A 216,604-nucleotide genomic window follows, 5' to 3' on the forward strand; every position below is an offset into this window, starting at 1 on the left:
CAAGCTCTCGGGATCCGGAGAAGCAGAAAGAAACACCAGCAGAAGTTCCTGACATCTGCACCAACTGCCTTGAATAATTTTGCATTTGAGATGCTCCCGTAGGAGAAGACCATGTCATGAGGGAAGCATTGCCACCTTTATCCTGTGTGGGAAGCATAAAAATGTGTTTCTGGGACGATCAAAGCTGGGGGGAGGGAGGGGATCGTGTTCTCACTGCTTCTGTGCTTTGCTCGAATTAAACTCAGAAAAAAAAATTATTAATAACTTACCCGATCTTGCTTCCTATTTCATTGTATGGGCGGCATATCTCTGAAAGGATCGTAGAGTTCTCAAACGTATTTGTTTTCAATTATATGAAGAGGTATTTCATGATGCGCATTTTTATGCAACCAGTTATTAAAAAAAAAGCTCCAAATTAAGTTGCATTGATCAGCTGCCTCCCAAAAGACGGCTGCTGCCGTGACCGATCGCTCCCGGACCTGACTGCAATGCCTGCACTTAATTATTCTGCCCCGGCAAATCCATTAACATGCTAATTCCTATGAATTCTGAAAGTTTATTTATATTCGAAAGTTTATTTCTGGGAACAGCTTTCCCAGCAGAAGTTAAACAGCGAATGCCAGCGGCCAGCAAGGAACAGGATTTTAAGGCATTCGTTGAAATAAACGTGCTCCTGCCGCTTCTTCCCACCCATTCGTAAATAATCTGGTCATTTTACACTCGTGTCAGCTAATACTTCATGCCACATGTGCATGAACTACGAAAACGAAGCTGGCTCTAAAGTGGAGTTTTTTGTTTGATTCATTTTGTTTGCTTTTGGTTTGCCTTTGGGTTTGGGGCTTTTTTTTTTGGCGGGGGAGCGGTTTGTGGTTTTGGTTTTGTCTTTAATTTAAGCAAAGTTTTGCTTAAATGAAAGGCAGGTACCTGTAATACTTACGCTAACATTTTAGACCAAACACAAACGATACAACAATGCTGGTTAGGGTATTTCCATCTCTTCGAGAGATTAAATTAGGTTTAAATTGCCCAGGTCTCTTTTGCAGCGCCCCGCGGGACGAGGCACCGCCGGAGCGCGGCTGCGGCCCCGCCGGGCTGGCCGGGGCGGGGGGACCGGCCCTGCGGGTGCGGGCAGGGGCGAGGGCGGGAGAGGCCGCGTTAGCAGCGCTGCTGGGAGCTCTGCCCCTTCATTCATCTCCGAGGAAGGGCCAGGTGTTGTGGCGAAGTAACTGATAGCTCACTGGCATTTCTTAAGATATCTGGAACAAAGATATCTGAAATAAGGTATTTAATAATAATAATAATAATAATAAAAAAAAAATATATCTGAAACAAGGTGTTAAAAAGCTGTAGGTGGAAAGGAAACAAAGGAGGGTGCGGGCAGATCCGGCAAGGCAAACGGCAAAGGCGTTTTCGCCGGGCACGGGAAGGTCCTGCTGCCTCCGCTGCCGGTCCCGGAGCGGAGGAGCCCCGGCGGCCGGGGCGGCGGGAGGTCCCGGGGAGGGGGACAAATTGCTTGACCCGCTTGCTTCAGGCGGCTTTGGGCGGCCGTTCCCTGAGGACCCGGGCTGCGCCCAGGCGGCAAGAGCAGGCGAGGGGCGCGGCGGGGGAGGGACAGCAGCACCTGCCGGTCCTTGCCCAGCGATGGGGCCGCCCAGACCGGCTCTGCTCCCTCCTTCCCTCCCGCCCGCGGCCACCCTCGCCCGCCCCAGTGCTCATGCGCCCCGGGAGAGGTTTAAAGCGGGCGCGGCAGCTGCCGCTGAGTGTCTGGCTCCGCGGAGGTGCTGGAGCAGCGCGGAGGCGACGGCAGCCCGCGGTGGGGCGGCCCGGCGGGCGCGCTGCCTTGAGCTGAGCTGTGCTGTGCTGCTCTCTCGTCTCCTCGCCTCTGCTTTCGGCTCCGCGGGGTGCGGGCGCCCCCCGCTGCCATGTGGCTATCCCCCTTTCTCCTCGGTGGGTACCGCGGGGAGCGGCCGGGGGCCGGCGGGGCGGGGGCGGAGCAGCGCCCCGACCGCTCCCTGTCTGTTCGCAGGCGCCTTCCTGCTCTGCAGCCCCGTGCGCGGGAGCGACGGCTCGGGTGAGTTGACCGCCCCCCCTCCCTCCATCTCCCCGCGGGGTGTTTCCCCCTCGGACCGTCTCTACGGGTCCCTCCCCGCCGGGAGGTAACGGCGCCCGGGGGCGCCTGGCCGCGGGTGCCGGCTCGGCGCGCACGACTGTGGCCGCCTCTCGCCGGGGTGCGCTGGGTTTCCCGAGCGGGCGCCCGCCGGAGCCCCGCGGGCCTCGTGCTCTGCCGTGGACGGGCCGCCCGCGCGGAGCGGTCCTTGCTGCGGGGCCGCTGCCCCGGGGAGGGCTGCGCGGGGCCGGGCTCGCTGCGCTGCCCCGGCGCCGGCCGGTCCCCGTTGTGCCAGGCGCCTCCGGAGATGGCCCCGGGGGGAGGCTGCAGAGGGGCGCGGAGGATGTCTGGGAACGCTTCCAAACGGGGGTGAAACTCCCTCCTGGTGCAGGTTGAGGAAGAGCAGTGGTGGCAAGTGTCCCCATCAAGGGGAGTGCTGACAGCAGGAGTGAGTTGGGGGTGTGTTTGTGTGTGTTATAAAGGCACTTGTGCAGTGCTTGGCGATTTGAGGATCTACGATGTATTTCTGACTGTGGAATCAATTAAAAACTTTTTAAACCTGCCCTGCCATTATTTTGACCTGGAAAGCAAAAGAACGTACTTAACAAGCCTAGCAGGGCCGGGGCTGCCTGTTGCTCTGTGCCCGGTTGGACTTCATCCCTGCTGCTGGAGAGCGGGTTCTCCTGGAGCCAGAGTCAATCCAGGGGAACCGGGAACCATAGGAAGCAGTTAAAGAAAGAATTTGCCAGAAGGACGCAAATGGTTTGTCTGCCCCTTCCAGTGGAGCCCTTCACCAAGGGAGGGCAGAAGGGTGCCCTCCAGAAGGATGCGCTTCTAGACACAGGCCTGGGCTGCAGAAGGTGAGTGGCCTCAAGCTTTTCTGAATGGTTCTTCAGGATTTCACAGTCATTAGAAAGCAGGGTTTGCTGCTCATTTTATGTTCCGTCAAACAGTTGGAAAATTCTTTTATGCTAAACTGATAATGGCTATATGTCACACAAGTGCTATGGCTAAAAAAAGGGAAAAAATGCACAGCAACAGAAAATCTACAACCCCAATTCCTTTCCTTTTTGTTTTACAGGTGCATTACAGATGAAGTGCTGACAGCCTGTCATGAAACAAGTGAAAAGTTTTCTGTAATGCTTCTTCCCAAGGTTGGAGAAGAAGCCTCTATAATCTGGAACCAACTAAAATAACATTAAGGGAATATTGGCAAGATGGAATATTGGTACCAGGATGTGTTTGTAATATAAAATGTGAACTGTTACTGTAAGATGCTGTCTCTTACCATTATTCTGAACCTAAACTCATCAGCATTTGGCTATTGAACTAGAAGCTTGCAGGAACTTTTATAAAAGTGTGCTTAAATTCTGTTGTTCAAAGTAATGAAAGAACATTAATTTCCTCAAAAATCTACTGTATTTAGGCTCAAAACTACTCGCAGAGGTCTTAAAGGATCTTATACCTCTTGTTGTACTCCCCCTGAAATACACACAAATACTGCCGAGTTCAACTGCTCTGGGTACCCTACATGAGTCTGTATGGGTGGGTGAACATTGGCATGTGATGGCAAGCAACCTCAAGTTGATCAGAAAAGGGCAAGTCTCAGATTGAAATTATTTATATAGCCCTGACTAGATTTTTTTAAATTCCCTTGCCCTTGTTGTCCAGATCAGGGTATGTACATAAGATTAGAGGAATTAGTATGCAATCTGTGAACATGTTTTCCAAAACATAAACACATATATTTCTACTAGTATGTCTTTTTTTGTAGTATGGGTAAGGTTTGTGTGAGTATTCCTTGTATAAGATATGAAAAAGCAGGCTTGTTTGAATCCTCAAGGTAAAAAAGGACTTCAGATCTTCCTAAATACAATACTATACTAAATAATATAAAGAATAAGAAGTATAATAGGGATGTACTTCCCTATGTTATGACTGATAAAGCTATCTTACTCTTAGGAATCCCTGATCTTTTTTGTAATAATGTACATAAGGGTGTTTTTTTTTCCTTTACATAAACAAACTGCTTTCCCAAAGCAATGCATGGAAGCTTCAAGATTAGAAAAGCTTGGATTTTGGCTATGGATTTTATTTTTCTAGAGTCTTTTAAATTAGTGACTCCTGTCAAAAATTAAGTGAGAACTTTTGTAGGTGAGCATAACAAACAGCTATTCAGGGCAAATCAGAGCGCGTTGGATGTGGCACCAAAAAGACGGAAAATGATTGAAAGCATGGTTATTGGTTGGATGTTTTAAGAAAGAAGTAAGCCTTTGCGTGCTGCTTTTTTTTTTTTTTTTGTCAACAATGATGGAAGACATTCACCCCATACCTTTTAAATAGAGCTTAAATCAGGAAGAAATATAGTTTCTTTTCTTTGTTCTTCATTTTGATGGTGTACCCTGATGTAGTGTCTTGCTGTGAGGCTTAAAGAGTGTGTGTGTCTTGACAGAGTGGGATGGTGGTCATTTTATTACAGTTCTGAAGACCTAATTTTATATTACATAATGTAGGTCTCTAGTCTTCATCAGAGTCCAGAATGGGTAGGAGTCTAGGACTGAGTCATTTCCTGTAAATTACAGACTTATCTTTCCCTCTTTCAAAAATACGTGGATTTAGAGTATTGGATCACGTAAGTATCTGGAGAAATGCATCAACTGCTACTGCTCTTGCACTCTTAAATTACAGTGATTAAAACATATGGGTTTTATCTCAATTACTTTGTATTTCTCTCTCTCTCTCTCTCTCTTTGGTGGTTACTGCTGTAATGAAGTATCTTGGATATACTAACAAAAACAACCACCTTCTTCAATTTTAATAGTAATATCACATATGAAATTTGGGAGAATGATTAGTACGTAAGCTGGCAAAGAACTATTCTATATTATGTAGTATTCATACCTGTTTAATACATTTTCCTGTTCGCAATGGACTACTTGTAGTTTTATGGGTTCGGTAGCTGATGATACATGAACTAACAGGGAAGAACAAAACCCACTGCAGAGCTGATATTGTAAGTCTTCATTTTGGTACCCAGTACTTCTCATTTTGATACTGCACCTAACATTCCTAATGTTAGTCTCAGTTACAGAATTATAGCTTATAGAAAACTGTATCTACCTACATAGAAAACCAAAATGAAATTGTTGCTTTTTAATTAACAGCATCATGTATTTCAAAGTGTGTGGTGTTACCTCTGTGCTGATCCAGCTGAGGTATGAACTGCTAGAGCCCTTAGCTGCAGTATGTCAGCTCTTCAGTTCACACAGCAGCAACTTGCTCCCTTCCCTTGGAAGCCCCCCTCTCATGGTAGGGGTATGGTAGACAAGAATCATGACAGTATTTAGACTGCCAGTATGTAAAAATCCCATGGCTGGGCTACAATGGATTTCTATGTTTTCATAGCCAGGGAAAAACCAGCAAGATTTTTTTTTCCTCATCTTCTGTGCTATGTAAAATGTTAATCTGACATATGACTGTAATTCGTAAGTACCTGGTAGTGAGGAAAATACAGATCTCTAAGTGATAAAGTGTTTGTTAGCTAGACATGTCTAATTACTGTCTTTGAATTCCTTGGCTAGCTGTGCATAGTTAAGTACAGTACACTAGAAATGACAGATATTAAAACTTCCTGTGGCATCTTGCACTTATAGAGGCTGGAAGAATCTTGCAGGGTACATGACACAAGCAGTACTGTGTGAGCAGAGATTACCAGTGATGCTCATGGCAGTGATTCCTCCAAGGACATCCAGCCTTCCAGATGTTGTTTGATTCTGATGGTCTCACTAGTTGTCATTTGGTGGATATTACTTGATTAGCACCCAGTAATTGGCTAACACAGTTGTAGAACTTTCATGAAAGGATCAGGGGACTCAAACAGCAAAGCAAAGTGACTTCTTTTAGCATAACACCAATAATTTAGCACTTATAACAATGAAAATGCGGAGCTTCTAGGTATAAGCATGGTGATTCTGCTTGGTTTTTCAGACTTTGTTTTTAAGGCAAATGTATAAGACTAAACATGGAGAGGATGTGAGTAGGTAAGACTGTAAGTCCTAAAAGAAACTTCTTTAATTCTTAAGATACTTGAGAAGCGGATTAAATCACTTTACAGTATCTTACTGGGTAAACAGCTTTTATTATCTTGAGAAGGGAAAAAAGAAGTGTTTGCTGCTTTCTTTTTTCTTACTTTGTGCTATATAAACATATTTAGCATATTTAAGTCACATCTTTGTGCTGACAAATAGCGGCAAAGATTTTTCAGGATGATGTGATTAGTTTAACATAATCTCAGTTTAGCATTAATGAGGATTACATATACTTAAACCTACATGCATAGTCTATGAATGTAGGTGTTGAATTTGTGCAGCCAGAATGAACAAACACACTTCCCTGTGCACCTCTGGCTGTAACTGTTCTGCTTTTCGGCTCTGAAGTCAGTGGGATTAGCAGGAGGTGTGATCTTTTCCATCTGCTGATGAGGAACAGTGTATGCTCCAAATACTTCCAAATAACAGCGGCTTACATTAGGGTCAGTAAACACCTTAGGGTAAGAGAGAACAGGGGGCAGGTGAAAGACAGGTCACTGGTCCCTTAAACATACTCTCCTTGGGATATAATGCTGTGGTGTATGTGCCGATACATTGGCCAGCCTCTGTCAGCTCTCATCTTAATATTCTGACAGTAATACTCTAAGTGCATATAGAAAAGGTTCTTGCACCTTCTGGTGCTCAGCAAGGGCAAGATGTGCTCTTAGGAAGTTCAGAGAAATATCCAGTCATGGATTGAACTTATATGTTGAATTGATATTGGTCTAAGGCAAAGCCCTAATTTGTTGTGCTATCAGACCAGCTGAATGTGCAGTCCTGTGTAGTAGAAGGATGGTATTAAGTATCCAATATAATGACCTCTAAGTTTTCAAAAGAAAAAGCATCAATTTTCCAAGCAAAATTGTATGCTAGTGTAAATCTGTATATGCATACCTACACTGCAAGCACAGTGAAAGCTTAATGATGATAATTTGAGGAGCAACTTTTAAGAAAAAAAAAAAAAGGCAGCAGAGTTCTATGTGGAAAGTGCATGTGCCTCAGCTGAATAATAACTTCTGTCTCACTGGGTGAGTGGCAGTCCTTTGCACAGTGATAATGGTGTAAACTTCATTGCAATGAATTGATATGAATGTTCTAGATGTTACTATATTACTGGAGCAAGGAGATGGGTACTCCTTTTTTTTTTTTTTTTTTTTTTTTTTCCCCTCCTCACTGACCTCAGTAGGATTTATTGCAGAGGCTAAGGGAAATGCTGCTGTCAACCTGCTTCATGAATGCAACTAGAGAGAAGGTTCAGAGTTTCCCAAGTGGTTCATAGATGTCCCATGGCTGGGGATTGCTGTGGGAACATCAGAGTCGTTTAATTTCTTGCTTGGAGAGTGCTGCCTGCTCATGTGTTCCACCAGCCCTCAAAGGTCTTCCCCTTGCCTTTCTGTCTCTGCAATAAACTTACAGATGGGAATTGCTTTTTCCCCCCTGTCGTATTCCTTGGATATTATTTTAATATCCTATTATTTTAATATCCTTAAAATGTATTTTAAGGTTTAGTGGAGTTTGCTTGTAAATCTTTTTTTTACTCTTTTCACCTTTTTCTGCCATTCCTTTCCCATAAATAATTTAAAAGTGTGTTCTTCCTTGTCGTAACTGTACATTTGTAAGCTCCAAAGATGTCTTTACAGACATGCTGGAGCATAAGGTGAGACACTGTACCTAATTTCAAATTCAAACTTTGCTTTAAACTTGGAAACTGTAGAGAGATGGAAAAAAAAAAAAAAATCAAAAAAACCCCACAACAACCACATAAGATTTTCAGGTCACAGGTTCTTCTTTTTTTTTTTTTTTTTTTCTTTAGCTTCCACTGCTGTCACATGCTTTACAAGAGGACTCGACCTTAAAAAGGAGACAGAAGATGTCCTTTGCCCAGCAAACTGTCCTCTATGGCAATTTTATGTCTTTGGGGATGGAGTTTATGCCTCTCTTTCCAGTGTCTGTGGAGCTGCCATACACAGGTAAGTCAGATGATTGCTAATCAATGTGTCAAGCAAGTTTATGTAGTCTTGCCACACTTAAATTTTAACCTTTTGATGCCATCATAATAAAGATCTTTCTGGACTTTGGGAGACATATTAACTCAATAGGAGTGTCATTAGGAGAAGAGAGAACAAGGAAGAAAAGAATGGCTGAGTGGTTTGCAAGTTATATCTGAGTTGTGATTAAGTGTTCCTGAAAACTGCTTTATTACATTTCTCTGAAATGGCACAGCAGCAGACGGACTTTCACTGTTAAGATTACTTATGTGTCACTGGTAGACATGGAAAGTTACAGTATAAATAGTAACTGGAGAATAAAAGCAGATTCATTTTCTGACTTTCCTTTACATGGCATTTTTTCTGAAACTGTTGAAAACATTTTAAGCTCCTATGCAAACAGACCTACCTGTGATTTGGCTGAATGTGGTCCATAGACTATTATTTTTAATCAGTGTTATGTTTTTTTTTGTTACAGCATTTGTCTTCTGACAGTTGCTTGCTGGGTGTTAGTCTACTTAATGATCTCTTAATTAGACCAGTATCTAGCTGAATTCACTCCTGTATCAAACTGAAAACTAAAGACTAAGAAAGATATCCAGATAACCCATGTTAAATAGATGTCATTAGAAAAGCAATAGTAATTCCACAGGGAAAGGAAAACAGGCTGGCAGAAACCTTGTTAAGGTTATCTGATTTCTTTTTTTTTTTTTTTTTGAGGAGGGACAAAGATTGAGTTACTTATTTGCAAGGTACATTCTCTCTTGCATCAATTTTTAATAAGGAAATGTTGGACAAAACCAGCTGGAGGCAGGGAGATATCTATTTCAGATGCTTGTGGAAGCCAGACTGATTCCTGACTGTCAGTCTACAGCAAGTTTCAGACTTTTATTTTAATACTTCGAGAAAGCTTTTGGTTATTAAAGGAGGATTTTTAGCTTCATCTATTAACTGGCTGTATAACACGATACTTGTTCACTTAGACCTTTTCACAATATGCTTCCTACCACAAAATAGATTTGAAACTTTGTAAGGTGTTATCGCTCTTAAGATAGGACTGACATTTCAGCAACAGAAATTTGGATTAGACATGAAGAAAAGTCTAACAACAAGGACAGAGACTAGATAGCCTGGGATATTATAGGAACTGCAGTAGACAGTGCAGTTTCCATCTGTCTAGAATAACTAGATGGCTTCAAGACAGGATCAATTGTAGTTAAAGTACAGACTAGATCATCTTGCCCAAATTTTTCCTATTTAATTTCTGAGAACTATAATTGAATATTACAAATATAATTGAAATTAGGACTCCATCATGCACATACTAAATTATGTGGGTTTCAAGAGGTACTCTTGACACAAATCATTATATTGAGGTATCATACTATATTACAGAGATCTTTTTATGTCCTGTTCCTATGAATGAGATTTCATTAGCATTTGTGGATTACAACATAAGTTATTCAGAATCCCTTCAAGCATCACTGAACTTAAAACTAGTTTTATTTAGCTTCTAGGTACATTCATGTTAACATACACGTAAACTACAGTTAAAACAAACAAAAAAATCACACTATCTCATTATATTTGTATGTTCCAGATAAGACTACTGCTGCCATTGTAGAAAGGCTGAAACTGTTTCACTGAAGCTTTTAAGAACAAAGTGTTTAAAAGAAATGGAGGAATAGTTTCAATCTTTTCTTATTCCCCAGCAACAGAAAGAGACTCTCTCAGAATATATTGATGCGATGCTGAACTCTGCTATCAGAGTATTTTTTATTTTCAAAAAACCCTAAAATTTTACAGAGAAATAAATGACTAGAAGATAAAGGAGGGAAATAAATTTTTCTTAAGATAAACATTATAAATCCTATAACTTGTAACAAGACTTCCAAAATTAGGGATAATATTTAAACTCCAAAGTAAACTAAATCTAACTATTTTTAAAAATTGGATTTAAGGAGGGGTTTTGAGTAGAAATTTTGTCTGGAATTTCTCAAATGCCATGAAGGAAGCTAAGACCTAAGGTACAATAGGGGCAGCTAGAAAAAACTTGTGAGGTATTGTGGGGGTCTCTGTGTATTTGTTTTTAAAGCTTAAGAGTTAGTTTCAAATATAATTATATGTCTCCTTGTGTGTTTTATTGCTAGAACAGGCTTCCTTTCAATCCTTCTGTGAAAAGAATGAATGCATGCCTCCATTCAGTGTGCTTTAAGTGTCTTCATGAGTGTTTTAAAAAAAAAAAAAGTTAAATTTCAGTTCTTCACTTTTCCTAGTTTGAGTATATACAAAAAGTTTGTGAAATACTTTCTGGATAAAATGTCTTCCTTTAACTTTTTTAAAGAAAATAGGAAAACAGATTTCTTTCTGTTGTCTTCTTTCTAAGATAATGTTTGTATTTAGTGATGTAGGTATTTATTTTTAACATTCCGTTTCTTTACGGGTTGCCAAAGGTGTCTTTACTTGAAGAGAAAAAAAGCTTTTGCTATCATGATCTTTTTCTAAAGGCACTTAAGAATTGAGGTTTTTTTGAAATGCCACAAAAGTTCCTAACCAGTTAAACTAGCCAGTGATCTTAAACCTCCCATGCCAGTGGAGACTGTTTGATGGCCAGAGAAGTCCCACCAAGAAAGCTGGCAGGGCTAGGTTTCCTGCGCCAGCTGCAGGAAAGCAGCAAGCCCCATACAGCTGGGCTGCAAGATCTGTTTTACTGCAGAATTGTACCTCAGCGGAATCTCTTATTAATTTAAATAATTAGGAGTTAGTAAAAGTGGAATACTGAAATACTGGAAATACTGAAAATGCTGAAAAGTGGAATACGGAAATACTAGAATGTTGAAAATGCTGAAAAATGTTCACATGATATAAACTTTTTAATATAATTTTTAGATCAGCACCAGAAAGATCAACAAATTTATAAATAAGAAGGAGGTACAAGAAAAGGAAGAAGCAGATTTCTTTTCAAGATTTGCATAGTCTTCCCCTTAGATCATAAAGCACAGGCATTTTATACACCACTTAGGTCTTCACCAAAGTCTGTACCTTCTAAGTGATGTGTAGTATTGTTCTCCAGCCCAGAAGCATAAGAGCATGGAAAAATATGGATTTTTTCCATAGTCAGTGTCAACCCAAATTATACCTCTTGTGAAATGTGCACCCCTGTTTGTAAAACCTGGATCTAACAATCTGTTTCCAGAGACATTGCAAGAACAGAGTGCTCTAGTAGCAATGAAGGGAATGAAATATACCCACCATTCTAAACTGTCTCTTCCATTAAAGATGTACATCAACAATGTTCAAGTCTTCTGAATATGATAAAGTGTAGTACAGAGTTTCAAAAAAGCAGACTATGGGTTAAAAATCTTCTGTTTCAGAGAACTGCTGGTTTTTCTTTGGAGACTACCTTGAAGTTGGGGGCTGGTAGTCCTGCCAGCCTTTCATACTCAGAACAGAATTTGTTACATGAGAATGTTTCATTGGTTTTGCTGCAACTATTAGCAGCCATAAATACTGGTCCTGGTAAAAAAGGATTGCTGGATGGAGGAGAGGCAATGATAGTTATTTAGTTCTCAGCTAATTTCTGTGCAGGCTACAAAATCCAACAATAACATACAAAAAAACCTTGCTCCTTCTCGCTCTGTGTTGCAATGGCTAAGCTCCATGCTGGTGTCAAAGTAATGCCAGGAACATGTTGCTAATAGCTAATCACCATAATTTGCTGTTATTGTGATGTAACTAGATACCTGCTTGGAGAATTAAATATCTTCAAAATAACTGAAACCAACCACATCTACTTTACAACTAGGTATGCCCTACGTTACATTGCATGGTGGGTGCAACATAGGTCTATACCTTAAGCACTGTCGAGTACCAGGCCTGTGCCACTATAATGACTGTTGCTGTTGTCTTTTATATGAAGCAGAGTCAGACAACTATCCATCGTTTCAAGAAGCATCAGTCTTGGGAGTAGTGCTTATTTTTTTTTTCTTTTTAAACTGAAAATGATTTTGTGAGCATGGGTCAGTTCCCCCCTCCATGTACGCTCCAGTTTGTGTGCCAGGTCCAAACTGAGGCCTGATTCCTTAATTTTATATAAACCAAATAATGTTTATTCCTATGAGTAGTTCCATTGCTTTGAGGCAATTATTAACACAATACAATACTATATAGTGCATGTAAAGAATTTAGCAGAATTCAGCTACGAGTAATTCTGTATATTACAGATGAATAAGCTTTCTGCCTGTTTTAGTTTATTATATTTGGCTTTTTCTCTCCTTTGTCTCTCCTTATTTTATGTGTAATTACTCTCAGGAACCAGAATATTTATTTAATATTGCTCTTTTTCTGGGCAGAAGAATAAAAGATTTATTTGTCGGGGAAGCATGGAGAACCTCCTACCAGGCTGACACTATGCAGGCATGAAGAGCTGAGTTAAATCTACTACTGAGTGATTAATTGGATTAATAATCAGAAGGTCAAATGAAGGACTAGGTTCTCAGCTTGTGCAGTTCTGTTCTAGTGCCAGTTCCACTAAATGGAGACCTAGCCCAATGTGGTAGTGTTTAGATGCTAAATAGGCATGTAAATTTTTTCATAACCTTCCTAACTAGTCACAGGGTAGAACCATTTCTAATGAAACACTGGGGTCCCAGAACTCAAGCGTAGCAAAAGCATATCATGGTATTACCAAACTGGGCACAAAGTGCCCACAAACACACATGATGGCCCCTGAGCTGCCCCAGTGTTTGCTGCAAGAATATTGACACAAAGGTCGTCTGGCCAGAGTGATTTCTGAGCAGGTGTAGATCCCCTGGGAAACTTTGGTGTAGTGCCTGCTTCTGCTGCCAAGCCTTCTTTCCTGCCAAAAGCAACAGGGGTGCAGAGGAGACAGAAAGAGCACAAGCCAGGGGCCAGAGGATGCTGGCATGAAACCCTGAGCAGCTCCGTATCAGTGATTGAAGGCAGTCAGGCAGCAGTAGGAGATTGTGGTTTGGGGAAGGGGAGGATGCTCCTTGGAGTGATGGAGAATGATGCAGCTGCTCATAGTAAGGAAAGATGGGAATTCAGGTAATTCAGCTATCTTGTCTTAAGTCTCTGAGGATAACTGTTTTCATCCAAGGACCCTATAGGAATTTCCAGCTGCTATCACAGCCAGCACCCTGTTAGCAATGGGAGCAGGAACGTTCAGGTCAAAATTATGCTCTTGAGCAGCATGGCAGGTCTTCAGTTTTCTGCTCTCTCCCTTCTGCTGACAAAACAGCCTACCTATAGACATATATGATGAGCCTAATGATTAGCATAAAAACATACCATGTAAGTTTCTGAGCAAATATTTTGCTTCTGGATTGCAAGACTTAAGTCTGCTCAATGTGCACTTCATTTAACAGCCGAGGTGCTGTCTTGCTGCCCTTGGGCTTGGGACCTTCCCTTGGCCTACAACATTTAGTCTATATTCAAGTCTATTTCTCTTCACCCTTTAACGTTATTTTACAACAAGGGGAAAAATGATCTTTGTCTGTTTCACTGACAATGTTTTGTTACCTTTAGACAATTTTATCTAGCTGATCCTTACCTTACACTGAGAACTAAGCCCATTTAAGGAAATCATCTTGGCTTCATCTCCTAACATTTTTAAAGAAGTCAGTAGCTTATAAGCATGCCACAAAAGGTGCTTTCTCTATTGGCCAAATCTGTCACAACTATTACAAATTCTAAGAAACAATGGAAAAATTACCCAGAGGAAAAATGTTTTTCAAAAAGGTGAAAATCTTGTGTTTCTTTTAACAGGAGACGGTATTTCAGCTTTCTACTGCTGTATCTAAGGTTACTGACATCTATAAGGGTCATCTCCTATGGCTGGAAGAGTCTCTTTGTGGTCTAAGCATCGGTTTTGATGTGCAGGCTCCTTGAAAAATTCTAATTCCTTCAAAATTCAGCAAAGGCAAGCCAGTCCTGTATCTCTTTCTCTGAGAGCACAGATAAACAGTTCTTGCACTTTACTTTGAGGAGGAGCATGAGGCTCTAAAAAGCTTCAATCCCATCTGCTCATTTGCCTCAATTCAGATTTTTAAGTATGTTTTGGGTGAAATTCCTACATTTCATAAGACCTTCCCATATCTTCTGCTGCCCTTCGCCAGTATACTTTCTCCCATGAGCTATTGTGCAGTGAGGTACTGGATTGCTTCCTCATGTATCTGCTTTTCTGTTTAATTTGTGTGCATTTTTGAGTGAAAAATGCCATTTAGGTACAAATTATGATTTGTTATTAACAGTGAAGCTAGGGAAGAGAATGGACTGATAGCTTTTATATAAAGCTGCTGCCAAGCAGCCCTGGCAGTAGCATGAAACATAATGAGTAAGGAAGTGAAAGCAGTTCCTGGAAAATCTGCAGAGTTCTAGTTTAATCAAAACAGCCGTGGCATGAAAGTCAATCACACGGGAGCAAAGAACAGTGGTGAAAATCAAAGCAGACTGTAATGACATAAATCATTCTGAGGAAATGCACAGGCACTTCTTCACTGTTTAAATATCACTGCAGATCTACACAAGATGAAGCTCACTTTAAAAGTCAATCGTAAATGACTGCAGAAAGGAATTTGCCAATCATCTCTTTCAGAATACAAAGGCAGACTGACAATGTGGTTTATTCCACTTCAGCATATATGAGCATGCACTCTGAGTAAACTTGCTGGAAGAAACATCCCAAGTAAAACCGAAGAGATTGTAAGAGGTGGCTTAAAGAGTTGTACAGAACAAAAGGGCAAGAAAAGAGGAATAACTTTCATAAAGCTATGCTTCATGTTACATTCACATCTAATATCAGCCCCCCACTTGCATTAAAAAGACCAGAGTTGTCATGTGGAAATAGGGTCTCTTCAGAAGGCAGTCGAGCTTTATGACTTGTGATGAAATACAGCATCACATGTTTTCAATGAATAGATAAGGAGCAAATAAATCTACTCTGGTTTCAGTGGAAAGCTTCCAAATTCAGTGGAGACTATCTAGATTTTATTTTCCCCCAGAACGATTACATGACAATCAAAATGAAAAGACCAATAGACAAAATGGAACAATACAGACAAAACTGGTCACAGTGTGACTAAAATAAGCTGAAATCATTGCTTCCAGGCGTAGTTCTTAGGCTGAGCTTTCAGTGTAGATGTGTTTCTGAGTTTAATTCAGCCAGTGCTCAAAGTTGCAAGTCCACAACAAAGGAAGGGGGAAGAGATACTAAGCTCTTCTTGGGAGCTAACTTGGGCATAGATCAGGTTTGCTGATGCAAGCCCAAAGTAGCTTCACTAAAATTGCAAGTATAAACTTAAACTAGAAATTGTTCCAATTAAACACATACATTCTAGTTCTGACACATATTTCCTTATCCATTAAGACTGAGACCCTACTGAAGGCTTGAATGCCAAAGAGAACCAGGTACTAAAGAAGAAAATTATGTTGTAACTAGACTGAAATATTCTAAATACATTAATGTATTATTTTTCCTAAAGGTAATTTGCCTTACTGAATTTTCCTGTCATTTAAAAATAACCAGTTAGAGGCTCTGGTCTAATTTTTCTTTCACTTTTTTAAAGAACTTTAAGTGCTGTTTGTATTTGCCAACTTTATAATCTGATTTTAAACTCATTCGGGGTAACTTTACTAAAGCTCCTCTGTATATATAATGTATACAGTATTCCTAGGCAAGAAAATATCTGTGTATTTTGATACTATCATAATCTTCTAAGATACAAGAATTAAATATATATAACCACAGTTCAATTTAGAAATGCAAATCACGTCCATGAATGAGGAATGTATTTTAACAGCAGTCCACAAGGACATTTATATGGAAGCTGCCTTTGCCACAGATACGCAGAGCTTGTATTACCAGAAATATGTGCAAGGTTTTCTAAACTCTGGTCTTGATTATTCTACTTTTGCAATGTTTTAAATCAGATTAGGCCAGGACCTCTTTCCAAGCAGGAAGCCAAACAGATAAGAAAAATAAACACAAAGGCACAACATTGCTGTGTCTAAATAGCCTTGAAATGGCTGTTTGTCTCCCACAGTACTGTACCTGCCCAAGTACTACAAAGTATCAAGATTTTACTGCCTCTTAGAGAAGCTCAGCATTGAATTTTGGCCTCTAAAAATAATAACTGTTCTTTCAGTAGCACATAAAAAGAGATCTGAACAGTTCTGACACCTATTATTGTCACTTGAGGTATCCAAATGCAAACAACCACAACAGCCTCTCTGCCTGCAAAACCAGTGAAGTTCTCTGTGGGCTGCCTTTAACCCTGAAGTTTCCTAAATGCATAAACCTGTTGTCCTGCTGGGTGTTCACACAATCCTCAGTCCATGAGCATCAGCAAGATTTTCAAATTAGCTATTCCTTCGCCTCAGATGGCAGGCCAGATCTAGCAGGCAATCTCAAAACCTGTTTGTTGAATCATGAAATGAGACTCAACAAGGGTAAAACCACAGTGGCCTTCTCTAAGAACTAGACTATGACCTCTAAAAACTTGTCTAGGGTCTGGGTGTTTTAGGTTCAACTCTCTTAGTTTTGGAAAACTTCTTCCATGGATTTTGCTACAAGTTTTCTTGTCACTTCTGCATTTCTGAACTGACCGTTCTAGTAAGGCATTAAGGAGTATCGTAGTCTTATAATACTGAATATTACTTTATAAGATATTTTAATCAGTAAGCTTCTTGGTATTTGTTCTGAATTTGTTTTTTTTTTAATTAATCCATTATAACTGCATAGTAAGGATGCATTGCAGTATGCTTAAACTAATGGCGATAGCTATGACTTGTCAACTATTACCTGAGTATTCCAAACTCTGAAGCTGCAATTTGGTATGTTACTCTCCATCTCTGTCAGTGAAAATGACACAGTTGAATTGCGTCTACTGTTGATATACTATTTCCAAGTCTAGACTGAGAGCAATCCAGAATCTTACACAGATTGAGTTAGTAACTTGCATTTAGTTATTTCCTTCATTTCAGATTTCACATTTAACGTTTACTACAGGTGAATAAGAACAATAAGATGCTTTAGCCTCTGCTCTTATAATTATCAGTAATATCTGATGGCTGCTATCAATAATGCCTACCATTTCTGACTTAACTCTGTAGTTTCATAACAAGATATCCTACATACCCATTACTACCATAAGCAGCAATTTTTCTTTCCATTTTTCTTAGCATTGGTCATTTTGCAGCGAAGCATACCAAGTTTTGTTTCAGTCACAAATATACATGAGGCATAATGAGTTCAAATATGTTTCGCTGGAGCTCTTTCCTTTAGGTATTGGTATGTCCTTGAAACATCACGCTTCAGCGTCAGTCTGAACAGTGCCAGAAATTTAGAATTTCCTGACCTTTTTTTTCTAAGTCTGTGTGGTGCTCTGCAGAATAGTTTCTTTTAAAAGTCTTTTCAGCAATTTATAGCTTGTTTTAGCCTGAACACAACTGCGTGATATATGGCATCTTCTTCAGGAGGCTAGTATCCAATGTACTAATAATGGTATAATTGTATTGCATTTTCTTGCGATTAAAATGTCTGATTTATAACAACCCTTTTTGTATCTCAGGGGGGTGATCACCAATGCAGGAGGAGCTGTAAGGGTACAGACTCTCCCAGGACAGGAAAACTACCCTGCTGTAAAAGCCAATGGGATCCAGTCTCAGGTGCTCACTAGATGGGCTTCGTCTTTCTCAGTGACTCGTAGGTGGATCACACTTATATTTTGCAAACTGTATTTGAAATATTAACAGAACTCTAGGAAAGTTCATCAGTGCTCTTTTATGCATTAAAAAATGTGATTGCTATCCTAAGTGTAGTAACAAGAGTTTTCACTTCTAACTCATTATTTTGTCTTCATTTTTCCACAATTCCCTTAAAATACTATTCTAGCTAGTCTGTAGCAGAAGCTGATACGAAAAAAGTGGGTCACAGTTATTTAGAATACAAAGACATGATAGCAAGCAGTCGACAGTGCAGTTCCACGACAGTTTAAGCTGATCTTAGTCGGTGCTTTGATCCTGCTGTTGCAGTCCTGTCCACCTACTGCTTCCAGCCATATAGTTTTATCCCTTCTCTCCCCCTGCCTGCCTTCATGCAGGCAGTAGCACTTGTCAGGCCCTTCAAAGAGCTTGTGCAGCATTCCCTACAAAGAGAACGCTGACCCTCCATAAGTAGGAATAATGTCAACTTGGGTGTGATGTGGTCATTAAGCTACAGTGTGACGTAGTGTTTTTTTCAGAAGTTTTTGTCCATATAGTTGAGATACTGTGCCTGATTGCAAACCAGTTATCATGCCCTGACACTTGGGTGAGGTTAAACTACCCTCATAAAAATGTATAAAGAAGCCTACTGGTTATATATGTTGTGGGGTTTCAAAAATATTAAAGTGTATGTATTTTCCAGTATATACTTTCAAAGTCTGGGAAACAGGTCTCTCTAATGCATTCTTATTGTTTACATAGCTAAAATTCAGCCTACTATCTCTAAGGTACTAGTAATCCTTGTGTAGTGTCCATTGCAAATTAATAGCTAAGAACTTGGAATTACAGGTGCTTTTGTTGAGGGTGTGAGTGAAATCCACTTCTCCAGATCAAGTCCTGAATTTATCTGCTAGAAATAATGGCTACTACAGTTCAAAACCTCTCAATTACAGAATCACAGAATGTTAGGGATTGGAAGGGACCTCGAAAGATCATCTAGTCCAATCCCCCTGCCGGAGCAGGATTACCTAGACCATATCACACAGGAACGCGTCCAGGCGGGTTTTGAATGTCTCCAGAGAAGGAGACTCCACAACCTCTCTGGGCAGCCTGTTCCAGTGTTCAGTTACCCTCACCGTAAAGAAGTTTTTCCTCATATTTATGTGGAACCTCCTGTGTTCCAGCTTGCACCCATTGCCCCTTGTCCTGTCAAGGGATGTCACTGAGAAGAGCCTGGCTCCATCCTCATGACACTTGCCCTTTACATATTTATAAACATTAATGAGGTCACCCCTCAGTCTCCTCTTCTCTAAGCTAAAGAGACCCAGCTCCCTCAGCCTCTCCTCATAAGGGAGATGTTCCACTCCCTTAATCATCTTCGTGGCTCTGCGCTAGACTCTCTCTAGCAGTTCCCTGTCCTTCTTGAACTGAGGGGCCCAGAACTGGACACAATACTCCAGATGCGGCCTCACCAGGGCAGAGTAGAGGGGGAGGAGAACCTCTCTCGACCTGCTAACCACACCCCCTTCTAATACACCCCAGGATGCCATTGGCCTTCTTGGCCACAAGGGCACACTGCTGGCTCATGGTCATCCTGCTGTCCACTAGGACCCCCAGGTCCCTTTCCCCTACGCTGCTCTCCAACAGGTCTGTCCCCAACTTGTACTGGTACATGGGGTTGTTCTTGCCCAGATGCAGGACTCTACACTTGCCCTTGTTATATTTCATTAAATTTCTCCCCGCCCAACTCTCCAGCCTGTCCAGGTCTCTCTGAATGGCTGCGCAGCCTTCCGTTGTGTCAGCCACTCCTCCCAGTTTTGTGTCATCAGCGAACTTGCTGACAGTGCACTCTATTACTCATCAGCTGCTATTGTTTCAAATGCAGAATCTCAAAGGAGAAGTTCATTACCTGTAAAACAAGAAGTGCAATACTGGATTACGCTAAAGGTCTGTCTAGGCCTGTGTCCTATTCCCAGAGTAGCTAATCGCAGATGATGAAGAAAGGTTATTGGAAATATAGTATTCTTCAAGCACTTGTAATTTCATCTAAATACACTAAAATACAGTAAATTTATTCTTCCAATATTTTAACAGGTACCAGGAACGCAGTGCTTGAAGCAGTTGGACAATCAGTATCAACAGCACGTCCTTCTACAGGTAGGAGATCTCTGCCATGAGGAAAGCCTCCTGTGATAAGATGTGCTGCAGTGCGTGAATCCCTGGTTAAAATGCTATGTGTCATAGGATTCGTTTATTTTTAAAGAAGAAAACATATACAATGTTTGTTTTTGCAGTGTATCTTCCATCAGCAAAAGGATGAATCATTTGTAATTGGGCAAATTGATTCTGATTTCAGTAGTGTTTGTGTAAATTAAAAAGAAGAAACAAACTTGAATGAATTTGGAAAAGTAGTACAGATAACATAAAGGAGGGAAAGGGCTCATGAGCTTTTGAGATATTAATTCCTATTAAGTGACAGAGAAGACAGAGGTAATGTATTCCTTCTTACAGAACTAATCAGCTGAGTGGTGTGAAGACTTATGTAGCAGAAATTTAGATGTTAGGGGAATTTCTCCACAGAAAATGCTGCCAGTAAAAAGCTAGATCAGTTTTTATGAAAGTTAGTGGTATGTAAATGCTGGACTTTGCTTTTTTTTGTGAATAGACCATTTGCTTTACAGTTTAATTCATGGTTTGCTTCCAAAACATTAAAACTGTGCATGGTACAGCAGATTGCTGAGAAGTGGTAACACTTGGGATGGTGAGCTACAGCAATCCACCCAGCTTTCTACATTTCAGTAATCAGCTAGGCAGATGTAGAAGGAAGGTTAAACTCTTTCATTTGAAGAAGAATATTCTCTAAGGAGCAAAGCAGTAGTAGTGCAAGTTTAATAATTAAACCGTTCGACAGTTCTTACTGCAGATAGTAATTCTTGGAGCCTGAGCTTTTTCTGGTTCAGTTCTGGCCATTCATCTTGTTGTTCTTAAATGATCCATGCTGTTTCTTTCACTGAAGGTAAAAGACCTAAGAAGCCACTTGATAAAAAGGCTGGAAACAAAGGTAGGAATGCACAGATTTAACTTTTGCAAAACAAAATTCTAATGTTTACTTGGTGTTAAGTAAGTCTAATTATTTTGGATGTTCTCAGACTGTAAAGCTGATATTGCATTTCTCATTGATGGAAGTTACAACATCGGCCAACGTAGATTTAATTTGCAGAAAAACTTTGTTGGAAAAGTAGCTGTGATGTTGGGAATTGGAACAGAAGGGCCTCATGTTGGAGTTGTACAAGCCAGGTAAGAACAGATCTATAGAAAATATAACTGAGTGATTAATAAGAGAAATCAATTAACATATCACTCCCTATTTTGCAGAACAGTATTCACTCAATAATGGCAAATGAATAGCAAGAGGAAAGCAAACTCTTTCCAGCTGTAGTACTGTTTGCTCTGTGCTACATGGAGATGTCCATGTGAGAAGAAGTGAAAAATCTGATCATCTTCTGCCCCTGTGATACTTGATATTTGGATAGAGAGAGCAGCTGGACTTCCCGCAGCCCATCTGCTGCTGACAGTTTTGTAGCTTATCTTAGTAAAACAGCAGAAAGGACTCGGCAAAGGAGAGATGACTTTTGTAAAAAATTGTAGAGAGAGAATTGTCACAAATGGCTGTGTACACGTACAAAACAACTGCTTTTTTTCAACCTATAGGTTACTACAGCTAATATTTTCAAATTGTAAGTGGTCACTTTTTTATTTTAAGTCTGTTCATACTACTATGTATGTTTGCAGACTGCAAAACACTCTGAAAGGCACTGCAACATCCAACACATTGGTAGAAGGTTTTTTGGAGCCATAGCTCAGTTTGCTAGCGCTCAGCAGTAGCAGTTTTCCAAGGCTTAACCAATTTGGTTATTGCTTCTGGAATAAAGGAAGCACAAAGAAGCCTTTAACTTTTATTCCAAGAAGATGAAACATCTGTTAGATTAACACAGGGTTTCTCTATCACACCTTCCATCACTAAAGTCTGTTCCTCTCCTCTGCCTTTAGACAACTGCAGAGTAGATGTCTGCATCTGATTTAACGATCTAGGCTTGCTTTATAGTCACTAGACCACATTTACAGCACAAACCATCTGAAGCGCTTTGGATGCCTCTTTTAGGATGTGATGAATTCCATCCTGAAAAATCCAGTTTCTGTCCACCTTAGACATCAAAACCTAGGGGAAATGAACCCCAGTCTTGCTGTCCTGGGTTTAAATACTATAAGGTGAGGAACAATTTGTGGAGTAACTGAGTAATCAGTTTAGCACCTTGAACATTCAACTCCTCTTCATTAGAAACTAATCTTACAAGCAATAATCTTTATATCTCAAAATGTACCATTTTAACAGTTATTCTGCCATGAGATTCAGCATGGCAGACCAACTCTGCTTGGCACAGGGGTTCATTCTAGTGGTTTTGATGCAGGATCAGGCCGTTTATTCATAGCAGCAGCTCTTTGACCTGCAGATGTTTATCTTTCTACCCTTTGCGTGGCAAAAATAGCTTAATTTCTTTTTGTTTCCTACTGTAAATCAAAAGTGAAATCTGGAAACATAGCGTAGCTAAAATCTTTAATTTCTTAAATGGAATCAGTAGCTAATGTACCTTAAAACTTCTCAAATTAAATAACTCAAACTGCATTCCTCAGGAATTTTTTATAAAGAAGGTATTTCTCATACAAATAGTAGAAAAGCTGCCAATTTACAATTACACAAATACATTTAGTTTAACATATTCAGGTTTTTTTTCTGTATATATTTTCAACCTAATGTTTTCAGCTGCTTGATAAGCCTAAGAATCAGCCTGTTCTTAATTTACCCACCCAGGTAAATAATTCTTCTTGTTAAGGATTGTGAGAATTATTAAGCAAGGAGCATACTTCTATTTTAGTAATTAAAAATATAGAAAAAAGTGTCTATGACCAAGAACAAAATTATTCAAATTGTGTTTTAGCTTGCTAATGCCATAGCAGTATGAAAAGTGAACTACATACTTTATTAGTCTGTTTTATTTTTCCACAGTGAACATCCAAAAATTGAATTCTATCTGAAAAACTTCACTGCTGCAAAAGAAGTTTTGTTTGCAATAAAGGAATTAGGGTTCAGAGGAGGCAATTCTAATACAGGTGAGCTCATACTTACATTCAAATAGAAATTACTTCTTTGTATATTTTTATATATATGTGTGTGTGTGTGTGTGCATCTACTGAAGTTCTTATAATTCAGTTAGGTAAGAAAGTGTTTTAAATGCCATGCTCATTTTAGTCAGGTTCAACATTTTTCCACTAGAACATTGCCACATCTTACATTTCATTTCCAGAAGTTAGAGTTGCTTATTACACATTTAATTAGAGTAGAAGTGCAAGTATAACTTCCTGTGTTTAAACAGTAATCGACTTTTCACTAGTAACGGAGTGATATTTTGAGACAAATTCATATCTAAAAGGCTTAGTGTTTCTTTCTTGTTGAGGGGCTAATTAAAGAGTTAAACTAAACTCAGAATAAGTAGTAAGTGGTTGTGAAGAGATATTTGCCAAATGAGGAAACCAAGCATTCCAAAGATGTTGCATTTCACAAGCTAAATTTAGGTAGCTCCTCAACTTTCTTCCTTCCAATCCGTTTGGCAGGCACTGATACATCTACTTCCTAGTACAAAACTAGACCTGTGGGTGAAAAAATGTCAGTGATTTCTTCCTCAGCTTTATCTGTGGATGTTTTTTGGTGGGGTGGTTTGGTTTTGTTTTTTGGAGGTGGGGGGTTTTTTTGTCTTTTAACTTATAGGTTGCTCAGTCTTCATTATTATCAAATTTCCTGGGACACTATTTTGCTTTTACAGTGGGTGAGACCTGTAATCACAACAGAAATCCAGCACAATTTCATACAGGGAACTGGTACCAAAATATAATCACATTCGTTCTTCGTATTCTTTTTCTGTTCGAAACTAGGGAAAGCTTTGAAGCACACAGCTCAAAAGTTCTTCTCTTTGGAAAATGGAGCGCGCAAAGGAATTCCCAAGATCATTGTAGTGTTCCTAGATGGCTGGCCCTCAGATGATATAGAAGAAGCTGGCATAGTGGCCAGAGAATTTGGAGTCAACGTATTCATTGTATCTGTAGCGAAACCCACAACAGAGGAGCTGGGAATGGTACAAGACATTGGTTTTGTTGACAAAGTAAGAGAGAAGAATATCATTATACGTTTTTCAGTCATGAGTATGATTCTAGAGAATTTATTTCATGCTAAAATCCCAATGAACTAATTCTTAATATTTTTTTTAATCTCTCTCTCTCCAAAAAGCCAATGAAATTATCCCTGCTAATAAGCAATTTAAAAGAATCACAGTAGGAAACCTAAAGCAGCACTTTTTTTTTTCCTGCTAAAGGGGCTATGCAAAGGGTACCAAAGTGCTATCACTGTCCCCCCAGTCCAGAGGCTTGGCCAAGCTCTAGGCTCCTGGACTTTGTAATTACATGAAGATTCTCAGAGTAGGAGAATCCCCTGTCCTAAATATGGTTAAATGGGTCATAGGCAATGAAACGCAGCTATGATATCTCCTATCCTGAAATGGCAGACAGGGAGGCATATCCTTCAGTACCTGCTCTATGGATGGTTATTTACTTACTTTCATTACAAATGGGACAGAAAAGATTGAAAAAAACACATCCTAACAAGTTCACATGCAAGCCATTCATCTTGGATGAAAAGATTTGGTTCTTGCTCTCTATGAATTAGAGTAGGAATTCAAACACAGGTCACCTACTTTTTGGATATTCAGGAGCATGACTTAGTTTACTTTGACAATTTATAATTACATAATTATAATTTTCCATTGTTACAGTTCCTATGAATAAAGTTAAATTATTTGGAATTTCCAGAGGTCGAAGGGCAAAACTGACTTCTTATTGGATAAAATAAGCTATATTATAGCTTTCACCAACTTCAACTGCAGATGTTTGTCCTCCATTTCTTTAAAAACAAACAAGCAAAAACCCACTCCAAACTCCCACCATCAGGCTGCATTTCTAACCTGCCTTTGAAACAAAATCACATAGGTGTCTGATTATTATCCATACAGCCACGGTGTCAGTATTCACCCGTTGACTTTTTGTTTTCAAACAGGCTGTCTGTCGAAACAACGGCTTCTTCTCTTACCAAATGCCCACCTGGTTTGGTACTACCAAATATGTGAAACCTCTTGTCCAAAAATTGTGTTCACATGAGCAGATGTTGTGTAGCAAGACATGCTACAACTCCGTCAACATTGGTTTCTTGATAGATGGTTCCAGCAGCATCGGAGACAGCAACTTCCGCCTTGTGCTCGAATTTATCAGCAACGTTGCAAAGGCTTTTGAGATCTCTGACATTGGTTCCAAGATTGCAGTTGTGCAGTTCACATATGACCAGCGTACTGAGTTCAGCTTCACAGACTACACCACAAAAGAAAAGGTCCTCTCAGCCATCCGGAACATTCGCTACATGAGCGGTGGCACTGCTACTGGTGATGCCATTTCTTTCACAACCAGAAATGTGTTTGGGCCAGTGAAAGATGGACCTAACAAAAATTTCCTCGTTGTTTTGACTGATGGTCAGTCTTACGATGATGTTAGAGGACCTGCTGCTGCTTCACAAAAAGCAGGTAAATGATGTATCTTTAAAGGTAATGGAAGTTAATTCATCCTGTTTGTGCTGTATTATAAATGTCAAGATTTTAAACAAAGTTTGCAAATACAGCCCCAGTGAGTGAATCAAGTACCCATACCTGTCTTAAATTCAAGAAAATGTGAGCTCTTAGGAACTGTTTTCCATTAGGATGAAAAATCAGCACTGTGGAGCCAGGTATAAGTGGATTCACTCATGGCAGCTTAGTTAAAAATGTACCCCTAGTCTTATTTTCCTGAATAGGAGAGAAATTAGTTGATTAAAAATAAAGAGCCATGTGGTGAAGCTCCAACCAATGATGCCATCCAATATGGCATTACCCCTGCACTGCATCATCATCTAGAATGGAAACAAGCTATTTTAGCCAAAAAGGTCACTGGGCTGCTGATGCTTGAAAGCACTAAGCATACACAAAAGATCCAAATTTATTTTCAAAATAATTTTACACAATGTTAGTTGTGTTTCAGGACTGACATCTTTGCTACATTCATGTCTGTCGCTATAAAAAGCACTAAGACACTAGCTCTTAAGATATCCCATGTTTCCTTCAGGATTCTTACAGAGACAAATCTAATTCTTGATGTTTAGTGGCAAAATCCATTCATCTTCGACAGATTGCAGGTATTGAAACATGCTTCTCTGATCCAGATTAAATCATGGATGTAGGAATGGCTGTTTTTCTTGTATCTGTAGGCAAAATGGTCTTAACTATTTTTTTTTTTCTTACTGTGCTATTACATTGTAGGAATAACAGTCTTCTCTGTCGGTGTTGCCTGGGCACCTCTGGATGATCTGAAAGACATGGCTTCTGAACCAAGAGAATCTCATACTTTCTTCACTAGGGAGTTCACGGGATTGGAGCAGATGGTTCCTGATGTTATTAGAGGCATCTGTAAAGATTTTTTGGACTCTAAACAATAAAGCAAAAATCTGCTGTTGGATATTACTACTTCAAAACTAAAAATCATGAAACTGAAATGGTCCCTCTAAAGTACAGGTGTTTTATTCTTCTATATACTATCATAATGCAAGGGAAGAAAAATGGCTACTTTTTGTTTCTGTAGTCAGTCAAGGATTCTTGTGAGCTTGTTAGAAGTTGTACTTAATACTGGAATGCAGAATTTGGCCAACAGCTATTCTTTTCAATACGTACATAGTATCCCCAAGTTTAAAGCTATGCGTATCGTGCACTTAAGGCTATCAGATATCAGCAAAGGAAACAACACAGCTCTGACATTTTTGCTGTCACTTGCTAGTTGTCTTCTTACAGGTTAAAAATAATACAATTTTAAACACGTGGTACTATCTTCTATAAGCCTTCTGTAGCTTAACAATTCTGTATCTTTTCAAGGAGTTAGTGTTAAGTACTTCCAGTGCTTCAGTTGCGCAACATCCATTATTGCCAGGCAGTTTAAGAAAAGGTATGATGGATTGTGGCTAAACAGTATTTTTACTAATTGAGGTTTTGCTATCCTATTATGCTGCCATCGGGCTGGCAAAGTTTACATCAAAAGACATTTCACTTCTACCCACAGACTTCTGTGCATCTGTGTTGTTTCGTTCTTTTGGCACAGATTTTGAAAGGTATTTAAGGCACAGTAGTTCTTTTTGAGGATCTGTATCCTAATATATTAGCTGATACTACTGCTTCCTACAGCAATGAAGTCAACAGTGATATTCCTAATATATCTGATAACCGTTTTTTTTCCAGTCTACTGCCTTGTACTGTCTTGATTTTACAAAGTTGTTATTATTGGCTAGACAGAGACAGGAGTCTTGGGCAAAGAGATTAAATTAGACCACACACTGGGAACGGAAAGCATTCAAATTCAAATCTAAAGGTATCTCAGACCTTGAAACCTAACTAACTGATTTATATCAGGTTACATGGTTAGAAAAGAAGAAAATAGGCAGACACAAGTGGGATTCAGTAGCTCACAGAATAACAACTTTCTAATGCTAGTAAAAACATCTTTAAAGATGTGTGAGGTTCTCTGAAGATGAAAGAATAGTTTTATTGAAAAGAGGCTTTAATTGGATTACATATCTAGTAATGTGTTCATATTTTTATACCTACATGTGTGTGGTTAAAATGATGCAATATTTCACTGAGTTATTGCAGATTCCTGGAGTATTCTTTAGAAAATAAAGGTTTTTGCAAGTAAAATATATAGTAGAAAACAAACCAGCACTTTGCTGTATCAATCTAGGGTTTCCCTTTTTTTCATCCCTCCCCCAGTATTGATTGTAAAATTCATAGTAGTTGTGGGTGGCACAGAAGGGATTGTATTCATCAGGCTTTTGTTGTGCATTTTTTAATAACTTATGACTGGATATATAATACACTAAACATGAATGGCAAAGATGCCTTGTATTTTTCTATTAATTGTTATCCTTAATTTTGTTATGTGTTTAGAGAGAAGAGTATTCAGCTATTGCTGTATAAATTCATATGCAATATCAACTTTGTGCAAAAGTTTAATTCATTTAGTTTATAAACTTTTTATAGAAATATATAGTTCAAGAAAAGTGAGACTGCTGCTGTTTTAATATCCTCTCATATAAAAGTCCTTTAATGATGAACCTCATGTAGTATAGCTTGAGTAAGTTGCATGTGATGCTTCCTAATTGTCTGCATTGTCTGAAATCCCAGTTTGCAAAAGAAAAAATCCTAAATCATCCTCAAATAGCAAGGACACTATTTATACAAATATTTTAATTTGAATGAGTCAATATCAAAGTTTTAGTCATTGTTCACACTAGGTATGATGCTAGTGGAATCTTCTGAACATAAATCACACACCAGCTAGTAGAAACACATTTACCCTCCCACTTTGTTTTTACTATTACAAAGAAGGAGGCAGCTTTACTCTTGCCATTCATTCATCAAGGAAAAAGCAGCTCTGGACCTCTGGGACACTGAAACCTGCAGAGCTACATGTCCAAGTATTTCCATTTCACAGGAGTGGTGATGACACATTACTTGCAGCCTTCATACAGCCTGATTACACTGAGGTAGGAAGTGGTGGGTACAGGAAATACTTTTTTAAATATACAAAGTTTATGTGGAAGCAAGCATTTGTGAGCACGGTTTTGAACTGGAAAAAAAGGTGGTGGGATATGGATAAAAGGATTGAGACCTGGTGAGATACTGAGCCAGGGTGGAAAGGATGTGGACTGTGCTGTAAGTAGAAGGTAAGTTTGGAGGAAGAACAGCATGACAGAGGGTAGCAGATATGATTTAAATTTCTGGTTTTGGTAAGAAGGTAAATAAAGCCACAGTATGAGGGTTCAGCTTTTATGCTGCTGGATCAAGCAGTACAAAGAATGCAAATAGCTGCAGCTACCATCTCTTGCGCAAACTCCATTTGGGAACACTGCTGCAGGTATTAGGACTATCAATCAAGAATATGGCCTGCAGGGGATCAGTTCTGTTCTCTAGTGAGACTGATGAAAACCTATATGATGAAAACGATGTCGGGGGGCTGGATTAGATGGTCTTTAAAAGGTCCCCTCCAACCCAAACCGTTCTGTGATTATGTGCTGTACTCACAAGGCGCAGGGGGCCTCAGATTTGCGACCCCACTGCTGATGACATACCATTGCACATAAAGAAATTAACATTCCTTCACTCAGAAAAGAGTAGAAGATTCTAAGCTTAGCAGTTTAGGTACTTACTGCAGCTCCCAGAGCTGTTTCTGAATTTTACATTAAATAGTAGTTAACACAGTCCAAAACTCATCCTTCCCAGTGGAGCGACCAGAGCAATCTAAATTTACAAAATTCTATTAATTTGCTGTCCTGAAGAAATTGAAACTACTTTTTGTACCATGATAACTTCTAGTAAGGGCTGCAGCCTACAGCCATGCATTGGATAGGACACACGCCTGAGCTCTGGAATAGTTTACTGCCAGAAGACCAAGGAAGACACCGAATCTGTCTGTTACATTTCCTGGGTGAATTCTTTACTCACAAGATATTTTATAGCTGAAAGAAGTGCACAACTTCCTCTTACATTGGCAGTATGCCCTTCTCAGTCCTTGAAGGAAACCTTACAAACGTTTATCTCCAGGATGAGATTCCAAGTCAGGGATTACACACACACAGAGCATGGAAATTTGTTTAACATGTCATTTGCTGCATGCTACTTCAGCAGGGAGGTATAAAGATCATGTCTGTACAAAGCAGCTCTCTGCTGAACTTGCAGGTCATTCACTTGGAATTTTTATCCCAAGGTGCTGGCATGGCCCAAGGCTCTGCAGAGGATGCCTCCATACCCAGGCCAGGCAGGGTCTCTGATGCCAGTTCCAAGGGACCTCAAATTTTACACCTCACAAAACTCTTAGGCATTTGGATCCACTCTGACCATGAATCACCTTGTATATACATCTTTTGATAGTGTGACACTTTCTAGATGTACACTTGCCTGACAAATGCAGTATATAGGAAAAGCAGGTACATAGTCCAGGACTGAAGGTCAGTAAACTGCAGAGAAGTCTTCATACTGCCAGACCTGCAAGCTGGTAGCAAAAATCTTTTATATTACATCCTCAAGCAGAGTGCAAGAAGAACAGGTCTCAGAAGTCAACCTTCATCACTGTGAAACTATTAATATTGAACCAGCAAGGAACAAGAAATATCCAAAAGTAAGACCATCCTAATATTCTTAAGAGAAAATAAACACTTTAAAACTATTTACTCTGCCTTTCAAAATCAATGCCAATGAAGAGCTATGCAGTAACCAGCCAAAAAACATCTGCATCAAAAGCCAATGACTGTACTTCTCTACAACTTACAAAGTAATTTTGAGGTGGGAAGAGACGAGGAAGAACGGGAGGGGTTTGGCACATATAAAGTAGAATAGTTTCATCAGAACAGTTGTTCCTTCCATAAGTGTTCTTAATTACTTCATATTAGTGCTGTCACAGAGCTCTTCTCTTGTACCAAGTATGGCACCACACCATACAAATATTGTATTTTCTTTTCCCCTGTTCCGAAGATGAAAAGCGGTAGCGACTTTTTATGCCTTGATTTTAAGTCATACTTCTAATGGGGCAACTCTCAATATCACTATCAAGCTCCACCAAAGTCACTGCTTTTAAATGCAGAGATTCTAGTTTTCTCAGCACTTTTCTTCCTTTCATTAGGCTGAAGGGGAAGTCAGCTCCAGAAAGCATCAAAGCCACAAAAATCAGAACATTTTTCTGTTGTGCCATAGAAGGCCTGAGCACATTGTCAAAGAAGATCAACTTGTATCTTTAACTAACTGCCTGAAAACTGGAGGCTTAGATCCCCAGCCTAATAAAATCAATCCAAAAAGTCTTACTGACTGGCTTTCATTTGGACCTGAGACAGTAAACATGAAGGGTTTTCTTGAGAAGCTGAAGCAGAATGTGTTTGAATAGCTTGTGATCAACTGCCATCCAGATATAGACCCCAAATATATGGAAACTTTCACTGAAGAGTTTATAATTTGAGTAACTTTCCAGTTATACATGTCTAATCAAATGGAGCACACATTTCTTTGCCCGCTTTGGCTTCAACAGGAATTTTGCCTCTGGCTTAAGCTAAAGGAAGAATAGGCCCTGAAAACTTGCAGTCTATGATAAAATCCAAGGGCTTAATCTCTGCTTTGAAGCAAACTGCCCACTTTAAATTTGATCTCATTAGGATCAAAATTTCCTTTCCTTTCAAACAATCAAGTTTGGTTAGTGAAGTATCCTTGATCATAAGCCACTTTCATTACCTGAACGGTATTTATTGTTTTATTACTCTAAAATTTATTTACATTCATCTATGTCTACATACAAATGAATACCGTGTCCTTACTATTTTTCTTTACGTCTCACCACTGAAGCAGTCTGCAAATGCTACCAGGGTCAGCTGAACTTTAGCCATCCCAGGATAATGAAGGGAAACAGCACTGCTTTGGCTAGTTTGTTTACTACAGCCAAAAGGAGCAGGTAGCATTGCTTCCTGGCTGCCGAGGAGCCTAACGTCACACTGAAGGCACTCTCCTGGAAGCCAGGTGCTGTCTGTTTGCATATACCCTCAGCTTCAGGGTATAACTGAACCTACAGCTGAACTTCATACTGGACCAGTTCCTAAGACACGGGTATGAGAATCCTGCATAGCTAGCTGTTTTTGCTAGCAAATGCTAACTAAACTTTTCCAACCTCTGCTGAGGTTAGATATGGCCTTTACTACTTAACAGCAATCAAAGTATGGTAGAATGTAAGCCAAGGGCTAAGAACTATTTTTCTGCCCTGGTGTATGTGATCAGATTACAAATACGATAAACAATTCTCTGCCAAAGAACACAAGTTAGAGACAACAAGAAGTCAAAAGATTGAGAAAAGACTGGCAAGGTTTAGGAAAATAACTTGAATTAGATGGAAAAACAAAAATTACTTACAATCTTAGCATTACTTTTAAATGTTTTGTAATTTTCAAATCAAATCAAATACACCATTAAAATCATCTTTTTAAATCAAAACCAAATTCACAGTTATGTAATTTCCGGAATTCTCTGACACTTACTCTTTGGTATTTTAACAATATACTACTTGTTCAGAAAAGGAAGATGAGGAGACAACAGCTTTCTCCTACTTAAATATTCTAAATGAGGTGAGGTACACAACTTTGTCGTGTTGAACTACTAATTCTGGTGAGGCCTAGGAGCCAGTTTAGAAACAAAACAGAACTGTCTGGCTCAGCACGCTGGTAGCAAGTACATCAAGGACTTTACTCCTCAATGGTCTGATTTGCTCAAATCTAAACAGACACTAGACTAAAACACACAAGAGAAAGTGACCATGATCAGTCGCCTCTGTAAGCCCAAATATCTGCCAAAAAAAGTTTCTGACAGAATATTATGCATACACACCATAGAAATTGTCAGGTATTAGATCACTCAGACTGGGGAAAATATTTCCAGCCTCTAAGAAATTCTTCTGTACAGCAACTGTTAGCTACACTGTCTTAACAGAAAACTACACCTATTGAGACTGGCAGAATCAGTCACCTGGGTTATCAAAGGAAAAAGAGTCGAAGTACTAATCTAGGAAGCTAAAATACAGCTCCTGTTTTGCCAACAACTAATCCTAGTAATGAAGTGGTATTGAAAAGAAAGCATTTTAAAAGATTTACTGTCATTAAAATGCAACGGTATTTCTAAGTAACACAGAAAAACTTCAGGTAAGGCAATTCAGGGGAAACCTCTGGCTATCGACCAGTCCACCAAAAGCACCAGGCACATAAAACAGAGCCATGACACGGACTTCATCATACTGCCACTGCACACAGAGCATCTGCAGCACCTCGCAAGAGCTTCCCCTTTTGAGGTCCTGCCACAGCATTCGCGGCCGCCAGCTCCTGCCTCTCCCAGAGGCCCGATACCTCTCGCTGGCTGAGCCACGGCAGCCCGCCTGTGCAAGAGGCGGCAGAAAGAGCCCCGCACCCTCCTCGGTGCCTCCCGGCCTGCTGCACACAGGGTATTTTCCCAAGGGCACTGAAGGGTTTGGTGGTTTTTTTTTTGCTCCCAGCTGTTGCTGAGATTTCAGGGAAGGAAGACATTATTTCTGCATGAAGCAGGAGCTCTTTATTCCCACTGGATTGTAAGCCTGACAAGAGCTTAGATGCAAGATGCCCCTAATCAAATACGCAGCTTTTTCCTCAGAAAAACTTTCTCTTTGAAAAGAAAAACACCCACATATTCATTAAAAACAACAACAAGAAATCCACCCATTACAAGGTATGAAAGAGCAGTTGCTCCTCAGAGAGAGGAAAGACATCTGAAAGAATAGGAAAAAAACTGCTTAAAAAAGCCAACCAGTCCAGTCACCAGAAAGTCACCAACAGCATATGACCCTGTTTGGCCAGCCCTCCTTCATGAGGGAAAAACGTGTCCCCTGGGCCAGCCACCATTCACGAGCAAAAACCTGGCAGCTCTCGGGCTCCGTCTGGGGAGTGCCCAGATCCAATCAGTCGCTCCCCCTGCCCCTGATCTGCCCTGAGCCCAGAGCAGACTCACCAGGATCACCCCAGGCTGGTGGCCAGTGGACAAAGTCACACAGCAAGTCAGGCTGCAGGTGGAGGCAAGGGAGGAATCCCAGGAAACACCTCAGGTGTATGTGACCAACAGCAGACAATGTGGGCAGCTCTCCCCCTCCACCAACACCGAAACAGCTGCAGACAGGGAGGGCAATGCCTCTCCTGCCCTGCCTACACAGAGCTTGCTGCTGGACTCCTGCAGCCTCCCCGTTCCCCATCCAGAAGCCGCCATTATCGCCTGCTCTAGGTGGTGCTGCCAGGTGAGCCCCATCAGCTCCACCCCACTCACAGCACATGGGCCACAAGCCTCCATGCACCAAGCTTATAAAGTCATCCTCTCAAGAGTTCAAATGGACATATATTTCTGTAGATCACACATGGATTCATGACCTAATGTTTATACGAGCTACTCTTTCTTCCTACAGGTTTCTCAACGCCTTTGGAGCTTTCAAGAAAAGCTGAGAGACAGAAGCAGATGGGGGAAGTTAGCAAGTCAGCTACCACTAGTGAATGCCTAAGACTGAACAGAATTAAAATCTTTATAATATTATCAAAAATGCTCAGCTGCAAAAAACTCCTCTTCAAGTTACACTGAAAACTGCTTAAATAAAATTGGTCACACAGCCAATCCTATTTATTTTTTTGTCAGAAAGGAACCTGAGCAGAGCTGCAAATCACTCTTACAGGGGTATTCTCCCTTCAGGTTAAAGGGCCTCCAATACATCCTAGTCACAGACATCCCAAAAGCAAATACTCCTTGATCACCAAGTGAAATATTTATTCTAAGGTGTCCAGTACTTTCTGAAGTAGAATGGAGCCTTTCACCTTAAGAGGTTATAAATCTCACCTCGTATCTTTTGTGACAGAAATGAACAATTCTACATGCCACATAATAATTAAGAGGCAGCCTTTAACCCACACAGCTAGTACAAGATCACTATTAAATTCCTACCTTTAGTTTCAGTTTTACATATATATATAAATTCACAGCACTGATCCTTTAGTTCAGAAAGTTTTTAATTCTGTAATAAATCCATTAGTTTGAATCAATTTAAAATGAGAGCATCAGAAGTCTCACAGCACTGTTAAGATTTACACAACTGAACACTATAGATATTCTGCATGTAACTAAGACAACTGTGTATGTTGTTTGTGTATGAAAATACTAAACAGTTGAAGTTGCTACTTGCTGTTTGTTAGAGGTCAACAGCTATCAACCATCAATAGCTTAAGGTTCCAATGGAGAACATGAAGTGGAGTCATATGCTTTTAGGAATCAGTTCTCTCTCCTCCAGCTAAGAGAGTATGCTAGACATTTAGTGTTACTCTGATGATGTTATGTTATAGCACTACATAGAATCAAAGAAAGAATTCTTCTACTGACAGATTAAATGCCCTAGCACTGCTCCTAGATGCTGTCGGTGCACTAGGATGGCTAAGGGCTGGTCAACAGCTGGTCTCCCCAGTTATTTTGCTTCAGGAAAACTAGACCAAATGACTGCTGGAACACTGGACAAGACCTTCCAGGAGGAAATACTATCAATACTAAATTCAAGATGTATGGGAATTATAGAAAATTAAAGATCTCCTAATAAGGTTCGAGATCACAAAAAAAAAAACAGGCCTCACTGAGATCTGTTCAGTTTGATGTGCATCTAAAGAAATTAAAACATAGCTACTGTTAAAGTACACATGAACAACTTTCAGTTTACTGTCTTCAGCAGAGACTTTTACAGTACTTAAGTCAGAGGCTCAGTGATTCTTGAAAACAAGAGCCTTATGACCTTGGCTACCTCACATTGCCTCCTTTTCACTACTAGGGATCTCACCAGAGTTAAATTAACTTCCTTAAACTCTGTAAATCTTCAAAACCAGAAGTATTTTGTTGCTATATATGCACTTTCAGAAAGTCTAGATGACTTCTCTTGTGCGGGGCCGTTAAGACATCCAAGTAAGAGGGAGGACCAAAAAGAAAGCATGTTTTTTCCCATTATCAAGTCAGTCAGAATTTGGGTCTATGTTAAAATCAGAAAACAAAGCAATATATTTTTATTACACTTATAATGTTTTGTAGCTTGAACTATTTATTTTTAAAAATCTATTAATATAAGCCATTTAGTTTGCACAGGACTCAAGGATGTGTATTCTCTGAGTATCAACAGAGCAAGTATTAAATATGGAACTTAAACCTTCATTCATCCTTACCTCAGATGTAGCATTTAAAAACAATTCTGGAGCCTTCCGGTTTTGTTATTTTTTTTCCTTTTAAAGAAGTTCTTAAAAAAAGAACATAAATACACATATAGATATATATACACACACACTGCAGTGAAACCAAACACAACTAAAAGGTAAAGCCAGTCATGTTTTCATACCACGTACCTTATTTGGGAGGAGAAAAAGTTACACTCATTTTCTCAGCAGGATTTCTGTAGGCCACCTTACCTGTGTGTTTAACCTCCCTGCAAAGATACCAGTTGCTCAACCGGGATGCATTTGTTTGAGACACCTTTTATGTGATATGGTAGCTAGAAGGAAGAGCAGTCAGCATTGTGTGACCAAGCAGCTTTTCACTGATTTGAGATGGGAAGTACTAGGGAAGCACATAATAATAAGAGTATGCCAGGACAGAGTGTGCTATCAGTTTTAAAATAAATCAATTAACATAGGAGAAATGGACAGCCCCTGATAATGTATCCTCAAGTTTTTTCCACTAGGAAAATCTACCAATTATCTCTTGGCAAATAAATTCTTCCTTAGAAATCCTTAGGATTTCTAAATTAGGGAAGGTTCTTGATCAGGGCTTGTCACACCCTTTTTCAGATATATTTGATATTCATGTAGACAAGATGCTGGATTACAGTCACCACTCATCTGCTAAAACAGTTCCTACAATAAAAAGCAAGATGGGGATTAAGTCTGTTAGATTAATCATACCCTAAATGCTAAATGTATTATTAAACACATTTAGGTATCTTTCCATTCAGGTTCTCAGCACAAGTCCTTTGGGTCTTACTTACAAAAGAGAAGTAAATCAGTCCTTTCATAAGTTGAGGTGTTTTTGCTAAATGAAAACATTTATTTTAATGCTATCGTTTTTTCCCCATCACCAGTACTACAGCTCTTCTGTTCTAAAAAAAAAAAAAAAAAAAAGAAGTAAAGGTTTTAGCATGTTATATCCCACAGTAAATAAACTAAGACTGTATTATAGATTATTGTCAATATTCATTAAATGAAGCCTCACTACGGCATTTGATACACTATGCATTCATGAACTATGATGATTGTTCAGATTTCAATTAAGGAAAATAAACAAGTATTTTTGGTTTTACCATTTCAATTTTAATACAATTCAAAAAAAAAAAAAGTAAATGTTATGCATGGCAATGTTTATTAAACAATCACATTTCATTTAAGCATTAAAATGCAGCAGTCTGGAAAAGCTGCCAGAAACAATGTTTGGCTTCAGAAAAGGCGATTATGAAATTACTTCCAATAAAATTCAAATACTCTCTTGTCTGTTGATTAGTTGAATGCTTTAGACTGGAAGGAACAAAAAGTGCAAATCAGCTGAACGTTACTTTCAAAAGTAAAGTCTTAGTGTCCTACAAGCAGTTACTGAAAGGCCTCACCTCAAACTTCATGATAAAGGACAAAATTCTCCAATTTCTATACAATTATAATTTACCGTAACTTTTCAAACAACATAATGTTATTACTGAAACAAAAATCATTTCAGAATATAACTGCAGTATTCTGCCTACCATGAGCACCTTTTTTTACTTTTTTTTTTTTCTTAAATCTAATTTGCTTGACATGAGATGGCATGAGATACATTCTCACTGCAAAACCGGAAACTTACATGGAACAATACAGTTACAACCACTTATAGGAACATGATCCAGCTTAAGGTAATTTATACCAAAACATACTACTTTTACATGAAAATCTAAGATTCATATTGTGATACTTTGTTTCTGCTGATACACTTTCAGGAAAGTGATTCGTCACAGAGCAGCTAAAAGTTGACCTGCAGCTTAGCCGTTTGCAAAAAGGTTGTCCTTTTGCACGTCATCTTTATGGGAGGACTTGTAAAGAAACGGACAAAGGCTAATAGGTAACATTTGACATATGGGTAAATTTTAAGCATTTAAAAATTATTTTTACATTTCTTTTTAAATTCAACACTATGATTCAGTGGCAGTTTGAAATAAAAACAGAGTATCTTTTTGGCTCCTAAATCACTTCGGAATCACTTATATCACATTATGCAGATAATGAAAAACAGTGTGATCATCATCTTATAAAGGCTCAAAGAATACACTAACAATTTTCCATTTGTTCTTGTAAAAATCTTTAAAAATACTGTGGAAACATGTTCTTATATGTGGGTACTGCTGCTTGAAACTGAACAGTTGGTTGACATCCAGACAACTATTACAATTTTCCAAAAGCAAAGCAGCTTATAAGCATAATAAACAAATGGTCATTTTGCTAAAATTTAGACCTAATTTAGTAATTTGTAGAATGACACTTTCAAACTGTGCAACACAAAATAATGTAGCCAACAGTAACATACAGGTACACCATTTAATATTTATTATATGCATTTTATATACATTATTTTTCAACAGCTGTACTTTTGCTATGTGGTACAATCTTAAAAATTTGCTGATTCATAGTTTGTAAAACAGAAACCTTACAAAACTCATCAAAACTCGCAAACTGATCAGAAAAGTTTTGTGGAAGACTAGAAAAAATACTTTATTGTATTAATCATGCATTACACAAACAAAATCTTTAGTTACACCATAAACTGAAGCACATCTGAAAAAAAAAAGCAGGGAATAACTAGTCAAAACACAGCAGATTTATGAATCTTGAATCAACTACTTTTGTACTCTATTTGAAACGCAAATAAAAATATTTTTCACTCCAAAAGTTCTGAAACAAGATTGTTTTTTGGAATCAACTCCACTCCAGGTACTTAACCAGAGGAAAAAGAAATTCTTGGTTTGCAACTTTAGAACTATTAAATGTCCCATTTTCTCATCTATTTTAGACTGTTCAAAGAGTGCCATAATAGATATACAGGGCCCTTTAACACACTACATAAAAGGATATAAAGACCAACAAAAAGTGAAATAAATAACAATAGGCCATTAGCAAGATGGGTAATCCTTGATAAATAAACTCGTAAATACAGTAAGATGTACAAAATATCACATAGTGATAGGATGCCAAGATTAATTTTTTTTTTTTTTTAAAGAGTTCATTCGGGGGTGTTAACCCCTCTGTGTTTCATCTGAACACATTTTACAGTCCTTTATTTATGAAGACAGTTATGCGATGATGATGAATTAGCATCCTTATGCAAGGACTTAGCTGAGCTGTATTAGGCAAAAGAAGGGAAGAGTGTGGTTACACGGCAGCGGGTCAGTGAGATCTCTGTGTTTTAGGGTTCTATAATGCAGAAAAACATTATCAATACAATCTTGAGCACTGTTGTGACAGGCTAAATATATAAAAAGACTTATAAAAACTAGAATTTTATCCAAACATTTTGTGCAACTAATGCTAAAATATTTTAAGTTAAATTTCCTTTTCTTTAAAGCAAAATAAAAGTTTAAAAGGGGAATCTGTGGCATTCAACTGATAAACAGAAGATTACTAAGAGATGAAAAGAAAGCTACTCTTGGAGCTCACTTCCCTCCACAAGAGCACCACATTCCTAACCCTAAGGCAGCACACAGAGTCCAAAATAAAAGTCTTTTGTAAGATCAGACCCCACATTTGCTTAAAGACACCTAAAGAATAGACATACGCTCAGTTCATATCCAGTCAAGGCTACAAATACTGGTTTTCTTCTTTTTTGTATTTCTCCCCACCCCCCCAAATACAGTAATTACAGTTAAATGAATGAGCCTGACATTGTTCAAGATGTGGTGACTTTTCACCAATTTATACCTGCCCCACATAAGAGCCTTCACCCAGGCAGATCAGATGTAGTGTCTTATTGGTAACCTTATCATTGATGGCAGTGACGCATTCCCTCTTTTTTGTCCAAACAGACCTGCTGTTACGACGCAGGTTTGTTCTGCTATGTCACACAAATACTTTGGCAAGGGCATCAGCTCCTGCACTGGCAATATATGCTTTTGACGGATGAAATGCTACATCATAAATTGATTCATCCAGCTTTTTCCTATGAGCTGTTATTTCTTGCACACATGTCTTGCTGTCCAAGTTCCATAACCTAATGGAACAATCATGGCCTGTTTGGGAAAAAAAGAAAAAAGACAAAGTTAGATTTGTCAGACACTTAAGTGCATCATAAATGCAAAATTTGTAGAGCATACAAAAGATTAAAAAAACCCCTTACTTCCAGACATTAAATAGATTCCATTAGGATCTACAGCTAGACTTGTGACAGCATCCAAGTGAGCAACCATAGAATGGATCATTTTACCTAAAAGCAAAATAAACAATGAATTTCCTCTGAAGTATTGTTTCTTTTATAAATAACATTCCCATTAAATGCAATACAGGATAACACACTTATTTAGATTCCAATAATATCTGAATGATACAATTCTATTAGAAATTTTTAAGTTTCAACTGCACACTCTTGTATAAGCATATGGGTAAATGGCACACAACTCTCAAAAAGGCATTCCCAATATAAGCACTCTTTTTATCCATCTGGCATCTTTACTGGTAGCAATGACAATGAAGATCAATCCTAAAATGACTGGGTGAGAACCTAAATTTTTAGTTTCTAATATGTCCTAATACCTGCCCCTGTTGGACAAAGTGTTGATGAAGCTTTGTAAAAAGACACTTAACTGAGTCATACCAAAGGTCCATCTAACTCTGTCATTGCTAGGACGGAGGCCATTTGGTGATAAACCAGGGAATAAAATAAAAACAAGCCAACAATAAATGATACTTGCCCAGAATACTCTCCAACTTGTAATAATTAACTGTTCAGTTATGTCACAAACCAGAAGTGTTATCTCTGCATTCAACTACTCTTAATGCATTTCTTTTCAGTGCCCTCCGTTCTCAGACTCTTAATAAATTATCTTTTACCATCTCATGATGCTTTTTGGAAGGAGTTCCAAAATGTTTAACTGCACATTATAAGAACAATCACCTCATTCTGTGTTGAACCTGTCACCTGTTGGGGGTGATCAACTGAACCTTAGTTCATGTATTGGAAAAGAGAGCAAATAAATCCCTATAGACCACGACTAACATGAAGAAGGTATATCATCTTTGCCCAGTTGAAGAACATCAGCGTATTTAGTTTTTAAGATTCTTCCTGAAGAAGCTAAAAGCGACTGAAGGTTTCTGATCATCTTTTTAATCATTCTCTGAAACACTGTAATTTAACTATACCCCTTTTGAGATAAGGGAGACTGGAGTAACACGAAGTGTGCATAAGGATACACCAAAAATGCATATAAAGGTATTAACAATGATTCTTTTTGTTGTTTATTCCTTTCCTTCCTCCTAAGCTTCATTTTGCTGTTCTGACTGCTAAGCACCCAAATGACATTTTCATCCAACCTCTTCTTGTAACTCCATGGTTTACCTTCAGTAAGAACAGTCATCCCAGTGATTATTGCGTTGTATTATAAAGTTTGTTTTTCCTTACATGCATTGTTTCACATTTATCCACATGGAATGTAATGTGCCTGCTCTTAAGTCTATTAAAATCTTCAGTTCTTCCTTGTCAGCCTTCATCTTTAATACCCTGAATTAATGAATGTCAGTAAACTGCCAACATACTGTCCCCTGTCCAGACGATTTATATTATGTTGAACTACTGCTGATCCCTCCAGGCCCTGGTAATGTTTTATTTCACAAAATGACCATTTACTTCTACCTTCTGTTTTCTGTCTTTAACCCATTTATTTGTTCACGCAAGATCTTTCTCCTTATTCTACATCTTTGTTTCTTTAAAGTAATAAATTTTAATTTCAGGACAATCATTGCAATGCATTTAATGACCACAGTTCAAACACATAAATTCATGGCAGGTGAGAAGAGGGAAAAATGTCTTAGCTTTTTGCTTTTAGAAACAAAAAAACCCAAGAACACCAACCTCCACCCCACCCAAACCAAACACACTTAAAACAGGTGCTTAAAGTCAGCTTACACTGATTTTTTTTTTTCTTCCAACTTTGGTAGTATAACATGCAGAAAGTGAGTGGTAATTTGATGAATGGGAAATATGTGTTCGTTCTTACAATTATTCCAACCTTTTTGTCATGGTAGACTGCGCAGTTTTTCCCTATACCCTTCTTTCCCAGATCCTTTTCTGTTTTATAAACTTAATCAGCAACTTAAGTATAACATAGGATTCCATTACTAAAACGACTTTAGGGTTATTTCTTGCCCTAATAGGTACTAAGCAATGTTCTTTACTACTGAGAGTTGAAAAACATAACTAATATATGCTTAGGGTTAAAATCATGGAAATGATGAAGACAGGAAAAAAAATAGCAGACATACTCTATAAATTAGCAAAGCAGTAACTTAAGAGGACCTTCTTGTCCCTCACAACTAACTCTGCCTGTTTTGAGATTTTTCTGACTGCTGAAGTCACAGTTACAATGGACATCACTATTTCATAGGAAAAGTACTGAAGAGGTTTAATCTCACAAATACCAAAAGTTCTCTTGTGTACAACTGCATCACTAGCAAATTTTCTACAAATGGATTCTCTCTATGTCTACCCAGATTTACTTTAAACATATTCATACATACAAGTTAGGTTCTCTTTATCCTTACCCGTTTTGTTGTCAAAAAATTTGATGTGTCTATCTTCGTGTGCTGTAATAGTTACAGGAAGTGTGGGATGACTTACTACCTTGTTAATATGATTATTTGATTGTACACCTGAAAATAAAATTTAAAAAAATATTCACCTGCCTTAAAGAAAGTATTAAAGTTAAAACAGGAATATTTTAGCATTACACTTTAGCTTAGTATATTAACTAATATTATATAAATAACATTTTAGGCAGAGCATCAACGAATCTCCTAAGAAATAAATATAGCTTCTTGCTTTACAGGGTGAGGCTAAGCCACATATACTCTAGCCAATATACTGTAAGGTTAAAGCTGTACAAGTGGTTTATACACATGAAAGATTCTTGAGAGAGCTAGCAACCAGCCAAGCAAGTACTGCAGGGCAGCACTAGCAAAGTAGAAACAAACTGGCATATATAACACATGTTCAGCACACACCGCTTATACTTCCACATCAAAAAATATTTAGCTTGGGGGGAAAAAAAAAAGATAGAATCCAAATAACTGAAGTCAGCCTAACCTATTAGATTCTGTTGGATATATTTATCATAGAATCATAGAATGGTTTTGGTTGGAAGGGACCTTAAAGATCATCTAGTTCCAACCCCCCTGCCTCAGGCAGGGACACCTTTCCACTAGACCAGGTTGCTCAAAGCCTCATCCAGCCTGGCCTTAAACACTGCCAGGGAGGGGGCAGCCACAACTTCTCTGGGCAACCTGTTCCAGAGTCTCGCCACCCTCACAGTCATGAATTTCTGCCTAATATCTAATCTAAATCTACGCTCTTGCAGTTTAAAACCGTTCCACCTCCTCCTATCACTACATGCCCTTGTAAAAAAAGTCCCTCTCCAGCTTTCCTGTAGGCCCCCTTCAGATACTGGAAGGCTGCTAGAAGGTCTCCCCAGAGCCTTCTCCTCTCCAGGCTGAACAGCCCCAACTCTCTCAGCCTTTCTTCATAGGAGAGGTGCTCCAGCCCTCTGATCATCTTCGTGGCCCTCCTCTGGACTCGTTCCAACAGCTCCATGTCCTTTTTATGTTGGGGGCCCCAGAGCTGGACACAGTACTCCAGGTGGGGTCTCACAAGAGTGGAGTAAAGGGGCAGTATCACCTCCCTCGACCTGCTGGCGACACTTCTTTTGATGCAGCCCAGGATACAGTTGGCCTTCTGGGCTTCAAGCGCACACTGCCGGCTCATGTTGAACTTCTCATCAACCATCACCCCCAAGTCCTTCTCCTCAGGGCTGCTCTCAATCCATTCTCCACCCAGCCTGTCTTTGTGCTTGGGATTGCCCCGACCCACATGCACAATTCCAGGCTGGGCGGAGAATGGACTGAGAGCAGCCATATCTGATTTCAACTTAAAGCAACAATTAATGGTTTAGAATCTCTTTAGAAGTTTTTAGAATACTTTCTAAAAAAAATTTCCTTATCTTGATATGCCAGTGTTTTAATGCTTATTCCCTCCATTTCTGTGCTTAATTTTTGTTGATTCCATTTAAGATCCTCTCTTCAAAGTAGGAAAGGTATTTCTGCAATTTGTGATGTTCTTTCTTACTGTCAACGCCAGTTTTTGCATAAGCTACCTATAATATAGCTTTAACACAGTTTTGTAACTTATGCTGAAGTCTTTATATAAGCTACTTAATACTGTCAGTATAATCACTAAGTAAACTGGACTATTTGGAGGGGAGAAGCAAATTCTCCCCTTGCCTTATTCTTTTAGATCTCATTTCAACGAAACAAATGACCAGAAACTGGAGGTTTTCCTTATGGAACACTTTCATAGGTTCAAGAAAAGACGGTTCCTCTATCCAGAATTTCATCAGATACATACAATTATTATCTTCATAGCACCTTATTTGTAGCAACAGAATTTCTAATATTAAAAAGTTCCACAGGAGAGAGTGTTTTATCACAGCCTGTGAAGAATTCTACACTGAACTGATCTCTGCTTAATTCACTTATTTACTTATCTTAATATCATCCATGTCAAGGCTATATAATGAAAACTGTGTTTTAATATGCCATTCAGACAACTGAATCTTGAGAAACCTTAGCTCAAAGAGAACAAAACCTGTCGCTTTCACTATCTCTAACTGCTTTCAAATCCTGCTAATCCACAATCTTTTCCAGTGTGTCTGTTCCAAGCATCTCAAAGCATCTAACCAACTTTCAAATTGCACGATACAGGAGAGGAGCAAAATTTTTCCTTTAATTCACAACATAATAAAACTTGGATTAAGGCACCTCATCCAAGATGGATATTTAATACAGAAGAGCTTTACTTACCAGATTCTATTTGTGATGAAAGCATTACCACTGACTGGGATGTTTCTAAATCATAGATGACTGTGCTGCCAGTGTAAAAAGATGCCACCATATGAGCTGGGTCACAACCTATAAAGTCAACTGATGTAGGTATTCCATGCTCTAGAAAGAGAAAAAATTGTCTTTAGAAAGAATGAAACGCTTAAAATTCTTGACAGTTTAAACATTTGGGTTTTTTATACTCATACTTTAAAGAAGAAATTTGCTCCCTTCTTTAGGATAATGCTACCACACCAGGATTACTTTATTAAAAGATCTTTTCCTTTCAGTCCTGTTACCTAGTTTTGATAAATGGAGATAATGAGCCTGGACATACCATCTGCTGCCTCATTACAGATTTTCAAAACCACTGGAGAGAAACTTACCTTTCTCTCCATTGTAAGTGCAAATACAGGGCATTTTTTCTGGTGGGTTCCATAATCTAATAGTGCCATCTGCTGAACAAGACAGTAAGTGATTCTTTACACTGCTGTAAGCAAGACCCCAGACTGCATCTGTGTGAGCAACTAATGTGCCAGCTAGAACGTTTGGCTCTGAAAAAAAAAACAAAACAAAACAACAAAAGTTCAGAAATGAAACCTTTTTAGTGAAGAAACATTAAATAAGTGTTTATTGTACCTCAATATAAATTAAATTCCACGTAAAACTGTCATATATCCCCTCAGTCCTGTCTGTTTAAACAACAGCTAGGGTATTACATAGGAGGTAATTTTGCACAACCACTGCCAGCTTTCTCAACAACAACAGAAAACCATCAAAAAGACAAACAAAAAACCCCACCAAACCAAACAAAAAAACACCCCACAAACAACAATGTCCCCTTTTCCAGAATAATACACACTTGTTAGCCCCACCTCTCTGAGGCACTTGCTGCTTCCCTCCAAATTCGCTATCTTAAAAGATGCTTGGTCACAGCCCTTCCTCTGTACAAGGTGCAAAAGCACCTAACAAAATCAGCTTTCCACTTAAAACACTGATACCTAATGCTGTTTTTACACAGCATACTCTGCTGACACAGGGCCATGTTCTAAAACTCTCAAGCACCCTAATAATTAAAACAAGATTACTTCTGTTGTGGAACAGGTAAACACATTCTTATTTTCTTCTCCCTGATATTTTACAGTTGTCTTTTATAAAGGGTTTTTAATCTATTCTCTACCAGGCTTTGAGTAGAGAATTGAAAGAAAAAGATTAATGGAGAGGAATAAAGCCAGCAAAATCACTAAAATTCAGTTTTGCAGGAAATAAAAAACAAGTTGGTATTGCAACCTAAAACCCTGCTAACAAGCTTTAGGGAGGAAAAACATCCTATTAGATCTCTCTCTTTTAAAAATAACTTTGTCACATGAATAGAGACAGTTCTGTCTGAGGCCCAGGAAAATTATACCAACAAACCTACCTGCATGAACAAATCGACCATTTTTAGTGATTAGACTACATTGAATACATTTTTAGCAGAAAGGCACAATTTGAGCTACATATTGGTTTTAAGCGACAGGGTGTAGCAGTCTTCCTAAATCAGTGCAAGATAGCACTGCTTCCCATCTCTTCCCATCTCACTGCCACAGATTATGCAGCCTGAGTGTTGTATTAGCTCACTCATTACACTGACAAAAGGGAGAGAGGAAGAAATCTTGACTCTGTCCCATCCAAACTTCAGTCAACCATGGAACTGCACCCTTAGAATTACACTAAACACAAAATGCTGATCACCATCAATGGCATGAGAGTGATATGCAGTTTTCCAAGCAGTTATCGGCTTTCTCATTTTAGAAACATTGGTTATGGGAAACTGAGATGCAAATCAGAAACATGGGACATAGAATTTGAGTACTTATCTTAGTTTTCTGAGAATTTCCTACCAGAAGAAATAAATAATCATTCAAAAATTTGGAATTTTCATTCAAAGTAGTAAGCATGCTTCTTAAAAACTAAGAGTTATGATTAATTTTTTCTTTACTGTTTAAACCTCAGAAATTGCCAGTCTTCCTGTTACAGTTCTGTACGAAGTACGACACCAAGGCAAGTGGGAATAAATAATTAATGTTAACCACACACTAGAAGTTGAAAACACACAATTTAGTTGGTAAGTGGCAGTTACATTTCACAAAAGCTCTAGAAAACAGATTAGCTTCAAGGAGAAAATTACTGTTGAAGACAAGGGTCACAAGTTGTTTATCTTTTAAAAGGTACTGACCATAGGTATCATAAGGATCCACGTTAGGGCTAGGCATGTTCCACCACTGGATGGTTGCATCAATACCACCACTGAAACACTGTTCTCCATTGGAACTAATTGCCAATGACAACACAGGTCCACTGTTGGGAGACAGAGAAAAAGAAGTTCATTGATACTGCCTACAGGATAGAAGTGAAAATTTGGCTATCTACTTTAGAAAAGAAATGGATTGGATTAAGTAGTCAAAAAAATTTCAAACTCCAAAGAAACAATTCTGTTAAAACCTTTTTTAAAGTCTCAACAAGTGATACCAACCTGTACTATAATACTCATAACAAATTAACTAAAACTGTCCAAATTCAAAGAACACCATCTTATTTCTCAGAAGCAACAGTAACTACACCTACAAACAGTGAGTTTTTACAGTGCATCTATGCCAAACTAATAGCTAGCTGTGCTGAAAGAGGTGGTTGTAGCCGCCCCCCCCTATTTTCTCTTCCTGTTTTAGGAACTAACAGTAACCTATGCCCCAGTAAACTGGTTCAGAAAAATGATCCCAAAAAGAGTACATTTTGGCCAAGGTTTGACTTTTACTGATTTAGCTTCAACCTCTTTGCTGTGATATCAGGCAAGCACAAGCTGTAGCCCAAAGGAAGCAGCAGGTCTACTCCTTTGAACACACTACTAAGTCAGGTTTAACTTTATTGTAAAACCATATCCTCAAAATTAGATGCCTGGCTCATTTGACAGGCCATGCTCAGGATATAAGGAGTTCACTGGTTGTTTAAGTGCAGACCAGCAAACTAGAATTACATCTTTGAAGATGGTGAAAAGGAAGACTGCTGGTTGAATCCACCTACTTATTTGGCAAAGTGAAAAACAAAGCTGGGCTGAATGCAAATGTTGCTCAAAGCCTGCCTGAAGGGAAAAATAGTAAAATTCCTTTGTTACCAGTCTCACTGAAGTCACAGAGTGGGGATCAGTTCTGTATCAAAACTTCCCCAAACCTTACCTTTTGGTATTCAGTAACAAAAGCCCAAATAGTAGCTCAAATTAAGACAGAGAAAGAGATCTGAAGAAGAATTCAATTGGTCAGCGACCCGCTATCACTCAAAATAACACTTCTATTTTAACATGAGGACAAATTAGTCACCCAGCCCTAGGGAATAATTTTCCACGCTTCAGTTAATAGAACATAATGTCTTATTTTTGTGTTTATCAAGTAAGTGTCTTAAGGGAAGAAGGAGGGTGACAATAGTATGTGTAGATTTCCTAATACAAACTACTGACTTTTTTTTTCTTTGTTGAGGCTAACACAGGAAGTATTATCTACTTCCACACTTATCACAGAGCTCTCGTGAAGCTTACGTGCTAATTGGGTTGGAGACTGGATCTTTAGTTATATAAGTGCACTCAAACTACTGTGACTGGTTACGGACTGCGCGTTTTTGTCTTGCCTTCTTATTAGAAGGAAGCAGAATTCAAAATTAGCAACTGAAATAAAGGCAGTAATAAACCAGTTAATGCAAGCTGAAAAATCACTAGGAGTTTTACAAGTCCCAGTTCAACTTGCAAGTTTTACTAATACTGTTTAATTCAGGTTAGCTCACTGTCACCATCTGCCACAACAAAGATCTTTCCTTGTTTCAGACTAGTTTGTGAAATCTGCTTTCCCAAGATCTTGGACTGGACCACGATCAGAAATGAGAATATTTGTTACGGTGCATAATGAACCACCATCTGCACACAAAGCAGGCAAACTTGAGATGGGAAAGGAGGAAGCCTGGGTTGACATTGCAAGAGAACTGACTGTAGCTATCAGAACTTTACTCAGGTGTCAATCAACTTTTTGATTACAACAATTATCTCACTGATTTCCAAGTTCCCCCAGCCCTGAGCGGCATAAGTATGAATTAATACCCATGCCCTATCTACTACTTTAGCCTATCCTGGCAATGAAATTTTATCTCTTATTCTTGTTCAAGCTCCTAAAAAAACCTCAGAACCCTCCTAGTCACTTGCTTGACCTTCTGATTTTTCACTCATTGAATCTGCATTCAGTGAGGTTTTTTTTTGGTCCTGATGATTCCACCAGTACTTTCAATTTCTGACCTGTATCTGAAGACTAATAAATTCTACCTTATTTATCTTCTTCACATATTATAAATAAAATCCACAATCGAAGACATGGACATCACTCAGGTGATTTCACTGTTATCTTCTACAATCTCTCCTTTCCATTGCAACTAACCACATTTGCCACTTCCTGTTCTTCTTGTTTTATCATGGATGGTGCAATTCACGACAGGGACTCAGTATTTACCTGTTTTTATAAAGTACGACAGACCTTGTCTATATGATGTAAAAATAGAATACATTTGTGGCTTTTAAACTGAAGTGTCTTATGAATCCATGAGATAACAACAATACATTTATCAAGAATTAATTATGTTAAACACTTACATGTGGGCCCTAAATGTGTAGATGGGTTCTACATCTAAAGAGGCACTCCTGAAAGAGAAAGGAAGAGTTACTACACTACATGAATTCTCTACTGAAAAACTCTGAAAACATTTAAGAGTTTAATCAATTTCAAAGGCATTTAAAACACAACTGATATTCTATAAAAACCCATATACTTGCTTTTTGGCAGGAACCGTTTTCTGCAAATTCCAAAGTTTTAGAGTATGGTCCTCAGAGGCTGTAACCAGCACAGGCTCTACAGGATGAAAAGCTAATGCCCGCACTCCATCAAAATGACTGCGTAGCGTATACTTAGGGTTCCATGTCTTTCGGAAGGCATCTTTATTAGCTGGCAGCTTAAAAGAAGAAAAGGAAAGAAGTAATTTTATCCTGGGTTTAGAAATATGTATAATACATATCTCCCCGTATTTTAGGAAAACACTGCTTTTGACTCAGCTAATACATGTTCAATCTTAAGTTTGCATTTATCTATATTGATCTGTCTATATGCATCTATAACTCTCTCTCTGGCATACAAGGTATTCTGCAATTTTTTTCTGTTATAATAATAGTTTCTTTTGTCGCAGAGCGGAATGGAGTACAATGCTGAATACACAGACAAGAAGCCTTGATTTTCAAAACCTGGTTTTAATCCTTTTGTGCAATTATACTTTAATTCTTCCCTAAAGAAAAATAAAGGTTTCATTGCTTATCATGTTCTCTGAACCCAAGGAAGAAATTACAACTGTCAAAAGCTCATTTATCACTTAAACACAATAAAAATGAGCTTCAGATCCCTAGTGAGTGATCTTCCTCAGATGAGTAACTTGGCTGTGAATGACAGGAAACATACGTAATTCTTGAATACTTCTACACATGAAGGTACGTACACAGAAATAGGTAGTCCATATTTCAATATACATTTGTCATGATTTTAAACATAACATTGCATATAAACATTTTTTAAAGTCTTTAATGAGTTTTAAATATATTCATGATACAGTAACTTAGTTACTATGTGAATCTATATAAACAAACTTTACATTTATATATTGTGAACATCCAATTCATACTCTTAAGTTATAGACTGTTAGGGCTAAAATACAAAAATTACAGCTGCTTAATATTAATTACAGGTAACTCAGAAACGTTACCAGAAAACCTCAAATTCTTCTAGTGACTGCAAGGGACTAATTTAGAGCTTTGAATACAATTTATATTATGCAGAGAGTAGACCCTTAAAAGACAACATCCCACTTGCCCTAAGCCTCCATCAGAAGGAGAAATATATGTGCAGGTACTTCTCTCTTCCTCTGAAGTAATTATAAAGGGAGTTTAGAAAATTGACTTTAGTTAGATGACCAAAATTAGCAAACTAAGAATGAATGGAAACTAATCCTATCCTCTGCCTTACACATTATCTATTCACCATGTAATTGTTAAAGCATGTTTCTCAACTATAGGCCAGAATCTCTCAGTATCCCAAGACACTTTCAGCAACACTATTAAGAGATTAAAATCTCCCATAGCTAATAAAATCTTAGTACCTTACAACTGTCACGACTGAAAATAAAAATCAGATCATAACATAACACATACTGTAATAAGTATTCTTGGACCAGATCTATATCCTGGATTGAATTACCACCACTCACTCAAAACTAAACTTGATTCTATCTAATCAAAATAAATAGAAAGGTTCAGACAATAAAATTTACTGTTCTGAGCTACAGATGTGCAGATATTTGCTTTTCCCTTATATTAAGATCAAGTTCTGGCCTAAGTGAAAACTATGCCAAATTCAGATCAAGCAACAGAAACTTGTTATACCAGACATATAACCTGGATTTTTATTTTTTTTTGAATACCATCCAACAAATACATTTCATAACAAAGCATTTTGTTTCCAATTTTCCTACTTCAGAGTATACTGAATACTGCAATATTTTTATTGAGATTTAAGTTATTTAGCACTACACTGCATATAATATACAAGCTTCATAAAAAGAATAATCTTTTGTTTCAGGGAACAGAGTGGAATTCTGGAGTTCTGCATTAAACTTGATAGACTTCAGTCCAAACTGCATATTTATTCACATCCCTGAATCTAAAGTGGATAAGAGAAGGGAAAAAAGGAGAAAAAAGAAAATGTTTTTTCTGGCAGAGTCCCTTGATATTTTTAATCCTCATATATTAATCCACCTGGCTAACTCATGTTGCCTCTTGCACTCGTGGTGATCTGGGGCTTGGAGAAATTAAAGTCAAATATTTGAAATAGCAATGGTTAATTTTAGCACGTTGTTACGTCCCACATCCCAGATTAGATTCTTTTACCCCATCCATATTTCCAATGAATCTTGACATCCTTACTGCAAGAATAAGAGAACAACTGACCCATCTTTAAAACGAGATTCTTGCAACTTCTAAGAAAAAAAGCTAACAAGTAGTATGTTTCTAAAATAATACACCTCAGAAAAACCACATTCAAGGACTTGGAAAAGGGATTTGCTGATTACAAAGGATAAGTGTGAGATACAAAATGGGCCAGAGGTATAATGGAAAAGACATAAAATATGACACTGTATATCAGTGTTCTAAAGTATGACATCTCAAAAGCCTCTCAAAACAGAAGGCATGGACACACTGCCCCATCGAGTCTTAATGTTCTACTGTAAATGCCAAAAGATAAAGAAAGTCGTGACAAGACAGACTATGGAACCATAGAGCTTCACTAGCTCCTTCTCCCTTTTTCCCTAAACTTTGGTGGACTTTACTAAACAGGACCAAGAGGGATCAGCTGAATCCTTGATCCTAGTCCCCTGTCAGCAAACAGCCAGAGTAGATGCTTAGAATAGTAGGGTCTACCAAAAACAAGAGTAGTTGTTCCCCTACCTGCAACCACCCACCAACACTTGAACAAAATCTCTGTCTAGGTCAGGAGACACAAAACACTTCACATATCCTAAAAAACTTTTACCACAAAATCTCAAACTTAGAGCAAACTAAAAACCATACAAACCATACACCACAAGAAATTGCTAAACAGACTAAAGAGGCAATCAGAATTGGAAATGCCTGGTTTATAATATTTATTCAGTCTAACCTAATAAAAATCCCTTTTTGCCTTTGTTTTGTTTATCTGTATGGGAACACAGGCAAGCAACCTATTTCTTCTGCCTTGTAAACCACCAGCAAACCAGAAAGAAACTACATCTGAACTAAACAAACAAAAACAAAAGTAAAAGTAAAAGACAAAGACACCAGGAAAGCAAGCTCTTCCTTGCCCCTGCAGTCAACAGAATCCTTACAGCATAGTAAGGAGACGTGTATTTCCCTGACTGTCTCAACCAACTACTCACCTACAGCAAACAGAGGAATTAGAAAACAATAATTAATAACTGTAGTCAGAGTCTTTTAATGTTTTTTCTTGATAATGTTGTGACTGATTGGAGATTTCCAAATTTAGATGCTCTCATAAATGAGGACTTTCCATGTCACAGACAGTCCTACAGCAGAAAACCACCACCATCCTGTGCAGCTATGAAATCCAAGAATATACAAATGGAAGCATTTGATTTGATAACAATATTACTCCCTCAGGGTAAAAACAACTACACGCACTAAGGTAAATATAAAGAACTAGATATTAAAAAAGGCATGACTTGAGATGACTGTACCGTATTACAGTATCTACCGCTTAGATGACCAGTCTTGTGGACAACTTGTGCACTAAATCATTCACACACAGAAAAAAACTTTCAGCTATAGTTGAAATTCTTAAGATTTAAAACTTAATCCCCATCCTGTCCACATATCCTCTTCCTTTTCAAAATACAACACTCATCAAGGAGTGATACATGAAAGCTAGTGGAACCCTGTTGTGGCTTTATTTATTCATGCACTATAATGGCTCACACAAGCTATTTGAAGAGCATGGACTTATTGGGAGCAAAACGTAAGAAGTGAGAATATTAAGTGTTTTTGTTTTTGTTGTTTTACTTAAACACTAACTCAGCTTAACATTATCTGCTTACCTGGAGATCTACTGGAAAAGGAGGTGGCTTCAGGAGGCCTGCATGGATGAACAAGGAGCTCCTGGATAAATTCCGGCACAAGAAGGAAGCCTACAGAGGGTGAAAGCAAGGCAGGTAGCCTGGGAGGAATACAGGGAAATTGTCTGAGCAGCCAGGTATCAGGTTAGGAAAGCTAAAGCCCTGATAGAATTAAATCTGGCCAGGCATGTCAAGGGCAACAAGAAATGCTTCTATAGGTATGTCAGTGATAAAAGAAAGACTAGGGAAAAATGTGGGCCCTCTCCAGAAGGAAATCTGAGACCTGGTTACCCGGGGTATGGAGAAGGCTGAGGTACTCAACGACTTTTTTGCCTCAGTCTTCACCGGCAAGTGCTCAAGCTGCAAGGCCCAAGTCACAGAAGGCAGAGGCAGGGACTGGAAGGATGAAGAACCGCCCACTGTAGAAGATCAGGTTCGAAGGAACCTGAAGGTGCACAAGTCCATGGGACTTGATGAGGTGCATCCACAGGTCCTGAGGGAACTGGCAGATGAAGTTGCTAAGCCGCTATCCATCATTTTTGACAAGTCGTGGCAGCCTGGTGAAGTTCCCACTGACTGGAAAATGGGAAACATAACCCCCATCTGCAATAAGGGCAAAAAGGAAGACCCGGGGAACTACAGGCCAGTCAGTCTCACCTCTGTGCCTGGCAAGATCATGGAGCAGATCCTCTTGGAAACTATACCGAGGCACATGGAAATCAAGGAGGTGATTGGTGACAGCCAACAAATTCAGTGGCCTTCTACGACAGGGTTACAGTGCTGGTGGATAGGGGAAGAGCAACTGATGTCATCTACCTGGACTTGTGCAAAGAATTTGACACTGTTCCACATGACATCCTTGTCTCTAAATTGGAGAGACATGGACTTGACGGATGGACCACTCGGTGGATAAAGAATTGGCTGGATGGTCACTCTCAAAGAATTACGGTCAACGATTAAATGTCCAAGTGGACATCAGTGACGAGTGCCATTCCTCAGGGGTCGGTATTGGGACCGGTCCTGTTTAACATCTTTGTCAGCGACATGGACAGTGGGATTGAGTGCACCCTCAGCAAGTTTGCCGATGAACACCAAGCTGTGCAGTGTGGTCAACACGCTGGAGGGAAGGGATGCCATCCAGAGGGACCTGGACAGGCTTGAGAGCTGGGCCTGTACGAACCACATGAAGTTCAACAAGGCCAAGTGTAAGGTCCTGCATGTGGGTCGGGGCAATCCCAAGCACAAAGACAGGCTGGGTGGAGAAAGGATTGAGAGCAGCCCTGAGGAGAAGAACTTGGGGGTGATGGTTGATGAGAAGCTCAACATGAGCCAGCAATGTGCACCTGCAGCCCAGAAGGCCAACCGTATCCTGGGCTGCATCAAAAGAAGTGTGGCCAGCAGATTGATGGAGGTGATTCTGCCCTTTTACTCCGCTCTTTTGAGACCCCACCTGGAGTACTGCATTCAGCTCTGGGGCCCCCAACATAAAAAGGACATGGAGCTGTTGGAACGAGTCCAGAGGAGGGCCATGAAGATGATCAGAGGGATGGAGTACCTCTCCTATGAAGAAAGGCTGAGAGAGTTGGGGCTGTTCAGCCTGGAGAGGAGAAGGCTCTGGGGAGACCTTCTAGCAGCCTTCCAGTATCTGAAGGGGGCCTACAGGAAAGCTGGAGAGGGACTTTTTACAAGGGCATGTAGTGACAGGACGAGGGGGAATGGTTTTAAACTGTAAGAGGGTAGATTTAGATTAGATATTAGGAAGAAATTCATGACTGTGAGGGTAGCAAGACATTGGAACAGGTTGCCCAGAGAAGTTGTGGCTGCCCCCTCCCTGGCAGTGTTTAAGGCCAGGCTAGATGAGGCTTTGAGCAACCTGGTCTAGTGGAAAGGTGTCCCTGCCTGAGGCAGGGGGGTTGGAACTAGATGATCTTTAAGGTCCCTTCCAACCAAAACCATTCTGTGATTCATTCTATGATTCTATGATTCAGCTATTCTCATAAGAGCATGAAATTAAGATGTCCTACAAGTACTGTATTACAGGTACTGTATTACACTGGAGATCCACTTCAGATCAGAACTTCAGAAATTACCAGCTATCAAGGAATTTTTAAACTTGAAGAAATACTGTGATGGAGAACTAATAGCATCTGAATTTCAGTCTCTTCAGATCCACAACATGACAGAGATTCCCTTCTTAAAAAAAAATATTTTAAAAATCCTTTCCATCTGTGTTGCTTGATACTTCAAGTTTATCTTTCCTGACACATGGAGAAGTCGGAAGCCACCATGCATTTTTCAGATATCCTTTAAAATCCCTAAGAGCACTGGGAAAGAAGGACTAGACAGGAAGCAAGGAAATCAAGTGACAATTATGGTCAATAACTTCTCATTCCTATTTGGTGAATGACTGAGTAAGAAAGCAAAAACTTACTTCTATCTTTTGTCTCCTGTATCAGCAAGATATTAAAGCATGAGATAGCCTCTCCCCGCACACCTCCCAGACCAAGCTGTAATTAAAGAGCCTCTAATGAAGGGTCTCTATGAGAAAATTTTGAAAATCCAACTACACTGAAGCAATAAGATCATCTTCATCTACAGGATCACTAACACCTTCAAACCTTCAACAAATTTGTGAGGTACTGCCTTCCACTGCAAATTCCTTAGTAGCTCACGCAGTATTTCCTACTTGCATATTTATCACTTCTATTCTCTGCTTTAAGTTTCCCAAGAGCAAAGGCAACTCCAAGTTCTATTCTGCATCACTCTTTGCTCAATAAAAACTGTATTGTCAGGTCTGTCACAAGTAGCACAGATTCTCCTGAAACAGTTTGATCAGTTGGTGTCAATTATATTATTCATTGTAATGCTTCCTGAGTTTGTCTTGGCTCACCTGTAAATACTGATCCTTCTTGGAGTAAGCAAAATGGCTACACACTTCATGAAGAAGCTGTACTTCACAAAAGAGAAAAATATATTTCAAAGTTGCAATGTTGCAGTCAAGCATGACATTTTCCTCAAAACCAATCTTGCTTCTGAAAGTCTCTCACAGGCCATCCTCTACAGACCAATTTTCCCTACACTACTAGAGTTCTTGAAGGAGACATCAAAAATTCCTTCTTTTACATCAAAGACACTCTTGCAGTCTCTTTAGCATAGAAAGAAGTATGGCATATATTTGCCATTATGGTATCAGAACATATTAATGATTGTATTATTTTCATCTGAGATACTTCTAGCTCAGCATCGGCCTCTGACAGTAGCTAAAAACAACCAAAAATGCCTAAGAAAAAGTACAAGAATAGCGATGCTTCTTCTCACTGTTCTTCCAGACTGGTATCATTTCAGCCCAGGAACTTCTTGTTCCTTCTAGGTATATAGTAATTCTCAATGGAGAGCTAATTGGAGAACAACAGATAATAACGATCTATAATAGAGATATAAAGTATTCTGCTAATACTAGAGTTGTACAGATACTAGAATTTATGCTATTAATTGTGATTGATAATCATTCTCATGACATTAAAAATAGCCAACCAAGAATGGAGCCATGTTAAGTAACTGTCCAGCATACAGGCTGACTTGGGATTTTGGTGGGCAGAAGAGGAAAGAAGGGTGCTTAACAAATATTTTAGAAAGAAAAAAGAATCAGAAAATTCTGTGGTTACGAAAATGTGCCATAAGAGCCAAATGTTGTCACGTTATCTTTATAAATTTAATGAAGGGCAAGTGTGACCCACCAGACCTTGATATTCCAAAGTTCTGAACTCAGGAACAGGACAGACATAGAATGCAATGCAACTGCAAAAACAATTTGTGATCTAATCTCACAACTGTAGCCGCCTCACTACTGAAAGTATACCATTTACTTTTTTTGATAAGACAGCAATAACACTTAAAATAAAATAATCAACTGACAAGTTCAGAAGCTTGATTTGAAATTCTAAACTGCTTTAAAATAAATATTTTTCCTCATGCAAGTTAGCATTAAACTAAACTTTTCTTAGTTCTTTGATGAAGATACAGGCAGGAGCATTTAGAAGTCATTCAACCACATAAATACAGCACTATATGAAACAAACCCCCAAACTAATCATCTTCATAATTCCCAGAGGAATTTACTACTAGTTAGGAGTAGTAAGGAAAATCCAATTCTGTATGGTTCAAATTTAAGCTCCCCTAAAGCATTTACAATTGAAGCTTTTGAAAAACTTTTCTTTGAAGTCCACTTATTCATAGATTTCATTGACATTTTTAAAAAAAATAGTAATAATTTTCTAAACAATTGTACACGATCCCCAAGTCTGACACATTTTACATGTGATTACACAAGAGATTTAAATATACAGAAGGCAAAAATCCTGAGAAAGATGCAAAGAGCTGAAATTGAATTCTGATATTAAGTTACCTGATTTCCCAGAAGTGTTACATCATTTGAAATGAAACAGACAACATGAAGACTAACCTTTACTGTGAACAGCACAATATATTACATATATTTAAAAAGTACTCCAAATATTTTAAAAAAGCCCTTTCATTTATTTTTATACAGTCCAGTAATAGAAGGATGGATAACTAACATTTTCATTTGTTATTCAGGAAACATATAACATAACACTCTGCAATAAAGGAGAAATGTAAGTATTAGCTCTTACTTTATTGCAGCAATTAATATTCCTACCAGTTATAAATACTAAGGGACAACTATGATTAAAAAAAGTGTGTAGTCACACACAAGTATTTTCAGACCCTGTAAAAAGCTGTAAACAATTTATTTCTTCACTTTGCAGATTCCAAGATTTTAATACAATCCCTATTAATGGTTTCCAGTACAAACACCATGCATCTAACCAGAAAAGTTATAGAAACAAAACAGAGAGGTATCTTACCAACAAAAATTAAAAAAACCCCAACCACAATCCAAAACCACAAGACACTTTAAATGCAATACAATACAATATGTAAGACTTACCTGAACACTTCCCTAACCAGCCATCAAATGTTACCAACCAATGCAAAATTCATATAACACTATTGGTAGTAGCTTAATGAATATTGTCAAAGAAACGTCAGAACACTCTGGATTATAATAAAAATACACCCTAAAAGCTTACATCTGAAATATACTCCCATATATAGTCTATGCTGTTAATACTACATAAACACAAAGGGGAGAGCAAAGAAATAAGTTGATATTAATATTTGTGTTTCATGCCATGTCTTCTCAATACTCCATATCAGTGTATAATTGCCATTTTTGTTCAAATGAATTCGTTTTCAGATGTCAATCTGTATTTTATCTCATAATGCATTCTCCCAGTGACAAAATCTGAATTAAATTATCTAAGCAGAAAACAAACAAGTCATCTCACTTGATTTTAATTACCCAAATTACTTAGCCCATTCACAAGGTGCTCCCTCCCCCTCCCACGTAATACTTTTTTGCTAAAAGTAAAACCTCTGTTCTCTGCATCTGTAATGTTCAGGGTGGGGGAGAGTGGACTCAACTATTATTGATTAAACTGTACAAAGAATTTTAAAATGAAATTGCACTTACATCATAACTATAGTCTGCATCATTTGTTACTGTCAAGTCTGCAAGGTCTCCAAGGCCCAGTACACTTAATAACACATCATCAGAACCCATAATAAATGACTTGCCTCCTCCAGGTGGAAACGTTATTGGCTCAGCTACAAAGAACAAAACAGTTTCTTTAAGTCTCAATGTAATAATTCAAACTGATGAAAAACTGCATTATTCATCACTTAGAAGCAAAGCAGAGTTTAAAACTGAACTTGTATGTACTACATACTGCCCCAACTAAAAAAAAGAGAGCATGACAACATGCACACATATGCAAACACACACACATATATTAAATACACAATTCTTACATCATGCTGTCATCTGATTTCAACTTACTTTACAGAGGTGTTCAATACCACTGACAAGTGACTTGACTGACAGTACTTTACATTGCAATATCAGATGTACATCCCAGGTCTCCAAATTCTCAGCTAAATATTTAATTCACTACACCATGCTAGCTGCCTTCTATCTATTTGCAAATAAGTCTCTGTGCTTTATACTATTCAAATATCTCTACTTGCATGTGTAAGTATTTTTCATCTCTCAGGCTAAAGGCCTCTTGAAAAACATCTCTTCTACTTTGATTTTTCAGATGATTAAAAACATGAAAACATCTGTTATTCATTAATTCCCCTCTCTTACTTTCTCAGCATGATTTTGGATTCTAATTTGAAAATACACTCAACTGATATTTATCATAGCTAGCTGTTCCTTCCCCAAATTAAAATTTAACACTCATGTTAATTATCATTTGGAATGAATACAAATTATATATAACCATTCATTCTGAATTAACATCTGAATAATAAAGTTTCAAATATTCACCCATATTCTTTACACTATTCAACAATTCTGTACATCTCCTTCTACCCGTAAATATCCATTTAGCAGTGAGGAATAGGAATAAAGGCTTAAACATCGTAACACTTTAGCATATTTTAGAAGCTGCTTTTACTTATCAGTATTCCTTTCTGTGCAAAAATTGGGACACTTAGGAAGAGTACTTAAACTTCAGCTATGTGTGAACTTTAGCTAAACATCTGCAAAATATGTTAAATCGTATTTGACATCTTTAAAAATTAAACTTGCTTGACTTTTGGATTTCACTGATTTGGAAAAGAGGGTTATGGTCTCACTTCAATGTCACTTCAATGTCACCCCTTGTTCCTAATCCTCTCAGAAAAACCTTGAAACTCAGAGAAAATAAAGTTTCAAATCTGAAAAACATCCATATCCTGGTTTTGGTCTTACAAAAATAGTTCCAAACAAGAGGACTAATAATACATTCCTTTTCTGAACATGTATCTTTATTATTCTGTATCGCCACTATCTGAATGGTTATCTATTTATGTTTCACTCCATTTGAAGAAAAGTAACTAAGACTATGTGTAAAGTTACAGATGCTTGGCATCATTGCTATTGCTATGCAAAGAGGAGCCAACCCAGCTAGATCAACAAATCACTGTTCTCAAGAATAAAACAAGTTATAATGCTCGAGAACTACTGTACTATTAAAAAATGTAACCTTATTAGCACAGGCAACACAACTGTATGTGAGCATCTAAGAATATCATCTACAAAAGAATAATGACTGCTGTTCCTACAATTGCATAGGAAGAGCAAATACTATTCTAACTATGCACAATCACCACTTTTTAAAACATTCACAATCCACACAAAGGTCTTGACTCATCAGAATACTACATTAAATTACCAGCCCAAAATAGCTTACCATGCTCTTATATGAATAAGCTTTTAATTTCTGTTAATATTTTACTAAAACCCTCAATTTGACAGTCTATTCCAAACCACCCATATTTCAGAAAAAGCCCTATTCCTAGAAGATACCTTATTATTTTCCATTTTCCAACCTATTTCCCTTATAATTGGGTTTTGGGCTTCTTTTGGAGGTGTGACGGGGTATCCAGTCATCCATGCTTATGAAATCAGAATTTCTAAGGATTGATTTCTTAGCAAAAGTGTCTGAGCTGAGTATAAAAAGTGATGCAAGCACTACTTTATATAAAGCAAGAAATAAAATAACATTACAAAGATTCTCTGGGTGAACCTAAATTGTGAAATCCTCAAATTAATAACAATTAGCCCCTCAATTACTTCAGAGATGAAGTTTTTCCCAGTTCTTTTCTGACAGAAAAAGACTGGGAGGAAAAAAAAAAGATAAAGGCTACAAAAGAAAGAGGGTTTTTTAGTTTTGTTGTTGTCATTGTTTGGTTGGGTTTGTCTTTTTTTTTTTTTCTTTTCTTTTTGCCTCCCACAGAAAGACTCCAATACTTTTATTTGAAATTTCCAAAACTGGCTCACCTCTACTGTCTTGACAAGGTCCCAGCCTCCCAAACACAAGTATCCATTTACAAGCCAAACCTCCCAAGTCATTATAGAACAGAGCTACTGATCATTGGGGAAAGGAGCCAATACGCACATTTTAAACCAGAGGATACTTTGCATCCCTGTTCTGATACTGTGACTCCTATTTGATCTTTAGGCAGGCCCAGAAGGTTTAAATAAGCCCCTCAAGTTGTCACTCTAATTCTTTGTAAAATTAATGTCATCTGCCCTTAACAGATCAACTTTCATATGCTTTATACTAAAAATGAAGCACTACCACAGAAAAACACTGCCACGTTAAGAGTCTGTATTACAAATTTATCAAGCTTTATCTGCATCAGAAGTGAATATTCATTTATTTAAACTTCAAAATTAATGCTATCCAAAATTTAGCAGCATATTTCTCAATATTAAAGTTGTCAATATGTATGTATAGTATGTTGTATAACTACATGTTGATTTATTTGCAGATTTTATTATTTTAAAATAAGACATATTGAAAGAAGTTTAAAAAACGGTTGTAAGCTGTTTTTATAAAAAAAGGCAGAAAAGTAATGCAATGAAAGATGCGTGATGTTATAGCTACTAAAAATACTCACAACTCCACATATCAAAAACAATGTATCAATAGATGTATGCAAAAGATAAAGTTAAATAAATTACTTATTGAATGCTTTTCATCTTTAAAAAAAAAATCCAAGTATTTTTCTAACACACACAGTACAATATTATCCTCATAGCACAATATATATGCTTAACTGGGTTTGCAACCAATAAATACCAAGTTAAAATGTAAGTGACAGCACAAGTTTCTTCGTAGGTGAAACTAGGTGAAAAAATGCAGTGATTAAATATTTGCTTGGCCAATCCTAACCAGCACCTTCTTACCCTCAAGTTCTTGACATTGTATGTAATTAAGTCAAAATCAAGCAGTAATATTCGTACAGACTGAAACTGCTTTAATCCCTAATCAAATATGTATGTTAATATATGCTGTTGTTGTCTACTACGAGACAGGGACATCTTAATCTTGTTTTCCAGAAAGTTAATACGTGGTACAACAAAAGTAGCAGTTAATGCCCAAGCAATTAGCTATTACTGCTATTTTTTTGTCAATCTATAGAATGACAGCCCCACAATCTACAGATGTTCTAAAACAAAAACAACCCATGAAAGTAATAATTCTCTGGATGGAGAATCATGCTGCAGTTGATTCTGTTTCTGAAAGTCATGAAATATAGTGAAATGGAAATCCCAATTTCTTATGACCAAAACTATAAAGTGTAATTACGGCATAACAATTTTGTTATCATATTTAACCAGGCACTGGAGCGAAAAAAAACAACCAAACCAAAAAACACATCTTTAGAGGTATAAAAGATATATTTCCCAGCCAATTAGAACCATAGGTTGTTTTCCTCCCTGAACTCCTGCCTCCCCTCAAGAAAAATAAGTGAGCTTAATAACACTTTTTTCTCTATACGAAAACAAAATTATCAACCACTATCTCAGAACTGTAACACTTCAGAGTTTAGCATAAACCTCAGGTACAGTCACAAGAACATTACGGCTTGGTAACATTCATCAGCATAGGCTAGTGTGTCCCAGCAAGAAAGCCTAGAGTTGTCTGCAAAAAACCCTTAGCTTTTAGAACACAACTGAATAAGTAATTGAGTAAATTCTGCATTTTATGATAATGAAGTATTTGGCCTTGTTAACAAAAGTCAGATCTAGAAAGAATTCAAAGACAACACTAAGCTTGTTCACTTTCAGCTTTGCACCATACGGTACAGACAAAAACTTAAAAAGCCACGTAGTATTCAGGATAGACTTTCTGATCAAACAGCAAAATTTACACTCTAATATTCAAGTTTAAAAGTTATGCAGAAACCACAATTAGCAGATATGATGGTAAAGATAACTCATGCTACTACTCTTAATGAATAAAGCCCAAACTACACTGATAAACTGAAAACATAGGAACACATTAAATAGCATGAAAATATAATCCCAAAGGCACAGTTTATTTGAAAATAGTGTGGACAATCTTCATTTCAAGTGTAGCACAGTGCTTGTGCTACAGGAACAAGGCAATTTAAGTCTCTATCAAATTCAAATTTAGCATCTATTTCTTCAGATTGTTTTGTCCAATATTATTTCAGATGTAAAGTTTCTGAAAGAGAAAACAGGTACATGGCCTGTCCTTAACAATGAACATCTGTGTTCCTTTGCACATGTATGGCCTAAGAAAAATAGCCTAAGACAGACCGAGGGAACCGTAACTGTAGGGTCACATGCGCTTAATACCTTAACAAGGCTAAAAAGCAACCTAAAGCATGTAAATACTAAACCTAAATACAACCTAAAGGTACGCCCACAACTTTTAGCAAGAGGAACTTCACCAGCAGGTTTTCAAATGTACTCCACAGGTAAATTTGATACTGGTTCATCTTTAAGTTGTAAATAAAAACAAAGATGAAAAGGAAGGCAGTAAAAGAGAAGGTGGGAAGACAAGCACTTTTGTAAAATAATAGTTTGGGAGAGCAACAAAAAAACCTCCCTGCAAAATTTCTATCTTTCTGCTTGCTTGGTGACAGGCATTTGTGGGGGCAGGAGTGAAGGAAGAACAGGAGAACCAACAGGTTATCAGGATCAGTAATAACACAAATTCTTTCCACTTCTGGTATAGCTGATACCATGCCATGGTGATCAGCTCTACCAGAAGCTCATCCTTTATGATGATCTTTTATGGGTCAAAGATCATCATAAAGGAGCCCAACCTGAATTCAGCTACTTGAATATGTTTTTAGTACAGGACAGAATTTACATAATGGTATTCTAATATCAAAGTTAATACAAGGAAAACTATTCCTTTAAAACAAAAAACTTAAAGCTGAATACAAGATTTTGGACTATTTAGGTAATTGTTTGCCACTAACATCCACTACCTAAGACAGTCCTCAAAGTGAAACCAATACTTTGTTAAAGAAATAAATAGTGTCTTTGCACACTTGTGAATACAGACCAAGAGTATTTTAAAAAAAAAAAAGAGAACATTAGACTTGAGGAAAAGAGACACATTAGTCTCATAACTTAAATAACAGTTTTAAATTTCACTTTAAAATGCAAACCGTCTATCAGATGTCGATACTCACCTTTTTCCCCTCAATCAGTAACACTCTATTTGTAAAACAATTTGCTAACAGGGGGGGTCTGCAAACAGATATTTATTAATGAATAGTTTCAGAACACACTGCTGTACATAAAGTTGTTTAAAAATACTTATGAAATAATGGTGAGTTACAATAAGCTACAGAAACTCAAGCCATATTCTCATAAAACCATTTGGGAAGAATTGCAAATAAAATAATAATGTGGCAATCTGCAATTGCATTAATCTTTATAGAGGGGACAGTAAGTTACAGCGTGTGCTTTCTAAAAGAAATCTCCTGAAATATAATAAGTAGCTGAATTTTTTGTACCTTCCTCTGCTCTTGCACCTTCATGATCAGTCATTCTAGAAGAGGGTGACCTAGATTGATTAATGATTCCTGAAGGGATGTGGGGTATCTCATCATCGCCCAGATCAGCTATCATGTCGTGAAGTTTTGTCCTGTTGACTCCTGTAAATTAACGTCAGCAGCAAAGATTCATTTGATTGCTACCGCTTGATTTGACTGAAGTCTAAAAATCCATTGAACTAATTAAACAAGAATAATTACTGATGGGACCTCCTTAAAATAAATACAATGCTTTGCTTTTTTCTTTGTATATTAATAAAATTGATCTTTTGGAAATCAAAAGAAGGAGTTAATATATCAAATCTGAAAACTACATGCAAACAGTTTTAATTCACTAAATCAAAGAATATCTCCTTTGTGTTTTGCAGATCTATTCCACAATTTCCTGTAGGAGAGAAAAAAAAAATCATCTTACAGCCCTACTGAGAAGTCAAGCCAAATATTAAAAGAACATTAACTATTAAACAAAATACATATGAATTAAACATTTGCTAATAACATTACACAACTTTAACTATACTAAACAATTTAACACTGAAAAACAGTGCAAATAAAAAATAAGCTTAAAAATGAGGGAAAAAGTACAGACAACTCATAATGGGGGTGCAACAAACAATTAACTTTCCCTGCTTTTGAATGGTATTTAAATTGTATAAAGTGTTTATTAAACACAAGAGCAAGAATGCTTCCACTACTGTATGAAACTGCAGATGTATTACCCATACTATACAAGCATGCCTCTAGAAACAAAGCATACTGAATTATATGCGCATTAAATTCATGATGTAGACACTAGCAAACAAGAATAGTATGTTATAATTTATTTTTAATTAATAAATTAATTCCTGCTTCCACCTTACAGCTTGTATGTCAAAAAGTCGAGCTTCAATCCTAAAGCAAAATTTCAGTGACAGAATCTCTTTAAAGAAAATGATCCACAATGATGCAAGACATAATCAGCTTTTAATCAATAAGAGAGTCCTTCCTGGAACTGCAGGCAGTCATATTGTAGAACACTTAAAATAAAAACCACCCCACCCCACCCCCAAAAACTGTGCTTTTAAACTTGCTGAAATATAAGTGTTTACTATCTTTAAAAAGGGCATGTTAGAACTTAGAATAATTTTCAAATATGTCCATTATTTAGTAAACAATTTCTTATACTCTGAGGTGACATGTACCACTTTCATGAAAAGGAAATCAAAACTAAAACAAAGCCTTCATTCTCAAAAAAGTAAAAGGTAAACATTATAATTACAGATAACTTATCAAAAGCACAACTTTCGTTTAAACAGTTAAACACTAAAACATACATAAATAACAACTGATCATTTCAATTTTTAGATCTTACTGATAAAAAATGGTTAAAATTGACGTGTTCAAAAATAAATATTCATCAACAATTGAATTCTTTGGAGATAATGGAGAATTCTCTGGAGAGAGGGATGACAATGAAAAACATTTCTGGAAGTAGAATCATAGCAAAATGATACCACGCATACCCCAAGAGGGATGCTATAAAATTATTCCTATTAATACTTGCAAAACATTTTCATTTTGCCAAATAATACAGAACACCCTATACTTTTTTGTGTTTCTGACATTTTTCTTCCTTTCTTTTACAGAACACTCAGTATTCCAATTACATCTACAAAGGCTGCTACACAGGAGTTGTTTGCAAATAAAAATGGCTTCCAAAAGCTTCCCTTATACAAGAAGGGTCGGAAGGACGATCCAGGGAACTATAGGCCTGTCAGCCTGACCTCGGTGCCAGGCAAGGTGATGGAACAGATCATCCTGAGTGCCATTACACGGCACATGCAGGACAATCGGGGCATCGGGGCCAGCCAACATGGATTCATGAAAGGCAGGTCCTGCTTGACCAACCTGGTCTCCTTCTATGACAAAGTGACCCGCTCAGTAGATGAGGGTAGGGCTGTGGATGTAGTCTATCTAGACTTCAGTAAGGCATTCGACACTGTCTCCCACAGCATCCTCCTAGACAAACTGGCTGCCTGGGGCTTGGATGGATGGACTCTTAAATAGGTTAAAAACTGGCTGGATGGCCAAGCCCAGAGAGTGGTGGTGAATGGGGCAAAGTCCAGCTGGCGGCCGGTCACTAGCAGGGTTCCCCAGGGCTCAGTTCTGGGGCCGGTGCTGTTCAATATCTTTATAGATGATCTAGACGTAGGGACTGAGTGCACCCTCAGCAAATTTGCAGATGACACCAAGTTGGGTGGCAGTGTCGATCTGCTGGAGGGTAGGAAGGCCCTACAGAGGGATCTGGACAGGTTAGATAGATGGGCCGAGACCAACGGCATGAGGTTCAACAAGAACAAGTGCCGGGTCTTACACTTCGGCCACAACAACCCCATGCAGCGCTACAGGCTGGGGGAAGAGTGGTTAGAAAGCGGCCTGGTGGAAAGAGACCTCGGGGTGCTGATCGACAGCCAGCTAAACATGAGCCAGCAGTGTGCCCAGGTGGCCAAGAAGGCCAATGGCATCCTGGCCTCTCTTAGGAATAGTGTAGCCAGCCGGTCTAGGGAAGTGATCGTCCCTCTCTACTCGGCACTGGTGAGGCCGCATCTTGAGTACTGTGTCCAGTTCTGGGCCCCGCACTTCAAGAAAGATGTTGAGGTGTTGGAGTGAGTCCAGAGGAGGGCGACCAAGCTGGTGAAGGGTCTGGAGGGTCTGACCTACGAGGAACGGCTGAGGGAGCTGGGGTTGTTTAGCCTGGAGAAGAGGAGGCTCAGAGGTGACCTTATTGCAGTCTACAACTACATGAAGGGAGGTTGCATTGAAGTGGGAGTTGGCCTCTTCTCCCGGGCAACTAGCGATAGGACAAGAGGGCACAGCCTCAAGCTTCGCCAGGGGAGGTTCAGGTTGGACATCAGGAAGAATTTCTTTACAGAAAGGGTTATTAGACATTGGAATGGGCTGCCCAGGGAGGTGGTAGAGTCACCATCTCTGGATGTGTTTAAGAAAAGACTGGACATGGCACTTAGTGCCATGGTCTAGTTGACAGGGTGGTGTAAGGGCAACGGTTGGACTCGATGATCCCTGAGGTCTCTTCCAACCTGGTTGATTCTGTGATTCTGTAACAGAACAGATTTCTTGAGTGGTTAAGTTTCATTTTACTCATGTAAAAGTGAGTCTAGAAACTTGTGATCTCAGCTAATGAAGCGAGTGTAAAATAATAAAAGTGAGGAATGCCTCTTTTGCACCAACTCTTTTTTCCTAACAGCCGCTCGACTGATAGGATTTCATATCAAAGGTACTATACTTAAATGCAGTTAGGAGGTGAGATCTCATATAAAGAAGTCATCCTTAAAGTGGCCAGGTCTCTGCCATTGGCCGTCAGCCAGCCAGCCAGCAATGGTGACCAGCTGCAGATACATTCTTGAATATATCACAGAACAATCAATAAATGACATGATAAAAGTCATGACTGGTACTCTAAACCATCTAATGTACCCTTTGCTTTCCTGAAGAAAACCCATTTGTCTTCTCCATGTCAATATGCATGAACTGTTCAACATATGGATGGAAAATGCCAAAAATGGCTTATAAACACTTATTCACATCCACACTGAAAGCATCTTTTGGAGGTGCTTTCACACCAAACATATAGGCATGAGAAGTCTGTCTCAGAGCACACTCAGAAGTAACTAGAAGTAGTCCCCCTGCTCTTCTGCCTTGAACCAGACAGTCATTTAGTATGTCACTGATTAGGGGAATGTCAGCCTTGCCTTTTAATGTTTTTCAGTATATTTAGTCACATCTTGTCCTTCAGGCGTAACATCAGAAGAGCCCTCAATCCATCATACAATACAGAGAGAAACTTTTTTCTGAAGTTTACAAAAAAAGCAGCTGCTGTTCCCAACAACTTCTCTGTATTTCATGCCGAAAAATGTCAATATTCAAGACTGTGCCACCACCACAGAAGACTCTGCAGATTTCTGCTTTCAAATAAGTGCAACTGTACATTCATATAATTGTTGAAGTATTTTCAAGGACAAGACTGTGCTGTCTCTGCATAAGCAGCTATGTTCAAGGCACAACCTAGATGACTGTCTCAGCCTTAAAAGACTAGATCAACAAAAAAAAAAAGAAATCAGTAAACATGCATTTGTTGTGAACAAAAGCAAAACACCTACAATCCCATCTCAGTGTGTCCTCCTTCAGATATCAAAAGTGAAAAAGGTAATTGAATATTCAGTGCTGAAAAGCTGCAGTCTGAGAAGCCATAAGCAGATTTCTATTAGCTCCAAGATGTAATAACCCAAGTCTGAATATAACACAGGCATCCTTCTACATCAAGAGGTGATGCTAATGAAGATGGTAAAATCCAAATCCGTTTTCATGCCTATCAACTAGTACACTATATTTCCAGAAACCAAGGCTAGCAAAGTGAATGGGACAGATATTGTTTCATAAATACAGAACAACTAGACTAAAGGAAAAGAGCACAAAAGTAAAAAACGAGAAAAGTTTCAAGGAAACTAAGGAAAATCAGCAAAAGGATCTTCATTTTGACAGTGATGTACACACACAATTTAAAATGTGAAAACTTTTTCAAATTGCTGAGAACACATTATGCTGATCTGATTGTATGAAATGTGATATGCATCACTCTCCACTATTATGCTGTGAATTTGACAGACTATATCTGAAAAAGTCATCCCCTGATTTACCTACCAAAACTTATCTTATCAAACTTGGGCAAGAAACTGGCCTTAAATTCAGCATATTAATGTAAAAGATAATCCTGGTTTTGTAGAAATCAAACCTAACTCCTTATCTATTTATCACAATGAAGTCCAGAATAGGTTGCGGTTGGTTTGTGTATTTTTTTTTTTTAATATAAGAACTCTTCAATAGACAGCTTTTGGGTTATTTCACAGCTGATATTATAAAGGCAATTAAAGAGTGGGGTGGTTTTTGGTTTGGTTTTTTTTTTTTAAAAGATCCTTTCATAAGGAAAAAAAAAAGACAGGAAAAAAGCAACCCAAAAAAAAAACCCCAAACAAAAAACCAGTATTAATTATGAAAACATATGTGCTGGCAGAAGATGACCTAAATTAAGGTGTTCCACCCAAAAGAAAACATATGAATGCAGACTATGGAAGTATCAAAATAGAATCAAGTCTACTTCTGTTCACTTATTTATCTCTACATTTGGAATGAAAGTCACCACACCTGGGCCAGGGCTATGAAGATGCTGTTACGAAGACAACAGTCTAAATGCAGATTATGGTAGTTACCCGATGCATATCCAACAACAGAACCCATTAGACATCTGCCCTATTATGTTATCCTCAAAGTACTGCAAGAGGTGATAGTCAATGCACGTCTATTTGACCTCTATGATGATATATATACTGCTCTGCAGATAAATTCTGATATTGCTTGAAATAAATTCTGATAAAAGCCTGACAATACACTGAAGCGTAAAGTAAAAGATGAATATTCAGTATGAAGTTCACAAATGATCAGACATGAGAAGCAGGAATAAAGAAGGCCTTCAACACTATTTGCAGTCTCAGAACGTTAAAAACGCTGAGACAAAAAGTCTATGAATCAAATGAAAAGAATTTAAATAAACCTATCCAACCTTACATGCATAGTTTTACTGTGTGTGGAGTTCTCATTCAACTAGCTCAGTGATTTAGAGGCCAATTTTTAATCAGAAACTACTAACATGAACATGATGCAAGTGCAGAATCCTACAAACGACCCTGTGAGATTATCTATATGAGCTCAGGGTTTCCCAAAGGAGAATTTAAACTTAAAACCCAAAACACTAAACAGTGACTTATGTGACCTCACAGCATTGTGACACATAGTTGTCTCCTGTATGTGAGCATAAGCAGGTTTCAAAATTACTTTAGATGAAGAAAATACTCCTTTAGGTTTTGATAGTGGAACACACATTGTCAAAAGACAATACACATCAAATAAAAATTGATGGCCAACATGTCATACTATTTATGGTACAAAACAATGTTATACTGTTGGCAGAAACTGCAGGGAAGGGAAGTTTTGATAATACTGTTGCAAAGTTTTAAATTTTGCAACAGGATATTTCAGATAGAATAATTACTATTTATTTTAAATGATGGACACAACCAATTTAATCGGTAATGTAGACCATTAAAATGCCAACTTTTGACAAAGTAGTTATTTTTGATGGGTGAGAATTATGCTCTTATTCTGGAGATTTTAAGATTTACAGCTGGAAAAACAAAAAGATGATAGAAATCCTTGATTGCATAGCAGCCAAGGAAGCAACAAGTGCAAGAAAGAGAAATCCTTTCCAGACAAGCCAAAATAATGCCACTAAAACCAATTTGGAGGCCTGCAGAGTTTTTCATGCAATTTATAATCCTAGAACACCACTACTTGTCCCTGTTTTACAGCTGCTTACCTTGCACAAGACAGAAAGTAGAAACTAACTGGTGTGGTTGGTGCAAAAAGATCAGAATCAAAAGTACAGTTTCAAGAACTTTCTGTATGAGATAGCCTAAAGGCACAATTTTTGAGAGAGAAATATAAAAATCCCCTAAATAATTACTTTCGTTTTTTCCCAGAATTCAAATAATTTACTGTTATTTTTCAGTCACTGTCCTTCCAAAAGTCTAAAATTTGAAGTTTAATGATAAAATTTCAAATAAAAGAAATCCACTTCAGTATTAAAAGGAAGATTCTAACCCTACAAAATACTTCATATGAATTTGGTGTCAACTGCTGATTAGTATGTTTTGTCAGGGCAATCCCAAGCACAAATACAGGCTGGACGGAGAATGGATTGAGAGCAGCCCTGAGGAGAAGGACTTGGGGGTGATGGCTGATGAGAAGTTCAACATGAGCCGGCAGTGCGTGCTTGAAGCCCATGAGGCCAACCGCATCCTGGGTTGCATCAAAAGAAGTGTGGCCAGCAGGTCAAGGGAGGTGATTCTGCCCCTTTACTCCACTCTCGTGATACCCCACCGGGAGTACTGCGTCCACCTCTGGGGCCCCCAACATAAGAAGGACATGGAGCTGTTGGAACAAGTCCAGAGGAGGGCCACGAAGATGATCAGAGGGCTGGAGCACCTCTCCTATGAAGAAAGGCTGAGAGAGTTGGGGCTGTTCAGCCTGGAGAAGAGAAGGCTCTGGGGAGACCTTCTAGCAGCCTTCCAGTATCTGAAGGGGGCCTACAGGAAAGTGGGAGAGGGGCTTTTTATGAGAACAAGTAGTGACAGGACGAGGGGGAATGGTTTTAAACTGCAAGAGGGGAGATTTAGATTAGATATTAGGAAGAAATTGTTTACTGTGAGGGTGGTGAGACACTGGAACAGGTTGCCCAGAGAAGTTGTGGCTGCCCCCTCCCTGGCAGTGTTCGAGGCCAGGTTGGATGAGGCTTTGAGCAACCTGGTCTAGAGGAAAGGTGTCCCTGCCTGTGGCAGGGGGGTTGGAACTAGATGATCTTTAAGGTCCCTTCCAACCAAAACCATTCTATGATTCTATGGTAAATGAGGATACCCATTAGCACGCAGATTACTACTGTTAGTTCCAATCAAACCAAAGACTAGGTAGGTCTCTTTACTTCATCAAAGATTTTATATTTGCATATGTGTGTGTACATGCAAGTCATGCAAAATTGCTGAAAAAACAATCATGCGCTGAATTTTAATGTTAGATGTTACAAAGTAAATTCAAATCTTAGCAATTACATAATTCCTCATGAAGTGTTATATTTTAATTAACACTTAATTTTTTTAGTACATATTCACACCATTTTTCAAATAAAGGAAAAAATATTTTTTACTAAATATCACCATAAACTGTTATAATATACTTTCAAAATAAAAACACTGCAATCAAGAGAGCTTCTCTAGAGTGACATTGATTTAATAACACTTTGTCCACTAAGAGCTTTGTATAGTTGATGACGTAAGTTACAAAGCAGTTTTACCAGGTACTTCAATACTGAAGTTTGGTTTAACTTGCATAGTTCAAATAGGTTAACTGGTCTGAAAACTCTCAAAGAGCAAAGCGGTATCAACCAAAATGTGGTAACTGCACAGAAAAGTGAAGGGCACCATAAAATAAAGATTATAACCTAAACAAAGCCACAAAAAAGTTTGTATTTACATTACAAGCATTTCTTAATTCTCATTGCCTTAGATTGCAAAAATAATTACAAGCCCATAAATAGCAATTATAGCTTGACTCAAGCTCATGTTAAAAACACAAAAAAACCCCAAAACAGTACCATAGTATTAGACTTTAAGAAGCAGATGAAGTTTAAATCTTTCAGAAAACTTCTAGGAGTAGGAATATCCTCAAAATGCAAGTTGTTCATTATTTTTACACTCACATTTCAAAGCATTTAACTCTCTTTCCCTATTTAACCTTGAATTTTATGTGTTTTCAACATTTCTCATGTAGGAAACTGCTGTCAAAGGTTTTGACATATTCTCATTCAACAGGCTGAAAGTTAAAGTTGGTTGCCCCCGTTACAGAAAACGATGCATAATGAAAAAAAAAACAAAAACAAAAAAACCCCAAATAAAAACAGAACTTGTGAGAAAAAATGTCTTCTATATAGGTAGGCAAAAAAGCGTTGCATTACAAGATTCAGAATCTGCACTTACTCTTTACCCCTTTCTTCCCCTTTCGTTCCTTCTTGTACTGTTCCTTCAGTTTACTTATTAGTCCCTGGTCTACATCCCAAACCTCAGCAGTTGGGGACAGGTCATCTTTGTCTACATGCAGCATATTATTAAAAAAAAAAAAAAAAATCAGCAATTGGCAATGCAAGCTGTTGGCGATTTACTATCATAGCTGTATAAGAGCATTAATAGAAGTTCTTAATAAATCTTTACTTTAAAGGTGCAGTCTCGGTTTTAAGTTTACAAAATACTAAGTCTCATTTCATACAGTTTTCCAAGGCACTGTATAATATCAATTACATCTTTGAAAATTGAATGTTAATTTGTTATTAAGGAGCAAACAAATTAAGCTTCATAAGTAACTGTTTATGTTAGATACTTCAAGATACACAAAAATTCCCTGGTGTTCAGAAAAAATTACTGCATCTTTAGAAAGACAGTGTTAAGAAATTATTCAGCCAGTGTTGAATAAGCAAATAAAAGTATTCATGCTATATATCTCATGAAAATGCAAGCTGAGAAAGTCAGTGCCAGTTTATTCATGAAGACCACCATGCATCCTCTCACACTCATTCTACATGCACAAGAAACTTTGGTCCTACATATAACCAGAGAAACAAGTCTATAAATACAGCTTTTTACATAAAGATGAAGTAATTCGCATAGGTGAGCAAATTGACATCACACTGCATTCCAGCAATTAAATTATAATTAGCAGAAATACAACATTCCACAGTAATTTCAGAAGACACATCTTTTTCTGTTTGACAAATATTGCAGAGTTAATTATTCTCCAAGCAAAGTCAAGTCTCCACTTTTCTAAACAGTCCATCTCAAAGATTTCTGGAAAGACAGAATTAATATAAGGATAAACTTGTTTCTAAGACAAGGTAAATGTAACATTTGCAGAAGCACTTTTGCTGGAAGACAACTAGGCAGTAACCAAACTTGGTCTGTGTGCCAATTAAGCTTATGCTCGCAAATTCTTTAGACATAAAATAATAAAACTAAGTTCCTCAGTTCCCGACTTCCAATCATACCTATAATATCAGCATTTTCATAAAACAGCGGTTTTTGAAATTATAACCATTACAGTCATAAAAGTGCACAAAAGGAGCCATACACAGAGACACAGAGACAAAGAAACATGCATTTAGGATGCAAACCAGTAGGAGTTATTCCAAGTACATGTTTCATGACAAAACATGACAACGAATCAGAAGATATCCTACGATATCAATGCATCTACCAAAAGACCATCATTCAAATAAGGATGGTCAACGACAAAGAGAAACAATCTTGATCAAAGAGGTGGAATATAGAAAGGGCAAGGGTGGCAAAGGCATGAAATGGGCAGCATAATGGCCAAGTCCCCTGAGCTGTTGACAAAGAACTGTGGAGAGGGGAACGGAACAATGACATCCTACACCAAACTACAGCTACAACTACCAAACTGCAAACACAAAGATTTCAATCTTTATGATCACAGGGCCAAAACATTGACAGAGAAGAATAGTGAACAGTCAGAAAATACAAGAGGCACTGAAAGATAAGTCAGAGGATATGCCCAACCAAAAGAGGAAGGAAATTAGGAAAAAGAACAAAAAAAACCCCTAAAGCCCAATGAAAGGAAATTCAGTTAAGAACAAATTAAAATAAAAAAAATAATATCCAAAGTACCATTAATAAAAAGGAAATAATCAGCTAGGTTGCAGCGTTGCAGAGAAGGATTCAGGAATTAAACTGAACCAGAAGCTGAACATACGTAACAGCAATGTAATGCTGTTGTAAAAAATAAGCTACAACAAAACTGCTATTCTGGTATGTTTTAAAGGTGTGGTGTATTGAACCAGGAGTAGTCCACATAATTCAGTGCTGATGATGACAAAATTGAAGTAACATGTCCAGTTTGTGTTCTACACTGGAAGTTTAAAAAGTGCCCATAGATTGCAACAAAACAGCATTTAGATATCAAGACCAAGAATTTGAAGGAACTGGGCTCATCCAGTCAACAGAAAACAGGAAAAACATAAGCCTGCAAACATAAATACTTAAAACAATGCTATCGGCTGCTGAAATGTAGGTCATAAATAGAAAACTAGATAAAACACTAAGTCTGATTAACCAGAGAGGCTGTGAAATGAATTTCAACGAAGATTTTTAGGGAAACCCAGCAGTGTTTTCCTTAGGTGTGCCTAGATATGCTTAGCTATTTCAGAACAGAGCCATCTAACTAGAAGACCTCCATAATTCCCCCCCTAGCAGTGAAATTCCTCAAATTGCCTGTAGTGTTTATAACCCCCACTAAACTGACATCAGGACAGTGCAGAGGATCTAGGATGTCCACTAGCCAATATCATTTAGTGGAGAAAGGATTTTTTAAAAATTATTTTTCTTTCATTTATTTAAAAGATGACCCAAGAGACTCTGAATTCCAGTGACACTGCCACACAGAATTCTGGGCACAGGCAGTTCTGACTCATTGTCCATCTGTAAACAGAACTTCCGTGTTTCATGGAGAGGAGAAATTCAGTGATGAACACGCAGTTAGTCATCGAAATAATAAGCAGAATAAGACGACTACATATTATCATATATTACATATTATATATTTATTCCTGCTTGCTTAAGCAAACAGAAGTTCTATATGCATCTTTTTTCTGATGATACTGTATCACCACAAGGCATTTATAAATTTTTAATCTAAAAATGTACATTAATTTTTGAATGTGCTGCATACTTTAATTCTTTATTCAACACTGTTTGAATTTGCTCATCTTTTACTATTTTGAAGAGAAGCTGTTCCTAAGCAAAACACATCACATGACAGGACACTTTAAATCACAATGTCTGAAAATAATTTAAGACTCAAAGTATAATAAATGAGGCACTTACAAAAAAGAATGTGTTCGTAAAAAGCTGTATTATAGGAAGGAAAAAAAAAACCCCAAACTTCCACACTCAGTGGCTGGTTTGCAAAAGTCTCCAATAGCAAAAAAGTAACTATGAAATTTTGTGACGAAATATTTTAGCATATCTGAAGTTAGAGTAGGTTTAGAGCCTGAACAGCAGAAGTTTGGTTTCCAGATACTAAATAAAAGCATTATAAAGAAATACACATGTAAACATTTACATTTTTTCAGAGAGCCTAAATCTTTGCAAGAGTAAGAAGTGATAGAAGGATGCCAATGACGGGAGAACTAAAACAGGAAGAAAAAAAGCTGAGAACAGAACATAGCAACTATTTACATTACGAAGATAAGAAAAATATGAGTTATAACGGAAATACTAAAGTTGATGGTTGATGGAATTGTTTAGAAAGTAATGGCAAGTATTCATTTAAATGAAGTTCCCTGCCAAAAATAAATAAATAAATGGGCACAACTGGAGCTTTCAAGTAATAACAGTTTCACAGAGTTCAAAATAATATGACAGGCTAAAATAAATTGGTTTAGGCAAAGTATTATTTTATTTTAGAAGGCATTTAAGTGGGACAATATTTGAAATGTTATTTTTGATAGGTAATACAGAAGCACTGACTTAAAATATTTCAAATTTACACACTGATCTTTAAAAAAGTGACACTTAACGCCAAGACCCGATAGATTGTATCCTTAAACATCCATTAAGGAAATAAACAGCTGTACTAAAATTGGTGGCATACTATGAAAAAAACCATTGCTACTACAGTTGAATGTCTTCTGACTCATTTAAATAGTAAGTTAGTACAAAACACACAACAAACTTCTGGATATTGTCTTCATATGGCAAAACTCAGAACACATACTTTTTAAGATGAAAGTAGGTTTATGTTTATTTCCTCCTCCCCACTTCCTTGCCTCAGACACAAGTGTTTTGGTAACAATGGACTTGCTGCAGTTAAACCAGTTGTCACAAAAAAGCGGTCACAAGCATGTACAAACTCCCAAAATGCTCTGCCTCACTTTTGCTATGGGTTCACTTAAACTGTAATAAAAGACATTCACACTGTTCTCTGAAAAGTGTGGTGGGTCAATTTGATTTTTTAAATAGATTTTTAAATTCTATTGTATTTTATTTTTAAGTTTGGGACAGCAACTGAACTACTTGAAAACAAGCCTGAAAAATTTTAACTTTCAAAGTCAGCACTGCAAATAAATCAGAATCCCCTTATTCTGGGTAACTACCTGAGAAGATGACAGAGATATTAACATGCTGGAAAGTAATCTTGGAAAGCAATGACTTGGAATTTCAACAGACGAGTTAGTTCAGTAAGTTTCAACAGTCTGCTGTGAAAAAATGGATAAATCTTTGACTGAATGAATTATAGTATCAAGCTGTCTTTCCTTCCGTATACAACAGTGTTAAGACTGATGCTAGAACCAGAACTTTCTGCATCACTATACATTTGAAAGGATGTTGCAAACTGCAAGTCAAAACCTTGGCTTCAGGGCCTATGAGACGTCTTATACAGAGAGATTTGCCTGTTTGGCTAAATAAAAAGATGACCGAGAAACTAATAAAATAACATCGCCTTCAAAGGGGAACAACACCAAGCAGCTAAAATGCTTCTAAAAATAGATAGGCATTACCAAAACTAAAGGTAACAGTTTGTCCAGCTTCATCTTCCAACTCGAAATAAGACTGAGTTTTAAAGATAAAGGTGGCTAACCCTTTGATACTAATTTCCAGGAAGGAATGCTTTCTAATGCTTGGTACCTTCAAAATCAAGACTCTATGGTTTTCCTGGAAGATGTGCCAGTATTTTGATTTCTGTAGATATTTATGTTCTCTTTGCTCATCAAGGTGTTTATCTAAGTATGACAAATTCATTGTCTCAATGACATAAAATGATCAAACAAGATGATCTAGTGGCACTTTTTGGCCTTACAATGAAAGGCTTGCAGTATGCAACCGCAAAATTGCTTGTGCCACAGTTTGGAAACAAAGATGGTCAATTTCCCATTTCAAGGAAGATGTGAATTACTTGGTTCATTTTTCTTTTTCCTACCCAAATTCTCTCCTTCTTTCAATTTCTTCTTTTGAAACATGTAGGCTCCAGGAGTTTCTGACTTGCATATTCTGTTTCACATCAAATTAGTAACCTACTTAATTTTATTATCCACTCTAAAATTAAAATTAATAAAAAGTTGGGCCAGTACAAAAGTATTTTTTTAATTCTACTAATGCAAGCCACATTAGCAATAACATCTAAAAATCTCGGCCAGAAAAACTAAATATACTAATTGCCCATTTTTACAAGTACATCTAAGAAATTCATTTAACTTGAGTACAAAAAGTTTAAAGCTCCTGATCTGAAACAAATAGGGGAAAAAAAAAAAAACCCTAGATTTGAAAGCAAATTTAATTCAGGTATAAAAACATTCAGAAGCCTAGCCTTTCTTATTCAAGAAAGAAAATATTCTCCTATTTCAGTTTTGGAATCAAAACCAAAACCTGAAACAAATGTAACTATAATTGTATTTGTAGCAACTACAACAGCATATATATATATATATGAATGTTTCAGCATCCAATACGCTAGTATCAGCATTTGACCATCACAATCACCCCACACATCCACACCATCTTAGGAGGTACTACAACTCTTATGTACTATCATGAACAAGTATTCCTTTATTTCTAAATGCTTTTGTTAGCATCTTACCCCATTCCGTTCCATCTCCTGAACTTCGAGCTTCTCCAGCTCCCTCACCATCTTCAGCTGTCACTAAAAAATCAAATTCTTTCAAAGCTTCTTCAGTATCAGGGTCATCTGTAAGGTCAGCAGCTAAACCTTCATTACCAATCTGCAATCAGATAAACATTTTTCTGCATTTGAATAATGAACAGTTTTTTTTCTACTCAAATATTTAGGCTAGAAGTGATATAGATTACTCCCACTGAGTACTTGATTGTAGGGGAAAACGTTTTTCAATGTGAAATGCAGAAAAATACACTTAGATTTAGTCAGATCTAGAGCTGCTTATTGAAAAAAAAAAGACCAGTGCAGTCTAGTGATCATTAGGAAATAAAAAGAATACTGACAATGGGTTCAGCAACAAAAACAATCCCATACGTCCCAGTCTTCGTTGTTTATTTAAAACATATCAATTAGAAAATTTTGTTGATTTTCTTGCAATATCAATAGCTCTGCAGAGAAGTTTTACAAACAAACTGTGTTTTCTACTGGTCCAGAAGCCCTTTTCCTTTTTGCTTTCCAGTTCTATTTCAGTGTTAAGCATAAGCTTGGAAAAGACTGTGTTTTTGGAAAAGTGCCTTTTTTACTAGTTCTACCACAACTTCACCTTAAATAAAAACAAACCACCTCCCTACTAAGGCATCAGTGAAAAGTTTTCTTTCATTCTGCTAGTGAAGAAAATTTCCACGTGGGGTTATGTTATGTTTCTATGACTTGCACAGTATTCTTACACTTTTGCAGAAAGAGACAATTTTTACAAAGATAACTATAAATGATCCTTCTACTTTCCATAAAAACCAAACTTTCTCAAGAGCCAAAAAATGAGTGTAATGTCTTCATATGTGCTTGGAGATTTACTTATTAGATCTTTTTATCAGACTATCTACTGCCTTAGAATAAAAAAGATTCAACCGATTGCTTGACTAATCTATTTACCAGAAGTACAAGTTAATACCAGAGGTATTGTGGAAAACCCTTCCTGACAAGTCAGGTTGGGAAATTAAGATTTGCATCAAGCCAAGCTAATGCTGCTAAGTATTTAAGAAAATTCATTGCAGCCAGAGGGGCCATCAAGCTACAGAATACTCCACTGAGCAAAAAGTAATAAAACTGTCAGTATAACATTCATAAATCAACCTCTTCACATGAAGAAACCCCAATGACAGCGAGATTCTTCTAGTACTGGAGAAAAATAACTAAAAATGAACAGGTAATATAGCTTATTCTACCTAGAAAGCTGCTCATAGAATGGAAAACTAAAGAGGAAAATAAAACAGAACAAAACTTAATTGAACCTTAAACAGAAGGTTATTGGAGACAAATCTCTGGTAGGGTCTTAAGTTATTTAGTAAAAAGCTACATAAAAGGAAGAATTAAACACGTATTTGGCATGGACTGATTTTTTTCCCATTACATAATTTAATTTCTTCTAAGGAGTTGTCCCTACCTTCTCCAAAATCCAGAAAGGATGCACATTGTATTGTGCTGAATTTGCCTCATAAAGGCAAATGAGTCGTCTCATAAAGGGACTCTAAGTATGCAGAGAAGCTGAGACGGCCAAATCAGTTATCTCTTTCAGCAATTAATTCACATTTGCAAACAGGTTGGTTGGTTGTTTTTATGTTTTCAAGGTAATTTATTAACTAAAGCACCAAATATACCAATAACACATCTGCTTACAATCCATTCAGATAACGAAGATACAACAACAAACATTTTAACACAACACATTTATAATCATCTGGAAAAAAAAAAGATTTCCCTTTTTAAAGGGTATTGCAGATCTATATTGAAAAAATTTTAAAAAGTCTTACTTTGTGTTTCTTATTTATCCGGTGCTTTTCTTTTCCTTCTGCAATATCTTCTATCATGTCACTTTCTTCTTCTTCATCACTATCATCTGCATTTTCTAAGAAGTTAAATGTTTCAAGAACATCACCAGAGTTCCTACATAAATAAAAACATTAACAGAGAATCTGTTTTACTTGCTGAAGATATTTTATAAGATTAATCAGATTAAATGCAATTGCTACCTAACGGCTTAAGAGCTTTAAAACTAGCCAAACAACAAGACATGGTTGTATGAAGAAGTTTCTACACCTGCCTAGCTCCTTATTATTAAAACACCACTCAACAGAATCTTTCCTTAAAGTAACAACTCCAAAGTGGTTATATGACATAAACTCAGCTTCAATACACTATATATTTACCTATATATAATATGTACAATAGACATATATGTATGTAATATAGATACATATGTTCTTATGTATAATCAATTTCAATTAAGTCAATAATCATTCACAGACACACTCACAGGTGTTCAGAGACTCCAGCATTGAAAGTTCAACGTGAACTGACCAGTACAAATCAATGACTAAGTAAATATACTTAAACTTCATGCATTTCTTATCTCTTCACTTACCTTTTGATTTCCTGTCCCTTTTGTTTTGATGAAGGAGATTCACCCCCATTGAGGATCTGTTCTAAGTTCTTTGTCTCTGCTGAACCATTTGGTTCTGAATTGGAGAGCCCAAGCAAAGATCTTACCCGCTGGGAGCGTACATCCAATATTGTATCTGTATAACCTACTTCCTGAAGATACCTAGACACATTAAGAGAAGAAAGGAAGGAGAAAGCATTTTTGAGGGAAAAGGAAAGAAATTAGTATTGAGTGTTAAAAATTAATGCCACTATTATATAATTTATGGAAAATAAGCTTTATCGCTACCCATCTCATATGGAAAACCTTACTCTATACTGCTTAAAGCTCAAGACTACGAAGTCCTGAAAAATGAATCACTATTTGCCCACCTCAATTACTCCGTTTCATAGAGGAAACATATATACAGCACCTCATTCTTCAGGGAAAACTTTGAATACACCAATATTCAACAATGTTACTTACTGTCTTAGTAACTGTCTGCCTTGCTTCCAGGTCAATTGGCTATTCTGAGGTACTGCAGGAACCTCTGTATCTTTGGTTTCTTCTGAAAGATACAGTGTCATAGTTAGGTTGGTTTTCTTGTTTGTTTGGTTGGGTTTTTTTGAGAGATCAACTCACTTTTTACAAGACACCAATGAAATTAAAAGTAAATCTTTAAAAAAAGCTTTAAATTAGATGCAGTCTTATGCAATGTTTTTTAATTAAAGATTTTTTTTTCTAATTCTTTGCTGAAGCATCGAGCAAATAAACAGAACTGAATCAGTTAAAAAATCCCGACCCCGTACATGCAAAAAAGGAACTAGAAAAATATTTAACTTGTACACAAAAGAAAACCTTGCCCTGGTCAGCTGAAGTGTTACTGCTAAGAAAACAGGCTATATATCTCTTTCACAAAGCAGAGGCGCTTAGAAAGCAACATGGAAAACATAGTTAAAATAAGAGAAGTAGTGACATATATCAACATTTGGAGAGAACAAACATGTCAAGTTTAACACAGATTCCATCAGTTTACTATCAACAATTAAAATCTAGACCCACTGCACTTTTACTATAGTAGAGACTATAAAACATGGTACAAACTAACAGTTTAAGGATTTTAACATCTAAGTTATATTGCTTTTGAACACATACAAAAAATCCCATCAAGCAAGAAATATGAATAATAATCTCTAGTTTCAACTGGCTATAAAAGTAGCCAAAATATGGCATTTCTACAGCAGAAAACAAACAAACAAAAGCAAGGCGGGGGGGCGGGGGGGCAGTAATCTGTAGACCACAGTTTTAAGGCACATTACACAAATACAGGCCAACAGTGTGACCTACACTTCAAGAGAAGCCACATGTAATTTTGCTTATTAAATAGTCCAATGTTACCTCTTATCTGCAATATCGTGAAGAACAAAACTGTTATGATCAACTTTATATCTACATTGCAAACTGAGATGCGCTCCAGATTACCAATAAGGATAGCCTAATTTTTCTCTTTTTTCACAGAATCACATGAATCGTAGAATGGTTTGGGTTGGAAGAGAGCTTAAAGATCATCCAGTTCCAACCCCTCTGCCATGGGCATGGACACCTTCCACTAGACCAGGCTGCTCAAAGCCACAACCTGGCCTTGAACACTGCCGGGGAGGGGGCATCCACAAATTCTCTGGGCAACCTGTTCCAGTGTCTCACCACCCTCACAGTAACAAATATTTTCCTAATATCTAATCTAATCCTTTTTCCTTGATTTAAGGTAAAAACAGCAGCTCAACAACATTTTTTCCAGGTCAAATGCAGTACATTTTTTTTCTCATTCTTTAAAGACTAGTATCCTATAAAAGCACCAAAAAACAACAGTATTTCTTATGCTTATACTGCACTTACACTTTCCTTCTGGATGGATGGCACAATGGCAACAAAATATTAAATCCTTCAAGAAGGGATATTATAAGAAATAATGTGAACCAGCAGCTAAATAAGGAATTGTGTAACTTTACTTAAAGCTTTCTTTGACATTCAGAGCTCTTTCAAAAAAGGAAAAGTCAATTAATTTTGATTTTCAGGTTAAACAATATTTACCCAATACCAAACCTTTCCCAGACATCTTGTCTATAACACACCTAAGGGGGAGTGGGGGGAAGAATGAAAGCTGCAATAAACTGAACAGAGCAAATCTAGAACAGTGTATGAACAAATTATACTAAAACAGGCTATTGTAAAAAAGCTACCTGATTCGAAAGTTGGCATTTTCAAGTCACCTTGGTTCAGTTCTGTGCCATATTTTAATTTATGGTATTTTGCCCTGAAAAAGTATGCAAATGTTTAACAAATTAGCATACAATGCTTTTATCAACTCAAAACTTCTACTATTCCCATTTAAAACAACCATACTAACACAATACAATTTTTCCAAATAAAACTGTTGTGATAATTATTGTATCATACAATTATTTCTAGTTTTTCAAGAACACAGTTTTGAGATAACCTTGTTACAATTATTCACAATTACCAAATAACTTATAGATGAGAGTTTAGTATGTTCTCCAAGAACTTAGTTTTTTTTCCATGTGGGCCAGCTCAGAGAACCTTTTAAAACCAGTACGTTCAACTATTTAGCAGATACTGTTTTTTCAGTTGTATCACTGTCATAGCTAGCCAATCACACTGCGATGAAGGAACATCATATTTGGGATTCCTGACTATTTGCCACCTTCAATTTCCACTTCAATTTCTCTCCTGCTCTGTCTTTGCTTATGATAAGAGATCTTTCCCTCTGAAGAACCATGTTAGAGTGCTAGATTCCCTCATCACATGTATTCTCTTACTGATTTTCTCTCCCTCATTGACGGAGACTTAGCTTCCAATTCCTGCTCAGTCCACCTAGGCAAAAATGCCTCAATCCTTCCCATCTTCTGGTCTCTGATCGCCTAACCTCTCCTCCATCACTTTTTTAAAAATTGGTCTTGGTGATATGCAGGTATGCTTCCATGCAGGTATGCATGACCCTTCCAAATCTTATTCTCTATCCAAGTTGCCTATCAAAATGTCTTCAGCTCCCTTTACCTCCAGGAATATCACATGAAGTACCTACATCTATAACCTGGAATTTTCTAACTTTGTCCCAGACCTTTCACAATTTGGCTCTGCAAAAATACTGAAAATCTCAGAGAAAAGAACTCTGGATATTCTGCAGTAGAGCCAAGGTATAAGATCTCTGTAAAAAAGTTAGCAGTCACATTTTAAAGAAGTCTTCATAAAATACAGCTGTCTTCATAATTCTAAATTAAAAAATTGACTAAAGTTTTAAGAATAACTGAACCATATTTAGCTCTCACCAATTTTAAAGACTACTCTCAAATATGAAACTTCTTGAGAAAAGAGACAAAATGGAACACATGCTGGACAAAACCAAGAATTTCCAACAAATCCTCTCAAATGGCTGAGCTACTGCTGCAAATTTTTCCAAATTGAAGATAAAAGTTCATCTCAAATGCTGCCTGACATATTTGATGGTATTGCAGATTTTCTTCTAAATTACAGAAGTTTCTGCTAAAATTGCCATTAGGAACATTAAGAAACTGTCAGTAGATGGCACTACTGACCCTTTATAGTAAGATAAAGTCCTGCATTTCATCGCAATTACATTGTAACTGAAAAACTGTAAGGCTCCTGAAGAATAGGTATTTCTGTGAGCTAAATCTGACTGACTGCCAATTAAATAAGATCATAATTTTTTAATCATTTAAGAATATGGTAATATTTCATCCACGCACTAGTAAGACTGTCTACCCTAGGTGCTCTCTTTAAACTGAGAGATAAAGCTTTGTTCCACATTGTAATAGGACAGTGTTCCACCAAGCTTTCCAGATAAAGTGTACATACTATGATTTATATGCCCTATAAAGGACTGTACATTTGGTGATTAAAAAAAAAAGAAATTATGAAGTTAAATAAAGCTGATGAAATGTTTTTGCTCAATTCATAAGTGAAGTCAATAAGGCACTGTAATTGAAAAGCCAATCTAAATTTGTTCAATTTAGAGCTCTGGTAAATACTATTTAGGAGTAGTTGTTCCATTTTAGAGCTACAATTTCAAAACATTAATTAAAATTCTCATTTAGTTGTTCATTAGAGAAGATGAGGTATCTCATCTAGAATTATACCAATGACTAGCCACTACAAATAAGCCAAAATATTGCTGCATGTAATGAAATCAGTTATGTATTTTACAGTAAGAAAATAATCTTATTAAATTCCAATAAACTATATATTTGCACACATATTCCTCTCTATACTGTCACACAAACAAGGGTAACTATTACATATCTTAAAAATCACTAACAAGCTACAGTGTTGTTGACAAGTCAGTGACACTACTCTTCCACACCACATAGTAACTGAATTCTACAAGAGGCATAATTTGAATCCTTTGAGTATTGACTTGCTATTATTCTAAGGCTAGGCTTCCATGACTAAAAAAGTAAGAGGAGGAGAAACGATGCCCTAAGTTGATTTAACTGCTTGTTGCTATTTAACTGTTGAATCCTACCCCTAAGTTGCAAGGATATAAGCCAGCTCCAGTCCAGACCCCATAAAGTCAAAATGTAGCCACAGTCAACATGTAGCCACAGATACCAGCAAGTCTTACTAATTTAAGCACAGCACTATGCTAATGAAGCTTGGAGTGGAGTGGCTCAGAGTACACGAGAGAAGTCTGGCTGGGTCTGCAAAGCACCATAAAGGAATATTCACTAGCTACAAACAAGGAATCCCACACATAGAACTACTTACGGTCTAATTTTATTACAAAAATTCATACAGAACTACCAAAATATTTAAGGGCATTAAAATAATAAACATTTTACTTCTCTAAAACATTATCACACCTGTAGCACACATACTTAAATACTAGAAATACCAAACTCTCAACTACTACTGCATTTTATTTAATCTTACACACTGATGCCCTGTTTCATATCCCTTTTCCAAGAAATCACATCAGTCACCATTGAATGAGTTTGCTTCTGACTCCCTATAATCTGTTATTTCACTGCATGAAACTTTTTGACAGCATCAGGGAGTCAGCAACAAGAGGAGGAGAAATGGGGTGGGGGGAATCAGGTGCAACACTGAAAGCTGCTGTCAACAATTTTCAGATCTGAAATTCTCAGAATTTATTTTGCTTTGGGGCTGGTTTCTTTTCATTAGTTGTGATTCTTCACTCAGAGGAACAATGGCAAAAAATAACGTCTAATTATGCTGAACTCTTCATTCAGTGCAACAACCAAGAAACTAACATACTATCATTCTTGAATGATTTACTGACAAGTCAGTACCTGCTTGCTTTCGTTACTCAATGCATCCCACTTTCGCAATTAGATCCCCTCAAACTATTTGGCATCTGTAGCAAAAAATAACAGAAAGCTTCCTCATTGTCTCCCACACATTCACCAATCAACCCCAGAGTTTCAGTTCCTGTTTTTTGCAATCTTCATGACAATTCTGGCTGGGGCTTAAGCAAGGATTTTCCTCTTGAAAAGTATGCAGTGTTGGCTTGTACCCCCTAGCCGCAAGAACTAAAGCAAACTCTGTATTTCTGCTGTTCTGTTTCTGTTGAATATGATTAAAAGTTTCTTGCCCATCAGATGAATTCCAGAATTTCATGGAAGTCAAACTACAAATGCACCTGCATTTCAGAGCAAAGCAGGACTGAGGTTTACCAATGCCATTCATCTTCAAATTCTGCATTCTGTTATACGATGTATTCATACTCCAGCTGTAATTAACTGCCTCTGATTTATCTCAATAAGGCGGCAATCCTCAGAGTCTTATGGTGTGCATCTGCAGAAAGTCTGCATGTGCAGCACACAGTTTATTATTGCCAAAACAACTAAAATGTTTTCCTTCAACTTCAGCAAGTTACTTATACCCAAGACACTTTGGTCTGCCAAAACAGCACATTATTCCTTTGATATGCTCAATGTTCTTTAAAGGAAGAGTACACATACCTCAACACTTTGCATACTTTTCATCTGCCTTGAATCCAGAGTGATTTGCACATTACCCGTATTGTATAACAACGTAACTTTTAGTGTTACACTGGTTGGAAGCCTCGAGTTACTTTCCATTTCGAGGACAGGACTGAATGAAGAAATAGATCCTTTCTGCCTATTACTTCACCAGAAAACACATGATGTGCTGATACGGCTTTCTGTATGAACATAATGTTGTTTTCTGAAGCTCCTTTATACTGGACACTTCACACAGAGGTATGCAGTGCAAAAACATCAGTTTTTAACATGAAAACAACCAAAGTTATTTCTGTACTAGTCACTTACTCATAGTACTAATTCATAACGTAAAATATATTTACACATACTTATTCTTGGCCAACTGACTTAAAAATGTTCAAGTGAAGCCTCACTACACCTTGCTACAAAATTTTAAGTTTACTCTGGCAGGAATGTTCCCCTCAAATCAAAATAAAATAAAGGCTACCTATTTTCTTGCCTGATCCTCAAAATGTTTACACTGTTGGATTCAGCTACTTTTTAAGAGTAAGATAAAATTAAATGCAAGAATTGAGTGAGTCCAGTACTGAAAACATAGGCATGTGACAAGATTATTTTCCTAGTGTTTTTGCAAAATTAACTACTAATTTTGGTCAAATGAAACAGCCAGGCAACAGAAGAGCATGTAGGTTTGAAGCACGTTAGCCTGCATGGACTGAATGGAAATTTAATTTTTAATTCATTAAATTAATGCTACGGAAAATGCACCTACTGAGACTAGAAATTCTAGCACCTATCATGAAAAAAAATAATTCAAAATGTAATACTAACTTTTAAAGGATTCTGTTCTGCCACAAAATAAGAATTTTTTCCTCATGCAACACAAAAATAGTTGTAGGAAATCAAGAGAACAATATTTTTCATCCTGTCAAGTTTAATACCACTGAAGAGCAGGTAAAGGTATAGTAATAAGGTATAAATGTTTTCAGAACACTTCTTCTTGCTTAGTATACCATTACTCTAACTCAGAAAAGGGAAACTGTCCAATTTGAACTTTCTGTGTTTAAGACACGAGTCCAAACAATTTGAAAATTATGCAACTATTTATTACAGCAGATACTGAAGTTTATCAAAAAACACAGCATAAAAATGACCCACCATAAAGACAGTAAAGTAACTGTAGATAAAGATAGTTTACATAACAAGATGGAACTCCTTTTAGTCAGTAAAGTATTCCACGCCAGATAAAAGCTGAACAATTTGTATACCTACCTTTCTTGTTTTAATGCATATTCTAACATTTTTATTCTTCTCACTAAATCTTTCTTCAAATTTTCTTGACCCTTTCTTTCCCCTTGTAAAAATGCTATCCGAGCCTGAAAACACAAAAAAAAAAACAAACACAAAAGACAACAGTTTTTATTCCATTCCGTTCCCAAAACAAAGCAATGAAGTCTGGTTTGGAAAGTGGGGGCAGGGGAAAGAAGAAACTCTTTTGCATTCATCACTTGAGTCAGTCATTAACAACAAAAATATTTCTGCCCAGAGACCAAGTATTATCTTCTGTTCATAAATGTTGTAGTTTTTGCCTTGAAATAGGGTAATAAAGTTAGTATAGTAACTCTAAAAGAAGGCACAAACAGCAATCACATGAAATATTTTAATATATGCACACATTTATGTCCTTCTAGCATTGTTAGCATAAATTGTTATATATTTTCTTCCAAACCCAAAGCCATATTCAAATAGGCACACAGTACACTTTTAAGCAATTTAGTTTTTAATGCCAGTATATTGAACAGATTAAGAAATGGATACATGAATTCAAATACAGAATTTACAAACCCATTATACGGGAAACAACTATTTTATGTATTCACATTTTACTTACTACTGAAGACAGATGAAGGTTTGAGTATCACAGGAGAATTGGTTTTAGTGTGTTGTTCTATATGGAGAAAAATAATGCTTTTTTTTTTTTTTTAAAAGCATCAATCACACTCCCCACCTAACTTACAAAGAAGCAATGAAGCTTCCTACTTGCCTGCCAGCCTAGCAGATGACAATAAATTCAGCAGAACATACAAGCTATCTCAACTACTGCAAAAGGTCTAGTGGAAAACTTTAAAGTAGTTGAAAAATAAAGGTAGTAAGTTTGTTGAGAAGAAAGTAGTCTCTTCACTACAACGTGAAAGGGGGCTTGTATTTTGCAAGCCAAAATCCTAGTGGAGACAAGGGAATTTGCAGACAAAATTCAAACAGTTAACGATATTACTAGATTTCCCATCATTACATGAAACCACAAACTCATTTGTCCTCATTATGACTTTAAATTGACTGAAGTCATTGGGCAGCTAATTCAAGACACGATTCAATATAAAATTTTCTTGGAAGAGGGATTAAAAAAAATAGAATAAGGAGACTAGAGACCACATTGCTCTACACAGCTTAAGATCAACAGCACAATTTCATTATTACAGGAGGCACAATAAAAAAGGCAGAGCTATAACTGGCACCTAATCCATCCCTGAAGATTTTTTTAAAGGGAGTGGTTATATATTTTCATTACTCTCAGTGCTTAGAGCCTGAAACAATCTAACCAGGAGGATAGCATTCTTGCATTGCTCCTTTCTCAAGACTAAGTGATATCACCATACAAAAGGTCACACATCAGCCCCAATTTGAGCCCCTCTGACCTTGTGCTCAACGCTAAACCAAAGGAAAATGTGTTCTTCTACCTTGCATTAGCAAACTAATGATTTAATCAACTAAAATTTAAAATCTTAGTGAGAACAAGGCAGTTATGAGTATATCAGTTAAAAAGTCTGTCGTGAAAGCACTCTCAACTAACCACTGCTGCTTAGTGAGAAAGAGTAATGCACCAAACTGCATGGTAATAGAGAAGAAAAAAACCCCACAGACTTTGTAATGATTGCACAGACACTTTAAGATAAAAGGTAGAGACCAAGATCAAGAATCAGCTTTTTTAAACAGTGGGCTCCCAATGGAAGGGGATAGGGGGAGTTGAGCAAACCCAACAGCTATACTCAACTGCAATTATGTTACTTAGATTCTAAAAAATAGTATAAAACTGACCCTAATCCAATAGAAAATTAACAGCCTTCTGGAGAAAACAACAATTATACATAATTTGCACTCCTCTAGTATCTAATGACCAGACAGTTTCACAAGCCCAACTTGTTATCCCAATTTTCACTAGTCAAGTATAAGACAACAAAAAGTTGTCCTTACACATAAATACAAAAGTACATATAAAATAGTTATAAAAGTAGTTTTTTAAAAAAAGTAATGTGTTACATGCACATATGCACAACACCATACTTCAAACATTTGGAAGTTACTGCATGCACACAGACTCTTTTTACAAAAATAAGAACAGAACTAAATACTTTGATAATTATCATCTAAGGAAGGTTATGAAAGCTCTTATGCTCTTTGACTTGAATGCAGTTCTCAAATCTTTCGAAAACTCAGGTCTTCTGTAAGTAATGGTCTTCTTCCCTTGTATTAGTCTTCTTTCATTGGCCAGCACCCTTTTACAATTATTTGACAAATCTTATTTGCCAGCTGCAACTGTTGGGCCTTATTTCATCCTCCGTTTGCTGATAACAGAAAGGAAAATAATATAGCTGTAATCATACACAGAGGGAGGCATCTGCCTCCTAAACGCTCACAGCCAAACTATTTCCTTGTTCCGGAAAAACTTCTGGAGTACTAGGTCAAGCAGAATCAAGTCTCCATATTTACTAGGTACTGCCTAGATCTCGTACTTTTCAAACAGACAAGTTAATGAGCTAAATGCTCTTGAGAATCAATACAGTACAGAAATATTACAAAAAATAAAACCGAACAAAACTCAAAAATCTACCCTAGAGAAAAGCACTCAAAACCTCTTATATACAACAGTTTTTATAACAATCTTCACAGGGTCCAAAAGGTTGAACAGGAAGGTTGCCACACAAGAATGTACTTCGTAGTTGGGTTTTTGACATTATCAATATTAGCAGATTTTTTTTTTAGCATCACTTTCTGTAATTGCTTGTATACACATTTGATTGATTTTAGGGATTTTTTTTCTCCATTGTAATCGTCATATGGTTAAAACAATAACAGAATTTATCTATGCAGAACCTGATCTTTAGAAATATGGAAAATCAATTTAGACTTTAGGAACACTTAGTCATCAAGACCCTCAACACAAAACCAAGAACAAGATCACTGCAGATTTGCTGTATGAATTACATTAATCAACTTGCTTCCTCAAGTCTTGAACTGAGAGATAAGGGGTATCAAAACTATCACTTGATGTATTGCATGACTATGAGTCCTAAGAATTAACACACCATTTCCCAACGCTGACTTTTTTAGAAAGGAGTAAATCTCAGGTTCGATAAAAACAGATAAAGTAAACAGATCAGTCTCCCTTAGGGTTGTTGTACTAACTTAGGTTCCACACACAAAGTCAAACGCTTAAGAAATGCTCTCTACATAATACAACTTTCTCAATCCTTAGATATTCCTTTCCTTTGAAACAATTCTTGGGAGAGCTAGATTCGATATAACTTTAATCATCAGTATAGTTATAAGATTGACCGGCACTATAATTGGGAAACAAAACAGCACAGAACAATTTGGTACTCACCTTCCCTCCCTCCCAGTTATGACAGAATTCTTCCCCTTGTCTTAAACCAATTTGTAAGCCGCCAAGCTGATACTAAGAGGAGCAATCCTCCTCCTCCTTGTATTTCTCTTCCCTCTACTGTGCTGACTTAGCTGCTTCTGCTGCCACACATTAAGTCTACTGAGGAAATCATTCTATTTATTTCTTACTCAGTTCTGAATTACATCAGTTTCCTGATCCTACTCTGTATAGCCACAGGAGTACTTAGGCTGGCACAAGGGATACAAACAGGATACCGAAGTAACAGCTGCTTTCAGTGACAACAGAGTCTTAGATCAGCCTAAACTGATGACGATATCATAACCTGCATGTTCAGGGCATAAGAGTTGCAAAAACAAGAGTAGAGAGACTAAGAAAGTCAAATACAAGTCTTAACTCTGTTGAATTATAAATTCAATCAAAATGTATTTTTAAAAGTGTATTAGGAAGACCATTTCTTAAGGGGGAGAAAATGTGTTATTTTACAGAACATGTATAAAACACTAGTTCTGTAAGCAAAAATACAGCTTCCCATGGCTTTAAAAAAATCCAGCTGAATTTAGTTGTGTACGGATTCTGTTAGAATATTTTTCCCCACAGATAGGGCTATGCTTCAGATTCTTCAAACAAGCTCAACCAGAAGCCTCTTTTTCAGGGCAGGTTCCTCCTCTTCTACCAGCCTGTCCATTTTCATATTTACGGTATTTTCACGTATGTCTGAGATCCACTAACTTTCTACAAAATTCAGTGACACTTGATAACTCTGGGCTTCCTCTACACCTTGGCCCTCAGCTGTGAATAAGAGTATCACTACATGAGCTTGCCCAGTTTTATTATGACACTGGATTCAGGGAGCTCTGAGAAGCAGCTAGTGACACTTTGTATTTGTGCAAGGATGCATGAAATAATGCCTGAAACTAGGCAAGATAGAATACAAGGATAAAAAGAATTACTGAACAGCTACTTGAATAGTATGGATCCCATGAAAAAGAACTGTCTGAGGTTAAATACTGAATGCACACACAGAAGGGGACACAAAAATTCTAACATCTAATATTCTAGACTTTGTAAACTTAATATCGTTTTTATGGTGTGTTGCATTTCAAACATACAGGCACTACATTTTGTACTTGGTAGGGTTTTTATCTTTTAAATAGGAAGTCTGACCATGTGCAAACCAGGCAATAGTCTCTCACCCAACAAACTCCAAGATCTCAAATAAGAAACAGAAGTTTTCCTTGAACGGTAGGAATAAATTCCCTAGCATGCAATTACACTGCTTGATCAAAGTGTAACAGAAGATTTAAAGTAGTTTACTAGAGAACTTCTACATAACTTTAAATTATTAAAAATACTGCATTTCACATAAAAGTTGATAAATAAAAATTTAAAGAAAAAATGTTTTCTGGAAAGAAAAATGATGAATTTTTTTCTTCTTTTTGAAGAAGCTTTAAAGGACCTAAACCGTAAGAATTATTGCTCTACATTTCATACAGCACTACCCATAATAGCAGCATTCATATGAAAACTGCATTTTATTGCCTCAACTGCACAGACAAGCCTTACTTAAAGACAATCTTTACGTTGATCAAGCATATTTCTCTTAGCCATTGAGGACAAAGGAGGGAAGATACTACAGTATTTTGGGCAGGTAAAATTGCACATACAACCTAAAGGTTATATAATAATGACTACATATAGGACTTCATAGTCTTATTTTATTAATAAATCCGGATATGCAGTATTTGAAATATTTGTGCACATCTCAAGCCCAGCAAAACATATCAAAGCGAAAAAGAGGCATGAAACCTGAATGGTAAAGCATGTGAGACTGATTAAAGGACTTATCTTATACTGTCGAAACACTAACACTTTCCTGTACAATTCAAACAATCAAATTCTAATGGATTTACCAATACAGGAAAACACTCAGTGAGTATACTTTCTTTCCATTTCAGTTGTAAACATTGTTAACTCTCAGACTCTAGAACTGTATTTTGAAAAAATTCAACTATATGTAAAGCAATGCCAGCTGCAGTGCAATGCTTGTGTTTTGTTCTTCTAAAGCCCATTCAGACTTCTAGAAGGAAGGAAGGAAAGGCCTGCAGTATTTTTGAAAGAAATGCAATACACAGAAGCAGCTTGAATATACATACCCATGTACATGTATACATACATGTGTGCTTATCCTACCAGGGCATGTCACAAAACTCAAAACAGTAGTAAGATTAATTTTTTAAAATATTCTGTTCTAATCACAAGATTATTATCACACAAAAAGACTTAACCAAATCTTCTTTTTCAGATGTTTATTATGCCAAAGATGAGCAGACCACTGCTTTGGAAAACTAAAAAATACTAGGGAGGTGGAAGATCTGATTCATGACAGTAATTTAAGAGTGGACACACCTGTGTAGCTACCAATGTTCTAGTTCCCATTCACAAAAGGGAAACTGAACATAAGAGGAGAAGCCTTCACCTTCAGTTTTCAACAGTCTGAAACTTCATTTCATTCAGAACATTTAACCCATCATGCATGTAAAAGCATTAAGCATTTAGAAGGGTTTCAGTGTATCCTTACAGACCTGATTATGTCTATATGGTTGGACTCAATGATCCCAGCGGTCTCTTCCAACCTGATTGATTCTGTGATATGTTACAATTAATCCTTAAACTGTCAACTATGGACTGAGAAAAGATACCTTGACTACTCTAAATATATATACATATATATATAAAAGATAAAAATCAATCTATTTTGCAAATTAGTCTCAGGCAAGATTCTCTAGTAAGCTGCGTGGGGAGACAGGCGTCACTAGTCATATCAGGATCATACATGTTTCAAAGGTAGACCACTTTTAAAGATCCTGTAGAATAAAAAATAATTGGAAGACTTAAAAAATTAGAAACATCAGCTCTCATATGTTAACAGAAAACCTGTACTTCATCAAATAAGTCCAGGTTAAAGACGTGGAGAAAAAGTTTTCAACAGCTAGTTAATACCAGTGTACATTTAAACATTTGCAAATAGGGAAGATAATTTTCTGTGGAACCTTATGAGCATACAGTTAAATATCAGGTCAGTAACTACTGCACTTGAAGGAGAAATGGTATTAAGATGTTTCCTGAAGTTTCCCTTTTATAGATCCTTCCCATTGAGCTGATGATCATTTCTTGCTCCTCAACTACTATTTTTTCAAAGACTCATCTGATCACTTTCTGATCACTTTTCAAAAGCAATTCCTAACCACTAGAAAAGTGACATCCTTGAGCAACTGTCCCACAAGAGTGGTAGACACAAGAAATCCATCTAGCTCTAAGGAGCAATCTGGCAGGTTAATGGCACAACTGACAGATACAAGAGAACTTACTCATCTGTAAGACCTTTCCAGTCCTGTGATGGGTATGGCAAAGACCAGGCTTGCAAAACTCTCTCCTTCCCTGAATCTGTCCTTCCTCTTTTCCACTACCACAACATCACCCCAGTCATTCTGATTCAAAAGTTTGCTTCTTTTCACTAGAGGGCCAGGTACTGTCAAGTTTCATCAGCTGCTTTGAACAGCTTCTATACTAGGGTCAAACTTATACTGAGTTTAAGCTGTGGCTTATAAGACTGTCTCTATTCTGTCACTATTCCTTACTAGAATTTTGTCATGGAATAATTTTTTCTTATGCTAGGATTTTTATGGCCACTCTCCTAACCAATATGGTATTTAGGAATACTAGAGTAACAAAACTCATACAACTCATGGATGTGTTTTTAAAGACTAACACCCTCTAAATTTCATGGTCTGGAAACTAAGTAAACCAATTGTCCATAGTCTTCCATCCAGTACACAGAAGCCAGCAGCAGGGAAAAAAAAAAAAAAAGTAGTCAACTGAGACTACAAGTCCAGAAAAAGTTAGAAGCCACTAAAAACAATGGATTCAAACTCTGTTAGAAAGAGCATTCTCCTCAAAGACTAAAACATATACACGTAAGAATCGGAAACTAAATAAACCAATTTTTTTTAATAACAAATTTATGTGCCTTACAAGTTTATCATTCATTGATCTTTCCTGTATTCAAGCATTCTTTATGAAACAAAAGGCTTCTAAAATTTTGTTTCAGTTAAAAACTTAAAAAATACTGAGCACAGTTTAATTAATAAATAAGTTTTTCTTTTCAATTTCAGTCCCAGAGGCAATCCTTCAGAAGAGTAAGTTCCTGCCTAGGAATTTTTAAAAGAACTGTCATCTTCCTGGAGAAAGGTTCTATTATATAAGACTGAATGATTACATTTACTTTAGGAAAAGTGAAGTTATTCTGGTCATTGTCATCAACATACTGTAAGAGAACTACTGAAATGCTCCATGCCACAGTGTCAGAATATCAGCCACTGTCCCTATGTGCCAGCTCTCCTTCTCCCCACACACCTGAGGATTTCTGCAGGTATTTTATTTTAGCATCATAAAAGACTCCTCCACTAGTAAATTTGCATTTTCCTTTGCACCTCACATGCAAATCATGAAGAACATCAGCAATCTAAGCAGACCCAAGATGCACTAAATTTCAGCTGAAAGCCATTAAATAGCCATCCATAATTATTTCTTTAATCAACTGACAGTTAACAAGGGTGCTTGGAGGTACTAGACCACCTAACCAGATACAAATGTTCATTTTAACCTCAAAAAAACGCTTACTCATTTTTACCTCCAAGTTACTCTATCTACAACAACATCAATATAATTCTACTGAGAAAATACAATCTCTCCATTCAAACATCAAATTGAATGCCATCACTCAAGACAAATAGCCAAGTAAAATATAAGCAGCAAAAGTATTTCTTACTACTCATGAACACTCACTATTCTACGAAGAGTCCAGATAGCGTATTTCAACTGCATTCCTTTAGCAGGTTGAATAATCTATGGAACACGTTTGAACACAAGCTCCCAAGACTCTGAGACAGTCATGTTTCTAATAATCATAATTTAGAAAGCTCTTCAAGCAAATGTAAATTATACATATAAACTAAGTTCTCTTTACAATTCGGACTGTTTGAAAATTTCCCTCAAGAAAGTATGTACTTCCTGAAGATCAAGGCACGTAAAATAAAACTAAGAAACCTACATCTATTTTCTTAACTGACTTGCTACGGGACTTCAATTCAATTCATTTCGCATCAGCGTTTCCAATAAATAAAATAAGAATATTAGTGTTCATATGCCCTTTACAGATAAAAGTTAATACAGGATGTTAAATAGTTCTACATATCAACGTACGGTCACTTTCAATAGGACTACAGAAAACTGCCAGAACTTGAGTTATGCAGTTTAATCTGCCAATATGTAGTATGGTCAATGCCAAAATTTAACACAAAATACATCCTGCTTTCATCCCCAGCCAGTGTTTCTTTATCAAACCACCTAGCAGGTCTCTGCCACAATATTCACTATAGCATGAATATGAAAGTTAGCTTTTATTCATGTCCAAAATGGTTTGCTGCTCAAAGCCTCTCACACACATTACCAAACTAAGCAAGAGAAGTACACACAGAAAAAAATAAATTAAAAAACTCCCAAATTTCTTTACCATTTAACACAACAGAGCTTGAGAGCAGCTACCCAAAAAAATCCACTTCCTTAACATGTCTTTCATGGGCCTACTACTTTCACTGTCTTAATAGTTTTTATGAAGTCACACAATCTTTCACAAAATATTGGGAATAAATAGAGGACATAATAAATGTCCTTTGTTTTTGCAGACTCCACACTACATTCTTTCTTTGACACACACAGCAGCCAAAAATTAACATTTTTTTCACAGTTGAAAAGAAATTCTTATTAGACTACTGTTTGGTAAGAAATTATTGAAGTTTTGCATTTTTAAAATCAGTTAAATCATGGTATTTTCCAAATGTCTGTGCTGGAAAAAAAACACAACACAATTGCAACACCAATATCAAAAGCTGAACTCTTGCCAAAAATATCAGCTATCAACTCTAAGTGCTCCCTCCCTCAATTAACAAGAATGTATATAGTATTTCCTATGTAAACTTTCTATTTTGGAACATTTTGTACATTATTCCAGTATGAAATGCTTAAGAGAAGCAAAACTTGTGAGCTGTATCTTCTCTTTGGACAAACTAATGCAAATAGACACAGACAAGCTCGGGGACAAGCGAGAGTCCAATCACCAGGTTTGATAAGCAACAGCAAAATACACCGTAACCACAGATTAGATTGTGTTTTAACCACTTGAGAAATACTCTTGACCATCACAGCTACGACACCACAGTACAGCAAGTATTTTGAAGACATTTAGCATCATCCTAGATGTCAGTTTATTCACAAAATATTTTACATAAAGTAATGCTAAAATAATCCCTAATAAATTTTCAATCAACTTTGAAGTCTCTGAAGTATTTTTTTTGCCCAGACCCAAACTCTCACATGTATTTACCCATACCATAATAATCAGAGATTCGAAATAAACTGTTGAAATTGCTTGTATCTTCTCTACATATTACTGAAACACAGATGTGCACCTGTATCAGGGCAACCCTCACTATCAATGCAGGGGCGGGGGATGAAGGGATTGAGAGCAGCCCTGAGGAGGAGGACTTGGGGGTACTGGTGGATGAAAAGCTCGACATGAACCAGCAATGTGCGCTCACAGCCCAGAAAGCCAACCATATCCTGGGCTGCACCAAAAGAAGTGTGGCTAGCAGGTTGAGGGACGTGATTCTGCCCCTCTACTCCGCTCTTGTGAGACCCCACCTGGAGTACCGCATCCAGCTCTGGGGCCCTCAGTACAAGAAAGACATGGACCTGTTGGAGAAGGTCCAGAGAAGGGACCCAAAAATGATCAGAGGGATGGAACACCTCTCCTACAAGGAAAGGTTGAGAGAGTTGGGGCTGTTCAGCCTGAAGAAGAGAAGGCTCTGGGGAGACCTCATTGCAGCCTTTCAGTACTTAAAGTGAGCTTATCAGAAAGAAGGCGACAAACTTTTTAGAAGGGCCTGTTGCGATAGGACAAGGGGTAATGGTTTTAAACTAAAAAAGGGTACATTTAGACACTATATAAGGAAGATTTTTTTTAACATTGAGGGTGGTAAAACACTGGAACGGGTTGCCCGGGGAGGTGGTAGATGCCCCATCCCCGGAAACATTCAAGGTCAAGTCGGACACGGCTCTGAGCAGCCTGATCTAGTTGAAGATGTCCTGGGGTTGGACTAGATGACCTTTAAAGGTCCCTTCCAACCCAAACCATTCTATGATTCTATGATACAAGGGTGCTATAGACAGGTCTACAATTTACACCCAATGCTATGTAATGGCTTACAACACAAACTGATTGCAAAACACAGACTGAAGTGCAGTGCAACCAGAGCAATTGTAAGAGAACTTCTTAAAGAAAGGTCAGGATTATTTCACAATTGGGAGTATCAGAATTTACACTGCAAGGGTTCCTGGACATTTTCTTCTGATTTTAATTTTTCAGAAACAGCTTCTAGCCCTGAACAGTCATACTCAACAACCCACCAACAAACTACTAAACTACTGTACTTTGATACTGGCTATTGGTAATCTGATTAGGTCTCTATTTTAGTTAGAAAATGAAAAGATCGTTGCCTTTCTTAGCAGTAACTAGCTATGTTGAGTACATTTCACCTATTACAGTACAGATAGCTCTGGCTTCCTTTTCATTTAAGACAGCCATTCAATACTGTGAATATGTAAGATTAATCTACAGTACTCTCATGATCAAATTCCCGCTTACTACTGCGGTTTTCTCCATAATTGGATTAGAAAACACAAAGCCAAAGGAGTGATACCGAAAATAAGCAAACTATGCATTTTTGTGTGGCTGTATGTACTTATATACACACACACACATATTTTCCTGGAATTTAATTTGGAGAATATGCTTTTTCTATCCAAAGTAGGCAATATATAGCACTTTTTATTTTCAATAACATAATTAAGAGATTCATGTGTGACTCAAAGTCAAGGTGCTGGAGACTTTGTCTTACAGAAGAGCAGTGCAGTCAACTAGAAATACATCTATAAATTCTCTATCTTCCAGGAGGAAAACAACAGTCTTCTAGCTTCTATAATAAGATAACTGGAGTGGAGGCACCTACGAAAGCAAGTTTTCGAACCAACAATGACGCAAATAAAATTGATTGAAAAGACAAGAAGATCAATTAAAGCAGTCTGACATTTACAGAGACCATATTTCATTCAGTTACCTTCATACTGAATCAAATGTTTAAGTTAAGATTTTAAAAAAAAAACCCAAAAAACAAAAAAACAAACAACAAACCACCAACAAAACAGAAAGAAAGAAATCCTCTAGTTCCCTCAGTAGCTTGTTCCAAGGGTCCAGTTCTTCATTTAGGTATGATGTCTTAAGAAAAGGTATCGAAAGAACACATAAACTTCATAGCAGTAGATTAAACTACAGAGTAATAGATGGCTTATTTTGTATCCGTTTAAATAGATGGCTTATTTTGAATCCATTTATAGTTCTTCTGTGTCTTCATGTAGAAAGGATTCATAATTTTTCACTGTACAAAAATTCTTTCAGTATGTTGTACACTTGTTGCCTGATTACTTCTTTGACTGATGTACAAAAAAAAAAAGCAGTTACCCAACTTTATACATATACGTGTCACACTATCTACACTTCCTCATTGGTATAATCGGTTTTTTTTAAGGTGAAGTTCCAGTCTGATGTGTCATACCCTTATACTGAACAATTTTCTACTTTAAATTAAAAAGCATCTGAATACATCTAAAACCCAGGGAGGCACTGAATAAGGCTACCACTCAAACTTATTTTTGATTAGCCAACAAGACTGAATTCTATATGGATCACTCTTCAAGACGTTATTTCCAGCCCTCAAATTATCTTTATGTCAAATTTTCAGCATTCTTTTCAAAGTTATTACTAAAGAATGGGACATTATATTGCAATGTTGACCTTGCCAGTTCTGCACAGATCACAAGACAGAAATCACTTCCCAGTTTCTATATTTATAGCTCCCACTTATAAAGCCACAGATCATTCAGGGGTTTTATGAATTTCTTTTAGCAGGAAACTCACAGCAGTCCTGGAGGAAAGCAACTCAGCATGTTTATTTCAGCACATGTTCATCCTCAGGTGCAGTTTCTCATTCTGTCACTATAATCTATATTTTCTATATTTCTCCTAAATGCATGAGCCTTGCAAGCAACATCATTTAAAAAACAAAGAATAGTTACACACCTCGGCCCATTTCTATCTAAAAAGATTCATGTCCAGTCTTTCAAGCTGCTGGGCATTTTTGGAACACATCTAAGGAGTAAAAAAGTTTTCTTTCCAAGAAAGTCACCACTACAACTAGTAAGACTAATTGTACACCAAAACACAGTATTTGAATTCGGTAAGATTAAAAATATCTGTACTGTCAGCATTACTATACTGGTACATTATTCCATTAAGATGAAGTTACATCATTAAGTTATACAGCTAATAATGAAGTGCCACACTTAGAGCTTCATTAGACACTTAACACTAAATAGAACTAAGAATATTAAGCTTGTTCTCTTTTTTTACTATTACTGGTAGTTGTAGTACAAGAGCACAGACATCAGAATGAAGTTGCACGCTTTGTAGTGCGGCAGGTCCTTACAATCGCTATGGTATGGAAAGGGAGGGGAAAAAAATCGCAATGTGGCAAACATCCTCAAGAACATACATTTCCTTTCCAAAACCAGGAACACCTACTTATTATTTAGGAATACAGAAGGGGAAAGTATAATCCGCAGCAGACTGTGAACACAGTGACCTAAACTGACCTAGACTGTTCTAGTGATGAACACTCATGTCAGTGTTCATCAGCTGCAGGTCAGTAACACACATTCCCAAGGAACAGACAGAAGAAAGCAAAAACTGCTGAAGTGTTAGAACTATAATATAAGAAGCCATCTATATATACATAAAATAATACAGTATTACAGAGCTTAATGAGCTTTGTATCATTAAGACAATGGCAATGCTGACAATAACAAAATTGAATACAATCAAGTTCATGGAAATAAAAGTTAAAAAATCCAAAAGAGCAAGACAGTTAAAATACAAGTGTATAACGAAAAGTGTTTTAAGGGAGGCATCAGAGAAAGTGGACGAGGAATGGATATTTTGCACCTCTTAAATGTTAATCTGTACTCCTGACACAGAATAGGGCCAGCGCACTCTGATTTACACCACTTTATCAAAGAATTAACACAGCCAGTAACCCTGTCTTCTACCAATCCACTGCATAACTCTTGCTAAAGCTATGAAGCAGAATAGGTCTTATAAAAGTTGTAAACATGTTCACATGTTCTCCCTGAATACTTCTGAGAGTTCTGTTTGTCCTAGCAGGATCTCTTCCTTTCCCAGGGTCTCAAGATACATCCCAGGATTCTGTTCCCGCACTCTGGGGTCTGTGAGTTAAAGCACCTTATCCTCAAAGAAAGCAAACAATTTTAGTTTCACAACTCTTGAATCGCCAAGTGTTTTAAAGAGTTAAACTCACCTGGCTTGTTACCACTTCTTATTCCCTACTTTGATACAACGTGGTATCTGAAACACAAGCAAACATACTGAAGCTGTCTGCTGGTAAACTTAATATCAAGCAAAAGATCATAGTATTCACCTGGAAAACTGTATTTTGAGATACAGACTATTTTAGATAGAAACAAACCACAGTTTTGAGTTAAATACTAGAATCAAGCATTCTCTAGCTTCTTATAGTGGTCACTGGCATAAAGCCAAGGTGGTTTTTTGGTTGGTTGGTTGTTTTTTTTTCCTTCTAGATGGAGTATTATAGAATCATGAACCTCAAATTTGGTAGCAGTTAAGGAGTGACCATATTTTGGATGAAGAGAAACCATGGTGAGCAAATGGAAGAAATTTTACATCAAGCGACCCACTAAAACAAAAGATAATCAGAAAGAACTTCAGGCATCTGGAATTTCTGAAGTTCATTCCCTATTTCAGGATCATTTCAATCAGCATTCAGAAAAGCACAGTTTTTCAGAATGTTACAGCCAACATACGCAGGATTTTTCCACACAAATATACACATAAACACACACAATACCTTCAAACAGGCTAAGAAAGTACTCCCTATCTCAGTAACATTAAGCGGAATTTTTCCTAAACCCAGAAAAAATTATTTTTACCCTTAATTGCTAACAACAGGTTACCTCTAATTAGCCATTTTTATAAAAATCCTATAGTGGCAGAAAAAACTACAGACTGCTTGAATTCACGCTGTAGGTTCAGGACTGGTCCTGAAGAACCGCCAGCTTCATAATTAGCTCTTAATATCTCTTGGAGTTGCACAGATGAAGGCAGAAGATATCATTAAACTCAATATCCTGCTGAGCCATTGCTTAGGATAATTCAATAACAGCCTGAATGACAAAAAAAACCCCTATCAGATATGCAAACAAAGCTCTTGCAGGCCATGTTTGTCCTGAAGACTTGTTAAATCAGTGGAGGATCCAACTTCCCTAGCCGCTCTCTTCATCAATTAGGAAGAGATCATTATCACTTCTCCCAACTCGTAAATGACAAAGGTTGAACACACACCACTACCTCAAAACTGACTTTCAGTGTGAAAAATTATTATACCACCAGATACTTCACACCCCTAAAAAAAATCCCCAGGGTGAGGTTTCTCAAAGAGCCATTAAATATGCATAGCTGAGATGGCAATGAAACCAGGAAATAAAATACATGTCCAATGTTAAAAAAAGTAATTCTTCACTAAGAAGTGTTATATAACTTACCTGCCACATACTTTTAGGCTGCGGCTAAAAGAAAACCTCACCAGAGTAACTGCTATAAAGTAAGAGTTCTCTGCACTGCTTCTAAGTAAGAGTGACTTTATTCCAAATAATCATTTATGAAAGAGCAATTATTACACCGTAAAAACACTTTTATCTGGAGTGTTGATAGAAAGGAGTTATTTAGGAACAATATTCCAGAAAAAATTACACAACTACTATACTGATCAACATCTTCCCATACATAAACCTCATAGCTATCCAGGTACTTTCTGTTCAATTTCTACATGGATCTTTCTGTAACTCAATGTCCTGCATTCTTCTATTGTGTTTTGCCTCTATGAGGTGAATACTGCAAGAAAACTATACAGAAATGTTAAAGATCTAAATCAACTGTTTAAAAAATAAATTGGAAGAATGAGGCATAAACAGAAAAGTGAAAACAGAATCACAGAATCAACCAGGTTGGAAGAGACCTCAGGGATCGAGTCCAACCGTTGCCCTGACATCACCCTGTCAACTAGACCATGGCACTAAGTGCCGTGTCCAGTCAAAAACACGCTAATCCTTTAGAGTCACAACCAGTATCTCAATTTTATAGTGAAAGCAATGAAATATTAATGATGTGCCTTCTTTTCACAGAAGAAAATCTCCTTATTCCTGTTTATCTTGAACTACGTCAAGAAATCTCCTTACTTCAAATTTGTGTACGTATCTTTTAGGGTAACTCTGCTATACAGCAGCTGCCTTTTAATTTACAATCAGGTCTTCTCTGTATAGGTTATTCATCCACAAAAAGGAAGCAGCTCTGCACATTTTCAATTTGGAAGTCTTGCCAAGAAGCCTATGAGGAAGGCAGGATTTACCCATACACACACAGAAGAAGAGACTTTCAACCTTCAGTAAACAGTCACCTGAAGTTCCAGGCTATCTGCCTCTAACTCAGTTGACTAAACAGCTTATGGAAAGCCACAGTAGGGAAACCCTTGATTATGTCTAATTGCCCTCTACCCAAAATACACATAACTCTCAATTCAGTGCTTTAAATTGCAAAAGGGACTTAACTCCACATAGTATGTAGCTGTTTTCACCACTAGCTTAGAAAAATGATTAATGAAGTTTCTGGTTTTTAACTTCTATACGTATGCTATTTTATACTGGAAAAAGTTTCATTATAAAACAAAGGTATCAAATACTCAAATACTTTATTATGTGAATAAACATTATTTATTTGTACAAAGAGGTACTTCTGCACCCCTGCTACAGCAAGCACCTTAACAGCTTGCACGAACAGAAGTTAGACATTTCAGGTGTGTATATTACCCACACACCTCATGGCATTTACAAGTATCACAAACACGAATGCTGATCAACTTTTTAAAACCCACTTCATTTTATTTTCAGTCAATGTTGCTTAAGTATCCTTTGGTTTTTTTTAAGGATTGCTTTAGTAGTTAGTTAAGCTTAATTTCATAATAAATACTGAGATACACCTGTAAGACCCAATGAAAGAACAGTTTATCAATTATGCATATTTTCCAACTTCAGCCGTCTAGAATGTGATTGATAAACAATGCATGTGGTTAAAATATACTGTGCATTTCACAACTGCAGTATCTGCATTCCCTACATGGAACCTTTGCATATTCTATCACAATTAATGCCCCTGATATAAATAAGGATTTTTTATTTAAGCAAAACAGTATCAAAACAGCACCTAGTGTATTTTCAAACAATCAAACCAAATCATTTCAAAGGTACCTCACTGGTCATGAGAATATAAGAATGGCTATATCTGGTCAGACCAACAGACCATAACCTCAGCGTCCCACTTCTAACCACTCGCAAACAAGCAGCTCCATGGGAGCAGTATAAAAACAGAAGAATAAACATCAGAAAACATTCCAAATCTACAAAAACTTGTAAATCAAAAGTATCCTGAGCCAGAGGTAGACACCCCCAGGGAATTTAGACATCCCCAGGGACTTTTCTTCCATGAACTCATCCAAATACTTTTTGAACCAAGAACATTTTAGCATCTACAATATCCCCCTGCACAGAACTCCACTAATTCCTGAAAAGCCAGGGTTTTTTGAAAATACTTAATTTTACTTCATGTCTCCTAGCTGCTGAGATACACACTGATTCTTTCCTTAACAAACTAATGACCATTCTACAACCCTCATAACCGCTTTCACTTCCAATCTATCATCAAAGCTAATTATTTGCTTGCCAAAAGCAAGGTGAAGTCTATGCTATCAGAATTGTTCCTCCAGCTTCAAGAGAGAAACATTCCCAACATTATCTCCCTCTTCAAACCTGCAACAAAGCAAACAAGCTACACATAGCTAAATGTTTCAGCAATCGATTCTTGCTACACTTTGTAAACGTTGAACCTTTGAAAAATGCTGAAACACTGCACCAGTGTACCTACACTCCGAACACGGTCTCATCTAGTTCATGATATTAACACATTTACATACGTTTACATATTAACAATTACACGTAAAGTACCTAATTTAGATAATAACATCAAATCTGAAAGGTTCTCAGAAAGATACACATTTTTTTTTATTTTCTCACTATTGAGATGTAATTCTGCAATATTTATGAAGTTCCCAAAAGGTTCCCAAGGTTCAAAAATTCCTTTAATAAGCTGCTCTCCAACCCCCAGAAGAAAAATTTAAAAAAAAAAAAAAAAAAAGCAGCATGCAAGTAAAACCCGTGAGGTTTGGGGTTTTTTTTTTAAGCACTTGCATAAAGAACACAAAATGTTAGACAAGAAAACACTCCCATAATGCCACGGAATAGTTGGGAAAAAGAGCACTTGTGAAATTAGAGAAACTAAGAACTTAGTTGTATGTCACTAAAGCTGTCATTTTATATGATAGAAAATGTATCAACATCATATTAACCTTTATGCACATTTGAGTTACTTAAAAGGATGCATACTGTTTATACTGAAATTGTATATACCTTGTTCTAAGTATTTATGTTTTTTAATATTCTTCCTATTCATGAAAAGATTTGGAAGCAGCATCTACTGTTAATTCTCTCTCAACACGTTCTTGTGTGATTTTGAAGCATCAGAGAGTACTCAATCTAATTTTTATCTAGTTCAGAAAATGTGAAGAGACTGCACAACTGAGACCTTTATTCCAGCCAAGAATTATCTGCCTGTATGACCCAAAAGAAAGTGGAACTCTACTAATTTTCCCCCAAAAGTTACAAGTTTTCCTATGATACTCCATTTTGATACAACTTTATCTTCCTTCTCTGAGTGTTTCTGTAGCACACCTCCAAAGTGTTTTTCCATCCACGTTTCTTTTTCTGAGACTACAGAGCCGCTTACCTCCTACAGGAAACAATTATTTCTAACAAATACATAACATCCAACAATATGGGCTTGCTATAACTCCTCTGAAGTGCATAAACATCTTAGAAAACATGGACTGAATTTATCTCACAGCTACCAACATCAAGGTCATTACATTGACAGATCAAAGTTACAGTTACAATTACACAAAATTGTACAGTGAAAATTATTCTTTAGTTCACAGAATAGAGGGCAGATCCCAGCCTATTACTTCAAGCGATCAACACACTATGCAAGGCAGATTATTTCCTTTCAACACGGCAGTGAGTAAGTGCTAAAAAAGTTAGTGTGGCAGCCAGTATTACAAGTGAAAGGAAAAAAGTGTACTATGGTTCCAGGACTACACTCCTGATATTTGACATACCTGTACTTGATACTGATTTGGACACACAGATTTGGAAAATAAATTATGACAGATCTGGCAAATAATTATGCTGCTTCACTTCTGCGCACAGACAGATACAGCCATGAAGCTGAATAGTTGGAAAAGATATTGTAAAATTATAACATTTAGATTCAAAGTCTGATGTGACATAGACTTAAGTCTACTAGTACAGGACTTCTTTAGATCCAAAGTCATTATAGCTGTGGTATAAACCCCAAGACAATGAAGCAACGTGTAATTTAAATTAATTATAAAAAACGCTGTCCCATAGACAGGTAGAGCAATGGAAAAAGAAGTGCATTACAAGATCCAAGAAAGAATAAACTGTTACTTGCAGATCATCTCTCCCTGCACCATCATCCCCATATGCAAAGAGCATTCTTCCTAGGATGTGAGCAATTCTTCCAGTCATTTGAACTATACAAAAAAAAAAAAAAAGGGTGGGTGGGAGGAAATCACTCAGGAGTCCCATTAATTTCATACCACAGATAAGGAAGTATCTTATTCTTTGGAAGAATAAATATCATAAATTCAGAACAGGTAAATAAAATCACACATATTGTTAAGTCATTTGGTTTTCCACATACTTTTTATAAAGCATAATTTCCCAAGTTACCTAGGTAACTCAGAAAAAACTTGTAATTACCAGCACTGAGAAACAATGTTTAGAGAGTCTACTGTAACACAGAAAGAAGAAATCAGCTGCATGAGGAGAGCTGCCTCTAAGCCATCCAACTCTCATACTTCCATATTAATTATCTATTGTCATGCTATGGAATCTTTTTTCCCCTTTCAATCCAGGAGACCTCAATCATCAAAAAACTCACACTTGTACATAGCATTACACAGACAAATGACACTCTCAGAAGTTTCAATGGACAAAACTGTTGTTTGGGGTCCAAAATATTAACGCTTTATTAGTCACAAAATATACTGGGACTTTACAGCTTGAGTTGTAGAACAACAAAAAAACCCACAGGCCTGGTAAACACATCTCTTCCAAAAATATGCTCAACACATTCCTGTATCAGTCTTCACCACTGTACAGGTTGACATTTAAAATCCAAATGTAATGCCCTCCCCCCTTTATATCCTGGGCTTTCAAAGTTATAAAAAACCCCACCCTCATGCATACGCACTGTGCAGTGACTATGCTGTCTCCATCCCGTGACCTCATGCGCACATGAGGTAGAGTGAATCAACACACATATAGCCAGGGTCAGAACTACTATGGTACCTTCAGAAATAAGCAACTGAAACCGTACAGCTATGGATGACAAACAGCTATCACAAATAAAAGTAGCAGACTTGGCAAGAACACATCACGGTGTCTAGAGGCCACATGAGTTCATAGCAGCACTTTTTCAGTCAGACAGAGCTTTCAAAGTCTCCAAACTGAGCTTACATAGAGTACAGAATGCGGTACTTTGTTTTAAAGTAACAAGCCTATACAGAAAACAAATATTTCAATATGGTTTTGTTTGCTAGTGAACAGCACTAGGGCTATATTACTAAGACATTAGGTGAAAAACAGAGAAACGGTCAATTGTTCTCCACTAAAAATGCCCAGCAATGTCCACCAAACTGATTTTAAAAACAGCCATTCCACAAGGCTTAAAATGATAAGACACAGTAAGTGAAGGAAATAATGAAACCTCTTCATTTGTTTCCCTTGGTGGTTTTTAAAAATTCTTTCTTAATAAGAGTTGTAACAAAAATAGTGCATACTACATGCTTATTATAGAGCTGAGAAGTCCTGAAAGAATTGCCCAGGCTCAGGTATAGTTCTTGGTTCTGAAATCTGAAAGTAAATACATCGCAAATGTTGGCTGCTATTGCAGCATGCTATTAAAAACCCTAATTACAGTGCAATTTGACAGAATGCTGCTTCAAGACAGTAAACATTCGCTCAATACAAAAATCACCAAAAATTCTTTGGAAGCAATAAAGTTTGTTAACTGTTATTGTCTACATTTCTGTCCTATTAAAGAATAATGACTCCCATATGAATATCTCACATTCAATGGATTTTGTAATCTGTACATAAACTTGTAATAGCCTATGCATGGTTTTACGTTTACGTGCAAAAGTAATTAGCAGACGTATCCTTTCTACTACTAAAAGCAAACATTAATGGCAAGAGATCTATACTGGAACTCCAACACTTGCTCTCTACCCTGAAAAGTTATTCCATTTTTGTTCCTGAGACGAAGTTTGTATTTTTATGTATATTAAAATGACCGTGCTGCAGACCTATCAACTCCTCACTACTCTTCAGTGGTTGTTTCTCACAAACAAAATCTCCAAACCAACGAGACAGAAGGAAAGTGAGCACACGCTCGACCTGTCTCAGATCAGAGCGCCTGGCCAAGTCCTTTACTTGAGATTTACCCGAACACCCTTTCCGCGTCCTCCCCCAGCTCGGGAGGCAGGCGCTCCTGCCGCCTCGCAACCCCCTCTTCTGCCCCCGAAGCAACAGCTCGCTGAGCTTCGGGCAGGCGCCAGCCCTCCCAGGCCCGGAGGCTCTTGCTCCCCATAACCGGCACCCAGGGCTGAGGAGGCCGCCGGCCCGGAGAGCCCCGGAGTCATTGTGCTGAGGGAGACGATAGCAGCTGTCAAGGCGCAGCTCGCCCTGCCGCGGGCGGGCGCGGAGGAGGGTCAGCAGCCCTGCGCCGCGACAGCGGCCGCCCGCCCGCCCTTCCCCAGCCCTCCTCCGCGCCCCGCAACTCGCATACGGGCGAAAGGCCTGCGGAGCCGGGACTGCCTCCGGAGCCAGGAGCCCAGGCGGGCGCCATGCTAAAAACCAAAATGGCTGCCCCAGGGAAAGGAGCCCAGTTCAGGCCGTGAGGGGCTGCGGCTCCGCCGGCCCGCGACGCCGCTTCGCCCGCCAGACCTTGCCCAGGTACCGTCCCCGAGCCACAGCGACCGGCTCGGCCTCAGGGCCCAAGGGGCTGAGCTCGCCTGGGGCAGCTCCGCTCCCGCACCCCGAGCGCGACCCGGGCCCCAGAGCCCACCAAGCCGGTCCTAGCCCGCGCCTCGCTCCGCACGGAGCCCGCCCTCACCCCCCATACCTGAAGCTCGGCCCGCTCGACCTCCCAGTGCGCCCCTCTCCATCTCGAAGCGAGCCCACTCGTGCTGGATGTAGTGCAGGATCCCCGGGATGGTGTAGTTGCTGGGGCCGGGACAGCTCGGCGTGGCCCGCCGGCTCCTGACCAGCCGGGGCCGCGGGGCCCTGGGGCTGCTGCTGTTGCCCTCCTCCTCCGGCTCCGGCCCCCACGCAGCCCCCACCCGACTGCAGGTTCATGTTCCCACCCGCCTGCAGCGGTGGCTGCTGCGGTCTCGGGGCGGCCGCCATCCCGCCGCCTCCTCCGGCTTCCGGGGTGCTCGTCCATTGTCTGCGGGGAGCCCTCCTCCTCGTCCCGCGGCGGGGCCTGGAGCAGGGGCCAGGGAGGGGGTGAGTGGAGCTGGCTGGGGCGGGGAGGAGGGGGGCGGGGCCGGGCGCGGGGAGGGGGAGCTGCGCCGAGCAGTATCCGTGGTGTCAGAGCAGCGCCGAGCCGCCGCCAGCCGCCATTACAGCCGCCGAGCCCTCGGCCCACCCACCCGCCCGGCCGGGCGGGAGGGGAGGGGGAGCAGCGCGGCGCATGCCGGGAAATCGCTCCCGTCGCCCTCCGGCTTCCTCCTCCCGGGCGGGCAAGGCCGCCGAGTGCGCGTGCGCAGGAGGGAGGTGAGCGCCGTGGCGGGGGAGGCGGGAGGGGAGCGGGCCGGGGCCGGGAGCCCCCTGCTGGGGTTGAGGTGGTGACACACCGCCCAGGGGACAGCCGTGGGGCAGCTGCCCTGCCGCTGCCTGTCTCCTGTCTCTGTCGTGCTGCCCCCCGCCCGCCCCCGGGCAACCCGCCGTCGTCACCGCCGCCGTGAGGAGGGGGGAGGCCCCCCGCCCGCGGCCCGGCCCGGCCCGGCCCAGGTGGGACGCTGTCGGGGTTGGGCGGCCCCGGGCCCGCCCGCCGCGGGGGAGCGCGGCCGGGCGGTTTCCTTCCGCGCGAGGAAGAGCGGATAAGCGGTGGCGTCACGCTGGGGCGGCGGAGGTCGGGTTCCCCCGCGGTAGCGGCAGACGCCCTCGGGACAGTCCGCGGGAATGCCGCAGGGCCCGGCCCTGCTTCCTAAAGCGGAATGCAAACAGTAAATCGGGGGCTACGACGCTCAAGTCTAAACCTCAGCGCGGTTTAATGGTGCGCTGACGTGCCCCCAAGGAGGTGATTTTAGAATAGATTTCTTAAATTTATGGTATGTCTCTGGAGTTGGCTAATCCTTTTTAAATGATATGGTCACCTTCCTGGCACTCAATGGTAAGGGCTGTGTGTAGTGTATCCCCTCCTTGATGCGAGGGAAAGTGCCAAGTTTGCTCTTCTAAAGTCTTTTCCAACGTGAGGAAGAAATGCAAGAAATTACTGGTTTATTTTGTCTGGCTCAGTGCTATCTGTGATAGCAATGCTGTATTTGATGCTATTGTTTGAATACAGTGAAATTACCTCAGCTGCAAAATACTGCTCTGAAATGCAGTATTTACAAATATCATCGCATCGTATTTGAAATGATGTGTAGGTCACCCATTATAAGTACAGGTAGGAGTTTGATTTTGCCTCTCTTCAAAATATTTACATGCTACACTCATTCAGTAAAAAAATGGATAGTTTCCTAAACAGGGCTCATTCTTGACAGAGCTGGAATTCTAGTTAATTACTGAAAAAATAAATACCGCTTGCCTCAGTACTGGTGTTTCCTTTCTCTACTAATCTCTCCTCAGGTGTGTATTGATATTTCAGTTGCTTTATCCAGCCCTTCCTTTTCTTCTGCATTAAATCATTCCTGCTAAAATTTCATCCTACAGTCTTCCTGATTGCATACAGATTAGCCAATCTAAATCCAACTCCTTTCCACCTCAGCTAATTTTTTTCATTGTCTACTGACAGTATCAAATCATTACTAAAAATTAAAACTACTTCATAGACAGTTTAGCCTTTTGTTTAGCTCCAGTCTTACAGGACATTCCTCATTCCTGAGTATATGGGAGTTACTGCAATTTAATTCCATTACTGTATTCAGCCAGCATTTTGACAACTCAACAGCAAAGGAGAACTTTTTTTACTCTTTCCTTCCTCCCTGACTTCCCTAGATTACTAAGGCTGCTTTTTAAAATCCCTGATCCTGAAGTTGAATGCAGTATTTGATTTTAAAGCCACATAGATGTAGTTGTTTCATCTTTGGATGAATTATAATGTGTACAGTATTAAGATTTAGAATACAAAAATATTTCCTATTATGGATATTAATAACACTGCATTTGATTTTCATTAAAGCCTTGTCTGTGGTCTGAACAAAAATAGGAAGAGCAAGGGTATCGATTATGTGAGCGGTCTTCATTTGCTACATACTTCTGTACAATAAATTCATAGCTGGGAAGCTCAATAGCCTAATGTATACCTCAAAAATATTTATTCTCATGCTGTCACCTCCTTGTGCCCCTACCATTTAGTCATTTTTTGCTTTTCATTAATGCTTTAATTCCAGGTTAACCCATTTTGTTCTACATTTAATACACACATAAAATGCAACTAGACCTCTGCATCCAGAAAACCAACTTGTTTAGAGTTGGACAGAGCAGTAAATTATTGGCTTATAGTTCTGTCTAATATTTATTTTTCATTTTTGGTGAAGCTGTTCTGTAGAAATGAAGTTGTGCATTTCTTGTTTGCTATTTGATCTCTTAAGTTTTAGCTGAGAGCCCTAGAATGTTGCAAAACTTTGTTATAGCACAGTAACTAAAATGCTTCTAGATCTGTGGACATTGACTAGAGTGGGTTTAGTGTGAAAGACGTCTGATTTGAATGATAACTACTGCAAGAAGTATCAAACTCAGGTTGTATTTCTTTTTTTTATAATTTATGTGTCAGGGTATGTATAAATATTGTTGAACTCTTTGACAAAATAAATTAATGCTGAGAGCTTATATCTACTGCAGGAGTAATTAAAATTTGGTTTAAAATATGGTTTATATTACTGCATGTAGAATCTGCTGGGTTGCCCATGCTGGAGACTTAAGACCTTTTTATCCGCAGAACAGGTATTGCAGGCTTTGCCTCTCCAAGAGGTCTCAACCAGTATGTGAAAAGACAGCATTTAGGGGTGTGACTCTCAAACAGGGACAACTTACTTAGAGGTGTCTCATGCGGTTGTGCAGCCTACAGAGCTGGCATGGCTTCTGTTTCAGCATTTTGAAGCAAACTGGGCAGGTTTCAGTTTGTCTTGAAATGCAAAGCTGGAGTTACCTGTACAGGCAGCTAGGGATGAGCCTGCTTAGGGGCATTAAAATCAAGAAGCATCTCTCTTCATGAGCCCAGGTCCTTAGTCTTCTGCATATGTGCTGGTTTAGAATGAGTTAAAGCCATTGTGTTGTAAATCATCAATGACTACATTCTCCCATCAGTCTACCAGCGTGAGTCACACAAGCCAATCATGATACCAGTTTTCTCTCATAGATACTTATCTACGAGAGATACTTTAGTGAGGTTGAGATCTAACACAGTGTAACAGCGCACATTTAAATCAGAATAGTTAAACTGTTTGTCATTTGTGTGCATGCCAAATTATCCTTACAGAAGAAATGTTTTGTAAAGGAAAGAGAGTGCTACTCAAGTCACTCCAGAAGGTAGTTTCTTTTGAAGGAAAGTTTGCAATTTTTAAGACTTTTTACATCTTCCTCAAGTGATACCTTCAGAGGGTTTTTGTTTCTAGGGAGTTTTCAATTCTGTCATAGAGTTTTGTAGGCGTTTTGTAGGTCGGGTTTGCATGAAGCATACACTGTAGGCTATTCTGGACAAAATTTCTAATGCGTGGTTGACTGTGATGGGGAGAGCTGGACTCGACAGTCCGTCAGGATGTGCATCTTGTCACCAATTCCCTTGAACCATTTGATTCTGTATGCATAAAAGCATCATAATTTGTGTGTATGTGCATGGATACACGCAGGCGTGTGAGTGAGAATGCACAGAAAAGCACGTAAGGATTCTGTCAGGAGAAATGGAGCTGTCTTTGTAAGTAGAGTACCCATTATTGATCATAAACTGGTATCTTCTCAAATACATAGAACTTGATGAATGATGGAGTTTCTCCACCCATCAACATGCACAGACATGCTTTTTGTTTGTTTATTATACTTCACAGGTTTCTTTACATCTTATATGCAAACTAATTTTTAACATGTTGTCTGTATATGAAAGCCAAGATGAAAGGAGAAGAAATAAACTTTGTTAGAAACAAAACTCAGTAATTTCACTTTTTTGTCTAAATTGTGCAAGCAAATGTTTTTATTTCTACAAGTGATTTTTTTCAGAATTATTTTTAAAGGAAATAAAAAACCCTTAAGATATTTTTAACAGCAATTATTCTCAAAGTCAGATTTATTCTCAAAGTCAGATTCCACAGCTATGCTTGCGTGCTTTTTGTAAATTTAAAAAAAATTATTATTTGTACATGTAGATTTATTCTAGTGTTTCTGCACAAAACTGCGTGCTTGTGCTGCCATTTATATGAGCAAAATTTCTGGCTAAAATTTTGAAGCTATCTTTGGGGCTGATGGGACAATACAGAAATGTGATACTAGTGGACCTCTTTCCTACAGATGTCAATCACTTGTTCTAATATTGTGAATAATGGTTGTCTCATAAATTACAGGTAACACATTTGATACTACTATGGTTCTACCTCCATTACAACATGATTCATTTTTTTTATATCTATTCTGGATAAGAGCATTTGTGAGGATTTAAAACAAACAAAAAATCTGCTCCAAAGTATTTTCATATGTAAAACAATCCAGGCCATTCATAAGAATACACGCAGATACAATAGTCATAACATCAGAAAGGGATTAACCATGTAGAAAGATTAGGTTAATAAAGGAATAAGTAGGATTAGGGGCCAGTCCTGCAATAGGATCCCTACGTATCAATTCTTCATATATTTTTTCTGTTATATATTGCTTTACAGTACCTCAAAGTACAACAGCTCTGTCAGTGCTCCTGCGGTAGTTTTACTGTCCCCCTTTCTCAGGTCCCCTTGAATATCTGCAGACATGCTAAGCCTCAGGTTTTTACTGTTCTGGGATGGATTTGGGCAACTTGCTGATTTCTGGGAACAGGACTTACACTCCTCAGTACCATTTATGACTAAATTATTAAAATAGCTTGGAAACAACTTGTTCAAAACAGAGGACTATTAATTCATGCTTCAGCAGTACCAAACACAAAGATGAAGCATAAAACTAAGAAGCAAAAAGAAAAGCTGTCTATGTTGCTGTCATTATCTGTTTAGCTTGGACAGACACGTTTTGCAGTTGGTAGGAACAACGTGCGTAGCTTTTGGTCTTCTGTGTCTGAACTTGCTATTTTTTTCATTAAAACAATGGGCAGCGTTTCTTAACTTGTTCCTCTTTCAGACCACAATACTTTCTAAAGTAGCTTTAAAGCTTCAGGTTTCTTTTGCTCGTGAGGTTGGCCCTTGCTAGAGTGCCTCATTCTGAGCTGGAAGGAGTCGTTCATTCTTATCCTTACTTCTTGGAAGGTTTGTATCAGAAAATGACTTAAGTTTTCTCATTGTTTTACCTTTCTTTATGCCTCAAAATATTGACATCTCTTCTCATTGCAACTCTGACTTCAGCAATACAAAACAGAACAGGGAAAAAAAAGAACCACATATTAAATGCAGTAAAAAAATTGTATAGATAGTACTGTCCCGTTTAGTCATAAATGTCAGCCTAAGCTGCTATCCAACAGTGAATATCCCATTGTACATTTCCATCTGGGCCCTTTTTTGTCTTAATTACCTGGTTCATTCTTTCTCAGAGACCCACTTGTGCTAGTTCAGAAGCCCGGGGTACAGTGGGCAAGCCACATGCACCACCGCAGCAGCACTGACCAGCATCCATGACTCTTGTGTCGGAGCAAATCAACAAAAGCGCGCTCCTGTTCGGGACGTGAAGAGACTTCACCGTGCCTGGCAGAGGTGAGAAGGCGCTGAGACTGTCACAATTCCAAACAGATTCTCTTGTCCTGTGGATTGATCCTGGACTCCCTGTTCCCTGGAGGTGTCACTAAGTTAAGAAATTAATTCTCAGTATCAAGTCTAATTTGGTGTAGAAATCTGACATTCTTTGTATATGGAGTAAACCACAGTACACTGAGGAAAATGGGATTGCTTTCTTGAGATCCAAGTGATGATAAGAGAGGTGAATTTTCTTTCAGAAAATAATTACATGACCAATAGGAATCAGAAGTAAACAATAATTAATGTCAGCACAATATATTGGGATTTTTTTTGTATCACTGTTATGAAAGATGTAGATGTTATCACCCATGAATGGTATATAGCGAGTTTATTCAAGTTGGTAATAATATGAGGCAGCACTTATGCAGCTTGTTATAAAAAAACAGCATATGTTTAAATGTCTGTGAGGTTGCTGCCTCAGAGACCTATTCTGGTTTTTGTATTTTTTCCCCTTTTGCTTTTCTGCATTAAGATATACTGTTTTTACACAGAGAGCTACACTGTATTGTTCTGTGGATTCCTGGTATGTTTTTCTCAGCTTGGACCTTCTCACAGGAACAGTGAGACCTTATGAGAGAATATTTGCACCAGGCAAGGAGCAACTCTTCAGAACTGGATTAAAGAAATAGCTTTTGTGGTAGTTGCTGTATTTCCAGTGCATAAACCTCAAGAGCATTTGGGCCAATAAATCTGTGATCCAAATAGAGAGTCAGATGGAAAACATTACAGTGACTGTTTTCTGGCATTAAAGAAAATAAGCCAGAACTTCTATTTGAAAAAAATACATCTGCAGCTCACCATTTTTTGCATCCTTTTCAAAACATGAAAGATTTCAGTTGTGTAGCAAGCAGATTCTCATATATGCTGTGCTCTTTTTAATAGCCTTTTTCATTGTACATTGCATATGGCATATTTATATTCTACAACTATATTATAGTGGCGTTGTGTGAATTAATATTTATTTATATTGAGATTAAGCTGTTTTGAGTAATGAACAAGAACAGGTTTCTCCTTAGCTATCAAAACCCCACAATTATTTTTCATTAAGTACAGAATCTACCTTTTGTGTCAGTGGGGGAAATCAGACAGGAGAAAACAGATTTCAGCGGCTCCTGGTCCAGCTCAAGATGTGTGCTGATACTGCTGATACCCAGCTATTTAGGAGGCTCTCATCCTGCGTTAAAGAAATGGTCATGTGTTGTGGCCCATGCATTTCCCTTTGTTCTCTCTCCCTTCAATGTGATGTCAGGATGGCATGAATGAAATTGTTAAATACAAGTCAGGAAAAAAAAAAAAACAACGAAAAGTGCTCATAGGCTGATTTTGCTCTTATGAGCTGTGTTTATGTTATGTTTTGGTATTGGGCAAATTTCTGATAATGTTCTCAAACCAGTTAGCATGCAGGAATAAAATGGTGAGTAGATTTATGATTTTGAAGAAGTAATTGTTTACTCCTCCAATTCCCCAGATCCTGCAAAGAAATTACATTGCCCGATAATGTGAAAGCTATTATTTATTAGGTAGCTTGTGATTATTTGTGGGGGAAAAAAATGGAGTTTTACTCATGGGATGCATGCAAAAGATTAGAGATTCTTTTCCTATATTCTATGTTTTGGCAATAAACTCAGTCTTAAATATACGCAGATCTGGGCTGGCTAGCTTTTAGGAAGTCTTTTATAACTCCTACGTATACTATTTTTTTTTCCTCACAGAAATACTCCTCTTGATTCCTGCACCTCATATTCAAATCTACTGCTGAGATCAACAAAAAAGAAATGATAAAATTTTTTCTTATGGTGAACAAACAAGGTCAAACAAGGCTCTCTAGGTATTACGAGCATGTAGAAATTAATAAACGGACAATGCTGGAAGCTGAAGTAATCAAAAAATGTCTCTCCCGTTCAAAAGATCAGGTAAGTTTTGTAGTTTTTTCCCTAGCCATTTGATTTTATCAACATCTCACATCTTTCATGTCGGTAATTCTGCAAACACATCAGTTTCCATTGCAGGTCACTATTTCATTTGTACCCATGAAGAAAAAGATTGTGTTCATAGGTTATGGGTTTAGTCAATTGAACTGTTATTCTGCATTGAATAAATATGTTTTTCTGAGGCTTACAGAGATTTTGGAGTATTGTATATCACTGTCATGAAGATTCCTCCTGTTTGTTTGAAGAAGCTCAGAAGTCCAGGAGGAATTTATTTTATCCTGTTATTGCTTGTCTGGTAGAGATCGATAAAGATTACTGCTACTTTGCCAGAAGGTAGTAGGGATAGTACTGACAGCTCTAAGTTTAAACAAAAAACTTAGGACAGAGGATGCCAAATCATGAAAATACTATCTAAAACACAGGGGTTTTTGGAAACACAGATTTTTAGTAGGCCTCTGTATTAGGCATTTTTATTCAAAAAAAGTGTTCATACTTTCTGCAAGAAAGTCAGAAATCTCAGAAGTTGGAAAATTTCTTAGATGAAAGTTGAGATTTTCATGGCTCACTTAACTGAGCCATGGGTTCTTTAAGAAGAGTACCGAACTTAATAAAACTTTTGAGCACATTGACTTGCATTGAAGTAGAAGTCTGTGACTTGGACTATGAGTGGAGATTTTACTTTGTGTTCTGAGGTCAGCTTCTTTATTTTTCATTAATTACGTGTGTCCTTGAACAGTGGTCTTCACGTATTTCGTTCTAGAAAACCTCAGAAAAAATAGCAGTTCCTATAAAGGACCTTAGTTCACAGACCTAACAGTGGCTAAAGAAATTAACCTCCTCCATACTGCTGTTGCAAGAGCATCTCCAAACAGAAAGTTCACCAAAAGAACTAACAGTATGCTGCCATTTCAAGGACTGAGCAAAGTGATACTTAAAAAAACAAACCTCAGGAGGCACCTAGTGAAGCAGTGTGTAACAGCACCACCTCCTGGCTCCGGGCTCACTGGGAAGGATGGGGGAATTTACCCCCTGGGTCTGGAAGTCTGATTCTCTTAATTTTTATAGAAAAATGTGGATCATTTTATGAATAGGAAAATTACCTTGAGGTTATCTCTTTTGAAAGTGCTTCCAAATGAAAATTTAGAGGAAGTATTGACTGCCTTATAACCCCGAACAAGTCACTTCAGTTCTGTATCTTCGTTTTTCCATTTCAAAAGTGGTAGCACGTTTTATGCCAGTAGATGAAAAGTTTTGTATAATAGTTACCCTACTAAATTTCTTTCCAGTTAAAATTGTTTGGTGGATCTTGGGAAGTCCATTGTTCTTTGTGGGCCTTACGAACAGGAAAGCTTAGGCCCTTTGAGCACCCTGTGCTTAATACTGTCGTATGCTTAAATGGCAACTACTATATTTGACTCGTTTTGCTTCTGCCTAGTGCTCTTTCATTGAGTATAAGGACTTTAAGCTGGTATACCGCCAGTATGCTGCCCTTTTCGTAGTCGTTGGAATCAACGAGACAGAGGTAAGAAGTTATATCCCCTCTTGAAATGAAAGCTTGTAGTGATTATCACAGGCAAGAGCTCAAGTTTTCTTCCAGTATGGAATTCTGCAATAGCTATTAGAGAATTTCAAGGAGTCATTGCAACAAAAAAAACCCCATTTTTATTTCTGTGAAATAAAAAGAGGTATAAAAGAGGTATAAAATGTGGTATATTTGACTTCAGTCTATAGCGGTAGACTGAACTGTTGTCATGAGGCAGTCTTCCTGAGCCTTGTGCTGATTCTGCTTTCTGAATTTATGTTTGATTAAACATAAATTTTTATGTGGGGTGGGGTTTCTTAACAAATGTTAGCGTTGGAGCCAGATCAGCTGTCTCATCTGCAGTGACTTCCCGACGGCCCACTGTTTCTAAGCTCCTTGGCCAAAGAAAAAATTCCCATACTGTCAGGTAGAAAGATGCCAATTTATTGTGTTTTTAAAAAAAGGTATCTGAAAATTGACAAGTACTGTTACTTCATGCATTCAGGCTGAGCTTGCAAGGCTTTAGTGTTTACATTGATTCCCAGTTCTCAGAAATTAATTCAAATCTTATGATTGGAGACCTTAACAGGGTGGTATGGAAGGTATCTGCTGACTACCACAGTGTCTTCAAGCCCGGGTTATAATAGCATGCAATTTTGGGCAAATTCTTTTGGCTTTGCTACAAAAATCACCCATTTATATTGCTGCAGCATAGCCTGGCTCTGTGCTGCAGCTGGCTGGTGTGACTTGAGCATGGGTAGGCATAGCCTAGTTAGCTGTAGCTATCTAGCTAACCTGGGTGATGGTGGAACAAAGGATGCAGTGGGATGGCAGCAGCCCAGGCAAGACAAATCCATTGTCTACTGCAGTGCTTACTTGTGTGGCTGGCCTGAAGCATCTGCCCCTCAGCACTCCCCTGCTCTCCGTCCCTTCACTGGGTAATGACACTTCTTCTCACTCTGGTGGCCTGAGCTTGTGCACTTTATTGTAGGTCTTATTTTCTAGTTGCTTTTTGTACAGCACAAACTGAAATAAAACAAAGAATACTATTACATTTTCTAGCTATTCATTTAATATTCACTTGTTTTTAATTTAATTCCAGAATGAGATGGCAGTATATGAACTAATTCATAATTTTGTGGAAGTTTTGGACAAATACTTCAGCAGAGTGGTGAGTGAGACATTGAATCTATTATGAAATATTTCTTCTCTTTCAAAACTTTAGCGAATATGTCATTTCAGGTAATAAATCAAAGGAGAAAATATTTTTTTCATATTCAGTTAGAATTTTGAATACTTTAGCATGAATATTACCACTGGGGGAAAAAAAAAAAAAAAAGAAAAAAAAAAAAAAAAAGCAGTATTAGTTGATTTTTCAGAGAAGTAAAAGTGTACATGGGTTATAAATCATGAGACAAGGAATACCAGAAATATTTCTGTTAGAGAAGCATGGTTTTATATGCTTATACTCAGGGGCTCTTTGGGTCATCTGCTCTTAAAATAGCCACTGGCATTTTCTACATTTCAAAGAAATAAAGAGCTTTTTCTTTACAGTTCTTTTTTGCAGTTCTTAGCATTACATTCCCCAAATGCACTTCATTCATGATAAAGATTGTGTAAGCATTAAGCAGGGAGCTGACATCACTCTCACTGAACAAGATCAGAGAGACGGAGCGCAAATGAAATCTCAAAAACCAGTTTGTACTTGTGCTCCCCAAATTGTTGTCATGCAACAGTGGGTATCTGATAAAACAGCTATTATAGATAGACATTTCATTAAGGATTCAACATCGGACATGGCTCCACTTAAAATGACACTGCTCCTTTTGGTGGGAGATTTTTTGTTTGTTCTTACAAAGTTTGAAAATGCAGCATTATAAACTTGGTTAGAACATGTACTATTTAATATAGGAGTTGTAATACTCTTATTGTAAACAAATTTGCCTGAAATCATACTTCGACACAATTTCAGTTTGTCTGTGCTGAAATGTGTTGGATATCCCTCTCAGAAAAGAGGACTGGCTAGAGTTCCCTCCATAGTCCATGTGCTTGAGGGTATTACGTTGGTAACTATACGTACAAGAGATCAGTATGGCAGGGTCTGTAACTTGTTTCCCAGTACTAGTACCACTGCAGACATGGCAGAGCTCCCTCTGTGAATTCAGGGACATGCTTGAAAAAAGTCATCTGCACCCTTGACTATTTAGATGCCTGGCAAATGTTTTAGGCTATTATCTCAACTAACACCACACCAGCCTGCTGAAACTGCTGGTACTAAGTATATCACTTTCCAACTGTACTAAGTTCAGAATTTGTCTCTTAAAATTGTTATGATTGCAGTCCCAACCTCAAGAGTGATAACCAGGAATGGAATTTGATCCCGGAATGCACAATACAATTTAGTCACATCTTATTTATCTAATTGAGCTAATAGTTGCCAACCACTTCTCAAGTTTTGTTTTCTTCACTTGAGGCAGAGCAAAAATAGATGTAGTTCTTATACATATAAATGTAGTATATATCATTTCTTGACCACATATATAACTCAACCACTGATAGTTGTTAGAAATTTGCTGAATTCATCATACCAGAATTTTTTGTATTTTCCATAGCATTTAAGGTTTGAAGCTAGGGGAACCGAAAAGGGGGATGGTTCAAGAAATCTCATGCCATTCCGTGGTTCTATTTTTAATAGCATATAACATGATAAATGGCAGAGCACTGAAGAAGAGGGCTATAATTCTAGCTGGGGTTTCTGGCAGAAACCACAGAGCAAGAAAGTGTAAGTCTGTACTATTATGGATTAATGTTTAGGATTTGCAGAATTTATTAGAATCCCAAGTTACCATGATGATGACAACAGAGACAAAACTCTGGGAAAGGAAAGAACATCTGTCCTGCTCTAGAAGGACGTTTTGTCATCTATTATTTTTAGGCTTCTGAGCTTTAAACGTTCTCACATACTCTATTTTTATCTGACGGAGTTTACAGAGCTTGAATTCAAATATCAGAACAAACATTAACAGAATTGGGGGGGAAAGCTTTCAACGTTGCTTGTGAGATGTAATTCTGAGTCCCCTTCACTTTTATAATGGCTACCCAGGGAAAGCTCTGCATACTGTTCAGAATACATACTCCAATGTTTTCATCTACTTTTTAATGCTGAGGAAACTTAAACTGATCAGGCTCTTAAAATACATTTTTTGTGATGCATGAAATATTTCTAATTGAAGAATGGCAGTCACTCAGCAGAGGCCTGTAGACTACAACTAGTCCAGTTTCGAGCATCTTCAGACCATGGAAGTAGTAGCAATTTTACCAGTGGGAACTCTGCCTAAACCCAGGGTTAGACTCTGAATGGAAACCACATTAGCAAACTAAATCCCTCGGTAGCAGATAAAGATTCCCTCTTTCAGCAGAGACTGGGGAAGCTCCACCCCAGCTGTGCCAGATTTTAACTGCTGAGGCTGTGATAATTGTTTCTAAATTTAGACATTTAACTGAGGCACCTAAGTTAGAAGTTTGCTCATCCTAAGCTCTCATTACCAGCAGTGGAGACTGAGGAGTATCTCAAGAGAGTGACTCATGCCTCAAGTGTGCCGAGTCAACTGTTGAAGATACCCATCTCTTCTGATGACTGCAGAGAGACCACAAGGGTTTCTAACTCAGACATTTTGGTTAAATGAATAAAACTGCTTGGGGTAAATCCAGGCCAAGACTAGAAGGGAAATGATGACTATGTGAAGAATTGTGTTGCTGGGGCTGGAGCAATAGTTAGCATTGCTGAGGGTCCAAAGCTTGGAGTTGTCTTCCCTCTCCTAATATATCCAGCCACGGTTACCACAGCCATGGGTATATACAGTGTCTAGATTTTGCTGTTGAAATGATCTGCAGTAACATTTTAAACCGTGTTTTTATATAAATTGTAAACTTGGCATTAACATCCTGTTTTTGCAGAATGAGGAAGGAAGTTTATAGGGCTGGAGTTGCCACAATTAGAGATGCTGGTTTTCCACCCGCTCATTCAGATGGCACTGCACATATTCAGATTGTTACTTGTGGGTGACCTCGGTGGGTTTTTCTAAGTAAAAATTTCAGAACATTAGCTTTTGTTACACAGGCAGGTAACAGATCAAAGGCAAAGGAGTGTTGCAGGAAAGAGCATGTAATTGTACAGTCCAGAACAGAAATCTGAATCACCCTAAAATTCTGTATCTGTATTTTGAAGACTTTCTTTATCCTCTAAAGGGATGTGTAATGTTTAACGACTATGAGATGAAAGATCAAACTGTAACTAATGGTTGTCTATCTCTTTTCCTTGCAGAGTGAATTAGATGTATCCTTTTCAGTATCAGAATTCCATTTGTCTATCTCTTTTCAGTGTATGTTCCAGTTCATACTGTCTTCATAGCATTGACTGTCAAACAGTTAAGAAAATGCAGCGGTTTCACTAATTTTGCACTTACAGTAAGTAGCAGTGTTTTGGCACCTTTCTGAAAGCACGGCTGATGCTCATGAGGGTCACTTGTTCAAATCCTCAGTCATTAAGATAAGCCTGGTACCATTTAGACAGGGAGAGCTTGCTTGCTTAGAGAGAACTAAGTACCATTAACACTTGGACATGAAAAGTTGTATTCATAGGGTAACTTTCAGGCTTAACTAATTATTGCTTCAGGGTTTTACTTTTTTCTTTAAGTTTACAATAAAATAGATATTGAAATGACTGCAATAAGAAGAACTGAATGTTAAGAGCTGTGTCTTGAGCCAAACAGGAGGTAGCATCATTGTAACATTAGGTTTGCGCTTTGATCTTGCTTCATGGAAGTCTAGGTGAGTTTTACTTTCTGTTTCAATGGAAAGAGAGAAAGACCTGGGAGGAGGAAATTTAGGAAACAGGCATTGCCACATGATACCTTTTTCTTCCCCGCGCCACTCTTACACAACTGTGTTTTCATGTGTATGATTTGCAGGGTATTAACTAAAAATATAATTTTCAAAATGAACTAAAAACCAAATACAAACAAATACTAAGTACTAAAATACAGTCCTGAACAAGTAAACACAAATAGCAAGTAAATAAAACACAATACTGAATTAAAAGAAAATTAAACCAGGAAATGTAGCACACACAGTCGTCTTCCTCCTCAGTTCTTCCAATCCCATGGCCTGCTCACTCTACTCCAGCAATCCTTATGCCTATGTTTGTTGTTGGTTAAATGCAGAGGTACTGGTACAAAGAGGTTTCAATTATACACCCGAAATACAGTTGCCACCCTGGAATCAAATACTTTAAAGTAACTTATTTTATTTACGTTATTTAAGAATTAGGACGTATGAAGAACATAGAAAAATTCTGTAATTTTTCTTGTAATTGTTCTCACTTCTTTACCCAAAAAAACCCAAAAGGAAATAATTAAATTCACTTTTGCAAATATTTTAATGCTTGCTACATGCTGGAATTCTGTCTTATTTACTGAACTTAAATACATATGTATGTGCATATATACTGTCTGTATTTCCTTCCTGAAATCCACAAAATGCTGTGGTGTGAATATAACACTCCCAAATTCACTTATATTATAAAAGACCAATAATGACATTTCAGCATGAAAGGACTCTTAAGGTCTCTGAGTGATTGTATAACTACATTTTTTGTATTCGGTTACTGTAGTTAATGATTAGAACTATGTGTACTTCTGCATGAGCTTTGCTGAATTAGAGACTAACCTGACCTATTCAGTAATTATACATAAAAATAGCCCCTTATGTTTCCATATGGTGTACTCTGAACATCAATTACCTGATTCTTTTTGTCTGAGATTGTTTGGAGTACTGATGATTCTAAATTCTGCCTGCCTCTGGTCATCGTTTTCATTCCGAGAGGAGTTTCCTGTAGTTTACACTTACAGATATCACTAGTAGCCCATTTAATAGCTGAGAAAGGCTCCTGCGTATCCAGCAAGCTGCTGCATACAGTGCTAGTCCATATTGTTTAGAGAAGTTGCATTATATGCTCACACTAACATTTGCAATGGGTACAATACTGTGTCTGAATGACTTATGTAGAAATTCATCTCCTGCATGGGTCTCATCTACATCAGGGTGTGAATATAAATATTTGGAAGCTAGGAGTGTACATTGATATCTTATTTGATAATACTGGAAATAATATTGGAAAAGCTCATGTCTGATATGTCTCTCCTTAACATGTGTGACATATGCATGATGTACATAATTTTTCCCTTCAGAAATGCACTTTTGTACATTATACATTTCAGGAAAATGTTAAAATAAAACATTTTACTTCCATATATGTACAAAGGAATTCTCCCATTTAGGAAAAAGAGCTTTTCATAAATTGAGAGGGTACGTAAAATAGCTGAAATGAAGTGAGATACCCTCAACATTAAGTGTAAAGCAGAGGTGTAACGATGAAGTGGGCTGTTCAGGATTATATTTATTTTTGACAACAGCTTGAATAGCAGGCCCAGAAGAACAAGATAAGATCCGGACTACAAGCGTTTTAGACAGACATTAATGCAGTGCAAGCAATAATCCATCAGTATGCCTTTCACAGTGTGTAAGATAATATCCCCACCTGGGATTAAACCATTCCTTTGCCAAATAGGCTTAAGCTAACTCTTATATTCAGTACAGTTAGCTTGGATGCAAAAGATCTGATGGAGGAAGTACTGGCTGAAGGTCTGTAACAGTGAACACCAAGTAGTATTTACAGAATCTTTGTGTATGGAGTATCTGGCAGGAGACTGTCATGATTTCCTGTCTCTATGCTATTATTTTTGTGTACAGATCTACAGGAAGTTTATTTCAAAGGTGATAGTGGCTATTCGATATAGAAAGTAGTGTTTACTAACCTGAAAAAAAAAAATAGTAGGAAATTACATGAAAGCAAAAACCATGAAAAACAGATCATAATCTTTGAAGGCTATTCACCCACGTACAGAGCAAACCACAATTACATCTAAAGGCTGAGACCATCATGCAATTGAAACATTCCTGGAGTCCACGTGAAGCCTGCAGCACGTGCACTGATTCTTACAGCTTCCCCAGCCTCAGTGCCTTACCCCAGCAGTCCTGGTGACGCAGCTCCTGCTACTGCAGGACTCCAGCTTTCATTTAGGTCCCAACAGCCGAATTCCCCCAGGGCACCCGCATCCTAGCTTGCATTGTGGCCTGAGTCTGGAGTCAGCTGTCAGGAAGGGCACCTTGGGCACAGGCTGGGTCCAGGCTGAATTCTGCCCAACAGGATTCATACATAATATTTATATGTACGTATGACATAGGTGTGTGTGAAGCTAAACAGTGCATGAACAATTGCTAAGTTACCATCTCATGCATACTACAAAAATGAACACAGATTAGTTACTAGCCAATTAAGTAACTATTTTAGAGTAGCCATGGTTTTTACAGAAGCCTTTATGTGTGAATTGTAAAGCATTTAGCCATTATATGATGTCCACTTTCATTCTGAGAGTCAGTCAGTCACATACTTACGGGTACCTATGATGGAGTGAGGTAATGTTACTAAAGTTGTTTGGTTTGGTTTTAAAATATCTGTAAGTAGTGTTGTTGGGCCAGTTGAGTAAACAAGTACTGAAATTGTCCTAGCGGTGTTGCTTCCTAATGTGTTAACAGCACTTGATGAGCCTCACTTCTGTGTATGAAAGAAGTAGGTGGGATTTTCTGTAGGTCTAAAACTCCAGCTTGGATGGTGTAGGAGCTACTTTCTTGGTGTGATGATGACAAGGAGACTATAAAAACGCAAGTGTTACCACAGCAGCTTTGTAGGGAACGATATGCTGGTAAGCATCGGAGTTTCTAAAATTACAAAAAGTTGACTTTTCTGTTGCTTGAACTGGTGAAGCAAAGCTTACTTGCAGACACATTATTAACTTACGGAATAACAGATACTTACGTTCCCCTTGTGGGAGGGGAGGGGGAAGACAGGCTGCTTTAGGACCAAGCATTTGAAGAATGTTGTCTTGACGCAAAAAAAACCATTACATTCCATTGCAACTAGCTGCTGCTGCTCCTAGGATATATAAAAAGCTTTGATACAGGGAATACTTCATGTGAATCAACTGTATTCTTCAGTCCCCCGTGGAATAACACTTTCAGAATACAGTGCATTTAAGTAGTAAGAAAATGGAATGATTAACTTATTCTGAGAATTCATAAGGATACACTTCAGCTTGTACTGTAAAATAAGTGGATGAAATGGAAACCTATAAGGATTAGCTTAAAATTGTTGTTCATTAAGGGAAAAGTTTCCCTCTAGGTCTGTGTTCTCGGGGGAGGTACTCACATCAAGTAGATCAGCCACTTTTCAAACTTTGGCAGAAATTCACCTCAATGTAGGAGCAAATATCCTAGAATATCACAGAACTTGAAGGCACAATGTGTCTCCTATTTAACGTCAGCACAGTTGTTTGAGAAAGAAATGGTCAGAAAGCATTAAATGGGTTTCAGTGCCTGAAATTTGCTTACCATTAGATAGATTAAAAGTTACTTAAAGCAAATGTTAGCAAAGATAAAGTCAGAATGTGTGACTCTAGATTAAAAGAAAGAAGCAACTCCAACTGATATTTAGTTCAAGATGAATGTCCAGGATGGAAATCAAAGTCTTGTAATGCTGTACATTCAGTAGCAAACCATCTGCCCCATAAGGACTTGTGCTGCAATCTACAAAGCTTTTGTTTGTGCTCCTGGGTGTGTTACCTGATCACAAGGTGTTGGTTGCACTTTATCATCTCTTAAGCCTGTACACACCCTTAATTTCTTACCTGGAAAATCCTGAGATATCTTAAAATGTCTCTATATGAAGAAGTTAGTTATCACATGCAAGTCCTAAATGTGCCTTTTTCCTTTCCTCCTTTCCTCCCCCTCTCCCCCACTTAACTATCTGCCTATATAATGTTTCAGGGCAGGAGACATGAGACTGTGTCACATTTACCTCCTCTTAGTATGTACGTGCCATAAAAACTCTTTGTGAAAGTACCACTAATGCCTTTAATAAGGGCAGCTTTTAAAGTTACCAAAAGCCAGCACAACATTTCAATACTAATTGTAGTAGGTGCCATTTACCTCTACTGCTAGGTACGCAGCCACAGCATTGACTGACATCTGTAAACCAAAGTCAGTAAGGGCTCACCTTTTGCCTAGGCTAACAACTTCCGGGTATTTCCTGTCTGGGTGCTCTGAAAACTTTTATTACAGACTATTACCTACAAATGCACAGATTAATACATGTTTTCTTCTGCATACTTGTTTAAAAATGCCTGTTAGCCTCTGCACGGATCTAGTGAAAGTCCCTTAATCCTCTTTTGTGGGCAGCCAGGATTCTTACTGGAAGCAGGACCTTAACTGACAGCTCTGGGTGGTGCACATGGCAGCGCACACACCAGATATAGCCTTTTCCTGTTGCCAGTTGCTCAAACTGGTTTGCTTTGCTGCTTTTCAGCTGGGTGTGTATCTATGACTTCAGGGCTTTAAACCCTGAAATTTGGGGTCACTTGCCAAACAAGCGACAGGTGGGGAGGATGAGCCTATCAGAGATACATATCCCTCATTGGGCAGGGCGTTCAGACGTGAACAGCTAAGCGGTGTGTGTATGACGAGATGTAACCGTAGAGCATAGTCATGAGACTTACAGGAAGGGGAAGAAAGCCAAGGTTCCTCCCTGTGCAATCTGACTGTTTGCCAAGAACAGCATGGTAAAGGGAGGTGGGAAGGGAACTGAAAAAAGGAAGCCAGGATGTTAGGTTGAGGGTAGAGGGTAAAGAATGCTTTGAGACCTTCCAAACTCAAGATGGGAGATTTTTCCAGAATGGTATTAGTATCCCCATTCAGACTGCAGGTGAAATCACTGGTTCTGGAGTGATGACTGAGATGAACAGGATACAGATGGACAGAAATCATACCACTAAGTTTTCCGTAATGGAGTAGGCCAATTTTGAAATAACCTAGAATGTCCCTGCAGGAGAACTGACGTCTCATTTAACCATATTGGGTTTGAGTGGAACGGCTGCAAGATACTTGCTGGTGTAGGTGCAGTTTTTCCTTTGACATAGTATCAGCTCTTTAGGAAATACAGCAGGGGAAGGAGCAGTGCTAAGTGTTTTAAATGTTTTCTCAAAGGTGCTGATGCAGAAGAATAAGGCAGGAATGGCAAGTTGCTGCATCATCACCGATCCTGGTTGATCCAGTCTTCTGGGTTTTAGATCCTTGGGACTCCCAAAGGAAGATGAAGGCCTGGAGAGATGGGAGCTCTCCCTCTTCTGTGGCAATGGGAGCACTGTGAATCAGTGGTAGAATGTTAAAATTAAAAGCCAGGAGGAGTTGGCTTTATCACTTGTTGAAACCTGAATGGAATGTTACCTAACTTTGTTAACAGATCCTCTTGCCCTATGCAGAGCAGTGCCAGAGGTGAACTAAACAGCAGTAGAAGAGCTGTCTTCCTAAGAATTTTCACATTACTGGAATAAAGAAACCCTCATTTCTCAGAGTAAAATATTTGTGTAAAGACTGATTTACTTGAAAAGTACACCATAAGAAGAAGTTTGTCTTGAGTCCTTAGTCTGCCAAAGTAAAACATCTGCCTTTGTCTGTGGAACCACAGAAACTGAGACCGTTGAAGTTTTAAGGACAGTACTGCTCCTCAGTATTGAAAGGCACAAGTCTGATTTTTAGAAGCAATTTAGGCCTATGGTCAGGCTCAGGAAGAAGTCTGGTATTTAAAGTACAACTTAGAATTCCATTAGGTGTTAAGTTTAGGCCAGCAAATTAGAAGCTATCTGATGAACCATGGACATACCCAAGATCCCGTTGACGGCTGTAGTTTCTCTTCCTCACATAACAGTAACTGGTAGTAAAGTTACTGGGGGCCTTAATTCTGCTACTACATATACATGCTGTGCTCTTGGTCAAGCAGAATGTATTTGCTGGAGCAGCAATACAATTGGTTACCCTTCTGCACAACTCTACGGTAGCACTGAGTTCAGCCCAGAGCACTCACAGCAATTTGGAATGGCAGAGGAAGCTGACAGCCTGCTAGCTGAATTCTCATCACCTTGACCATACAGGTTCATCCTATAGTTCAGCCTGAACAAGTTCAAGCTTCTACTTTTCATCTCTTAGAAGGGTGGTCACACACAAGGCTGACATGAGATACTCTGTGCCCCTCTTCTTGCTTTAATGTATGCAGCAGAAGCAATCACCAAGGCAGGACAAAATCTTAAGCTTCTTTCATCAAGAACTTTTACAGACAGCAGGAGAGCCTGAAGTGGAAGGCAGCAGGTGCAGCTGCTACCAACTCAGCTAAGCTTGCCCGCGGAGAAAGGGGGGTTTGGAATTCCCTGGGCTGAGGACAGGCTCAGCCTCCCTCCTCTACAGGTTTCAGGCAGGCAGCATTTCTGCTGTGACATTTTACAAGAGACCGAGCCTGTCATCATTACCTGAAGTAAGTAAAGTAACCCAACGACTTGGGCTACTGAATCTGAGAGAAAGGATCACAGAGAAATCCCTCTCTGCATTCCCAAGTACTGGCTTCAGCCCTGGTTCTCTAGAACCTGTGAATTGTTTGATGGGTCTGGCTTTCACCATTCATTGCAGGGAAAATAAGGCTGAAACTCAGATTGAGGAATTCCCTTCTCAAAGCCAGGCACTAAAAAACTAGGCATGGGGATATTCAACATTACTTAACTCTTGAATTCAGACCTAAGACTTCCATGAGCTCGCATCGTTGCAGCTCTGGTGATTTAAGGTGGTCTCTCCCCACCACTTGCATTTGCCACCTAGGAGGAACAAATGCATTGAAGTATGTGGCTCCTCAGCTGTTGTCACACACAGTTCAGTACTCTTTGGCAGAGAAGCAGGGCAGACTGCTGTAGTTAGATCCACTAGAACTCATGAGACAGAGCAGTCCTCTTAAATGCCTGAGTCGTGTTCAAAAAATTAGACTTAAGCTTCATCATGCTGAGCAGAGGAAAACGTTGATGCCTTCAAAAACCTGTCTCTTCCGTTCTCATCAGTGGAGTTGCAAGTCCACTAACATAAATACAAGGACTAGAGCAAAACCAGGCTGTCTTCCTGAGCTCAAACCATAGGATCAAAACTAGCATAATGGGCAGAGAAGGCACTCAAGAGACTCATATCAAAGTGGGGAAAAAGTGTTGAAAGATATTTAGAAGTTACTGTCAAGTATCCTGCTAGCTCAACTGCAGCAGTCCTCAATACACAGGCAAGAACTAGAAGCAGCAAAGCTGATCTGTTGAGCACAGCGAAGAACACGTTTAAAGAGCAGGAACAGGTAGAGAGCAAGGCAGATGGAGGGTTATTCACGCCTCCCAGTGTATATGCATGTCAGGCATTAAAGATGTACCCAGCACGCTTTTTTACTGTGCCTATTTCCATTTCAGGTTATGGTGATAAATGGCAACATTTCACTCAGTAACCCTTTGCCGTTGTTCAGGGGGGACACAAAACACTAAGGTCTGCAGAAGAATGCCCGCTGCTTAATACCGGAGTAAGGCCTGTCATCTTTTTTTTTTTTTGAGACAGATGCTGTTAGATGATGTTAAGGAAAGACAGATATGGTTATGGACAAATTTCATATATCACAACAGTACAAATTCATGTTGTTTCAGATTACTTTCCTTTAGGTGAACATGAGAGATTATAAATACCTTTCAGAAAGTATTTTAAATATGAACCATACTTTTACTGTCCTTTATGAGATTTATTACTAGATCAATGCCTCAACTTGACATATCAGCATATTTGTCTTAGGAAGCTATTTTCAAGCAGATCAAATAAATAGTGTCAGTAACTTCAGGTAAGGAAAATTATATTTGCGAATCACATTTTAAGAAGTTGACTGACAGTGACTTTGCTAAGAAGAAACGCAGAATATTTGCATCTTCACATACAAGGTTGTTATCCCTTGACAACATCTTATATTCAGGCAATACATGGTAAAATTAACCACCTACATCTAAGCTCAAGCTGACCTTTCTTTTACTACTATGTGTTAATCTTCCAAGATGGGATCCTGTGGTGGTTTAACCTCTCTGCTACATCTCTGTACCTCTTCTGACATCTCTGTGGCTAGGAGAAAGTGTCAGTTGAACCACTTCCCTAGCCCTATTAAAATAAACAGCCAAATAAATTAAGAAATATCAATTTTTGTAAACTTTGGTAAAAGACTAAGGTGCCTAAGATTTTCTCTGAATTATCTTCATGTTGTTCAAAATACACTTAACCTGAAATGTTTCTAGATCATGTTCAATTTGGATAGAGTGCACATCATTTTGGACGAAATGGTGCTAAACGGCTGTATCGTGGAAACAAACAGGAACAGAATTCTTGCCCCTCTGTTGGTGCTTGACAAAGTGGCAGAAAGCTAGGAAGATGCAAGACTGACTACAGCATTTTACAAAAGATGGTGAAACCATCAAGAGTGTACCGACAGCAGCCTTCTGATGTCATAAGATTGACTCATGCAATACTCAAAATTAGTTGGAAAGTATTTCCTGTTTCTCCTCTACCCTATGTACCTAATGGAAAGATACAGCTAAACTTAAAGTGGAACCTTCAATTTCAGATGCAGCTTTTTTGACACAAATCTTTCTAGAACAGGCAACATTTTTTAAAACTGAGGATAAAGTAATGAAAACTTACACATGACCATCTAGGTATCACTTCAAATTACATAGTTTCGTGCCAGACCTAGGAGAAGACAGAAAATATGGAAGTATAAATTCAAACTGAGTTTCAGTGCTTCCTTTAAGCACCAACTTGATTTTCTTTTCACACAAATGTACTGTAAATTAAAGTTCTGTAACTTTTATGACCATTTTTAAATTAATCCTTCATCAAAAGCTGGTTTCACTCCCTTTTCCATGGAAGTCATGGTTACAAAAGAAATGTAACTAACAGAAGCAGAGATGTATTTAGTACTCCTGCATACTGTGTAAGTTGTAACTAGAAGTATTTGGCACTTAAATATTATTAATAAAAGATAATTAAAAAGTTCGATCATCTTTTATCATGTTGGCTTCATAACTTCCACAAAATCTTTTCTATTTTGGCAAACTAGTGTATTTTTTTCTCTTTTATATTCTACCCATGCATTGATTAAAACATTTACAGAAGATGAGTAACAAAGATATGCAGGTTTCTCAGTACCAAGTAGGTACCAAACTAAATCTTCCTTCTCGAGTAGGAGGGTGTAGCTACCCTAACTTGTATTCACAAGGCATACAACATCCTGTTTCATCCCTCTATACTACACTGTACGTGACTGAAGAGTCAGCCAGCTGAGCTTACTTTCTCTTACCTTTCTAGAATGAAGGCACCTGGCTCCTTCTTCATAACCTCCACATCAACACTAGGCATAACTTGATATTGAAAGAGCATATACTGTGTGAGCTTTATGTGTGAAAGCACGTAATAGCCACATCTAAATTGCACCTAGAAACCAGGGTCTGAGGAGCAGAGAGTGAAGTGGTGTGTGGGAGAACAGTCCACATAGCTTTAAAATAACAACACATTCAGCAAAATGAGTTGACATTGGATCTGGAGCAGATACTTGTACACAAAGTTTATGCAACTGTTTTGTTGAAGCACAGTAGTCACATGAGGAGGCGGAGGGGGTGTGTTGGAGATTCCCCTTCAATTTTGCATTGGGGAAAATTTCAAAGACTATGCCTGTAAAGTCCTATGAATAACACTATGAAAAGAATTCTGGCATCAACCTGACTTACATGTGTGAGGCAGAATCTTAGCAAGCCCTCCCTCAGCATGCGTCCAAGCAAAGATTGCTGCCAAAGAGAACTGGCACAGAACAAAACTCACCACACAGATTTAACTAAATAACTTTTCTTTTCTGGTATAAAGTCCTTCAATATCTTTAAAGACATACTAGCATCTTGTTTTATCTTACTGTAAGCCACTTTTTACCAATAAATACCCCACGCTGAAACCAAGACAGGCACTCCATCTCAAGTAAAGCTGAATCAGCTGCATCATCTGACCCAGTTTGTATTCCAATGTACTGAAGAACTATAATCTCAGGTCACATGGGCCCACCGAAGGGCACTGAAAATTGCCCCATGCAGTGTTACCACTGCCAGACTAGTTCTGAAAAAGTTGCACTGTGTAATTTTGAAAAGATTTGAGCACAGAGATGAGTTTGTGAGATGAGTTATTGCCATGTATTTCTTTTAAACCTTGAAAAAAGTATGGCAGATTGTTCAGAACATGTACAGAGATTTAACAACATAACAAGTATTAATGAAGTATTCAGAGGAGACAGTTTTATATGTTGCAAACATTTTAATGATTACTTTTGAGCTTACACATTGGGTGTTTTTTTTAAACTTCAAACTGCAACAAGTTAAATAAATGTTTATAATATACAAAGAAAATACAACCAAAAGTAAAACTTGCTTTAAGTGTGCCTTGCACTAGGAACCAGTGTTTTTTAATAGCTTTATTGTTGAGCTGCACAAACACACTTAAGGATTTGATCTTTATAGCAGGGCATTTGAGAAATCAAAATATATTCCCACTTGAAAGAAAAAAAGAAAAAAAAAAAAAGGTTGTGCATGATTATATGCAAAAACCCACTAAAATACTCCAATAGTGCAGGCACCATTAAAAAAGAAAAAGCTGGAGATGCCCATGAACTCTAAGTTTTAAGGAAGCAAGTTTCTGACCAGTTAGCTTAAAGCTAGCGAAACAGGGATCAGTGATGGCAACTGTAGTGTACAAGGTATTAAATGACAAACTTTACACAAATACACCATTAGAAATTTGTATCAGTGAATGCTGAAAATCTGATGATCTGTTCTTTGAACAGTCAAACAGAACCACCTTAATTTCCAGTTGTGCAAGCCCTTGAAGCATCAAACAGTGTTCTGTGCCAATTTCTTGCTGGCTGTGTAGTTACAAGGATTTATTTTGTCATTAGCAGCTAACAAATTTATTCCACATGTTCCTAAAGCCTCACAGGTGAAAAAAAAGGCAAGTCTCATCAGAGCACAGCGTGGAGATCATATTTTTTGCACACAAACACAAGAGGCTTCGCTAGTATCAAAGAACACTTTCTCATGTCCCGTATTGCAGTCAGCAGCTCAGTTGAGATGGAAGCCTTTCTCCATTGTAGCAGCTAGCAGACGCTCTCTCATAATCTCCTCAGAAGAGTACTCAGGCAGCTTTAGGTAATGCACACATGTATTCACAGATGGGTAACTTGCATCTGTCGCATCAACCTGAGGAAAAGAACATTTTTTACTGCAGTCATTTGCAGCATTCAATATGGAAGTTAAAAGTTGTACGATCCTCCAATTCGTGGCATTTACTGCATTCGTAACACCAGTTGTCAAGAAACAGCAGCATCAAGAAAGCTACAGATCAACTTATAAATATATTTACTTTATATGTACATTAATTCTTTTATATTCAAACATGAAGTCAGAGAACAGACCTGAAACAGAGGTCAGTGCTGAAAGCTTAACATAGTGTCATAAATTAAAAACCGAAAAGAAAAAAATCAGTTTTATTTCTTAACGTAGCAACGATTACATTCAAAAGCTAAAATAGCTGGTTTGAAGGGCAACCTGAAGAAGCCATACCTTGCGTACAACAGTGAGCCGGGGATGTAGGTTTGCCAGTCCTCCTGGTGGGAGTGTTGAACAACCAGTGGTGAACTGGAGAAAAGCCTTCCTTTCATCTGAAGACATGCCACACAAGACTCTCACAAATCGAAGGAATCCAGGGCTTAAAATAAATTAAAATAGTAAGTTATGATAACATTGCAAGAGTGTGTTTTTTTAATTTCCCTTAACTCGAGACAGTACAATTACAACCTTTAGTCATGTCCAAGCAGTCATTGTAAGATTCTAGTGCCTGTTCAGTACTGAGTTAAGAATAAAACATCATAAAACCCATTAAAATACTTCCTTAATCTCCTTGCTGGGTATTACACAGAAAAATGTAGGTAAATAAGAACTTTTCTCCGTACTTATCTTGGAGTGTTATTTGGGTACCTTGCATATGAATGAGTAGAAAAGTAGACAGAGCTCAAACCTATTCTATGAGAAGAACCCAGCTGACTATAATCTTAAGACTTTTCCTGTACCACTCCTGCAGTATAAAGCCACTTCAATTTATAGACGATTTTATTTCTATCCTGTTAAAAGACCCTCATGTGAAAAAACCAGGAAAAACGTAACAGACTACAGCAGATCTTCAAGGACTCCTCCAGATAGCACTGCTTTCTTCCATACCAGCCCAGGGAACGAGGGGGAGGGCATGAAGCACAGCCTGCTGAAACACACCCTCAGGTATCAGGCACTGTAACCTCAGCTGCATCTTTGCATGCAGGGCAGGGTCAATACCAGAATCGCTCCACACAGCATCTTAGGCTGATTAGGATCCTTCAGCATGCTTATACTAACACAGTTCCAGAAGGAATTTGTATGTTATTGCTACCAAACATGACACGCAGCAAAAAAAACCAAACCCAACAAATCCCAAAACATCAAGACCACCTCCTGGTAGCCAGTCACCAGTACACTTGTTCCCTGCACAGTACATTTTCTTTTTTAACTACACTTGTAGAGAAAGAAATAAGAAATAAGGGATAAATAACAACTATACCCAACTGAACAGAAATTATAACCAAAGATGAAAGTAAAAACTCTGAAATGCTATTTTTAATAGCTTGTATTAGTTAGCTGCCATTACATTTCTACTAGTTGTTCACATTTTAATATTTTAAATTTTTTTATCACCTCTCATCACAAAAACACCAAGTACCTTCTAACCTATCTGTTGTAACATACATGGATATTTCATGTAGTTTTAGACAATCACTTGCTCTTCAGTGACCACCAATCCCATCCAATTTGGCATCTTCATCTAAAGAACCTTCTGGACATTTTGTCACTTAACATCTTTTAGCTACTATTTTAAAGTCACTCAGAATGCAAGTACCTATCTCGTGTATATCCCAGTTTAGGTTCAGTATAATTGATGATATCCTCAGCTGCCCACGAAGGTGACTGATTTCCACAAAGAATCATCTGAACTTCTTCATGGCTGAAGGAACTCAGCTTCTCCATTGGGAAGACTCTATTGAAGCCATCTTTAATTTACACAAGATAGTTACAAATATAAGTCAAAAGAATGTTTATAAAATAATGTCAGCATTTCAATTATATTTTAATTAAACCAGAATCAATCAACAGTTTGATTGATTCTGACAATCTCAAATTCAACAGAATCTCTTCAAGACTAAAATTGGCATAACTAATGCAAAGGTGTTATGAAATTATTATCTATTGCATTCTTTATTTAAAAGTTTGTGTTTGAAAGCCATTCTGTGCCACCACTTTAAACCAGCGTGCCCTGAACACCAGTTGGTCCACCTAACTGCATATATGTTCTGTCATATTTAAAATTACCTCTGAATGCCTCCATCTGTTTCTGTATACCAGTATGCATGCAGAAGTCAAACATGAGATCTACATATTCCTCCGCATTATCCATTGTTATAGTCTGCAAAGACAATAGATAAATACTGTAAGAGTTCATTTTGCATTAGAGTTACTGCTGAGACAGTAAAAATTTAACTGCTGTTTAAATTGTAAAGGTAGGTTGTTTCCTTACCTCATCTTCACCACCTGGCTTGAGATCCACAGCTGTAAATCCATACACTTTGGACGAAGGGCAAAACTGAAAATTTAGACTTCAAAATACAAAGATAGTTACTAATTGGAAACAAGCCTGCTACTGCTTTTGCAAATACACCAGATTTATAAACTGCACCCCACACACCCAAAAGCATCTCGCTACATTTCAAACCATTGTTTGTGGATCATTTTGTATATACATTAACAGTGGTACCACAATACAGAACTACAACTAGTAATGGACTACACAGATAATACGTGTTTCAAATCTATGGAATGCACAGGCACGTACTCACCCACTATTTATTTGGATTTGATAACCCTTGAAAATTTCATAAAGTTTGATATCTTTATCAGCTTCCAAACTACTCAAACTGTTTAATTCAGTTCATAAACTCAAAAAATCCTTTACATTAATTTCCAGCACTAACAGTTATAAAGCCACTTAACATATTTGACATTTAGGGCCTTCAATGGTCCTAGTTGCTTTCTCTCTGTAACGAGCCGTGCTGAGGTCCGCAAGGCCATAAGCAATTACGGAACTCTTGGCTATGCAATCCTTGTGGCACAACATGATTTTAACAAATAACCCATAATATTAATAGTAGAAAATATACTGTTGTTTCAAAAGAAATAATTTAAAACTACAAAAGATGACATCCTGACACAAGTTTACACAGCTATGAGCGCTTTTATGTCTTTAAGATTTGCGAGAAGTTCGCAAATGTGCTGTTTAACATGGGTTCAAACAGTGCACTGCATGTCTATTAACACAATCTGAAATGTCAATCTGTCCTCTTTAAAAGCTCTTCAAAAAACTTTTAAAATTTCAATAGTTATCATAGCAAAGACATTACCGTTTTACACTTTTCTAAAGGTCTTTACAAGTATTTGGGTGTTCCTAGAGAGTCATATGGCATTGCAGTGCAGCCATATTTAAGTTATACATTAGGAAACTGAGCAAGTGCAAAGAGAAAATCCTCAAACTAAGGAACAAGAACGTAGTTACACATGGCAAACTGGATCTTGCTGCATCTCTAATGATTCCTCCTTGCAACGATACTATTTAAAATGAAGAAATCTTCATTTTTAATTATAAGTGTTGACATTTGTCTCTAACACAACACTCTTTGGATATTTATAAATAAATATGAAAACTCTTACCCCAAATCCTCTATGCTAAGAGGAGGCCCCGAACCTGATGGATTCTTCAGCATTAATTCCTGTAGTTTTGTATTCTTTTCATCTTCTGACAGACTTTTGTTGCTTAGAATTTGACGCCTTTTAATTGCAAGGTCCTTAATTTCTTTTAGAAACCTAGCTCTATGTGGATTTACTAATTCAAAGTCTTCCCACGTCAAAATTCCATTAAACCAGGCAGGAGGTTTAGGTTTTGGTGGATCAAGAATAAATTCTGATTTGGAGTCTTCTTCCAGACTTCCTACTGACAAGGAATCATGTCCTTCTTCTGTAGAAGCCTCTGACTGACTTTCAGTACAGTGCAAGTCTCTGTCACCCCGTGATTCATATATCAACTTACTCATGTTACTTTTAATGTCCCCCATACACATGAGTTTAAAAAAAGGCTTAGAAATGGGTAAATCCACAAGTCTATTGTCCTGAATGCATTTAGCCAAGAAAATTCCAAGGAAATGAAAGAGTTTAGTTATTCTTTCAAGTTCATCACTGTCTTGTGGGAATGGTGCTGTGAAGAGTCCACATGATCTCTGTACATAGTAGCCAGGGGGTTTCAATCCACCACCAATATCAACCTGATTTAAGAGACACACACAAAAGAAGTTGACATTGTTAAAGGTTAATTTAATCTGTTAAAAAGAGAACAGGTAAGAAAGCAAGCTGTAAAGTAGAGTGGTCATTCTTGACCATGATGAGTGGCTGCTCACTGATCATGTGTTGTTCCCTTCCTGGATATCTAGTTCATTTTTCTTTTCTCCAAGTACTCAGTTTAAAATGCAAATTGAAACATACCTGACGAGACTCATCATCTGGGAAGTCATCATCACAAAGCCAAGCTCCTAAATCTGTCCTCTGAAATTCTGCTGCCACCAATGCATAAAATTCCAAGGTAGGACCCAGGCCTGTTCCTTCCTCCCCTAAAAACTCAACCTAGAAAAACATAAGGAATGTTAATAATAAAAGAAAATCCTAATGAAATGTTCAGTGTTGGTAATGAAACAGGATATTCAATATCCCGGCCAGTACATTAGAAATAGCTAACCTCGCTGTGCTAGGCAGATATGCTTTACCTCTAGAACAGATTTTCTGTCTGCATGAATCTGCATGACATTTTCAGCCCATTCCATCAAGGATTCACCTCGCGGAACTTTCACTCTTTCATGTTTGAGGCGTCCAACTCTGAATTCTCCCGGATCATCACGTCGCACTGTGCTTGTGGTCCTTGTCCGTTCAACAGTGGCTTCACGTCTGTTCTGTAGCCACACAATGGCTCTGGAAAAAAAAAAAAAAATCAGTTGTTTAAAACTTCGACATCTACCAGCATGAAAACTTGAAAGTAGAAAAAGTTACCTTGTTAAGTACTAATTAAGTCCTTCTAATTTTTTTTTGAAGTTATGTACTGAAGTATTTCTCAGAAATATCCAAAATGCCCAAATATAGGCTGCTTCATATTTTATGAGTTTAGCAAACTAAATAATTTTTAATTACTATAAAGGGCCAGCCATAACTTCTGATGTAACAGATGGCACCAATGAAAACTTAAAATTTTTGATCTGAATTACTATAGTTTTCATATTACAGTGGAATGAACAGAGGGTAGCATTTAGTGTAGTACTTTTTAATCACAGATGCTCAAAACTGTTTATAGACACTTGTTATACCTTCCATTATACACTGCAAGGCAGTTGTACATCATCCCATTGACACTGCCCAGGTTTTAAAGCAAGATTACTTACTTATACACTTATTAGAGAAACACAGAACCAAAGCTGAAGTGCAATCATACACATACAGACCCATATCAGTGAAGGGTGAACAGCTGCCCCTAATAGCAGTACTTACATGAAGCCAAAGTTCAAAATTCTTGTATGTATTGTCATCTATGCTACCTACAAAGCTACCATCTGTTGGTTGTTTTCCAACTATGGTCAAGTGTCATGACAGACAACAGAGAGTGTACACGCCCATGTGCGTGTACACACAGAGTTCATATACAGTATATGAGTTTTAAGAACTACTTCCAATATTTTAAGAGCTTAAGAAAGCTCTTTACTTACCAAGTAAATACCATGCAATGTTTCCCGAAGGATCTCTTTAAAACAGTTTTTCTAAAACATTACCTTTTTCCAAAACAAAAAACTAAACACACATGGTCCAGTTTTCTGGACCATTTTTCCATATAAGCTTAATTTTTTCCATATTAAGAAGATTTACATTGATGTCTTGCAAGACAATACCTTTTCTTCTCTTCCTTTTTTTTTTTCTTTTTTAGATGCCTCATTTTACACTCTTCATGAGGCATTTCTACTGCGTATTAGACACAACAGTAATTTTTGCAACTCACTGTCTACACTTTTCTTCCTCTTTGGAAAAACAAACAGAAAAAAACAGCCAAGAAAACCCACAAAAACTAGTTCTTCCTTCTCACTACATAAAAGTAAGCTGGCAAAAAAGGTTTACACTGTCTACATACTCTCAAGGTAATCACTGCTGCAATCAAAATATTTTGGATTCCTAAGTAACCAAACACTTTAAAGGGTACCCTTAAATGTTTTCATGTCTGATTTTGATACAGTTTCATTAAGCAGCTAATACTAACTTTCAAAATAGCATCTATCTGTTAGATTTTGTCTATTTTGTTAAGACTTCAGTGAATTAAAAATAAATTAACCAAAACAAACAATCACCAAACCAGTGTAGGAACTATAAAAATAAGAGATATGTGCTTTGGTGTATGTTTTCAAAAAACATTTAATTCACATTTATTTTCAGAATTTTTAAATTTTGTTCCTTACTCCTTTATGCAATGAACTGCAACCGACTCCAATTACTGCCTGATATGATAACCCAGCTAGAGGTACGCAAGCAAGCCTTCAGCTAAAGTTGAAAAATGAAATTTCTTCAAAGGAATTTCCTCAATAATATCAAACAGAAGGAAGGCTACTCATCATAAACCTCTAATACAATGAACAAGAAATGTTTCACATGTCCAAAAGTCTTTTTGAAGTTCTCCATCTTCTTCCTTTTTTTTTTTCCTACTATCTATAATGCTTTATATTTTGCAAGCAAAATCTGTTAGGATAAGGTCCTTCTGTGAGTTAGCAATTGAAAAAAACTATTATATTTTTTAAAAAAAGGGAAGCAGTCTTAGGGTTTTTTTATTTATTTTTGTTACCTTGATGCTCCAAATGCTGTGCATGTGAAGTACAACTGCCTTGTTTCAAATGGAATTAAGAAAGGACAGTTGCTTGTTAGCTGCTCACACCAGTCTGGCAAAGCTCCACTTGCTAGTGCCAAGGGTTCCTGTAGTTTAATGCAATGAAAAAAGAAAAAAAAAAATAAAGTGTTTCTAATATTAAACTCAGGTTGTCCAAACATGTTTGTAACTAAGTACACAGACACCCAATACACCCAAGTACAGAGTTTTCACCTGTGCTTGAACAAGTTTCTTCCTTCTCAGCAACTGCTACTTTTTTTTTTTTTTAAATGTTATGAATGAGAAGTTCACAGAGTTTCTAGGACTCAAGAGTGGACATAGGGTGCTTTGGCACAAACATACTAAAAGCTGTAGTAAATCTCTGGGATATGTACTACTCAAAGCACTGTGGGGAGATTAGAGTTTACAATTACCTGGAGAGAATTACTTCTGAGTTTTGCTCAAAAGTGATTAGATACCATCTTCTCAATACCAGAAGACACAATATAAACTTGGTGGTAGTAAAGATGATACCCACTGAAATATTGCTATAGTCCCTTCTAAAATACAAGTATAATTAAAAAAGACTGCAGAAATTATTACTACAAAGATATTCAGGGTGCTTGAACAGTCTTTAAAAGAACTTGAAAAACTGATATTTTTTTTTTTAAATGAATAATTAGGACAACTTAACTAATAAAAAAACCCTCAAAAAGCACACAAAAGCCAAGCAAGTCAAGAATATTCATCATCTTTAAATCTTTGTTAAAGAAAATGTAGTTCTACTGAAGAACTACATCTTCGTTTTCCTTTTAACACATCCAACTGACCTAGTACCAATACGTTTTGTAAATGCTATTTTTGAAAGCTTTATGTGTCATGCATAAATAATAAAATGTTTGTGAACCCTAACACAATTAATTTCCTTTGTTACAATGTCATCAGGCAGGCATACATACACTACGTGGTAACACTGATGTTTGGCGCAGAAAAAAAATATTCTTTATAACCAAGAGATATGAGTCTATTAAAACTTTTCTTGGTACATTTTTATTCGGACTAGCTGTTCTTACAGAATTTACTCATTCAAAATGTACAGAAGTAAATATTGTATGAAACAATTCAGAAGTCAAATGGCAAAAAAGCTAATGATTTCAAACAGTCAGAGTAAGGAAGAGTATAATAGAGTCTTAAAAACAATATTACATATATACATTGTGCATAATACATTAATGTAATACCTCAATCTGTTGCAGAATCTTTGTAGTCATTTTTTTGCTTGTGAATTCATCTGGCGGGAAGTTAAACTGAGGATGCTCATCTCCTTCTGGAAATATCAAGAGAAAATTTTTCCTTTATTTTGTTTTCATTAAAACATTTACAAAGCTCTGCTGGATAACTAACCTACCTTCTTGAGAAGTTCGTGCTGTGTAAGGGTCACTGGCAACTATATACAAAATGCGAAGTAACTGCAGAACATCTTCTACTCCACAGGAGTTCTGCCCACTTCCAGCTTTGGCCTGAGGCTGTTCCTTTGCCAAACTAAGGATATCAGAATTTTGAAGAGTAGAAATGGCCCCTTGACTTAATCCAGATTTTGATCCATGTTCACAAAAATCCTGTAAAAATAGAATTAAGAATGAAAACTGTGTGTTACTATCTTTAGGACTGTGCACTCCAAGTCAATGATTTGAAAAATCAAAATGGTTATTTTGTTTAACATCAACACTTAGTTAAATTGTGGATGGTTCAAATCATGACTTAAATGCATTTTAATATGACTATATTGAATAAAATACATTTAAAAAGAAGAGCAGCAAAAACTAACTTGATATTGACATGTGAACCATTCAACTTCCTATACATGTCACACCCCTCCTCCACAAGAATCTTTAAAGCTGCAAAACAAAGCACACAGCCATTCATAATAAAAACGTTTGGATGCAGACATATACCTTGTATGCAGCTATGAGCTGGGAACAATTTCTGTTTTTCCTAATACTTTTATTAGTGCCGGTTAATTTCCAGTGGCGCAGGAAAGCTGAGTCTGCATTCTTCTGCAGGTAGGTTATCAAGTCATTCTTTGGTAATTCGTCAGTGCCAAGGTACTGCTCCACATGCTCTACTGACCAGCAACCCTACAACAGGAACCACCAAATGTTGGTTTTTCCTGATTGTAAAGTCTTTAAGATTTCACATGCATTATATATTGTCTTTTTTAAAGGAGCATGCATTTACAAATATACTCACTCATATCCTTTAAGTAATTGAAAACTGTTAGTTTTTTTAATGTAGCATTTCAAACACTGCAATAAGATTTGTTTTGCTTTTGTTTAAACAGCCATAAAAACATACACAAAGGCATAGAAGTAAGTCTTACCATTTTTCCACTTTCTTTCTCTTTATCAGAATCCTTCATTTCTCTGTACATGATTCTAGATATCAAAACAATGAGTTACTATTTAATATTCATAGCACATCCTCTAAATTCTGAAGTTATACATTGACTTGTTAGACATCAACAACATTTAGATAACATGATGTAAACCAGTAACAGCAGCTGCTCTTTGCTGCAGAGAACATCTGGGATACCCTGATGCAGCAAAGTTCTTAAACTCATACTTAATTTTCATGATGTCAATATTTATCTTGCAAAGTACTTAATTTATGTTTCCTTAAGTGAGGTTTGAGTAATCAAACAACCTTTATTGTGCAAATTTCCCAAACCAGTTTTAGGTTCTTCACTACACACGCACCAGCTCTTTGAAATTTTGAAGTTCTAGGGTAGCTTGCTGTGTATTAGCTTAGGAGATACGCACATTTACAACTATTTCTCATGCTTTCTAAGTAGAAAATAGTTTTGTTACAGCACACACTTTTTACACCAGGCAACTCAGAAAATAAGTGCAATACACGAGCAACAAGCACCGCTGAAGTCTGAAATACAAAGTTAAAAAAAACTGCAACCACCTTACTGCAGTTCTTGCTTTCGTATAGGTTAGTTTTCTAGTAAGACAGAAGTTACATTGTGTGTATTTTCCATTTACTACACCAATCATATAGTCTTATAATTTCTGTCTATTCCTATAAAGCAATTAAGGTCAAATTAGGGCAGAGAGAATAGTTGAGGTTGGAAGGTACCTCTGGAGTCCTAGTCCAATACCCTTGGCTCAAATGTTATGTTTAAATGCAATTTCCTCTATTTCTATTTGAGCTGTTTTCTTCCTGTCCTTTCACTTGTTGCAACAGTCTATGCTCTGTCTTCCTTACTTTCTCCCATCACGTATTCATACACATTGGTAAGATCCCACAAGCCTTTCTTTCTCCAGCAACACTGGACACAGCACTCCAGATGTGTCTCACCAGTGCTGAGCAGAGGAGGAAGATCACCTTCCTCAACCTTCCTAATGCAGCCCAGGATGCTGCTGACCTTCATTGCTGCCAGGGTGCACAGCTGGCTTGCATTCAACTTTGCATCCACCAGAACCCTCAGCGCCTTTTCCACCAAGCTGCTTTCCAGCTAGTTGGACTCCAGCCTATACTGGCAGTTTTTCCCCTCAGCTGCTAGACTTTGCATGTCCCTTTGCGGAACTTCATGAAGTTCCCATCTCCCCTTTTCTCCAGCTTGATGAGGTCTCTCAGAACAGCAGCACAACCATCTGGTGCAACAATGACTCCTCCCAGTTTTGTTTGTCTGCAAGCTTGCTGAAGGTCTGCTCTGTCCCATCATACATTAATGTACATGTTAAACAGTACTGGACCCAGTATCAACCCTTGGGGTACACCACTAATGGCTGGCCTCCACCTGGACTTTATACTGATGATCACAACCATCTGAGCCTGGCAGTTCAGGCAGTTTTCAGACACTATCTAGTCCATACTTTATTAGTTTGTCAACAAGGGAGAAAGTGTTGAAAGCCTTGCTAAATTTGAAAGAAAATAACATCTGCTGCTTTCTCCTCATCCACTGAGCTAGTCATCTTATCATAGAAGGCTATCAGACTGGTTAAGAATTATTTCTTCTTCATAAATCCATGCCACCTACTTTCAATCACCTTCTTGTCCTTCATTGTTTGAAAATGGTTTCCAGGACTACTTCCATCACCTTTCCAAGGATGAAGGAGAGGGTGATCAGTCTGTAGTTCCCTAGATTTTCTTGCCCTTCTGGGGGATAGGAATGACACTTGTTTTCTCTAGTCCTCAGAAATGTCTCCCAGTCACCACAACCTTTCAAAGATAATCAAGAGTGGCCAGGTCTTGTGGGTGCATCCCATTGCGTTGCATGGACTTGTATGTCCTGTTTCTGTAAGTGTTCCCTAATCTTTTGCCCTTCACATCCCTCATCAGATTCAACTCCAGATGGGCTTTGGCTTTCCTAACCGCATATCTTCACAACAGGACAATGTCTCTATATTCCCCCTGGGTCACTTGACCCTTCTTCCACCTCTTGCATGCTTCCTTTTTGAGTTCTCTTGAGAGTTTCTTGGTCATCTATGCAGGTCTCCTACTGTCTGTGCCTGACTTCCCACACTGGAATGGATTGTTCTTGAGCCTGGAGGAAGTGATCCTTGAAAAATCAATCATCTCTCCTGGACCTCTCTTCTCTCTAGGACTATGGGATTCTTCTAAGCAGATCCCTAAGCAGACGAAATTATGTTCTCTTGGTCAATTGCTTGACTTGTGAAATATTATTAACAAGTCAAGCTGAGCATTAGATGTCATAACTTTTTTTTGTTTTTAGTCACAGCACTAGCTTTAAAACCAATAAGAACATCCTGATGTAAATGCAAGAAAAACTAATTCTAGCATTGCTTCCTCCAGAGTAGGAAGAAAAACTCAACATAGTTTCACACTCATTTCCTAATTGGTCACAGTGTTCTCTACACAGAAAAACAAACTTGTGAGCTTACGTGTATGTTGGCTCCCAAATACGTCTAAGTTTGTCAGATTTCACATTGCCATTACAGGAAAGCTGTAACAATTTCTGTACATAGTAAAAGATGGTAGATCGAAAGTTTGTTAAGGGCAGTTCTACTTCTCGAGTTGTTCCAAGACCTGAAACTTTCAAGGTAAGTGCTAAACGTGGCGAAGGCATGCACTCAACCTCTTCCAAGAGTTCTGAATGAGGTGTACCTGCATGTGAAAAATCATTTGAGAAGCTATTAATACAAAGTTGGCTTAAACAATAAAGCGGCTCAATAAGGAAGTGTGAAGACTTCCTGCACACACACCAAAGAGATGATACTAAGCTGTAACTATGAACTCTATCTAAGGGCTGTAATGGCAGCCCTTCTCTATGCAAGTAAGTCTCACAGGGATTTTTGAAATCCCTATTGATCTTTACATCTTAATAACATCCCCTTTAATATTATCACAGCACATGCATTCTTCTTTTCCTACACAGTATCCTCCTGTTGTATTAACTAGTTTCAGTTCATCAAAATCAAGAACGGCTCATTTCCATATAAGCTAAACCTACATATTCCTTTCTGTAATGAACATTGACTACACCCACACTGCTACGCAAGAATGAACTAAGGAGCAAGATCAGGTGCTATGCTGCTGTTCATACAGACTGCTCCATTACTGTATTAGCTTTGGACTGTTTCAACAAGCCCTCTCCAATCAAAGCTATTCTGGGTAGCTCAACCCACAGATTATTCCCTGCAGGTGGAACCAGACATAGCAAGAGATTTATCACTAATCCAAGTTAAATTCATGAGTATGTTTATTTTACACAGCATTTAATTTACTTTTCCCTCAATAACGCTGGAACCTGCAGAGGTAGATGAAACTCTTATTCAAAAAGAGAAAAGCCACACAGCCACAAAAGCATGTTGTACTGGTTAATAGCGATAGGATCCCCAGAGCCCAACAGGCCCTTAACTGTGAGTCTCCATCCTAAAGCCAGATCAAATATCACAAATGTCTTGTCAGCATACCCGGTGGAGGGATTTCTAGGTCAGTTGTCTGTTGAACATTAGTACGACCAGGTCTTGGGTCAAAAGCAGGAACCAGAGCAGAAAACTGCCGTTTCAATACATAATCATCATCCCATGTTCTTCTACGGCCTCCTTTTGTTTCATACTCCTCTTCTTCCTAAAAAAAAAAGTCATTGTTTTTTAGACTCTGCTACGAAGAATCATTTGATCAAAAATTTAATAGTTAGGGAATAGAGTAGTCATGTAAACTAAAATTGACACAAAAGGTATCAAAGCTGGCACATAACAGCATTAGTTCCATTTAACTGGTCAAGCAGGAATCAAGAGAATTATCAAAACCACAGACATAGGGAAATCAACATAAGTGGGCTAACTTCACAACACATGTATTTACAATTTCTGGAAAGAATGAAACTTTCCATGAAGCACCAGAACCCAGGGAAATACAGAGTACTGCAGACCAGCAAACTTGGTGTAGATATTTTGTGTATTCCACAAACTTTGTAATATCAAAGATTCAAAGAAATCAATAGTGTCAAAATAAAAACATTAACTTTTCTGAAACCAAGAAGTTTTTTTTGAAAGCGTATATATATATATATAGATATATAATGTGTACATGTTTTATCCAGAGATTAAATCAAATACCAAAATACTGGAACGCTTATGGTAGGAAGAAATCTAATTTTCAATAAGCCTTAGCAAGTATTAACTGCTTATGACTTTTCTACAGCAAGTTTTTAATCTGTTCAACACCTCATTGAGAAGAATTACATAGTATGTCAGAGGGAACAGGACTGGAACCCAAGATAGGAAAATTTTGTTTTCCAGATCTGATTCTTGCTGCGTAATCTTAAGCAAAAACTAATTTAGCTATGTATGCTTTTTCCTATGAACAACTATAGTAACTCTATATAACTCTATATAACAACTATAGTAGATGAGGGCAGGGCTGTGGATGTAGTCTATCTAGACTTCAGTAAGGCATTCGACACTGTCTCCCACAGCATCCTCCTGGACAAACTGGCTGCCCGGGGCTTGGATGGGTGGACTCTTAAATGGGTTAAAAACTGGCTGGATGGCCGAGCCCAGAGAGTGGTGGTGAATGGGGCAAAGTCCAGCTGGCGGCCGGTCACTAGCGGTGTTCCCCAGGGCTCAGTTCTGGGGCCGGTGCTGTTCAATATCTTTATAGATGATCTAGACGTAGGGATTGAGTGCACCCTCAGCAAATTTGCAGGTGACACCAAGCTGGGTGGCAGTGTCGATCTGCTGGAGGGTAGGAAGGCCCTACAGAGGGATCTGGACAGGTTAGATAGATGGGCCGAGACCAACGGCATGAGGTTCAACAAGAACAAGTGCCGGGTCTTACACTTCGGCCACAACAACCCCATGCAGCTCTACAGGCTGGGGGAAGAGTGGTTAGAAAGCGGCCCGGCGGAAAGAAACCTGGGGGTGCTGATCGACAGCCAGCTAAACATGAGCCAGCAGTGTGCCCAGGTGGCCAAGAAGGCCAATGGCATCCTGGCCTCTCTTAGGAATAGTGTAGCCAGCCGGTCTAGGGAAGTGATCGTCCCTCTCTACTCGGCACTGGTGAGGCCGCACCTTGAGTACTGTGTTCAGTTCTGGGCCCCGTACTTCAAGAAAGATGTTGAGGTGTTGGAGTGAGTCCAGAGGAGGGCGACCAAGCTGGTGAAGGGTCTGGAGGGTCTGACCTATGAGGAACGGCTGAGGGAGCTGGGGTTGTTTAGCCTGGAGAAGAGGAGGCTCCGAGGTGACCTTATTGCAGTCTACAACTACCTGAAGGGAGGTTGCAGTGAAGTGGGAGTTGGCCTCTTCTGCCGGGCAACTAGCGATAGGACAAGAGGGCACAGCCTCAAGCTTCGCCAGGGGAGGGTCAGGTTGGACATCAGGAAGAATTTCTTTACAGAAAGGGTTATTAGACATTGGAATGGGCTGCCCAGGGAGGTGGTGGAGTCACCATCTCTGGATGTGTTTAAGAAAAGACTGGACATGGCACTTAGTGCCATGGTCTAGTTGACAGGGTGGTGTAAGGGCAACGGTTGGACTCGATGATCCCTGAGGTCTCTTCCAACCTGGTTGATTCTGTGATTCTGTGATTCTGTAACTCCATTTAACAATTTCTGACAAGTGATCAACACTCTACAAACTAAGGTTGTTGTTTGCATTGTGCATCCATTTAAGTAGTACTGGCTTTTCCATTCCTAACTTTATATCTTTGTGCAGAAGGTGAAATAATGAAATATTTAGTAATGTACTGTAGTTTCTATGAAAAGAATAATTACAGTAACTTTAAGTGCTAAATGTTTTTGTTCAAGTGACTAAAGTTGTGCATATTAATTACAAGAGGAAGTTTCTATAATTCCATAAGACAATATTTACATTTATGTAATAAACATTAAACTATCATTACTGAAGTCTTATATTTTTCCTCTTATACCTTGCAATATCCATTGTGATCGCTTCAATGGTAGTAGAAGACCAAGCACTCATCACACCATTAAAGAAGAAACAAATGAAAAGCCAGAACTCACAATACTGTAGGCAAGACCCATGTGGACTAACCTGCTGGGTTTTTTCTTTTTTTTTTTTTTTTGGTTAAAGAGATATTTCCTCTGGCATACTTACATTATTACAGTTTGCTTCACACAGACCTACAGTTAAACACATCCCAGAACTGTAACAGTACAGAATTCAGCAGCCTACCCACAAAGTTACACCATTTCATCAGCCAGTGAACTAGTGATCCATCATTTCTACTGTTGGTCAACTTGTTCCCAGGCTGTTTTTAAGATGTTAATTCTGACCTATAAGGTCTCAGGGTGTGCTGGTGTTCAGAAACACTTTTCTCTGGAATAAATGTTGAAGGTGGTACAATCAAATTTGTACAGAAAGGGGACTGCCCTGATAGCTGCCCTGTCTAGTGAGGTCTTGCAATTTTATCACACCCCTGTGAACGCATGAGAAAACAGCTTTCTTAATACTCAAAATATATGCAAGAATGGGGAAAAGGGACAATGACCTGTCTTCGTAAAGTAGTATTCAGTTTGCAGGCCCTGAAAAGTATAACATGATTTTAACTTTGGCATTTCATTTAGAGTCTTAACAGATAGGTACTCCAAACCAGTAGTCCTAAATCTAAATAAATTTGTTTTAATTAATACAAAGTTTATAGCTAGGACCCCATATTGGAAAAACAAACAAACAAGCAAACTGTGGACTTTTAATGCATCTGTTAGTCAATTTAAGATATCATCTATGCTAACTATACTGTACCATAACTTCCTCATATTCTTGATCTTCTTGGTTATCATCTTCATTTTCATCATCTTCTTCATCGGGTTCAGGCAGATCCTCATCATCATCTAACTCTGCCAACAGCGTACTAGCTCGGCAGCTATCAAGAAAATCTATAATACATATATATATATATATATTTACATACAGAACAAAAGATAGGAATAACTTTTAAAGCAAAACTTTGAAAATTAAAGAACAGGAGCATCGGGAAGAGTGAAAAATACAAATCTCACTTAAACAAGAAAAAGAGAGAACCAAAACATTGCTTATGGCATAGTGAGATTACAACCTGTAATAAAAGCATACACCTGACAAAATGTCCAGGGGTCTAGTCAATAGCATAACTAACAAAAGAAGCACTTAACATCTGTATAATTAAGAGTGATCACCAAGAGTGATCAGTTTCTCATTTGCTGACATCAAAAATTTTGTAATTACACTTATTCTAAATTACAAAAGATCGCAAAAAATGGTACACAAACATATACTGTCTGATTCTACGTTTAATTAATTTTAAAAACAGGTTAGTGATGTAATTTCCGCTAAGAATGTGTGGCTTAGACCTCAAATTACAATGTAAAGGACATTTAAAATAAACATTTAAGAATAATATTTTTAAAAGATTCAATTGCTAATTAACTTCTGTAACAAAAAGCTGAAGACAGATATAAAGTTCAATTTCACCCACCTAGTACTAAGACTTAAAAATCAACCCCCCAAAACCAGAAAAGAAGTTCGTAGCAATCCAAGGTGGACTGGGATGAATCTTTGAACTTCTACATTTTTTCTATACACATATAAACTATGTTTACTGCCCCAAATACCCTTTGAATTGTTGCCAATGCCCCAACAGAAACTTTAAGGTAACTCTACTTGCCCAGTTCTTTATGACATATTTTAAGACTTGTCACCCAAAGTATAAAACAAGACTTAAAAATAAAAATAATAAAGGGAGATGGCATATGCAGATATCTTAATCGATCGCATCCAAGCAGCTCAATTCCAATATCCACTGAAATTGAGATATTTTTCAAGCAATTTCAATAGGCTATAGGAGAGGCAAAATAGAACACAATCTTAATCCAACCAAATTTTAAATCAAGTATCTTTTCTTCCAACAACATCTCACAATCCAACAAACTTCACATTAGGAAGTATTTTACCATATTGAGCCCAGGTTTTCTTTACTTCATTTCATCAACTTAATTTCGAGATATTATCAACCTAGTTAACTACAATCTTCTTTCACAGTATTCATATCCTGCAAATAACTTCTGCCTTAACGTCTGTTTCTAGCGTATAGTGCCCATGTAACTCTGGATTTTGTTCCTCAAGTCATATAAGTCTGTTCTCCGTGTCACTTTAATTTCTGTGTTATTTCCAATTTTTTTGCAATTACTATTATGGTATTGAGATACCTGGAACCTCATATACTATTTTAAGTGTATAACGTGCCTAACGGCGGATGCTTTTCAATCACTCAGTAACACAAGGTACCTCACACTGAGCATGTAGCATGCCTATATAACACACTGAGAAATAACATTTTGATTTTAATTACAGGTTCATATGAGAACTACATTAGATACTAAACTCATTTGATTAAGGAAAAGATTAAGTACCTAAATAAACTATACCATAAATAATAATAATGTGGGATAGAAACTGTTGAAAATAAAGATCCGAAAACATAAGGAAATACTACTATGTTAACATTATTTTACTTACTGCCTTACAGAACTAGTAACATATGAACAGCTCAACTTTCAAATACTTTTCAGTAAATAAACTACTACATGAGAAAATCATAACAACGGAAGAAAAGGAAAAATCATTAATGGGAAGTCTGCTTATGTTCATTTAAAAATGAAACTTACCATATAAAGAATATTCTGCCTCCTGACCTGTATCGCTCTCACTAGATGTTGATGTTAGGCTAGTAGTTAGAGTATTACTAAGCGACTGACCAACAGATAAAACTGTAGTTGCTGTAGCTACATTGCTGCTGCTAGTAACACTGGATGTAGACATGGTCACTGTTGATGTGGTACCAGTTGTAGTCAGATTAGGAAAACTTTGGGCACCCATAAGAGGAGAAGCTATAGATAAAGATATGGTAAGATAAAATAAATGATTTGATGACTTGAAGAGTACAATTTACATGCATGAGCCCTGTGTTGAAAAATATATTTGGGGTTGAAAACTATCAGATGCCTTATTTTACAATAAAAAATAACAGACTAAAGGGGAAGGGTTTCTCAGTGCAAAAGTGAACCCTACAATGCAGATGCTCACTTCTGAGCATATTCCCTTGCATACATTTAAACCAAATAAGTTTATTAAATAAATCCCCAAATCCCACTGTAAATCTGAAATTACTTAATTTCATTTTCAACATATGACAAGTATTTCTGAAATCTGTTATTTTAATACTGTGTCTGTCTTTAAGCCTAAAATGTAATTTAACCTCTAAACAGCAACATAATTAGTTATACAGGGAAAACAGTTTAACTACATATAAATTAACTGAGAACAGAACATAACAAGACAAAAGTGAAACTTGTGATTTTTGTGCATTTTTCTAAAGTTCTTAAAGCAGCTCTGACTAGTTATCTTTCACATAAATATTAGCACATATGTTCATGATGGGCAACAAGCCTGAGTTGGCAGTACTGCAAAACATGACTGAACACCTTACTTATGTTGGAGGATTTATATAAATAATTTTCAGAATAAGCAAGCAACAACTAAGAAGTTACCTTACTGCACATTCAAATAAAACACAATAAATGCATTTAGTTAACAAATGAAACAAGACTGAATTCACTGTAAACGCAATAGAAAGAATTTCAGTCAGTGTACATAACTGAGTATAAGTTATACCTACCTGCAACTACACATCTACAGGCCAATCTTCAAAACATTTTCTCACATGCTTATCTTCAAACACAGGAGGATAATCACACGTTTACACATGCAAATTTGAGGGGTCATCTATACTTAAATTTAAACCTTATGTTTTTCTACCTTTTCTAAAATTTGTCAAACGCAAGTTTTGCAGTTTTAAAGTTAACATTTTCATTATTGCAGCTTATGTAAACTGAGACACTGCTTTCTTAAAACAAAAATTAATCTAAATTCTGAATTCCAAACTATTATTATTGAGGTTTGCAAAGGTTACTACCCTTGAAGAACGATACAATACAACAAAGATTCTTCCCCTACGTGCAATTAGTAGCTTTCTGAGAAAAATAAATGCTACACTTCATTTTTGTTGTCAGATACTCCTTTCTTTTTTTTTCCCCCCCCTTAGGAACATAAGTAACAGTTTGTGAATAAAAATATTAAAATGCAAACAAAAAAATCAGCAAAGGTGATCCAAGCAGCTATAGTGCTTGAAATTATTTCTATGCATGGGGAGGAAGGGAGTAAAATTTAAATTTAGGGTTGTTAATAAGCCTATGCTCATCTCTGAAAGCATGGCAATTTTCCAGTCCAAAGGGTTTTTCTTTTGTTGTTTAAGAACTTGAAAATAAGTTGTTCAGTATTCATATCTTCCACTCACTTCTAATTAATAACAGTAAACTCTTTGCTGTTATAATAAACAGAAAAAGCCATTCAGTGTCTGCATTTCATTTGCTCTGAATTCAAGAATAAATTGAAACTGGCTAGCCTAGACACCACTTAACTCCTGACAAATAGTGATTTTTTTAAAAGCAACCACTACAGCAAATCCAAAGAGACTTACATCACTAATCATGATTTCAGACTTAACCTCTTTGGGGGGTTTGGGTTTTGTTTTATTTTTTAAAAACCTGGACAGGCCAAAGAGAAATAAAAAAAAGCAATTAAAAAAGTCCAAGCTTTTTACAGTGCTCTAATTTAACTTCGTTGAGATTGCTCAAATTTAGGCTCTGATCTCATTTTGGGGCACAAGTTCCCACTTACAGTTTCTATTTGTATAAAAAATAATTCCTACATGAGGGATAACTTTAAGGTATGAATATATTTTAATACTAAATCCAATTTTTAGTTTGCCACTTTCTTATTTCCAACTTTAGCACTGTATGATATCAAAAATTCATGAAATGTGTTAAACATGCTGTTGAAGTATCTTACTATGTTTTTCAAAGGTGCTCTCTCTCCCCCCAGCACAAAACTACTTCAGAACAAGAGGCACTGACTATCTGCCTAAAAGGGGATCGATTAATTGAAATCTTCCCTTGGGTATCTTATATACATCTTTAATACAGGCTGTAAACATTCCCCCCCCCCCCAGTATCACAGTATGAATGTAAGAATACAAAAAATATCTCCCCAACATAAAACACTTACTACTAAAAAAATTTAGAAATGCTAAAAGTAAGCACCACATTTTTAAATAAGGAAGCACAGAAGTCCTAGAAAAGCAAGAAAGCTTAACAAGAAACTGAGTGCTTCTTTCTGGCTTGGGTAGTTTACTTTTTCTAACTTGTCTACCTCAAGAAATGCAGCTCTCCGGTTAAAATGCTATCACCATCACTGAACAAAACACCTAACGAGGCTGGCTGAGTAACAGCTCTGATGGGAGCACGCTGAAAATTCAGGAGAGTGAACTCACTCACAACAAGCAGGTTTACAACTTACCTGCCAATACCTTGATCCTACATATAATCTGAGAACGTGCAAATGTTAAAGCATGTACATAATGCCATTTAAATCATCATTAACTACAAAATTCCTTATACTTAATACGCCTGAACAGTTTGCTGAATCTAAGCCTTAATGATCTTTAGAAAACATACACAGTATTAGAGTACATTAAGTTATTCAGCCTCACAGAATGCAGGAATCCACTAAAATTTCATCATGCTGCAGTTTACTTTTTTCTTTCTACCATATTCTTAGTTCCTAAACTCAAAGACTACACAATATGCACAAACTGCCTTTCCTGAGGAAAATGGAAAAATAACAGAAATAGACAGATACAAGGTGAATACGCAAAATCTACACAGATCAGAAAGCAAGAGTATCCACATTAGCTACTGTTGCTAGTAGCTACTGTAGCTTCCAGCCTCTTGATCTAAACCATACTCTCTCTCTCCTTAAATATGAAATAGATATGAAATTCAAATTATTTTCTATTTGATGGGTACCACAGTGTAATCTGACATCACAGGGCAATGTAACACTTTCCAGCTGACCTGAACTCTGTGAGCTCTTCATGAGCTCTACAGGTACACCCAAGGTCAAGGCTGCTCTAAATTAATTTCTCTATTAGGCCAACCGAAACCAAATTTCTTTAAGTCTAATGAAAGCCAAAGAAACAACAAAAGCTTCAACTAAAAATAAACATATCTTACTTACTTGCAGTACTCATGACATTTCTTCCCAAAGTATTAGTATTGTTATCACTGCTACTTCGGCTTAAATTCATGTTGTTTGTGGCATTGGTACGCGCTATGTTTGCCACTCTTCGTACAAAGGACTCCAGGCTGGAAGTTTCTCGAGATGATAAGTTAGGAACGCTTGCACTGGAGCTCATTGGTGCCCCAGCAGCCAACAAAGAACTGACTGAGAGTCTGTTACTTGCTGAAGAGCTTAGAGGTCGCTGAGAAGCTGCTTCTTTGTTAGTCAGTTCAGAGACTGAACTCACGTCAGGAGAGCTCACGCTAACAATTCCCATGGATATAGCACTGGACTCCCCAGGAGTACGTATCGAGGTATCAGGACCTAACTTCCTCTCTGCATTTTCGTTTCCCATGTCCGCTGTTAAGGTGCTGGTGCTTGCACTGGAAGATGACCCTACTTCAGCCTGAGGCACACTATCAGCGGAAGACAGAACAACAATTGGTTCATGGACGTCAGTGCCTGAAACTATATTTTGCTCCATTACACTTTCTGATCTCCGCTCCATTTTGGTCGAACCCAAGCTGATGTCGCTGCTACTGGCCACGCTACACACAGAACTGCTGCTTCCTTTTCTACTTGAGGAGCCTGCAGCAGCAGTCGTCTTGTCTGGACAGTTGTTTTTCACCAAGCTGCTCCATGACTGCGTTGTGCCTGAAACAGTGGATGAAACAGGTTTGGGTGATGCCGCTGAATCAGGGTCGTACCCTGGTGCAAGCTTGAGGTCAAACTTTCCTTCTGCGCCCATACGGTAAGAGTTAGAGCCACCAGCATCCCAGGTGACATCAATCCAGCCTGGAAAGGGACAGGAGTTTGTGAGATCCAGCAGAAAGCAGACAGGAGCGTGTCAGACAGTAGCTCCACAACATGGGATCAGCTTCTCATAAGGGCTGCATGTCTGAATTAATAAAATCACTAAATAATCCTTAATGCCAATAAAAAAAGGAAGTGTTTAAATCTAAACGATTTGGTATTTTAAAAAGTTGTTAACATTGAGACAGCAAGCGTGATCAGCCTCTATCTTCAGGGTCCCAGAATCCATCCAAAAGAAAAGTCTCCACCAGGAAGGAACCTGACCTTTAGGATCTCTCAAAGTTTTATTATTAGATTCTCTAATAGCAGAAATGTATATTAAGATGTATCATCATAACTTTATTAATATCTGTGAACAAACTATAATTCTTGCAAGGACATTCTATAATGCTTTTCTTTGCTGGATTCTTGTGGATAAGCATATTTACCTGACAGAACACATTTTGTGAAACTAATCAGTTTGGGATTTCTTATTCTTGCCCTATAAAGTGAAATAATTTACTGATACTCAACTTTCTAGTTCAATAATTTATACAGATTCAAACATTCCTTATTCATAGGCAAAGTCTTGCGGCAGTCAGGTAAGGACTACTTCAAGTAAGATTTCAGGGTTGCAAAAGAATATGTTTCATAGAATGAAACTTTATACTGGGACCAAAACAACACTGAAAAGAGATGCCACTATTCAATTCCTTTATTAAATGATTATTTAGAGTACCAGCATTTTTTAACAGTTAAATGTAATAAATCTGCAATAGTGAGGGCAACATGCAAAATTCAGCTAACTAGGACAGAAATGGGAGCAAAACAATTTATTTTTGCTTGTCTGAGTATGTACCAGCCTCAGAGTCACCTAAAAAAAATTCCTTCTAGTATTTCTTATTGTATGTTAACTGTAATAAAACTTGGTGTCACTATTTTAATTAATATACATTTTCTTTAAAAATAAAATCTCTAAAGCTCACTCATCTCCTGTAACCTCAGACAGAAATTCAAAACAAGATGTCAGGTCCAAATGTACACACATAAAATAGAAGAGAGCTAATTTGAAATAAAATATTCGTTTTAGTACTGTCAGGTGTGCTTTTACCTTAGAACTATCCAAAAGTCATCACTTCTAGACCAAAACAGAAGATCACAGGCAATTTTCTATTTAGAAATACCACTCTGGAGGAAGAGTATTTAAAAATGGATAGTTTTCAGATACGATAAGTAGACATCTCATCTCCACATGAGCAGGTTTAGATCACATTATTCTTGTATGATTTTATTCCATCTTCATGAGCTATATCTGAGTAGCTTCATGTCACTAAACCTTTGAAGGGTAAAGTTCTGAAGCAAGTCTGACTTTTTTCCTTTCTACAGTTTATATGCCTTTCTTATCAAATACAAAAAAAAATGTTCTATGCTGTAGTTAAACAGTACCATTTTTCCCCCTTCATGAATATCTGAACAAGGTATTTTGTAAAAACATAACTAAATAACTGTTCTTGTTTTGTAGAGTTCTTTTTCCTAAAATGTTGATTACAGGCAGTTTTAAACCTGCACAATTTTTTAATACATATTATGTATGTGGAGTCCTACTGCTCCATCATTACAGCCCTAAAACAACTAAAGATTTGTCTAAACTTGTGAATAATGACAAAAAAGTCAAAGAGATACTATTTTCAAAATTCTATTTGAAAGACAATTGTGGCAGGAATAAGAGTCTGCTGATACACGTTTCACATTGTTTGGCACCACCAGTTGATAAAACGAACCTCAGTTTCACCTGTGCTTGAATGGGAAAGTTTTACTGGAACATAGGCATGAAAACACTGATTTAGAAGAATACTACTCACCAATAATACCTAAAGTCTTCAAAGTGAGAATGTAGCTATGGATACTGTTGCACCTTACAAGAACAATATGGAGATGATGGAAGAATTCCCTATAAGCTATACTCAATGGCTTAAATAAGATTCAAAGTTTCAAAACATTTTAAGACATTGTACTTTGGACATTCCTCCATGTTTGAGAGCTGACAACCCAACACACTAGAAGAAATTTTAGAATCTGGCTAGAATGAGCCTAAGAGTGGCTGAAGATACTTCAGACACAAGACAAGTCTTATATACCCCAAAATATGGGGAGAGGGGGAAAAAGTTGGAAAGCATGTTCAACTGACATCACCTCTTCTGGAGCCTCTCTAATATCTTAGCTTCCTAAGCACTGACTTGCCTGGCTGTTGCAGGTTTTTATTCTTCTCCATAAGTTAATCACTTTTCATGCTTCTAATTGAAAAAATAACAACTTGATCCCAATGAAGCTAGCAAGGTCGGAAAGGTACAGGATATAACAAAAGTCAAGAAAAATATTGCAAATGCTAAGCTAGAAGAAATGAAGAAGGTCATTGTAGATTTTGCAGGCCCAAAGCTTAATTAATCAATCACCTTCATATACTTTTTTTAATTTGTAACAGATTGTCTAAATAACAGCTTTGTATTTTAATTAAGCAAAGCTCTACAGAAGTTTCATTTACAGCAAGAATTTTTTGTCATGCATTAAAACAAAATTTCACAAATGGACCATAAGAGTTGTAGTATTTGAGTTCCTTCTCCCCAAAATACTTAAAAATTTATCAACTTCTTCAAGACACTAAAAAGGAAATAGTTTAATGCTACCCATTCCACATGAACTAATCATGCTACAGACATTTAGAAATTCTGGCAATTCGTGCTCACCGTTATGCAATTCTCCTGTAACAGTGCCTTCACCCTGTGGGCTTCCATCCTGATCTCTCCATTTCCAGTCAATTCCTCTGATCACACGAGCTCCTGGAACCATATATTTCAACACCTGAGAACGGACCAGACGTCGCTGTCTTCGCAGATTTGCTTCAGCTTCTTTAGCAGCTTTTCCTAGAAGAAATGTAAATTGAAATGGAAAGACTTAAATGTATTGAATGGGGAATAATTCTGAGCTTAAGTTTCTAAGCAAGTTGCACTGCAAAAGTTAACCTGTGTTTTCACACTGATTTTTATATTGTAAGTTCATTAGCATTTTAAAATAATAAATGGGATGTACACATTCTTTTTCTTACCCAGCTGATCTTCACATACTCCATTCACAGTGCCATAAAGTTCAAATCCAGACAGGGAGAGGTAGTGTGTTTGTCCACTGGCATTCTTTCCCATTTGTTTTATTCTAACATGTCTCCAACCTTGTTTCTCATCTTTTGGAGGATCTAAGGGCCATGTTGCTGTAGACCTTTAAATGTATTAGAAAGGAGACGTGGGTTGGGGGCAAAAGAAAAAAAAAAAAAAAAAAGGCAAAACCAAAAAACCTTACTGCCAAAGCAAACAAACCCATAATGCTGGTCACGTATGGATAAAATCTGAAAACTGCCAAGAATACAAGATACCCAAAACCTGTTAACATTAGGGACAAATTCTGGATGAGTGCTAGTGTTACTTTTTTCTCAAAAAAAAACATCAAATGCAAAATTTACAATGATCGAAAAGCACAAATACCATTATGCGAAGCATACAGAGAACTTACGAATCACTTACTTTCCAGCCCATCCTTGATAATTTAGATTACCTACCATTTCTTTTTATAGTTACACCTACAGTACACATTAAATTAGTCTACAGCCAACTACGGTCTTAACAGAGCTCAGTTTTATAAAAAGTGATAAAATACACTGACATACCCCGGTTCGTTGAGACTACAGTCATCAACATGAGTATACAAAGTAGTCCAGTTCTGTCCATCCTTAGATACCTGGAAAACCCAGTTTCTGAGAGCAGATCGTCCATAACCTCGAGCATGGCGTAATGTGTAAGCTGATGGTATAACCCAAAGGCCAAGATCTATGGCAAACCAAGCATTCTTATCATCGTTAGTATGACAATTGAGAGCTGAACTGTCACGGCTTAGGATGTCTTCTAAACGGCCATAAGGCAGATTTCTTCCTTCTGAGGATGTAACCACTACTAACCCATAGGCTGCTGGATTTACCCACTCGTACGCAGTTCTGTATTAAAAAGAGAAACGTACTGTTCAATTATTACTTACATTAAAAAAGCCAGGTATCAGTAACATTTGACATTTACTGTAAATTTTGTATTACAGTTCAGGTTATTACAAACCAAAATGATTAATATAATTTTAGATAATTAGATAACTTCAGAGATGTTCCAAACATCACTTCACTACAGTGGTTAAAAAACAAAACAAAAAACCACAACACAAAAAACACACCAAACAAAAAACCCCCACAAAACCAAACAAAACCATGACAAACAAAAACCAAGACCTGAACTTCCCCACCCCTTCATTTCTTAGGTAAGCATACACACAAATTCTTAACACAACTTCAGAGATTCATATTTTTGTATTATTTAAGCAGAGCAAAAAGAAATGTAATTCTATTGATCAACAGGAAAAGCAAAGATATCTCCCCACTCCTAGAAAAACTGTAATAGATGTAATTTCATTATGAATTCTCTCTCCCTACCCCACCCCACCGATCAGTTTATTGTATCTGACTTCAAAATATTCAGCTTTGAAGAAACTCACTTTGCATTTGTCCCAATCCAGTAAATAATTCCATTTTCATCAAAATCATGTTGATGCCTGAACACAAATGTTTGGCCTTCACGTAGTTTTCGTACAAAAACAAATGAAGCCCTATCAAAGTCGTACCATTGCTTTGCTACCTACATATGAATGGAAGAAATAAAATATTAGAGATGCAGAATGCAACTATTCCTTGTGAACCGTGTGTGTGGCACGTTGCTTACCATTTTCAGAAGATACTGTTCTAGAGATTCAACAGTTGCCAACGGCTCCATCTTTAGCATTCTACCAGTTCGATCTATTAAAGAGGTCTCCCCTGAGGCACGTTCCAAACGAAACCTCAAGCGCCTTGTTAGTATCTGAAAGAGCAGCTAAACGTTAATATAGGCTATTCTGTTCAGGTTTTGTAATTTTAAGAAAAGCAATATATTTCACTACAACAGTTCTAGTGGCGTATCAAGTATTTTTGCTGCGCAACTTAAGTAAACTATACGCTAACTTAATGCTTTAAAAAGTAATTCCCTAGTACTCCATTTTTTCAATTAACCAAACAATTCTTTAATATGACAGTCAATGTATGTCAATTACACATTCAAGCTAATAATTTCTCACTTTTCATAGCTTTTATTTCCAAATCTTGTAGAAGAGCAACTAAAATAATATAAAAACTGAAAATGCTTTTTCAAAATATTCAATAGAGCACTGTTTTTGCAACTTTCAGCAACTATTTTCTAATAGTTTAACATCAAAACAGAAATATTCACACTTCACTGACATCTTGCAAAATCGTGAAGTGTGCTTTCAAACACAAAAATTTAAGACTCCACATGAACTGGACAAAAACGAGTAATATTTTTAGAAAAGAAAGCTGCAATTTGACTAAGCAGCTGCTGATCCTGCAGATGTCTTATATTACCAAATGAGCACAGAGCCCTAGAAGGGACCCTTTTAACCATTATAGCCCACCCCTACTCATCACAAATAAACATGTCTTATAACTGTCTTCAACAAAATGCTCATTCAAGTACTAAGGACACTTACTAAGGGGCATATTCCCATATAAAGAGAACAATACTTGAAGACAAAAGAACGAACAAACATTATCTATTCAATCAAAATTTACTTTCACTTCATGGTGTAAAAGCGACAGTACAGGAACACCCAAACATTTAGGTTAAATGTTTGAGGAAATAAATGCCAAAAAGTTTCCTGATCTTTACCTAATTCTATCCACCTTTACAAGAATATGCTTCATACAGACTTAACACGTGTAACTTTCCTGAAATTCACATACAACATTCAGTTGTGTATCACCCAGTATGATAGATAGTTATCACTGTACACTTACCTGAAGATTATATGTAGATCCTGGTGTATCATACAAGTGGAGAGGTAGACGTTCAATAGATTCTAACACTGCTATCAATTTCCGAATTAATGCAACTGCTGGACGACTGTGAAAGTCAACCGTTACCATGTTAGCACACAACAAACAGAAAATTCTACAGCATCTCAGAGAATAGTACCCAGCTGTAGCAAATATCTTGGCATGCTATTTCTACTGATACCATCTGTTCTACTCACATGGTTACAGCACAGTAAGAAAAATATTAATCTGCACAGTGATGAACAAAAGTCACCTTTATATTTGTCAACAGATGTACATTCAATATAGTTGACTCTTACAGACAGAAGTAATGCAGTAAAATTTTCAATTGCTACTACAGATGCTGTCTTTTAAGACCAATTTTCTATTCCAGAGAAAGACAAATTGAAATGGAAAGAACAATTCCTTTGTCTTTAAATTATTTTAAACATACCACACTGCTTCACAGATGCAAAGGTTTTTTTGGTTTGGTTTGGTTTTTACCTTTCATCGTCTTCATTTTCACTGAATGCTGTTTTGAAAACGTTTATTCTCTCTACCAGTTGACTACAGTCTTGTTTCACATCTAAATCGACATTCTAAGAGTAAAAAAAAATTATGTTACTTCTAATACAAAGCAATATATTCGTTATTTATACTGGCAAAAATATCTTTTTAGTCTCATTGAATTCCTGTGAAAAGCTAAATGATATCAGCCATTAAGAACTGACCACTGTTGATTTAAAAATTTTAAATGACTTATTGGAACGAACGTCATCCATTGTGATAGCATATATTCAATGGGTAGACCACTAACTAGAGCAAGTCCATCTGATTTTCATCACGACAGGAAAAAGCTACATTTATAATAGATTTTTTAAATTAAGGCACATGCCTACATTATTTTTTTTTAGAAAGCTTTTCTTCAGAGACTTATGTTCTATAAACTCACATTATTTAAAACTGTAAGCAATGATTGAACTAAGCCACTGCTGCACATTTCATATGGAGAAATAGTATTCTCATCCTTCAATAATACAATTAAGTTTTCCAGAGCAGTCTTCATTAAATCTCTCCAAGTATTTTCTCCCTCGATACACTGGAAGACAAAAAGAAAACTATGGTGAAACAAGGTAAGAGTTTCTCCACTTGCTTCATTTGGAAAATAATGTCCCAGTAAAGTACATAACTAGGAATTACATGCATTACAAAGCTCCACATTTCAGACAGACATATTGTGACTTTCCTGGCATCATGACAGACTAGTCTGAACATTAAGTGATTTCCACTGACATGACACATCATAAATTGAAGGAGTTACACTTACCTGTCTGTTTGTATGAAGTTCCCATGCCGACTCTAACTGTGTTGCTATATTCCTCAGTGTTACAACTACTCCTCGAGGCATGCTTTCAACAGCTTTAAAATGATCATCATATAAATCTCTCGCCATAGTGCGTACCTACAAATGGATTTTGATAATCAGAAGTCATACCTTACTGTAATGAGACCATTATTATTCTCCAAGATACTAGAGACTTGGTTATCTTTTTTAAAGAAGTCCACGACAGACACAAACAAATAGGGAAGAACCAAAACCTATCATACATCATGAAATGCAAAGGTTGTGAAAGGAAAAAAGTACAGGAGAAATAAATGGAATACACAGAATCTTACTGAAACTTACAGAAATTAAGCTTACTATCATATATTAAATTACAGCATGAAGGCAGGAGAAAAGACAGGACTCTCAGTCTGTATCTGTTTCTTCGGAACTGTATCATGGATCTGGTCATCTTTTTAGAGGTAAGATTAAGGGGGTTTTATATGGTTTCTGAATGCTCTATTCACATTCCTTAAAACAATTCACACACAAAGTCCTTATGTGACTACACAGTGCAATCCCAAGTATGAAAGAGCGCTGCCTTCCTTTTATCATTTCACCTATCCTCATTCACACAGTATTTTAATTTTCAATTTAGTGTCACATTTCCTCAGATATAAGTGTCCTTACATGCTGTAGATTTTTGGTACAGAACATATCAGCTGCACTGTTAGAAACTGCAAGAGAGGTCAAGACTGAAGATTAGCTTGAGCCCTTGGCATCAGCTGGCCACAGAACGTACTGCTATTTTGTGTTTTTGTAAAAAGCTTAATAACTTGATTTCTTAGTTCCTCTCCCACCCCCCAGTTCAGAAGAGAAAGAAAAATTTTAAGTCGTCTAAAATGAGGGCGTTTACACATCTTGCTTCACTACCACAACTCTTAGAATACACTGTTCTCTTACATTCCTCTATCTCTCATGATATCTAGTCTAAAATTAGTATCTGAATGTAGTGAATAGAAGTAACATGCCTGTGATACAACTGTAGTACTGATGATTACATCTTTCCTTGCTGCGTATGAAAAAGAAAAACCTACAGAATTATACAAATACAGGTCAGTAGGATTGGATTTCCTTACATTTTTAAAAGAAAATTCATTTTCCTCTAGAAGAGCGCAGAGTTTACTACAACTGCTGGATAAAAGCACCTGCAGAAGTGCTTTGTTCCGAGTGAAGTTTTCACCTTCAAACTTAGCATAAAATTGTGTCTAGTTGAAATCAGAGATTTTATTCCTCTAACAGGAAACTGCGACTCCATAAGCATGTTATAAAATAAAACAAACTCAATTAAATTCTAAGTATAAAATTCACAGATGCTCACCAACCTTTTGTTTTGTCTTCTCCAGTTTAGATTTCAGCTTTCTTCCTCTTTTGCCTGTCCAGCCAGTCACAAATTCCGACCCTGCAACATAGTTTTAGAAAAGTCACAATTTCTCACAGGTATGAAAAGCAATAAACAGACTAACTACCTCATATACACTTGCTCCTACCTGCACATAATACATACCTACATACTTACCCAAAGAGGTTTCAGCTGTAAACGAATGCTTTGTTCCTCTGTTAGATTCAAACACAAAGCCTGGCAGATCTTCTTTCAGTATTGTAGCTTGCTGACCATCGGAATTGTGAATAGCAATTTCTCCTTCCTTCAAACAGGTGAGCGACCAGTTTCCCACAGTAAGTTTAGTTGGCCCTGGTGCCGATAAAATTGGCTGGCTCGTGGTAGATGGTTTTACTTGGCTTCGAGCTCTTTGCAGCTTCTCAAGGAACTCACTCCTACTTTCTATTTAAAAAGAAACAAACATTTTTTTTTTTTTCTTCCAACAATTGATTCCACCATCCTATATCTCAAACATTTTTTTTCGTAGGAACAAAACAACTGAGTACATTCAATGCAAAATTAAGTTGAAATTAAGGGTCTTAAAATGTTCTAAATTTCTTCCCAGTATATTTCTGTACTTCAACAGTGATTTATTCCACAATCGCATCAAAGAGGACAATGCAACTCTTTCTGAATTGTGCTACTGACAGAGGTATTAATTCATCTTTACAATTATAATAGGAAGAGATCAAAGAAACCCATGATAAACTTTTAGTCTTGCAAAAATAATTTATTTCATTATGGCCACCATGAACTATTCTCAAAAGTTAGTTTTTAGAAATAGGAAATTAAATGAATCCTCCAACAGGAAAACAGCAATCAACTTCATAGCTTAAAGCGAGTGGAGAAAATATGTTGAAGCCATACAAAAACCAGAAAAGAAAATTCACAAAACTTGACGTACTCTGACAATCAACACATGCTAAAAGCAAATTTGAGCTAATAGCTATTTGCTCAGATTAACTGTCACAAAGGCACTCCAAAAAAATTTTTTATAAGCTATACTAAGAACTTTTATTCATCTCCTTTGTAGAACCTCTACTTTCACCTCAGAGAAAGAAAGCAAGCCACAGTTACGTTACTTACTACAGTGGCATTATGCTAATTCCTATTCCTTTTTTAACAGTTACAAAAATTTTAAGGACCTCTATATCTCTTGAGAAAAACATGGAATTAAAAAAAAAAATCTAATGGCACCACATGAGACTTGATTAAAAGCCAATACTTCTATTAAAATGTTTAATAAATGACAAACAGAATCTTATCCTACTTTTAGGATACATAGGTAATCTAGCTTGAAATTATTCCAAACAACTACCTCAGTTTTAATAAAATTATATTTTGATATTGTAGTAATTAAAAGGCTGCACACTACGTTTGAAATGTTAATTAGCAAAATTCCAGAAAATTTGAGTTCATAATTCAAAAAACAAAAATTCCATATAAAATAAAAATGCAATAACCTCATTAACGTAAAGATTACATCTCAACTTCAAAGTTAACCAGTATCCTCATCTTTCAGCATACTGATTTGATAAATACAGCTTTTGTAGTCCATGCACTTGTAAAATTGCTGTTTTCCTTTTGCTGCAAAAACTTATGCTCTAGGTTTTTAAAATTTGCCATTTTTATTGTTGTATAATACAAAAATAAATAAACTCTATGCAAAAAAAATGCACTCTCAAGGCATAACGTTCTTTATTGCTTAAAATTCACAGGATCCAGAGAAAAGATTTATAGAAAGAATTTTGATATTTCATATGTAAAATTAAAATTGTTAATGAAACCTTTCCAAATTTCCATAATTACACTTTTAACAAATTTATTATATAGCATGTCACACTGAAAGTGTGATGATTACACAGGGTTGAGAATAATTTCGGGTTCCCTTAGACAGAATTTTGAGACTCACTTAAAGCTTCAGAATTATCATTATATTTCAGTTTTTGCATTGAACTTTTATTTTTACTAAAAATTCAAACAAAACAAGTATTATGCTAATGTGGAGAGGGGTGAGTACAGACCTTCCAAAAATGTTCATAGTATATATATTTCCCCGTCCCCCCCCAGCTTTCATCATGCGATATACACTTATAAATTCCATTACTCAACCCTCTATATTCTTGCCAGTCATGAAGTTACTAAAAAGCATACCATGAGATTAATCTGTAATGATTCAGGAGAGCAGAACATATAGTATAGTTCAGGACTTAAAGATACTATTCGGAGTCTATACTGTACTGTAGTAACTTTAGTTAAACTTAACAAATACTAGTTCCTTATCTCTTAAGTAAAAGAGAGAGGCTGTTACACTTAGGGCTAATGGTGTAAATTCAGGGAAATTACACTGCAATGTCAGCACTCTTAGTAGATGTCTATTAGACAAAAAATCACAAGAAGCCTCATTTAATCCTAGTTTAGCTCCTTCCCTCCCATAATATCCATGCTAGGTATCTCGTTCAAAAACTTGGGACTGATATGAAGAGACACATCATCTTAAATTTCCGATCTGACTTTTTTTGGGTTTAAGTTCTCTTCACTCCAAATTCATCTGAGCCATCCCCATTCCACTCATCTTGTATAGAAATAGTAAAATCCCATCCCCACACCCACATCACTTGGAAGGGAGATAGCAGAACTGGCATCCAGGGGCTATAAGGATTTAAGAAATTAACCTCATGGATCTTCTCAAAATTATATCGTATCATAAACAAGTATCTCAACACAGAAATCGTTTACCTTTTAAGGTATTCTCCTTGTTAAAAAGAATGCAAGGATATATTTTCTGACCAAAAAATAAATAAATCTAGAAGTGGTTTCCAGCTGTGCTATAATCTAGAAACACACTACACCACATTTTGTCTTCATGCCCCAAATTTGATGGATAAAATCGTGAGCACTTGATTTCTATCCTGAATCATATGTTCTGTTATTTCACTCAATGGCTTGCTGAAAACATAGTAGTACTGCAAACCATTTTACATCTTCTAGTTCATAAATGCATGAACTGTTGCAAAAAAGATGAAATATGTTTCTGCATCCAGAACAAGTTGTGTATTCTGTACAGAAAATTAAAACCACCTGTGCATTGCCAGTGCATAAGGTCTGTTCCCTTATCCTCTCTCCAACAAACAATTAAGACACTGTAATTTGTTTCCCAGTCTCAATGAGAAACTTTCCATTACTTTGTCTTCAAACACATGCAATTTCATTCTGCTAGCTAGAAGCAAACAACAAATTGCCATTTCAACCTGCTTTTCCTGGGACGGCCACTACAAAGTGCTTTTAATGACTGGGGTGAAAAAATTAAGTATGCATGGAGAAGAATCAAAACAAAACGAAGTTAATACACTTTTACTGGCAAGATGTTTACTTAACACAATTCACCAAGGAAGTCAAGTTATGGTCACATGCTATCTGATAAAAAGCATCACAATTAACTGACCACCTTCCACCTGTTTACTTCCTTTACTATTTAGTAAGCCAATTCCTGCAAAACAAAATAGCTCCAATCAAATTACATAAACAAATGCAACAGTCTCAAAACTTAACTTGGACTTGAATTGTAAAGAAACTACCTGAACTATCAGATCCTCCTTCAGGGCTGCCACTGGAATACATTGTGGCCAGTTTTCCATCCAAGATAAATCTGAACCATCCATTACTACCATTAGACAGCTCCAGGGCTGCAGCATCACTCCAGATATACAGGCAGTCCCTTCCCCTAATGATGGACCAGTCTCTCCAGTGATACGGTTTACCCTGCTGCAGTTCTTTAGCATCCTCCTGTGGTTCATCCTCCTGTAATAAAATTGTATTAAAGAAAAAAAAACCCAAACAAAAAAACCCAAACAAAACAAAACAACCCCAAAACCAACAAAAAAAAGCCAACACACAAGACACAGACATTTTAAAAAGGCTTGAGGAGAAAAAGAACTATTCAAACCAAAAGTATAGGAACTATACTACTTCCGTCTATAAAATGTATCTTTAAAAATATTCTTTAATAGAATAAGATACTTTTAAGAAGCAGCTTCCTTTCAGATACAGATTTATCTACTCAACAACAAGAGCAGCCTACTGACTGGGACATCCACCTCTGTTCAAAACTTGTACTGTGAGAAAAGAATCACAAAATAGTTGAGGTTGGAAGGGATCTCTGGAGGCCACCTAGCCCAAATCTCTGCTCAGGCAGGGCCACCTAGAGCCAGTTGCCCAGGACTATGTCCACACGGCTTTTTAGTATCTAAACACTTAAACAAACAAACAAACAAAAAAACCAAACAAAACCCAACTAAAAAAAACCCACTCAAAAAAAAAAAACCCCAACCAACACAAAACCCACAGTAAAAATTGCCTAACTATAAACTTAAGGCTTAACTATAAATCTTAACTGAATGGGTAACAGAAGTGGTCTGTTATCCATTCAGTTCATCTGAGTGGTCAGTAATATGACTGTTGGAAATTGGTAAATAACTTCAATATGCACTTAAGGTTTTCATTATGTAGAAAATTATTTTCTTTTTTATATTTTTAATATATTCCATAAAAATGTTTAGAACACCTGCAATTATTTGATGCATGTATGCTGAAAGAGATGCACTCTGTTCAGAAAGGACCCATTTTGTTTAGCAGTCATTTTCAAAACACTAGACAAAAACAAGCATCAATCAAGTTGACCACAAGTAAGTATGAATAGGAAACCTCAGCAGATAATAACGTGCTAACAGAAAATGAAGTTACAGAAAACAACAACAAAAAACAATTAAAACAAGTAGCATACAATAAGCATTAATTTAATAACCCAACTACCTCGCCCTGGACATTTTCGTAACAGTGAAAATTGTACTGAAGTGTTGGTTTTACAGGAACAAATAAAGCTATCAATTCTGTACTTACCTTCTCAGGTTTAGACTCCTCTTCATTTTCATCGTCAGATGACGGCCCCGCCAAAGTTGACACTTTACTAATTACACCAAGTCTAGCCAGTTGGTCTAGAAAAAGATCACCACCTTTATCCACCAAGTCCCTTATGATTTGCAAGGCTAGCAAATGGCCATCATCATCATCCTGTAACACATTGTGGTGGAAAGGAAATAATAAAGGAGATCTCTTTACTTAAAAGTATCTTCACATGCTGAACTTCACACATGGTTACACATGGATGTTATAAATGCTTTAGGGTTAGCTTTTAACAAGTACGTGGAATCAATGAGCATAACCCCCTTTTTTGCACTGGTTTCATAGAACGACAATGTTTTATTTCTTCCTACCTCTTGATCAAGAACTGTAGCTGTTATCTCAACCAGTATCGTGGGCAGATTGTGGCCAGCATCAGAGTCACAAACCTCCTTCAGCAGTGCCTCAGAACAAAAATGTATCATTTTTCTAATGAGGGCAAGACTTGCTTTCCTTTAAAAGAGATCATAGGCAAAGAAAAGACTCTTACAAAGATAAAGCAAGCAGTAATCAAAGCAACAAAAAAGTTCAAGATAAAACTGCTTTTGCACTACATTTATGCATTCTTTCAAAACAAAAATTTTTTTTAAATGAGTTTCAATTCTTGTTATTGGAACCAAAATTGGTTATTAAATCCTAGATTATCTCTAAGAATAATTCACCTACTGATCTTTTTTGATGCTACAGCACTATGACTCTAACATGTATTTCTCTCCTCAACTCTCCTCTAGGTAAACCTATTCCACATTTTGTCTTTATCCACTCTTAGTGAAGGCAATTCACTTCTGCACACTTCATCCTCCTCCCAGGTATCCAGCCTTCCATTTCTATCACACACTTCCCATGTTTTAGTGAGGTGCTTATAGTTTTGAAGTCTAAAATTACTATTAGATCATGCAGCTTTCCATATTAAGGAGTATAATTTGGAAGCCAATCACTTCTGTATGGTTAAAGCTGAATTTTTTATTTACTGACTTTTAAAAACATTATTTACTTGATTCATAAAGAAAAATTTAAAATATAGACAGCCAACTACTTCCTTCCACAATCTGCAATAACAGTTTATCAAGCACAGATTGTTACCATAGTTTCATTTTTCCTTGATTTAAAATGACCTATTTTAAGCTTCCTATCATCAGCTGATGCAGAGTCTCTCTCCACTAGAATCCCTTTTTATCTTGTATTTTCACCCCTCAATGTACCTATACACACTGGGAACACGAGTAAGAGATTAAGCAAATGTTGTATTTGCAGTGTAAAAGACTGAGAGGCTATGGTCAGATGCAGTTTATCACAACCATTATGCCACCCACAGTATTCCTTTTTAAGTATTAAATTAGATCACATTCTTTTAATTCCCTCAGTAAGAGGCATCTTCTCCAGTTCATTAACACTTAGGCTGTTAAGAAGTCTTCTAAAACCTTCTAAAATAGCTTTTTCCAGTCTTTCCAATTTTCCAGTGAATGTATCTTGATACCACTTCACTAGTTTTCCTCTCCTAAATTAATACTTTCATTACAGTGGCTACAAACAGCTGTAACCAAATACACAGTCTATACAAGGTAATACATGAACACAGTATTCTTTCATCATGCTACTATAGTCAAGAGTATGCTTCTGTCTCCCACTTCTGACTAACTAACTATATTTTTTCCAAGACACCACTTCTCCAGAAAGGCAAAAATGCTACTTAAAATACTAAGTAAAAATCAGACTTGCAACACTTTTCAAACCACCACTTCTATTCAAACAGAAATATATTTGCCACTTGCATTATTTAAACTTTTAGATGTTATAATTTTTACTAAAAAAAATACACCTTGGCTTTAACAGTGTATTAGGAAATTCAAAATATGCAGGGAAATTGTCTATCATGACTATTACCTTATTGAAGGCAACATAGTTTGTTGAAATGTTTGTGCAAACACAGGCAATAATCTTTTCAAGTATATGGGTGCCATTTCTGGATCTCCTTTGGGTTCATTACATTCCTCCTCATCCTTGTTTGCATCTTTCTTTTTCTTCTCATCTCCTTTGTTAACAGGACACATCCAGTCCCCTGGAAAATATTTTTTTTTCCCCCAGAACATTCAATGGCAAAAACCAAGCAACCAAACAAAAAACCCCTTCAAATAAATCTAAGTTTTCTTTACTGACATCTCAGTACCTGAAGAGGAAGAATATGCATTCCTAAAAGTAGAAAGTTAACATGTGCAAGATTTCTTGAAGAAAACTGTTTGATAACAAGTACCACCCAAGAGTGCTCATAGGAGAAGCTCGAAGTCCTTAAAGTGAACTAAATATGAACACATAACCCCGTGGCTCCAGCACCACAAAAGCCTCACGAACAGGTAAAGTACAGTTCCCACATAGAAAGAAAGGATGCCAGAGAGGCTACCAAGGCTGACATCCTCTGAACGCACAGCAAAATCCCAGTCTAGCCCCGTTCCACAGCTGAAGAGCAGGACCACTGGCACTGCTCGTGCCCAGTCAGCAGTTTCTTCGGTCATCCCCACCCCTTAAGAACATCTAAAATATTAAGGTTTTTATATGTACTTTGCAGGTTAAGGAAGGTTGGTCACAAAATACTATTTTTTTAAAATGAATCGTAATAGATTAAAATTCTAATAATTTAATTATTTAACCTATATAAGCATTTCTACTAGCAAGGGTATGGAATTAAAAACTGCACTCACCTGGAGACTGAAGAATAGCTACTACTTCGCTGTGCCCCCTTTCACGAGCCTTGTCTAAAGGAGTTTTCCCATCTTCATCTCTCAAATCCGGGTTTGCACCATGTCGTAAGAGAGTCTGAGAACAAATATTTTTAAATATGAAAAAAAATATTAAATTCCTTCTTCCAAAGTAGTAAACATGTTTTTCATACATCTTTCCCACGCTTTTCTCATGCTTGCAAGCAAAGTTAGAACATAATGTGCTTTTTATATCTGTAGAGATAATATAAAACTACTTTTATTCATATTACTGCCCTGTCATAACAAAAAATTTGTATTTTGATAAACACTGTAAAGAACATGTAAATATTTGACAGTGCACATGTTAAACATATTGCATCAAAGACGTTTTGTTCAGAACAAGGCAAAAAGTCAGTAAGGCTTTCTAACAGTTACCAGTTTAAATCATACCTTTGCTACCTGAGGTCTTCCAAAACATGCTGCATAATGCAGTGAGGATGACCTCTGACCTCTGTTAACATCAGCACCCCTTTCACAGAGAAATTCTACCTGTTAAACAAGAAAAAGGAAACTAGTTTTTCACATCTCTTTGTTTACATGAATAACTTAAGGTTTTAAGATTCTGTAAAACTAATTTACCATTTCCTGAGTTCCAAAAGCTGAGGCCCAGTTTAAAAGAGTTTGTCCTACATCATCCATAAAATTTACTTCAAAAGCTGAAAGATACAATTAAATAAAATAATGAAAGCTCCCAGAACTATAAATTAAACCTCAGTGTTCTTTAAGTGGCAGGTCTTAAAAAAAAATTAAGCATCCTCAATAATTCTAGGGAAGTATTTATGTCCTTAATTGCAAAAAAAAAAAAAAAAAAAAAAAAATAGCATAGGAATTATTACTAACAAGTCCTGTTGTGCATTTAACAAAATATGTGAACTCATATATAAAGAATTTCAAGGTACTACCTAAATATTTGTTATGCCACCACAGAGTACAAAAACAAAAAGATATTTTATTTATCTCATTCTCTTTTTCAGAGTATTTTTGCTTACCTCCTGTGTCAATAGCATCTATTAGTGCATCAGTGTCCTTACTGCGGATGCAATCTATCAGCTGCCGATGAGAACGTTCCCCAGAACTATCCAGCCTTCGCAGTCCTGGGATTCTGCCTGTAGATCCAGCACTGGATTTTGGCAGGGCTTTTCTCCCTTCGAACAGTAGCACCAAAAGAAGATCTACTAACCGCATGGTATCCAGTACACATCTCTCATCACCCTGCAACGCACTTTCTATAGAATCTGGAAGTTCAGATCTTAGGAGATCCTGGAAATAATTAAAAGTCTGAACAATAAAAAATATACAGGGCTTTAGAAAATACTATCAGAATTGGGTTTCATTTCCATTTGAAATGTTTCCTTTTTTCCCCTCTTTATAAGTAACCTACATGAATGTGTGTGTATATATATAAAAATAAAATCTATAGATCTATATATCTATGTATAAAATAGCAACTCAAACCTTGCATATATTAAAGTACATGAAAGGAAAAACTACGAGAACAAAAAGCTGTAGCGTAAAAGGATTTCTTACATGTGTTACTACTGGAGAGCCTCTACACAGGGTTGACAACAGGCTTACAATAGTTGACACCTGATTACTTAATTTAGAGTCTGCAGCTGTAGATGGTGCTCCAGTGCTACTCCGTCCAGGTTTGCAAGCTGAAGATGGTCCTGATACTGTCCCACCAGCAGCTGCCATGCGAGATAACAACTCCTCAGTTAATCCATGCTTAGCTAATGGGGCTGGGTCAACTCCACGCCGTGTGAATCTGTCAGCTAATGAAGCAAAGCATCTCAGAGCTCCATCTGAAACCTAGAGCAAGAAGTGCAAGAGAAAAGATGAAGAATCTGTTACTTAAGATGAGAAGATTCATAAGAATACAGGACACATAGAAGCAGCCGATTTCCCCAGGTTCCCTTCAAAGTCAATGAATGGAGGAGACAGACTTTTTTAACCAGAAACTCTGAGTCGGAACCCAACAGTGTGCTGAACTGCTCACTGAAGGACTGCATTGTTGTTGGGTTTTCCCCCCTCCTTCTCTCTCTTGAAGATATATGGAAATCAAGGAAACTATTTTTCTTTGTCTAAATTTCAGCATTGTGAGCATCTCCTTAACTAGATAAGCAAAACCACAAATCAACCTAGAAAAATACATTTAATAATCAAATTGCCAAATTAATAGATGTTGGAAGCACATTTTAAAAACAGCTTTTAGTTATAGATGTTGTTCTTACAGGAAACACAACTATTTATAATCCCCACTAGCAATTGTCCATTCTGATAATACAGTTTGAAAAAACCAAAACCAACCCACGGCTCCGTATTTGAAATATGGAGTGCTTAACCTTCTGGTTGTTCTGATGTTAGGAACTGTTAAAGCAGCTTTCTAATAATAAAACTTAAAAACAAAACCAAAAAAAACCCCAAAACACCAAGAAAATGCATTATGAGGTTTTACTTCCTAGCTTTCATACACCTACTGAATTTCTAATTTCTTCCTCAAAGAACTATAAAGAAAATTTAAAAATTTTTTTGCAGTTTTACCTGCTATATTTATAGAATATAAAATATTCTAATATCTTCTAATTTGATATTTATAATTAATATGACACTAATATTACAAGATGTTATATTAATTCAGTGCTTTCTATTAAAAGAAATGCTATCAAACAAGCCATTAGCTGAGGCATCAACTCAGAACTCCCAAAGTATTAAATTGACAGTGAAGTTTGATAGTTAAAGTGGTATTTAAAGATGTACATACTTCTCGTAAGTGAAAGAAATTCTTCAGTTGGATCAAGCCTAATAGGACAATTGTCCACTGAGCACCTGACCCAGGGATATACAGGTATTTTTGTGACAATAAAATACAAACTCCCAAATTTAGGTTTGTCACTAAAGAAAAAAAAAACAGCGACACTGTGGAAACAAGGCTTACTGATGATGCTCTGAACAATCCGGCAAAAACACTGTTGGCCAACTGCCCAGGAAAGGATCCAACTTCTTTTCACATCGGTGTTGAAAAAAAAAGGGAGGTTTTGCCTTTAACACCTCTCTCATCTACACACAAAAAGTGTCTCCATCTTTCAGACCAGGAGGTTTGCATAGGCATATCAAGATGAGCTGGTTCTGGCACATTTGCCTTTGCAGTTGTGCAGTAGCAAGCCAAGGCTGGTGTCAAGAAATAGTAAAAAAAAAAACAAACCCACAAAACAAAGAACCAACAACACCTATTCTTTACCAAACTCTAAATTACCACAGTTCTTACTCCGTAAAATGTCATCCACTTCTAGTGCAGCCCATTTTCAAAATGATTGTCAGCTATCACATAACATGAGCTGAAAGACAGTGACTCATCAACATACAGAACAAGACTAGAGTAATGAGCCAGACTTCATGTAGTTAAAATCTTAAATCTCCAGTAAGTTTGCAAGGACTTGCAAAACAAAGTTTCTCATGAATAAATTCAAAGCATGCTAAACTTCTGGCATAGTCCCTCCATGTGTTCTGATTTATCAGTATTCTCTTGCAAGGGATATTTTCTTTAACTTGTAATGGTCACTAATCAATCCTCTGGCATTATGCTCCAGTTCTTTGACAGCACGATGGATAAACAATTCTGCCAGTCGTTATGTAATCTGTATATACTTTATGGATTTTTACCAGAACACCTCTGTCAGAAATACACAAGAAAGGTTCATCTTATTTAATACACTACATTAGTGGTATCAGTTTACAAAGCAAGAAAGTACTGTGGAAAGTATTTACATTTCTTCTCAGAAACAGTAAGTTTAGTAGAAAGGTTAAAAAAAACAAAACTTCTAGATAAAGTGTTCTTGGGGCCACATTTATTTGGTCAGAACTCTTCCCTAACTGGCAGATGTTACTAACAGATGTTACCAACTGGCAGCCCACACAAAAAGTAACCCAATCCAACACTGTAAAAGGAAGAGGTGGGGAGGAGGAACAACAAAACTTTACAAAGGAAGTTACTGGGAAAATCCGTAATAAAGACCAACATTCATTGTAAATCCTGAGGCTTGTTTCACACAAAACACATTTGTCAAGGATACCAGTACAGATTTACTTATTATCATCTGGGTTACTCCACTCTCAAGCACATTCATCTTAAAGCCTAACCGCTAAAAGATTAAGTTGATTTGAACTCTTATTCAGCTCTCCAACACCCCAGCAATTGCTTTCTTTCAAACTCATTAGAAACTGGGAAACAGTTAAAATACTACAGACTTATGGTCTAAATTTCAGGATTAGCTTACCTGAGATGATCAGTGCATTAAAAAAGTTACATAACGTCTGAAAAACATGGTAGCTTGTTCTAAAATGGCTAGTGTGACAGTCCCCTGCCAACTAGGTCTTTCAAAAAGATGTAAAAATCCATTAAAAAATTTAGCTCACAGGCAAAAAGATTTAGTCTCTCAAATATGATGTGCTTAATAAACCAGACTGAGGGACAGGGGGAGGTGTAGAGAAATGAATGAGGACAGAGGTGGGGGTGAAACAGGGACTGAGAATGGTATGGACAAGAAGTCTGGCCAGGGTACAAGAAGAATTTGGCTAAATAGCTATTGCAAAGCGTTATATGACAGACACAAAAGAATTCTACTAGTATGAAGATAATTCCTCTAGGATTCATTTCCTAGATTGTACAAGGACTACTTCATCTCAAGCTAATAAAACTACAATAAAGAAGTGGTGCTGCTTCTACAGTAGTATCATTTAATCTGCCTTTCAATGTAATATTTTAGCATTGGCTGTGGATATTTTTATTGCTTGTCTTAGTTTGGCAAAAGAAAAACAAACCAAATTGATTTTTCTCTCATTTATGCTCAATTTAATAGTGACTGAGGTGCAGATGTAGAGCAATACTTACTTAAGAAAATATTTCAAAATACACTGAAAAAAGTTACAGGATATTTTTCAATAAAGTTTTCAGAGGTTAAATAAGATCATACTCACACAGTAGTGCTTGGAGTCAAATGCTAAGCAGTATTTTTATTCTCTTGTCATCACAACTGTAAAGGAAACTGTCAAAATATCCAAGTATAACAACTACTATGTAAACATACAGTTGTGGAGGCTATATAAAAATACCTAGCCATTCATTTATTAAACATAATGCAAGTTAAATTCACAGCATATTGAGTCAACAATTAGATTACCTGATGGTCTTCATGTTTTAATAAACTAGACAGTGATTCCACACAGATCTCTAATGAAGAATCCTGAGGCTCCATTTTGCCACAGAGTCTGGATACTACAGCCATAGCTGAATGCAAAGTATCTTTATGAACAAGGTGTCCACTGTCACGAATGAATGTCAGAACACAATTCAACCCACCAGCTTCAAACACAGCTCCTGACTCACGGGTACAGATTAATTCTAACACCTATGACAAAATGAAATTTAATCAGAATGAAGTACACGTAAAAAGTCAGTTATTTGTTTATATCCAGCTACAGAACTGGTTAAGAAAACGAAACAACAAAACAAACAAACCCCTCTCTTCCTCCACACCCAGAAAGGGCCAAAGCCTCCAGTACTCTAGTAGTTATGGTTTTCTTCAAAAATACAGGAGCAAGTACAAGAACATCCCCCAATAGCATGGTCATAACAGATGTCATGACAGACAGCTAGGTAATAGTACCTTTTCCTGGGAGTCTTAAGTCTTTGGATAACACACAACTGAGAGCTCTGAAACTTCCAGGAGTACTGCTACTCCAGTACTTACTTCAGTGATGTACTTTTGAGTAGACTAGAACTAGTAAATAGGAAATACATGCACAAAGTCTGATGCCGTAGTAATCAAGGACTCAAACTATATGCTATCACATGAACATGAGTTATGCTTTAAACAAGGTATTTTAAGGGTCTTGTAAATTTTTCTGAAAACTTCACAAGGGTGTAGAGGAGCTGTGCCTAGCGCTACTGAAGAGACAGCAGATAAATTACCTGCTGTAAAAAAATTTATCTATATCTGGTGCAATTCTTCATTCCCTTTTTAGCATAAATTAGCCCTTAGCATTCTAGTCACACAAAATAAACAGGAAAATTTTCTTCTAATATCTTCTGTTTCTTTTTCTATACTTTTTTTAAAAGGAATCTCAGCTTTGAAGAGCACCACACTGACAGAAAAGATAAGCAGCATCACTGGCATGTACACTTTTATCATACTCTATGGTTCTGCTTCCCATTTTAATATAATAAACAGGATTACAATATGAGGAAGGTCTTCAGAAACAGCTCCTTCTTAAAAACAGAAGGTTCTCCAGAATACATACCTTTACACACTGTTCAGCCAAATCTCTGCTGGTTCTGTTGTTAAGTTCAACAACAACTAAACGATTACAAAGTGCCTTGATAGCTCCATCCACTCCCACAATCCTACGGGTGCATTCAGCTGATACATCCAGATAATATGTTATGGCACGAGCTGTTACTTCTAATACATTGTCTGGAGCACTTTCATCAAGAAAAATTTTGCACAGTGCTGGTAAAAAAGTTCGAGGAGGGCATCTGCAGGAAAAAAAACCAACACAACAAAACATTACTAAGTTGTACAAGTTTTTCTACATTAAGTAATTTCATACACTTTCACATTAACAGATTAATGCTTTTCATGCTGACATGATTTGCTCAACTAGTTTATAGTTGGTTCACAGCATTCATTTAGAAGGCTAGGATGCAGGCACCTCATACACACTCTAAAATTCAAACCAGTAATCCAAAAAGATGCTGTATTAGGGAAGAAAACCATCAGAAAAAAAGTATTCTTGAAATTTTAAAATCATACACGGAAAATTTATCCTCTTGGGAAATAATTTTAGGAATTAACCTCGTATCACCAAACAGAATGCATTTTTTGTTAACAGAGCTTCAAGATTCATGATGATAAATAGCTACTTAATCATGAAATATTATGATCGATATAAAGACTAAAGATTTTGGTTTTGCTACCCAGTTTAATTCTCTGAGTGGTCCTTCTTCCCTATGGTATAAACATTCTCACTTGTCTTTTTATCCTATTTCAGTTTCCTCCCCCCTGTCTCATTCTTTTTCCCTAACCACACTGAGAACATATTTAATTCATTTAGCTTGCTTCTACTGCATTTTCTTTTCATAGCCATGCCTCAGTAGTCTCTGGCTCTCCTCTTTATTGTTAGCCTCATTTCCATACGCAAGGACGGTCAAGAACACCCCCACAACTTCATAACGAAGTAAGCAAGCTGCAACAGTCCTTCTTCTATCCCTCTGACATAACAGTATACAAACCAAAATGGATGGTCATAATAACACTTTTCACTATTACAGCAGTTGTGGTTAAGATTGATTTGGATCAAAAGTTCTAAGACACGGAGCTACACTTTAAGATAATTTATTTTCCAACAGCATACTTACTTAGCAATAAATAACTTAATATAACGATTGTTCACTGCAGCAGTAGAAGAATTCCAAGGTGGTGGTGGGCAATTAAGTGAAGGGGATATATGCTGTGACAGCAGTCAAAATAACTGGATACCTCATCCCTAGATGTAGGAGATCAGAACTACATCTACAGGAGGCAACTACTGCAAACCCTAGTTCTTAAACTAGGGTTTTGGTCTGCAAAAGAAGGCCTAAAACTTTCCTAAATCCAAAGAGAGAGAACAAAAAATAGCAGCATGCTTTTTGGTCTGGAAGACAGGTGAAGTATTCACTGATGACCCACTCTGAAGCCTAACGCAGAGGTCATTCAGTGTCCCATCTGCTATGCACAGTGACTCAGAAAGGCACAAAATCCTGCGACAGCAAAATGCTAATAGTTTCCTTGAAGATCTGGCCGTGCTTTATGAAGTAGTGAAATAATACTGCCTGGCAAATAAATGCATTACCCAATGATCCTCAATGACATAAGTTAGCTTTATTGAAGCTTCACTTATTAAATCATACATTTAATACTTCTATTAGCCTATCCAGCCTATACTGTCTGTTGTTCTTAAGAAATTTGCTATTTAACTCCACTTCTTCATTAAGAGTTTACACAATAACTTTGCATTTTGAAGACATTATCCACTGGATAAAAAAGTCTGAAATTTGTACTCATTATTAGATGACTACCATACAATGACACAAGAAGCCTTTCAGTACATAAAATTTAAAGCAGACAACGCTACCTGTTGCAAGTGTTTTAGCGTTGGATCTTTTACACTGCATTTTATTCAACACCAGACAGATCAGTAAAACATTGCTATGAACAGTGTTCTTCACACATTATATTGCAAGGAAAAATATTTACCAATAAACACAAATTTTAAAAAATACCAGAACAGACCAAAACCAGACACGTATAACCAAGTGGAAGGTAAGGAGCGCCATTGTAATACTAGCAAGTAGTAGTAAACCATTTTTCTTAGATTTCTAAAGACAGCAGCAGAAAAAACCCTCTAGATTTTTGCAGAGAGTTAAAAGCAATAGTGAGCAAATCTAACATTTACATTTTTCCTATAGTCTAACAGTTTATAGAAATAAACAGCATAAATGGAACTTGGCTGTATTTTTTGAAAATGGAAATTTAAAAATTTGGAAGAAATCTGCTCCTGTCCTTAAAACACCTGCCCACAAGAGCCAATTACCTAGCAGATACAGCAAAAATACAAAGTTACTAAAAGCCTATCATTTATACTGAATTCTTTGCCAGCACACAAAGGCTGCGTGCATAGTATCAGCAACGCTCTTCTTATAAGAGCACAGCTCATTGGCAAAAACTTAAGGGTTTTTTTAAAATGATTTTTTGCCAGAACCTCTAGCTACATTAGTCAGAGGTCATACTTTTTCAATTAGGAGGCTAATAACCTCCCCTTGCTGTCAGGACATTTGTTTTCTGACTGAGAGGAATGATTTCCAGTCCTCCAATAAGGAAACCAAGTTCTATCATAAGGTTTCAGGAAGAAACTGTAGATTCATCATACACTTAACCTGTGGGAATTACTTGGTTCTCAAAATAAAAAGCTACCCAGACTTCAGCTAATTTTGTGGACTGTGGTAACGCACGTTGAATTCCTATGAAAGCAGCAATAATAACTTCACTTGTTCTGAAAAAATAAATTATTTATCTTTTCTGAAAATAGCAACTGATCTAATTTTAACAAGAGCTTTCACAAAAAATTCCTTCAGGCTACTTCAACATCTGAGCTCTATGTACTTGATGCTTGTTTCTTTTAACAGTTCAGTTCGGGTTTTTTTTGGTTTTGGGTTTTTTTGGAGGTTTTTGTTTTGTTTTGTTTCATTGGATATTGCTAGTAACCAGGAAGTTGAGAGCTAGACATGCAGAAGAGGCAGCAGAAATATAAAGGTTTACTAAGGACAATAATGAAGACTGAAGAGAAAAAACAAGGAGGGAAAAAAGCAATACTGAAGCTTTAATTTAAGTGCCAAGTTCTTTTTCTCCTCCTTTCTCTTGCAGCAAATGAAGACGCAACACATGAAAACACAGGCCTGACAGTAAAACAGAAAAAAAACACACCAGCTTTGTGGCATGAAATTCTATGCAGTATCCGCTCCAGTACACACTAATTTACTGCAAATAAAACATTTGTGATGTGTATTATCTTTAATATTTTTTTCTTCTTAAAAGTTATTTCATCGTATTTCAATGCAGAACTCATTAAATAATTTTAAACAGTTGCCTGTTACCTAACAATGAAAAAAGTCTAGCCTTCTAACTGAATGCTCTAGACCAACTATAAACAAATCTAACAAATCATATAATCAACGTGTAACAGAAAAATGCATAGTAAAAAATGTGAAAATTAGGATGGTTTATAAAGAAGTATCTGTCATCTAATGATGCATATAAAGATAATATAAAGCTTGATCATTATTACAGCTCATACAAATTTAGAAGTAACAGAAGTGTAAACTTCGTTTTTCTCAGACACTGTTATCAGGGCAAAAAAATCAAACTGGAATGTTTGTCTTAGTCTCCAAAACAGCAAATGAGAGCTGCTTCTTATTATTTTAGCACACAATATGTACAGTTGTGTCATCTTCTTCCCGCTCGCATGTCTCTCAACTCAAACAATTTGGTTCAAGTTCTACACAGTACAGTAATACAAATTAGGTTATTATCCCTAAAGTCATACCAGGCAATAAAACATGCACAGAAGTCTGAAGCATTTCTGAAGAAAGCAAAACAGATAGACCTGGATTCTATCAGCCCTGAGTCTCTGTCAGCGAGACTGTCAAAAAGTATTTCTATTATTGTTTTATGAACATTGCCTTAACAATCTATTATATATGGCTACCACTGTTTCAAAGAGGCCATGGCTGGCAAGAGATCCAACTTGCTTTTTTCAAGCCCCAACGGGTGACAGCAACACTGACATGGGCTTTGAAAATAAAGTCAAGTGATCAGTTGTATTCTCAGATACAAAAGACACATTTGGCCAATGCAGTCCACAATACATCAATGTGCCTAGACAGGATCTCTACGCTATCTTGTCCACCGCTCTGTAGTATTATTTCAGGCCAATTCATTGCTATACTCTGTTCTGTTTAAATACTATGCCAGCGTTTACATACTATGCCAGCCAAATACACAAGGTTCTTCACTACTCATACGTAACAGTTTTTCTAGTCAGCTACAGACTAGTATATGTAAATGATTTCCTAGAATTTAAACAGTATTCTAATTGCACAGACTGTGATGAATAAGACAGTAAATTTCTGTGCTGAACTAAGTGAAGCAATCCAGTAGCAGGAGCTTCTTATGGACAAATGTAACTGACTGGCCTTCATTAATATCACATAAGCAAGCAGGCAGGAATGCATATACACACATGCATGACCTGCAAGTTCAAAATACGGCCTTCTTCCCACCTTAACTTACGGCAGTCTTATGATCATTAGACACATTAGATCAAGACTGAGCCTTACTCATGGCTAGCTCTGAACTTCTCACCACATTGTCTTCACCTGTCCAGAAAAGTTCCTAACAATGTTTAGCACCTCCTTCTCCTAATCTATTGACTGTGACATACAAGTCACTGGTATTTGTCACACTGTATGTAGCATCTGAGGGCTCTTATCACAGATCAGGATCTCCCTGCACTACCAGAGCAAAACAACAGATTCCATCCCAGAAAACCTAAAGTATAATTGTACAATAAGGCCAGATACAGACAAGAGAATGCAAACTAATCATCCCACATTATTATATCTTGATATCTCAGCAGTTTTGACAACTACTATTTACTGGTTAGCATATCTCATCATTACATTGGATTTCCTTATTCCACTTCTTCACAGCTTTTTAAAGCATGTTACTATGAGTTTACCATCAGTTAACCCATCACCAGCATTTTCTGCTATTTTAATAGGGAGGTTCTAGGGAAGACAATTTTTTATTCCAGCTTCTCCAAAAGCTATCAAATTAATGAATTGCACTGTTGTCGTTATGCCCACAATTGCTACCTAAATTCCCGCTCTGAATGTGCATGTAAAATGACCGGGTAAGAATGATGCTCTACTTTGCTTTACTCAAAAGCAATAATATTCAGAACAAGAGGAAGATGTACAACATAGAAGCAAAGCGCTACTCTTACTGAAGGTCGCAGAAGAACTTTAACCTTGCTTCTGTAACAAATAAAGCTACATCCTTTGCAAAACTATTTGGTGCAGGCATGGTAATTGGTAGAATCAAGAGCAGCAGCTGAATAAATGGAGAGCAAATTTACTGCACAACTAGATAAACCACATTGACTGCTAGAGTTTTAAACAGAGGGATTAACACGCATATGAAACATCCTCAAGACAAAGCAAAAAACCCAAACTTCAATATTCTGTAGTAAAACATCGCTGTATTTATTTCATGGTGAAAACTGCAAACTAGCATTCCAGTAGACAAAGAGCAGTTAGCTACACATGAACTCTTCATAAACACACACCTGCCATACAGATAAGTTCAGATTCTTTTTGCCTCCTGAAGTCCACTCGGGCCTTAGCAGTCTTTAGCTAGTTCCTGCTAGCGAGGGAACAGAAAGTACCTGTTCTGTCATTCACACACAGTCTAGATCAATGACTGAAACTGTAACAGCAGAAAAGGGCATAGAGAAGAGCACATCCCCAGTGCTCCAGCTACAGTCTTCTCAAACAGGTGGTTAGAATAATTACAGCATAGAGTTGTACAGCCGACATTTTGAAGAACTTCAGTCTTTATGCTGTAGGTAACTGTTCTATGAATAACTGTTATAAACAGAAGTACACAGGCCAGCTTTATAGAGATCACCCTTTAACCCCAAAAATCCGCACTATTACATAGGTCTCTCGTGGTTGAAACTATGAGCATCTGCTCTACATGTCTCAGGGACAAGAACATGCATGTGTGAGTAGTGCCAGAGTAAGGCCTGGAAAGGGTAGATGGGAACACCAGCACACGACGGGAGATGGGATGCAACACTGTCACAGCCATATAGCAGGTATCCAAAGCACACCCTTCCCTTCCATCACACAGCCCCACTGTGGATTTCTGTGTGCTGACACTTGACCCCTAAGAAAAAGGGAAAGTCTTACCCTTACTCAGTGGATGGTCTCTACACCTCAAAATGGCACAAATGAGCTTTCAAAGTAGTCCTTGAGTTCTCACTCGATCCAATCCTGAGTAAAGGCACCTTTTTACTACAGTGTAAGCAAAGGCAGCACAGGGAAGAGAAATCCACTGCTCACCTGGAAGCAATTCGAGCAACCAAGTCCGAAGAAGAGTACTTTCTGAGGACCAGCCTCTCTTTTTAAATGAAGCACCAGGTAAGCAAATACAATCAACACCAGCAGAAACCAAAGAGTGAGTCTGACAAGCCATGTTACTTACATGTCACTATTACGCCTTAATTCCAAGGTAAATCCCTACTGGCTTCCTTAGCCAGGCCAAAATAGATCTAAGGGACCTAAGACTGTCTCAAATATTTGCTGTAGAAGATTACGTCCCATCAGTAATATACAACCTAATGCTGTTCCAACTAAGGCTATGCTCAGAACTAAAATGTACTTTGACAGGTAGTGAAGCAAAGCATTTCAGGAGTGTCTGTACCACAGCGGCTACACATGGGACTTGCTTTTAGAAAACTGCCTACGTGGGAAATACAAGGCTGCCAAAACCTCCCGGGACAGCAGGGAGGCTGAAGGCAGAACTATGGCACTGAATGAACGAATACGACAGGACAGCAACTGATGTTCAGCTTTTAGTACACTTCTATCTACTGACAGATGATGCTTTTGATTTCCAAGAGAAAAGATGACTAATAAACCTTTCATCACTGCAGGCCTCAACTCCCATCAAGGAGAAAAAAAGCAAAGTGCATAATTTCTAAACTTAAAACATCCCAATACCAAATCGGTTTCACCATGTTGCTTTTATCTAGACCACACATTAACCAGAAGAAGTAGTATATCTCAGAACAAAGAAATTATGACTGACAAAAAAATACTGATGTATCCTCAAAGTTAGGGGGCATGTGGAAATCACTCTGTTCACAATGATCTATTTGCAGTGGAATAAACAAAAAGATAGTGGTGAGTTTGTTTTAATACAGGAAAAAAATATCTTTTTTTTAATAGTTTTTATTCTTTCAAATGGAAAAGTAATGGTTAATAGGAGCTAATAGGTAGCTCCAAAGTTCAGATTTCTATTTAGGCACTTTTCCTAACGAATATGAAAATTAAAGGAAAAGATTTTTACATTTTCATTTCTAAGAAGCTATATTAACGTCACATTGGGCACTTCCTAAAGTACTTTAAGAGAGTCCTCTCAAGACAGGTGATTAGGGACTGACTTAGTGAACTAATGAGGTTACTCTGTGTTACTCCTTAGTGAAAGACCCACTCCAATGAGTTAATGAGGTTACTCTGTGACCAATGCTACAGCTCTTGCTAATTACTTTAAGTCTCTCAGTTCTGGATGTCCACCCAACTTCATTCCTGTACTCCCAGGATAAGAGCTTCTGCTACTTATTATACTGCAAGTCTTCCACCCACCATGTTGCAAAGATCTTACTGGAAGACAGGTTTGTAAAAGACAGTTTTTAAAAGGTCTAAAATAAGTACTATTCAGTATCAATATTTACCCTTTTATTCTAATGCATTAAGATTAGGGTAACAAAGCATTCTATTTCCTGTACTGACATCAAGAAAAGAACTAAACCACATTAAAAAGTGCTGATTCTGTACAATTTCTATTTAAAAAAAATTCATGCTTTCAGCGTTAAAATGAGTTTACTAGATTGAAGACCATGATACACAAATTCTTTAATATACATTCTTCCTCTAATTGATTTAATTGATCTAAAAACATTTTCTAAACATCAAAATCATACTGATGTCAAAAAAAGCTAGGGAAATTTATCAATACAATTATCTTACTATACAGTATTTACAATCAGCATAGCTCCATATGCTGACACACTTCTGAATCTTTCCTTCCCCCCAGCCACCTCTTTAGGAACAGGAGTATCCATAGGTATGCAAAATTCTTAAACAGCTACAGCAGTAAGCTCCTGCCAGGGATAAGCCCTTAAACTCAAATGAGGTGACTCAGCTGATTTTTACAGCTTGCCACTGTAAAAAGATACCAAGGAAGTAAAAATAGGCACTATAAACTCATTTCTGTAACTACAATTCATATTCTCCATGTACTTAAAAGCCTCAGCCAAAACAGCAACAATAACGGTAGTTTAAAGACTACTGATGTGTTCAAAGAAATCCGAAAGAAGGAAAAAAGACAACCCCACTTCATCGCCAAAACGGTTAACAGAACTGCCGCCAGCATTAGGGTGTGTTACTCAATGCCAGAGTACGGGCCAGATCCGGTTGATGCAGAGCCCCCGCCATGTGACAAAACCTTCGGCTTCAGGCGCCTGGTCCAAGACATGTGACTGGTGGCAGAAAACCAAGCCCAGCTGCCTGCCAGCACTTGTGCTGGATCTGTAATGCATACCATCTGCTGAGACCAGTTAAAAGTGGGAAAATAAGGAATTATACATGCCTACACCATTTAATAATTATTTAATATGTAGTAATTTCAAACAACTAAAAATTAAAATACTGCATTTAAACCTCATTAGTAGTTATTTTTGAGGAAAAATATACCAGTTAAATATTTACAACAATGTGTCACACAACTTTAAAGTTTCAAAGAACATACATCCTGAACAACTGATTTGTTCTTAAAGCAATAGTAATTCCAATTTATTTTTTATTAATGATTGTTTTTCTTTTCTGTAGTTCTTTCCATGGAAGGAAATCTCAGATCTCAGACTTTCCCTCATTGTTTCTTTTGCTGAAATACCATTTTGTTTCCACTGCTGAACCAAAAACATCAGCAGAGTAATCAAGATCATCCACAAGAGAACTGCCCGCACACTTGCATTGCCTATTTGTATTCTCCTGGACCCATTTCCAAAACATATTGTACACTGCTTTCTTACAGTGCTGTTACGGAACAAATAAAGGCCAGAAAACACCCACTTATGTATAAGATTTTAGAGATACCATGCTATATTTTAAAGGTATAAGAAAGAAGCAACTGAAAATTAACTGCTAATTTAGGAAATTTTACCACAATTACAAAATATTCAACTTTTACAACTCTGAATCTCTACTCCTGACTGCAATCACAGCTCAGGCCAATAAAATAAAGCTACAGAATGAACAACTCCATCCTGTATCTCTTCCAGCAGAAACTCTCTATTCTTAGAAATTAAAAGAAATTAATTTAGAATTTAAATTTGACATTTAGAAACACTTTCAAACTTCCTTTTAGCTAAATAAAGGACAGACAGCTGAACCCTCTTCTGAGAGTTAACTATCAGGAGGGAACACATCATCTAAGTATTCAACTACACATTCATAGAATCATAGAATGGTTTCGGTTGGAAGGGACCTTAAAGATCATCTAGTTCCAACCCCCCTGCCGTGGGCAGGGACACCTTTCCACTAGACCAGATTGCTCAAAGCCTCATCCAACCTGGCCTTAAACACTGCCAGAGAGGGGGCAGCCACAGCTTCTCTGGGAAACCTGTTCCAGTGTCTCACCACCATCACAGTAAAGAATTTCTGCCTAATATCTAATCTAAATCTACCCTCTTGCAGTTTAAAACTGTTACCCCTCGTCCTATCACTACATGCCCTTGTAAAAAGCCCCTCTCCAGCTTTCCTGTAGGCCCCCTTCAGATACTGGAAGGCTGCTAGAAGGTCTCCCCGGAGCCTTCTCTTCTCCAGGCTGAACAGCCCCAACTCTCTCACCCTCTCTTCATAGGAGAGGTACTCCAGCCCTCTGATCATCTTCGTGGCCCTCCTCTGGACTCGTTCCAACAGTTCCATGTCCTTCTTATGTTGGGGGCCCCAGAGCTGAACGCAGTACTCCAGGTGGGATCTCATGAGAATGGAGTAGAGGGGCAGAATCACCTCCATCAATCTGCTGGCCACGCTTCTTTTGATGCAGCCCAGGATACAGTTGGCCTTGTGGGCTGCAAGAACGCACTGCCGGCTCATGTTGAGCTTCTCATCAACCGTCACCCCCAAGTCCTTCTCCTCAGGGCTGCTCTCAATCCATTCTCCGTCCAGCCTGTATTTGTGCTTGGGATTGCCCTGACCTGCATGCAGGACCTTGCACTTGGCCTTGTTGAACTTCATGCGGTTTGCGCAGGCCCAGCTCTCAAGCCTGTCCAGGTCCCTCTGGATGGCATCCCTTCCCTCCAGCGTGTCGACCACACTGCACAGCTTGGTGTTCATCGGCAAACTTGCTGAGGGCGCGCTCAATCCCACTGTCCATGTCGCCGACAAAGATGTTAAACAGGACCGGTCCCAATACCGACCCCTGAGGAACAGCACTCGTCACTGGTGTAAACTTCAGTAAATATCAGTTGCGTAAAATGAAACAACAGAAAAAATGCACAAAGAAGAAACAGCTTCTGCATGACAGGTAATTTCTAAATTTCTAAATAAATTATCGTTAGCTTTGCTCTTGAATTTACACAGGATGTGTTGGGCTGACTTTTGCATTTTTCAGTATCTTATGAAAGTTATGTGGAATTACTACCCTGAGGCATGGCATATGTTTGTTCTCTTATCTCCAGAATTTTGTAAATATTTTGCAGAAACTTGGTCGACAATAGCTGAATAAATTAAAGAATTTGAAACTACAGATATTTCTGCCTACGATTTCCACTAATAGCAACCTCAGTTGTGCAAACAGATAATGGTTCAAGTACACATTACATTTGTTGCTTATTTCATTTTGAAATGTTAATTAAAACAAAAAGTATGATTTTGTAAGTGTGCCCAAATATGCACATCTCCCCACTAGCTTCTGCAGGATTTCCAGGTACTCAGAAAGAGAACCAACTTAAACAAGACTACTTCCATTTCCCCATTACCAATCTACTGACCAATCTACTCTGTCTACACCTCATACATAGCCCCTTTGTAAGAGGCCGAATCTTAAAATAATTTGACTGGGACAGTCATTCAAGAAAGGAAGCCCGCTATTTCAAATTCTTGTAACACCTATTTTATTGGTCTCATCCAATCTATTAGGAGATGAAGTCTTTCGAAAGGTCATTAACTAGCTGCCTTAAAATTCTGCACCCATCTTTTGTGTAGTACTTGCAAGAATTACTTCAATTTTATATCCTACACAAAACCCTGAACAAAACAAAGGGTACTTGATGATACCACTGGAAAAAAATTTTGAAACGGCAGATTAGTAAATAGTGACAAAGACAGTGTGATGAGTTATACAGAACTGTCTGGACTACTCAGAGGCACGGGCTCATTTAAACACAATGTGTTTTAACACACACAAATGCCAAGTTACAGATTTAGTCTAGGTAATACACCAAGCCATGCCTAAGAAGAAACAATCACATCCTGGAAAGCAAGTCTGAAGATAAATAACTAAAACAACACTTCCTGTACAATGTTTTGGAAACATCTAGCAAAATTTGGGATGTATAACTGGTAAGAGTAAGTTAAATGTACTACTATAAACAGCGTGGATGAAAGCAATACTGGAAAAGACTTCTGAAAAACTTGGAAACTGAAGAATTGGAGAGGGGGAGGAAGATCAAGAGCTGATGAAATCCTTGTGTGCAAGTACATTCACAGTAAGAACGACACTGGCTTTTAATCCAATAGGAAAAGGTGAACAGACTGCCCATCACAGAATGCGGCAGTCTGGCTAATTCATACGGAAAAGACCAAGCAAATTTCTACAACAAAGACAACTAGGCAGCAGGCTAAATATCGAAGTGGGGTAAAATTAGGTAGGATGCCCTATTGGAAGCATTAGCTACACATTATGCTTGTATCAAACAAGATGCTCAATTCAGTAATAACCAGGTAAAACACAGGGGCCTATGACAGAAGAGAGGATGTCAATTTAGATGACCTAATCTTCCCTTCCGGTCTTTGCAGCCATTAAGATTCCCAAAATGACGAGACAAGGCTAATTAATCTCCATAATACCCATGACAATGAGGCCACAATTCTTATTTTACAATGAGCAACCAGAAAGACGTTAGCATGTTAAAACTCTTATGGTTACAAAAAAAATGCAACCACCCAACAGCAGCCTTAAAAATCAGAAATAGTTCTAAACCTTATGCTGTAACAAGATAGCTCCCCGAAAAACACAGCACACACCCCTACTTCCATCTCAGAAAAGCGCTCTATAGGATGCTGAAAATCCCACTATATTGGAGTCCACAGAGTGACTGACTCCAGTGCTGCCATTTCATTGCTGCCACACCCTCTGCCTTTATTAAAAGGAAAAAAAAGTCAGTAGGAATCACGAGTCTTGCCATTGTAAAGCTTAGAAAATTTCATTTCTTGAGAGATGTCTGCATTACTCCAAACCAATAATTCACTAAGAACATATGCTTTGCATGGTTTGAAATAATGAAAACTCTGGTCTATCGTTGACAGAAATACTTACCCTAATTTACTCGTGGCTGCACCCCAGCACAAAACTGTAATAATGGCCTGACTATTTTTTTTTCCTTAAAATAACAAAATGAGCAAATCTGTACGACACACAACATGAAACCACCCTGATACAGACAGAGCTGCGCTCTCAGCCTGTTCGTTTTATCAAGATTGTTAGATCTGTTAAAGGGCACTTCACCACCATCTGAATTACAAAGATGCTTTCAAAGCCAGCCTAAACTTTAAAAATAGGCCTGAAAACCGCCACTGTGGATTCCTATTCCTATCTCTACAAGAAAAATTGGTTTTCTGTCTATATCTAATTTTAATTTTCTGGAGTTATACAATCCTGATAAACACAGGAGCCTGTAGTTTTAAGCAATCAAGAGGAGGCAAACCTAAACTGTTCCACATTATTCTACTGCAGTCTCACTCGCTCACATCCAGAGAGTCTTTGATTCACTAGAATTTCTTCTGACACTTGTTATGGCATGTTAGCAAATAAAAGGTAGAGATACAGTAGTGAATACATACCTAGAAAAGGTTTAATATAAACTAAACATATTTGATCTAAAAAAATAAATGGAAAAGATTTCTATTTTACACATTAAACCCCTAAAAACAAAAATTATACAAAGGATCATCATTTATTTTTCAAATAAGCTGGTGACTCTTGATAATTCATTGCTGCCCACATCTGTTAATGCTAAATATACTGAGGTGACTTAGGGCAGAGCCAACGGGGAAGATATGCTTTCTCTTTCTGAGCATTAATAAGGCCTATTTCATCTGTTGAGTGTAGAAAAGATTCCACTCAGGCTTTACTTTACTTGTTATACTAGTGCCTTGTTTTACAGGTTTTCTTTGTAATTAAGGAAAATAATTAAATAAAATTTTCTTTGCTAAATACTTTTACTCTGGCAGGTAGGGAAAGAAAATAGCAACACAAAGCCGAGATCTGAAGAGTTCTTGTTTTATTCCACCAAAAATAAAGTGAAACAATCAGACAGGGCAAAAAAGATAAACTGAAACACCTATGTGGAAAAGGGCTGTATTAATAATGTGAGATTGTAACGAACAGTGTCTACGTTGTCTTTGAAATTACCTCTAACAATTTAAACACTAAAAATATCATTTCAATTATGTTTATATAAAATGCATATTTGAAACTCCTGTTAAAGCTGACTTAATAGCACACAGTTTAACTACAAATTGGGACTAACACTTATAATCACAAGTTTAGCTATTTTACTCTAATTCAACTACTTAACAGAACCATTTCTATTCACTCATTACATTTCTGCAGTTCAAGCTAGTGGCAAAATGTTAGCCATTCTTCATGCTAAATGACTAAGTGTCTGTGACTCATTATCACCAGAAGATGAATATGCTGCTGATTTTTGTAATGCTAACGTATAAGTAAAACTAAAAATAATTTAATCAGATAAAATATGTAAATCCAGGAAGAAGTAAAGAAACGCCAGTTATTTGGCACCAGTACCTGTTAGTGGCTGCACACTCCGCAATCTGTCATGATACTGCTAGAACTTTGCTAGAACACTATGAAATACACCACCATACATTTGTGCCTACTTCCATTTTTCTGATTTGATTTGAAACACTAGTTTCAATATCCATTACTCTTGTACAGAAACAAATTATTAGCTTAAAAATATACCATTTTCTTGAGAATACGTTTGCATATTACTTTACCACAACAATGAAGTACAAGATTTTGAAGCCATCATTTCATGCCTTTTTTTTTAATTTTTCTCCAATTTTGTGATCTTTCTTTTCTAAATGAGACTGTGTATTGCCCTTAACTCCTTAAGAAATCAGTCTGAAAACAGTGTTGTGCTTTTAGGGAAAATGCACAGCATTCATGTCAATATTCTTCATGTGTCTTTGTTTCATAGCTTTGCCAGTCCTGCAAATACGCAGCTTTTAGTCACCAGATGTACTTCACTAAAATTACAACCTTTTTCTTAGCTTACGTCATAACAGCAAATCATTTCTTATATAAAAGTAAACTAATACTTAATAGCTAAAGTCACTCTGATTCCTGAAGAGCATCACACTTCATTCTCCAAGAAGCTGACTATTTTAAGATTCCACCTTCCATCTTCTAGGTGTTGAATTCCATAGGTGAAAAATTTTCTTAAAGTTTTCTTAGTCAACATAATTAATAGCAATAAACAATTCCAAGATCTTGAAATAACATCTGCACAGCATATAAAAGTTTAGGAATGCTCTTCTTGCTTAACAGAAGAAAAAATGTTGTAAACTCTAGAGACTGGCTTTCTTACCAACAGCAAAATATGTCCACATCATAAATCAGGCATACACTGAAACCATTTTCAAAATTAGTTCCTGAAAAATGAGTTTGGCAACACTTCTGTCACATAGTAAATCTCCAATTTAGACAAGCAATAATTCCTTTAAAAACATCGCTGAAAAGCAACTTTAAAATATTATCAAAGATTATTCTAGTTACACTCTCTCAGCACATGACAGTTTTGGCTACTTGAACTGTCATTTGGAAAGATTTTTAAAATACTTTTCAAGACATCATCTATTGCTTACAGAGAGTTTCAAAATAAATAAAGTAATTCTGAAATGCAGGCTGTGACACCACAAGCACCCAAGACAATCCACTGAGATGCTGCCCACTGAAGAGTGTAGAACTTTCTCTGCTTCTCCCATATTTCCAGCTACGCAGTTCCATCTCCAGTAATCATCAGACACCTCTATAATCTGCTGTAATTCACTGTAACAGCAGAAAACTAGGCAGCTGCTTCAGTGGGTTTAAAGAGCAGCTTGCTCTTTTAGTGAATTAGAGGAGTTCAGTAAGCCCTGACACTGACATGAATCAAGAATATGTTGGGAGGAATTCCCGTGTTACTAAAACATGGGAAATTCCATCTACATACGAAGGAAAACTTCTTTACTTTGAGGGTGACAGAGCACTGGAACAGGCTGCCCAGGGAGGCTGTGGAGTCTCCTTTTCTGGAGATATTCAAAACCCGCCTGGATATGACCCTGTGCAACGTGCTGTAGGTGAACCTGCTTTGGCAGTGGGTTGGACTAGATGATCTCCAGAGGTCTCTTCCAACCCCAAACATTCTGTGATTCTGTGATGCTGTGAATAAAAATAGTGAGTGATAAATGGGAAGAAGTAGCTCTCCCTTTTGAACGTATTGAGCTACTATGGCAGCTCACCAATACCATAGAACCATACCTTCAGTGTATTCACAGTGCCAATTAAAAGTAGCAGTTTTAACTTTACTGTAAAATCACTTTAACAGGCAGGGAACCTTGATAACTTTTGCCCAATTCACATTTTATTCTCTTCTGTTTGTCTTTGAGGGAAGCTTACAACAACAAAAGAGATCAACAACTCAGAAGACCAGTAAAATTAAATTATAGCAAGGCTCAAAACAAAAATTAAAATGCCAAACGGTATTTTAAATGTTCCTTCTTTCAGACATAAAAACAAATTTTAAAACCACAACACTGCAATAATAGAGCATTAATTATCTATGCTTTAAGACAAAAAAAGCACTTGGACTATTTAATTCACTTATATTCAGAGGAAAGTCTGTTCTAAATAAATTGCATAAAACCCACAACTGGTTTATATTTTAAAACCTGACATTTTGTTCCTGATTCTCAAATACCCAGAAGATAGGCTTACAAATGCTTATGCCCACACTTCTGTTCTATACTGAATACACTGAAGCAGGAAATTCACCTAGATTTCTCCGAAAAATTCATTCCTAACTATCAAATTCTTTACTACGGCAGCAAATTAAGAAGTCAGTAAATCAGCTTTTCTGAGGCTGAAAACATAGTGCTCCACCAGTATCAGTACTACAAGGGACAGACAAGGAAGTCGAATGCTTTTCCCTACAATAAGTCTCTCTCAAGCCAAAGTTTTACCTGTAAGTTCGTCAAGGCCAAGATCAGGCATTTTCAAATTTTAAAGCAGTGTACAAATCTCTGCTCACTGTTATGTAACTACTACAAATCCAAATTTGAGAGATGTATGAATTTTACACTTCCTGTAGTAAGAGTGGTCGTGAAAGATTAATAGCTTTTAAGAGATAAGCCGGAAAACTGTTCTCTTCTTCAGGGCTACAAATCTAAATACTGTAACAAACAGGTACCTTCTTAAATGCTGCTAAGCGCACAGGCCTAAGAAGCAGGATGCATCAGAAAGACACTAGCCATACTCTGAGATGCAAAAGAAACGAAAGTGAGAGTAATGGAAAAAAAAATGGAAAAGAGGAGACATGTAAGAGCATCAAAATAAGAACTGGGGAAACAAATAAAAAAAAAAAAGATATATCAGATTTAAAAGTTGTGATTGTTTACACTTTTGCTATCTCCTTTTCGTACTACTCGTGGGCCCTCACAGGAATCAGTATAACACATACACAGCAACACTATTAAGTAACTGAAGTTACATCAGCATTTCGTGCTGTGAGAAATATAAAAAGGAATGAGAGCAGGGACTGTACTATATGAAGTATACAAATGGAGTTGAGAAGGAGTGTGGCATGAGCAGCAACATTCTTCAAAGAAGGGGAAAAATATTTGTGTGAACAGTGATTAATATTTCTGATTTTTGTTTGGATTTACAGAGCTCAGAAAAAGCTACTACATCTCTTGAGAAAAGCGTTTCAAGAGTATGGATGCTTAAATATATCTAAGTGATCATTATAGTTTTAATGTAAAAGGAGTTTTTTCTACCATTAAAAAAAGCCAAAACCAAAAACCCCCAACACTTCCACATTGCAACTCTGAATACGTTTCTTTAAATTAAACAATCAGATCGTGTGTCAGAACAGCAGGGTGGATCACTCTCACAACACTAATCAGGCAACAGTACTTCAACACGACATTAACGGAAACTCTTCATTTCAGGCATCTACACCCAAGTTCAGTCCGTAAAAACTTTTGAGGCTGAAAGTTTCTAGGAATGTTAAATGTTACATACAGCTACCGAGAGAGGAAAATCACATTCCATGAATGAAAGCCAAAACTACTTACGTTTCAAAACAGCGATCCACATTGTCTGACATCAGAAGTAGCATGCATAGCTGTTCCAGTGCTATTAGCTGCATATCCCTTTCATCTCCCTGCCCCATCTGCAGCCATTCCAGCAACGTGTCTGGGTCCACATCTGCCATGTTGGGTTTGGGTTTTTTTTTTTTTTAAAAAAAAGCCACCTCTGCACAAATTAAAAAGTACCAAAAATATCCTTTAATTGTTCAAGCCAGACTAACTTGAGCACAATTAATATCTCTCTTCAGCCAGCCTCAGGCTTTGGCAGTTTTCACCTGGAAAGTAAAAAAAAAAAAAAAAAATTAAAAAAAAAAATCTCATCACAATCTTGTCTTTAAAGTTTTATGGATTTGCTCCTGTCTAAAATGTATAGCATATTTTTGGGCTGACATTAAGAAAACTTCCACATATTTCACTAGCAACTTTTTTTCAAGCTTTATACATGAGTAAGCAGTAATGAGTTTGTTCTGTTTCATTGGAAATAAATCTCTAGTTCCAGCTGAAACTCAAGCAAGACTTAGAGCCTACTCTTATTTATAGGATAACTCAAAATTAAAACTTAAGAGTTAAGCACAGTTTTTTCTATTTTTCTATATTCTCAAAGCTAATATAAAGACAAATAGTGCTGTCTTGCCTATCCCCTTTCCTTTAATATCACTTTATTACAGTGTCCAACTTTCTGAAAGATGAATTACCTCCTCACTAAAGTATTCAAATAGACACATCAAATGTCACATTTTAAAAACAAACCCACAAAACAAAAAAATTGACATGTACAACTAAAGACTTGCAGAATCTTTGCAAAGGTTTTATTAATCCTTCACCTTGTAATAGCATTCAAACATAAGGAAAATAAGCTTTTTAAGTCAAAGGATAAAAAAGACAATTTAAGAATCACTTCCATTTTCAAGAGTTAGGGGTTTGATGGGGTTTTTTTTTTGAAAAAAAATGTATCTAATTCATTGCTTTAAAAAAAAGCAGTAATTCAAATAATTCATGTACATATAAGGAAAACAACATTATTTGTTGACCCAATGCCATAGTTGTACATGCAAGCTGAAGACCAAAAAAGCCCCTTTAAAATTTTAAGAGACATTTTTGACCTATGTGCTTGCTTTTTACTTTGTGTTTGACTAACAGATAGTCAAATTCACATTCCATGCCTAAGAACACAGCAAACGATTATTTTCATATAAAGACTAAAACAAAAGTTACAAACCAATCTCTCCAAATTAAACATACAAGAAAAGATTGACCATTTTAAAAATATCACTTATAAAAGCAGAATTACTTTACCACACTCACAGGTAAATATGAAATGCTGGACAGTGTCCCCACAAATGGGGGGGGGGGAAACAGAAGCTCGATCTGGACAAAGTCTGCCTACTTGTTTACTTGCTGCTAATGAGTTAATAGTTAAAAAATAACTCCATCAAGGGCACATGTACAAAAAGGAATCAGAAATTGGTATTATATGGAGAAACATACACTGAATCAGCAGTGCTGTTTCACAATAGCTTTGAAGTCAAAGATGTGACAAAAGTATGACAGATATGATTTTTTTTTATAATTTAGGACTATAACAACATTCCAGATCAATTATTGCTTGCCACTTATATTTTTGTTATTGCTGCAGTCTTGCTGTAAAAAGTAACTCAAATGTTACTAAATTCATGCTCTGTGCTTTAAACAATGCCTGTGATCCTCGAGCTGTTTACAGACTGCATTTCCTGTTCCAAGACTAAATAAAACTACTTTCAGGCAGCACAAGTGGGATCGTATTGTAAGTATAGTACGTCTCCTTAACGAGACTAAATTATTAACTTCGGGGGTGGGGCGGAAAAAAGGGTGAAGGCAACAGAAACAAGAAAATTAAGAGAGACAGTGAAAGTGGGGTAAGTTCAATACAGGCACCTGCTGTTCCTCCACCCCAGACGGGCTCTAACCAGGCGGAAACGAAGCACCGAGCAGAAAGCAGAGCAGGGCGAGAGGCCGGCGGTCCCCGGAGAGCCGCACCAGAAAAGGGGCCAGGCCGCAGCTGAACTCATCCCCCACCGCCCGGGCCTACACAGGCACAGACGGGCCTCGGGCCAGCGCGCGGGGATTCGGGGCCCCCTCCCCACGCCCGGCCTTCGGGGAAGGGGAGCCCTCGCACCGGCGAGCCTGCGGCCTGAGGGGCTCCCCGGCAGCGCTGCCCCGCTCTGCCCCTCACACCCACAGAGTTTTTCCGGCACCCACCGCCGCCCCCGTCCAGGGCCCCGACCCGCAGCCGGGCCTCCCGGCCCGCTACCTCCGGGCTTGCCGACACCGACCCGCCAGGTCCGGGCAGCAACGCTCGAGTTCCTGGCGAGCCGCAGGCCTCGCGGGGTGACCCGGCCTGGCGGCTCAGGAAAGGCGCCATCTCACCAGCAGAAGCGGCCCCGCACCCTCCCCGCCCCCGCCGCTCACCCTCGACCTCCCGGAGCCTCTTCGCCGGAGCCGACCCCTCCTCAGCGCCGCGGGGAGACAAGGAGAGAGGCGAGGAGACGGTAGCGGCAGCCCAAGCCCCGCAGCAGGCGGCAGCCAGCGGCATCCATGGCGCTCCGCCCGGCACGGGATTGGGTGGGCGGAGGGGGAAGGGAACCGCGCCGCGAACTCGGGGGGAGGAGCTGGCGCCGGCCTAGCGGCCGCTGGGGACACTACGAGAGCGGCCCGGCCGCCTTCCGCCTCTGCGGCGAGAGCGGCTTCGCACAGGGCGGGGAGAGCGCCGGGTACGGTGCGTCTGAGGGTTCCGCCCCCACGTGTGCCTCCGCTAGCGGAGCCGCCGCCGGGCCCCGGCCTGCTCTTGCGTCCCCCACCGGGGCTGGCGGCCTCCCAGGGCGAGAGGCGGCCCGCGCCTCCGCACCCGTCTCTGGAGGGGCCGGGGCCGCCGACCCAAGCGCCGTGGAGACCGCGCTCACCTCGGGCGCTCCGTGCTCGGCCCCAGCTCGGCTCCCGCTGCCTGAGGGGAGCCTCGGGCCCCGCTGCCCCTCCCTGGCCCCGCAAGGCCCTTCTCGGCCAGGTGCCAGCCTGGAGAGCGGGGTGCCGCGTCCCCAGGGCGCCCAGCCGCTCTCGACCATGAGGAGCGGGAGTCGAAGCCTGACCGCTGGCTATCCCCGGGCTTGGGTGGCCTTTTTGTGGCTACATGGGGATTTTTGTGTGTGTGTTAACAGGTCATTTTATTTCCTGCCATGTTATTTACTTCAATATAGTATTCTTTATATTTACGGAGGGCGGGGCTTATACCTTCCAGGGCCCACTCTTGAAAACACTTTGATCCACCTCCATTAAAGGGGTGATGGTGAACGGATTTAACCGTTGCAGTGATGGGTCTTTCAGAGCAGAGTTTTTAACTTGCCCTTACGCTCTAATTAGAGTTTGAGATACCACAGCGGTGCTGTGTAGCTTGAGACATGTTTTGCAGTAGAGTAGCCCCCTGACACATATGCCACAAAATGCTGTGCGGTTGTTTGCATGCGATCAAAAAACAAAGGAAGCAAACTGCTATAGATTTAAAATGAAGAACTAAAAGGACTCTATAGCAAACTACTATAAAATGAAGGACTAAAAGTGAAGGATCTTCAAAATAATTTCCTTCTCTGTAGGACGACATGCATTTTTTTCTAAGGAATTTAAGCCTATTAATAATTAAGTACAGTAAATAAGATTATTGTACATTGGAATGTCACTCCTACCTACCTCATAGCCATTTCCTGTAATTAGGAGGCTAAAACAACACACTGAACAAAAAGGCAATAGCAGTCATGTTCTGTTAAATGCAGAAATTCTTGTTGTTTGATGTTGTAATAACACTTCTAGAAAGTGTTACCTTTATTGCTGTAGGTTTTTTTTCAGAATACAAGAACAGTAGTTCCTTTGTTTCTGATTCCTAAGGCAGCTTAGCCTTTCTGTCTTACCCTATTACATCTCTCTTAATGGCCTCTTGTTCCAGCCCTGCTGAGATTTACATGTATATCCTTTGCCTATGCTTGTCCTTCAGAGGTCAGCAAGACTTCTTATGTGCTTAAGGTTAAGGACATGAGGCAGTAGGAAGACTGAGTCTGCAGTCTTTAAATTTAGAAGCTTCATCTTCTTTCACTTTCACTGGTGCAGAAGCAGCAGCAGAATTAGGCCAAACTTAGAGAACCACATCTGCTCAGTGACCTCACTCCTGTTGCAGGATGCTAGGACCGTTTCCTTTGCTTTTTATTGCGAAGAGAGGTTTCAATTAAAGCAATGTTATGAATTTCTTCTGAAGACCAAAAACATACACTAATTTTCAATTGTAAAAACCAAAAACTTTGAAATCAAAGAAATTGTTGAGACCCCCAAATTTCCAGCCTGTGGCTATCATTTGTTTAGTGCTAGGCCTAGGCGTATTGAGGAAGAGGGACTTTATGTGGATTAGTACAGCCAGACAGGGAAGGCAAGTAATGCCGTATGCTGGAGTGACAAGTAATGGCTCTCGACTGTCATAGTTGCTTTGAAGAAAATCATGCTGATCATCATGTGAAACTTGCAAAACCAACTACAGTTCCCCGTACTTGTACAATGTACATATTGTTCATTCAGTTGTTAGAAAATGACCTAAATTCTAACACCAGCTGACACGCACTTCATCTATGACCTTGGCCTAATCCCTTAATCACTGCATGTCTCTGTTTCCTCCTTTATAAAAAACCAAGATAGTAATGCTGGAGTCAGAAATGTCAGCATTTGTGGAACTGTGAGTTGCTGAGGCATGTTACTATATTAAGTCTTAAATAATAGTTTAAATCAGAATTCCTCTTTATGACTACACTTGAGCAGACCACACATGTAAGTGACTGAGGCTGCTTTTGGAAATTAGGTCACATAGGGACAGCATAGTTTGACCTTTGTTGAGTGTGATATTGACCAATGACCAGCACTTTTGCTGTGTATTTACCTGAAAATTAAAACTTGGCTTTAAAAGAGAAAACATCAGTACAATTACTGGTGTAATATTATGTCAGAGACACATGAACCACAGAGAAATGTGCCATGGAGGGTAGCAAGGCTCAGGGATTGGAGGGCTGTGGTTGCAGAGAGCTTCTGAGGTGTGTTATAAAGGACACTCCACTTGAGACAACTGCTCCATAAGAAGACATTGCAGGTGCTCTCAAAAGGGTTTGATTCTGTTTGAAAAGAAGTCATGTTTGGCTAGAATTTTGCAAAATCTTCTCAGGACAGAAAAAAAACACCGAATGTTTTTTCACTTATAGCTCAAAGAAAAATAACAAGTATTACTGCTTTTAAATTATATTCAGGCTGGTGTTTTCTGTATGGTTTTAGCTGATAGCAGAAGGCAAAATCTGTCATGGGTACTGTTGATGTCACAGTGTGATAGTAAGGATTGTAAGCTTCAGATAGGAATTACTGGGCTTTTGTTACAGAAAATACAAAACTCTGGCCAAAAATCAAACTGAAGTACACCTACAGTTCAAACAAAACAAGAAGTCTCAGATTCCTCTGTGTATTTTAATTGATATGGAAGCTAGAACCTAGTACAGCTTATGTTTTTGTTAGCTATACTGCCCACCTCTGTACACATGCCAAGTTGATGGTTCCAAAAACATTCCTCTAGAGTAAATAGATCAGAGTGTGACATAAACAGACCCTGAACACCTCCACAAATTTAATCTAGTAGTTTAAGCTGGAGGCCAGTGCTGTGCCCAGCCAAATAAAACAGTTTGGATATTTACAGATTATTTATCCTTTTGCTTTAACACTTTTTTCTTTGCCACCCACACAATAATGTAGTAGAAAACACTGAAAGTTCCTACTCCTCCAGATACAAAATATGAATAATTCCATACACGTTTCATTTTCTTGATGAATATTATACTTTTGAAGAAAAAGTTAATAAATGTTGACCACGTTTCAAGACAAGGAGGTCAGATATTACAGGAACTTCCTTGCTGTATCAGGCAAGGTTCAGTTTTACAGAATTTGGCCATTTAAACTTACTTACTTCTTGAGCTTATTCTTAGAAAGGTTTTCCTGTAGAAAACTTACATTTTTTCATCAATAAAATGCAATTGGCAAAAGCTTTTTTATGTAAATCCTTCTATGTTATTTTGGTCTCTTCTTAGCCACTTTACTGTTGCACAAGCCTGGGGAGCACAAACACAGTGTGAGCATCTTGACTTTCCAAAAGTACGTGCCAGTTTTTGCAGCCCTGGCAATGACAGAACAGTTCTGTCCCCGCTGCATGGCGCGGCACGTTCACGCCCGGCCCTGTGTGAGTGGTTGCCTCTTGGGGAGGCCAAGTGTTGCAACGACACACGTTGCTGTGGTGAGCACATGACTCACCTTGACATGGTAGATGTGTGAGTGGCGGGCTGGTGGCTGGACTTTATGGAGGTACGGGGCTGAGTCATTGCTCTTCTTGTTAGACTCCTCCTCAGGAGAGTGTCAACTTCCTGGAAGGTTCTTATCCTCAGAGCTGAGTGAATGAACATGAACATGAACATGAACATGAACATGAACATGAACATGTACGGAAGCGCATGGTTTTCAGAAAACTGCCAATGCTCCAAAATTACCTTTTCTTCTTTCTGAAATTATTGCTCAAAATCATATAAATTGTAGTGCTTTTTCCTTAGTAAACTCACCTATGTGGGGTTTTTTTTGTTTCATTTTTTTAAGTAGAAGTTTACCTTTTTGCTGTTCCAGGCTGGGGAGTGAGAAGTAGGTAAACTTTACTCCTTTGAACTCAGCTTAACTCCTTTTAAGTTAACTCTTTTTATCTTTACTCCTTATCACTTAATTCCTTTTACTTCAGTTTACCTTCAGCTATATCACTTATTTGGACATAAAATAGAAAGTAACCTGTCACCACAGCCTGCTCTCACTCGTGTCCCTTACGCCTCTGAGTGCCAAAGGGAAAGTGAGGCAGAAATGAGGCAACGGCGCTCTATTTCAGGCTCTTAGCTGTACACGGTCCACTGGTACCATAGGCAACAGCAATAAATCTCAGTCCAAGACAAGTGCAAGGAAAGATCAATGACTCAGATCATAGTATTTCTTGCTGCTTTTAATTGCACAGGCTAGGTTATAACTTTCTGAATCAGAAGATTAATCAAAATTTCATATTTGTTCCTCCTAGTTTTACACCCTTATTATGGGAGTAAAACACATGTAGCCCTACCAAGCATCTGATGTAGCTCCCAGAATTTCAATGAAGTATTATAAATGTATTTCAATGATCTGTGCTGATGAGAAGACTTACAATAAGAAGAAAGTGTCTTAATCACCAAATGATTCTTCTATATTCTGGGATGAAGAAACCCCAGCTACTTACAGTTTGATTGGAGAGAGTAATTTTTACAGACTTAAAAGCTTACTAATGCCTTTTACTATTACAGAATCACAGAATCACAGAATGTTAGGGATTGGAAGGGACCTCATCATCTAGTCCAATCCCCCTACCGGAGCAGGATTACCTAGACCATATCACACAGGAAAGCGTCCAGGCGGGTTTTGAATGTCTCCAGAGAAGGAGACTCCACAACCTCTCTGGGCAGCCTGTTCCAGTGTTCAGTTACCCTCACCGTAAAGAAGTTTTTCCTCATATTTATGTGGAACCTCCTGTGTTCCAGCTTGCACCCATTGCCCCTTGTCCTGTCAAGGGATGTCACTGAGAAGAGCCTGGCTCCATCCTCATGACACTTGCCCTTTACATATTTATAAACATTAATGAGGTCACCCCTCAGTCTCTTCTTCTCCAAGCTAAAGAGACCCAGCTCCCTCAGCCTCTCCTCATAAGGGAGATGTTCCACTCCCTTAATCATCTTCGTGGCTCTGCGCTAGGCTCCCTCTAGCAGTTCCCTGTCCTTCTTGAACTGAGGGGCCCAGAACTGGACACAATATTCCATATGTGGCCTCACCAGGGCAGAGTAGAGGGGGAGGAGAACTTCTCTCGACCTGCTGACCACACCCCTTCTAATACACCCCAGGATGCCATTGGCCTTCTTGGCCACAAGGGCACACTGCTGGCTCATGGTCATCCTGCTGTCCACTAGGACCCCCAGGTCCCTTTCCCCTATGCTGCTCTCCAACAGGTCTGTCCCCAACTTGTACTGGTACATGGGGTTATTCTTGCCCAGATGCAGGACTCTACACTTGCCCTTGTTATATTTCATTAAATTTCTCCCTGCCCAACTCTCCAGCCTGTCCAGGTCTCTCTGAATGGCTGCGCAGCCTTCCGGCGCGTCAGCCGCTCCTCCAAGTTTTGTGTCATCAGCAAACTTGCTGACAGTGCACTCTATTCCCTCATCCAAGTCATTAATGAATATATTGAATAGAACTGGTCCCAGTACCGACCCTTGAGGGACTCCGCTAGACACAGGCCTCCAACTGGACTCTGTCCCATTGACCACCATTCTCTGGCTTCTTTCCTTCAGCCAGTTCACAATCCACCTCACTACCCAATCATCCAGACCACACTTCCTCAGTTTAGCTGCGAGGATGCTGTGGGAGACTGTGTCAAACGCTTTACTGAAATCGAGACAGACCACATCCACAGCTTTACCATCATCTGTCCACCGGGTTATGTCCTCATAAAAGGCTATCAAGTTGGTTGAGCATGACTTCCCCTTGGTGAAGCCATGTTGAGTGCCCCTAATGATCCCCCTATCCTTGATGTGCCTAGAGACAGCACCAAGGACAAGTTGTTCCATCACCTTTCCGGGGATGGAGGTGAGGCTGACCGGTCTCTAGTTACCCGGGTCCTCCTTCTTGCCCTTTTGAAGACTGGAGTGACATTCGCTTTCCTCCAGTCCTCAGGCACCTCTCCTGTTGCCCACGACTTAACAAAGATGATGGAGAGTGGCCTAGCAATGACTTCCGCCAGCTCCCTCAGCACCTGCGGATGCATCCCATCAGGGCCCATGGATTTATGGATGTCCAGGTTGCTTAATTGGTCCCTGACCCAGCCCTCCTCAACCAAGACAGATTCCTCCTCTATCCTGACTTCTTCTGAGGCCTCAGGGGTCCGGGGCTCCTCAGGACAGCCTCCAGCAGTATAGACAGAGGCAAAGAAGGCATTCAGTAACTCCGCCTTCTTTTTATCCTCTGTCTCCAGGGCCCCCACCTCATTCATCAGTGGGCCTACATTGCCTCTAGTGTTGGTTTTACCTGCAATGTATTTGAAGAGGCCCTTTCTGTTGTCCTTGACCTCTCTTGCAAGGTTTAATTCCAAGGAGGCCTTAGCTTTCCTAGTTGCCTCCCTACATCCTCTGACAACAGACTTATATTCCTCCCAAGTGGCCAGCCCCTCCTTCCATGATCTGTACACCCTCTTCTTCCACTTGAGTTTGCCCAGCAGTTCCCTGTTTAACCATGCAGGTCTCCTGGTACCCTTCCTTGACTTCCTACCTGCTGGGGTGCTCTGATCTTGAGCCCGGAAGAAGCAGTCCTTGAATGCTAACCAACTATCTTGAGCCCCCTTACCTTCTCGTACCCTGTCCCATGGGATTTCCCCTAGCAATTGCTTGAAAAGGCCAAAGTTGGCCCTCCTGAAGTCCAGGGTTGCGATCCTGCTAGCTATTCTGTTCCTGCCACATGAGATCCTGAACTTTTACTATTCTTGTAATGAAATTATGCCCCATTCACCACTGTTGAATGTCTTGACATGCAAAAAGGAGAAACAGTGTCCAGCTCCTAAAACCTGAATTTCTGCATTAGTTGCTGGAAAGAGCTACATCCTTCATTTCCCTTTCACTGGGAAAAATGAACAGAATATGATGGTGGAGCATGGCAAAGTTCAATGCTAGCACTGGCGTAGGGCACATGAGACAGACAGCAAAAAATTGTATCATTTACTAATGAAACAGGAAAACTTTCTTGTCCCACTGGTGGATCTTAGGGAGAATGGGAAAGTACTGTACTTCGCTAATGGTTTGTTCATTCAGAAAGATAATCTGTGCACTCTGCAAGCTCAATTAAGCTTTGGGTTGTTTGGTTTGTAGGAAAGGTGCCATTCAAACAACTTAAATCCTTGTCAGAAGTGATGAAATTATTTTATTTAGAATTGTCGTAGTGAGATGAAAACAGGTTTCTGCAGATCCTCAGGTCTATATTCCTGCAAAGAAAGAATAGCCCTTCCTAAGGGATATATTACAGGTAGTAAACTATGTACCTGATTTTCTCTTAATTAGTTTTTATTAATAAATAAAGATCACGTTGTGCATGTATTGGGATTTGTCCTTCACTGTAACCTTTGGACTTATTGCCAGGCTACAAACTGTATTAAATAGAACTGGCTGAAAATGGGAAAATGATTTTGTGAAGAGAGACGAAGGATTTTAATTTCGACAGGGTTGATTTTCATTCTTTGCCCATCGCTAATGAATGCAGCGAATGATGCTGGAGGGATTCCTCTTATTTTCTTAACTTTGGTTTTCCTTTTGCTGCTTTATTTTTTTGAACTTCTTTAACACAAATATATTTTAAAAGATCTAAAATAACCCCCAAAGCTCAGAGCCCTGAAATTCATTCTGTTATGTTAAATGTAAGGAAAAGGATGAGAAACATAACCCTTCCCAGGACATGAAAAAAAAATTAATATATTCATGTTTAGAAAATATCTTAGAAGCAGGTTTTGAAAGAGAAACTCTTATGTCTCAAATGTACTTATACTAGGCTGTATTGGATTAAACAGCACCTCTGGCAGAAGAAAAAAAGTGGATATACAGTGGTGAAGGCTCAAAACATTATCCTTGCTCACTACATTTGAAACTGTGACCCAGGCCAATTAAAGAATATCTTTTTGATCTGATAGTAGAGAGCTTTGTGGCAGAGCTGCATGTTTGTAGGACAAGTGGCCATGAGAAAAAATTGGTATAAATATCAAATTATTTGCCTAAGAGCTTTCAGTTAACTATCTAACACAAACATAAAGAAAATTATAAGTCTACTTACTTCTTAAGGCATACAATGTGTGGTTATTGACATGTTTTTGAAAAGTTTCGTCACCCGTGATTTAACTCCATAGGAGTTCAGAGATCCACATGATGAGTAAGTGAGTGAGTAGCACAGGATAAATGATTCATACCCATTTTTCTTGCCATACCCTACATTTTACCTTTTGGACACCCATTGAGTTATTCTGGTAAGATGGGATTTCCATGAACAGATCACAAATTACTCCAACTACTGCACAGGATTTTGTACTTCAGTTCTTGTGTACTTGGTATCAATACCTTAAAAAATGAGGCTAGCTGTAGAGTAGTTACGATCTAATTCCAGCCCAAGTTGCTGTGACTAAGCTTTTGATATCCATGTCCTGTTTGCATTGACTTGTAGCTATATACGGTAAGACACCAGCATTATTTCGTTATGCAAGCATATTGTATATGCTTTTACTATCACTTCTGTGTTGTAGGGTTATATTTTTATACTGTAAAACATTAGCTCATTTGTATAAATTTCTGTGTAAACACTGATCTCAGTGGACACAGGTAACTTACTAAAATGACTAAGTATTGTGTGTCTGAGCCTGCATCAAAGCAAGAACGTACTCTACCCAGTTTTTTCATACAGTGCCAGCCTTAAAATCAGGAGGCCAAATTATCTTTGTAAAGAAATGCCATTCCACTGAAGTCAATAAGGTCTCACCAGTTTGGGCCAGCAGGCAATTTGGCTCAAATACTAGCACCTATTATAAGAGTTTAGCGAAACTGAGTCTCCAGAAATACAAAGTTTTGTACAAGATTCTTAGCTGGCTTGACACTTTAAGGTGAGACCCAGACAGTGAAGCACTTGAATGAGACATTTTGTTTCCAGTCTATCTCCAACAAAAGATTAATCCACTACAGTCCGTGTCATACAGTAACTCTACAGTTCCCTTCTCTAGAATTAAGTTCAACAGATGCAGTGGCAAATCTCATCTGTGCATTTAAGGAGCAGCAAGTTGTAGATTTAAAAAATACAAAGAGCTGATAGTGCATTTATAGACTTTCTGCTTGTATTTCAGTGAGAAGAAGAATTGAGATTGCCTCTTGTAACCTAATTTTTAGGGAGCGTCAGAGTTATTTTGATAGAGAAATGTTACCTGCTTAAAATGTGTTCTCATAGTAAGTGGTGTGCTGCACTGATGACGTCAGTAGTTACTGTTGGTAGAAATATTTGTCTATGTCATTTTTGCAGTAACATTTCATGTACAATTACGTTTGTATGTAATTACAGCTCCTTGACTACAACAATTAGTCTATGTCCCAGTCCCTGCTCTGACCCTGATGAGAGAAGGAATAGCCTGGGGCTGCTGAATCTTATGCTAGTGATTCCCAAGTATTTCATAGTGGAGGATTGGTGTCACTGGCAGGAATTTTTAATATCAAAATGATCACTAAGCCCCAGCTGAGATTCTGGCCTCGCTGTACATGTCTAATAAAAGACATCTCCACCCCAGAGTTTAGAGTAAACAGAAAATTCAGTCAAAGGCTACAAAGCAGATCAGAAAGTAACATAGTCTGTACTGATAAGCTGCTTAGTAGTTTAACTCTGAAGTCCCATGCCCCTACTTCTACATGTTAGTGATCTCCCAACTGTATTGAGCTAAGTCTTTTCCTTGTGCAAAGAAAGCCAAGAGGAAATCAGAAGCTGTTCTGGATATGCACTCCATATGGAGCACAGCTGCAAGCTAGCCTGCATCTCCTCACCCAGGGGTGACCCACTGAGACAAGGAAGATATACCCAGAGGGAAGGATTCTGTCCCAGTGGTGGAGAGAAAGGGAGCACAGTTAGAAGGGAGCTGGCCTGCCCAGTATCACACCAACACAGAGCTTCTTTCGCTATTGGGAAACTTAGATAACAAAACAAAGCCAGAATCCAGTCCCATCTCACAGGCAGGGCTGGTACCTCTGCCTAGGAAGATTGCCCAACATTTAGCATTACTAGTATTTCAATGGGAAAGTAATAAGCAATCTTTGGAGAAAAAGAACCAATTACTGGCCAAAGAAGTTGTATGCAAATATACTTGCAAGTTATCGCAAGCAGGTAATCTCAGGAAGCAGGCTTAAGACAGATATTTAGAGGAAAATTGTGCCCTCCATCACAATATTGTACCCCACCAATGTAAGACATTCAGGATGGAATCAGCAGGTGTTTGTGCATGTAACTGTGGGCAGAAATTACCCTAAAAGCACATTTGAAAGTCAGAGACTTCCTCCCATGGTGTTAGGCAAGAAAGATGAGACTTCTGTGTTCAGGGTCAGGCACCTCATGTGTACTTGAGCAAGAACTATGCTATAGCAATGGGATATCCTGTTTTAAGTAATAAAGACAATGAAAGACTTCAAGATTGTAGCCCCATCTGCTTTTCTTCTTTACCTTAATTAACAATTATGGTAGGAAACAGGATCCTGGGACTGATACCTTGATGTCGCCTAGAACGGTTAGAAGATGCAAACATCAAAACATTCTTAGCTGTAAAGTGATGCACAACTTTGTCTATCCTATAAGCAGAATGTGTGACTCGTTATTGTCTTCCAGTATTAACCTGTACCTATTGTAGGATGATTTGCTCTGACACAGCGGTTTGAGACACCTGCCATGGCTGCTCTAGTTATGCAGCAGAATTTGGAATATAAAGAGAGTTTGTGTAGTTATCGACTGTAATCTGTAAATTGTAATTGACTATTTGTCGGGACATTCCAAAACAAGAGAATTTGAAAATGCTGGCACCATTAAAACATATCCTGCATTCATCACTTTTAATGAAAAGGTAGCTCATGAGAATTGTACTGTGAGGTACGTTACGCATTTATCTTAAAAAAAAAAAGGCATCCTAGGTTAGTACATTGTCAGTAGGACTGAATTTGATATGAGGCTGGGCTGACTCTGTGTTAACTCCGGGTTTGTTTCATTCCCCACCCCACTTCTGGAGCAAATTTAAGCAGCTTTCTGCAACTGGCAGGATCTGGCACAGCGCTGGTGCATGCTGACATGTCCTGGCTTAGCTCAGGGATGCTTGATGCTTTACGCTGTTAGTGTAAGCTCAAATCACAGATGAGGACTAAAAGCAAACCTAATAATTAATATTAAAAGCAGTCCTGTCAGTATGAGTTGTTACTTATGAAAATATAGAATAGCTGACTATAAAAAAATGCAAAACTAATATATCTTGGACTACTGATCTCAAAATATGTAGTTGCAGTAGAGAAGGGCATTGAGGATTCTCTTGTCTGATGGCCTTAGAGATATTTATAGATAAGACTGGCAAGTGAAATTAAATATTTGAATTAATTTTATTAGTAGCAATTATGTAAATAAAAATGATACTTTCAGTATCATCTCACAGTGATGCTGCTGCGTTTCCTGTCAGGCAACCTCTATTGGTAGAGCCATTTGTCACAGTCACTCTTAAGACCAATCCTGACTGATAAAACGTCTTTTTTCTCAGGCCCTTTCATGTCAGATGTGGAGCATTTCTGGGACTATAGCAACACCTATCCCACCGCTCCCCTGAAAGAGCTTCCCATTCTCTTTGCACGTACCTAATACCACTATCTCCAGCTCTCTTCTTGGTGCAAAGTTTTCACAGCAGTTTAAAAGATTTTTCAGGAAACACATCTTGGTCTCTCCAACACCTTAAATAGTTCTCCAAAATTATAACTTTCATGAAGAACATAGTTCCTTGGGTTTTCCATGCTTCAAACAAACGTCTCCCACGTCATCCTTCAAATGACAGACACATCCTACATGTAAACTTCTTTTATTAAAATCCAGCAGAACTGATAGGCAGAAGCCAGGAGTACCACATACCCCCTCCATCTCATGGGCACACCTAAGTACAAGGTTTCCTCTGTCACGAAACCCACAAGCTTCTGCTTGGTCTCCTCTCCCAGCAGGATAATTGCTCACTTGGTCCATACAGTAGCTTCAGGCCTGGGGGTAGCAAAGCAGGCTGTGTCTACCTGATAGGCCACTGCAAATGCTTCTCTGAAAAAACCTAAACCACGTAAATACCAATGATATAACATTTCTGAAAATTAGCCCCCTCTACAATTATTTTTTTCTTCCCAGGAACGATGCCATGTGTAAATCCAATTTGCAGTAAGTTGAAAATTTTCCTTTGCAGTCTGTCCAATCTTTTTTCCTCCCTTTCTCCCATTTTCACTCCAGACTAGGGTTTACATGAAAAGTAACTTGAAATCCCAGGGAATTCTGGTATTTTAAATCAAGGCTTGGCTACCAAAACGTTTGAATTTTATTTAGATTGTGCTTAAGTGTTGCTCAGGCTGTCGTTTTCAGCTTTCAGAGCCACTGGATCAGAATGCTCTTTGCTGGATAACCTTATGCTCAGCCTCATGGCAAAGTTCAGATCAGACCTGAAGATGTCTGAAGAAAGCAGTAAGTGGTGGACATATATGAAAAAAAAACCCTGGATAGCACATTTTTTTCTGTTTCAATACTTAAACCAGTTCTACAAACTTCAGCTTGGAAACCAAAGAATATCAGTGACTGATCAGATATGACAAATACTTGAGAAAATGTAAAAAGATGAAGTTAATCTCATAACCACCCTTTCGCAAAACCATCCCATTTGTCTGTTTGATTCTGAAGTATTTTCAACAAAAAGTGGAGTAGTGGGATTTTAGACCAGAAACAACTCAGGAAAAAAAGCTTGTATAAACACTTTACCATATAGTGATATATAGTCAAATTTCTCAAATTTACAAGTAATGTTGTCAAATTGTTATTAAATTTTGGGAGTTTTTCAGTGATGTTTTTGTTTTCAGAATACTCTCTTGTTACAGTGTTATTACTGAGAATTTATTCACCAGTTCCAGTGATCTAGGTAGCAGGAGTCAACAGTGACTGAATTGTAGTTCAGCTGAGAAATGGGATAATCTTGGATTAATAAATGGGAAAAAATTTAAAAGCTTGACCACTTGACCATCATTCTGCTGTGAATGAATTCAGAGGCTTTGATTTCTAGAGAGCATTTGCTACTGAGCAACTATTGGGACTTCTTAACCAGGTAACCTGCCCAACAAGTATCTTATTTGCATGACAATCGTCCAAGTGGCCTCAGTGTATTTGTATCAAGGTCGATAAAGTTGGCACTTTGCCAATAATTAGACCCTCTCAGGTGGGTTTGGGGTGATGGGGGCGGGGGGGGAACAAACAAGGGCACAGCAATATTCAGTCTTCACAGAATATTTTCTCTGGCACCTCCATGATTTGTTTCCATTTCCCCTTTCTCCCCAAAAGGGCAACATGCACATTTATTTGTGCTTTTGAAAATCAGTTCCCCTCTTAGGCCCTACTTTGTGTGGACTGTGTTATCAGCGGCTTACCATTTCTTCAGAACAGGGGAGTAAGAACAAGCTATAATTAAAGGCTGAACGTATTTACCATCTCTTCCCTGTCCTGAAGGAACTGGGCTGTTGCCAGCAGTTACAGGTAGCTGGCAGTTCCCTGGGATCGTGATCACCAGGAACCAGTAAGTGCACTCTGGTCCCTCTACCTGCCCTGGAAAAACTCATCTGCCACTGAACAGTGACAAACACTTCCCAAGTCTCTCTGCATTCTTTCTGGCCTCTCAACACCCTCCAAGGAATGGTCTTCATTTCCAAAGACTACCCACCGGTTTACATCAAAAGCCTAATCTAAGAACAGTGGTGAAAATTTTGCAATTCAGGTAACTCCTTATATGTAATTTCAAAATCTTTTAGTGAAAACATACAAAGTGTGTATGCACAGATGGTGTAACCAGTACTGAACAGGCAATGGAAAGCAGAGCACGTGTCTGCTGTTGAGTCACATCATTGCAAACTTGTCTTCCTACTTTGCATACTATTTAACCATTTTCTTCTTTTGTGTGGAACAATCACTGCTTTCTGATGAAGTTTCTGTCATTGCAGTGACTGTTTTCATGGCTTACTTAGAGACTGTATAGAATGTTATCCAGCTGTGTCTGCTTTGCATATCTCATTGACAGGTATAGATTCCCAGTACTTCATGCAAGTAACTTTGCATCACTTTTTACAGTAACGCCATTG

At 38.0% G+C, this 216,604-nt stretch overlaps 4 protein-coding genes across 14 annotated transcripts; 2 read left to right on the top strand and 2 right to left on the bottom strand.

Annotated features, from left to right (window-relative positions):
• Positions 1–972: 972 nt before the first annotated feature.
• COCH (cochlin) lies at positions 973–26,739 on the top strand. The gene is given in 14 exon segments (XM_068397365.1): positions 973–1,209; positions 1,351–1,719; positions 1,721–1,843; positions 1,878–1,947; positions 2,027–2,071; positions 8,009–8,165; positions 17,774–17,907; positions 20,001–20,063; positions 20,923–20,967; positions 21,056–21,203; positions 22,972–23,075; positions 23,895–24,121; positions 25,069–25,585; positions 26,354–26,739. Coding segments are annotated over 14 exon segments (2,415 nt in total). The 3' UTR covers positions 26,530–26,739.
• An 11,497-nt stretch (positions 26,740–38,236) lies between these two features.
• On the bottom strand, positions 38,237–111,431 carry STRN3 (striatin 3). The gene is given in 18 exon segments (XM_068398179.1): positions 38,237–39,935; positions 40,043–40,129; positions 42,460–42,567; positions 44,770–44,910; positions 45,174–45,341; positions 47,006–47,127; positions 49,451–49,498; positions 49,631–49,806; positions 59,057–59,190; positions 79,261–79,402; positions 81,108–81,240; positions 81,719–81,898; positions 82,202–82,283; positions 83,956–84,029; positions 89,011–89,114; positions 111,060–111,092; positions 111,094–111,156; positions 111,158–111,431. Coding segments are annotated over 18 exon segments (2,151 nt in total). The 5' UTR covers positions 111,344–111,431; the 3' UTR covers positions 38,237–39,765.
• Positions 110,708–134,600, top strand: AP4S1 (adaptor related protein complex 4 subunit sigma 1). 3 transcript variants are annotated; one of them, XM_068398180.1, is made up of 7 exons: positions 110,712–110,890; positions 116,886–117,045; positions 118,800–119,000; positions 120,454–120,540; positions 121,643–121,711; positions 124,865–124,876; positions 133,836–134,600. In XM_068398180.1, exons 3-7 carry the CDS (start codon positions 118,863–118,865, stop codon positions 133,962–133,964), a joined length of 435 nt encoding a protein of 144 aa, XP_068254281.1. In that variant the 5' UTR covers positions 110,712–110,890; positions 116,886–117,045; positions 118,800–118,862; the 3' UTR covers positions 133,965–134,600. The 3 variants fall into 3 exon arrangements, with proteins under 3 accessions (XP_068254283.1, XP_068254281.1, XP_068254282.1); XM_068398181.1 differs by lacking the exon at positions 110,712–110,890 and adding an exon at positions 111,617–111,712; XM_068398182.1 differs by lacking the exon at positions 116,886–117,045 and having other exon boundaries at positions 110,708–110,890.
• Positions 134,601–135,874: 1,274 nt separating this feature from the next.
• Positions 135,875–202,211, bottom strand: HECTD1 (HECT domain E3 ubiquitin protein ligase 1). Of its 9 annotated transcripts, none has more exons than XM_068398170.1 (43): positions 202,005–202,211; positions 199,542–199,831; positions 181,817–182,051; positions 180,697–180,924; positions 177,047–177,328; positions 176,509–176,779; positions 176,099–176,175; positions 175,910–176,008; positions 175,460–175,574; positions 174,648–174,822; positions 173,078–173,216; positions 172,704–172,874; positions 171,383–171,605; positions 171,250–171,294; positions 167,943–168,206; positions 167,749–167,825; positions 166,367–166,501; positions 165,992–166,138; positions 165,544–165,638; positions 165,022–165,127; positions 163,898–164,032; positions 163,674–163,813; positions 162,805–163,128; positions 162,193–162,359; positions 161,834–162,010; positions 158,256–159,092; positions 154,787–155,008; positions 152,886–153,019; positions 149,592–149,748; positions 148,560–148,782; positions 146,030–146,084; positions 145,605–145,787; positions 145,058–145,268; positions 144,891–144,976; positions 143,629–143,756; positions 141,524–141,725; positions 141,246–141,383; positions 140,421–141,028; positions 139,234–139,312; positions 139,029–139,122; positions 138,559–138,709; positions 137,196–137,340; positions 135,875–136,832 (listed from the first exon to the last, which is right to left on the bottom strand). In XM_068398170.1, exons 2-43 carry the CDS (start codon positions 199,679–199,681, stop codon positions 136,695–136,697), a joined length of 7,758 nt encoding a protein of 2,585 aa, XP_068254271.1. In that variant the 5' UTR covers positions 199,682–199,831; positions 202,005–202,211; the 3' UTR covers positions 135,875–136,694. The 9 variants fall into 9 exon arrangements, with proteins under 9 accessions (XP_068254271.1, XP_068254274.1, XP_068254270.1 ...); XM_068398173.1 differs by having other exon boundaries at positions 158,256–158,951; positions 176,509–176,797; XM_068398169.1 differs by having other exon boundaries at positions 176,509–176,797.
• Positions 202,212–216,604: the final 14,393 nt, after the last annotated feature.

This window comes from Nyctibius grandis, chromosome 4, assembly GCF_013368605.1.
Source record: "Nyctibius grandis isolate bNycGra1 chromosome 4, bNycGra1.pri, whole genome shotgun sequence".
Lineage (NCBI taxonomy): Eukaryota > Metazoa > Chordata > Aves > Nyctibiiformes > Nyctibiidae > Nyctibius > Nyctibius grandis.

Excerpts from the sequence above, each read along its gene's own strand:
- AP4S1 (XM_068398182.1), top strand. The coding sequence starts at position 118,863 with ATGATAAAATTTTTTCTTATGGTGAACAAACAAGGTCAAACAAGGCTC. Across the intron at positions 119,001-120,453 it reads TCTCCCGTTCAAAAGATCAG|TGCTCTTTCATTGAGTATAA; the intron begins GTAAGTTTTGTA and ends GCTTCTGCCTAG. Across the intron at positions 120,541-121,642 it reads TTGGAATCAACGAGACAGAG|AATGAGATGGCAGTATATGA; the intron begins GTAAGAAGTTAT and ends ATTTAATTCCAG.
- HECTD1 (XM_068398169.1), bottom strand. The coding sequence starts at position 199,681 with ATGGCAGATGTGGACCCAGACACGTTGCTGGAATGGCTGCAGATGGGG. Across the intron at positions 166,139-166,366 it reads AACTTCATACAAACAGACAG|TGTATCGAGGGAGAAAATAC; the intron begins GTAAGTGTAACT and ends TTTGTCTTCCAG. Across the intron at positions 155,009-158,255 it reads AAATGTCATGAGTACTGCAA|CTTCTCCTCTTATGGGTGCC; the intron begins GTAAGTAAGATA and ends CTTTATCTATAG.